The sequence below is a fragment of the Pinus tabuliformis genome, chromosome 9 (genome assembly GCF_031772625.1).
Source record: "Pinus tabuliformis cultivar Carrire ecotype Pingquan chromosome 9, CPIR1, whole genome shotgun sequence".
Lineage (NCBI taxonomy): Eukaryota > Viridiplantae > Streptophyta > Pinopsida > Pinales > Pinaceae > Pinus > Pinus tabuliformis.
Genome location: NC_142307.1, coordinates 1,327,919,401 through 1,328,207,758, shown reverse-complemented (window position 1 = coordinate 1,328,207,758; position 288,358 = coordinate 1,327,919,401). Strand labels below are relative to the sequence as shown.

The 288,358-nt window shown below is 40.1% G+C and overlaps 1 protein-coding gene across 3 annotated transcripts; it reads right to left on the bottom strand.

The window, feature by feature from the left end:
* Positions 1-104,728: 104,728 nt before the first annotated feature.
* LOC149153421 (inositol transporter 1-like) lies at positions 104,729-286,477 on the bottom strand. Of its 3 annotated transcripts, XM_089439062.1 has the most exons (8): positions 285,725-286,477; positions 285,297-285,554; positions 147,215-147,285; positions 146,575-146,910; positions 145,853-145,960; positions 145,574-145,768; positions 145,010-145,405; positions 104,729-105,658 (listed from the first exon to the last, which is right to left on the bottom strand). In XM_089439062.1, the coding sequence occupies exons 2-8, from the start codon at positions 285,436-285,438 to the stop codon at positions 105,152-105,154; spliced, it is 1,755 nt and encodes a 584-aa protein (XP_089295188.1). In that variant the 5' UTR covers positions 285,439-285,554; positions 285,725-286,477; the 3' UTR covers positions 104,729-105,151. The 3 variants fall into 3 exon arrangements, with proteins under 3 accessions (XP_089295188.1, XP_089295187.1, XP_089295189.1); XM_089439061.1 differs by lacking the exons at positions 285,297-285,554; positions 285,725-286,477 and having other exon boundaries at positions 147,215-147,469; XM_089439063.1 differs by lacking the exons at positions 285,297-285,554; positions 285,725-286,477 and having other exon boundaries at positions 145,661-145,768; positions 147,215-147,469.
* Positions 286,478-288,358: the final 1,881 nt, after the last annotated feature.

Here is a 288,358-nt window from a genome sequence, read left to right as displayed (position 1 = left end):
TCTGCACTCCAGCTTCAATCCAAGCAAAAGAAAAGAACACAAGAATTCTGAAGGCACTTCCAAGCTCTGCTATCTCAGCTAGATGGTGTAAAACTGAAGGGGGTTGAGATATGAGCTTGGGGACCAAACAGATGAACATATAGCTAAGCTTCTAAAAGCTATGTGTTAGAAAAAACCAAAAATCAAGGTAGAGATCAGATCAAAGTGATGGACCACTTTAGTAGCTCCCAATTATAAATTTAGTAATTGCAGTTGATTTTCTTAACTTAAGGAAACTACTGCAGTTGGTTTCCATAAGTTAAGAAAAGCTGCAATTCCATAAATCAAGGTAGCTTTTGTGTAAAATCAATGGAGCTTAACATAGTGGAGATCTCTCAAGGTGTGAGGTTGCTGCAAAGAGAGGTCGAGAGTGTGTCAGAGTAGAAATGGAGGCAAATAATGTGCTTGTGCTCTTGTGAGAGGCCAAGAGAGCCTGTGGAATAGAAGGAGATGAGAGCTAAGTGTATGTTTTTGATATCAGAGAGCCCAGAGTTGTGTGTATGTGTGTTGTTGCAAAGTGAGCATAAACCAGAATGTTGCATGGCATGAGTAAAGAGGAGGCTGCAAAGAAGAGCAGAGAGTTGAAACAAGGAAAAATTATTGTCAAGGACTGTGAACATTAGTTCCTTCTTGAGTGTGGGTTGGAGCTTGCAAACCAGGGAGTTGGTGTGTCCATCTAGTGGGTATCTGAGGAGAGCTTGGAGGTTGGTGCCTCCAACAAGTGGGTGCTTGCATAAATCCATGAATTTGATGATTCATGGGGCTAATCAGGTGTTTGCAAAAGAAGGGAGTTGGTGTTTCCTGCTAGTGGGTGCTACCAAACAATCAGAGGGATTTGGTGCTTCTTGCTAGTGGTTCGACCAAAGGGAGTTGGTGCTTCCTATGAGTGGTGGCTCACAAAAAAAATTGATGTAATAGAGTAGGAGTTCATATTTACATCAAATAGAAAACAAGATTTTGTGTTTTTTCTCCCAAAAGGGTTTCCACGTTAAACCTCTATGTCCCATTGGTTTGTTGCTCATGATTGTGTGTGCTTGTGTTGATCCATATGGTTGTTATTATGATTTGTTAATGGTTGTTCATATAATGGATGTCAAGTTTGAACGTGAAGAGATAAATTGGAATAAATGTTAGATTATCCTGAATATTGATTCACCCCACCCCCCGCCCCCCTCAGTATTAACATTGTTTCCGACATCTTAAAGCTTCTAAGGCTTTATTTCAACTATTTTATTGAGAGGTAGTAGGTAATTAAAAGTTATAAAAGGAGGAACTCTTCTCATTTGAAAAGCAAAAGTTCAAGAGGAGGAAATACCCTCTATGTGGCCAATTCCATCATTTTGTAGGTGAAAGGGAATAAAGGCATTTTGGTGAAGTTATTTCATCACAACTTCTTTTGTTTTAAATCACATTGAAGTTTGGGCGGCCAAATGAAATTTGTTGTTATATCCCTCATTCTAGGGTTGTAAACACATTCTTTATGGGGTTTTTGTACCTGGACAAGGGATTTGAAGAAAATAGTTTCATCTCTCTTTATCTCTTGAAGTAAACAAATATCATAATCAAGAAAAGGTTGCATCTTTCTCTATTTCTGAAGATTGTTTGCCACTCTGTTTTGCATTAATTTTTGCATAAAATAATAGTTGGAATATAATTGAAATAATAGTTGGCATATAATTTGAGGTGAAATAACATCTTTATAGCTTTTTCATTCATATTTATGCATTAATGTGGTTGATTTAATTGGTAAGGTTTATGTTAGTCATATTTAGTTGAGTGGAGAGAGTGCATGGCGCTTGTTCACTTCACTTCAACTAAGTTGCATGAGGGAGTTAAACTAGGAGTGCATGGCTTTTTCTCTCTCTTACACTTCGCATTACTCCACAACACTAGAAAGTATGCATGAGGCACTTGAGGAAAACGTATGTACCTAGCTTCAAATCACCTCTCCTCACCAAGGAAAATTTTAACGATGAAATTTTATCTTAAAGTTTAGAAACTTTGGTGAATCTTACTAGTCCCTAATATGAAAATTGTAAAATGTTTGGCAACATTTTTGTAAAAATATTTAGATTTCTAATGATTTTATATTAGTCTATATATACTTTTGGCGATTTTTAAGGTAAAATAATTTTATCCTATAAAATGTGAGTGAATTATTTTTAAATAAAATGGAAATTGTCGAATCTTTTTTTGGAAAAAAGTTGGAAAATTAGCCCGCTTGCGAATATTAGCCCCTAAATTTTTCCATGTTGGATTCCTCACTTCACGTCAACCAAGATGGATGAAAGAGTTCAATTTGGCATGTTTGATATCACTTCACTCCACATCACTTTTTAGTGGGTACATGAGTTGAATGCATGGCCTTTCCTTCACTTCACTTCATTATATGTCAAGGCAATCACATTACATGGGGTTCCATAAAGTGAGCTTTAATGGCCATTGTTTGGTATAATTTGTTTGATAGTGATGAGGCTCATCAATAGGTAAATTATATGGGCCATAATGCCACTCTCTAGCTTATTAAAATCAACTTTTCTCACATTTCTTTACATATTTTATTATATTTTGCTTAGTGAGAAGGGTAAAGGTGAGATGTTATGTCATGTGGCCTAATGTGCATTAATTGCGTGATTTGGAGCAGTTTTTGGCTATTTTAAGTGTAGGAACTCGAAGTAGACAAGAAAGAGTGATTTTAGGAGATTGGGTCTCCCTCCTTAACTCCTCAATCACTCGAAGATTCCTCCACCATATCTCATTAGATCGCAGTTACAATCAGCCAAGCCAGTGATAGTTGAAGACAAGTTAATCTCAAGTTTGGGAGCCAAGGCTCACTAATTTTAAGGAAGTTGTTGGTGGCTTCAATTGTATAAATAAGAAGGCCTAGGGCCTCATTAGGATTCAAATTTTTATTGTAGCCAAAAGGAAAGTTCGAGCTTAAGATATTTTGACTATTATTCTCATGTTATTTTGACATTTTGGTGATAATGAAAAGGATTTGTTTGATCCAGCACTGAGTTGACTTAGAGGGTTGAAGCTCTTGGGTTAGGGACCAACCCTAGCAGTAGAGCTTCCTCTTCTTTTGTACATGTATCCTTAGATTAGAATCATAGATTAGTTGCTTAAATTATTTTTGTTTTGTTTAATTTGTAAGTCTTTGAATGATTGGTTAGTTTCGCTTCCATTAGCTGGAGAAGTAGATCAATGTTACAGTAGTGAAATAAAAGACTTCAGAAAATCTTGTGATAGTGGCCTCACCCTCATCTCCCTCATGGGATCATGGTTTGAGGGCCCCACTCTCACAGCCCCAAAAATAGAGTTATCTTTTGGTTATTACATATCTTAGGGTTTCTTGTTGAGTAGGTCATTGTTCATGATTTCTTTGGAGAACTTGCAATTGTCATTTGGTTTCTTAAGTTTGCTATAGATTAGAAAGCATTCCATTCCATAGATTTGATCCACTAGTCACCAATAAATCAGTTTCTTAAATTCAACTTATCTTTTCCACATTTACATAAAGTTGTGCATAAATGAAGAAATGAGTATGTGTTGTTGTAGGATTTGTTGATCTACAGGGATAAATCATTCCACCAACCTCATCTAAGTATTCTCTGTCTCTTTCCAAACCCTACCAATCATCAATTCAAATTTATGTTTTGTCCATCGTGGACAACCACCTTGAGAAAATCCAACCATCCTAAAGAGTTGGGTTGATCCTTGGGTAATGTGCACCTTCCCCATACCTTATTCCACCATCATACACCTTCCCAACACTTCCCTTCACCTTCCCTACCTTCCTATATCTTTCAACTAAGTTTCCTGTGGTAAATCAGGACATCCTGTAGTAACTATAGGAAATATTGTAGCAACTACAGGAAACCCTGTAGCAACATGTTTTAGACTGTTTTAGGAAGAAATAATGATCAAAGCCTATGGTAGGCCTTCCACTTGACCTCCATACCCCTCAATGCCATTTTGACCAGTTTTCCCATACCTTTCTCCCCTCTAAAAGATCATCTTGATTAGTTTAACATTTACATTTCTAAAATGAAAAACCAAAAGACTATTTTTCTGCAATATTTAGCTAATGCATGCATACATCAGTCTTAGCAATATTAGGATCATTTCCATGCCTACTTAGTCCAGATAATTAGATGATAGAATGCAAGGTTAAATTAGGTCTCTTTTGCAAGTACTGTTTGTTAATTCCTAGCTAGGTGATTTCATGTCATTTTCATAACACTTTCTATTCAGCACTTTCATTTCCTTAACATAGGCAAACATTTACTTTCTGCATTAAATATAGTTTTACATTTACTGTCAGTATTCAGCCTCCTTCAAGTCAATAGAAGACTGTTTTGAAAAACCCTAGTGGTCTATCGCCCTAATTAAGAAGTTACAAGAGTAGAATGTTGCATCTGTTGTGCATATAGTATTGTCACCTCCAAGTTTGTACGAACCCTGGGTTGATAAATTAAATTTGGTCACCCTAGGAGTTGTAGCATCCTTGCTGCAATACTAGGGCTCATTACCTTTTGGTTCTATTGCCAGGGAGTTGTCTAGGTAGATGTGATTTCTTCTTTCCTTTCCATTTGACATTTAGTAAATAGATGCAATTTCCTCTTTCCTTTTATTTGGAATTCAATAGATAGTTGTAATTTTTCTTTCTTTCCATTTTGCAAGTAGTTCCATTCAACAAATAGTTGCAATTTTTTCTTTCTTTCAAATCTACAAGTAGTTCCGAGAAAACCCTAAAAGAAAAAAACAACAAATTTCTTTCATGCCTTGTAGGAGTAGAGACAACTTAGGAAAGTTTCCGCCAAATACCCCCATACCATCAAACAACCAACCTTCCCTCTTCTTCGGTGGTTGTGAGCTAGAGGACCCATTAGGCGCGCAACCAGAGATCTTTGAAGAGCCTATTGGGGAAGAAGAAGAAGAAATTGTTCCACCAAGCTACATCATGGCTAAAAATAAAAATGGGATTGAAAATAGAGAGCTGAAAACAGAACTGAGGGTGCTTTTCCCATCATAAAAATTAATGGAGATGCTAGGATGAAAAACATAAGCCCCTCTGCCCTTCCTCACTTCCATGGCTTAATCTCAGAGGAACCTGATACATTTCTTTTTGAGTTTGTTGTCATCTGCAGAACTTATGATTATACCTTTGATGAAAAAAAGTTTAAGTTGTCCCCATCCACCCTTAACGATGCGACCTTCTGTTGGTTCATGGGTTTACCTAGGGACAACATCACTACCTGGGCTCAAATGAAACAAGCCTTCAGCAACAAGTACATGGATTATTGTAGGTCCAAAGACACCAAAGAGGAAATATTTAGAATGACCTTGGGACATGATGAGTCTTTGGAATATTATGAGGAAAGGTTCTAACTTAGCTACAAAAGGGCCAGATGCACCCTCGATCCTGAATAACTCAAGCTAGTTCTTCTTAGAGGGATCAGGGAAGATCTCCTAGAAACCCTAAACATGTTGTTGGGAGGAGACATCTACCAGTTATCTTATGATGATATCAAGATAGGTTTCAAAAATCATTTTAGGGCAACCAGAAAGAAGGGTAGGGCTAATCAAGCTTTGGCCAGTTCATCCTCCTCCAACACATCTATCAAAAGTGAAATTGGGAACATGTGGAAGACTTTAAGAGTGAAATGTTGCATACCCTTGCTCTACAAATGGACACCATGCAGATCAAGAGGAAGCAGGAGGAAGAAGAAAGAGCCTTAGTTGTCTTTTTCCCTAGATGCACCAAGAGGCACCCTAGAAATGAATTTCCATTGAATATTATAGAGATTTACTCAGTCTGTGAGGAGAATCACTCCATAGACAAGTGTCCTTCTCTGCCTAGATTGAAATTTTTGTATCAAGGAACTGAAGGTGCGACTGAAAAACTCTACTATATCAACCAAAGGATGTCTCAAGGACCTCGACCATACCAGCAAGGCATGCAAGGGGCATCCTATTCATATTACAACCCTAACCAGAATGCATCCATTCCCCCTTGGTGTCCTCCTGCTCATCCTTCATGGTCCACAATTTCTCCCTGGTCTTTTGCACCTCAATACCATTCCCAACCTCTCAACCAATCATGTTAGCCATATGCTCCCCCACAACCTCAGTGGAATACACCATCACAGGGGTAGAGGCCCCCATACAACCAATCTCCAACCTTACTACCTCCACCTCCATATCAACCACAACTCCTTCACCCTGCTCCACCTAAGCAACCTCAGATGCCTGCTCAGCCAAATCCGAACCCGAACAACAAACAGGCACAACAGGTCTATAGTGGAGAGACATCGTACCCTGCCTATGCTGCAAAAGTTCAAGAAATCAACCTCAGGTTTGGAAGAGTGCTTCCATATAATCAACCTCCATCTCCACCTGAGGCTATTGAAGAGGAAAAGGGAGAGAGTGTTCCTCAATCCAATCCCCCTCCTTTTCCTGAGAGATTAATCCATCCTATCCGGCACACTCAATAAGAGACTGAACTTCTAGGTGAATTGAAAAACTTGTGTGTTAAAATCCCACTCCTCCAATCTATCAAGGATATCCCCATCTATAACAATTTAATCAAGGAGAAATGCTTCAAACATCCTGGGAGAAGAAAGAAATACACCACTACCATTAATGTCATTGGAAAACTATCTGACTTAATGTTGGGGTGAGTGATTTGCCTGAAGTATCTAGACCTTGGAAGTCTTGTGGTAGATGTGCACATCGATGGTATCATTATCTCCCATACCTTGATCGATATTGGGGCTGCCATCAATGTGATGACTAAGGAGACTATGTTGGAAATAATACTAAGAGGTGGGGGGGTGAATCAGTATTAGAAATTTAACAATTTTTCATTTCCATAAACAGATTGATATACGCTACTTCTGTTAATTCAACCTGCGTATATAAGCAACTGTGTTTAGAGAAAATCGTGTATATCTTAAAAACTTATAATTTAGTTAGCTGATCTTAATCTGTGTATCAGAACCATAAAACAGTAATCAAGTGCAGTAAACAGTACAAGAAATCACACACATGAACACAAGATATAAGGTGGAAACCCAATGTGGGTGAAAACCACCTGCTGCAATTCGTCTCTATCTTCTTTTAATAAGAAACTTCTTTTTACAATATTTCTATACTGGTGCAGTCTTATACCAGTATGCAGGCTTCTACCTGTAGAAGGCTACAACCTTCTCTCGTTCTCCAGCTTCTCTTGGAAGGGAGCTACAACCCCCTTAGCTCTTGTACTAGCTAATGTACTAGTACATAGGTGCTGACCTACAGAAGGCTACAACCTTCTCTTTTCTTCCAGGTACCATGTTTCATAAATTTAGACTGGATCCATCAATAGCATCAAGCAAACATCAAAATATATCTGCATCAATCAATCTCCCTTGTACTAACCAAAATTGAATCAAACAATCACTTCTCTGAATGTTGTAACCAAAATACAGTAACAGTGCCAGAACCCAACCAAAACCCATAACACTGCAACAGTAAATAGAAGTAGCTAAAACATATTTTATGAGATGTATGCTACTTCAATATGTAGAACCTGCGTGCATACACTTCTATATGAAGGCAAACCTGCGTATACGTTGTTTTGAATTACCGCACCAGCGTGTATACGTGCCTTTTCTATACTGAACCTGCGTACAGATCTACAAAAGATAATTTACCCTTTTAAACTATTCAAACATCAGTTATACCCAGATTATCAAATTTACAGATCAAGGCATGCGCCAAATATAAAAGATCAAAATCACACAAAGATACTTCTCTTCAAGCCTTAAGATCTGGACCCATCAATAGAACTTATCCTTCTTCTAGCGCTCAGGTTCCTCCTTGATTCAGATCCAGCTATGCACCATAACCCAATCACCAGTATTCTAGATCTCGCTCTTCATTAGATATTCAATGCTTGAGTGCCCTTGCCTAATGATCTCCTCCTCCTTTTATAGTCTTAGGCCTTACTCAATACCATGGTCCAAAACCACTTAGAAGCAATACCTTGGACCAAATACCTGGAGTCAACACTTCGGTTAAGATACCTTGGATCAATACCACGGGTAAAAATACCAGGGACCAAATACCACGAACCAAAACCAATTTTTCCAACATGTACACACTTTGCCTTGCGTGAAAGTGCGTGTATACGCATACGCACCTTCTTGACTTCTAACCCGTGTGTATATGCGGCTCGGTCAAGGGGAACCTGTGTATATCTCGTTTCCTTCATTTTAAGAGCCTGAACTGTGATCTGTCATCTGAGTGAGTTGCCATCAAGGACAACACATATGTCATAATACCAACAATCTCCCCCTTTGGACTTGATGCCAACCCCAAGTCGCTCAAAGTCATTCTCCCCCTTTCTCATCAAGGGCAAATGGTTATGCTCCCCCAGAGTATATGCTGAAATCTCTACTCTGTTGTGCTATCCATGCTCCCCTTGACTGTAGGTAAGGTCTGCAAAAAGATGTTCTACAAGAAAGAACATGACTCTATACATCATAAATGACCTTCCTATCACCAAAGACTCATACATATATCCATCTCCCAACCAAGTGGGGATATACCAAAATTGACTCATCCACCCAACCATGTGGGGATATACCAAAAATTTATACATGATAAAACAAGAATATTACATCATCCATCCTAGGCATAGTAGGGAAACAAAATAGGTCGTTACATGACCTTGATAGTAAAAGAAATACATGACATGGAGACCAAATATCTAAGACAAGACTATGATAGTCATCAACAACTATCATCAGCAGCATCTGTCAATCACCATCCAGACCAGCAACCATGATCTCCCTCTGCACCTGTTCCACCTGAATCAAAAACAACTGTGAAATTGTACCAAGATCTTCTAAGGTAATGCCAACAATGCACTATTAGAAGTATATGCTCCCCCTGAACCTGTGCCAGATGATCAAACCCACATCAGACTCTTTTCATCCTGAGTCTGGCCCACTGATATTCTTCAAACCAACATATATGTGACTGTATCCATAGAAACTGGTGTATGTACGCGGATACGCTTCATGAAACTCGCATACAACCACTGTTCTCTGAAACAGATAAGTGTCAACAGCAAGATGATGCATCAACTACTCCCAGCTTCTGTCTGAGGTATTCAAATGTCTCTCTGGGTAGTGGTTTGGTGAATATATCAGCAACCTATTCCTTGGAGGGGACATACTCCAATTTGACTTTTTGTTCAAGCACTTGTTCCCGGAGAAAATGATATTTGATAGGTATGTGCTTGGTCTTGGAATGCATGACAGGATTCTTTGAAATGTTGATTGCACTTGTATTATCACATAGAATGGAGATGGGTGGAGTACAAGTGATTTGAATGTCTTGCAATGTTTGCATCATCCAAAGGAGTTGTGTGCAGCAAGATGCAGCAGCCACATATTCTGCTTCAACTGTAGATAATGCAATTGAACTTTGTTTCTTGTTGAACCAAGATACTAATCTAGAACCCATAAAGAATGCACCACCACTAGTGTTTTTTCTGTCATCCACGCTTCCTGCCCAATCTGCATTTGTATATGCATGAAGTGTGAGATCTATATCTCTAGGATACCATAAGCCATAGTTTTGTATTCCTTGAAGATATTTGAAAATCCTTTTAACTGCCTGAAGTTGTGCTTCTTTTGGATTTTCCTGGAATCTTCCAACTATTTCCAATGCATGCATGATTTCTGGTCAGGTACTTGTTAGATAGAGCATACTACCAATCATGGATCTATAGGTTGGTTGATGTACTGCTACGGATTCATCATTTGCACTGAGGCTACATCATGTTACCATAAGGGTACATACTGGTTTCGAATCTTCCATGCCATATTTCTTCAAGATCTGCTTGAGGTACTTGGTTTGTGATAGAAAGATACTGCCTTTGTTTTGTTGGACTTGTAAACCAAGAAAATATGTGAGCTCACCAAGCAGGGACATTTCAAATTCTTTCTACATCACCAAAGAAAAGTTTTGACACATGGCTTCTTCATTGCTACCAAAGATGATATCATCAACATACACTACAAGTATTAGCAATTTATCATTGTCAATTTTTATATATAGATTTCTATCTGCTGATCCTTTTGAAAAACCCCTGTTGATGAAGGTATTTGTCCAGACGATAATACCAAGCCCATGGAGCCTGTTTAAGACCATGGAGAGCCTTTCTGAGTCTGCATACAAGTTTTGGATAATTTCCAAGGATAAATCCATCTAGTTGCTCAATATACACTTCTTCTTCTAAGTCTCCATTTAGAAAGGCAGATTTCACATCCATTTGATATACTTTGAACTTCTGAAAGCTAGAAAGAGCAAGGAACATTCTTATGGCTTCAAGTCTGGAAACCGGGGCAAAATTTTCTTCAAAGTCTATACCTTCTTGTTGAGCATACCCTTTACAAACAAGTTTGGCCTTGTTTCTAATAACATCTCCATTTTCATTCAGCTTATTTTTGAATATCCATTTGATCCCTATGACATTTTTATCATTAGGTCTAGGAACCAATTCCCAAGTGTTATTCTTTTCAATCTGCTCAAGTTCTTCATTCATGGCCTTGACCCAGCATTCATCTTTGCATGCTTCACTTATATTTCGTGGTTCGACGGAGGAGAGAAATGCTAGATAGCTTGAAGCTTCTGTAATAGTTCTTCTTGTTTGTACACCTGCCTCTTTCTACCCCAAAATTTGAGTCTCTGGATGATTCTTCTAAACGTACCTGGATGGAGTCTTTTCTTCTACCCTTATCTATTCTTCTGGTGCCTCATAGGTTTCTTCTTCAGCATTATTCTGATTTGATGTTGAAGGATAGTCCTCATCATCTTCAAAATCTTTGGATTTTATCTACTTTGGATTGTTGCCTACTTCATCAACCACCACATCAATACTTTCAAAAAAAATTCCAAGTCTTTTATTGTAACACTTATATCCTTTACTTCGAGAAGAGTAACCAAGGAGAATGCCTTCATCTGCTCTAGGTTCAAACTTGCCAAGCTTTTCATCAGTTCTTTTGATGTAACATTTGCTTCCAAAAACTTTGAAGTATTTTACAATAGGAGTCTTACCATACCAAAGTTCATGACGAGTTTGAGTGTTGTTTACCCGAACGTTTGTTTTGTTGAGAATAGTAACGGCAACAAATGCAGCTTCACCCCAGAAGGTTGCAGGAGTTCCAGACACATCAAGCATAGCACAAGCCATTTGTTGAACCATTTTGTTCATCCTTTCTACCACTCCATTTTGCTGAGGAGTCCTTACAGTAGAGAATTCCCTTCTTATTCCATGTTCTTCACAAAAGTCGAAAAATTCATCCGAGGTAAATTCCCTTCATCGATCAGACCTCAGACATTTGATTTTGCGATCTGATTCATTTTCAACCAAGGCTTTGAAAGCTTTGAACTTTTCGAAAGCTTTGTCTTTATGCTTCAAAAGTCCTATCCAACACATTCTGGAAAAGTCGTCAATGAACAATATAAAGTATTCTTCTCCACGAGGTGACTTTTTCCTTGATGGACCACATAAATTAGTATGGACAAGTTCAAGTGGCTTACTAGCAGATCCTTCCTTCTCAGGGAAATGTGTTCTAGTTTGCTTACCAAACTAACATGGTTTGCATATTGTATTTTCTGGAATTCTGATGTCAGGAAGATCATGAACAACCTGATATTTGCATTCTTTCCTTATCTGAGGGAAGCTTAGATGCGCCAATCTTCTGCGCCATAGCCAGTGTTCATCATTTTTGCTTAGATAGCATTGTTGTTGTCCTCCCTTGAGTATGTATAAATTATTTGGAGTTCTTATGCCTTTGATCACTATTTCTCCTATATCAAGCTCACGAACAATACATCCATTTGATCGAAATACTACCTCATTTCCTTGATCACACATTTGACTAACACTCAACATATTATGCTTTAAGCCATCAATATACATAACATTTATAGCTTTGACCTTTTCTTTTAAAAGAACAGAGCCTTTACCTTTTATGAGTGCAAGGGTGTCATTTCCAAATGAGACCTTCCTTTCCTTTTCTAAGGCACTATATGACTGAACTTTTTCTTTATCACCTGTTATATGTTTCGAGCATCCACTGTCGATGTACCATTGATTTTCCTGTCTTTCCGCATATAAGGCTATACCACATCTTTATGTTTGCGGTTCTTTCTTTCTCCATGTTTTGGGACCTACTGAAGCTTGCTCCTCTTGAGATGTTTGCTAAAACTTACTCCTGCATTCAGAATCTTCATGACCGAAGTTGTTACAAATAGAGCATTCTATTTCATTTTCAAGAGCAGAAAAACTATTGTATTTTCTCTTCATGATCCCAGTCATACTCCTTTGATTTCATGTTTCTCTAGTCATGATGGTCTTGTAGGCAACACATTGAGTAGCTTTGTGTCCAAAGTTATGACATGAGAAACATTGGTCATTAAAGAAATTCCTGCGATTATCAAATCTATTGACCAGGTGATTGTAGTTTCCATTGACATTCATTCTTGAAGCAAATTGGGAATGATTCACCTGCGGTTGGTTGTAGCTTCTATTCATCCTTGAAGTAGATTGACCCTGATTTACCTGGTGATCCACTTTATGCCTTTGCTGACGATTATCAACCTGTTCACTTCTCCTTGCTGCATCAAGATAACTTTTGGAGGTGGATGACTTCTGTGCTTGAGATGCTTCTTCAGTATATCCAAGATCTGTCTTTATTAGAGGAGAACGCTACACTTTGATAATCTCATCTAAAGTTTCAGATCCTTTAGCAAATCTAAGATTAAGAGCTTTTGTTTTCTCAATATCTTTTCTAAGTCCCACAATTTCACATTCTAACTTTTCGTTGCATTGGAATGTCAGAGTATCTATAATCATACTCTTTTCTTCTAAATAGATTTTAAGTTTAGAAATTTCTTCATAGAGATCATCTTCATCTATAGCATCCAAGAAATCATCATCTTCAAAAGCCATCAAAAGTCTGTAATCATTACCATGTTCATCTTCATCACTATTTGAAAATCCATCACTGTCTTCATGTGTATAATAGCTCTTCTTACTTACGCTTTGTTTTCTATTCCATTTAACCGATTCCTTACCTTATCAAGCTTATCTTTATGAGGACATTTAGCTGCATAGTGACTGACTCTTCCACAAGCAAAGCATTTGAAAGGTAACTTACCTCTGAATCTTCCAGAACCTTGTTGAAGGTTCTTGACAAAATTTGATTCTTCCTCTCCTTCTGATGTATGTCCTGACTCATTGTATTCTCCTTTTCCTGAAGCTTTGAATGTGGCTTCTCTCGTGTCTGATGGACCCCCTTTTCTCATTTCGAAAGCAATTAGGATTCCGTGCAACTGTGACATAGTAATACTCTGAAGATTCTGCTTTTCTTGTATGGCAGAAACTTTTGATTCAAACTTAGAAGACAAGGATCTTAGAACCTTTTCAACTAAAGTAACTTCTTTTATCTCTTCACCCAAATTTTTCATGCAATTAAAAATCTCATCTATACGTAGGAAATAATTAGCTACACTTTCATCATTGTGCATTTTGAGAGTTTCATATTGAATTCTGGGAGATTGTAAAATTGCACGTTTTACCTGATCGTCTCCTTCATAGCTTAGAATGATCTTGTCCCATATTTATTTGGCGGTTTTGAGCTGCATAGCCTTGACGAATTCTGACTGTGATAGACTCCCCAATAGAGTATTGACAGCCTTTACATTTGTTTCATACTGCTTTTTACCTATCGTATCTATAGGAGTTGCTGTTGGAAATGTGTATCCTCCGTCCACGATATCCCAAACTTCTGTTCCAAGAGATTGAAGATAGGTTGTGGTTCTTACCTTCCAATAGACGAAGTTGCTCCCATCAAAAATTGGTGGCCTGATGGATGCCTCTTTTTCGTAGTTTCTCATGATGATAGATCTTCCTTCAAGCAATCAAGCTTCTTCTAAAGGACTTGATCTGATACCAATTGTTGGAAATAATAATGAGAGGGGGGTTGAATCAGTATTAGAAATTTAACAATTTTTCATTTCCATAAACAGATTGATATACGCTACTTCTGTTAATTCAACCTGCGTATATACGCAACTGTGTTTAGAGAAAATCGCGTATATATTACAGACTTATAATTTAGTTAGTTGATCTTAATCTGTGTATCAGAACCATAAAATAGTAATCAAGTGCAGTAAACAATACAGGCAATCACACACATGAACACAAGATATAAGGTGGAAACCCAACGTGGGTGAAAACCACTTGCTGCAAATCGTCTGTATTTTCTTTTAATAAGAAACTTATTTTTACAATATTTCTATATTGGTGCAGTCTTATACCAGTACGCATGCTTCTACCTGTAGAAGGCTACAACCTTCTCTCGTTCTCCAGCTTCTCCTGGAAGGGAGCTACAACCCCCTTAGCTCTTGTACTAGCTGATAATAGTACGTAGGTGCTGACCTACAGAAGGCTACAACCTTCTCTTTTCTTCCAGGGACCACATTTCATAAATTTTCAAACTGGATCCATCAATAGCATCAATCAAACATCAAAATATATCTGCATCAATCAATCTCCCTTGTACTAACCAAAACTGAATCAAACAATCACTTCTCTGAATGTTGTAACCAAAATACAGTAATAGTACCAGAACCGAGAACACTGGAACAGTAAACAGAAGTAGCTAAAACATATTTTATGAGATGTATGCTACTTCAATATGTAGAAAATGTGTGCATATGCTTCTATATGAAGGAAAACCTACGTATATTCTATTTTGAATTACCGCACCAGCGTGTATACACGCCTTTTCTATACTGAACTTGCATACAGATCTGTAAAATATAATTTACCCTTTTCAACTATTCAGACATCAGTTATACCCAGATTATCAGATTTACAAATCAAGACATGCGCCAAATATAAAAGATCAAAATCACACAAAGATACTTCTCTTCAAGCCTTAAGATCTTGACCCATCAATAGAACTTATCCTTCTTCTAGCGCTCAGGTTCCTCGATTCAGATCCAGCTATGCACCATAACCCAATCACTAGTATTCTAGATCTTGCTCTTCATTAGATATTCAATGCTTGAGTGCCCTTGCCTAATGATCTCCTCCTCCTTTTATAGTCTTAGGCCTTACTCAATACCATGGTCCAAAACCTCTTATAAGCAATACCTTGGACAAAATACCTAGAGTCAACACTTCGGTCAAGATACCTTGGATCAATACCACGGGTCAAAATACCAGGGACCAAATACCAGGGACCAAAACCAAGTTTTCCAACATGTACATGCTTTGCCTTGCGTGAAAGTGCGTGTATACACATACACGCCTTCTGGACTTCTAACCCGCGTGTATATGCGGCTTGGTCAAGGGGAACCTGCGTATATCTCGTTTCCTTCATTCTGAGAGCCTAGACTATGATCTGTCATCTGAGTGAGTTGCCATCAAGGAAAACACCTGTGTCATAGCACCAAACCTGTGTCATAATGCCAACAGACTATGCTTAAACTTAATCTCCAAGAATCATTAAAGAAGACCACAATAGTCTTGCAGCTTGCAGACAGATCCACAGTAGCTCCTGAGGGAGTTGTTGAGGATGTGATGGTCTCCATTGATTCCTGGGAATATCCTGCTGACCACTTATTTCTCCAACCTAAGACCAAGTTCAATGGTTATCCTCTCATCCTTGGAAAGCTATGGTTAGCCACTGTTGATGCTTACATAAGTTGTAGGACTGGGAATATGACCATTAAAAATGGCCATTTTTCCAAAAAATTGGTATTGTACCCTCCTGATCAACCATCTATAGAACATGAATTACCCTTATGGTTGGAAGAGTAGGAAGAAGATGAAGTCTACTCTGCCACATCTTACCCCTTCTATAACCTAGATGCTACTATAAGAGGGAGGCAACCTAATGAAGACGACATGATTCATCAAATCCTCCATAATCAGCCCCCCAACACCATGTCTCTTTATGATTTAGTAAAGAAAGCTGGAGATAAACCTTGGATTGATTTGTGCCTAGCTTAATCAAGTCCCACTCATGACAAGATGATAGAATTTGGTCCAAATAGAACATTGAAAATCAACCCCTCTCTTTGCACATCAAGAAAAGGAGTTATGTGACATGTTAAGAGATCATATGGATGCCTTTGCTTGGAGTTATAAGGAAATGAACAGAGTGCACCCTTCGATGTGTACTCACCACATTTACATCAAGGAAGGTTGCAAGTCAGTGCACCAACGTCAGAGGTGAATGAACCCAACCCTAAAAGACATAGTTAAAGAAGAACTGCAGAAATTGTTGGATGCGGGGTTCAATTACCCCATCTCAGATAGTGAGCAGTTGTCTCATCTAGTTCTGGTCCCAAAGAAGAATGGAAAATGGATGATCTGTGTGGACTATAGAGAGTTAAATAAAGCCACCAAAAAAGACCATTTCCCTAGATGGATTCAATGGTTACAATCAGATCCAGATTAGCCCAGAGGACCAAGATAAAACCACCTTCACTTTTCCTTGGGGTACCTTTTCTTATAGGGTCCTTCCTTTTGGATTATATAATGCCCCTACCACTTTTCAAAGGGTAGTCCTGAGAATCTTTGCAAAGATAGTCCATGACTCTGTAGAAATTTATATGGATGATTTCACTCCCTATGGGTGTGATTACCTAGAGGCTCTCTCTAACTTGGGGAAAGTATTAAATAAATGCATTGAAATGAACATATCCCTTAGTCCTGAGAAGTGTGAGTTCTTGATGAATGCAGGGACAGTTTTAGGTCACTCAATATCCCAGGAAGGACTACAAATGGACCCAAATAATATTTCCATCATAAAGAGGGTCCCTACTCCTCAAAAGCAGACAGATGTTAGAAGTTTCTTGCGCTTAGTTGGATACTATAAGAGATTCATAAAGGACTTCAGCAAAGTAGCCTCACCTTTATTTGTACTATTGGACAAGGAATCTAAATTTTTCTAGTTAGAAAGATGACAAGAGGCCTTAGAAACCTTAAAGGAAAAGTTGACTACTACACCTATACTCTGAGGCCCAAATTGGGCTCTTACTTTCCACATCCATGCCGATACCTATGAAAAATCTATAGGAGCAGCTCTAGGCCAGATAGATGACAATTTTCCTTATGCCATTTATTTCATCATCAAAAATCTATCCAAGGCTTAATTGAACTATACTGTGACTGAAAAAGAGCTCCTAGCTATTATCCATTCATTGAATAAATTTAGACATTACATCACCGGTTACCAGACCTTTGTACATACTGACCATGCTGCTATTAAATATTTGATGAAAAAGCCTGATGTGAATGCTAGAATTCTTAGATGGTTGCTTTTATTGCAATAGTTTGATCTAACTATCATTGATAAGCCTGGTAGAGAAAATGTAGTTGCAGATTTTTTGTCTAGACTTGTTTTTCATATAGGTGAGGAAGGAATGGTTGATGATCAACTGGCAGATGAGAATTTATTTGTTATTTCAGTTCTCTCTCCATGGTTCGCTAACATAGCCAACTACTTAATGGCTGCATAGTTCCCTTCAAATTTGTCCTCCAAGAAAAAGACCAAATTTATAAGAAAGAGCGCCCCATTCACTTGGATTGGGGAAATATCTTCAAGCTAGGCCTAGATCAAATTCTGAGGAGGTGTGTTAGGGAGGAAGAAGTATTTGAATCCTTCTGGCCTATCATGATGTGCCTTGTGGATGTCACTTTGCAGCTAAGAGGACAACCTTCAAGGTATTGCAAGATGGCTACTACTAGCCCACTCTCCACCAAGATGCAAGAAAATACACCAGTCGATGTGACCAGTGCCAAAGAATGGGGAAACCTACTCCCAGGTATGAAATGTCATTGCAACCTCAAGTGACTCTTGAGCCATTTGACAAGTGGGGCATGGATTTCATTGGGCCCATTGATCCACCATCAGCGCAGAAAAAGTACATAATTGTGTGCACTGGTTATTTAACAAAGTGGGCTGAAACCAAGGCTATTAAGGTAGAAAAAGAAGAGAAAGTGGTCGAGTTCTTAAGGGAGAATGTGTTTTACAAGTTTGGGTACCCTAGAGAGCTATTCATTGATCATGGCGCTCAATTCACCTCACACCTGATTGAAAATCTGTTGATCTAGCATAAGATCAAGCACATGAATTCCACTGCTTATCATCCTCAGGCCAATGGACAAGTAGAGGTTACCAACAGAGAATTAGAAGGCATTCTCACAAAGGTTGTGAGATACAACAGAAAATATTAGGCTAACAGACTAGTGGATGCCGCTAGGGCCTACAATAAAACCTGGAAGACAACCACTGGCTTCACCCCTTATGACTTGGTCTATAGGAAGAAGGATTTTCTCTCCAATGAGTTTGAGTACAACACTTTGAGAATGGTAGCACAGTTGGATTTGGATTTTATAAAGGCACAACAAGAGATGTTTCTCTAGCTCAATGGTTTAGATGAATTTAGGATGTAGGCCCTCCTACACACAGAGGTGACTCAAGTACAAAGAAAGGTTTGGCATGACAAAAACATCAAAGACAAATTTTTTCAAGAAGGTGATTGGGCTCTGCTATATGACTCTAGGTTCAAGGACTTCAAAGGCAAATTGATGACCAGGTGGTTGGGCCCATTTCTGATAAAGAAGTGCCATGAAAATGGGGTTGTGCAAGTAAGGACCATTAATCAATAAGCTATCCCCTTGCTGGTCAATGGATACAGATTGAGAGCCTATAAAAGATTTTTTTCAAGGGAAGAGTTCATCAATACCAATAGTAAGGAAGTGAATGTGCTTGGAAGTGTCTCAGCTTCCATCTCACCAAATTCTTGAAGACTATTTTATTTTTGAAAAACTGAACAAAAAAAAAGGAAAAATAATAAGGGACCTAGGTGAAAACCTCTATGAGGCACCTGAGGCCAACTTCTTGGTTGAAAACCTCCTTGAGGTAGCCTAAGAGTGAAAAGAGGAAAATAAAAATATCCCTGGGTCAAAACCTCCCTTGAGACGCCTAGGGCAAGTAGATAGGTTGAAAACCTCCTTTGAGGCGACCTGTGTGTCTTTCAAAAAAAAAGAGAAAAGAGAAGAGAAAAAAAAAATGACATGGCATGGACCTCAAACCTGCCCACTAATAAAATTCTATGATTTTTGCAAGTTTTTAAAGAAAACAAAGGACTCAGAGTTCAGAGGACAGAAAGCCAAGAATCACCCCATTGTTCCTCCATTCACTTCATATCTCCCATGTCTACTAGGTTTGCATCATCCATCCTCACTTCCAAGCATCAAAAACTAGTTTTTATGCAGTTTTCTAACTTCTACAGGGTTTCCTGTAGTTACTAGAGGAGTTTCCTGTAGTACTACAGAATGCTATGAAACTCTACAGGAATGAAATTCCGATTGGGAAGTGATGATGCAGGCCTGTTCTAGGTTGAAAGAGGGGAACATACACCTCACCACCTCTCACCCAACACCATCTCATGACCATACTACCCTCTTTGTCCATCAAAAGCCAGTCTGAAAAAAAAAAAAAAAAAAAAAAAAAAAAAGAGAGAGAGAGAGAGAGAGAGAAAAGAGGAGAAAAAAAAACAAAATACATGGTAGGGACCTCAAACCTACCCACTAATAAAATTCTGTGACTTTTGCAGGTTTTTAAAGAAAACAGAGGACTCAAAGTTCAGAGGACAGAAAGCCAAGAATCACCCCACTATTCCTCCATTCACTTCATATCTCCCATGTCTACTAGGTCTCCATCATCCATCCTCACTTCCAGGCATCAAAAACCAGTTTTTATGTAGTTTTCTAACTTCTACAGGGTTTCCTGTAGTTACTAGAGGAGTTTCATGTAGTACTACAAAATGATATGAAACTCTACAGGAATGAAATTCCGGTTGGGAAGTGATGATGCGGGCCTATTCTAGCTTGAAAGAGGGGAACATACACCTCACCACCTCTCACCCAACACCAGCTCATGACCATACTACCCTCTATGTCCATCAAAAACCACTCTGAAAACAAAAAACAAAAAAACAAAAAAAAGTCCAAAGGCCATGCCATCATTGGCCACACTCACCTACCACTCCATCTCCTCCATTTCCATCCTTCCACTCCTAAATCACCACTCATTCCCCCTCCAAGTGAAAAAAAGCAAAAAATGATGAAAAAGGCAACTACATGATTTCTTGTAGTAACTACAGGAAACCCTATAGCAGCCCGTGCTCTCATAGCAGCAACTCTCCATGCACTCTGCTTTAGCACCAAGGAATGAAAAGAGCTCCAACACCCCTGCAAATAGTATGACTCCCATCCAGAGCTCAGCAGCAGCAACAGCAAGACCAAACACCTACACACAACAACAAAGAGGACAACCACATCAACAGGAAGAAATATACAGAAAAATGACCAAGGAAAAGCACTTACCTGAGCAAAAAGAAGCACAGCAGAGCCACCCTCTAGCATGCAACAACCAAGTGAAGGAAGGCACAGGTATGGCACCTCATCAAAATTATTCCCTAATTTTGATATAGTAAAAGTGTAGGAATATGAAAAAGTCAATTTTATAAGCTAGAGGTGGCCAGTTAACTTAGCCACCCTCAACTCGAAAACAAAAAGTGAAATCCTAGTCAGCCTGACACGTGGCAACATCACATCAAGAAGAATGAGTTAAAAAGGTGGTCGAGTTAAGTTGTGTGAGAGTGGGTGATTATTATGAGGAGAGGTTGCATGATAACTAACGGTGGGCCAACGATCCCAAAGAGGAAATCTTGTACACTGCTATCCAATACAACGCTCCAAGGAATCGACCATAAAAAGAAAATATTCCAAACTCTCATGCACCATTTGTTCATTTCAAGATTAGAGAGGACCGAGACCACCTTGGAGAGCCATCGAGGAGGCAAACCTCATCCACCCTACAGGAAACACAGGGAGCTATAGGAAACAATATAAATTCACAGAGAATGCTAAAAGGAGGTGCATAGAGTCCAGTTCCTCAGAAATTCTCCTCATCCAAAGCATCATAGTGAAAGGTAGGTGGCCCATATCTCCTATGCTTTGAATTGATAGCGAGGAACAAAAAAAATTAAGTTTTTAAGTGATTACAGTGGGCTTGGGAGTGCTAAAATAATTGTGAACAGTTTGAAAGTTGTGTAGGGAGAAATTGCAACCATCCAACACCCTCAGTCACCCTAAAAACTAAGGCTAGCCTACCGAACTCCCTACAGTCAGCCAACCAGAAAAGGAACATGACAGGAGGGTTTAACAAAAGGGAACCCACAGAGACATCCAATATACACCTTCACCCCCCTATGGTAGACATATTTAAAAGACATAACTGGTTGGGATTCTTTGCATTGCTAAGAGAATATGATGATGATGTAGCTCAGGACTTTGCCATGGCACTTAACCCTCAGGCTAGAATCAGTGCTACTATTGTGGTAAGGAGACTGTCAATTACAATTACTCCCGAAGCAATTAGTAGAATCACTACACTTCCTCAAGGGATGCCATGGAGAAAGGAGGATAAGGCTACAAGCACTTTTGCAAATAAAAACTTCTTCTTAAGGGATGAAGAGCCAATTGAGGACAAAAATGGGATAAGAAGGGAAAGCCTTCCCTACCCTTGGAATGAGGTGAGCTATCATATTCTCAAATATATCTCTTGTGAAGGGAGGCTCAGTATAGTCTATGGCTATCAATTTAGACTCCTCCATGAGTTGAGATTTGGGGAGGGGATACCCATTGATCGAGGATTCAATATACCCTACTTCTTCTTGCAATCAATAATAGACATGAGGTTAAAAATTCAAGAGGGAAAACATCATCAATTGGCACACTATGGACTTATTAAGCTAATACTAGAGGATGCCTTGAGCTAGCTAAGAATCCCCATTCAATGGTCCACATTCAGAGACATGGATAGAGAGGTTGTGATTGAAATACAAGCCCTTGAATATGATAGGGACAATACCTCTAGTGTTGAAAAGGAGGTAGAAGAAGAACCTAAAGAGAAGGCAAAAGAAGAACCTGAGGAGAAAGAAGAAGAATCTAAGGAGGAAGAAGAAGACCCTAAAGAGGAAGAAGAGGATAAAGGTGAAGAGAAATAACAGAAGGAAGAATCAAACCCTAAGGAACACACCAAGGAAAGGGAGGAATCTCCAAGGTTGTATCCTGAACCAACTAAGAGGGAGGCAGTTGCTTCATTGACTTCCCTAAGCACACCTATCAAGTCAAAAGGGAAGAGATAGAGGCAGACTCCCCTCTATTTCAAAACAAGGAGGAGCACTATGATCAAACAAGGGAAACCACAAAAACCCACCAGAACTCCAATCATTATTGAGGACTCACCAAAAGAGAAATAAAAGCTAGTTTCCCTGGGAATAAAAGGTGAAGAGGGCACATCAAAACAAGCTTCCCCAAAGTCTCCCATCACCTATGTTAGGAGGCCTTTCACCAAGTCAGAATCAGAAAAGCAACACAAGGAACCTTTGACTCCATTTCAGAAAGAAAAAAGCCTTCTACAGGAAAATCAGACAGTCCTACAAGAAACTTTGTCAGCACTAAGGGAGAGTCCCAAGAGTTGGAAGAACCTATCCCACTACCCAAACTGAGCTCTTATTATAGATTCATTGAGGGAGGCAGAGTAATACCACAGAAATTTTCCATCCCTCTACTCTTTCAGCTTGAGAAAGAGAGAGGAAGAACACATCGCTAGATGAAAATTGCCAAATCAAAGAATGTAGAGGATGTGGACCATATGGAAGAGAAGCTACTAGAGATGGGCAAAGAGTTGAGTAGGATAAGAGATAGGGAACGAATTATGAAATCTCAACTAGAGGTAGAAAACACATGGCTAAGGAGGTAGTCATAGGAAAAGAGATCCAATTGGCCACCATGGCCAACCTCTCCATGGAGGCACTCCAGTGCAGGATTCCACCAAAATCATATGCCTTGTACCTCAAAGCTCAATGGCTGCAATTTTAGACAAAGACACTAGCACAATGGGGGACTATGCCTTTACAAGACTATAGGTATTTCATTGGTCTATGTGAAAAATCACCCTAGAGGATAAGGCCAAGATATCTGAATTTACCCCAATGCAAAGTTGGAGGACTTACAACTAATGGCCCTTGCATCATGGATGAGTCATGAGGAGGCCAGGGTTAAGGAGGTGAAGAGGGTGTTGGAAAGAGAAGAAAAAGAGCCCCTTTACATCAGATAAGAATAGATCAATTCTATGGTTGTCATTGGCACCCACAACATCATCACTAATGACCCTCATCTTGCACCAAGATACCTAGCTACACGAGAGCAAGCAACCACACATTTTGAGAACACCTTGAGATTTCTAGTGGATGAAATCCAACAAGCATGCCAAAGGAGATGGGGCACCCTACCATACACCCTAAGGATCAGGGAGTATCATTCCCCAAAAAGGATGAGAGATGCATTAGAAAGGACCCCACTGTATAAGAATGCATTGCAGAGACTCAAAATAAATTGGATTGGTTTGAAACTCAGTCCACCATTTCTATTGGGTATGTTAGAAGGTAGAAAGGAGGAAGAGGAAAGAAAGCAGTGGGAGGAAATAGAAAAGCATGCAGAGGAAAATCCATCAACAGAGGCCTGGGATGTTAGAGAGGCCACAAGAGCTATGAAAGACATGGACATAGACTAAGTTTCTCAGAGGATGAGCAACACTTTGAGTAGGGGTTGATGATGAGGCTCATCAATAGGTAAATTATATGGGCCTTAATGCCACTCTCGAGTGTATTAAAATCAACTTTTCTCACATTTCTTTACATATTTTATTATATTTTGTTTAGTGAGAAGGGTAAAGGTGAGATGTTATGTCATGTCACCTAATGTGCATTAATTGCATGATTTGGAGCAGTTTTTGGCTAATTTAAGTGCAGGAACTTGAAGTAGACAAGAAAGAGAGATTTTAGGAGATTGGGTCTCCCTCCTTAACTCCTCAATCACTCAAATATTCCTCCACTATATCTCATTAGCTCGAAGTTACAAGCATCCAAGCCCACCAAGTTCATTGGTAGCCAAGCCAGTGATAGTTGAAGACAATTTAATCTCAAGTTTGGGAGACAAGCTCCCTAATTTTAAGAAAGTTGTTGGTAGCTTCAGTTGTATAAATAAGAAAGACTAGGGCCTCATTAGGTTTCGACTTTGTATTGTAGCCAAGAGGCAATTTCGAACTTAAGATATTGTGGCTATTATTCTCATTTTATTTTGAAATTTTGGTGATAATGAAAAGGGTTTCTTTGATCTAGCACTAAGTTGACTCAGAGGGCTGAAGCCCTTCAGTTAGGGCCCAACCCTAGCAGTAGAGGTTCCTCTTCTTTTGTACATGTATCCTTAGATTAGAATCATAGATTAGCATCTGTTGTGCATATAGCACTGTCACCTCCAAGTTTGTACAAACCTCAGGTTGACAAAGTAAAGTTGGTCACCCTAGGAGTTGCATCATCCTTGCTACAATATTGGGCTCATCAGATAGTAATCAACAACACTTCATCTCTATCTCTTCTTTACTTCTTGCCTTTCTATATATACTATATGAAAGGTAGGTTATTTAAATATATTTATTTCACTACCTCCAAGAATTTTTACGACAAGAAAATAAAATGTTTTTTCACTACTTCCAAGAATGTTTATGACAGTAAAATAAAATGCTTTCTTTCGTTGAAGATATATTTTAGAAATATTGGTAAGGGTTGAAAAAAAGGTAGGAGATTATTTGTTTAAATAATTGAAATAACTTAATGTGATATTGATTATTTATTTATATAATCGAAATAACTTTTCTTTTGTTGAAATATGTAGTCAGGCAGACATGACCACAGTGATCCTGATTGGTTTGATGATGATTAGTTTTTCATTTCTCCCCAACCCACTCGTAATAATCAATATGCTTGTGGTTAGAATAAACAAAGAACTTGTTTGTTTGATTCACATTGAGATAAAAGTCTTAAGATTAAATATATTATCAACATCTTCAAAGATATTAGGTAATAACCATACTTTAAAGTGATTGTTTTTATGTCATAAGTTCAATTATGAATGTTTTTTTTTTACTTTTACATTATCTAATCGAAAAAACATTTTATTTCTTATATAGGATTTTTGAATAGATGTCACACCACAACATACAACCACCACAAGACAACTTTCAATGGTAGAGAATGACATAAATGAGGATCCTCTACTAGAAGAGGAGCACATCGTAGCCATTCCAAAAATGTCGACTAGTGCATGAGATAATGAAACTCTAATGTTATTTTTATTAATGAAATACTTGTAATAATAATAATAACAAAAAATATCAATTTAACATTCCTTTCTTGTTACAACCAATGATCCACCCGTGGTAGCCTTGACGACGTCCTGAGTACATGACTAGGTCATCAAAAATAAAGAAAAAGAAAGAGAAATGATCATACTAGTTATATCATTAGAAACATCATGTACCATATTATGAAAACATATTTTGATGATAAAATTTATTGATATGAAGTATTTTGTGTCTATGATTAATGAATGAATGAATGAATTTTATATATTAATGAATGATTTTATACGTTTATTTATGTATAAAACCACATATGTTTCTTTATCAATTTTTTGTTTTGCTGGTGTATATGCATGAACCTTAATGTGTTCATAGCAATTTTTTTTTATAGTAGATAGATTGGGTACTAGGGAATGGAGAGTTATGTTGAGGGGGGGATGGGCCATTAGAGCTTCCACCTTCACGTGGTTGGCCCTATTCATTAGAGGATAATTCATTATTTGGATAGTCTTGGAGAAAACCTCCCTTATTCCAACATATGAACAACCAATTCAATGTTGACTTTGTTGACAAATCTAAAGGCTTACAATTTAGGATGATTTATCTTAAAATTGATAATTTCTTGTGATGTATTTTTATTTTCTCGATTATTATCTTATTATCTTATTATTATGTTTTTATTATCATCAAACAACTACCAAAACAAGAAGATCAACAGTACACAAGAACATGGGATGTAGGCTACAAGCAAAGGCCAAAACCTCTTCACTTGAGAAGAAAACACACAAATCTCTTATATTCTTATAAATTCTTCAAATGACGAATTCCAAGACCTCTAGAACAAGACCAATACCCTTCCAAGACCAAGCTATACTTTCTTGATGATGTGCTTCTTCTATCCAAGTCAAACCTAATCAAATCTCTTCTAGCTACACAACTTTCACCTCCAACTACAGAATTTAATCCTTCGTTGCAGGTCTGGAATTTTCAGCCCCTGTAATAGTTACTTCTTCCACACATGTGAATAATTTTAGGGATTCCAAGGATTCCTTTAACCTTCGCTTGGGTTCCTTATTCTTCTAGGGATTGTAGGTGACCTAGTAGTCCTTTCTTTGTCCTTCTTTATCTAATATTTACAACTTCGACCTTGCAACTGCAAAACCCTATCCTTCCTTTCACATGTGAGAGAGAGAGAGAGAGAGAGGGAGGGAGGGAGAAATAACCCAAGAAATTATCCTTCATCCTTCTATCCTTCTTTTCTTGCCTTTCTTCTTCTTCTCATTCACTTTGATGATGAGAAGTAAGTGAGTGTCCATAGGAGGTCAAGTTCCCTCCTATATATAGGCTTCCAAGGAGGATGACATGCCCTAATGAGGCCAACTTCTTAGCTTCCAAGATGACTTGGTATTGGAGGGTATTTTTACACTTTTAAATACAAAAATCATCATTTTTACATGTTACAATGTGCCCAATGGGGTCCTTTTCATATGACAATGACTATGTTGACTTCTTAACACCAGGAAAAACCATAGAATCACTCAATGGGTGCTTCACCTCTAAATTAAATGACCTTGAGCATGAAACCCATGCTACAAAAATAACAATAATAATTTTTCTTTCTTTTTACAATATACAAGAATCAAAATTACATTTCATATTTATGAAGACTAAACCTTGTTACACATTTCAACACTCCCTCTTAACTAGGGAGGTATTCATCATGGTACATGGAAATTCTCAAACTGAAGAGATCTCATAAGAAGACTAAGATTTGTAAGCCATCTCATAAGCTATCATTTCATCTTATCTCTTTGCATCATACCAACCAACATTATCACATAGCAAGGCCTTGACTAATAGCTCTATCTCTCCACAAGATCAAAGCACAATGTTGGCAAGACCAATGACTGATAGACACCATCATCATTGTCTCTCAAAGCACATACCCCATCCGGGTGTTCAAAGGGTATGTTTTTTTAGGACAATTCCTATCTTGGAATAACACATCCTCAAGGAATTTCCTCTTCAACTACTCTTACCTCTTGGATGCCATACCTCATCCTCAAAAAGTATCATAAACGAGATGCTTATCCAATCCTCCATTCTTTATTCATGAAGTGAAGACAAGAATTATGTGTCTATCTCTCCCTCTTAAATAGGGAGAATATCAATCAATTCAAGCTTGTCTCTAAAATACACAAGCTTCTTATTAGGAAGATATTTTGTCAAAATGTCAGCTCCCTGCTCATTGGTGGAGATATATTGTAGATGCAACACTCCATCTTGCACCAGCTTTCATATGTAATGATACTTTTTATTTATGTGCTTTGTCTTTCCATGGAACATTGGGTCCTCAAACAACCTTATGCAACTAATGTTATCAGAATGTATAACCGTAGGGTCCATCAGTCCTTCAAAAAAGTTGGACAAAAGCTTCCTCAATTAGATTGCTTCTCTGCTTACTTCATATGTTGCATGTATTCAGCCCCAACACTACTCAAAGCAATTGACTCTTGATTTATACTCATCGAGGATATCATAGAGGATCCAAAACTAAAACATCCTCCAATAGTGCTTCTCCCATCCATCTCACTTCCTCCCTAATTAGAATTTGTATATCCAATCAAGTGGACATCATTCTTTCTATCATACTTCAAGCAATAGTGGATTGTTCCTCGTAAATATAGCAGTATATGCTTGGTTTCTATACAATGGTCATGATTTGGGCTCTACCTGGAATTGACTAAGAATATTCACTGCAAACAAATGTCTAGTCGATTATTCACCAAATACATCAGAGAGTGAACCAATTGTCTTTACCTTGTCAGATCGACAAGGATGGAATCAAAACTTCTTAGCCTTTTCAAATTTTTGATTGTATTGATTGTCATAGGTTTGCAATCTATCATGTCAAACATCAATAGCATCTTAATCACATATTTTCCTTGACCTAGATATATATGATCAGGTCCTTGCCAAACTTCCAACCCCAAGAAATAGTGCATTAGCCCTAGATCCTTCATGTCAAATTCTGCTGCAATTGATTTTTGCACTCTCGAATACGACCTTCCACACATGCCATGAGAATATCATCCACATATAGAAGGATGATTATGATCTCACCCTTCACAACCTTGATTTAGATATTTGGATCATCAGAACTCTTCGAGAATCCCAATCTATGAAGATAAGTGTCCATCCTAGCATAAAAAGCCCTTGGAGCTTGCTTAAGGCCATAAAGTTCCTTCTTCAGCCTGTAGACATGATTCTCACTATCATTTACTTCGAATCCAAAGGATTTTTCTATATAGACCTCTTCATTTATAGTACCATTCAGGAATGTTGTCTTGACATCCATTTGAAGGATGTTCCATCCCATCGATGCTGCCAAAGAGACCAACAACGAATAGTTGTATACCTATCTATAGCTGCAAATGTCTCTTCATAATCAATGCCTTCTTGTTGAGAGAATCCCCTAGCCACGAATATTGCCTTATATTTATCAATACTTCCATTTTTTTCATGTTTAATCTTGTAGAGCCACTTGGAAATCACCACAAATTTTTCTTCAGGTCTAGCAAGGATTTCCCAAACTCTATTTTTCATTATTGATTGATATCCATCATTCATGGAATCTTTCCATTCTTAATGTTTGGAAACATCTTCAAATGTGGATGGTTCTACTTCGATTAAATTTGTCATATAGGGTGCATACCCTGAATATCCTTTCGACGTCTTACTTTACTAAACGTACCTTTGGATGCTCCATGTCCTTCCGCAACTAGAAGAGTAAACTTCAACCAATTAGGTCTCTTTCTTATTTTAGGGATGATAACTTGTTGCATAGGTTCACTAGGACCTTCTTCTTCATGATTTGATTTCTCTTCCTCCCTAGGGAATTCTTTAAATATTGGAATTTCTTCATCATCAGAGTTAATCAAGAGGTTCTTTGATTTCTTAAATGCAATGCTTTAATCAAAGATCACATCTTGACTTACTTATATTCGGTTCCCTTCTTATTGGATCATATATGTCTTTGAATTGTTACTACAGATGACAAATATTACCTTTATTCTTATAAGATCCAACTTCTTCCTCTTATCTTTCAAAATGTGAATGTAGACAGGACTATGGTGCAGGTAAATTCTCAGTGCGAACACAAACAATTCCTCTTGGCCCGAGAGAGAGAGTCTAGCCACAAATAAACAATCTATGGAAAATCTCCTTAAGCTAGAATCAATTAAGAGGGCCTACCTTTTAGAATGCTATTTCGCATGGTGATGATCTTGCTTCCCCACTCGAACTATCTTTTGTTTCCTTCCTTCAAATACCTGAAACAAGAAAACAACAAACGTGATAGCATACAATATTCAGCCTACTTAATAGGTCAAGGAACATTAAGCCATAAAGATGTAAAATGACACTTCCTGTAGGAAATCAATTGATAGTTACATTGATATAAATCAGAAAGAGATTACAACCGGTGCCTTGACGTTGTTGGTCTCCTCCGACATATCCGGGTTCCCACACTTCTGATAGCACTTCATGGATAGCCCCAACAATGGAAGTTTTAAGACCTCTTTCCCTCTAGTCTCAAACCAAGACAAAATCACACTATTCTCCCTCAAAAATACACTAGAAAGCTACAAGCTATAGATGACTTGATGATTATTCAAACTTGCTCCAAAAATCCAACTAGCTTTTGCTTGGGAAAAAGAGAGGCTTATATAGCTTGAATGGATGGGAGAGAGTTCCTCTCATCATGGGAGAAGGTCTTATCTTGATTTTGTTCCATCCTAATAGGGGAAAGGAGCCCAAATTGATTTCCTCGGCTCTATTCGGCCCAACCATCTAACAAACTTCCGTTACAAAGCTTCTAAACATGGAAGCTTCATCTCCTTCTTTAAAAAACCTTCCAAAAGAGGATCAGTGTGATTGGAAAAGGGCTTAGTCGATCCAATCTGTGCAAGGGTTAGTTTTAACCTCTATAAATCAGCGTGAGGAGAAAACTGGTCAGTAGCGCCAGTCTTGTAAACTGGGATAGAAGGAAGATTCTTGGGAAATGATGCAAAGGGGAATTATTCTGCTCATGAAGAGGGACATACTGGGAGTTTCTTCATGATAGGAAAGCATGTCGAGTACACTGTAGAGGTCCTCCAGGATCGTAGACGGGGAGTACAGGGACAGTGACAAAATGTTGTGTAACAGATGCCCCCTAAAGCGTGAAGGTCGAACTAGAGTGAGGGGTGAAATGCTTTACAAGTGGAAGTGGGGAACCAGAGTCCATCATCGGAAAACCTACAAGCAAGCATAGATACATATACATCACTGAAAACTATAAATAATGATACATGAATCGTGGTATGGACGCAGCCATCCAGAGAATGATCATGTAAATGGATCCGAGGCATGGGCGCAGCCATCCAATAATAAGAAGGATCAGATATAACAACTCATGGTATGGTCGTAGCCATCCATATGAAAGAGACATGTATATCAACATGACCATGTCACATCGCCTTGCAACCTAGACTTGTGTAATCTTAGCGCAGGGTCTTGCACTCCAAACGACCCGATCAAAGTACAAATCCTAACATGTGAATGAATGTGTTGAAGCTGAACATGCTAGGAAGTTGCTTGATTATCAGTCAATAATGGCTCTCAAGGTACTGGCAGCACAATTCACAGAATGTGAATAAAGGAACTGATGTCGAATGCCCATGAAATCACCTGATCGAAAGCCAATGATGTGAACTTATCGTCAAGTGCAAATAATTTTCCATTAGGGCATGCAATCTCTAAGGTACTGGAAGGGATTCTCTCGGCCAGCTTCTTGGATAATGATCTTAAGTCGATAGGAAGCGACTGTGTCGAAGGAGGCAAATGATGTATCCCACATCATCGACACGAGACAAAGAGATGCAAATGATTTCAGGTGATATAGCGAATCAGGAGTAAGTGTAACTGTAGAAGGACTAACTCTTGAACATATCGGCGACACAATTCTGGAGTTTGGTAGTTGTTAGATCCATAGGATCGGTGGTCATGATGACGTGGCAGAGAACAAATGGAAGGAAAAAATGAGCAGCCCAACATGGGAAGGTCAAATGAAAAGGAGGATATCCCAACCCGACATGAAGCAAAAAGTGTCATGTTCAAGAGTGAGCTTCCGACATGATTGACCAAAATTCTAAATTTTCCCCCACCATTTCTCGCAGGTACCCCAATTATTTTTTATTGCAACCTTGAAGGGGTAAGAATATGCTTGCACTGTAAGTTCATCCTTCGGATGAATCCGACCTAGTAAGTTTAATGAGCCCTACGAAGGAGAAGCTCACATTCGTCATGGTGACGAATCCAATGTTGTTTAATGTTTTAACGAGTCCAAAAGAGGTGCAACTCGGTATCTTTTTCATGTTTAGAGAGTTCGAAAAAGACACGGAAAAGAAAACTCCACATGGTCCCTTTTCATACATTTGTGTCTTTCGAGCCCGAATAGGTAGAAAATGATGCTCAAGAGAGCTGCTTGACCATTTCAGTCAAGGAGTACCTTTTTTGTAAATAGTGCATCCTAGCCTGAAAAAGGGGTAAACGTATACTGGGTGCACGACGTTTCACAACCTTTAACGAGTTCAAAATGACAAGAGATCAGCAATATTTTCGTGTTTAAAGAGTCGAAAAGAGTTTGGAAGCAGACCCCCTATTTTATTCTCTTTTACAAGTCAAAAAGGGAAAAATACTCAGTAATCTTTTCATTTGAGATTTACGAGTCAAGAAAAGAGCTGAAACATGACTCCAGTACCATCATTGACAATCCATCACCTATCGCTGCATAAGAAAGGTAAAGGCATTATCCAGTTTTGAGGCAAAATAGGTCAAAAATACTCAAAAACCCTAATATTTCATGAAAACATGAATAAAATTGGGCAAAAGTAATTATTTTTTACCATTTACCATTTTACCTTTGTGTGAAGAGCTTTTCACCCACTTGTGCCGTAATCTTTCGAGAGCAGATTGCAGGAGATCCGGGAGGTCATTCGCCAAGTCGTCAGTTGCAGGTAAGATCTGAGACCTTAAACTCCATTTTCATATTGATTTTTCTTGTTTTTATCCATTTTTTGGGTTTCATGGGGAGCTTTTGGCAAAAAAAAATTCGCCCTCGGTCAGCATGATTACCAGGCATGTAATCACGCTGATCGAGGGTGGATAAAACTGCCAATTGCATCGTTGGCGCAACTATTTTTAAAGTAGTCTCACATGAGCTGTGAGAAAAACTTTGCATGTTCCTTGCTCAATTCAGTCGTTTGAACCCAAATTTTTCCGATCAAGGATGATCATTGACTTGATTACATGGTTTTTGCAGGAAGAAATCATGAAAAATGGTAGATTGGAAAGAACGTGAGCATGAGGATATTGATACTCAAGTAATAGTTGATCCAAATTGCTTGGAGGCTTTGAGGAACTATGGGCTCCTCAAATTCTTTATTACACTAGGTATACGGGCCCAACCTAAGTTGCTATGGTACCTGATTAGTCTCTGGGACATAAATCGGGAAATTTTCATCATCGATGACCAAGAGCTGGAGTTGGAGACTTCAAACATTTATTTCATCACAGGATTGTCTCAAAGAGGGGAACCAATCAACCTATATGGGTCGAGGCCAATTGGGGCAAGCGTTACTATGCTAATTATTGAACATTGCCCAGAAGCTCTCAAATCCAAAAGTGGCAAGATCGAGATTATGACCATTCGGGATCTTGTGTTGAGAGTGCTACTATTGAACATCAACCTAGTGGTTGGGTACCAAGCACTGCATGAGACCAACAAGTCAAAGTTTTAGTACGCTATCGACTGCACAACGCCCACCATCTTTAACTAGGTGGAAGCAATGAAAATCAACATGAAGTGCCAGCTATCAAAAGCTAAGGCGGGACACCTGAAGCAGTTTTGCTTCGGATCTGTGTTGGTGACCTTCTTCTTGGAATGGGTGTCATTGTTCCAATACCAGCTGACTGAGGTAGATTTTTCGATGCCACGAGACCCACGGATCGTCCGTTGGAGCGAGTTGATGCCTAGGGTTTCAGGGGGCCAACAGATGTCCTACAAGCCCACCTTTTTCTTGTGGCTATGACGGCAGCTGATCGTAGTGGAGGATTGACCTTACAATAGTACTGACTTCCGTGGAGACCCAGATATGCCACTCCCAGAAGGGGAGGATTTTGATGATGGAGGTAAAAACAAACAGTTTTTTTAGTTTTTTGATGTTTTTTACTATTTTTGAAATATATGTGTTCATGACACTTCAATTTTATGAATGCAGATGTTGGACCAGAATGCCCTACCGGGATGTCCCCAATCGCCAAGTGCCTTGCTCAGCAGTTTGATGTCGCTCCTTATCAGGAGGGAAGCGACAACGAGGAGGATATTGCATGGAATCTCGAGGATTTGACCCATGGGATCCCATAGTATGCTCAAATGGGTGATTTGCCATGCCAGTACCAGAGGAATACAGTGGGGTGCCAGATCGGATTCGCCGACTGCTGACTCGCATAGTCCGAGCAATTACATGCTATCATGAACATCATGATGTTTAGTGCATAGGTCTAACATTCCATATTTTTTTGGCCTATGAGCCACGGATGTATTTCGAACACACATTATTTTTTGAGGTTTTGATGTATGACAAACATTACCGGCACACACAGATATATATATATATATATATATATATATATATATATATATATATATATATATATATATATATATATACATATACATATATATATAATGTACTTCCTTGCTTACTATGGTACAAAAGTTTTTAGTTTTTGAGTTGTTACATGTTTCGCAACTGTCTATCTAGCACATAATTAGCTAATGCATTTGTTAATGTATTCATGTGTCGAGGAATATGATGATATGTAATGTAATCAAAATTTGTCTCTAGCAGAGTAAATACATTCTCAATATCTGAGGGTTTCTGATGAAATATTACCCATTAGGTTGAACAAAAACAAGTTGTGAATCAAGGTTGACAACCAATTCCCGGATGCCAAGAGCAATAGCTTCTAACAATAATTCAATAACCGCGCTATACTCAGTGATGTTATTAGTTTTTCGACCTAGACATATACCTTGAATATCAATCAACTCACCATGGGGGTTATAAATGGCCCATGTCGCGGATGATAGATTCCAGGTACTATGGCAAGCACCATCAGTGAAATTGATGTGAGGGGACACTGACATCTGCAAAGCAAGAAAAAACATAATAAGTAGAGAAGCTACTTGCAAAATAACACACCAAATCACACTGTAAAAAAATGAATGACACACTATTGTACAAAAGTAACCATGCAATATGGCCTAAGCATAGTAATTTTTGAGATAAAGCCTATTGTGGGGTTTTTCTAAGGGATTACCCTCATAGTCAATGAGCTCATAGGCCCTTTTTGTAATACACATTTAACAATGTAGAGCCCATGCCACATGGGTTCGAACTTGCCTGTCCCCAGCTTATCATAAGCCTGGTCATACAGAAGAACCAAATTGCCCTCGGAAAAGGCTCGAGGAGAGATAGACTGATCAAAGTGGGATTTGACCCGCTTTTTCTATGCTCTGATAACAAGAGAAGCAAGACAGCGAGTCTCATCAAGTTGTTCTAGGTACAAGGGATGCTCTTCCTGGGGTGAGGTCTCGGGGAGAAGCTCGACATCCAACTTGAGGGATGGAATTTCAAACTCAATCGGTAAAGTTGCTTCCAGACCATAGACTAGCTGGAATGGTGTGAATCCAATTGCGTCCTTGGTCGAGGTTCGGTAATCCCATAGAGCTGAAAAGAGCATGAGATGCCAATTTGACTTGCGCATCCCAATGGTGCGTTGAAGCATCGTGACCAGGACTTTGTTCACAGCTTCAAATTGGCCATTAGCCTGAGGGTAGTATGGGGTTGAGCCATCGTGGTGCAAGCCAAACGTAGAGGTCAGCTCAGCCATCATGTAATCTCGAAAATGGGAGCCATGGTTGGTGATAGTGGCCTGAGGCACTCCAAACCTAGAAATAACATAATTGAATAGAAATTGAGCCGTGGTTTTACCGTCCGCAGAGTATGTAGGCATCGCTTTGGCCCATTTGGTGAAATAGTCCACAACAACGATAATATACCCATGCCCCCCGCCGAATGAAGGTTACAGGTCATATATGCGATGCCCCATTTGGAAAAAGGACCGGCGGTAATAACGAGGTGTCGGTGAGCGAGTGGGGTGCGCATCTTACACTGTAAATTTGGCACTCATGGCACTTGCAAATGGTGAGGATGAAATCCTTGAAGATAGAGGGCCAAAATAACCAACGCGAAGGATTTTTTGAGTAGTAGCATATCCATACAAGTGACCACCACATGCACTATAATGGCAGTCATTCAATACTCTCTCAACCTCCTCGAGAGTGAGACAGTGGCGAAGAATTGAATCAACACCGATGCGGTAAAAGGTATCTCAAATGATACGGTAAGGTTGGGACTGATGCTAAATGCGTCGGCGATCATCCTTGGTCAAGGCAGACCGGAAGGTGGATGTATAGAGATATACGATGATATCACCATACCAAGGGTTGAGAGTGTTAATCAAGAAAAGAGTCTCGCTGGGAGCTGCTCATCAGCACCAGCAGGGAGAGAAGCCGAGGAAAGGGAGCAAATCAACTCAGCAAAGACTAGTGATTTCTTAGATTTGGTAGTAGTAAACACCAAATAAAATTCTTAGAGGATAACAATCTACTTTGAATATTTTCCCCGTAGCAACTGACAAATCAGGATGTAGGTCATGGGGTTGCATTCCAAAATCACAGTGGTAGTGCGGAGGAGAATGTAATGTCGAAAGTGCTAAACATCCTGTACGGAAACCAAAGCCAACTTCTCTACATGAGCATAACACATCTTAGTGTTGAGGAGATTGTGATTGAAGTAGTAAATAACATGTTCATTGCCTTCATCATCGTCCTGTACTAGCACCATGGCGATGGTACTAGAGGCTACAACTAGATAAAGGAAGTAATCGCGATGATAGTTTGGGGGATGCAGCAAAGGAGCATTGATGAGGACAGTCTTTAGGTCATCGAAAGACTTTTGAGCAACCTCATCCCAGACAAACGAGGTTCCTTGCTTGAGCAACTGGGTGAACCCTGAAGCTAACTCAACATAGTTGGTACGAAACGACGGAGGAAATTTGCTTTTCCCTGCAGACTCTGCAGTTGATGCAATGAAGATGGAGGGGGTAAATTAACTATGGCCTCAACTTTAAGAGGATCAAGGTGAATGCCTTCCTTTGAAATGATAAAGCCAAGGAGTCATCCGGATTCGACGCAGAAGACACATTTATGTGGATTCAACCGAATGTTGTAGTTTCTACAGTGAAGAAAATTTTTCCAGAGATGATCAGGGTGATCATGGAAGTTACGAGAATGAGCAGGGAGATCATCCAAGTAAGGTTGAATGATGTTTCGAATGTCGTGGAATTCATAAGACATCGCTCTCTGGAATGTGGCCCTAGCATTCTTAAGGCCAAAAGGGAGATTTTTGTATGCAAAAATCCCCCACGGACAGATGAAGGTTGTCTTATCTGGATTAGCCGATGCAATTTTTATTTGGTTGTAGCCAAAAACATTGTCCATAAAATAAAAGAATTCACTCCCGGCACATTCGTCAATGATCTGGTCAATGAAGGGAGTGGGGTAGTTATCTTTAGGACAAGCATGATTGAGATCACGGTAATCGACACAAACACAAATAGTTCCTTACTTCTTTGTCACCGGTACAATATTCAACACCCAATTTGTAAGAGGGATTGGATAAATAAATCCAGCTTGCAGAAGTTTTTCAACTTCACCCTTAATGGCAGTTGCTTTTCTAGGGTGCACTAGACGAAGTCATTGGTGAACGGGCTTCGCATGAGGATAAGTTGGAATCTTGTGCACGACTATACTTGGGTCAATGTTGGGCATTTATTCATATGACCACACAAAAACATCTCGGAATTCTTGGAACAGACGAGTATAGATCTTGATCTCTTCTGGAGAACAAGTTACCCCGATATGGACATTTTCAACAACACTAGGTTTGATAGAAATATCAATTGGTATCATTTTGGTGATGTTACCCATGTTCCCTTTTGACCAAACTTCATGAGTCAGGATCAGTGTCTGAAGCGGCAGGGATGAGAACTGAGAAGAGAACTCCTCGAGACAAATAGACATGACCGACTGGCTAGGCAAGAATGGGGAATGATGATGAGTTTTGTTCCAAGGTACTTCCTCTAGAGACATTACTTCCATGATACTTTCATCAGAAAGAAAAGTATCGGCTAAGGGATCAGGGGATTCCGAAGAACCAAGCCACGGGGATTGAGAATACGCATCGAGAGGTGTTCTCAAAATAGGATGATCAGAGGATACCGAAGGTGAGGCCAAAACAATTTGTACGTAATCAATTTCGGTGGGACTTAACAACATAATCTCGCTCCATGTATCAACAAGATTCGGCGAAGGAACAACCCAAGGATCAGACTTGATAGAAATCATGTTGATAGAGGCAACATGAGGAGGTGGGAGCAGAAAAATGCCCATCAAGGCAGGATCTTTAAAAAGTCTTGCACCCACACTCTCATAAGGAGCACCGGTGTGCTTGACATATGGAACATTGCCATCCAAGGAGGAAGAGGTAAAGAAGGACAGTTGGTCAACTGTGACTATCTTCCCTTGATGGGGAAAACAAATCATGTGGAAGAGGGAGGAGGCTACAGCATGCATGGCATGGGTCCAGCTCTATCTGAGTAGAATATTGTAGTTAAGATTAGCATCAACAATCTCTACCTCAACATGTACTGTCTTTCCCTCCAATGTAATGGAAAGGTTGGGAAGGACATTGAATGGTCATGAATCGCGCCCATCAAAAGCTTCCAGAGTGTTAGGGGACTGGTTCAGAGTAGGAGAACCAATTTCCTTCCAACAATCGATAAACATGATGCAGGTAGAAGCAACTTCATCAATGACGGTCCTATGAATAGTTTTCTCATTTATGATTACCTGAATGAGAAAGGAAATTTGATGAGGTAAACGCGGAACGTGGTTTTCCAGGTCAAAGTAGATGAGATTAGAGTCTAATGGATCAATACCCCCAATAGCCGACAGTAACAATTTCCGCTGAGAAGGATAGCTTTAAAGGACCTCGAGAGCAGATATAGCTGATGGCACTTGAGCCAAATCCTCAACAATGTTATAATGTTGAGTGGCTCGAGCATTGGGATTGTACAAGGACTTTCGAAGCACACCTCGAGAAGGTGGTCGAATGGCGGAATCAGGATTAGGTTGCTCTATATGAAGAGGACCAGAACTAGATGGGGTGGAAGAAGAAGGGGTACCTTCTTTCTCTTTCCCTATTGACGAGGCAGGAGTTTGATAATCTTTTGACCTAGTAGCCATGTTGATCAGGGTACGCATCATGAACACTTGTGAACCTGACGAAGAAGATGACTGAGGCTGGTCTACCATTTGAGTCTGTTAGGACGGAAAGGGATCTTTCAAGATAGTTGGGGTCCCTTTGAGAAAAAAACTAACTTCGTACCGTCTGGGACAATCCTTAGTATAGTGATCCTCCTCACAAATGAGGCATGGATGCTTAGGTTTCCGCTAGGAAGCATCACTAGCGGATGGTTTAGGAGGACCCTGTTTTCGGGCATCGAATTTACCCTTTCCTTTGCCTTTCTTCTTACCTTTAGAGGATTTATCTGCTATTGTTGACTGGACAGCGTGAACCTCTGAGGTTTTATCAGGGTTGGATGCATTGCGAGAGGAGTCATTGGGAGCAGTGTTAAAGACCGACTTCTATTTGGAAGAAGATTTTGCAAGGGTCAAAGTCACTATACCAATTACTCCATCAACAGGAGGGGTAGTAGGGGACTTAGATGTCGTTAGATCAGATGATGGTCTAGGCACATTGGGTAGCACATCATATAATGTGCCAGACTGTGAATAAACAAGGTCTAGATACTGGGCATGTGCGATGACTTGTTCCTCAGTGACGCATCCACCCATAGGAATGTCCTCAGTAATTTTGTTGACAAATGATTTGATGAACCACTCGGTCAAAAACTGATCAACAATTTCAAACTTGATCAGATGGTGCCTACGTCTCCATTCATGGATGTGATTGGAGATGTGAGTCATTGTGTCTTGCTTGAGTGACTTTAACAAATGGGTGTCAGTTTCATAGCGAACTAGAAACTGGAAATGTGTGAGAAAGGCCATGGCTAGAGTGTTAAAGTCATGATAGGTATTCTGGGGGAGCTCGATATGCCACTTGGCCGCAGCTCCTGTAAGAGTTCGTTGGAAAAGATGAGGATGAATGGAATCATCAACGTAGGAATTCAAGGAGCACCAGAGGTGATATGTCATCACGTGGGCTTGAGAGTCCTCTTTCGCTTTTCCTTCAAACTTTGGACAATCGCTCGGAATCTTGGACAAAACCAGAGGCTAGGATGGCGGATGAAGAATCAGATCATTCGTGAGTCTAGACACATCTGGCAATTCCAGCATAAACAAGAATGGTAATTGAGTATTGAAAGGCACTTGAGGTCAATAAGGGGGTCCAACTGGTGGGACCCATCCCTACTGGTAAGGATTTTGTCCCCAAAGTGGAGGGTTTTGTCCTTAAGGAATTTGATTTTGCCCCCACTGTAGGTTACCTTGCCCGTAGGGAGGATTCTGACCTTGAAAGCCTTAAAACTATCCGGCCAGAGGCTGTTGATAAGCAACATACTCATTAAAAGGTTGTTGAGCCTACTGGCCTCCAATATATGGATTTTGCACCTAATGTCCCTGAGCATAAGGATTTTGGACCTACTACCCCCGGAAAAACAGGTATTAGACCTGCTCCCTTGGACGTAAGGAGTATGTGCTTGCTATCCTTGGACATAATGATTTTGGACTTGCTATCCTTGGACAAAAGGAGGTTGAAACTGTTGCCCTTGGACATAAGGATTATGTGCTTGCTTCTGCAGGACTTGTCCCTGGCCTTGCCCTTGCAAGGGTTGACCCTGTTGATATGAGTATAAGGGTTGTTGCTGCCCAAGTTGACCTTGTGGTTGTACAGGCTATCCCTGCAGCTGTAGAGGTTGACCTTGCGAAGGCATAGGCTGGGAGGATTGCGGTGCATACTGCATCTGCGACTGCATGGTTTGCTGCAACTATTGTGAGGGTTTCCCCTGCGATTGTTGTAGTTGTCCTTGTTGCGGCATGATTTGGCCTTGCTATTGCATGGATGGCCCCAGATGCAGTGAAGGTTGCCCTTGCTACTGCAAGAGTTTTTCGTTGCTGCTACAAAGGTGCTTGAACAGTTCCTGGAATGATAGCTTGAAAGTTACCGAACTGTATCTAGCCATACCCACCAGGAGCGGCGAATGGACTAGGCTAGACATAGGGTCCAGGCTTAAGGATGTATGATGGATTAGCCATCGCTTGTGAACCATATCGAACATAAGGAGGTTGGTACTGACCTTGAGCCATATTAGGTTGTTGGTACTAGACATGACTTGACCCAAATGGACCAACATTGGGTTGTTGGTACTGGACACGACTTGACCCAGACGGACCAACATTAGGCTATTGGTACTGGACATTACTTGATCTAGAAGGACTAGTAGGATTTGAAATTTGGTTCATCCCAACCATGTGAGGTTGTGAGCCACTCAAATTGGTTGTGCCAGACATCATAGAAACATTCAGACTCTACCCCCCAGGCGGTGGAACAGCCTATCCACTTACTGGAGGGATCGAAGAACTGACAGAAAGATGACTCGAGATAATCAGTTGAACCAGACGGGTCACCTAGACCAACGAAACAAGAGGATTGGGAATGGTGGGTTGCACCGAGACTGAAGTGACTACAAACATCACCATTTGTTGGGTGGTTGGGTTCTGAATGAATGGACCTGTGGTAGGCATAGCGCCAGACGCCCAAATAGGGTTGTGATACAATGATGAGGTGGTAGGCGTGCCTAAAACCAACTGAGCTAAAGTCACATAATTACGTGGTAACTCAGGATGAACACTAGTCGGAATGCTTCCTGTGTAAGGGAAACCTTCAAGAGGGAAAGGATATTCCTGCTCCTCGACTGTGCGTGGAGTGGAAACCTCCGAGTGACCCGGAGAGGAGACTGGGATTTCGCCTTCTAATTCCATGGGTGAAAACAGACGACGATGGACTACCGAATATGTTCGAGGGGATAATTCCAAAGGAATACCCAGTTGATCATATGGACTATACGGATGTTGTGGTGATATCACAACAGGATCGAACAAAGGATTCAGAGGATAAACAACTAGTCCAAGCTGACCTTTAGAAGTCGGCGGACTCTCAGGAGTCTGGATAGGGTTATCCAGAGATTTTGGGCCAACGTCAGAAAGTGACCCAGTATCTGAAGGGGGAGGATGAGATGACAAAGGTTGAATACTCAAAACAATTCCAAGCTCAACACCTTGGTCCTCAAGCGACTATGGAAATTCAGGAAAAGGCTCCTCAGAAAAACTTTTAGAGAGAGGAGAGGAAGAGGAACTAGGCGAACCAGTTGGTTTAGCCAGGATGATCGATTTCAAGGGATTTAAAATGTATTTAAAGGTATACTCATGATGTGGTCTAAAAAAGACTAACAAGGATGTTATAAGATTGTGGGAAACGATTTTTTAAGATGCAAAAACAAACTGGTGCTCTTTCATGTTTTAAGAGTAAAAAAAGAAGCAAACGTGACTCTATCACTTTCAGTTTGAAACTAGCTCGAAAGGACAAGCGCTTGAGTGATATTTTATATTTAGGGAGTTAAAAAGATCAAAATGACTACTCAGAATGATCTAGGTAACAAGGATTACCAGGTAACCGTGAACTGCATAATACAACCTGGCGAATCGAGAAGTACGGGCAGACAATCTCCCTGAATTCTATGTTCGGTGTATCATGTTTATAAGGCAGCAGAATCGGCTTCCTATGGATAAAGGATTGCAGCCTAGTAGGGTCTCCCTTTATATACTCGACAGTACAGAAAGCACAAGTCCGTACTAGTGTTGTCTAGTGCCGAAGCGAATGACAGCTGCTAGGTTTTAAGATGCCGGAACACGTCTCTAGCCTAGACCTTCTAAGATGTGATCGTTAGATTTCAAATGCACCTTAGGTTAATTGAGTACATTTTAGAGTTTATCTTGAAATTATGTCTCGGTTTTCAAGCCTTATCAATGCGACTCAAAAACACCTATATGCAACTAAATGAGACAGGACCCTTTCAATTCGATGAATTGTCTACACTAATGAGAGTAGAAATCACACTCAAATGCAACAAAACAAGCAATTGAAAGCAAAATGATTTTTCACTATTTCATCTTTTGAAAACAAAAATGATGAAAAAATCTTTCCAATTCCTAACTTTCCTATCAAATGCACTTCAAGTATCCCTTTCACTAGTAAAGAGAATTCATTTATTTTGCAATGCAAGTGACGATGCAACTCTAGCCTTCAATGATGCTAACTAATGCAACATATTGATGCAGCAAACTAGAGTTATGCATTTTTTAATGAAATGACTGAATGAATCTTTCGCAAACACTTCACACTTCAATGAAATATTCGCAATACAATCAATCACAAGCAAGCATAAAATAGAATTCTTTTCAAAACTAATGAAGAAAAGGTTGAACCAAAAACACGATGGGCAATGTGATTTGTGCCTAAAAAGAGACCCTCAAACACTAAACAAAAATTTCCAAACTTCTCAAATGGAAATCGAAACAATGAAAGGACTAATCAAACAAAATGCAAGGAGCAAATTTGACTATGGACTTGACTTTCTGAGCAAGAAAACAAGTGAATGGGTGATGACCTAGATTCCCTAGGGTTATACACCATCCAAGAACTCAAGAAACCAAGTGAAGGAAATGCAAATTAACCAATCATACAAACCAAGCTAAAAGATCTTTCTAGCCAGGGAGAACACAGTCAAAACAAGCTAAGAGACAGAAATTAGAAGGGCAAGACACACTGGCTATGATCTAGGGTAAACCCTGATCTTCACCTACAGGAATCGGCGCGACTGCCTAACTGACAACACTCGCCAAAAGGGGGTCAGTGCGACTGTTTTTGAGAAACTCGTGCTGATCGGCGCGACTATCAGAAAAATAAGCGCGCTAACTGAGGATTCGAGGAAAAAAATAAAAAATTTCAAAGGCTGAGACCAGACTTGCCATTGTGAATTTTAGGCTCAGAGAAGTAAGACAGGTAAGGCAAATAACACTAAAGGGAAATTGTGATACTAGAAAAGTTCACACAAAACCATAAAATGGCAATTAATCAAACAAAAGGATTGGGTCCCAGTGGAGTCACCAATTTGTGGTGCAGGTAAATTCTTAGTGTGGACACAAACAATTCCTCTATCCCGAGATGGCGGGGCTAGCCACAAACAAACAATCTATGGAAAATATCCTTAAGCTAGAATCAATTAAGAGGGCCAACCTCTTAGAACGCTATTCCGCTTTGTGATGATCCTGCTTCCTCACTCCAACTATCTTTTGTTTCCTTCCTTCGAATACCTGAAATAAGAAAAAAACAACAGCAACAAACGTGATAGCATACAATATTATATTCAGCCCACTTAATAGGTCAAAGAACATTAAGCCATAAATATGTAAAATGACACTTCATGTAGGAAATCAATCAATAGTTGCATTGATATAAATCAGAAAGAGATTACAACCGGTGCCTTGACGTTGTTGGTCTCCTCCAACATATCTGGGTTCCCACACTTTTGTTAGCACTTCATGGATAGCCCCAACAATGGAATTTTTAAGGCCTCTTTCCCTCTAGTCTCAAACCAAGCCAAAATCACACTATTCTCCCTCAAACATACACTAGAAAGCTACAAGCTTTAGATGACTTGTTGGTTATTCAAACTTGCTCCAAAAATCCAACTAGCTTTTGCTTGGGAAAAAGAGAGGCTTATATAGCTTGAATGGATGGGAGATGGTTCCTCTCATCATGGGAGAAGGTCTTATCTCTTGAGGTTGTTCCATCCTAATAGGGGAAAGGAGCCCAAACTGATTTCCTCAGCTCTATCTGGCCCAACCATCTACCAAACTTCCATTACGAAGCTTCTAGACATGGAAGCTTTGGCTCCTTATTTAAAAAACCTTCCAAAAGAGGCCTGATGCGAATGGAAAAGGGCTTAGGTGATCCAATTGGAATGAGGGTTAGTTTTAACCTCTATAAATCGGCGCGAGGAGAAAACTGGTCAGTAGCGTCGGTCTTGTAAACTAGGATACAAGGAAGATTCTTGGGAAATGATGCAAAGGGGAATTATTATGCTCATGAAGAGGGACATACTAGGAGTTTCTTCATGATGGGAAAGCATGTTGGGTACAATGTAGAGGTCCTCCGAGATCGTAGACGAGGGAATACATGGACAGTGACAAAATGTTGTGTAACAAGGACAACCAAATATTCAGAGACGATATACACTAGGTTTCTTCCCAATGAATGCTTCTTTAGGAGTCACATTGTCTAGTGATATGTGAGGACTTTGATTTTGAATGTAGACAATAGTTTTTGTTGCTTCACCCCACATAAATTTAGGCAAGTCTTTATCATGTAAAATGTCTCTAACACTTTCCTCAATCGAACGATTATTTCATTCTGCTACTCCATTTTTCTTTGGATTATATGGAACTATCAGCTCCCTCTTAATTCCATCCTCCTTACATAAAGCTATGATATCTTTTGAAGTGTATTCTCCTCCATTATCAAAACTTAGTACCTTTATCCTTCTTTTTGTAAGACTTTTTTACTTATGCTTTGAATTCTTGAAATTTTTCGAATACTTCATCCTTAGAATTCAACAAATAGATCCAAGTTTTTCTTGAGTGGTCATCAATGAAAGTTACATAATCTAGATGACGTCCAAGAGGATTTGTATACATAAGACCACAAACATCAAAGTGAATGAGATACATGATTTCTTTTGATCTTGAAGAACTACTTCCAAATGGTTTCTTAACATTTTTTCCTAATGCACATCCCTTGCACAATCCTTCATGATCCTCAAGTTCAAGGATGTCATTCACCATTAAATTTAGATTTTGTAAGATTTTTTAGTGAAGGTTTCCAAATATTCTATGCCAAAGTTCACATGGACTTACTTCAATCTGAACTAATGCTTGAGAGAGAGGTGTCAACAACCTGTAGAGTCTTCCTTCACGAATCCCAATGACTTTTGCATTATTGATGCTAGAGTCTTTATCCCATTCCACAACCTTTCCATCTATGAAAGCTACTCTATCTCCCTTATCTTCTAGACATGAAATAGAAAGTAAATTGTTTTGCCAACCTGGTAAAAATAGAACGTTGTTGAGATGAATGTTTCCTCCATTCTCCAGATCCAGTGAGGTTTATCCAATTCCTCTTATAGGATAGATCTTCTTGTGACCAAGTTCAACAGAGTAGGAATATTTTCCTCTTAATAAGGTATTTAATTTTTTGCGCTCACCTCTCATATGTTTCGATTCTCCTCTGTCGATTACCCATATATTTTCATCTTCAAATGTACCTATAAGTGCCAAGAATAACCCTTTTTCCTTTGTAGAAGTCTTGGTCATATGATTCTTAATAGATAATAAGTGGTTCCAAAATGTTTTGACACATTGCTTGAGTTGAATTTCCACCATAGAAAATTGTTTCAATGACTTCCTCAAATATGTAGTGATCTTCATCATGCCCTTAGTCAACCTTAGCTCTAATACCATGTTGAGAAATCTAAAGGGATAAAATTTAGGATGATTTCTCTTAAACTCAATAATTGCTTATGATGTATTTTTACTTTTCTTTATTATTAGCTTATTCTCTTATTATTGTGTTGTTTTTATCATCAAACAACTACCAAAACAATAATATCAACAGTACGCAAGAACACAAGATGTCGACTGAAAGCCAAGGCCAAAATCTCTCCACTTGAGAGGAAAACCCACAAATCTCTTCTCTTCTTATAAATTATTCAAATGATGAATTCAAATACCTCTAGACCAATAAAAATACCCTTCCAAGGCCAAGCCATACCTTCTTGATGATGCGATTCTTCTATATAAGTCAAACCCAGTTAAATCTCTTCCATCTGCACAACTTTGACGCCAGTTATAGAATTTCGGCCTCCACTACAAGTATGAAATTTTCAGCCCCTACAACAGTTACTACTTCCATATGTGTGAGCAATTTTAGGGTTTACAAGGCTTCCTTTGACCTTCTCTTGGGTTCCTTCTTCTTCTAGGACGTGTAAGTGACCTAGTAGTCCTTTCATTGCATTCTTTCTGCAATATTTACAACTTCGACCTTGCAGCTACAAAACCATAGGCTTCCTTTTGCACGTGAGAGAGAGAGAGAGAGAGAAAAATAACCCAAGAAATTTTTCCTTCATCCTTCTATCCTTCTTGCCAAAGTAGTGTTGTGATGATTATCTGAGACTTGATAACAATTTGTGAAGTCTTTTTACTTTTTCTTAGTTAGCTTATACTTCTTATTCTTATTATTAGTGCATATGTGTGTGCTTCATCAAACTGCTAACAAAACAAAATAACAAGAACACAAATTTGGCTCCCTGCCAGGGAAAAACCCTCTCCACTCTTTAGAGGGAAACCCTTTGTAATTTTTCTCTTATTGAAGCTTCTTAATTGAACAACTGCCAAATCTTAGACCCTTGACTAGGATGTCCTCCAAGCATGAGTCAAATCCCTCTTCTTTTTGCCAGGGAAAATTTTAAGAACCCCCCCTAAATTTATATGTATAATAAATGGGCGAATCTCCACGGTATATAGGACAAATGGAAGGCGATTTTATCATATATATATATATATATATATATATATATATATATATATATATATATATATAATTTTTTGGCGAATCTCTCACTAGGCATGGCGAATATTTTACTCAATTATCAAATCTTGTAAGAACTTGGCGAGTCTTTCACTAAATAATAAAACTTTGTAAAGTCCTAGTGAATCTTAGCATTGTGAACTCTTAGATAATTTTTTGAAAAAGTATAAAACCATATATGGCAAGAGCCACATGGTGGCAATATCACTGTTTTTTTTTCACATTTCCACGACATGGAACTTGTTTATAAAATTATAAAAAAGCCAACCAAGTCCCTTATAATATGCAGGTAAGCTTATAACAGAGTCTGATACCTCTATTATGCTTGTCTTCATTCAAGTGTCATAGCTGCTATACTTAACACTGTGAATCACAACTCTCTCAGAACTCAACTCTATAGTGTAATTAAAACCTTTGGAAATTGAATCTAACAACTCTATAAAAAGGATTAGTGAAATAGAAGCTTTTGTGAATGAGCCCACTAACTATCACTACTAAACAATCAATCTAGACTATGAAGTCTTCCATATTGATCATAATCGTGCTCACGATCAAGGGAGTGCGACCACCTGGCCTAACATAATGGCCATCATAGCTTCCAATAATCAACAACCACCTTGCAATGACATCCTAGCTCATGTCTCATGAATTTTATTCATCAATATTAACTGATATAAATCTTATAAATATAATATTAGAATCCTCTCCAATTCACTGTTAATACAAGGGTAAAGGAAATTTTCTAGCTCAAGGCACTAGCCAATACCAACTTTGGTATTTGTGACCCCTTTGTGGGGATGCACCTACCCTGCCCCGTTGGGTTTCTGCCTTGTAACATAGTTCAAGGATCACAAGACTTTCCAATCTTCCTACTCCATTAGACACGCTTTATATGCTATACATAGTGAATGGAAAAGAAGCATTATAGAACACACAATTTCATAGAAGGAAGAAAAATCTTAGCCAATTCAATATCAAAATCTTAACCACTAATTAATAAAGAATAACAAGTAGTGTAATGAATTGTTCCAAGTTATTTATTTACAAGTTGTAAAGAATGTAGTGGAATGGAAAATATTACTTAGGCAACCCTTCAATATTTTCTACTAATATGTCTGTGTATGTACATATGAAATTAAGAGCATTGTTGAATACAAAGTTTCCTTTTCTCTTGCCTCCATTTTGACAAATCAGTGTGAAATCAGTGTCACTTTTAATCTCCTTTCCTGTGTGGATGTTTTGACAAATCAATGTGAAATCAAAGTCACTTTGAATTTCCTTTCCTGCAAGGGATCACATCCATAGTTGATTAGTAAAAGATAATCTACTATATATTATGTTCAAGAAACTGACTGCAATCTACAGTGGAAACAAGACCTCAATTCTTATTTTGAATTTGAATATATCAGGAAAACATAAGAGATAAAAATGCATATCACCTCAGTAGCTAGAAAAAAATCACTCAATCATTACAAGACCACCTAGATTTCAGCACTTAATCTAAATAATGGCACTAGTTGCAGTGCTTATTTGCATTAACACCATGGAAAAGCAACAACAATGTTTCAAAGCACAATTACTGGAAAAGTTGTAACGTTCCGAGAATATTTAATGATAGCATCTGAACCTTGTAGCTATGGTGGGGAAACTAGGGAACCCAAATCTTAGAAGATATCTCATACCAAATCTGAGAAAAAAATAAAAAAGGGAAAAAATCAAAATCTATAAATCAAGCAATGAATTGTTTACAAATCAAATACAATTCCTTTAACTAACAGTTAAATTGTGGTGATATATTTAAATATTTAGTAAGAGGGGAACTTCAAACCATGGAATATTACCTTTGTCATTTCATCCCTCAGTGACTGAGATTACAAATCAATACTTATGGAAAGATTATAAGAAATTCTGTGAAATAGTAAAGTATAACCTCTATTTTCAAGCAACAAAATCAATACATTGTTACATCAAGAGCCATAATTGATACATAATAAATGAATCAAGTCCTTGTATGGCACAGGCTTGTTTCACAACTTCTATTTTCTCAATAACAAAATCAAGACATTGTATGTGCTTATTGCCAAAAGGAAACTGCGTTCTAATTTGGAAGAGGATCTTATCAAAAGACATGGATTTATTCAAAGCTACAAAGCCTAATGGGTTACTGAAAAATAAGTTGGAATATGGGATCATGATACTTAAATTGAAAAAATATGCTTTCCTTTTAGAAACTATACAATGTTTTTTGAAAGCATTAGAATTTGAAATTGGGCCTTTCTATCAAGACAAATTTTCATTAACAGAATGTACTTTCCTACCTGAAACGTTGTAGATATCCAAGAAAAACTTGAAAAGCATAGAGAACTTAGCATAATGTACTTTCTTTCCTTCCTTAACATTCTTAAAGAGTTGAGGTTCCCCAACTCATCAAGTAACTTTCGAAGGAAATGACCATTAGTAATAGTCCAATTCACAACTAAAGATGTGTCACAAATATGAGGGGGCATCTCGTCCAAATCACAAAAGTGCTCCAAGTTAAAATCTAGAATTACTGGAAGCTTAATGCTCGACTGGGTGTTATTGAACCCAGACATTTTTCCAATCTTCACTAAAAGCTTAAAGATAGCTTCTCTAAGTTCTACATGACTTTACTATGCTCTTGAAGTGGGGGCAAATGCAGCCTCTCCAAGTGAATAGTCTTAAACTAAGTGAAGATAAGGCCGATAGATCATTCAGTGTGGATCTCTTTAACCCATAATTGAATACTATTAGGACTTTCAAATTTTTCATGGAACTCAAAAATGTTGGAAGAAAGTATTTTCTTCCAGAAAAGAGTAAAACTAAAGCCTTTGCTTGAGGACAATTGATGTCACACCACTAATTGAATACACAAATTAAATCATTGCATTTCTTTAAAATATCTTTTGAAATCAAAATTACCGAAATTACATATCTATAACCTAGTGGGTGTGGGATAAAATTCACTTGTGTCATTCACAGAAAGCATGAGAAAAACCTAATACTATATATAAAACCAAGAAAAATTAAAATTCATCACTTCTAGGGACCTCGTAACCACCTTGCCAATACACAAGTATGTTCTTGCTTGCAGTTAGAAAAATTACCCAAATTACAATCTGTTTACTCTAGCCTATCTTGGAAAGTTATAGAAGGATGACTAGTGCAATCAATCCATTCCTTTTAGCCCTGGATTTGTTTCAGTTCAAAACAGAAGTATACAAATATACTTGTCCAATGTCTATGCTTTAACCATTCACCTTAAGATGTTTTTACAATATAATTTCCTAAGTCTATTTAATATCTTCATTATCATAAAAACCAACCTATATCCATCTTAACTCCACATCTACCACTCTTAGGGGGATGAAATCTATTTATCCCTCTGAGCACTTGGTAGACCCAGACTTAAGATGGAACTAAGATGATAGAATTTCCCCTTTAAATAGTCTATGCTCACATGAATAACATGGTATTACCATGGGTCAATACCATGGGTTATCATAAATCTGAAGCTTAAACGTTACTATTAGTAATTTATAAAAATTAATAAAATTAATAGTTGATTTTTATTTTATTTTTTATTTTAACCAAGCTAAAATGTTTAACATACATTAAATTACAACATCCATTTTTACTCTTGATCCACCAAGCCCCGAGAGGGATCAAATGTTTTTTTACTCTATGCTAGTTTGCATATCACGATATTTGATACCTCTAGATCCAGAGTAAAGATGGATCTATGCTGGTTTAATTCCCCCATTTAAATAGGCTACATTCCAGGTGAATACCATGGGTCAACACCTTGTGCCATTTTGGTGAATACCATGGGTCAATACCATGTGCCATTTTTATTTTTATTAATACTAATATTAGGGTTAATAATGTTTTTTTCATGGTATTAATAATAATCTATCCCATGGTATTTGTCCCATAGTATTTTGCCCATAGGTTTCACCTAAATATAATGCATTTTTTGAGTGTTCGTAAATATAAGGTGACTTATGGAGTATATATAAAAAAATGTTTTATTTCTTTACCATACCTCTCGTTTATTTATATTTTTATTAATTTACCATACCTCTTTTACAAATATGGTATTTGGCCCATAGGATTCACTTAAATAAAACCTCTTTTTTGAACCTTCATAAATAGAATGAGGGTTATGGACTAAATATAAAAAGAGGTAAAAGAGGTTTTATTTATTTACCATATGTCTAGTTTATTTATATTTTTATTTATTTACCATACCTTTTGAGTAAGTATAAAAAGACGTTTTATTTATTTACCATACCTCCACTTTACTTATATTTTTATTTGTTTACACCTTTGCATGTATATAAGGTGACTTATGGAGTAAATATAAAAAAATGTTTTATTTATTTACCATACCTCTCAATTTTTTATATTTTTATTAATTTACCATACCTCTTTTATATTTGGCCCATAGGATTCACTTAAATAAAACCTATTCTTGAAAATTAGGGCGAATTGAAGGTTGTAACTCCTAATTTCAAGGGCTAAATTTACCTTTTTTACCCTCTCCCTTAAAATAAGGTGGGCCATTTGAGGTGATTTGTAAAAATTTACTATGATACAAAATATTCGCCCACTAAAAATTTAAAACCCCTTAATTTCGCCAAAGGGTGAACATTCGCCCCTAAAATTTTCCATGCTTTCTACACTGTCACCTCTGGCACATCTTCTGGCACTTCTTTTGGCACTTTGTCTTCCAACACTTTATCTTCTAGGTTAGGTAAACCTAGAATATTAGGGCTTCTCTTCTTCGCTATAAAAAAAATATTTCTTCACCTTTCTTTGGATACCTTGTGGACCTTAATACACAACTGAAGGAGGATTATTATGCTGTTGGCCTAAATAGTAGTCAAACCCTTCCAACACCTCACACATGTGACTATTTCTAACCCTATAATAAGTCCTTTTCTTCTTCAAATTTGTCCCTCCTTCCTTCGCTTGTGATCCCACCTTCAACGCTGGAGTACAAGACTTTTGTTGACCTATTTGTTAGCCCAAACCATAAATAAAATACCACTGTAACCTTGCTATTGTTCTGGCCGTAGATATGTCCTTGAATTCTTCACATGTGTGGCTGTAGCAGCTTTAGATTTCAACTTTTTCCCTTCTCTATTTTGTTTCCTTCCTATGTTGCCCTTGTATCCCTCTTTCTCACACTTTTCTTCATCTTACTTCATACTCCTTTCTTGTGGATTTCAGCGACATGGTGTGTGTCCAAATGAGGAGTGGACAACCTTTATTTATAGAGGTTTTTCCTTCCTCCTTGAAGCCGACATGACTATCCCTAAAGCCGACTTGAAGTTGCATTATATTTCAACATTTATACATCGTTTTTGTTACTTGTAGACTTTGTTGGTGCTAGGAGAGGATTTGACTGTGCTTGGAGTTATTTCCTTGACCTTGTATGATGACTTACATGATGTAACATGCCCTCAAAGGGTCTCTTGATAATTACATTTTGACTTTGACTCTCTAGAAGCACTTCAAAATGTGCTTAACCTATTTTCAATGAGCAAGAAACGCATTGACAAATAATACAAAAATAATTTCTCTTTTCTTGAATAAGTACAAATATGAAAATTACATTTATGAAGACCAAACATAGTTACACTTTCTCCAACACTCCCTCTTAACTAGGGAGGTATTCATACAACATTATAGGGTGTTTGGCAATTTTCAATCTTGAAGAATTCACATAAGAGAAACCAGATTAGAAATCCATTTGTTATAGCATCATACTCATTAGCATTGTCATAGTGCAAGGCCTTGACTAATAGATCCATCTCTTTACGAGACCATGAGCCACATTGTTGGCGATAACAATGATTTATAGACACCTTCATCATTGTCTCTCAAGGTACATACCCACCCGAGTGTTCTCAAGTATGACCTTCTAGGACTATTCTTATCTTGGGTTCCCAGTCCTCAAAGAATATCGGTCTTCTTTCCTACTCTTGTCTTGGATGCCCTACACATCCTCAAAGAGTATCGGATGCCAAATGATTACCTAATCCTCCCTTTATTTCTTCCCAAGTGAAGACAAGAATGTTGTCTGTATCTTGTGTCTACATTTCCATTCATGCCCTTCATCTAGACTTACGATTGTAAGTCCTGCATGACCCATGACATGGAAAACACAATAGTCACTCCTTTGTAATCAAGGGTTATTCAAAACTCCCTCTTGATTAGGGACTTGTCATATCTCCCTCTTAACTGGGGACTCTTTCCTTCATCAGAAGCTTCTTCTTCATGGTTCCTTCAACTGCATGATCTCCTTCCTTTCTTGATGTCATGAAGTCTTCGATCGAGCTTCTTCTCGGTAGGGCACCATCCATCCATCACTTTCCTTCTTGGTTAGTCATGTCATTTCTTCATGGAAAGTGACTATCAAGTTCTTCTAGTCATTTTTGCTACTCCTTTGTCATCTTTTCCATGCTTCAAAATGCTCTCCTCATGGATGCTCCATCATACTTGCTAGGTTATATGCTTTGACCTGGTAACCCATCATGATTTCATCCTGATATTGCTTCAACATTGTTTTTCCTGTTGTTGGATGGCTTCTTCATCATGACATATTCATAGAGTAGAATCAGTTATCTGCACCTTTTACATCTCCAAGGTTTTCATAGGTGTCAAGGGTCCTTTCTTCCTTCATCAGAGTTATTTTGCCTTCTTTTGGGGGATATCTTTCAAGGAATTTTGTCAGATAGTGATCCTCAGTGATCATGATGTTCTTCACATGCTTGATCTCTTTCTTTATTTGCTTCTTCTCATATAGATTGGTCAACCACCTAATACTTCTTGTGGAAGCATTCCTTCATCCCTTTCTTTCTGGACTTGTCAACATTTCTTCTTGCTTCTTAGTCAACAATCTTATGCTCCTTATGTGAGCATGTTCTTTTGTTGACCTTTACTGCATCGTGGTACATGCCTTTGAACATGTTCTTGGTGAAAGAGATCCTTCATGTTTGATAATGTTATAGAACTATACCCATAACTCAATAATAGACAAATGATGACATGACTTAAACTTTGATGCATACATACCTCATCTTGATCCTCCTTGATCATTCTTTGGTGTAACCCTTCTTGCTTCATCTTAGCCTACCTACATATCATCTCTTTTCTTGAATCACATGAGTGGTATTCCCAATGAGACATTTGCCTTGATTCACAAACCTTCTCTTGAATATTCCATCATAGGATTTTAAAGATCCTCGCCTTGCAAATGTTTCCTGCCTTTGATGATTTAAGTCTTCTAAGACTCTTGTCATGATCAAGTTTTCTTCCATCATATATGAGGTCTTATTCTAGGTATGCTCCTTCTACATGAATATCTTTGAGCTATATTTTCCATGCTCCTATATTCTAGAATATATTTCTACTTATGCATTTTTGTTCTCATAAATTCTACATCGACATGTGTGTCTAGAACTCCATTTACATCATGCTGCTAAATTCTAGAGGGTAATTCTAGCCATGCAATTTAATTTATTCCTATATGATCCTATTCTACTCAAAACTTTGAAGGAATTATAGAAGGAAAGAGTTTGACCTAGTCATAGTAGAGATCCAGAGGATCTTCCTTCTTTTTCTTATTTCCTTCCTCTTCCACATCTTGAGTTATATGAGCTTCTTATCTCTTTCTCTTGTTGTTGTTGTCCTTAAGATTGGGAAAATTAATTTTGTAGTGTCCATATTCTTGGAATCCAAAATAATGGATCTTGGTCATGTCTTTGTTGTTTGTTCTTCGTGGACCAAACTTTCCAAATTTACCCTTTCTTTTGGCCATGGTAGCAAATTCTTACTCCTTTGATCCCACATCTTATTTCTCCTTAAGTCTAGTCTCCTTTGTTCTGCATAGATACCACATATCACTTAGAGTGGTTGCTTCGTTCTTGGCATAAATGCTTGATGTGAAGTTTCCCCACTCATCTAGTAAAGCATTGAGTAAAACAGTTGTCATCTCTCTATTAGACATGACTTCCCCAACCTCTTGAAGTTGATCTCTCATCTCAGATATTTTCATGAAGTAGGGAGTTATTCCTTCATTTTTTATCTTCATCTTGTATAATTCATTCCTTAGAGACAATACTTCTCCGGTGGTGGATACCGCGAATAACTCTACTAGTTTATCATAAATTTCTTTTGATGTCTCAAACTTGGAGACATAGTGAATTAGAGAGTCCTTGATTTATTCTATCAGAATCCTTTGAGATCATGTCTCATCCTTATTATACTTGGCTAAGGCTTGATTTTGTTCCTTAGCAGGGACTGTGATGTTCCCCTTGACATATTCTAGGAGCTCATTCTCCTTTAGAAGTAGATCAGTCCTCTTCTTCCATTCAAGAAAGTTATTGGTGCCTACCAATTTATTGCTTTCCTTGCAAAAATACATTGATGTATATTTAGAAGGGGACATGTACTTACTTAATAGATTTTGATATTTGATGGCTTTGTTCCCCCCATGAAAGCTTGATGGCTTGTCTTCCCTGGATCTTGATGTCCTTCAAGTTGTCTTCTCCAAGTGGACTTTCTTGGTGATGAGGTGTTCTTGAGGACTTGTAGCTTGATGTAGATCTGCTCTTATTTATAGGTGCCTTTATATAAGGCTCTCCTTATAGATTTGCAGCCCTCATTGATGGATTGTAGACCCTTCTTTTCCTTGAAGTGCTTGAGACTTCTAGGCTTGACGGTTCAACTTTGTAGATACTTGAGTTTTCTTGAGTTGCCCTTTCCTTGATGTGTCACCTTCGCTCTGATACCATGTTAGAGAATCTAGGTTAAAGTAGTGTTGTGATGATTCTTTGAGACTTCATAACAATTTGTGAAGTCTTTTTACTTTTCTTAGTTAGCTTATACTTTTTCTTATTATTATTAGTGCATATGTGTGTGCTCCATCAATTGCTACCAAAACAAAATAATAAGAACACAAATTTGGCTCTCTACCAAGGAAAAACCCTCTCCACTCTTGAGAGGGAAAACCTTTGTAAGTTTTCTCTTATTGAAGCTTCTTATTTGAACAACTACCAAACCCTAGACCCTTGACTAGGATTTCCTCCAAGCATGAGTCAAATCCTTCCTCTTTTTGCACTGTCACTTCCGGCACATCTTTCGGCACTTTGTCTTCCAGCGCTTTATCTTCTAGGTTAGGAAACATTAGGGCTTCTCTTCTTCGCTATAAAGATATATTTCTTCACCTTTCTTTGGATACCTTGTGGAACTTAATACACAACTGAAGGAGGTTGTTTATGATGCTACTCTAAATAGCAGTCAAACCCTTCCAGCACCTCGAACATGTGACTGTTTCTAACCCTAGATATAGTCCTTTTCTTCTTCATATTTTTCCCTCCTTCCTTTGCTTGTGAGCCCATATTCAACACTAGAGTAGGAGACTTTTGTTGACCTATTTGTTAGCCCAAATGATAAAGAAAATACCACTGCAACCTTGTTGCTGTTATGGCCGTAGATCTATCCTTGAATTCTTCACATGTGTGGCTATAGCAGCTTCATATTTCACCTTTTTCCCTTCTCTGTTTTGTTTCCTTCCTATGCTGCCCTTTAGCCCTCTTTATCACCATTTTATTCATCTTAATTCGTCCTCCTTGCTTGCATATTTCTGATAAATAGTGTGTGTCCAAATGAGGAGTGGACAACCTCTATTTATAGAGTTTTGTCCCTCCTCCTTGAAGCTGACATGATTGTCCCTAAAGTCGACTTGCAGTTGCATTATATTTCAAAATTTCTTCATCGTTTTTGCTGCTTGTAGACTTCGTTGGTGCTAGGAGAGGATTTGACTGTGGTTTGAGTTATTTCCTTGACCTTGCATGATGACTTACATGATGTAACATACCCTCAAAGGGTCTCTTCATAATTACATTTTGACTTTGACTCTCAAGAATCACTTCAAAATGTGATTAACCTATTTTCAATGAGCAAGAAACTCATTGACTAATAATACAAAAAATCTTTCTTTTCTTGAATAAGTACAAATATGAAAATTACATTTATGAAGACTGAACCTAGTTACATTTTCTCCAACAGGACAAACCCTAGAATAACTCATTGGGTGCTTGACCTCTAAATAAAATGACCTTAAGCATGAAACCCGTGCTACAAAAATAACAATAATAATTTTTCTCTCTTTTTACAATATACAAGAATCAAAAATACATTTCATATTTATGAATATTGAACCTAGTTACACATTTCAATAGACTTCATTAATGCTGCATCAAATTGAAGAATGTTTGCTCCAAGGCTAGACTACTTGTTGGTAACGGGTCCCCTAGGGTCAATTTTGTGGTTAAAAGCCCAAGTTTTGGGGCTAAAGGCCCAAGTTTTGGGGCTAAAGGCCCAAGTTTTGGGGCTAAAGGCCCAAGTTTTGTATAAAGAATGTAAAGTCTCTGCATTTTGTGGTCATGGAGCAAGAAGATGTAAACATTCAAAAAGGGTTTCCGCCCTTAGTTTAGGTAACTTGTATCAGCTTGATGAGATCCACCCTTGGTTTGCGGACCATGGGAATGTATAAAAAGGGAGAGTCTTAGAAGAGCCTAATCAATTCTTAGTAAGTTTTTTGGAAATTGATTGATTTAATGGGTATGTGAGAGCTAAGAGCGAAGAGTCTTAGCATAGGAAAGAGGCTCTGCAGCTGTGTGTGCAGAGGCCTAGGGTAGAAGTCTCCAGCTAAGTGTGCGGACCCCCACAGTTGTGTGTGCAGGGAAGTTAGAGTTTCTACTAAAGATCTAAACCATAAATAAAGAGAATTATTTTGGAGATACATGTGTATGAGCTATTTTACTTCTATTATGAAAGTATGAGGTTATGTTATGTTGAATACTGGGTTTATGATTTAATATTGTATTGATGCGCGAATCTATGTGTTTTACTTTGTCATATGAACGCAAGTAAGAATATCTGTTTATGCGAAGATAATCATAATGCATGTTGAAATTCTCCAATACTTAAGCTAACCTAAGTAGACACAAAAGTAAAGGGTAATTACAGAGGCGCACAAGTGTCTGAATTGCCTATTCAGGGTATGCGACCTTCGCGAAGGTCTCGAAGCCGAATAAGAGAAGTATATTGATAAGCCCTAAAGGTATTATCGGTCTACGTGAAGGAAGGGTTAGGGTATCAAACGACATCACAACTATCTTAGGGTACAGAAACTTGGTTCTTGCATCCCCCCATACTGCTTCGGGTGAGACTTCAGTCCGCGCTCGACGGATTGATGCCGAAAATGCCAGTAGTGTAGGGATTTTCTTGGCTAATTAACATTGAACCTGGGTCAGGGCCCTTCAAGCCAAAAAATGGTTTTGCTACAAGCCCTGAATATATCTCACTAATTGAACCTCCTCTAAGTGACGACGAGGAAGCAGCACAGGCATCTCCACAGAGTGTTGTTTAGTTGATAAAGCAATGGTTCCCGTGAATACCCCATCCACCCACACCGCCTCCATATTCACCTCCGCCACATACACCTTCGCCTATACCACTGCCACCTCCGCCACCGCTCAATATGGAAAACTTAGTAAAGCTACCTATGTTGAATGGCTTGGGAAATGAAGATCCGAACTAGTTTTGGTTTGTCGCGAAGGTTGTATGGAAAGCTCGGGGTATCATGGATGATCAAATGAAGAAAGCAATGTTGGTTAGTTCTTTGTAGGATCATGCGCTAACATGGTACATTAAGTACTGCACTGATAACCCAACGTTCGCATTGGCAGATATCCAAAACACGTTGAATAAGGAATTCAGTAGACCTAAGTCTAAAGTGCAATCAATTGTGGGATTCAAAGAGATCATGATGAAGCCTGGTGAGACACCCTGGGATCTAGATCAGAGATTGAAGTGTACAATCTATGAAGCTAACATGAATCTGACTGATGGGCAGCACCGCGAATGGTTTGTGGCTTCACTCCTGCCTCATCTAAGGGTTGCGCTATCACAACAAAAGATTGGGACCTAGGCGGAAGCCCTGGAAATTGCGATGAGATTGCATGAGACACTGATGCAAGATGCTAATATGGGGGTTCAGTAGATTCATGCGCAGTTTCAGAACCTTTGCCTAGAAATGCAGAGTCTGAAGAAAGATAGAATAGCTCAACCTGAGGTGAGTGAAGAACTTCGGTGCCTAAAGTGAAAAAGCCAGGGGCATGACAAAGATCACTGCCCAATTTTCTCAAATTATGTTGTAGCAGGGGGACCAATCCCTCTGAGACTGGAAGCTCCAGTAGGGCCAAGTACAGGGCCCGTGCTATGGTGTGCTATCTATTAGGTAGATGGAAAACATGCGACAAACAATTTCCATTTGCTGCAGAAATTTGTATAGACATCGCAACAACTCTTTTGCAACTTTTGTCAATCAGTGGGTCATGATGAGTGCAGTTGTCGTAGTTACAAATTGATGATGGATAGAACGTCTGCATATAGGGTGCAGGCTGAAACCAAACCTTTAGACCAAGGCACTGGGGGAGTGCGAGGCGAGTATTAAGGGCATGGACAAGACCGAGGTGGAGGAGGAACTGGTAGAGGTCGGGAGCAGGTCATTTGTTACAACTGTGGGGGACCAGGACACTACGCGCAAGACTGCCTGAATCCGACATGTCTGTCATGCTGCTATGTACTCAGTTTGACCATGCAATGGAATATTTCTTGGTATTGCTAGCTAAGATGTGTGAAAAGGGGGCGCAACCTTAGTAGCTGACTCAGAACCTATAGATGATGAGGGTTGAGCCTCTTGAGGAAGATCTTAAGGTAAATATTGTGCTCCAGAGTGGAATGACGATTGGTGAAGATAAGGGGAAGCAACCTAAAGAAGGTGAGTGGGTCCGCAAAGCACCAGAAAAAGAGACCATGTTTGATCTAGAATGCACAATAGAAATGTTTATGGAAGAGAAGAAAAGCTTCACTGAGGCCTCTACCTCAGGAAGTCAGGAGAATTCAGTTGAAGAAATGGACCCCTCCATGATTAGTACGTTCTTATAGACCAGTATGAAGTTGCTACGTGATAGCAAGGTTGTGAAGGGATTGCAGGAACTAATCAATAGGTGTGTTGGGAAGGAAAACGCTGCTGATAGATCACGCATAGTCAAGAAGATTAGCAGGCATAAGGTGAGAACGGGGCGTGAGATGAGGCTCACTGCGCAGATAGGAGAATATGAGATGGATCAAGTTATTCTAGATCTGGGGTCAGACGCGAATGTTTTTCCTAAACAAACATGGGAGAGGATGGGGAGACCTACGCTGGAGTGGTCTCTAATTCAGTTAAGAATGGAAAATCAGCAGAAAATCATCCCCATGGAAGATTGCATGGAGTAACGGTTTATATTGAGGGCACGAGCACATTAGCTGATTTTGAAGTAATAGATATTGTGGATGACAGCAATCCCTACGCCGCACTCCTTGGGATTTATTGGGCCACTGAAATGAATGGGGTAATCGATTTGAAGAAGCATAAGATGATATTTGAGAAGAAATCGCTCTACGTAGTGGTGCCCCTAGACCCTGCAGAAGGAGCATGCTATACTGAACCGGTCCGCGATTATGAAAGTGATGATGATTTAGACCAGATTTACAAGATAACGGCACGAAATCGGGATTGGGTGAATCCGACAGCAGATGGGCATATTGCATGGGGCGGCGAAAGTTCCTGCACATCAGATTCAGACGAAGAGTTGGAGCACTAGTAGAATCGACTGGATGAAGTATCTACGTTGCACTGTAATATGATGACCAAGTCGTTGCACTATGTATCGTCAGAGGTAAGAAATATGCCTTACTATGATGGTTTAACTGATGTTGATAACTTTTTGGATGCATTTGAGAGAGAAGTTCTAGAGAAATATCGCTTTTAGGCCTTATATTGGGCACTACGCGGCTACACCTGCGAGATGGTGGGGCATGCACAAGGACAGTTTTGATGATTGGCGCGTGTACAGAAAGATGATGAGAGTGCGGTTTGGTCACCCACAAGTGTGGCTAATAGAAAAATATGATGGGAGGAATGACCCATGCGACCATTTGGCCAAATGGACTGAAGTGTATGGAGCAGAGCCTCAGCTGAAGTGGGTACATCTATTTTTTCATACCTTGGATGTTGTACTGATGAATTGGTACTTGGAGACAGAGCTCCACCATGGCACTGAAGAATGGGATGTTTTGCACCAAGTATTTTTTATGAGATTCATCTTTGAGGATGGATTTGAATGTATTAATGAAGCATTGCAGGAGGTCAAGGTAGTGATCTTCAGGATACCGCAAGATCCTCTAGATTTGATCCAACCTGATTGGACTACCCAGCTGAGCCACACGTTGGAGTGCTACAATGTGACAGCAGAAGAAGAAGACAAAGATCTGAGGAAGATTAATATTCCAAAGACTGAAGCTCACCGTGAAGTTGAAGGACCACAACTAGAGAATCTAGACATTACCGCGCCACTCAAAACTAGACAGGTGAACATTGGCACGGAAACAGAGACAAAGTTTGCAAAGATTGGGGACTACTGGGATAATGCAACGATAGATAAGGTCACCAAATTGCTTCGCAAATATCAGGATCTGTTCTCTACGAAGTTTTCAGATCTGAAAGGGATAATAGGGGACTTAGGTGTCATGAAGATCACTCTAAAACCAAATGTGAAGCCAGTTAAGCAAAGGCCTTACTGCCTCAACCCGAAGTATAAAGAAAGGGTTTGCTTGGAGTTGGATAAAATGCTTGTAGCAGGCATTATTGAGCCAGTAGAAGAATCTAACTGGGTAAGCCCAATAGTCGTCCAGGAAAAGAAACAGAAGGATGAGATATGGATATGCGTAGATCTTAGGAAGTTGAATGACGCTTGTGTGCATGATGCTTTCCCAAATCCATTCACCGATGAGGTGCTGGGTAATGTTGGCGGCCAAGAAGCATATTCATTTACTAATGGATTCTCGGGGTACCATCAAATCAAGATCGCACCGAAGGATAGAAGCAAGAAGACCTTCACGACTGAATGGGGATGCTTCCAGTATATTATGATACCTTTTAGGCTGAAGAATACACTGACGATCTTCTCGCGCATAGTCATCACAACGTTCAAAGATTTCATTCACGAATTTCTGGAGGTATACTTTGATGATTAGACAATGTTTGGACTAGTAAAGCCCCATGTAGAGTGTCTGTGCTTGATGTTGGATACATGCCGGAGGTACCAGATCGCACTCAATTTGAAGAAATGTTTGTTCTGTGTCCCTTTTGGGATATTTCTGGGTCACATGGTATGTAGACAAGGCTTGATGGTAGACCCTGCGAAGATTGCGGTTATAATCAATTTGGAGGCACCAAGAAGTGTGAAACAGCTGCGTGCAACATTGGGGCATACAGGGTACTATAGAAAGTTCATCAAAATCTATGCCCAGATTAATGCATTGATGGAGAAACTGTTAAAAAAGGACGCTACTTTCTGCTGGAATGAAGAATGTCAGAGGAGCTTGGATATGCTAAAAGATAAAATGATCACCACGTTGATCCTAGTCTTCCTGAATTGGAAGAAGGAATTTCATGTGCATGTGGATGCATCATGTATTACACTAGGAGTAGTACTGACACAGGCTGGTGAGGGAGAATTGGAATAACCTATAGCATTCACAAGTATGAAGCTATCTAAAGCTGAGAAGAATTATTCAACAACAAAACGTGAAGGTCTGGCTATGGTATACGCGCTCCAGAAGTTCAGGCACTACTTGTTAGGCGGACACTTTAAGATGTATACAGACCATTCTGCATTGAAATACTTGGTGAACAAGCCTGCGTTGGTGGAGGGGGAATATGTAGATGGTTGTTGCTGTTTCAGGAATATGATTTTAAAGTTATTGTGAAACCAGGATGATTGAATGCTAGACCAAATCATCTGTCGTGCATTGAAACAGGAGAGGAGCCTACTAATTTGGAGGAAGGACTACTTGACGTGCATCTCTTTGTGGTGCGCATTGTGGACAGTCACTTTGAAGATATTATACACTTCCTAATGATGGGAATGACTCTAGAAGGATATACTAGCCAACAAAAGAAGGAATTGGTGGTGCGCATGGCAGACTTTTCTGTCATTGCAGGGCACTTGTATAAAATGGGATCAAATGAAATACTACGACGTTATGTGCTAGAATTTGAATGAAACAGCATCCTCGCTGAGGCTCATGGGGGAGTCGTGGGAGGACATTATGCGGGAAAAGCAACAGCGCAGAAAATTCTACGCTCTGGGTTGTGGTGGCCGACACTGCATAAGGACTCAAAAGTGTATTGTAGGGCATGTGATGTATGCCAAAGGAATGGCAGACCATCGCAGAGGGTTGAGCTTCCTCTGCATCTGTAGATGTCGTTACAGCCATTTGAGAAGTGGGTGATTGACTTTGTGGGACTAATGTAGCCTCCAGGAAAGAAGATGGGTGCGCGGTACATCATCACCGTGACTGAGTATTTAACCAAATGGGTAGAGGTGAAACCTTTGAAGGACTATACAAGTGCAACAACAACAAAATTAATCTTTGAGTATGTGCTGATGAGGTTTGGTTGTCTGAAAATTTTGATAAGCGATTGCATCACGCATTTTCTTAATGAAACGATCAGTGCGTTGACGGAGGAATTTCAGGTGTACCATCAGAAGAGTACGCCATATCACCCACAGGCTAATGGGATGATAGAAGCATTTAATAAGATATTGGAGAATGTGCTAACAAAGGTTTTCAATGCACAAAGAAATGACTGGGATGTGTGTGTACCTGCGTGCTATGGGCTTACAGAACAACTTGTAAGAAGCTGACTAGACAAACGCCTTTCAAGCTGGTTTATGGCATTGAAGTTGTGATGTCGATGGAATACATTGTACCTAGTCTGCGCATAGTGGCATTCACAGGAATGGTGGATCACGAAGCCCTAGAAGAAAGGCTCGCGCAGCTGAAAAATTTGGAAGAAGAAAGGTTCTTGGCTGGATTCCATCAACAAGTTCAAAAGGAGCACGAAAAGGCATGGCACGATCGGCACATCAAACTGCGCACCTTCAAGGTAAATAATTTAGTGTTATTATATGACAGCAAGTTTGATAAATTTCCAGGAAAATTTCGAATGCATTGGCTGGGGCCCTATGTCATCAAGGAGATTACCGATGGTGGAGTAGTTGAGTTAGTGAAGTTGAATGGAGAGCCATTTCTAGGGAAGGTGAATGGTAGCTAATTGAAGCCATACACCAGGGATCTGGCCAGATGACTATATGGTGGAAGCACAGTCTTAGCGTTATAGGCAGCTGAAAGGAGGCACAGGACTATAAACTACATTGCCCGGGTTGTAGAGTTGCATGATTGGGGAACTGTACGGAATGGAGGATTGTCATAGTGTTAGCAGAAGCGCGAGGGGAGTTGTGCTATTGAAGGAGAGACTATGCAAGGAAGCCGGAAAGTGACCGTTATGGTCACTGTTCATGATTTGAAAATGGGAAAACGGCTAAATGGAGTGGGGGATGACATTTAAGTCAGAATTTAAGAGCAAGATATTTGAAAATTTACCGCCACTCTAGCATTTATGGACAAATTTTGGGGGGAACAGTTGGATTCAAATTCGAAATTGCCTATAAATTACAGATGGCCACCCATCGGAAAACACTTGGCATTTTGAAAATTGAGGTGTTGCGCTATCAGGCACGCATGAACCTTGACTATTTTGAGGCTTTGGTGGTGAGTTCAGTGTTTGAGAAGCTTTCGAAGGGAACTCAGGAGCTCTTGACTAGCATCATGTCGGCACCCGTGGAGACTGCAAGTGTTGGAGAAGTGATGGCAGCTGAGGGAGATGCCTTGGAGGTAGCGAGTGTAGAGGTACCTGCAGAAGTACCCAAATCGCCGAGGTCGCCCAGGCCAAGGCCTACGCCAACCAAAGAGGGTCCAAAACCAAGGAAGGATAAGCAAAAAGTGGCACAGCCAGTGCACGCGTCGCCTAGAAAACACCCGCAGAAAGAAAATCCCACTGCGCAGGAGAAGGGCAAGGTAGTAGACCTAGAACCTGATGAGGACATAGAAGAAACCGATATGGGCATGGAAGATGTTGATATGGGAGAAGAAGACATTGATGTTGAGGGGGAAAACCCTATCTCTAAGCTGTTAGAATACATCCCTCCACGTCAAGACAAGGTGAAGGTCCCAAAGGACCTCGATGAGAGAAAAATCACACTTCACACACCGTTGCTGCCAGAAAAGATCACATTTGAAGGCCCATGCCTGGCGTGCATCCCCCATTTAAAGTTGGAGGATTGGGATTTGGCAGATACAAAGCGCTTTCCCCACTTGGCAACCGATACATTCATGCACTGCGTCTTCTATAAAGACTCTGGTGTGACCACATTGGAGCCGAGACAGTGGATAAAAGGGGTGGACAAGGCAGGACTGTTGAACCTGTTGTGGGTGTCACATTACAACCGCACGCCCATAACATTGATAGTGATCAAACAGCTTTTATGCTTGGTGCACAATGGGTGCCTTTGGTTAGGAGAACCGATACCAATCACTGACATGATAATCCATAGGATCACTTTGCTCCAACATTCAGGCTTGAATCCAGCCATGGCATTTGGTGAAAATACGGGTGAGCGTGACCTCACCGAACGAATGAAGGACAAGTTCAAGCTTCCCAAGAAGTCGTGCAACTACTCCATTTCTAGCATAAATGACCCCGCAGTTAAAGTAGCCACCTAGATCCTCGCGGGGAAAATAATGAGGAAGTGTCACATAGATGAAGTTCCGGCTCTGATTGTGTCTTTAGCGGCCCAGTGCACAGAGGGTGTACAATTTAACTAGGCGCACTACCTCTGCAGCAAGTTCCTCGCGAACTACAGAGAAGCGCAAGACCAAAGCAAGACCTTCCATTATGCATGGTTGTTGTTGTCAATTGTACTGGTTGCATGGGATTTACCAGAGGACAATCAGTTTCCTCCAATTGCAGTAGAGCTGCTAGAAGCAACGAAGTTCGCTTCGCTCTAGGCCACAAAGGACCCCCAAAGGGTCAAGGATAGTAAGATATTTTGGATCCTCATGGAATCAAGCATCCATGCCACAATAAACCGCAAGCCACAGCTCTCACCAACTGCCTTTGAGCAGTTTTCTGAATATGTGGAGTTCAAGGCGAACTTCCACTGCGTTTCCATCAGAGCACGGAAGGACCCCAAGCAAAAATGGTATGATCTTCCATACCTGGCGATGGATGATGCAATCATCGTGGTCCTGGAGAGTTTTCCAACAGAGTGGCGCACGGCCTCAGACTTATCAGTTGGGTCTAGTAAGTATGCCATGAAACAAAAGAAGGAAAATGCTAGGATGGAGCAGTTGGCCGAAAGAAGGAGGAAGGAAGTTGAGGAAAAAGCCAAAGCAGAGCGCTACCAAAAAGCAGGCAGAAGGGGAGGAAGAAGAGGAAGAGCATGACTTTGATAGGAGTCAGAAGTCTCCTTCTCCGTAGACAAAGGAGGAGGAGCAGCGCTCAAAACAGGGAGGAGCAGACCCAGAGACTACTCAATTCTGGGTTAAGCGCATAAGGGAGCAGGAGAAAGTAGGGCCGCGAAAGAAGTCCAAGTCTAGTAAATCATCCCTTCACCCAATCACCTTGACAAAGGGTGATTTGAATGACATTGATGATACAGTGAGCGATGCAACTGCAGATCTATTGCAGTAGTTCGAGCATCAACAGAAACAAGCCTTAGTTGTTATCAAACTAGTCTGCGCGAGCTGCAGATCTAGGCTACTCAAGTACAGACCAGTATAGGGAAGGGCAGTGCAGCATCGAGCAGTTTGGTGCCTGGAACCTCATATGCAGCAGAGATGGTCTGCTCAATCGATCCCCGGGCCGTTGCGCTGCCAGATGGAGCATTGACCGCAGAAACAGAGGCTAACAAGGCCACTATCAGCGCTCTCAAGAAAGTTGGGTTAAACTTGGTTGCGCTTCCAAGTGAAGCCCTTCACACCCTGCAAGACGGTGTGATCACAGAACTTCGAGCTTGGGAACAGTGCACCTTGAATGTTATCAGCGAGCAGAAGGTGAACAATTCCCAGATGTTGGTAGAAAAGACGTTCGCAATTGATCTTCTAAAGAAATACACCGAAATACCTGGTTAGCCTCTGTTTCTGCGGTCAATAGTTGTGGTGGTTGAGGTATGTCGGATTGTTCTAGAGCTGAACATCCTAGGAGATGCGCTAGTCGATGCAAGAATCTGGAAGCTCACTGTAGGTGTGCGCGACACATGAACAAAGCTGGATAAGGTTCATTTTGAACTGAACCTTAAGATCACATAACTTGAATTGAGGCCCCAACCTTCGACTCCACCAGAAGTTAGAGAGCAATGTGAGGCCGCTGTCAAAGATGTCATTGCAACTGTCGATACCACAGTGAAGGATTGCACTACGCTCTTCAAACAGGCACTCGAAGTAGTTACCAGTCTGCAGGAAGATCCCAACCTGTAGAGGCTATAAACTGAGGCACAAGAACTGTAGCAGAGGTACGACGAGGTTAAAGTGACGGCGCGCACCATCACCATCACATAGAGGTTGGCAAAGCTGCAGGAAGCAAAGGCACTCAAGGAACAGGTGGACACAGCACAGCGCAAGGAGGCAATATTGAAGGCCAGGCTGGGGCCTTGGCTAGACGAAGCATATGTGCTCACGACCACCATTCAAGGCAAACTGGCTAGTCTGTAGGAAACACAATAGAAAATACAGATGGACAGCGCAAGACCAACGACGGAGCAGCTGGTAGAGCAGGTGAAGCAGACGGCGATGCAATGTACCGCCGAGGTTGCAGTAGTCCAATTAGAGTTGGGAGGTCTTCGCAATAAGATATTCGCACCGGCTGAGTGACTCGGGGAAAGTCACCAGATTTGTGTTGGGGGCCTATTGGGAACGGGTCCCCTAGGGTCAATTTTGGGGTTAAAAGCCCAAGTTTTGGGGCTAAAGGCCCAAATTTTGTATAAAGAATGTAAATTCTCTGCATTTTATGGTCACGGAGCATGAATATGTAAAGAGTCAAAAAGGATTTCCACCCTTAGTTTAGGTAACTTGTGTGGGCTTGATGAGATCCATCCTTGGTCCGCGGACCATGGGAATGTATAAAAAGGGAGAGTATTAGAAGATTCTAAGCATTTCGTGGTAATTTTTAGGCAATTGATTGATGTAATGGATCCGTGAGAGCTAAGAGCAAAGAGTCTTAGCGTAGGAAAGAGGCTCTGCAGATGTGTGCGCAAAGGCCTAGGGTAGAAGTCCACAGCTGAGTGCACAGACCCCTGCAGCTGTGTGCACAGGGAAGTTAGAGTCTGTAATGAAGATCTGAACCATCAATAAAGAGAATTATTCTAGAGATACATGTGTATGATCTATTTTACTTCTGTTATGAATGTATGCAGTTACGTTATGTTGAATACTGGGTTTATGATTTAATGTTGTATTGATGCGTGAATCTATGTGTTTTAGTTTGTCATATGAATGCAAGTAAGAATATATGTTTATGCAAAGATAATCATAATGCATGTTGAAGTTCTCCAATACTTAAGCTAATCTGGGTAGACATAGAAGTAAGGGTAATTACAGAGGCGCGTAAGTGTCTGAATTTCCTATTTAGGGTATGCGAAAGATTATCGCAGACCTTCGCGAAGGTCTCCAAGCCGAATAAGAGAAGTATATCGATAAGCCCTAAAGGTCTTATCGTTCTGTGAGAAGGAAGGGTTAGGGTATAAAACAACATCACAACTATCTCATGGTGTGGAAACTTGGTTCACACATACCCCCATACTGCTTCAGGTGAGACTTCAGCCTGCACTCCGTGGATTGATGCCAAACGGGCCAGTAGTCTAGGGATTTTCTTGGTTAATTAACGTTGAACCTGGGTCAGGGCCCATCAAGCCAACACTACTCCAATAAATTATTCTTAAAACCAAGGGCAATTCATTCAAGTATTCATGTGCCTTAGTCATGTCTAATTTTTATTTAGTCATAAAAATGTTTCTTAATTTATTTTATTATTTTTCTTATTCGTTATCTACCTTTTACACATTTTATGTGCATTGTAGGTATTCTTATTCCATAAAGTTGTTGTCCATAAATACAACATGGTTGGAAAGCAAGTCGGCGAATTCCTCCTCTTGAGTAGTCATTCCTTGTCACGTGTGCACCCTAGCTTTTGCATTTCAATTATGATCCTCCTTTGTTGTCAGTGATTACAGTGTTTGGAGTCCCAAGAGAAGGAGCTCAGAATTTTTCTTTCAAATTGTTTGTGATGTCAATGCTTTCATTTTGCTAACATTGTTCATGATTGTCGAGGTATGGAAATGCAAACATCTAGAAAACATTTACAAAGATTTTTTACTACTTCCCATTGACAACAGTACTAGTGAGTATACTTTTGAATGTTCTGACAGATGTGGAAGTCAATCAACTGATTTTGTCCAATGCCTTGTGTATGTTATGCTTATGCTACCGAAGACGGTTCTTTCTTGCAAACATTATGCTATTTTTTCTTTTTTTGTAGGTTGATACCCACAAGAAGATTTGAACAATTGTATATCGAGGATAAGTCCTTGTATCTTCATCTCTTTCACTCTGTGATATGAATCCATTGTAGGTGTATAAGTGTTATTAACAAGCATCAAAACCAAAAAGGTCTTCTATAAGACTTCAAACTGCCAATTCCTCCAATATACAGGTCTTCTATAAGACTAGAAAGTCCTCTAGCTATGCAACACTCTTCCATGTCATCCTTTTGTTGCCAAACTAGGTAGGCCTTGCAATCCCACTGACATGAAAGAGACAAAGAGCACATAGACAAGAAACTAATCAAAACCATCAATCAGAGAGGAAAGACACATAATACTTATCTTTTGCAAATAATCAACCCCTTCTTAATTCATGGACTACATGCATCCACTTTGTCAGCTTCATCTTGCAATCTTGTAAGACAACCTCATTCACATCATCATGCATGGGTTAGGATTTTGATTGCTTTATAGCAAAAGCAATCAATCCTAGGGTAAAAACCCTATATCCTTCTAATTGAACCCTTGGATAGAGTTCATAGATCAACATACTAAAATAATTAAGAACTTTTCTTTCATCTTCCTCTCAACTCACTAGGGTTCTAAATTAGCAGGAGTATAAATGATAAGACCTTGACATTATTCATTCAATAATCAACCAATAGATGTACTAGACATCATCTTAAGCATTAATCAAGCTCAGTAGCCAAGAGACTATCAATACCAATAGTAATAAAAGATAGGAAATACTTATCCTTTCAATAAAATTCAGCTCCCTCTTAAACTTGATCTACATGATCATTTTTCACCATCTTCCATTCCCAAGAGTTAGGGCTTCTTTAAACAACAATGAAGGATTTATTAATCATAATTTCCAAGGGTTTTATAATGTGCTTTGACCTTCCAATGACACTAGGTTTTCAGAACTTTCTCAATAATATTCATATTGTCTTGATAATGGTCGAATCCAGCACATCCTAATAATCAAACTTTTCTAGGAGCCTAGGCCTAAGTCAATTAGTTTTGGGTAAATTTTTCAATTTTGGTAACTACTTCTAATGATGTATTATACTTTACAGCATTCAACTTTAAAAATTAGCGCAGATAATCATCAAGTAGTCACACATGAAAAATTTCAACCAATGACAATGAAGAGAAGCAAAGTTCACAATACAACAATAATATTTACCTTGGGAAAACTCGGCTTCTTGGGGAAAAACCCAACAACCTTTCCCTATGAGAGAGAATCCAAGTTAAAACAAATTTTTCCAATATGTAACCACTCAAAGTCTACCCTTTGACCAAGAAATAATCCAATTCAATATAATTCAACAGAGAGTAATTATCTTCAAGAATGTGCCCAATCAAAATTATGGTCAATAGTCAACTTTATGTGATTCAACGGTTTAGTCAACACAGAAGTCAAATTTTGGTCAATGTAGAAGTCAAAAGGCCAAAATAATCAATAGGTTTGAATTTATAGACTGTTCAATATGTCCAAAAAATTCAACTGGCTGAGATTCCACATAATCACAAAATTTCTGGCCTCCCAGTCAAAGTAGTTAAATAAAGAAGAAAAGCTATGGTCAATGCTAGTCAAAGTAGTAAGATAGAAGTGTCAACATTGATTAACCTTACTTATGTCTCCTTTGCACATGTCAATTGTATTTTGTTTTTTCAGAGGTCAAATTGATGAGTTATGTGCTTTCCAAAATGAGCTCCAACATGGCCAATATATAGTGGTCAAAGGGTGGGATTGTGACCTTTGAAAATCCACCTCTTCAAGTGGGTCCTTCCTGTCCCTTAGTAAGTCGACCTGTCCATTATAAAAAATATTTTTTTTCTTTTATAATTTCCAATTAAAGTACTGACCAAAGCTACATTTTTCAACACTCCTTCTCATCGAGGGAGTTACTCTTCATTCTCTCTCACTATCCATCTCTCAGACCAATCATAGGTCTCAGGAAACACCAAAGGGAAATATCAATCTCATCATAAGGAAAGGTATATAATCATAACAAAGTCCAATCTCTCACAAAGATGACTCATCCTTCCTAAGAAAATCATAGGTCCCATGAAACAACTAAGGAAGGGATCATACCATCAATCTCCCTAGCCATACCACATATCTCACAAAGGGAGAGATAAAAATAACACACCATCAACCTCCTCTTTGGTAGAGATGAAAACAATACACCATCAATATCCTCTCATTGAAAGATGAAAATAATACAAATTTCCTCTCTAGGAGAGATGAAAATAGTACACCATCAATCTCCTTATAAGGAGAGATTAAAATAGTAAACCATCAATATCCTCTCAAGGATAGATGAAAATAGTACACCATCATTCTTCTTACAAGGAGAGATGAAAATATTACATCATGATAACCTGAAGGGATCATTGCATGCCTCAAAACCAAACTCCCTGAAGTGAGTATACATGAAAATATTCTCATCCATACCATAAGTCTCATGACAAGAAATATTGGCATTCTCATGATGCTATATAGTCAAAGCTCCCTCTCTCTTAGAGAGCGATTTTCAGCCACTCCAAGCGTTTCTCTAAAATATGCAAACTTCATTCAAGACAATGGCTTTATCAACATATCAACAACTTGTTCATCAGAAGGAACATATTTGAGCTTCACAACTCCTCTTTTTTCAACATTATTGACGTAATGGTAATTGATTTCAATATGTTTTGACCTGTCATGAAAAACAAGGTTCTTTGAGAGCCTCACACAACTTTGATTATCACAAAATACAATAGTCGTCTCTAGCACATGTCTAAATAATCCAGCAAGCATCTTCTGAAGCTATACTACTTCTTGACAGGTTGAATTGGAAGCAATATGTTCAACCTCATATGTATTGAGAGAAACATATGTTTTCTTCTTACTTGACCATGAAACCATTGCAAACCCCAAGCTGAAACAAAAACCAGATGTGCTTTTCCTATCCTCAGATCATCTTGCCAAATCATCATCAATAAAACCATGAAAAACCCATACTCCATTAGAGACATATTTTAGACCATATACAATAGTTCCATGGATATATCTCATAATGTGCTTAGCAACAACCCAATATACATGATGAGGTTCAACCAGAAACTGGCTCAAAGTATTTATGACATAACAGATATTAGGCCTAGCGTTAGTCGAAAAGTTTAATGAGCCAATTAACTTTTGATACATCGAGGGGTTAATCAAATCAGATTCTTCATCTTGAATCTTCTTCAAATTTGTTATCGTGGGATTATCCATGGACTTACAGTCCATCATTCCAAATCTCTAAATTATATTTACAGTATATTTTCCTTGTCCAACAAATATTCAATTAGGTCTTTGCCAGATTTCCAATCCCAAACAATAGTGCATAAGGCATGGATCCATCATTTCAAATTCAGAAATTAACTCTTTCTTTCATTTAATTATTAGAGTCTCATCCCCTTTTGTTGCCAAACCCTAGGTAGGCCTTGCAACCTACTAACACGAAAGAAACAAATAGCACATATACAAGAAACTAATCAAAACCATCAATAAAAGAGGAAATATTATTGGGGCCTACTTTTATCTCTTTTTGGACACCCTATCTTGTTACCTTTTATAATAATTGGTTCCATTTTGACCATTTTTGACACCTAAAGAGCTACCTTATCCTTTCCAAATGGTTTCAGTTAATGAATGGAGGTAAAGTCACAAATTAGGCCTATTTTCATATGTCTTTGGTTAATCTAGATACATGTTAAGTAAGTTTATATTCTTTTGACTAAACTTGGTTGTAACTTTACTAGGATTCTTAAGCATGAGGATAGGAACTTGATGGCATTGGCAGATTACACTAGAGGATCAACATTTAAGTCGTGTGGTACCTAGCAGTTGTTCGGTACTTAGTTCTGCACTTAATTCAGTACCATGTTCCATAATTCGGTACCATTCAACTAGACGATGATTCCCAAGTAGCAGTATTATCTTTCCATATTTATTTTGATAGAAGAGACAACAACTTCCTTCCAAGAATAGTACCACGACAAGATCTTTATGGATATGTTAGACTGTAGGGGTGATCTCTAAGATCTTGCTTGCCTTTATTAAATTCTAGATCATATTTTGTACTATTTTTCTTATTCATTCAGTTAAGTTATCTTTAGGTTGTAGTGTCATGATCCGGATTATCCATAGTTTCTAGTTATCTCCTTAAAGAGAGCGATTAGCAGTGCCACTGGGGTTGTAAATAGGGAAGGTGAGAACAATGAATTTGAACATTTTCAAAAAAAATGTTTTATTTCAGCTTGGAACTACTTCATATACGTATTGTTGAAAGATTGTTAATATAATAATATAGACCTCTATTTCATGAGTTAATGTGTTATTAATTTACTAGTTCATTGTTGTACTTTAACTTGTCTAAGGTCATGGTCAAGGCCCACCACTAATCTCAGTCAAGTTTGTAGCCGATTCTACTTAGAGTAGGAATAAATGTATATTAGTATAGAATACTTATGCTATGGTTGATAATATTTTGAGTGTGATTATAGTTAATTGAATATTACATTTTTTGAACATTTGGGATTTCAGTTACTCATATTTATATTTCAAGATAATTTTCATTCCTTAGATTTATAGTCTAAAGTTGAAGCATTCAATTTTCATTCTGGAGGTTGAAGCCTTTTAAATGAATATTCCTTAGATTTGAATCATTTCGACTTATAAACTATGAGATTTGAGATGGAGGGTTTGAACTATTTATGAATTAAAATTTCTATCTTTCAATTTGAACAAGGGACTCTATAATCAGAAACTTTCAAAGTGGATGCTTATTGCTAGACATCAAATTAGATTGTGAATGCCTTCATTCTTACATTAGTTTTCTTTTAGGTAATTTTCAAATTAGAAACAATAGATGTGTGGTTAGTATTATATCTTTTGATTTGCTTTGAATGATCTCTTGTTTTTTAATTGAATAGAGTTTCTAACCATATGAATTATTGTTAGAATCATAATTTGTTGGCATAGGTTAGGTTTGAGTGAAGAGTTGTTTGATTGAAACCCTGGGGTTGGAATTATGAGTAAATGGATTTTTTTTTGTCAAGCTATTGTTAGATTTATTTGATTGGGATTAGGATTAAGTTGGGATATATTATTATTATATTTTCTTCGAATATGATATACAACTTGCATTGATATGAGAAATTACGTTTGGTTTGAACAAGCTAGAATTCTAGTACTATAAACACTACATATTGTTAGAGTAATTTTGTCCTTTGATTTATGATATTTAGTACTCTTGAGTGGAATTCAATAGGTTTCTTCACTTCAGCAAGTTTGATCAGAGTAGTGAATGATTTTTGAACTTGGATTTCAGATATAGACTTGCGTTTGAGTATTTGGAACTTAATTTAGTACTAGGTTTGATCTTAGGATTAAATACAGTGTGGATTAGATAGTTAGATCTATACCTAAAACCATGATATTTTGCAGCTCTAAGATTACGAACCTCGGTTGACATTTTAAGTGAAGGGAAATTAATATAAACATATAAAATGCCTAACAAAGACACAAAATACTTATCTTTTACAAATAATCAGCACCTGCTTAATTCATGGACTACATGTATCCAATTTGTCTGCTTCATCCTGCAATCTTGTGATACAACCTCATTCACATCATCATGCATCAATTATGGTTTTGATTGCTTTATAGCAAAAGTAATCAATCCTAGGGTACAAACGCTAGATCCTTCTAGTTTAACCCTTGGCAATATTTCACATATCAACATACTCAAATAATCAAGACATTTTCTTTTAGCTTCCTCTCAACTCACTAGGGTTCTAAACTAGCAGGAGCCCAAATAAAAAGACCCTAGATTCAATAATCAACAAATAGATATTTGGTATCATCTTAAGTAGTCAAGCTCAATATCCAAGAGACTATCAATACTAATAGTAATCAAAGATAGGAAATACTTATCCTTTCAAGAAAAGTCATCTCACACTTAATTTGAGCTAAACGATCTTTTTTCCCATCTGTCATTCCCAAGATCCAAGGCTTCTTTCAATAGCAATGAATGTTTCCTTAATCATGCTTTGCAAGGGTTTCACAATGTGCTTCAACCTCCCAATGGAACTAGGTTCTCAGACCTTTCTCAATAATCTTCACATTGTCTTGATCATGGTCGCATCAAACACACCATGTTCATCAAAAAAAATTGGGAGCCAACCTGCTTCATGTCTGTCAACACAAGTTACTGTATCTTCCTATGTTGCATCAGAAATCTGTTTCATGTTTACCATAGCCAATTCTCAAGCAAAAATAGTTAGTCACAACCATCAAAAAATATCAAGAATAATCAATCAATTGAACATAACATGATGGATCAACTCTTTCATGTCATCCTTTTGCTGCGAAACCCTAGGTAGTCCTTACAATCCCATTTGACACTAAAGAGACAAAGATCACATAGACAAGAAAAAAGCCAAAACCATCAATCAAGGAGGAACAACACAAAATAAGTATCTCTTGAACATAATCAGCCCCTTCTTGATCCATGGAATCCATGCATCCACTTTGTCTGCTTCATCCTACAATCTTGTAAGACACCCTCATTCATAACATCATGCATATGTTAGGGTTTCTATTAGTGGAAGAAATCAATCCTAGGGTACAAACTCTATATCCTTTTAGGTCAACCCTTAGCTAGATCACATATTCAAATAATCAAGACCTTGTCTTTCATCTTCCTCTCAACACATTAGGGTTCTAGATTCTTAATTAGAAAGAGCTCGTAATATTTATAGGAGACTCATATATTTTCTCAAGTGATACACCATAGGATTTTTCATAGGATGACTTGTCGAATTCTTTTACAAAAATTTTCATAAACTAATCTTGCAAATAGATGTTAGAGCAAAGAATTATTTCCAAGATCTCAGAAGAACTTCACATTTCCATCATAGGGAATAGGTCTTAGGAAGTTTGCATTACTTCACAAGATATGACCTTGGTCCTCTACAATTAATCTTAAAATCGCAGTATTCTATAGTAGTCTTCATACAAAATTCAGGTCATCATGCTTAGGTTATAAAAATCTCATATCATATAGAATGTGTCTTAGACTTGTGAAATACATAACTCAGATTATACTTGATATCACAAACTTATTTTCTCTTAGAATTTTGTACACATTACAAACTTCTAGAGCATGACAGACTTCGATATAACCATAGAGATAAGCTTCACAACTTTGGCCTTCAAGAGCGTGTTAGAACAAAGACATGAGGCTTCAAATTTCGACTTCTATCAATTGATCTTCTTCATCTTCCTTCGTGCTAGAACATAGACGAGTAAGCTTCAGATCCATGCCATTTTTAGGAGTGAACGAATGACTATTTATAGTCACCATCCCAAGCAAATGGGTGCCTCCAAAACTGAGCCGACTTCACATGAGGAGGGTCAACTTGGAATTATGTTAGAGTCTAAACAAAAATTATGTTTTCTTGCTTTTTGAAGGCCATGAAGATCCTAAGCAAAATATTTATTATGACAAATTAAATATAAATTTTTCTTTTTGTCACACAATATAAATTATATTTTACAAAGGAAAGTTATTCATTATGAAGATCAACCATAGCTACATTCTTCAACATGACTCACTCTCTTTATTAATTGAAGATGAAATTTTATTCACTATTGAAAATTCCCTAGTTATGGGATTTGAGTTAGAATTCTTTGAGACTAACAAGGAGTTTTAATGCTCCCAATAGTTTGAAGGAATTTTTTTTGTAGCATGTATATGGTATGGGTATTGAGACTTGAGCATGTAACTTTTTGTCTTCAATTTTTTGTACAACGTTCATGGACATTTGTTCAGGTTATGAGTGTTGAGCAATGCACAAAGTTACTTAAACATGTTGCAAATGATGATCTCCATAAGTGTATTCCATTCAAGGAGTGTGTCAATATTGCGAAGGATCTAAAGCTTACATTGGAACATGTTAGCTTTGACCTACAATTTGATGCTAATTTGACATCATATGGTGGTGTTTGTTGCAGATGCTAGATTGTTAAATTGTTTCTTCACTCAAGATGTGGTTTGAAGATTCTTAGTGCTTACTGACCAGTGGTCATGGTTTGTGTGTGCTAGACTCACATCACTTCAAAGCACAATGCATGAACATGTTTCATTTACTCTTTGTTTTGCATACAATCATGTGATTTATTTACTTCGCTTATTGTCATAAATAAGGGAAATGTCATTTCTATTTTCTTTTGAATATGTGCAAGGGTAGAGCTTGTTCTAGCTAATCAACTTGATATGACGAGGGAATTGTGGCTAGTTCTTTCATCATTTCTGACCTTTTCTTAGTCATAAAAATTTCATCACCATGGAAAATTGTAAATCTGTTTTTTATCATTCATTGTTTGCTGCTCCAACATTTTTTGACATATTGTGATCCACTATAGTGTTCTTGCGTGATTTTTGACAAGTATCGGGCATTTTTTTGCTGCAATGGTTGGCTATTGGTGTTGTAATGCATAGCTTGGTGGAAAAATGCATTAGTGTTCATGAGAGATATTTTGAATTTCTTTAAGGTGGTTTGGAATGTCCTTGAAGATTGCATGAGAAGTTTATGAAAATTTGTGTTCTAGAATTTTGTGCCAATTCATTGGAAAATATCTATGGCTCATTCATTGCATTTCTTTATTAGTCCTTAATGTTTTTTCATATTTGATTTGTCCTAGTTTTTTCCATTGTCTTTGTATGCATTCATAATGTCATGTCAGTACATTTGCAGATTTGAGCAAGTTTCATTGAATATTTCATCAAAATATTGACTATTTCGTTGTTGTTTTCAATTTACTCTTACCTTTATTGAATTTATACATTTTTATATCGTATTGATTATGTTTATTTCATGCACATGTGACCATTCAACATTGTCTTATAACTTTGCTAATTGAGCTTGTAGACTTTTTATTATTTAAGATGCTTGGATTAGTAGCCAATTCACTTAAAGGAATTTATTGCTTTAAATTCAAGTTCAACTGAATTTTTTCTGACAATCTCTATCTATAATTGAGTTTAATGTTTAAAAAAAACGACCTTTTTGCAAGCATGTTGAGGTTAACAAGTTTTTCCATGCAGTGGTTTAATGTTTCCAACTCATTTGTTTCCAAGGTGTTTGAAATTGTACTGAATCTTTGTAATGTTTAAGTGAGTTGCTTTGACAGTAGTATTTAAATTGTCCTAGTATTATTTGATAATTGATCTTATTACAAGTTCTAAGGGCATCTTACAAGAAAAATAAGAAATATCATCTATTGCAAAAGGAGGAAATAAAGGCTTATGATCCTAAGGATGGAATGCAAACAAGCATTAATAATCAACATGCTAGTCCTTTGAAGAGAAAGAGACCTTCTCAACCAACAATTTTTTTTTATTTTTTTTAAATTGCACACTTCATCAGTGTTGTGACACTGGTATAGTCACCGCAACATATTTTTTTAAATTGTTGAGTCTGCTGATCTCATGACGGGCTTCCCCATGGGCCAACCATCGTAACTATGACATCTGCATAACAACATATTTTGTAAAAATAGTGGGTTTTGTGACGATTTCCCATGGCCATAATGTCGCAATGTACTTTGTAAAATTAGTGGCATCATCAGTCTTTGGATGACATTTACCACAACTTCAAGGTCACAACTATGGCATTGTTTTCGCAACGTACTTTGTAAAATTCATTGTATCATGGGTCTTGCAACGAGATTTCCCATCACCTAAATGTTGCAACTACGATAAGATCGTCGCAACATACTTTTTAGAATTGGTGTGGTCATTGGCCCAACGACAGGCATTCCCATAGACAAAAAGTCACAATTGTGGCATGCTCATCGCAGAATTAGCAGGGTCGTCAATCTTGTGACGACCATTTACATGTTAAAGGTCGCAACTATGTCATGTTTACATCAGTCTTTCGACACATGTTTCGACGACACTAGCAGATTTTCTTGAAATGAATTGTGACAACAATTGTTGTTGACATGCCGACCCCACAAATTGCGACGATAATTTCTGTTAAACTTCTGACGATAATGGAGATGTTGAAAAGAGGACTATAAAATGTTCAACGATTTATGAAATCTCTTTTTTTCCATTATAGCTATGAATGATCGTTGCAAGAAATACAAAGAACTGTCGAAAATTGGCTCAATATTTAGTAGTGATGATGCATATAAAGAGGCACACACAAAAGACTACAACTTTAAATAGGTGTTTCAATAACTAGAAGGCCAAATTCATGTATAATAAGATAACGATAAGGATGACCATTATCTCCAAAATGGGTTACTCGACAAGCTAAACAAGTTACATGTCCCTAAATGTGAAATATTACAACTTATTAGATAGGCTCAGACACCTATAAGGTTATATGACATTTTGGTGTTGGGAAGACAATTAATAAATTATAAAGGTATGTGTATTGGCCCACAATGCAAATATATGTAGCATAATGTAGTGCCCCACTCTAGTTAACTGACAATGATATGATATTAACATTTATTTAGCCCTAAGGCCCGCGCTTTATTCTTTGAGGACCTCAAGTTGAGGATCCGAACACATGAATCTATTATTAGGGGTTGTGATGCTTATGTATGTTCTCCATTGATATTATGATGATGATAACATTAATGGTTATGTATGTTCTCTAGTGATATTATGATGATTGTAGCATTAATGGTTATGCATGTTCTCTATTGATACTATGATGATTGTAGCATTAATGGTTATGTATGTTCTCTATTGATATTATGATGATGATAGAAGTAAAGGATATGTATGCTCTCTATTGATATCATGATGATGATAGCTTTGATGGATATGTATGTTTTATATTGATGTTATGATGATGATAGTCATGATGGATGGGTCCCCTATGTTAGCTACTTACATTAGTTCTGGTTCACAATGAACAATGATGTGAATGACTAGGTGATGTTGATGATGCTATTATGACAATGACTAACACTGAGAAACTTTGTTACTGATGATTATTGAGTATGACAGGAAACCACCAGAGGCACTCGCATATGATGAGTTGACAACACCTGGTTTGATGGAAATTAATATTTTGTCTTTGAAATTTTAAGTCAATTTTGAAACCTGTTTTATATATATATATATATTATGATGATATGTCAGTGGTTGCAGGCACAGATTATTTTCTTGGACGAATGACTCACATATGGTGATGGGGTTGTACAATTGGATGGAACTGCATGGGAGGGGTGGGACAGTGTCCTTGATCTCACTCGCTAGCACTCCCACCGTGACTTGGGTTGGAATTGTCGAAACACCTACCCCTTGAAGATCATGATGTCGTGGGGGCAGGTCCTAACTTTGGGTCGCTCACGAGGATTTTACTAGGGGGCATGCATCAAGGCAGATTCCTTGATCCCCATCACCATTAGTCTCACTATAGCAGGCAACATAAGAGATGATGGTGGTCTATGTCGTTGCACCGAGACTTCCCCTCGTAGTCAATAAAGGCTTGAAGGGCAAGTGGTGTGGCACCGTTGGAACTGCAAGGGAAGTTCTTGAAGGGCACGATCGACTTGACACCCTTGGCATCACAAATAAATTGTTAGGCGTGGCACCCTTGGAACTTCAAGGGAAGTTCTTGAAGGGCACAACCAACTTGGCATCCTTGACATCATTAGAAAGAAACTAATCAATATATGAAAATCCTACAAATTCACATCAAGTGGTAGATGATGTTAGAATCGAGGTAATTAAATCATGAATAAAACTTGGGGTAAGGGGACAATAGGAAGAAATAAAATATTTCACCTTGAAAACTCTACCTTCCCATGTTGGAAAATATTAGGTAGATAATGTACATAAGTAACTTAATTAGGTAAAAGGGAGAAAGAGGGGCATATATATAAGTATAAAGATTAATCCTAAAATAGTTAAACTTCATTAAGAGAAGAGGATGGTGAGTTAAAATAAGATTAATAAATTAAATTTTAGAGAAATTTAGAGAACCTCCATGTGGCAACAACCAACATAAGAATATCCATCTAAGCGGAAAATTGGGTTAAATTAGGAATTAGTTAAGGGACCAAATCTGAGACTTATCAATTGACTTTAGTAATGAACACAAATTAAGGAGTAGAAAGGGGGGATCAAGAGACAACTAGGAGAAGAAGTAGGAAGTCTTGTTGGGGTGAGGAAAAATATTATTTTTAAATTAAAATTTAAATAAATAACTTTGGAGATCCTTGGTGAGAGAGTGACACATGGGTGGGTGAATAATCAAACTATTGGATTAATAAAAATAATTAATTATGCATGAAATGTCAAGTGTCACCTATGAAACCTCCTATAAAAGAAGGGGTAAGCCATGGGAGAGGGGACTTTTTTTTACCCTATTGTTGGATGGATGAAACTATGTCAGAGTAGTGACTACGAGCTATAGTTGAATTTTGTGAGAAGAAGTAGCAACCATCAAAGAACAAGAAGTAGCAACCATCAAAGAACAAGAAGTAGCAACCATGTTCTTTGAATAAGTCTTGGTGCACTTTGAGATACAAAGGGGCATAGTCTCATATATGGATACCAAAATTTTCAATTCTGTTTACACTACACTTTGGGAGACTATAGTTGAAAATATCTATAATGTTCCATCCATAGATAGATGGGAAAACAGAACTAGTCAATATTAATTTGGTGTAGCTTTTGAGGAGCTACAATCATAAACATCCAAATACCTAAAATTAAATTTTATCTATATTCATCACTCTTATAACAAAGTACTCAACTCTTCTATTGGTAAGTCCCTTTTAAAAAGGGGAATTGGACATTTTCCACCTTCACCCTTGGATGTTATGTATAAAAAATAAGGAGTGAGGGAAGACATCACAAGGGAAGTGTTGAAAGTAGAGAAATTTGTTGAAAAAATTAGAGGAGCTCCATTTAAAAGTATAGGAGACATTGAAGAATTCATAGGAAAAATATAAGGCTAGACATGATCAACACTGAATTGAAAATTCTTTCAAACTGGGAGATAGAACTTGGCTACAACTAAACATAGAAAGACTACGAGGTCCTAGTAAGAAGATCAAGTCTTTGCGGTATGGCCCTTTTGAGGTATTAGAGAAGGTGGGAGGCAACATCTGCAAAATCAATATACACCCATAAATATGAATTTAATTAGTGGTGAATGTGGAGAATTTTAAACTCTATAAACCTTCTATGTTGGGTCAAGAAAAGCAGTAAGTCCTACCTACCATAGAGGACTTAATAATAGATTCTCAAGAGGAGTTGGTAGAAGACATAATTTGCAAGACAAAGGTAGCATTACCTTTGGTAGATTGATTTGCAATGACAACTTCCAAGAAAAGAAAAATGGTACACTAGAGAAAAGGAAGAGGAAAATTTTCCTCGCCTCATTTGATAAATAGTTTAGGGTCCAAAAGCCACCCAAATGGGGAGGTGCATCTAGATTGGAACACCTCACAATTTTTCATATGTAGTGGTACTTGTTGGGTGGAAAATTTGGAGGAAATGGCTTACAAGACCAAATTTACTCTAAGGTTCCAATTTGGAAAATTGGGGTCCAAAATCGTTTGGAGCCACTTTGAGGCATTAAATGACATTTTTGGAGGTTATAACCCCTACATCTTGTGCTCACACTCTTAGTATTGTTCTACACACCAGTACCTTTCCAAGGATGAAAACATCACCTCAATTTAAGCTCATCCACAAAAGTTATGACTCTTGCAAGTTGACCTTCCTTGTTGACCGCCATAGTACAAGTGGATGCCACATCAGCCCCCATTACTCACACATGTAGGGACTGTTACACCTTTAATTCTTTATAGAGTACCTTGCACATGTAGGGACTATTACACCTATGTTTCTTTATCAAGTAGACAAAAGTGCGATGATTGAAGTATCTATGTTTCATATTTGGCCATGTTGGGATGATTAATGTAAAAGTGTTATTTTCATTGGTATCCCATACCCAATTGGTGGTTGATCATTGTCAATGATTTAGTCCCCTTTTCGAGATGCTTGGTTTTATTTTTATGGTTGATTATCCCTTTATGTTAGTGATACCCCTTCAAGTTAGGAATTTATTTCTTGGGTACGTGTTTTGGCATCTTGAGGTGGATCTACTAGGACACATGATCTATGAGAGCCTCTAGCCACTCACTTATCTTGTATGCTATGTAAAGGTTTTGCTTTGATGTTTCATACCTTTCGTTAACAACACCTATTTTGTGCCTTACATGGACCCCTTCTCTTATGTATATACCACACTTTGGATAAGAGATGATGCTACTCGTATTCATCATTTTTCACACTTCTTGAGGTAGTCTCATGTGTTATTGAGGAATTGGTCAACATTCTTTGAGCACACATGGACTTCATCTACACTTGCCACTTGGAAAACTAAAGCACTTCCTTATTTTCCACTTTTGGAGCTTAATTTCAACTACTATAAGGGTCAACCCACATTATGATAGTCATGGGGTTATTTGAAGCATGTGGTGATTTGAAAAGGGTCACTTGAGTGGCTTGTATCTTTAAGGATCAACATATAACTCACTTAAAGTCAATTTAGTGACGTGGAGGTGACTTAAAAGCATGTTTTGAAGAATTGTTAGCCCACTTGGAGGATTCGTCCACTTATTGGTCTACCATTTGTAGTTCTTATGAGGTTTTTCCACCTGAAAGAGCTAGATATTGGAGGAAACAAAGACTAGGATGCTTCCTTATCTTGTTTTGAGGCTTCTCTAATGCATTTTCAACGGAATGTTGAACCTCTAAAGCTAGTCACTCCCCTTCTAAGGATGACATCACCTATCTTATAGGATTTTATGCACATGTGGCATCACTCACCTATGTATTTACTTAGCCTCCTTACTTTTGTGGATGACTAGTTATTTTTATGTGTTTCCTTAACCTAAATTTAGGGATTAAAGAACGTGAAGAAGTTTAAAAACTCATCTATAAATAAAGCCTCCCCTCTCATTCCAAATCATTGTGAATTGCTGGAGATCATTCTCATAAGTCATTAATAGAAGATATTTTCTTGGAGTTTTGGTTTCAATTCTTAGAGCTCTCTCTTTCTTGGTTAATCTTTGAATATTTTATTGTGAATCTTCAAGACTTATGCTACCTAACAAGATCAATCCATTGAAGGATAATTTGTCCCTTGGAATGAGGATGTATAGGGTTTCTATCTTTGTCATTCTTCTTGATTGGTTTGGTATTTAAGTGCTCAATCTCTTGTCTTGATTAATTTTATTCTCCTTGAAAAGGGTTTTAAGTATTCTTTTCATTCCATTATTGATCTTGTTGGAAAAGGCTTCCTTAAGGAAATCCTTCTTATAAAGCCATTGTTTTCGTAACATATCTTGATTATACAAGGGATTATTTAACCTCTAGGCTCTAGTATCTCACTCTAATCCATAAGGTTTGGACAACCAAATCTTAGAGGGGAATTCTTTTTATCTCATAATCCCTAAATGGAGACAAGGAACTAAGTCTACTCCCAACAGCGAACCAAAAAAACCCTGAAATTCAAAAGAAAATGATTTCTCCTATAAAGATAAAATTACAAAAAATACGCAAAAAATGAAATGAAATAAAAATATGTATCCATTGTCTAGAGGAATTAAATGGTTTATTTCATTTTCTAGACATATTTGTCCAAGGGTTTGCGCTTAGTTATTGATATCTAACCGTAAAAAGGTAAAATTACCCAGTATCCTTGTTCTTGGAAGTCTTATTTAACATTTTGTGCATTAATTTAAGGTGTTTACCAGTTTTGGAAATTAAATTACAACATCAAAAATCAAATTCAGTGAAACCCTAAAAGGTGCATTCTAACTTCATTTTACATGAAATTTATTCCTATATTGCTTATAGAGCTTATCTAACGCAATCTAATAGTGAATTTCATTTACGAAGCCATTAATTGTGTTTGTCTTTCAATTTGGATATTTTTATGAAAACTTAGGGGATTCACCACCTCTTTTTATATTTCTATTCTAATTCCATGGTTATTAATCATTTTCATCATTGTTGGATTTTTATTACATGTTATATTCATTTCTCTAGCAAAAGAAACCAAGTTCTATTCTTCTAAGTGCTTTTTATCACTCTTGGCTTGCTTTTCCTCACACCAAATATGCATTTTTTGCATTTTTCATTGTAAATTAGATTTGAAACTTGTGGAAAACAACAAGGTTGTTGTTAAGATTAGGTATGTTCTATGCTAGAGCAATTTATTTAAATTTTCTCAATTAGCAATCACATCAGCATTATGATAAATTGCAGAGAGAACATAAATATAAAACGCAGAAGACAAGCCAAGACAAGAGGACACAAGATGTGGCGCAAGCCAGAGACAAACCCCACAATGTGTGGGGAAACCCTTTGATCAAATCTTCTTTTATCTTCAAAGTTCAGCAGAGAGAGAGAGTACATTTACAACAAAAATCAACACTTTGACTTATCTAGATCTAAGCATAGATCATCTCCTATAATGATGAGATTAGTTGAAGACATTCTGCTTCAACTGATACCTATCATCGTGCTGCATCTGGTTCTCTAGTTGCACCACTGCATACTGCACCATGCGGCTATCCATGTCCATGATCTTATCCATCATAATGCTGCTCAAACTAATGTGCATCATCATCATGCTGCTGCCCCTGCTGATGTATTATTGTATGTTGCTTCCCTTCATGTTTATGATCTTATAATGCTGCCTATGCATCATCATGCTTGCAGCCTAGCAAAGCAGCTAGGCTGTAACTTCAGATTCCTTCCAGCAGACCCATCTGAATCTATCCTTCTAATTTCATGCTGTCACCTACAGCAATCTGATATCATGACAGCATATTATATCAAAACATAACAATGTGTTCCTTACCTTGCTGCCTTGACTGCGTTCAATATGAATGTGCTACGAATATTTCCACCTGCGTGTTGGGGACAGCGTATGAGTGTTCTGGCTGCGTGTTGGGGACAACATATGAGAGCTCATATCTTTTCCTTTGCGTGTTAGGGTTTCTTCGTTCTAGACTGCGATTCTCCTAACCTTGAAAGCGGCTCCATTCACTTGCAACTACACCTCAGGACTGTGACTGCGGCTACCATGCATTGACGGTGGCTACACCTCAGGACAGCGGGATTATGACCACAACTTGACTGCGTCCTTTTATTCCTCTTTTGTATGGTTCTTCGACAGTCTAAGCCTTCCATCAGTTGCTCCATGATTATTTTCGACAGTCATTTTCAACTCTCCCAGTGAAGTCTCAAGATGGCGTGTTGTGGATTCCAGATGTGAAAGCCTTCTACTTATTCCTTCTAATGCATGTAGCAGGTTATCAGTATACTGCTTCATGATACGTTCAACTGCTTCAACTGTCACTAGATCGTATGATTCTCGATTATTCTCTTGCCTTGGTTTTGCAGGCTCGGTATGTTCACCAAAGCTGTAAGCCTTGGAAGACAACATTGACTTCGGTGTTGTAACATGGGGGATGTCTTCTGCAACTTTCGGGTGAATGGGCTGAAAATCGTAGCTGGGAACGATATCAAAATTGATCTCCTCTATCTTCTTCTTCGTCTTGTTATTTGGCGAGTAAGATGGTTGCAGCAGATCAAAGAACTGGGCGTTCTCAGATCCTCTCAATCCTCTGTTCTGATTGTCCATGGCTTCTGGCGAAATCATCCTTTGCGCATCCCACCGTATCTCAATCCAATTTCCAAGTAGAATTGACCCAATTCAGGAATAAAATCAGACTGTCCGCGTTTTCACGTGATGCGTTGAATCTGGATACGATGATGGATCGGATAAATGTGTATTTAGAAATAAAGGAGCTTGATTAAAATGCCGAGCATCTGCGGGGAGAAGAGCCTTCTATGTCTGTGTGTAGTTTAGGGCATTATCTTGCAGCTAGGGCTCCTTCTAGTCCAGCGTATTCTTTCGGTCCTCTCATTCTCCAAAAGCCAGGACGCCGTATTCTTTCGGTCCTCTCATTCTCCAAAAACCCAGGACGTGGATAGGAGATCACCTCAAGAATACCTGTCTTTAAATGACATAAAATCCTCATCTATTTATACTAAAAATGTAGAGGTTAAATAGACACGTCGGTTGGGCTTCTAGAGCCTACATTAATGTTGGTCGGCTTGATAATAATTACATAAACAAAATAAATTCATATCTCCATAAATACTTATCGGAATCGGATGATCTTTGGATCAATCCTACACCTCTCGATGAGAGGGATCCAATAAAAATATCAGCTGCCATAAATAAACTGATCCACATGGAGTTTGGCCCTAGTTGCCAATTTAACAGTTGTCATATTCAAACATATTACTAACCAGTGTTTCAAGAATATCCTTAACTCTTGGTTTATGCAAACAGATTTAACTCTTGCGCATAAAAAGCATCTTATTGTTAAACACACATGAATTGAATAAACAAGATATGATAAATTGTGGAATACTTATTATTCACGAGAATTTACATATAAATGCATTGTCTTATGACCTTTGGTTTAATATTCCAAGAGGTCTCTTGGACTTCTCAGACTATTCATATTCGTCCACACCAACCCTTATAGATTAGGTACCCAACATTTCCCCCCTTAATCCGAAGGGGTGTATATAAATCCAAGAAAAGAGCTAAAATACAAAAGTATGGCAGCGAATGGTTGGATGTGCTCTTTGAAATGGTGGTTTTTAAGGAAGACCACAAACCCAATGAGGTGGGAGAACTCGAGGTCTCAACCAGTGGTGGTTTAATGTTGACCACCAACTCTAGAATTAAATCTTGATGGAGTTCTTGGAACAATTCCAAATATGGATGGAAGTTGAAGTCTTCTGCTAGTGGAAGTGTTCCCTGGTAATGGTTTATCGATGACCACAAAATAATGTAGCAGAAACCAAAGTCTTATGTCGATGGTGGTTTAAGGTAGTCCACCAACCAAAAGCATGCTTATGGAGCATTACTCTGTCTTTGGCTACAACTATGAATCTAACTATGGCTTACTCTAACTCTAGGCTCTTGAAGTTGGCTCTAGTTTAAGTTGTGGCTTAGGCTCACTTGATTAATCTTTGAAGCTTGTAACTGATCATCATTTCCCCCCTATTCGATACAAGGTGAGAAGATGAAGAAATCTCAACTACAACATATATTGTATAGCTTTGTACATGAAGAACAAATTGTAATTATTGACATTCAATAATATTAGAGACTTTCATTTTGCACCTTGATTGCATGCCTTGCATTGCATTACATAGCATTGAAACATATAAGAAATAAGGAACTAACTAACACACACAAATATCTTCATTGCAATAGTATACATAGAGAACATGAGCATTCAAAACGGGAATATTATTGATTGGTTCAATTCGTGTTTTTTTTTTCCATATTGTTCTATGTTGTATCAATTACTTTAGCCCAATTTACTTATTCATTAACAATGCATCCAATTATTAGAAATGTAACCAATCATAAACTGTAAGTAAAGATAACACAATATATGCAATGACAAAGAACACAACCATAAGAGACAGTAGATTGGTCCAAGACTAGGGAAAAACCCCATAAGGGATAAAACCCTTTCAAATATTCTTCTTTATTAGATCATCATAAAAAGTTTTCAGCAGAGAGTACAATGAGCCCAATACATAAATTTGCAGCAAACATTTACAGAGATAGATTGCAGATCTATAGAAAAGCAGAAAGAAACCCTTGATCCATCAGACTACTGAAGCCAACTGAAGTAAACTATCAAACCCTAGATCAAAACCCTAAACACTCTTAGCAAGACTGATTGTGTGCATCCGAAACTCCCTGGACGCTCCCTCAGCAACTGTGTGAGGGCGTCTGTGTCTGCCTGGACGCTCTCAGAAAGATTGTAGGCATGTGTCCAGGGTCAAACTCACTCTGAACCGCTCCAAACCCCCATACGCTCTCTTCCAGTTACTGTGCGTGCGTCCGGGACTGCCTGGACGCTCCCTTAACCACTCTGTGTTGTTGAAGAAAGTGTAACTAGGTTCAATCTTCATGACATTGTAATTATGATTTTTGTAAATAAGAAAATGAATTTATTATTATTTCTTGTTGCATGGATTTCATGAGCAAGATGTTTATTTTATAGATGGCTTCGATTGAGAGCCTTAGGATTGATTATTAAGGAATCAAAGTCATGAAGAGATCTTCTTGAGAAAATATAAAATGCATATGAGTCAACCTAGAGTCTAGATAAGCCCTCCAAGATAAGCACGATCTTCCTGAAGACATCAGCCAACAAAACGATGAAGAGAACAGTCATGTCGGCCTCAAAATATATATAACTGTCAAGTCAACCCATAAAAGGTGACAAGTCGGTTCAATGGACATGTCGACTTATTATGGAGATGTAACAACTATATATACCTATCTAGGGTCACCACATGACAGAATCTCGAACAAGCCTCTGCAACTTCGGATGAGGACAGAACTTTGGCATACCTCTGAAATCTCGGTGCAAGGAGAACAAATCTACAGTCTCGGAGAAGATCACAGTGCAGAAGAAGATATAGTCATAATATCGGCATTCATGTTAGAGGAAGAATCTTGGTGTAGTATATATCCTAGACACAGTCATGTCCTCGACATCACTATGATCATGATAATAGTCGTGATCCTAATAAAGATGAAGACCTCAGTGGAGCAGTCACATGTATATACATACATATCTCATTATGGAAACCTCATCAACATGATGATGATCTCAGTGAGAAGTAATGAACTACGTAAAGATGGAGATATGGTGAAGCAGTCATGTTCTCATGAATATACCAGTGAAGGTGCATGAATGATGACCTAAGCGAAGCAGCAGTGTTGATGATGATCTCAATAGCAACAAAGAAGAGGATTGGTCTTGGCCTTGGAGTGGCCTAGTAGGTCAAGGATCATGGTCTTGGTATTCGTCAATTGGAATCTCTATAAGAATAATTTTGTGCAGGTTTACCTTTCCAAGAGAGAGAAGTTTTGGCCCTATCAGAAAGCCAAAAATCTTGTGTTCTTGTCTCTTTGTTTTGGTAGCTATTTGATTAACTAATAAAGACACACTCTAATAATAAAGAAAGATTGTACTAATAAGAAAAACTCTCAAATAGTTATCATGCTAAGAAGAATCACATTAACTCTAATTGCCCTAGATTCTTCAAAATGTGCAAGCGTCCGGGGACCAACACCGCCTGATCTGCTTCAGAAACCATGGACGCTCCCTTCAAGCCTCTGTGCTAGTGTCTGAGACTTCCTGGATGCTCCCTTATCCACTATGAGTGTGCGTCCGAGGATGAAAAAGCTTAGTTATGTGCCTGCATCCGAGAAACAAAAACCCTAGATCCATGCGAGCTTCACCCCTATGATTTTGGATCCTTGCGCGAACTTCCCCCGTCAGAGTTGCCTAAACCAAGACAAAAGAAGAGAATAGAAGATGGCTTGATCAATGTGTGGAAATGAGCTTGAGGTCTCTTCTATTTATAGGTTTCCATGAGGGTCCACTTGGGGTTGAGGCTGACCTAACCAATTTCACATGTGCTTAGGGCTGACCCATTCCATTATACATGAGTGGATAAAATAATTCAAAAATCAACTTCTGCTTGTCCAAATAGGGTGATATTTAGGTCGATTTTGGTCCTCTCGAAAAGAGGAATTTAATGAAATCATCATCTTGGTCATTTGAGTTGTCCAAGGTGGAATTTGACCCTAGTTGCAAAAATTAACACTCCCTCTCAACTAGGAAGAATTCCACCTGCCAATATCTATCTATTGATCATCACATCATCCTGTCATGTTGTTGTCATGCTTTGGCTGTCTCTACTCAACTCTATCTGCTGAAACTTTCTCGGATCTAAAAGAAGAAGAATCAGGGAGCAATATCTTCCACCCATACCAAGCAATAAGATAACTTAATCATACAAGGGAGCACATCTTCAACCCTGGAATCTCATTGGGGAGCTCATTCTCAACCCGGAATCTCAAAAGGGGAGCAAGTCTCAACCCAATCCTATTGCCTACTGATCTTCCCAACAATGACCCTCAATAGTCATGTGGTAGAACACCTACATCATAATCGACTTGGGTTGTACACCCCAAGTACACTCTCAACCTGTTGGCCAAACAAGGAGCGGTATTCCCAACAAGCCTTGCTTGAGGGTATGATGCCAACTGGCATATATCTGCATAGACTAGATAAGGGAGCGGCATCTCCGACCCTATGAAGATAGGGGATCAACATCTTCAACCCTATGGGTAACAGATAGAGGAGTACACTATTGTCCAAAGATCCCTCAACCCAAGGAGCCCTCTATCTCAATTCCTCACCCTGGGAGCTCAAACAGGGTAGGAAGAGTTGGTTCAGTGTCCTCGATCAGCGCTGCCCCTTATCTGGAGGGGCCACATCCATCAGTCCAAGATACTCTCTGAAGACCAAGAACTTTCCTTTTGGTAATTCCTTGGTGAATATCTGCAATTTTCTCATTTGTCGATATGTGATGGAGTCTAACAGCTCCTCTCTACACCATGACTCAAATAAAGTTATATCGAATCTCAATGTGCTTGGACTTGACATGGAACACAAGATTCTCTGCCAAACAGATCCCACTCTTGTTGTCGCAATATATTATTGTAGTGTCTAGGACCTTCTCAAATAGCTCTCCAAAGATCTTACTCAACCAAACTTCTTCGCAGCTAGCCATGCTAGTGGAAATTTATTCTACTTCGACGGTACTCAATGCTACAGACTTTTGTTTCTGCTCATCTAGGATATCATGACAGATCCAAGGCTAAAAAAACATCCAGACGTACTCTTTTTGTCGATAACATTTCCTGCCCAGTTAGCATCAGTGTATCCATGAAGTTGAACATCTCCGACAGAATATCTTGGACCAAGTGGGATCGACCCATGCAAATATATCAATACGTGTTTGGAATAGATCCAATGTGCATGGAGGGGCTCGGTCAGCGATTGACTCAGTGTGTTCACTGCATAGCATATGTCTGGATGAGTGTTCACAAGGAACATCAGAGCCCCAATTAGTTGTCTATACTCAGATGGATTTGCCAAATCGGGTCCTGCAGCTTCTCCACATAATTTCTTGAAGTTCATTTCCATCGGTGTAGCCATGGATTTGAATTCAGTCATTCCAAATCTTTCCAGCATCTTCACAACGTATTTTCCCTGTGAAAGGAAAATCTCACCAAGCCTTTGCCATACCTAAAGGTCTAGAAAATAGTGCATGAGTCGAAGGCCCTTCATATCGAATTTAGAGGCTAGCTCCCTCTTACATTCGATCATCAGAGGCTCACTACCTGTTAAGAATAGATCGTCAACTTATAAAACCAAAAACGATGGCATACCTTGGACTACCTTGAAGTAAAGGTTGGGATCGTCATTGCTTCTTGTGAATCCCGACTTCATTAAACAATTGTCAATGCGTGCATAACAGCTCGAGGAGCTTGCTTCAAACCATACAATGCCTTCTTCAACCTACAAACATGTGTCCTTCGATCTTCCACTTCAAATCCCTGTGGTTGTTCAACATATACTTCTTCTTGTAACATGCCATGAAAGAATGTGATATTTACGTCCATGTGATGAAGAGTCCATCCTTGACTAGCAACAAGGACAACTATTGAACGAATGGTTGTATGTTAAGCCACAGGAGAAAATATGTCATCATAATCTTCTCCCTCTTTATGAGAGAATCCTCGAGCTATGAACCATGCTCTGTATTTCTCAATGTTGTCATCAATTCCATGTTTGATCTTAAATAGCCACTTTGAAGTCACGACAAACTTTCCATTTGGTCTTGGCACAACATCTCATACATCATTTTTCACTATTAATTCATATTCCTCGGCCATAGCATCCTTCCAAACTTGTTCTTTTACAGCTTCTTCAAATGAGGACAGTTCGGATTGAATCATAGTGCTCATGGCTGCAACATATCCCTGATACCTACAAGGTTACTTCCTTTCTCTAAATGATCTACGAATGAGAACATTTCTTTCAACATTCTATAGAGTATCGCGGACCCAAATTCGTCTCTTCCTAGTGGGAGGATCACTTGGAGGAGGATCTAAAGGATCCATAAGCCCCATGGGATCATCAACAATATCGGACTCAAGCACAGAAGGACCATCTAGAATATCCTAGTCACCATTCTTCTTCTTGGTAGGAGGAGGCGGGGGAAGGTCCTTTCTTTTCCAAGAACTGCATCTTCATCGAATGTTACGTCCCTGCTAATTTCGACCTTCCTTTGACTAGGAATATATATTCTATATGCTTTAGAATTTTCACAATAACCCACATACATACCTTTTCTTCATGTAGATTCCAATTTGTTCCTTTTGTCCTTCGACACATGAAAATATATGGGGCATCCAAATAAACGAAGATGGCTAATATCAGGCTTGACACCTATGAATATTTCTTCGAGGGTCTTGTTTTATAATGCTTGATGAGGCACCCTATTCTGAACATATGCAGTAGGATGTGTGGCTTCTACCCAAAGGAATTTTTGCACCATTTGATCATGAAGCATGACACAGACAGCTTCTAATATAGACCTATTCTTCCTTTCAGCTAGACCATTTGGTTCAGGAGCATATGACACAATTGTTTCCTTCTTGATCCCTTCTTTCTTGCAAAAAACTATGAATTCATTCGACATGTATTCCCCTCCATTATCGGACTTGAATACTTTGATTTTCTTCCTTGTTTGATTTTCAATCAAGGCTTTGAATTCCTTGAACATTTCAAAGGCTTCATCCTTGTGCTTAAGGTAGTATATCCATGTCTTTCTTGAGAAGTCATCAATGAAGGTGATGTAGTAGAGATGACCAGCAATAGAATGCACAGGCATCAGAGCACATATATCAGAATGAATGAGATGGAGGATGTCATTTGTCTTGTTCTCACTAGAGGGGAATGGTCCCCTTGTTTTCTTTCCACTCACTCAACTTGGGAAAACTCCATCATGATGGGCTTGAACATTAAGAATACTGAGACCAATTTCTTTAATTTTTGAAGAGAATAATAGTGTAGATGAGCCAGTCTGCGGTGCCACAACTCGCTCGGATGATTGGTATTATGAACCAATGTTAGGAGAGGCCTTCCAGTGACTCTATAGAGTCCTTCAAATCTCAATCCTAATGTGAATGCATCTCCCATAGGTGAATCAACAGACCAAGTCAAAACTTTTCCTTTGATGAAGGAAACCCTCATCCCTTTATCTTCCAATGTGGATATAGATACCAAATTATTCATTAATCCCGACACATACATAATATCATGCAACAAAATTGATTCCCCATAATTCAACTGAAATTTAACAGATCCAAATCCTTTCATGGGATGAGTGGAGTTGTCTCCAAGAATGATATTCAACTTTGTCTCCTTCTCTACTATATTAGAGAGGACTTCCTTGTATCCATAGAAATCATGAGTGGCCCCACTATCAACCAACCAACTATCCCATGAATCCAATGGAGAAGAAATAGTAAGGGAAGAAATAAGACTGTATTCAGATTTATTTACAAAATTACTTTCATACATGGGAACCCTTGACTTCGTTTGAAGAGGATGATCTTCTTCACGGTCACTTGAGGAATCTCTTCTTCTTATTTCATATCTTCTATCACGATTATTCCTTTGATTGTATTTTCTTCTTTTATTATTGTTGTTGCTTCTGGTGTTGTAACATGGCCTTTTTCTCTTCTCAGGACAGTCTCGAGCATAATGACCTTTCTTGTGGAAATTATAGCATTCAATGTGAGATTTCCCTTCCTTTTGCATTTTGAGAAGGGGGCTTCCTTGATGGACCTCATTTTTGTGAAAAATCCTAATCCTCAAGGAACCCCTACTACAGCAAATATGAATCTACTTCACCTGCTTAATTTTAATTACATTCATCAAGTTATTCTTCTGAACATTGAAGCAAATTACTTTTGCATCCTACAGTACTTATATTTGATTTGCATGAATCAAGGAAATTAAGAAAAGAACAAGATACATAAGACATTTATTTTTGGACAAAATAGTCCCCGAAAAAACCCAATGCGAGAAAACTGGTGCAGCAGCTCTGCGAAAAATCTGAGTGAGTTTTACCTCATTTCACTCAGCATTCTGGTTGATCCGGCAGCAAGACTGGCTAACCCCAACTACTTCTGTGTTGGCCCTTCATCGGCCATGTGTTGTCACTTCTACCCACTGCATCAGCTTTCCCGACTGTTCTGGCAATTCCCCGACAGTTCCGACTTTTTGCGTGGAAGGCAGTTTCTCCTCTACACTAGCCCTTTTGGCTCTACGTCAAGATTGCTTGGCCTAGATTGGCCCAGCGTCAGTCCTCTTGGTTGTTGCATTGCCTCGACAAGCTTCTCTCCGCCTTCCTATCAGTATTCCCGAACTATCCCTGCCCCTCTACTACAAGATCTCCCCAATCGATTTTCCTCCTAAGAACTTCTCACTTTAGAAAATCAATTTCCTCAAATTTTTTGTGTCTCTAAATGAACCCCAAGCCTACTTCTTATACTTTTCCATGTTGAGACTTCAACAGTCGAGATTAAGTCTCTAATCAATGGCTAAGATTAAAACATGACTTGATCCACCTTTTAGATCATTCTTACCCATATTTTGATTAATAACCATTAATATTTTAATTTTCCTAAGCTTAGACTTAGGAACCCCATTAATAATATTAATTATTTTAATAAAATATAATCCAAGTGGAATTTCAACAAACAGTTTCTGGGTTCTTTAGAACTCGTGTGCCTTAGTCTCTCCACCAATTTTCAATAGTAGATCACTTCCAATGCTACCAAAAGCTAACACTCCATCTTAGCGAGGAAAGTGCTCTAGCAACAATGTCCAACTGCATGTTGCTCTATCTCTGAAGCACCTCCTTTCCGCACTGTTGCTGCCACCAAAACTGTGTTGTTGCTGCTACTGTAATGCTGCCCATGACACTGCCATTGCCACCGCTGCATTTGTACTACAACTCCCTCTCAAATGTTGCATTTGCTATACTGTTAGCACTGCCATTACTAACACTACATTCGCATTGCAACTCAGTTGTTGAGAGAAGCAACTGAAAAACATCCAAAATTAACTGCACTTAACTGTGTTCAACATAATACCATGAATGTTGGAATCCAACTGCTCTAGTCTCTGACCCTATGAATCTTCTACACTACTATTGACTTATGCATTGTGCCATCTACACTATTGCCAATCTTTTTCTACGTTGATCAGTCTCTGGTCTCCGGGTACTACATCTATCTCTCCAAACAAATCCACTGCATCATTTGACACTAAGTCCATCTCGCTACTGCTGAATCTTGGGCTTCGTAGCAAGGAATTGATCCAAGAGGTGGACTCCTCAAGGATCCTGCCCACATGTAGTCCTCCTGACTATAACTCAATATTGCCCCATTTCCCTCCTAGAGATGCATGGGCACTCATGGCAAACTCATCCTCATCAATCTTCGTTGAAGTAGCCTTAGGATCATGTTTCTCATCCTTATCCTTTTGCTTCAAAGGACACTGGGATGCAAAGTGGCCCATCTCACCACATCTTAATCATTTTACCTTTGAAATGTCTTTCTTCTGCTTATGATTCTGTTGTCCCTTTGATGCTAGAGTTGTGTTCTCCTACTCATCCTTGGTCTTCGTGCCACTCCCATTGTTGCCATTGACGCTGACCTTTACAAGGTCCCTCCTTAATTCTTCCTGTTGAAGCGCTGCCCACATCTCCTCCCATGAAGGTAGTCTTTCCCTGCCCAATATGCTTTGGACAAAGACTTGGCATTCATCCAAGACTCCGTTTAGGGCTATCCTTACAATCGCATTAGACTGAGAAGTGGACCCCACTACAACAAGTTGGTCTCTGGTGTCCTAAAGACGTTGAAAATAAGAGTTAACTCCTTCTCCCTTCTACATCAATGTCTGCTGCAACTTCTGTTCTAGGTACATCTTTCATTGTTCGAAAGAGCCTTCATACAGTGAAGACAAAGCTTCCCACATCTCTCAGGATGTATATTTTCCCTGCAAGTGTGAGACCACATGATCTCGAACTCCATCGAGAATGAGCCTCTTCGCCTTCCCCTGCTCGGCCTTGTACTTCTTCCTTTGATCATTCTCAGCAAGAACGACCACAACACTTTTGACGTAGGCTTCGAGATCGTACTCCTCCATAACAACTAAGATTTTGGTCTTCCATATGACATAGTTGGAAACTCCCTCCAACCCGTCCTGATCTCTGAGCCCATGCGATGCCATCTCACCCAATTGTCGAACTGACTCCTCTAGTCACTGCTCAACACTGCTCAGCTGCCCAGCAAGTGAGAAATTCAAACTTTTTGGCAAAAAGTTCTCTGAGGAGAAAATTCCCCTTCTATGTGTCTTCGCTCTTTTCCGACGGATTTCTGCCCCGGCAGAAACTGCGTCCTTCAAACACTGTACCGAGGCTTTGGGTCATTCCCTTTGCCTCTGCAAACTCACGAGCTAGAAATCGTACCTCTCTGTCGACTCTCTCAGAGAGAGATTTCCTCAAAATCTTTTCTTACCGGCAAGCACTAAACAATCCCTTCAAGGGCATTCGAATTGATGTCAAATGCAGCTATTGTCTTCTCTACTCAATGTTGGATCTACTCTTCCTGTTTCAAAATCAATGCTCTAATACCATGTGAAAATTCCTAATCCTCAAGGAACGCCTACTGCAATAAATTTGAGTCTACTTCACCTACTTGATTTTAATTGTAGTCATCAAGTTATTCCTCTGAATACTAAAGAAACTTACTTTTGCAACCTACACTACTTAAATTTGATTTGCATGAAACAAGGAATCTAAGCAAAGAACAAGATACATAAGACATGGTTATTTTTGGACAAAATAGTCCCCGAAAAAACCCGATGTAGGAAAAACAATGCAGCAGCTGAGGGTTTTATATTATTAAGTGGTAATTCTGAATACAAATGTTGGTAGCCCTCCCGACAAACTAGTGACAAAGAAATACAATGGCGAAAAATCTGAGTGAGTTTTACCTCACTTCACCCAATAGATTCCGACTAATCTGGCAGCAAGACTGGCTAACCCCGACTACTTCTGCGTTGGCCCTGCGTCAGCCCTGCACTGTCACTTCTTCCCACTACGTCAGCTTTCCCCACTGTTCCGACAGTTCCCTGGCAGTTTCGGCTTTCTACATGGAAGGCAGCTTTCTCCTATGCGCTAGCCCTTCTGGCTCTATGTCAACACTGTGTGGGCCCAAATTGGCCCAGCGTCAGTCCTCCTGGTTGTTGCGTTGCCTCCACAAGCTTCTCTCCACCTCCCTGTCAATATTCCCGAACTATCCTTGCCCTTCTACTACAAGATCTCCCCAATCGATTTTCCTCTTGAGAACTGCTCACCTCAAAAAATTGATTTCCTCAATCTCTCTGTGTGTCTCTAAATGAACCCCAAGCGTCCTTATATTTTTCCGGTTGAGACTTCAAAGGCCGAGATTAAGTCTCTAATCAGCGGTTAAGGTTAAAACATGACTTGATCTGCCTTCTAGATCATTCTCACCCATATTTTGATTAATATCGATTAATATTTTAATTTTCCTAAGTTTAGACTTAGGAACCCCATTAAAAATATTAATTATTTTATAAAATACAATCCGGGTGGGATTTCACCAAATGGTTTTTGGGTTCTTTAGAACTCATGTGCCTTGGCCTCTCCACCAATTTTCAAGCCTAGAGCACTTCTGATGCTACCAAAAATAACAATTTTCCCTTCTTCTTTTTGTCATGAGTGATATATGCAGCCACTCTCCCTCTTCATGCTTTTGAATCATCCCTCTTGCTATCATCCTCGATTCTTCTTGAGTAATATTCCCAACAATTTCATCAAATGACGGAAGGACATTATCGTTGCCAATGGTAGTAATGAAGGTTTCCCAAATAGGAGGGAGACCTCTAAGAGTCACAACTACTAGTTCCTTGTCAGGCACATTTTCTCCAACTCTCTGAAATTGATCTCTAACGTGAGATATCCTCATAATGTAGGATTGAGCAACTTCTCCTTTGTTCATCTTGGTTTCCTTGAGTTGATCTTTCAAGGTGATGATCTAATTCAAATTGTTGATTTTATACATGCCGGCTATCTTGTCATACATGTATTTATACTTTCTTAAATTTCCAACATATGCAAGTAAATGATCTTGTAAACCATAAGCTATAATTTGCTTTGCTTTGGACTCACATTTCTTGTACCTGTTTTTGAGGGAAGCGGAAACATTTTTTGGAGGCTCGGGCATCCTTCCTTGAATGTATTTCATCACATTTGTCATCTATGATCTCCAACCTAACTTTCCATGCAGCAAAGTTTGATGTGTCACCCAACTTTTCATGCTCCTTGAAGGTAGAGGAGGACATCTTGACCTTGACTAGGCAATCTTCTTTCTAATAGAGAGGGATTCAATACTTGTCTTATTTTGGGCTTGTCCTTCACCTCAGCTTCGATACCATGTTAATTTTATTTATTTTTTTCAGATTGTTCTATGTTGTATCAATTACTTTAGCCCAAGTTACTTCTTCATTAACAACGCATCTAATTATTAGCAACGTAACCAATCATAAACTGTAACTGAAGATAGAACAATATATGCAATGACAAAGACGACAACAACACAACCATAAGAGACAGCAAATTGGTCCAAGGCCAAGGAAAAACCCCACAAAGGGGAAAACCCTTTCAAATCTTCTTCTTTATTAGGTCGCCATTAAAAACAAAACAAAAAATAAATAAATAAATAAAATCAAAAGAGAGTACAATGAGCCCAATATATAAATTTGCAACAGATATTTACAGAAACATATTGCAGATCTACATAATAGCAGAGAGAAACCCTTGATCCATCAGACTACTGAAGCCAACTCAAGTCAATTGTCAAACCCTAACTCAAAACCCATGACACTCTCAACAAGAATGACTGTGTGCGTCTAAAACTCCCTAGACGTTCCCTTAACCACTGTGTGAGGGCATCTGTGTCTACCCATACACTCTCAGGAAGATTGTATGCGTGTGTTCGAGGTCAAACACACTCAAAACTACTCCAAACCCCAAAACGCTCTCTTCCAGTTACTGTGTGCGTCTGGGACTTCCTGGACGCTCCCTTAACCACTCTGTGTGAGTTTCAGGGGACCAACACCGTCTGATCTGCTTCAAAAACCTTGGACACTCCCTTCAGGCCTCTGTGTGAGCATCTGAGACTTCCTGGACGCTCCCTTAGCCACTGTGAGAAGTGCGTCCAAGGACGAAAAATGTTATTTACATGCCTAAGTCCGAGAAACAGAAACCCTAGATCCATATGAGCTTGACCCCTGTGATTTCAGATCCTTGCATGAACTTCCTCCGCCAGACCTGTGTGAACCAAAACAAAAGAAGAGAATAGAAGATGGCTTGACCAATGTGTGGAAATGAGCTTGAGGTCTCTTCTATTTATCGGTTTCCATGAGGGTCCACTTGGGGTTGAGACCGACCTAACCAATTTCACATGCACTTAGGGCTGACCCATTCCATTATACATGAGTGGATAAAATAATTCAAAAAATCAACTTTCGCTTGTCCAAATAGGATCATCTTTAGGTCGATTGTGGTCCTCTCGAAAAGAGGAATTTAATGCAATCATTATCTTAGTCATCTAAGTTGTCCAAGGTGGAATTTGACCCTACTTGCAAAAATTAACAATTCCATCTAAAACAAAAGGTTAATCACTCTTCTAATTTATGCTTAGCCTTGTTCATTTGAGGTCAATGGCAAGCCCTCAACCACATTCCAAATTCCAACCATCATACAAAAGGTGTATTTCTTCTCAAACAAAAATGAAAAAGATTAAAAGTAATTATATAATCCAAATCAAGCCAAATTAAATTGCAATCATCCCAACTACATACAAAGATTACTAGAAAATCAAGAAAATGTTGTACTTGAAAGTATAATAAAAAGAAAAAAGGTTGAAAACCCTTTTGTAATGGTAAAACCAAAGAAAATTTTAGAGGCTAAGTTTTACTTCTGCACTAATTTTCCATCATTTTTCCAAAAAAATGATTTGCCAATTTCATTTTTTATCTAAAAATGATTCACCCAAATTCTATATGATAAACTTATTTTACCTTGAGAAATGCCAAAATTTTATAGAAATTATAAAAAATCCTTTATATTTGAATATTGTTACAAAAAATATAACTAAACATTTTAAAGTGTGCATATTAAAGACTAATAAAATTCACCAATATTTCTACACTTTGAGATAAATTTTAATCCTTAAAATTATCGTTTGGTAAAACTTCAACAATGCTCTAATTGCAAATGAAAGTTGATTATTTAAACATGTGGTAATTTAGGATTATGAAGAAAGTCATTAGCAACAATTATAATTTTAGGTGCTTGAAGGAAACCAATTGTGCTTAAGTAAAGTTGATTGAGAAATCCACCCCAATGAATGTTGAAAGAAAGTAAAGACACCAAGGCCATTTAGGTCAAACATATTGGAAATATACATTACATTGAAACATATGTCATAACGGTCTATGCCCAAGAGAAAAAATAACAAATGAAAGAGTTGACATAGCTACTATATATCCCACAAGGAACTCCTACAAACAAGTTTGATATGAGCCAAATGTTAAGGTTGGTGAAGGATTACAATGAGAGACAACTATCTTTTAATGGAATCAAGGAATATTTTAGGAGATGAACTTTACCATTAGGGTAATTTTCTACCCTTTTTTCAAAAAATGGTTCATCCAAATTTTACAGGATAATAATACTTTACTTGAAACACCACTAAAAAAATATAAAAACTATATAAAATCTTTCAAAATTTGAAGGTTTTTTTTAGATCACCATTGGGCTTGGTCATGGTCTAGCATTCCCAAAAAGAAGGGCTTTGGCAAAACCTTTTTCTTCCTTCTACCAGAATTTATAGTTGCCATTTTAAAAAATAATAAGAGTCATTAGGGTTTCTACATGTTAAGATATGGATCTTTAAAATTTTCCATGAATGGAATATACAATTTCTTGGTGAAGTCTAGTTGATTAGTACATTTCATGAATTTTTCTTCATTTTGGTTATCATCATCGTAGTTATCTCAAATTTTGATTGCTTGTAATCCTTTAAGCTAGGTGCTTGTGTCTCAATTTCACCAAGTTATTGGGAATTTGTGGTACAAAACATTGATTTTAATGTAAAAAACATTAGAAACATAACTTTTTGGTCACATTAAGAGTAGTTTTTCATTATAGAAAATAGGTATAAATGAATGTGTTGCATGCCATGCACGGTAGTCAAGTTGCCAATAGCATTGATTTGACAATTGCCTTGATTAATTTATTGATAACCATGTAATCAAAAACTTTATAATCCTAGATCAATTAACTAATGAATAAAAATGATTTGATGTTAAATAGAGATATGTTTGAAGACAAGAATAAATATACATATATCTCTGAGGCTATTACACAAAATCATTTTATTAGATGAAAGTACAGTTATCAACTACATTATCAAATTATTGTGTTGCATTGCATCCAAAGTAGTCAAATTGCAAATGGCATTAATTAGACAATAACATTGATTAATTTATTGATGGTCATGCAATCAAAAACCTTATAATGCCATATCAATTAACTAAATAGAAATTATTAGATGTTAAATAAATATATGTTTGAGGATAAAAGAATAAATACATATATTTCTTCGCGACTTTTTATTAAATAAAAGCACAATTATCAACTACATTAATTGATTAGACAAATTGCAAATGGCATTGATTAGGCAATAGCATTGATTAATTTATTGGTGGTCACGCAATCAAAAACCTTATAATGCCATATCAATTAACTAAATGAAAATTAGTAGATGTTAAATAAATATATGTTTGAGGATAAAAGAATAAATACATATATTTCTTCGAGACTATTTAGAAAATCATTTTATTAAATAAAAGCACAATTATCAACTACAATAACACCACTCTAAATCCAAACTCATTTCTTCAGAAAATTTACCATATCATGCGCAACCCGAAATAATAAGAATACAAATTAAATTATATAGTAACATATTCAATAAATTAATCTCATGTCAACATCTTCTATCACTAAATACTCCATAAATTGTTCTCATGTCAACATCTTCTATCCCTAAAGACATGTATGACGATTATAATTAGGTAAATAGAAAGAGAAAAAAAATAAACATGCAAAAAAAAACTCATATATATATATATACACTTTCCAACACTAATTAAAACTTATTCACTTTATCATACATTTTAAATCACTCATGCAAATAGAATACTATTTGCAACTTTAAAAAATATACATATACTTTCTGACCCAACACTAATTAAAACTTATTCACTTTATCATACATTTTAAATCACTCATGCAAATAGAATACTATTCACAACCTTAAAAAAAATCATGGACACTTCGAAAATATAGTATATAATCTATAAAACAAATGCCTATATTAAATATAGAAAAAATGAATCCAAGCATTAAAAGCAAATTCCTATATTAAATATAGGAAAAATAAATCCAAGCATCAAAAGCATCACTAACATTGTATGATGAATGTCTGCATTCATCACGACTGATGTTTTTTATTTTTTTACAAAATAATGAAAATGATAATAATAACCACTGGGTTAACATTAAAAAAAGAAAATCATTTTTGGATAAAGCAATAATCCTTCTAGCATTCACATACAGAACACTATTCAATATTAGCCAGAAACTTTGGCCAATGGTGCATCCACTAATGAATGAGGACTAATTTATATCATGTGACCCGGAAGCACAATTGTATTCGTAGTTACTATCCTATACAAATATCGTTCAGATAGTATGGCCTATAGTTTCCAATGACATTTATTGAGCATGCGTAGTTACTATCCTATACAAGTATCGTTCAGATAGTATGGCCTATAGTTTCCAATGACATTTATCAAGTCTAAACAACTGTTGTGTTTCTCTTATCAATTGTTCCATGCCATATCACGAGGTCACAACAATAACAAACTGTGTATGGACAGCGAAAATTGAACCCCCTCTAGAAAAATTCACACCCACTATCTAATAGATTGTGACTTTTGACGGTTGTTGAGAAGACTTTCAGTTAAAGCACTGGTTTTCTTAGTTTTACTCTGCCCTTTTGCTCTCTTTTCCCATAAATTTTCAATTTCCTCAAAAGTAAGGCCCTTTGTCTCGGGAACAAATGCAAGTACAAAAAAGAATGCAACAAAGGTGATGGCAGCAAATACCATAAATGTTATTGGAGTGCCCAGTGCATCAATCAATGACAGGAAGCTCTGGGCAACAATCAAGTTACATATCCAATTTACCGTGGCAGCAATACCTCCACATCTACCTCGGTATTTTGCAGGGTAGATTTCAGAATTGATTGCCCAAGGAACAGATCCCATTCCAGGGGAGAAGAAAGCTATATACAAAACCAATCCAAGAACAGCAAGCCATCCATGGCTACTTGGACATACTTCATCATACCAATGACGAGACTGTTGGAGACAATACGTCTCAGCAGTAGTGTTTGCAACAAAGCAACTTCCGGGAAGCATCTGAAATAACGCATGCCACATACAAAGTAAGTAAACAGTGGTTGAACATGGATGATAAAGGGATCCAAAAATCCCCTTCCAGATAATTGTACTTAAAACAGCAGGGAATGTTCTTTTAAAACTTGGCATTGAAATATTTCAACAAGGAACTAAGTAACACAAAATTATCTCCATAACAGCACTATGCATAGCGAACATGAGATCTCAATACGTGAATACTATGGATTTCTTTGGTGCCCCCCCTGTAATAAAAGGTCTAGTCCCTGTTCCAATTGGTATCCTACTCTAGGGTCAACGTTGATCATTCGAGGTCAATGTGAAGCCCTTGTTCACACTACAAATTCTAGATTGTTGATTCATCCTACAAAAATAACACTTCTTCCCAAACGACCATAGAAAGGTGAGAGATAAAAATTGCTTATACAACCTAAATTAGTTTGCAATCATTTCCATTGGGATATGAAGCTTAGTTGAAAATTAATAAAGGAATTGTGCTTGAAGAGTATAATGAAAACAAAAAAATAGTTGGAAGCTGTAATATCCCTTCCAATAAAAATCTGTTAAGTGTCTTTCTCATTTTTTGCAAATTATGGATGGAGAAAATTTTGGGTATGAACATAGGAAAAGTGCGTGAACATTAATTAATTTAATGTTGTGTGGTAGTGGAGGCCCCAACATTAGACAAAGGGAAGATTAATCACATAGTGAGATGTGGGGACTACCCCATGATGAAATTAGCAGCCCTTTGATGGAGAAATTCGAATGGCTAAGCATGGAGCTAGAATTGCTTACTGAAGGGACCCACATGAAGGAAGAGAGCAGCAACTATAAATAAGAGGAACGCAACATCATTCAGGGGCTCTTGATCATTCAATATCTGATTGTTGCTCTAATAGTTTAGCTAAGTTACATAGTGTTGTTGAGCACATGAGTTTCCCAAGGTGGAAGCTCAACCTCTCTTCAGTGGACTTTGAGTACCACCCTAGGAAGGTCATTTTATCTTTCTTTGGAGGTTGGGCAGAAGACCACGCATTTCTAGTTCAACTGGGATGCAGGAAAGGAGCCACGTAATTCTTATCAGAGAGTGGTGCCAGAGATAGGGGCTACACTATTGCTGAAGCATTCCTTGACCAAATTCTGGGAAAAAGGAGAAGGGTTTACAAGAGCAGGAGGTATTTCCACAGCGGTACATATTTTTGGAACTGGGCCCTGCGTCATCTTGCCCAAGAACTGCACAGTGTTTCGTGGGGGGCAAGTGTGGAGTGGCTTGTAAAAGGAATTGGGGAGTTGGGGTTGTTGGGTATTGGATTGAGGGAGATTGTGAGGGATTTTCCAGCATTTTGGTGGAGCAGCAAGCACAGCATTTGCTACAGGTTACATTTTCTGCTTGTGGAGGAGGGCCAAGCATTTGGGTTTAATTTTGGAGCGTCAGAACTAGAGCAAACATTTTCTGGGTTTTTTTGGGTTTTTGACAAGGATCTCAGAAATAATTTGGAAGATTTTTTTGGGCAGATTTGAGGGGTAAAACAGGGTTGCCAACTCAGCCAACAGTATACTTCTACAAGGGCCAGCATAGTCATTTATTGGGGAGCTTTCTGCAACATTTGGATAGCTGATATTCATCCACCTAGGACTTGTAGATTGCTCTAAGCAAGCCTTGTTGCACTCACTCCAATCTATTTTGTACTCCTTCAGCTATATAATAAAATTGGCCCATTTTGGCGTGTTTCTGGCTCATTTCTGGTTCCTAATCTATGTACATTTTTATTGTATTGAATTTGTTGCATTTGCTTTGTTTATCATTGTAAATTTCCAGTAGGAATGTTACAGTGATATTAGAGCCATGATTTTGGCCAGTAGTGGGTCCAAATCATGCTAATGCCCAAGTTGCTATTGTTGGGCTAGAATTCCAGAGGGTAAAACACTAGTCCCACATTATTCTTCAAATTGAACTTGTGCCCAAAAATGTCTCAGTAGGAGAAATTCCTTGAGAAATTTGAAAATTATACTAGGAACCTTGAGAGACTGGTGGCGCAGCTCGAAGAGTGGGCATCAGCGAGGGCAGCAAGAAGAAAAAATAGTTGCAGGCTTACAGATGAAGAAAATGAGATAAGTAGGACCCTGGCAGAGAGAGATCTAGCTCATTCTTGGTTCAACACATGGGAGATCACTAAGGTTTTCTCCACATGGCGAGGCGGGTATCCCCTGTTGTTACTTAGGATCAAGGCTAGCCATGGGGTGGGAGACTTGGGCATTGTTGAGTTGTCCCCGCATGTTGGGCATAGCTTTGTTCATTACCTGTATGGTGGTCGACAGATACAGGGGGGAGGACCCAGTATGAGCATGTTGGACCGCCGGTTATGACTAGAGAGTTGCAGCGTCAGCATGGCAGTTTCCTTTTGCGATCATCACAAGATCTCGGCCTATCAAGGCTTGGCAATTCAACCACATTCAGGGATGTGCTAGTTTCTACAGGGGAAGATCGTATAGGTTGTCCATAGGGTTTCAGTTACACGAAGAGTAGGTTTCCGCCTAGAGATTCGTTGATGACTTGGGGCACTACGCTAGTATGGCAAGATGATTGGCACATGTGGTTCTTGGCAGTCATTAGCACTATTCCATGGTAGGCAACAGGAATTGGGAGCGATGGGCCTCCAATCTGGCTATGGGATCCAGTGATCCATTGGGTTAGAGGACTACCTTGTTTTGGGAGGTCATGACAATGACGAGACAGGATTGCATTCTCCTTCGAATGACAGGTCGGGGACCATCATGATGATCAGTACGGAGTGAGGAAGGCCCTTCTCACTATTCTTTCAAAAGGAGACTGGTCGCGGATAGATAGATGGTAACCTTGGTGGGCTGCCCTGGCAGGATAGAACTGCATGCAGTGGAGTTGCCCCTTATTGGGTGTGTAGCGAAGGTTTACCAGAGTGGATGACTCTGCAGGAGTATGAGTGGGCCACAGTTATGACCAGGTCATGGCAACATCCACTTGGTGGACTCACTTTGAGATTAGTTTGGGACCTGAGAGCTACAGGGTTGAGCAGTTGGGTTACGGATTGGGGAGAGTGGGTTCCCACAAGGGGAGGTCACCCAGATATGCCATTGGGACTTCATTCGATAGTTGGGACTTCACTTCCCAGAGACCAGTTGAGACAAGATAGCACCTCACTTGGGTGGCTATATGACTGGCAGGAGGTGGTCGTGATTGGCACGCCAGGACGAGGGATCTATTTTATGGGATTTGGGTTGTATCTTCAGGGTTCCCTCTTGAGGTACCCAGGATCGATTTTCTGGCGGGACAAATTTTTGTGGAGTCGACAGGGGTTTGGCAGCATCAAGGTGCTCTTCTTACCGACAGAAGGTGGGAGGACTCTCACACCCCTACACCTTGGGTATGCGCATGGAGCGAGGGGTGCTTCACATTGAGCAGGATGACCTTGGTCCCTAGTATTGGGGGACTCCTTTATAACAAATTAGCGCATGGATCGGGAGTGGCTCAATGGCACAATTGGGACCTCGGTATTGCTTGCAATGGTAGTTGGGTCAGCAGGGAGATAACGCTTGTTGTAATGTTCCTTCCTAAATTATTTTGTTACATGTTTAATTTCCCACAATTTTGATTAGTTTTGGAGGCCATGGAACCCACTCAATTTTGATATAAGAACTTAGGGAAGAAAAGAAGGTTGTATGATTTTGTTATGGAGTGTGGGGGGCACCCACATGAAGAAAAACACACTTGGCCAAGTAAAGAGTTCAAATAGCCTTGGATAGAAGTCGAATGGCAAGGTGGAGGGGTCCAAGTGGGAAGGAAGTCCCACGAAATTATAAATAGGAGGAGCTTATCCTCACAAAGGATCTTTTGCCAATTGAACTCACTTTAGTTGCTCGAGCTGCGTAGCTGGGTCACTTGTTGTTTAGCAACGAGTTTTCCATGTGGACAACTCACCTTTTCTTCAAGGGACTTCAAGTGCCACCCTAGAGAGGTCTTGTCACATCATTATGGAGGAGAGCAAGGGAGAATTCAGCACTTACATTTAGACATTCACTCAGCCATAGCTTGTTCCAAGAGGACATGGGAGGAGCGCACGTGGAGATCATTTTAGGGGTCTTCCAGAGAGCAATTTCCGTGGAGAATTTTGGTGAGGAAAGTTCAGGGACATAGCAGAATTGGGGTGGATTTTGGGAGCAAGAGGATACAACTATAGTTTGGTATGAATTTGCAGCGCCTGGGCCAGTGCAGAAGCCTCTCACTGGGTACACGTGGGAGTTAGAGGATTGTGTTGTGAGGCTGGTACTTGCCAGGAGAGATAAGGGAAACCTTTGGGGGAGTGTTTGCAGCAATTTTGGAGTGCTTGGGGAAGGATTTCACTGGTGTGCAGACAGGTCGTACTTCCTAGAAATTTGACGAGGACATGGTGCTTTGGGGGCCGAACTTCAGGGGTCAAAACCAGGCCAAACCCTTTATGGGTTTTGGTGGGTTTTGCTTGAGGAGGCTAGGATTAATTTGGCAGAAAATTTTGACCGCCGGAGACAGGGTTTTCAGCAGCATCTTCACAGGAGACAAAGCAGTTTTACTAGAGCAGTGCAGGGCATCATTGAGATAGTTGATTTTGTCATTTCGGCTTGCAGTCTTATCACCTGGGCTTTGCTACGCTTGCCTTTGGGGCAAGCCTAGGTGCACTCCTCCCACATTATTGTATTATTGCTCTAGATTCATAATAAAATGGCTCAGTTGCTTCTCACTTTCAGTCTATTTGTGCGTGTGTTGATTTTTGTAGCTTGGGAGGTACTCCAAGCCTTGTGGATCGAGGGTTTGGAGGAAGGAGCTGCACAAGTGGCCTTGTGGGCTTGAAACGCAAGCTTGGAGTTTTGCACCCATCATGATTTGGGCCAAAACCATGGAGATATTTCTACATGTGATGGATGGAGATGATAGAGGATGGCGAGGAGAATCTAATGCAATGAAAATCGTCGAAATTCGAGTTGTAGAAGTTGAGATATGAATTTTTGAAGATATAATGGGTAAATTTGTCTAGATTGGGCAAGTCGGCTTGAGGTCAAAGTGGTGCCCAAAGACAAATTCGTTGGAGCCACTTGATGCATATAAATATAGGTCAAGTGTGAGGCATAATATACATCCAAAAGTGCATTTATCTCTTGAGAAAATACAGTTGAGTAGCAACAACGACAGAGTAGCAGCGACGACCGAGTAGCAGTGACAGTCGAGTAGCAGCAGTGGACGAGTAGTAGTGACGACCAAGTAGTAGCAGCGGCCAAGTAGCAGTGACAGCCAAGTAGCAGTGATGGAGCGATGGCCGAGTAGCAGCAGCGACCGAGTAACAATAATTGAGCGACAGTCGAGTAGCAACAGCGACCGAGTAACAACAACTGAGCGATGGCCGAGTAGTAGCAGTGGACGAGTAGCAGCAGCTGAGCGGCGACTGAGTAGCAGCAGCGATGCAAAGGAAGCCATCAACCCTTAACGACTTGCAGAGCTATGTGTTTTGATAGAGTTGATTGCTAGTTGGATGGGTATCCAAGGGCTGGACAGTTGATGGAGTCTGTTGGCAGCCAAGAGGAGGGTTCCCTAGGTGTGAGGATTCCCTAGCTAGAGGCAGATGCTACAACAAGGATTGGTCACCCGTGCACTGATGGAGGGCAGTGTGAGAGTGGACCAAGTGTGGACGTGATTGGGAATTTATGGTCTGTTGGAGGACAACGTGATAGTGCCCAAGTTGGAGCCCGGTGTGCAACATTTTCATCAACAAAAGTAGTTTCTAGAATGGCAGTTGTTGAGCTCAAGGGTCTGATCAGTCAGGAGCAGTTTGAGTGGCCTAAATTTGTGCGTGGAGAAGGAAATCTACAGCGGATGATAGGCAGTCCTCCAAGCTCGTGTTCATTGTGGGAGATGGACATCTTGCAGTGATAGGTGGCAACCCTTCGTTCCCTATGTTGGTATTCATTGGAGCAACGCAAGAAGACCATAGTGGGATGAAGTTCCTGAGTCGCTAAGGAGCAGCAGTGCGCAGATTGAGAGTTGTTCACAAGTGGAGCTGTGAACAACTTGACAGGAGTCTCGATGTGTTGTGCCCTTGATGGACTAAGGTACAACTAGTGAGCAGATTGATAGTCGAGGTTCAGTGGCCAGATGGACTTGGATTGTTAATAAAAGCAGTGCTACAGATCAGGAGTCGAAGGACCGGGAAGGTACAGGATACAACCAAGAGGAGTTGAGAGAGCATGCGACAGCTAGATGGTCAGAGTATCTTGTTGAGGGCAGATTGGTTGTCAATGTACTGAGACAAAGCCCCAATTTGTATTCTTGTACTAGTGGATGTATGAGGGCTATCCCTGGTACGGGAGCCCTAGACTGTTGTATTATATGTTGATTAGTATAATGAAGTTGGGTTGAAAAATGTAAAAAGTTGTCTATGTTATCATTTATGTGCATGTGTGATTTACTGTTGTTTATATTTCGCTGTGCAAAGTAGTATCGTTGAGATTCTTGGTTTGGTAGCATCAGAGATTTTAAGATTCTATCATAGACCCAAGATCGTGGAAATTCAACAGTGCGCACTAAAGTTTAAAATTTTCTATTGTTGAAATTGTTGTTTGCTTTGCATGTCACTACTTTTCCTAGTTTGGAACATTACAGTGGTATCAGAGCCCAGATCTTGGCTCAGTCGTGGGAGACTTTTCCTATGAGTGAGGATTACAGGCAGAATATCACCTACAAGAGATAGAGGTACCAGAGTCGAGAGAGGGAGTTAGAGATTACACCAGACACTAAGGAGCGTGGGAAGACTATGGTAACAAAGGACATGGTGAAACCCAGGAGTAAGGAGGAGATGGCCTTTGACAACCTCTTGAAGGCCCTTAGTGATTTAGAAAAGGGGCAGAAAGAGATGTTGGATGAGATTAAGCAGCAGAACCAGGACCTAAGCATCCACCGGGATTTCCTATTTGGGGAGACTTCTGGGGCCTCCGAACAATATGACCACCCTTCACCGATTACTCGCCCACCTGCCTCAAGTGGGCCAACTAGGACCACGCTGTCTTCTTTCCTACCGTCAGCACCTAGTGAGCAGGGTGGACCAGATGACCAGATGCCCATGGGGGAGAAATTTCACAAAGTGGCAATCCATGGGTGAAGATTTCAAGGCATCCCTATCTTTTAGAAACTATTGTCAGCTCAAGCAAAATGAGAAGGGTAGGAATTATGGAGGCCAGGGCACACAGAACTCTAAGTTGTAGCGTACTATTGGGAGGATGTACTCCCCACATATGATGGCACTACCAAGTGCACAACTCGAGCTTGGGTGGAGAAATTGGATACTTATTTCCAGCTCAACAGGATGATGAAGGTGGAAGCCATTAAAATGGCTACCCTACACTTGGAGGGGGAAGCACACGACTAGTGGTTTCACGGCTTGTCCACTCTGGGGCATGCCACTGTGACTTCCTATGAGGAGTTCACAAGGAGAGTGGTGGAGTGTTTTGATCGGAGGGATCCGGAAGCGCACTTCAGGGAGCTAACCCAACTCAGACAGACGGGACATCCAGAGCACTATTATCGGAGTTTCTAAGGGTTTCAGTCATGGTGCCAAATTTATCAGATGCTAGGAGGGTGTACACGTTCATAGAGGGGTTGCTTGATCCATTGCATGGACTGGTGAAGTCATGCAGGCCTTCTAATCTACAGGAGGTCGTGACCTGTGCTTGAGACCTGCATGGGGCCAACCACAAGACCTGAGCACCTATTCCATCACGTACTCCCTACCCTCAGAAGGGGAGTGATACTAGACCACCATCACAGAGAGAAGCCCAAGGACGTGGGAAGTTAGATGAGGAGACTCGGAGAGACCACGAGAGGAGGAAACTGTGATTTACTTGTCAATAGCCATGGGCAACAGGGCATCGGTGACCAGTGAGCAAGGCCCATTATAACAAGGTCTTTTCGGCCAGTGATCAAGAGGATGATGTGGAGTTGGAGTACAGTGGGGGAGACAGTGAGGGTCCGGAAGAGAGGGGACCACCACCACCACCACCACCACATGGGGGAGCATCTTTTACACCATCTGGGGGAGTCCTTACTTCCTTGTGCGGGGTCCCCAAATTTCTGACCCTGAGGATCAGAGGCACAGTGCAGGGGCAGTTTGTCTCAGTCCTAGTAGACAGTGGAGCCTGTTGACCACTGGAGTGGCACCTGATGATTATATGAAGACTCCATGCCCAAGGATGATCCAAAGTACACTTGTACCATCAGATAACATCAGCCGATAGAGTTTCTTAACTCTACTTCTATCTTCTCATCATCTTTCTTGTACCCAAATTCCACACCCTGCGGGGAATTATAATAAGTGATACTAGTAATGATGAGTTTTTTTGAGTCTGTAACTGGCCTAGGATGTTGGGACTTGATCAGAAAACGAGTACACCTTGGAGTGTTTTTTTATCTGGTTAATTATCCCTTCTTTTTCAAAGGTCGATAATTTTCTAGGTTTTTTCACTCGCTTTTTACCCCAAAGTTGGGGCGACGGTTTGAAGGTTGAACCCTTAACACATCTTAGTGTCTAGAGTTGATGTATCTTACCATACTAAATCACACAAAAAAATTCGTGGAATTTGGTTAGGTCTAGGTAGCCATTTTTTAATTTTTTTAGATTTCCGTAGGTCAAAAATTGCAAATGAATCTGTATTTAAATTGTAATAAGTGTAGTCTAGAGAAGTTGTATGGGGTATGAGTAATCAAAATTACACCTCTCGCCCTCAACTTTCTACTATGACACACTTTGAGGGGTTAATAATGTGTTTTGGACCCCCAAAACCCACATTTCCTAAGTTTAGTGGAAATTGTGGCATTTAATTAGGCTAGAATTAAATAAATAGAAAAATAAATTATTCCATGTGACAGAATGACGTGGAAATGACTTGGAAATTATCCCAAGTCAAAGAGTTGAGTCAATGGACATGTGGAAGATGACTGAGCACACTGCATCATAAATACACCATTATTTCATAAAATCGAATTTCCCAGAGATAAAGTAGCAGTTGCACATGTGGAAAATCGAATTTATTAGAAGAACTCATGCACTGAAGGAATATTCCATGGTATATTTGGACTAAAGATTAGGTGGGACCTCATCTCATAGTTATCGTCGGTTCTTCTACTCACTCATGAGGACTACGAGTTGCACTCTGGAGGAATCACGCAGAGCTATCTGGGGATCATCTACATATGTGGCATCACTTAGTTCGAGTTTGCATTTGTTGACTGGAGTTATCACGGTACTTGGATTCACTCATGGATGAGTTTACTATGCCATATATGGAAATCAATTTCCCTTGATATGCACATATGGAATTCGATTTTGCGAAGAAGGAAGGCTAGGGTTTGTTGCTTCAAGGTCAAAATTCTCTATCTGCTAGAAAAGGATCAAAGTTGTTGGAAGAAGGGCCTAATAGGTCACCTACTACCCCTAGACAAGGAAGCAAGGCAAGAGAAGTTGTTGGGAGGCCTTGGAAGGCTAAATTTCGCTCACACGTGTGGATGTAGTAACAGTTGTAGGGGGCTGAAAATTTCAGACCTTGAGTAGAGGTCGAAATTCTGAAGTTGGGGATCGAAGTTGTGTTGTTGGAAGAGATTTGAATTTTGACTTGGTTTGATTTGGACAAAGGAAGCAGATCATCCGGAGAGGTCGAACTTGTCTTGGAAGGGTATTGATCTTGGTCTAGAGGTCTTGAATTCGTCAATTGAAGAATTTATAAGAAGAGGAGATTTGCGGGTTTTTCTCTAAAGTGGAGAGGTTTTGGCCCTGCCTTACAGCCTATATCATGTGTTCTTTTGCATTATCGTTCTTCTTGTTTTGATAGTTGTTTGATGATAAGAACGAACATAATAATAAAAGAAGAAGCTAATAAGTAAGAAAAAGTAAAAAGATATCACAAGCAATGATCATAGATAGAGAAATCATCCTAGCTACTTCCCTATAGATTTCTCAACATGGTATCAAAGCTAAGGTTAGCTAAGGGAATAATCAAGATCTCTACTACATTGAAGAAGTTCTTAAAGAAGTGTATGAAGGTAGCAAGTCATTTCAAGAAGGGCATCAAAGAAGTATGGGATCTCTTATTTTCTCTTAAGAAGGAAGTGACCAAGACATCTACAAAGGACTATTCTCAGCACTCACTGGCACATTTCAAGATGAGAATATTTGGGTAATCGACAGTGGAGCATCAAGACATATGACTGGGCAACACAAGCAACTAAAAACATTGTCAAGAGGAAAGTCCTCTTACTCTATTGAGCTTGGTGACAACAAGAGCTACCCTGTAAGAGGAATTGGATCTACCTCGCTAGAGCTGGAGAATGGAGGAAATATTCATCTCAACAATATCCTGTTTGTTCCAGGTTTGCATAAGAATCTTCTTTCCATTTCATGTCTAGAAGATAAGGGAGACAAAATTGCTTTCATAGATGGAAAGGTTGTAGTATGGGGTAAAAACTCAAGCATAGAAGATGCAAGGTTGATTGGGATCCATGAAGGAAGACTTTATAGATTGTTAACTCCCCTCGCTCAAGCTTTGGTTCACATTGAAGTTAGCCCTTGTGAACTTTGGCATAGAAGATTTGGTCATCTTCACTACAAAATCTTACCAACCCTAAATTCAATAGTGAATGGCATCCCCAAACTAAAAGAATATCATGGAGGAGTATGCAAGGGATGTGCATTGGGTAAAAACACCAACAAACCATTTGGAAGAAGTGCTTCAAGGTCAAAAAAAATTTTTGGCCCTGATTCATTCCGATGTTTGTGGTCCTATGACTCCAAGGTCTCTTGAAGGTCATATATACTATGTAACATTCATTAATGACCATTCAAGGAAAACTTGGGTTTATTTAATGAAATGCAAGGATGAAGTATTCATCAAATTTCAAGAATTCAAAGCTGAAGTAGAAAACCTTACAAAAGTTGAATCAAGATTTTAAAGTCTAATAATGGAGGAGAATACACATCAAAGGAAATGATAGTCTTCTGTAAGGAGTCTGGGATTAAGAGGGAGTTAATAGTCCCATATAATCCCGAACAAAATGGAGTTGCAAAACAAAAGAATTGATCCATTAAAGAAAGTGTAAAACCCATGTTACATGATCAAGATTTGCTGAAATTTTTGTGGGGTGAAGCTACTAATACAGTGGTATACATACAAAATCGAATTCCCCAGAAGTCACTAGAAAACATGACTCTTGAAGAAGCTCTCACTAGGAAGAAACTAAGAGTGGATCATCTCTAAATTTTTGGTTGTCTTGTCTATATTCATATATCGAAGGACAAGAGAAAGAACTTGGATCCTTCAAGCACGAAGGGAACATTTGTTGGCTACAATAACTCTTCTAAGGCTTACCAGATTTACATAAAAGGAGGACGTTGAATAGAAGTTAGTTGAGATGTGATATTTGATGAAAGTATTGCATTCAAGAAATCAAAGGATCTCCCTATGGACTCTGATGATGAAGAACTTCCTATATTTGAAGAGGAAGGTACTAGGGAGGAAGAAGAATCAAATCATGAAGATGAAGGTCCCAGTGAACCCGTGCAACCTGTGGTCATCCCTAAAACTAGAAAGAGACCTCACTTGTTGAAAGCTACTCTATTAGATGCAGAGGGACACGGAGCAGCTAAAGGCACATTCAAAGAAAGCAAGAAGCCTAAAAGATATTCTAGGTGTGCAGCATATATGACAAAACTATGAGACACATAATTCATAAAATTTACAATTTTAATGATATTAAAGCTCTGGAGATAGTTTATGAAACCCTAAATTAGGATTTTAACAGGGTATAATGAATATTACTCCCAAAATATACTTCTATGTAATACATGTACAGAATTTAACAATTTTACTATTGAGTACCAACCTGGAGTTTTGTAGTTGAAGATGTCTCTGTTTTGTCGTGGCTCTCGCTCCCACTCCCTTTACCAAAACGACCAAAACCTCCTAGCCAAACTGGGGATAATCTTGGTACCCAACTCCAAAGTACTTCACAATTGAAGCACTCTGCTATAATTTTCCTCCTTCCTGCAAGGTCCCTTCCTCCCCCTTTCTCAATTGTACCCCTTTCCCTTTATATTTCTCTAAATCACCATCTTTCTCCTCTTTTCCGTCTCTGTATCTTTGTCCTAGTTGCGTGGAGCTCTGCATGCTTTTGAACCTTATTTGATTTATATAGATTTGATTGAGTCTTTGAACCTTATTTAATTTATATAGATTTGATTAAATAGATTCACTCTTTTTTTGTTTGAGGATAGGCTATGTAGGTTTTATTTGATTAGTTTACTTAAGATTAACTTTATTTAAATATTTAATTAATTTAATTTACTTTAATTTTAATTAAATTATATTATTATTTTATTTATTTAAAGAAATATAGTTTGTAACTTAAATAATATTTTCTTTTGATTAAGGATTTATCATATATGTGTATATAAGGGTGGTATACATATCAAGTACCCAACTTGATATATTCATTATATTTTGATAAGATAGAAATGTACTTCGATAATTGAATTATTAACTTAAGCTCGCTTAGATATAATCCAATATTAGTCGGTATGTATACTATTGCAATACATGCGGGTCATGCATATGTAGCTATCATATGGATGCCCTGTATGCATGCTAATATTTACATTTTGTTTGTAGTTATAGGTGGGTCATTACAAAAATTATAGAAGCAGAGTCATCCACCTTTGAAGAAGTTGTCAATCACCAAGAATGGAAGGATGCCATGAATGAAGAATATCAATCGATAATTAAGAATGGGGTTTGGGAGATCGTACCTAGGCCTGAAGACAAATTTGTGGTGACTTCCAAATGGCTTTATAAAATTAAACATGCGATAGATGGAAGTATCGACAAGTATAAGGCAAGATTTGTGGCTAGGGGCTTCTCCCAACAAGAAGGTGTCGATTATGAAGAGACATTTGCTCCAACAACGAGGTATACAACGACGCGCTCACTGGTCTCCTTGGCAGCATCGATGGGATGGAAAATTCATCAAATGGATGTCAAGGCTACATTCTTGAATGGCACAATTGATGAAGAAATCTATATAGAGCAACCCTTGGGATTTGAAGTCAAAGATAGAGAGGATTATGTTTGCAGGTTGAAGAAGGCACTATATGTCATGTCCCTTCCCAAATGGATTTGTAACAGGTTGTGATCTCTCCCCAATTTTGTACAAAATTTTGTTAAGTAAATGACCCAAGCAATTTTGACTTACGGACTTAGGAGAAATGAAGGCTTGATTAATTTGTTAGTGGAAGGTGGGGGCCACCCAGATGGGAAAATGCATTGGGCAATACATATTGCCTTGGAGGGGAAATCGTGTGGCATGTGGGGGGGCACACATGAGGAAAAGGGAGGCCCACGAAGTTATAAGGAGGAAGAGCTCCTCACTTGGGGATTCATTCATACTTGCACATCGAACTCTCTTGTATGTTTGCTCGAGTTGCTTAGCCGAGTCAACTAACTGTTTAGCCACGAATCTCTCAAGCGAGGGATTCAACCTTACCTTCGAGGAACTACGAGTGCCACCCTAGGAAGGAATTTTCAGAGCACCTTGAGGAGCACCGGGGAAGATTCATAGCCAACACACTCAGCCCACAAACCAGCAGTGCGTATATCTGGGCCACGCAGAGAGAGGAACACACAGTTTTGATCAGGGGTTCATCCAGGCAACACTTGCCAGAGAAACTTGGAGAGTTGGAGCATATTAGGGATTCAGCCTTGGGGAGGAGTTTTGGAGCGGGTGGGTGTAGCATCTGGGCAGTTTGAAACTCAGCCTTAGAGGACTGCGTAGAGGGCCAAACTAGGCATCACGTGGGCATTAAGGGAGAGAGCCACAACACCAGGATCAGATCAGAGAAGGGTGGAAATTTATGAGGGATAGCATCTCAGTCATTTGGAGTAGTTTTGGAGAGCTTTCCCAACACATTTCAGACAGACCGAGTTTGCCAGCTTGAGGAGGACAGGCTCGTTGGGGGTCAATTTTCAGGGGTTTGAACTAGGCCAAACCCTTCCTGGGTTTTGGTGGGATTTTGTCGAGGATCCGAGAATTGAAGTTTCACAATTTTCTGAGCAAGAGAAGCAAGGGTTCTAGCACGTCCTTTCCAGCAGACAACGCAATTTTCCGGGCAACGTGGATCATTTCTAGAGCAGCAGTTGGGCAGCCCTCAGATCATCATTTGCTCACCTGGGTTTTGTCACGCTTGTCCTTGGAGACAAGCCCAAGTGCACCATTCCATTCATTATTGTATTTGCCCCATGATGATTTAATAAAATGGCTCAAAAGTTCTCTATTTCTAGCATTTTTATGGGTGTTTGGTGATTGCATCTCATTTCTGATTATTGGTTTGTCTGCTTGCTTTGTTTATCACTGAATTTCCTAGTTAGGAACATTATAGTGGTATCAGAGCCCAGATCTTGGCTCAGCCGTGGGGAGTTTCTCCTATGAGAGAAGGGGACCAGCAAAATATTACATACAGGAGGCAAAGGTACTGAAGCAGAGAAAGAGAGTTGGAGATCACTCCAGACACTGAGGATAGGGGAAAGGTAGTGGTAGTAGAGGAAGACATGGGAGAGCCCAAGAGAAGGGAGGAGATGGCCTTTGATAGCCTCTTGAAGGCTCTGAATGATCTAGCAAAGGGGCAGAAGGAAATGTTAGAAGAAATCAAAATGCAGAATCAGGAGAGAAACATTCCTGTTTGGGGGGACTACGGGGGCCTCTCAACAATTCAACCATCCTTCACCGGCAGCACAACCTCCATCAACGAGTGGGCCAACTCGAGCTACACTTCCCTCTTTCGTTCCTTTGGCACATGTCGAACCAGCAAGGGCCAAGACCCTTCACAGATGGGAGAACACTTCAGAGAATGGTATTCCATGGGTGCAGACTTCAAGGAAGCACTCTCTTTCAAAGATTTCTGTAAGCTCAAGCAGAATGAGAAGAGCAAGGGTTATGGAGGACAAGGCATGCAAAGCTATGAGTTGCAAAGGACGATAGGGAGGATGTGCTTCCCCACGTACGATGGCACTTCCAAGTGCACTGCTCGGGCCTGGGTTGAGAAGATGAACACTTATTTCCAACTTAACCGGATGACGGAGCTGGAAGCCATCAAGGTGGCCACGCTGCACATGGAGGGGGGAGCCCACGACTGGTGGTTTCATGGCTTGGCTACCCTGGGGCATGCCAATTTGACTTCATATGAGGATTTCACCAGGAGGGTGGTGGAGTGCTTTGACCAGAGGGATCCAGAGGCTCACTTCAAGGAGCTAACCCAACTCCGACAAATAGACAACCCAGAATAGTACATATCAAAGTTCCTGAGAGTTTCAATGATGGTGTTGGACCTATCAGATGCTCGAAGGGTATACACCTTCATAAAGGGCTTAATTGAGCCCCTGCGTGGACTAGTGAAGTCACGCAGAACCTCCACGCTACAGGAAGCAGTTATGTGTGCCAGAGACTTACAGGGGGCCATCCCCAAGACACGAGCACCCTTTCCTGCACATACCCCCTACCCCCAGAAGGGGAATGATAGTAGACCCCCACCTCAGAGAACCACCCAAGGACAGGGGCAGTTGGATGATGAGACACGGAAGGACCTCAGGAGGAGGAAGTTGTGCTTTACTTGTCGGGAGCCCTAGGCACCAGGCCATCGGTGCACAACTGGCAAAGCACATTACATTGAGGTCTTCTCAGATAGTGACCAGGAGGACGAGGTGGAGCAGGAGTGTGGTATGGGAGACAGTGAGAGTCCAGCAGAGAGGGGACCACCACCACCACCTCCGGGGGGGGCATCTTTTGCCTCATCCGGGGGAGTCCTTACTTCTTTATGCGGGGTCCCCAAATTTTTGACATTGAGGATCAGAGGCATGATACAGGGGCAACGGGTGTCAGTCTTAGTTGACAGTGGGGCTACCCACAACTTCATAGATGCCCAGTTGGTTCAGAGGAGGGGCCCCACCATGACCGAGTTTGAGGGCTTTTCAGTGTTGGTGTTGGGTGACCATAACATGTAGTGCACTCGATATGTGCCTGCTTTAACAGTGGCCATGGGAAACTACTCTATGACAGACCATTTCTTTGTGGTCGATGTGGCAGACACCAATGTGGTGATGGGTGTCCAGTGGTTGCACTTCCTTGGGCGAGTTACCACTGATTGGAAGAAATTGGAGATGGAGTTCACCAACCCGGATGGCAAATCAGTGGTCCTTAGAGGCATGCATTCGTACCCACCATAGACAGTCTCAACGCATAGGATGGAGGCAGATCCGCGACATGGCGACATAGCATGGGCAGTACAACTGAGGGTTTCAGAGGTTGGAGGACAAGCCCAGCCACCACCTCCAGACATACAGGCCTTGCTAGACAGGTACGTAGTGGTATTTCAAAATATCCTGCCAGGGCAGCCACCAGACAACAGATTCTAGCACACCATCGAGCTGGAGCCTGGTGTGCAGGCAGTGATTGCCACCCCTTATAGGTGTACTAAGGCCTATAAGGACGAGATTGAGCGGGCCATCAAGGAGTTGTTAGCATTGGGCCACATCAAGCCAAGTTCCAGTCCCTTTGCTTCTTCAGTGGTGCTAGTGAAGAAAAAGGATGGAACCTTGCGCATGTGCGTTGACTACTGGGCCCTCAACAGGAAGACATTGAAGAAACGGTACCCCATACCTCACATCGATGAGTTGATGGATGAGATTAGAGGATCCAAGTACTTCTCTAAGATAGATCTACATTCGGGGTACCATCAAATCAGAGTGAGGGATCAGGACATCCCCAAGACAACTTTTCGATGCCATTATGGGCACTTCAAGTTCCTGGTCATGCCCTTTGGGTTGACCAACACCCCAGCTACCTTTCAGTCATGTATGAACCATGTGTTCCGGAGGCAATTGAGGAGGTTTGTATTGGTTTTCTTTGATGACATATTGATATACAGCAGGACTTGGGAGGAGCATCTCCAGCACTTGGAGGAGGTGTTGCGTATTTTGGAGGAACAACAGTTCTATGCCAAGTTGTCCAAGTGTGATTTTGGCCTGACCGAGATTCTCTACTTGGGACATATCATTGGCATAGATGGGGTGAAGATCCATGAGGAGAAGATAAGAGCTATCTGTGATTGGCCAGTACCCAGAGATGTGACAGCGCTGAGGGGTTCCTTGAGCATCTTCACATATTACCAGAAGTTCGTCAAAGGGTTTTCGCAGTTAGCAGCTCCCCTCACGGATTTGACAAAGAGAGGGGCTTTCGCATGGGCAGATGGGGCACAGACAATTTTTGACCGCCTCAAGGAGGTGATGAGCAGTTGTCCACTATTGGCAATTCCGGACTTCTCCCAGCCCTTCACCGTGGAGTGTGATGCAACCAAAGAGGGAGTTGGAGTAGTACTATCCCAGGATGGGCACCCCATTACTTTCGAGAGTCGGAAGCTTTTACCCCATGAGAGGTCATATTCTATATATGACAAGGAAATGTTGGCCATTATGCATGCCCTGGCCAAGTTTCGGCAGTATTTGTTGGGTACAAGTTCAGGGTGAAGGCTGATCACAACGGTGTTCGTCAGTTCATGGGCTAGCAAGGCCTCAATGACAGACAACAGAGATGGATTAGCAAGGTGCAAGCCTATGATTTCGACATAAAGTATGTGCGAGGGAAACAAAATGTGGTGGTTGATGCCCTATCCAGGACACCAGCAAGCCTATCACTCATGAGCATTTGCCATGATTGGAAGGCCTAGTTATTGGTTGAGTATTCTAAGGACAGGAGGGCATGCGAGATTCTGGAGGGTACCCATGCAGATGAGCGCTACCGGGTGATGGACGACATCATCTACTACAAGGGGTGCATATTTCTAGTTCCCAACTCGCAGTTGAGGGTAAGAGGCTCCAAGCAGCACATGACTCACCATTGTCAAGGCATCAGGACTCTAGGAAAACGTACATGTCAATCAGGGAGCATTTCACAAGGAAGGGCCTCAAGGGGGACGTGTTGAGGCACGTACAGGAATGAGAAGCATATCAGAGGAACAAAGGGGAGTTGATTCATCCCGCCGGATTATTACATCTGCTCCCATTCCCGAGGGGAAATGGGAGAGTATCTCATGGACTTCGTCATTGGGCTCCCCAGAGTATAGGGCAAGTATTGCATTTATGTAGTTGTTGACCAGTTGACCAATTATGCCCACTTTTTCGCCATCTCGACCCAATATTCGGCTTCATAGGTTGCAGAGTTGTTCTTCATGGAGGACTTATAGTTACACGTGCTTCCTAAGAACATAGTGAGTGACCGGGACAACAGGTTCATGGGAGGATTCTAGCAAGAGCTCTTCAAGTTGGTTGGTACTGAGCTCACCCCTAGCACGAGCTACCACCCCCAGACAGATGGCCAGACCGAGTGAGTTAATCAGTGCTTGGAAGGGTACCTGAGGAACTACATCACTGGGTAGCAGAGGGCTTGGATTCGATGGCTACACTTAGGCGACTATTGCTACAACACCACCCATCACATGTCCATCGGTATGACTCCTTTTCGTGCCTTGTATGGTTATGATGCATTATCTTTTGCTGACGTTGTTTTTGGAGACAATTGGGCCCCGAAGGCCAAAGATTGGATCCTAGAGAGCCAAGACATCCTCAAGGCTCTCAAGGATAACTTAGTGGCAACGCAGAATTAGCAGAAGTTGTATGCAGATAAGCACCGAACTGAGAGTCATTTCGAGGAGGGGGGTTTGGTGTACCTCCAGTTATAGCCATAAAGGTAGTGCACATTGAAGTAGAAGGGGGCCAAGAAGCTATAGCCATGTTTTTATGGGTCATACAAGGTAGTCAGACGAGTTGGAGAGTTGGCCTACGCGCTGGAGCTGCCTCCGGGGAGAAGGATTCACAACATATTCCATGTCTCGTGCCTCAAAAAGGTGTTGGGACAACAGGTGACAGCAGTAGTTGAGTTAGCCCCACTGGATGATGAGGGCAATTTGGTTTTGGAGCATGAGGCCATTTTGGAGAGATGGGAGAGGAAGCATAGGAGCAGGACCATTAGAGAGTTTTTGGTGCGCTGGAAGAACCTGCCGGATGAGGATGCCACCTAGGAGGGTGAGCACATTCTGGAGCACCCATCACTGAAGTTGCTTGAGGGCAAGAAACATTTGGGAGGGGAGGATTGTCATGTCCCTTCCCAAACAAATTTGTAACAGGTTTTGGTCTCTCCCTAATCTTGTACAAAATTTTGTTAAGTAAAGGACCCAAGCAATTTTGTCTTAGGGACTTAGGAGAAATGAAGGCTGGATTAATTTGTTAGTGGAAGGTGGGGGCCACCCACATGGGAAAATGCATTGAGCAATTTGAATTGCCTTGGAGGGGAGATCGTGTGGCATGTTGGGGGGCCCACATGAGGAAAAGGGAGGCCCATGAAGTTATAAGGAGGAAGAGCTCCTCACCTGGGGATTCATTCATACTTGCACATCAAACTCTCTTATATGTTTGCTTGAGTTGCTTAGCCAAGTCAACTGGTTGTTTAGCCACGAATCTCTCAAGCGGGGGATTCAACCTTACCTTCGGGGGACTACGAGTGCCACCCTAGGAAGGCATTTTCAGAGCACCTTGAGGAGCACCGAGGAAGATTCATAGCCAGCACACTCAGCGCACAAACTAGCAATGCGTATTTCTGGGCCACGCAAAGAGGGGAACACGCAGTTGTGATCAGGGGTTCATCCAGGCAGCACTTGCCGGAGAAACTTGGAGATTTGGAGTATATCAGGAGTTCAGCCTTGGGGAGGAGTTTTGGAGCAAGTGGGTGCAGCATTTGGGCAGTTCGAAACTCAGCCTTGGAGGACTACGCAGAGGGCCAGACTAGGCATCACATGGGCATTGAGGGAGAGAGCCACAGCACCGGGATTAGATCAGAGAAGGGTGGAAATTCATGAGGGATAGCATCTCAGTGATTTGCAGCAGTTTTGGAGAGCTTTCCCAGCACATTTCAAACAGGTCGAGTTTTCCAGCTTGAGGAGGACGGGCTCCTTGGGGGTCAATTTTCAGGGGTCTGAACTAGGCCAAACCCTTCCTGGGTTTTGGTGGGTTTTTGTCAAGGATCCGGGAGCTGAAGTTTCACAATTTTTTGAGCAAGGGAAGCAGGGGTTCCAACACTTCCTTTCCAGCAGACAACACAATTTTCTGGGCAGTGTGGATCATTTCTGGAGCAGCAGTTGGGCAGCCCTCAGATCATCATTTGCTCACCTGGGTTTTGTCACACTTGTCCTTGGAGACAAGCCCAGGTGCACCATTCCATTCACTGTTGTATTTGCCCCATGATGATTTAATAAAATGGCTCAGAAGTTCTCTATTTCCAGCGTTTTCATGGGTGTTTGGTGATTGCATCTCATTTTTGATTGTTGGTTTGTCTGCTTGCTTTGTTTATCACTGAATTTCCTAGTTAGGAACATTACACTATATGGCCTTAAGGAAGCACCAAGGGCATGGTATGCAAGGATGGATGCATACCTACAAAGATTGGGCTTCACAAAAATTTATGTTGATCTGAATCTCTATATCAAGGTTGTGAAGAAAGAGCCTATAATCATTCTTCTATATGTAGATGATCTTCTCTTGATAGTTGTAGAAGGTCAAATCCAAGAATGCAAGAAACAGCTAGCAGCAGAATTTGATATGAAGGACCTTGGGCTAATGCACTACTATTTGAGACTGGAAGTCTGGCAAGGACATGATGAGATTTATCTAGGTCAAGGAAACTATGTGATCAAGATGCTATAGTGGCTTGTTATGTGTAGATAAGGCTTAAACAAATTCATCAAAACAAGTTATTGTCCAAGGGTTTGCAGATATGCAACAACAAGTTACAACCACCTATTACAAGGTATGACAAGTTGTTTTCGAGGGGATTTAGCATCAAAAAGTATATTTCTTCAATCCTCTTCAATTTTCTTATTTTCACAATCTATTTGAACATTATTTGAGGTAAAAATTCCATCTCAAGGTTACTAGGATAAAGATATTCAAGATTAAAAATTTGTGTTTTCATCCTAGTGGAGATTTGACTCCAAAACCTAGTATTTTCCGTATTTGTATATCTCCTGGAATCCTCATCATTCTAAAGTGCTAGTAGGCTCATTAGAAAGTTATTTCAAAATATTAAAAATTCCAACTTAGAGCCATACTTTATTTGCACAATTTTAAGGCTTGTGACTGGCCCCAAAGTCCTAGCTTGTTGGTTTTTGCATTTTTTTGCAAAATTATAGATTTGCAAGTCCTAAACAACAACCAAAAGAGTTATTTCCAGCCATATAGCAAGGGAATAATCAAGGGTAATCATCTTCAAGTAGTTAAAGATTGTATGACACTCAAGGGTTTACTCTTCGTTTTTATTGAGTGTTCTAATTATTGTTTTGGATTTTCCTACGGTAGAGTATCATTTATAGATTTGTAATAATTTAAACCATCTCCTAAACCCAAGCACCCAATAGATATTTATAGGCACTAGTCTATTAATCTTGTGGTGGAGTGTTTGTTTGTGTAGGGAAGCCTCACATGACATTTTAGGAATTGGCCTAAAGAGTGTGTTAGTTTTTGTAGCATCAGATGTGTTCTAGCCTTGAAATTTTGTGGAGAGGCTAGAATGCATGAGATCTCCAAAACCCAGAAATCATTTATGGAAATTCTGCCTAGAAATGACTTAATTAGATTATTAGTCGGTTTTTAAATATTTCCTAAGTCTAAACTTTAGGGAATATGGCTAATTAATCAGAATTGATTAAGTCAAGGTGTGAATGTTCTAGAATCTCACACGGATTGACTTCAAGTTAATCTTAGCCATCAATTAAGATCTAATCTTGGTCACTGAAGTCTCAACAAAGGATTATAAGAAGAAGATGACAGGGCTTGGAGAAGTAACTTGAACAGTTCGATTTCATGAGCAAATCAATTTCTTGAGTAGAAGCAATCAGTAGCTGGAGAGAGAGCCAGTGAGATCGAAGCAGTGATTGAGGGGCAGGGATAGTGAGTCGAAGGAAAGATTTTCCAGATCCGGGGAGGCAGCAACAAGTAAGTCGAATTATCCCAGAGAGGCAGCACAAAGGCACTGCGTAGTGCTTCAGTCAGGCAGATCGATTTGGTGAGGAGAAAAATCGTTCTCATTGTTGGCATTATGATACAAGTGTTGTCCTTGATGGCAACTCACACCGATGACAGATCATAGTGCAGCAGGTCAGTAGCAAAGAGTTGATGATCAGACTACAAAGAATGAAGAAAGAAGAGTATATACGTAGGTTCACTATATACCAAGTTGCGTACATACGCAGGTTATACACAGGTTCACTATGTACCAAGTCGCGTATATACGCAGGTTCGCTATATACCAAGTAGGGTATACACGCAGGTTTACTATTTACAAAGGCACGTATCCACGCGAGATTGTTGATCAAAAGGCGTGTATACGTATGCACGCACTTTCATGCATGGAAAAGTGCGTACATGTGGGAAAGCTTATTTTTGGGTCCGTGGTATTTGGACCTATGGTTTTGGTCCTTGGTATTGCATCCAAAGTATTGAACCCAGGTATTGAGTCCCTAGTATTGGTTCTCAATGGTTTTGGACCATGGTATTGAGTAAGGCCTAAGACTATAAAAGGAGAAGAAGATCATTAGGCAAAGGTATTGAGAAAGTCTTGAATATCTGATGAAGTATGAGATCTAGTATGCAGGTTATGGGTTCATGATGCTTTGATCTGAGCTAAGGAGGAATCTCAGTGGTTGATGGAGAACAAGATCTAAGGATAGATCGAGATCTAATGGCTTGGAATGAATCATATCTATATGGTTTGATCATGTTTATTCTAGATCTGTATACTAACGCATGTAATGTTCTGATCTGGGTATAACTTAAGTTTGAAATAGCTGCAACTCATGAATGAATATTTATAGATGTATACGCTGGTTGACTATGATAGAAGCGTGTACATACGCAGGTTAGATATATCTAAGTAGCGTATACCATATGAGCTATGATGTTTGAAGTTACAGGTGTTTCTGGTTGTTGATGAGTTCTGATGACTGTTTACTGGTGTCAGTATTCTGCATATTCAGATTGGTTGATTATGTTTAGCTTCAGTATTGATGGATGAGATCTATAATGGATCAGGATCAGAATGACTTATCTTTATGTGATCTGATGAACTAGATCTAGTTGCTAACATACATATTATCTTTGCATATGTAATGATCAGGGTATGTCTGAAGTCAAGAAGTTCAGCGAAGTTATGAATAAGTAATTAATGACATATACGCTGGTTCGCTTTGGTGAAGTTGCGTATACACACTGGTTTGGCACTTCCAAGTAGCGTATGCACTCTGATGCATGATTTTTGATGATACAGTTGGTTCTGAATATTGTTGCAGAGTTCAGTGTTCTGCTCTGTGTTCTGGTGACTGCATTTTGTTGACAGGGTTTCAGTGATTCAATATTGGGTGATTCAGAGATTGATGATGCTAGTGTTGATTGATTGTGTGCTTCAATGATATTAATGGGTCCAATATGAAAATTGGATGAAACGTGGCCTTCAAATTATGATGATGTGTCCCATGAGTATCCAGTCTGAAAATTTATGAAACGTGGTACGTGGAGGAAGAAAGAAAAAGTTGTAGCCTTCTGTAGGTCGGCACCTACGTACTAGTACATCAGCTAGTACAAGAGCTAAGGGGGTGGTAGCTCCCTTCCAATAGCAGCTGGAAAACGAGTGAAGGTTGGAGCATTCAGTAGGCCGGCACCTACGTACTAGTAAAAAGATCAGCTAGTACAAGAGCAAAGGGGGGTTGCAGCTTCCTTCCAGGAGAAGCTGGAGAACGAGAGAAGGTTGTAGCCTTCTGCAAGTAGAAGCCTGTGCATTGGTATAAGACTGCACCAGTACAGAAATATTGTAAAAAAAAGTTTCTTATTAAAAGAAGATAGAGATGACTTGCAGCAGGTGGTTTTCACCCACATTGGGTTTCCACCTTACATCATGGTGTTCATGTGTGCTTCTTGTGTGTGATGATCTATTCTATTTTACTGCTCCTGTTTACTGTTCATATGGTTAATAATGTTCTGATGCGCTCATTAAGGATCAACTAACTGAATCATAAATTTACTGGATATACGCTTGTTGCATTACACACAGTTGCATATACACGCGGTTTTCCTTAACTGAAGTAGCGTATATGAATCTTAATATGGAAATGAAAAAGTTATATTGATTTAATAATATTGATTCACCCCCTCCTCAGTATTATTTCCAACAATTGGAATCAAAGCAGGTCCTTTGGTAGAAGCTTGATCGCTTGAAGGAGATCCGTAGATCAATGGGAAAGAAGCTTAAGAAGAAAGCGCCTAAGAAGAAGAAGACATCTCAGAAGAGCTATGACAGTGGGAGAATCGATTGGGGAATATGTGGAAGAAGCACCTCAGATTCAGAATCACTTCAAAATGAAGATGAATAAGCAAAAGAACTAGCAGGTATGAATTTGTTATACTCTGGTAATACATTTATCCATCCATTTGAAGATGATGAAAGTGATAGCGAAACAACTGAATTTGCTCTTATGGGTGAGCAAGAAAGATATCAAATAGAGGCAGAATTTAAAAGGCTTACAGACAAAATTAGAGATCAACAAGATCTATTGAACAAAAGGGAATGTGCCTTCAAAGAAGAAGCTACCAAACTAAAAGATCAACTAGAGGAAGGAAACAAGGTAAGGAAGTTATTCAAGGACAAGGAAGATCAATGTCAAAAGTTGCAGGATAAAGTAACATCATTAAGAAATGAAGTCAATGAAAGGAGCACAACAATCAAGAAACTCAGAGATAGATCCAGTTACTATGAAAGTCTTGAAGCTACGATCCTCTCGCTAAAAGAAGATCTTGAAGAATCAAATAAGCAGAATAAAGAACTACTCCAAGCTCTTGAAAAACAAGAAAACGAAGTTCTTGAACTAAGACATCAGTTGGAAGAAGGAAGAAAAGCTGAAGAAAACATGAAGAAGCAGTATTGTGAAAAGGAAGAGCAACATCAAGCTGAGGTAAATATTCTAAAAGACAACTTAGAAGAAAAGGATAAGCTCCTACGATTTCAAGATAGTACTAAGATCTTGGATGATATTCTTAGTAGTCAAAGCTATCAAAACTGTTCTTGGTTTTCATGAATCTGTTGAAGGTGAATCTAGTTCACAAAATAAGACAAGGAATTATAATGCACAATCTGAAATTATCAACAAGGAGATGAGAGGTCAATCCCATCAACAACCAAGGAAAGAAATTCTTCAAAGAAAATATTTTACTCCTCCGATGAATAATGTTGAATGTTATGTATGTCATAATCTTGGACATGTTGCAGCCAGATGCAGAAGTAGAATGGTTCAAGACCATCACACAGAAAGATCATCATGTTCCAGGTACTTTAAGGGATATTGTTTTTCTTGCAATATGTTTGGTCACAAAGCTGTTGATTGCTACAGAAGGAATATGAAACATGTGAGATGTTATGCATGTAACAAGCTTGGACATATAGCTAAGGATTGCAGGAACAAAGTACGGGCACCATACCAAAAGGAGAAAACATCATCACACTTGAAGATATGGAAGAAGAAGGAAGTACAGTCAGAAAGATGTGGCACAGCACAATATACAGACATAACAGACTCAGAGGGAGCTGAAAGTGTAAAACTTCAGTGTCCTAAATCTCATATGCAAGTTTCATAAAGGGAAGTCACGTATATACGCGAGTTAGTTACTGCACAGTCGCATATATGTTAGTTTGAGGAAAAGCAGTAGGGACAGGCTCAGAAAAATGGTCTGATATGATTCAGTCCATTATTTTCTCTGTTTGATAATGGTTACAATTTGCTGATGATGTGTGGAAATGTCTTGACACTTATGGCACAAGTTCAAAGGGAGCATATGCTTTTAATAATGCATTGTTGGCATTATGTTGATGTTCAGATCAGATTTGTGGTTGATTCTCTGATGATGCATATATGGTGCTTACATGGTGATCTTCATAAGGATAAGGAGAAGTACAAAGCTTGAATACACATCTTCATTACTTGATGATGAGTCACTCATATGCTGCTGTCTTCATATGCATAAAGATCATATAACACAGTTATGATGCAGGATTCCTATAGTTCTTGGCGCTCATGTGGATGAGGATTGTTGTTGTTGATGATATCAAGAAGTCTTGACAAATGATCTTGAGCTCAAGATACATAGTGTTGGATACATGAATGATTACTCAAAAATGCATTGTTGGAGACATGGTGATAATGAGTTCTTACCTATATGATGATAGGTTGATACTTACATATGTTGATTAATGCAGATGTTCCCAAAGTGATGATACTTGGATCATGCAGATCTTGATGAGACGACTATGGTGTTTTTCACATATGATATAATGTGAATGATTTTGTATGTCATACGCAAATTCTGTTCAAAAGGATGAGTTGATATCTATATGCAGACATACCTTGTTATAGGTTGATGACATACACTAATGGACATATACAAGTTGCTGGTCTAGATGCTGTTGATAGATGCTTATGGAGCAGATCTTACATTGTGTATGATAGTTGCTGATGACTATCATGGTCTTATTTAGATGTTTGGTCTCTGTTATAAATGTCATATAAAGGTCATATCAAGACTCATGATGTAATAGTTTGTCTCTATCTATTGTAGCCATTTGATGAATCCCTTTTGGACATATGATGTAATTTGTACCCCCACTATGCATGGGAAAGATGATGTAATATTTCAATCATGTATAAACAATTGGTATCTGGTGTATCCCCACTTGGTTGGGTGGATGAGTCAATATTGGTATATCCCCACTTGGTTGAGAGATGGATGTATGTATGAGCCTTTGGTGATAGGAAGGTCATTTATGATAGAGTCATGTTCTTCTTGTAGAACATCTTTTTGCAGACCTTGCTTATAGTCAGGGGGAGCATGAACAACACTCTTCAGCAGAGCAGAGATTTCAGCATGTACTCAAGTCTCAGAGGGAGCATGGACAGATTGGTACAACTTGGCATATACAAAGGGGGAGCTCAATCAGAGATTTCAGCACGTACTCAGGGGGAGTATGGACGGCGGAATGTATATCAAGAAAGAGAATATCTTGGTCCGCCCTTTGCCCTTGATGTCAAAGGGGGAAAGTGACCTGGTATGGTTGTTGCCATCAAGTCCAAAGGGGGAGATTGTTGGCATTATGATGCATGTGTTGTACTTGATGGCAACCCACACGTAGAAGAACAACTCACTTATATATAACTAGATGAATCTACAGAAGAGATATCAGAGGTGACAGAATACATGGGATGCAGGATAGGTCAAAGGAATCAGATGACAGTTCTCAGTACGACAAGTTAGCTTTGCCATCAAGTCCAAAGGCGGAGATTGTTGGCGTTATGATACAAGTGTTGTCCTTGATGGCAACTCACACAGATGACAGATCATAGTGCAGCAGGTCAGTAGCAAAGAGTTGATGATCAGACTACAAAGAATGAAGAAAGAAGAGAATATACGCAGGTTCACTATATACCAAGTCGCGTACATACGCAGGTTATACGCAGGTTCACTATGTACCAAGTCGCGTATATACGCAGGTTCGCTATATACCAAGTAGGGTATACACAGGTTATACACGCAGGTTCACTATATACAAAGGCGTGTATCCACGCGGGATTGTTGATCAAAAGGCGCGTATACGTATGCACGCACTTTCATGCACAGAAAAGCGCGTACATGTGGGAAAGCTTATTTTTGGGTCCGTGGTATTTAGACCTATGGTTTTGGTCCTTGGTATTGCGTCCGAAGTATTGAACCCAGGTATTGGGTCCCTAGTATTGGTTCTCAATGGTTTTGGACCATGGTATTGAGTAAGGCCTAAGACTATAAAAAGAGAAGAAGATCATTAGGCAAAGGTATTGAGAAAGTCTTGAATATCTAATGAAGTATGAGATCTAGTATGCAGGTTATGGGTTCATGATGCTTTGATCTGAGCTAAGGAGGAATCTCAGGGGTTGATGGAGAACAAGATCTAATGATAGATCGGGATCTAATGGCTTGGAATGAATCATCTCTATATGTTTTGATCATGTTTATTCTAGATCTGTATACTGACGCATGTAATGTTCTAATCTGGGTATAACTTAACTTTGAAATAGCTGCAACTCATGAATGAATATTTATAGATGTATACGCTGGTTGACTATGATAGAAGCGCGTACATACGCAGGTTAGATATATCTAAGTAGCGTATACCATATGAGCTATGATGTTTGAAGTTACAAGTGTTTTTGGTTGTTGATGAGTTCTGATGACTATTTACTGGTGTCAGTGTTCTGCATATTCAGATTGATTGATTATGTTTAGCTTCAGTATTGATGGATAAGATCTATAATGAATCAGGATCATAATGACTTATCTTTATGTGATCTGATGAACTAGATCTGGTTGCTAACATACGTATTATCTTTGTATATGTAATGATCTGGGTATGTCTGAAGTCAGGAAGTGCAGCGAAGTTATGAATAAGTAATTAATGACATATACGTTGGTTCGCTTTGGTGAAGTTGCGTATACACGCTGGTTCGGCACTTCCAAGTAGCATATGCACTCTGATGCATGATTTTTGATGATACAGTTGGTTCTGAATATTGTTGCAGAGTTCAGTGTTCTGCTCTGTGTTCTGGTGACTGCATTTTGTTGACAGGGTTTCAGTGATTCAGTATTGGGTGATTCAGAGATTGATGATGCTAGTGTTGATTGATTGTGTGCTTCAATGATATTAATGGGTCCAGTATGAAAATTGGATGAAACGTGGCCTTCAGATTATGATGATGTGTTCCATGAGTATCCAGTCTGAAAATTTATGAAACGTGGTACCTAGAGGAAGAAAGAGAAGGTTGTAGCCTTCTGTAGGTCGGCACCTATGTACTAGTACATCAGCTAGTACAAGAGCTAAGGGGGTGGTAGCTCCCTTCCAGTAGCAGCTGGAAAACGAGTGAAGGTTGGAGCATTCAGTAGGCCGGCACCTATGTACTAGTAAAAGGATCGGCTAGTACAAGAGCAAAGGGGGGTTGCAGCGCCCTTCCAGGAGAAGCTGGAGAACGAAAGAAGTTTGTAGCCTTCTGCAAGTAGAAGCCTGTGTACTGGTATAAGACTGCACCAGTACAGAAATATTGTAAAAAGAAGTTTCTTATTAAAAGAAGATAGAGACGACTTGCAGCAGATGGTTTTCACCCACATTGGGTTTCCACCTTACATCATGGTGTTCATGTGTGCTTCTTGTGTGTGATGATCTATTCTATTTTACTGCTCATGTTTACTGTTCATATGGTTAATAATGTTCTGATACACTCATTAAGGATCAACTAATTGAATCATAAGTTTACTGGATATACGCTTGTTGCATTACACACAGTTGCGTATACACGCGGTTTTCCTTAACTGAAGTAGCGTATATGAATCTTAATATGGAAATGAAAAAGTTATATTCATTTAATAATACTAATTCAACCCCCCCCCCCTCTCAGTGTTATTTCCAACAAGTTCTAGAGGCCAGGGAAGAGTCCCAGAGGGACGGAGAGACGATTTTCTCAGCTTGCAGAAGCAGAACGACTTCATCTGAGCCCAGCCCAGAGCAAGTTGTCTAGCCAGCTACGTAGAGCAGCGCAGAGGCTGACGCAGTGCTGCAGGAGGCCGAGTTTTGATAGGGAAAGTTCAGCGAGAGATTGCCTGTGGGAGAAGGGTAATTCCCTTCAGTATTTTGCTCATATTTTCTTGATGTTTGGATAGCCAATTGGGCATCCATAGATGTACTCAGATTTCACTGTTGCATAATAAATAAAACCCTCACTTTTGCATTAGTTTTCCCAAGTTGGGTTTTTCTGGGGACATTTGTCCAAAAATAACTGTGTAAATTATATGTGTGTGTGCTAGCATTTTTTCCACCGTTTATTCTTTCGCAATTTTATTGGTGTAGCTTGCAGTGTGAGTTATTCAGTATTTGTTGTAGGAAACAATAAATAAACTATTAAATAAAATTAACAATTAGGAGAATCATTTCTAGTCGCTGCGATAGGATTCCGGTTGTGGAATTTTCACATGGCATCAGAGCGCAGATGATCAGTTGGAGAGCTCAGTAGCGAAGGAAGAGTGAGTTGTGGTGTTCAGTGAGGGCAGCAGATCGAAACCCCAGAGGCAACGCAGTCACCTTGGCCAAGAGGCCAAATTTCTTGAGGAGATTCGATTTTTCGGAGTGTGAGGCAGAAAAATTCGATCTCTCCAGATCAGGGGATGCCAGAGAGAGAGGGAGCAGCCCCGTATTTTCGCAAAACAAATCTCTAGCTAGAAGCAGTAGTTTTGCAGCAGTTGCTAGAGAAAAGCTAGCATCGGGTGGAAGAAGAGCACACACTGAGGGAACATTTTCCTCAAGGAACTTCTAGTCTCAAGAAGTTCGATTTCCCTTGCAGATAAGCAGTCATTGTGTGCATATTTTCTCACTCCAAAAGGGAGTGTGAATAGTTGAGCAGTAGTTAAGCAGAAGGGAAGAGGAGATTTTCAACATTTATTGAGATGTCCGTTGTTATGAAACCAGCTCAAGAAAAGATAGAAAAGAAAGATCAACGCCTTAGAATTCAGCCTCTTCGAGGGGGCAACCTCCTTTACATTACATAAACGAACAATTCTTGGATGATACAAATGACAAAACCTCCTTTCTATATATAGGAGTCTAAGGAGTCACAATATAATCCAGCCGACCTAACAATAATAATATAAAGCCACAAAAATAATAATAGAGGGATTCTATGGGGCACAGAAATAACAATATGTGGGTAATAGGGGCACAACAATATAAATAAGGGGTATAACTACAATAGTAATGGGGTAATCACTAGTATTATAGGGACCCAACATGCCCCTCTCCTTCAAAAAAGTATTGTCCTCAACGCTTGAGCAGTTCTGGATACTTCTGCATAAAATTCTCGTCCTCCCATGTGGAATCTTCAGCGGATAAGTTCTTCCACTTGATAAGATACTCTGAAATTGATCGATTTCGTAGCTGTCGAGTTCTTGTTTCTGTGACTGCTATTCTCCCATAATTCTTAACAAACTTGCAATAATACCCTGTCAACCCAAGAAATCCTCGCAGATGCTTTATGGATGTGGGGATTTTCCATTCCTTAATGGCTTTAATTTTGCTAGGGTCTACCTTAACTCCTTCATGAGATACAATATGACCCAAATATTCCACCTCCTGGACTCCAAAGAAACATTTGGATCTTTTTGCATATAACTGTTTCTCCTCCAATAGTTGTAGCACCTTGTCAACATGTTCAACATGATCCTTCCAAGACTTGTTGTAGATTAGTATATCATCAAAAAATACTAACACAAATTTTCTAAGGAATGGTTTGAAAATTGAATTCATCAAACCTTGAAATGTTGAAGGTGCATTGGTAAGGCCAAAAGGCATGACCAAAAATTCATAATGACCCTCATGAGTTCTAAATGCCGTTTTCGGAATGTCTTCAATCTTCATTCTGATTTGATGATATCCCGAACGAAGATCCAACTTGGTGAAGTAAATTGATCCATGCAATTCATCCAGTAATTCGTCAATGACAGGAATGGGGAACTTATCTTTAATAGTGAGCTTGTTGAGCTCCCTATAATCTGGACACATGCGCCATGATCCATCCTTCTTGTGCACGAATACTACTGGAGCTGAGAAAGAACTTTGACTCGGTTGAATTATACCAGCCTCTAGCATTTCTGCAACCATATGTTCAATTTCACTTTTTTGGACATATGGATATCTGTACGGCCTGATGTTTGGAGGAACACTTCCTGGAATCAGATGAATAGCATGATCATGATCACGCATAGGTGGGAGACCTTTGGGAGTCTCAAATACCTTGGAATGATTGTCCAGGACTTTTTGGAGATCTGGAGAAATAGATGATTCCAATGTGGAAACATCTAGCGAACATAATTGTGCAATTACACCTCTTTGCTCCTGTTTTAGAAGCTTTGTCATGCCATTAGAGCTGATTATCTTTCCTGGTTTCCCTGCAATACCCCTTAATTCAACTTCCTTTCCTTCCACAGAAAATTTCATGAAAAGTTCTTGAAAATTAAAAGCTATTGTACCCAAGGATTGTAGCCATTGGACTCCTAGTACAACATCAGCACCTCCCATTGGAATGGAAAGCATTGGGCTAGTCAATACATATTCTCCCATGGATAGCTTGATATTATGGCACTTTCCAGAACAATTTATTGTTCCTCCATTTGCAATCATCACTTGACACTCTGGTGCTGGATATAGGAAGCAATTCAATTCTTTTGCTACCCTACAATGAATAAAATTGTGGGTGCTTCCTGAATCAATCAACACTATTACCTTTTTCTTCTTGATTTGTCCTTCTATCTTGATGGTTTGAGGAGTGGTAATTCCCGCCAATGCATTACAAGATATGGTCGGGTTTATTTGTTCTTCATCTAGGCTTTGTTCCTGGAATATATCCTCTTCTTTTGACCTTTCTTGCTCCTTTTCTTCTTCCTCTTCACAATCTATGTAGAATAATTTCTTCTCAACACACTTATGACCTTTTGTGTATTTGCTATCACAATTGTAACAAAGCCCTTTTGCTCTTTTTTCTTCCAATTGTTGTGGTGTCAACCTTGTAGGTTGTGGAAGACTATGGGCAACAACACTTCCGTCTTTATAGTTGTGAATGGTATGCTTCCTAGTTGCCATAATTTTGCTTTCCATTTTTCTTGCTAACCTGAATGCCTTTTCTAATGAATCAGGTTCTCAAAGGCGCACATCATGTTGGATATTATCCTTTAAAGACCCTATGAACACATCAATCCTATGCTCCTCTGGAATATCTTTTACCCTTATGTTCAATTTTTGGAACTCCTCAATGTGCTCCATTATTGAACCCTTTTGTTTGAGACTTATCAATTGGCTAAAAAAAGTGTTGCTTTTTGTATCCTCATAATGTGCTATCAATTCTTCCGTAAAAATTGCCCAAGTGATAAACTGTTTACGAGAACAAAGCCATTGATACCATACAAACTGATTTGGTTCCAAATATAAAGTTGCCATACGTACCTTTTGTGTGTTTTGCACATTATTGAGATCGAAGAATTGCTCCATCTGTAATATCCATGTGGCGGGATCCTTGCCATCAAACTTCCTCATATCGATTTTTGGAACATGGTGAGTCTTCGATCCAACATTAGAGTCTATGGAATCATGATTAACATTTCTTTTGTTCTCATCATGAGTTTCCTTTAGTACTCTTTCACCCTTAGTGACTATTTCTTGTAGCAACTTATCCATCTTATCATCCATGCCATCAATTTTAGCGTCCATGCCATTCACCTTAGCTTCCATGCCATCCATCTTAGCTTCTACACCTTTCTTTAAACCATCCATCTTAGCTTCTACATCTTTCCTTAAACCATCCATTTTAGATTCTGTTGCTTTTTGTGCAAGTGACACTCGTTGCACTTGTTCTTGTAATTTTGATATATCATATAGCATTTCTTCTTCTTCTTCATGAGTCATGCTAGAGCTTTCAGGCTCCTTACTAGGTGTTTGCATTTTCTTTCCTCGGGGCATCAGTTACCGATAATAATTCTCTAATATGCCCTTTGAATTCCTTCAAAATAAATTTTCAAACCAAGCTTAAGCAAAAATTAAAGAAAATCTACACACCTTTTTTCACTTTGTAGGAGCTCGATATTGCCTCCGATGTATCTCTGTACTTTCTGATTATCTAGTTCTGAATTTGTGACCTGTAGTAGCCCTCTGTGTCCTCTTTCCAATGCCACAAGTCCGACCCAAATTGGATTCTCCAAGGAAGAGTTATGCGAAATCTCCCACAGTGACTTGATTATAGACTAGTTCAGTAGAGTGAACTTGTACGACGTGCCACGTGTCACTGTTTCAACCTTTGACTCTGAAAAATATATAAAAGAAAACTACAGTCCGTCCTCTTTTTGTACCTTCTTACGAAATTTCAATCCGATGCTCAGAAAGAAAGTTATGACGATTTTCCCCAGGTCACCTGTTTTGAGTGTAATTCAGGAGTCTGCAAAAAGACCAACTTCCTCAGATCATATCTCCGAAAATATCGCGCGAAAAACTCTGAAATTCGGATCCAAGGTTCAGCGCGATTTCTTCTCAAATGGGTTTTTTTTGCGACTTCTGAAACGTCACAGAAAAAAAGTTATAGCGAAAATGCCACGATGACCTGTTTGGAGCAGCAAAACCCTAGAATCCAAAGCTCTGATACCAAATGTTATGAAACCAGCTCAAGAAAAGATAGAAAAGAAAGATCAACGCCTTAGAATTCAGCCTCTTCGAGGGGGCAACCTCCTTTACATTACATAAACGAACAATTCTTGGATGATACAAATGACAAAACCTCCTTTCTATATATAGGAGTCTAAGGAGTCACAATATAATCCAGCCGACCTAACAATAATAATATAAAGCCACAAAAATAATAATAGAGGGATTCTATGGGGCACAGAAATAACAATATGTGGGTAATAGGGGCACAACAATATAAATAAGGGGTATAACTACAATAGTAATGGGGTAATCACTAGTATTATAGGGACCCAACATCCGTTGCTGGACTTCGAAATCAGGAGAGGTTGGATGGTGCTTCCAACTATGTCATCTGGAAGGCAAGAATGTCCTTTCTTCTAGATGAGTATGGCCTGAAGACATTTATAGATGCAGTGGTAACAATCCCCACAGATAAATATCAGTTGAAGGAGTACAGAAAGGAGATGGCACGGGCGAAGAGGTTGATCCTTGATGATGTTTGGGATCACATTGTTTCACACATAGCTGGCAAAGGGATTGCCAGAGAGATGTGGGAGACTCTCACCACGTTGTACTAGGGCACTTCTGAGCAGCGAAAGATGTACTTAGAGGAGAAGTTGAGATGCACCAGGATGCAAAAGGGGGAAGGCATAGACCCCTTCCTCACCAGGATTCAAGAGGTCCAAGATCAGTTGTTAGTTGTTGGGATAGCGCCTCAACCCACCGAGCTTGTGAGATTGGCACTCAATAGTGTCTCTGAGGAGTGGCAAGTCTTTGTCAAAAGCATATTAGATAGAGATAAGCTACCATAGTGGGACAAGATGTGGGTTGACTTACCGCAGGAGGAATTGAGGCAGGCTCTTCTAAAGAGCTCCATCAATGGCAGCAGCAGCGGATCAAAGCAGGTGAAGGAGGAGGAGAATGTGGCCCTCACATCGAAGGATCCCAGTCAGGGACAAGGGGAGCAGCGAAAAAAGAAGGACCTGTCAAAAGTCAAGTGCTTCAGATGTGGTGAGCTTGGTCACTACAATACCCAGTGTCCTCTCAGGATGAAGGGCAAGGAGGAGAAGCAGGACCAGTAGGCAGCATCAGCAGAGATCGATAGGCTGTCCTTCAGGTTGGAGGAAGACTTCGCCATGTTTGCTGACATACCCCCAGGAGTGAAGTGGGGTGACTTGGTGTTGTAGCCCCAGAGTACTACATTTGGGCAGGATTCTTGAGGAGGTCCACCTCTTGAGTCAGTACCTTGCTATGGGGGCCCACAGTTTTCTGTAGCAGGATGGACCAGTGATAGTTGATGCAGTCAGATGCTAGAGTGACAAATGCAGAGACTAGTAGCAGTTAGATGTTGGGTAGCACAATGCAGAGTTAGCAACAGTGCAGGTGGCACAATGTAGAGTCAACCGCAGTGCAGATTCCTCAGTGACAACGTAGATACTAGCAACAGTCAAAGACTCAGGTGACAAATGCATCATATTGATCACAGTTGATTCAGTATTTAGGATGCTTTTTAGTTGCAGATGTTGCAGTTGCAGCAGCAACAGATGGAAAGGGAGTTGCAGTGTAGATGCAGTGTTGATAGCAGTTCAGCAGCAGCACAAATGCAACATATATCAGAGTTGCGCAGCAGTTGGTGGGCAACATAGCCAGACATCAACAACGTGACAGGAGATAATGCAGACATAGGGTGTTGACATAGGATGTGCAGTAGAGCATTAGAACTCATTCCTCGTTAAGAGGGAGTTCTAGTTTTTGTAGCATCGTATGTCTTCTAGCCTTGAAATTTTGTGGAGAGGTTAGAATGCATGAGATCTCCAAAACCCAGAATTGTTTCTGGAAATTCCGCCAAGAAATGACTTAATTAGATTATTAATTAGTTTTTAAATATTTCCTAAGTCTAAAATTAGGGAATATGACTAATTAATCATAATTAATTAAGTCAAGGTGTGAATGTTCTAGAAACTCACCAAGATCGACTTCAATTTAATCCTAGCCATCAATTAAGATCTAATGTTGGTCGTTGAAGTCTCAACAGAGGATTATAAGAAAAGTCGATGGGGCTTGGAGAAGTAACTTGAGCAGTTCGATTTCATGAGCAGATTGATTTCCTGAGTAGCAGCAATTAGTTGCCAAAGAGAGAGCTAGTGAGATCGAAGCAGTGATTGAGGGGCAGGAACAGTGAGCCGGAAGAAAGATTTTCCAGATCCAAGGAGGCAGCAGCAAGTGAGTTGAATTATCCCAGAGAGGCAGCGCAAAGGGGCTAACGTAGTTCTCCAGGAGGCCGAGTTTTGATAGGGAAATTCCAGCCAAAGATTGCATGTGGGAGAAGGATAATTCCCTTCAGTATTTTGCTCAAATTTTCTTATTGTTTGGATAACCAGTTGGGCATCCATAGATGTACTCAAATTTCATTGTTGCATAATAAATAAAACCCTCACTGCTGCACCGTTTTTCCCAAGTTGGATTTTTCCGAGGACATTTGTCCAAAAATACTGTGTAAAACTTATGTGTGTGTGCTAGCATTTCTTCCAGCGTTTATTCTTTTGCAGTTTTATTTGTGTAGGTTGCAGTGTGAGTTATTCAGTGTTTGTTGTAGGAAACAGTAAATAAATTGTTAAATAAAATTAACAATTAGGAGAATAATTTCCAGTTGCTGCAATAGGATTCTGGTTGTGGAATTTTCACAAAGTGGGGATTCGTGTCGATGTGATAGTGGGAACTTGTCCTATAGGATGTTGCTCTAGCAGCTTGCTAGACATTTGCAAGACTGCTAATCCATGTGGTAAGACTTTTTTCGATTAGACTTCCTTTATTGGGAAAAATAGTCATCTTCATTATACTCAACCTGCTCATGACTTTCTTCTTCACCTTCCCAATGGAAACTATAGTTTATTATTATGTGAAATTCTCTTGCTATTTGCTTTACCAAATCTCAAATTTCCTCTATGTATTTCCTTCTCTGCTTGTATATTTCATCAATTTAGGCACTATGATGGTGGATGGAAGTTGGCTTAAAACCACCATGGCTTGAGCACTTTAATCCCTGAATTGATCAAATATTTTGGCCTTAATCCTCCTCTAGAAGCTAAAATGATTTAAAGTTTTAATTGGATATACCAAGAAATATAAATATTAAATGATAAACCATAAAGTGATGAATGATGTTTTACAATGAGATATGGCCTTGCATTTATAGGCCTTGTGGTGACTATTCATGTAAGGCTATGTCTTTATGAATGCACCTTTTAGTAATACATTAAAGTCTATATATATATATATATATATATATATATATAAACAATGTTATTTTAAATACAACATTATTTTAAATATATATATAAAGCTGAGTAAGCACCACAGCTACTACAGGAAGGTTGAGGAAGCCAGCAAGGCTGGCCGCGGGCCTATGAGAAGGCCACAGGACTGAAATGCTGAAACAAAGGCCACACTCTGGTTGATGGGGCCACTGCAGGCCTGTTAGGGCAGGCCTGTTGGTGTAGCAGCTTGCAGGGCTTGAGGAGCAAGCCGCAGTGGGTTAAAGGAGTTGGCTGGAGGCTCAAGTTAGGAAAGGAACAGGCCAAGGACTAGCTGGAAGGGCTACAGGCCTGTGGAAATTCCGTTACAGGACGGCTGAGGACTGCAGGAAGAGGCTGCAGCTCACCACAGGTCAAGAATCAGGCCACAGGGGCCTAAAGGAACAGACTGACGGCCTGAGAAGAGTACTGCAGCTTGCTGAGGGGTTAAAGGAGCTGGCTTAAGGTTGAACAGGGCTAGCTGTGGAGGAAAATAAGGGGCAGCAAGGCTGCCAGGTGGGAAGAGAACTTGCTGAGTTGACTGTTAGCCTAAAGAGAGCTGGCTGGGCAATTTGAGAAGCGCAAGGAGTGCTCTGTATAACAGCAGGTAGCTGAAGGGTTTGGTGGCAAAGGACAGCCAACTATCAAGGTAGATTAGAGCTGAAAGGACTCAGCCTCAGCCCAGGTATTTGGTATAAGTACTTTGTATTGTATTTGGCATTGTACAGGGATGTAAATGGCTACTATCCCTGGTGCGGGAGCCCTGAGGTTTTTCTTGTTAATGGACTGATGAGAAAACAAGTTTTGGGCATTAATTCTTGTGTACTATCGTTGATCTGATTGCTGATATATTTCAATGTGCAAAAGTTTGAAGTTAGGCATGTTCATTGTGTTTATGTTTTCTAGGTAAAGCATATACCAGGCCTAGGGTGCATGGAATTCTAACATTTAGATGTATAATCCCTTCTGAAATTTTGGGCAGTAGGCCTCATCTGCAGATCATCCTTCATTCTTACCTTGGCCATGATGTTATCAAATGCATCTTTTGTTATCAAATGTCAAAAGGTTGATCGTCATTCCAGAATATACCTTATCCACCGCCTGCCCATCTTTTTACCTTACATGTTCACCAACTGAACTATTGGAGGGAGGGAAAAAATCAAACATTAGATTATCCTCAGGCTGAAATAGCAAGTTTATATCAATGGGCTCATCAGCTGGGTCTTCAATTCCTGGTTCCTAGTAGCTTCATAACGAGGGGAAGGTAGAATAATGTTGGTTGACTTTTAGAAGTCTTTGGAGGATCTTGTTCTTCCATCCTACTTTCTCTCTGAAGCACATTAGGAAGTCTTCTGAATTGAGGTTGGTTTCAAACAGGATGGTTCTCGGCTCTGGGAGCAGGTCCCAAGGCATGGGAAAACTGCCTGTGTCCTACATTATAAGCACAGAGATTTTTTATTGTATCACAAACGCTTTTAATAATAGAACTAAAACATGAACCATATCCGAGTCAACATGAAATACATCATATTTTCAAATAAATGATCATTAAATTAAAGGAAAGATGAGTTGTTTCCTTCTTACCTGGTTTCCAATGGCAGTGCAAAAGCCACATCCAGCATCTATGCAGCCATTGCAGTTCCAAATAAGCTTTCTGGAATCAAGGAGTGATGGACAGGCATAGCCAGCTTTTTTAAGAGTCTGCTGTACATCAACAGTAGCAACATCAAGTGAAGTCCAATAAAATGCACCTGACAGAATGCCGAGGGATACAAAGACACCAGATAAACTGGTTAGGAGTAGAAATCTTCTTCCACATCGATCTATAAGAGATATGCCAATAATAGAGCCAATGGCATTCATTCCAGCAACCATCAGAGATAGCAACAAAGCAATTTTATTTGAAACAAAACCAGCCAGCTCGACAATAGTGGGACTGTAATACATAACAGTATTGATGCCAGTTAATTGCTGAAACGCCTGCACATCACTCAAGACAGGCATCAGAACCGAGGCATGTTTCCACCAAAAATTCACATCAGAGAATAAATATTTTCAACTAATATATGGATGACATGTCTAGTAGAGAAGATAAAACTAAATGAAAATATTTTGTGAACATTGCGTGCATTGATCTTTTTCTTATACCTGTAGACCAACCCCAGCAAGTAAAGCAAGTCTTATTTCCTTTTTTCTAAACAAGGTAAAGTATCCTATTCTTTCCATGGACTGCACCTGCCGAAGTTCTTCTTCAACTGCAGCAGAGAGCTGTTCAATTTCACCCTTCAAGCGGTCTGATTCGTATATCTTTTCAAGAACTGCAACAGCTTCAACTTGCTTGTTCTACATGTGTGGTAGATATAATTAAGTCCCATCCACATTTGAAAACACTTGCTAAGTTTAAGCTCTCGGATAATATGGAAATACCTTTAGAAATAGCCATCGTGGAGACTCTGGCAAGAACAACATCAATACAAACTGCAGCACAGCAGGTAACCCAGCTGCACCAAGCATCCAACGCCATGTCCCTGGTACCTACAAAGTTAAGAGTCCCAATCACTATCAACTAATAGAACACTTGAAAATTATTTAATGAAATAGTAAATTGCCTGTGAAAGGACATTCAAAACCGACTGCCAGACTTTGGAGTCTAAAATTTAAACAGTCAACAGCCAAAATAAGTATTTAACCCAATATTATTTAATGTCACACCCAATAGATACGAGCATTCCAAGCTAAACATTCTAAATGACTTCTCTGTAAATTTCTTTCATAAATGAAACCTGAAAGGTCAGTTTATTTTCACCAAGAGTGATAGCAAACCAATAGCTCAGTAAATAAGAAATAGAGCAGAAAGGAAAATGTTGTAGATGAGCCAATGGGACATTGGTGCACTCGTGAGGTCAATCCAGTGTCAAGCTATCTGCCAGGGTTCCATTTCCACTGGATCTGCCCCTCCAGTATGCCATGAATTCAAGAAAGGGATGAGGCCTGTTTCAAGACTCAGGTGACTTGGCAGAATATATACCCCTTGAACCTAGCTTCTAAGCCAAAGGAAGTCCGTTCTTTGTGGTGCGTCCCCTCAGGGCGTGTTTCTTAAAATACTTACAGAATATGTTCTAGATGAGATAAAAGCACAAGCTTCTTACCTCAGTGAATGCTAAATTCACAAGATATGACAGAAACTGCCCGCCAGTTATCATTAGCACATTCACGGACACAAGTCCTCCTCTTATTTCAGAAGGTGAAACTTCGGCAATATATACTGGAGCAGTGATTGATGCTACACCAACACCAAACCCTACCAAAATCCTACCAAGAATAAGGACATATGGGTCAGGTGCAGCAGCCATACAGACTGATCCAGTCACAAAAACCAAATCAGCCAGAAGAGTTGTTTTCCTGCGTCCATAAGCATCATTAAGCCATCCACCCAAAGCAGCTCCAATAATAGCACCTGCTACTGCCATGCTAACAATAGTTTCCTGTCAAACCCAAGTATGTTGTTAATAGCTGCAACAGAGCTCCATGAAAACAGAAAAGTAGGTTTAGAAAGATATAAATGAGAAAGGAAAGCACGAAGCCAATACTTGAAAGAAAATAGGGAAGCCCTGGTTGACTCAGGAATGCAACTGCAATTAAAATATTTTCATTTGGGCAAAAACGGTAATCCACTCCCAGGAAAGGGAAGCTGAAATTCTGTGATGTAATAAAAAGCAAAATGGTTTCTATCCTATTCATGTAGCTTGTATGAAAGAAATACTTATTACTAATGACAACCATGGACACCTGTAGAAATGTACTCTCGTTCACTGCTTTAAAGTCATCACGAATGTAAAGAAGGGCTCCTGATATGACACCTGCATAGACAAATACCATCATTAGACTAAATATCTGACTCTCATCAGCAATTGCACGTGAATAACAGGGACCAATCAGTGAAATTCGAGTAACTATGATCACAAGAAACAGAAGCAGAATAAACCCCAAAAACCAATACCTTAATGCTGAATAGTATATAATGACCATTAGACATATAGCGATTAAAACAGATGCTTAACTCTTGAAATCTGACAGATCAATCCAACTTAAACTACAGAAAGGGAAATCATGAAACATAAAATTCCACCTTCATCGACTCTTGCATTGCTTTTGGAGGGATGGCTTGTAGAACCATGGAGATTATCCAAAACCAACTTTTACTGATAGTTTATTTGCCACAAAAATCTCTTCTCAATTTCTAGACCAATCATATGAAGAAGATAAATAATTTGTCAAACCAATTTCCACTTAAAACGTGTCCTCTCAATCAGCACTATTCTTTACAGAAATTTCCCATATCATCTTAATGCCTTTTCATGTGTTATATTCGTTTTGGGCCTTTCGTACATGGGAAACATTTCCCTAGAAAATGCTTATTTAATGTCAGAAAACAGATTTCTGCATAGTTTCTGGACAAAATATCAGATTGTATAGAACCTGTTCCCTCCAAAGCTTTGGCTTAAGCGTTATCAAATAGAACATGACATGCTTCCATTACCTACACTCTTTTAATTATCCCACAAATATCGTGTGCATGTATTCTAAGTAAACAAGCTAATGGTTAGTTGTATCTCCTATATTTCTGCAGGGTTATCAAGATGCACAATGCTTGCAACAAGTTTCTTTGCATAAGCAAAAACTATCTAATCCGGCAGCAGAACTGGCAAACCCCCGACTATCTCTGCATTGGCCCTACATAGGCCGTGTGTCAGCCTCAGAGGCTCTGCGTCAGCCCTGCGTTGTCTCTTCTGCCTCTTGGAGCTTCTGCGTCAACCTCTCCTGGCTGTTCTGGCAGCTCCCCAGCGGTTCTGGATTTCTGCGTGAAAGCGGCTTCCCTTCTGTGCTAGTCCTTCTAGCTCTGCGTCAAGCCTATGTGGGCCCAGGCTGGCCCAGCATCAATCCACGAGTGGCTCTCTGCCCAGTATTCCCAAACTATCCCTGCCCCTCTGCTGCAAAATGATCACTTTGTTCGAATTTCTCAGCTTCCTAGTCCCAGAAATTTCGAACTCTAGATCAATTCATTCTCTCGGTGTGTTTCTAAACGAACCCCAAGCTCATTCTTATACTTTTCTTGTTGAGACTTCAACGGCCAAGATTAAGTCTCTAATCAATGGCTAAGATTAAAAACTTGACTTGATCCGCTTTCTAGACCATTTTCACCCATATTTTGATTAATACCCATTAATACTTTAATTTTCCTAAGTTTAGACTTAGGAGCCTCGTTAAAAATATTAATTATTTGAAATAAAATACAATTCGGGTGGAATTTCACCAAACGGTTTTTTGGGTTCTTTAGAACTCATGTGCCTTAGCCTCTCTACCAATTTTCATGGCTAGAGCACATCCGATGCTACCAAAAACTAACACTCCCTCTTAGCGAGGAATGTGCTCTAGCAACAATGTCCAACTGCATGTTACTCTGTCTCTAAAACATCTCATTTCCGCACTGTTGCTGCCATCAAGACTGTACTACTGTTGCCACTGTACTGCTACCCATGACACTGCCACTACCACTGTTGCATCTGTACCAATGAAGCACCACCCTTATAAAACCCGCGGGTAAGAACGGGTCATAAGGGAGGACGGGTGAACCTCATCAAACCCGCGGTCTTTACCCTTACCTGGTGGGTATTGTACAAGACCCGTTTACCCTTATAAGACCCGCGTGTAGCCTATAAGATTCCCATCAGACCCCTAGAAGACCCTTTGGGCAGCAAAACCCCCAAACTGTCCAAAAATTCGTTTTTTCTTTACTTTTTTTTTCTTTTTTGGAAATGAGGTGGAGGAAAAGGGAAATTGGAGGGACAAAAAACTTTATAAGCACCTCTCTCCCTTCTATTTCTCATTCACCTTTCATTTGAGTGTTTAGCTAGTTTGTGTGAGTGAGAGTGAAGCTAAAGGAGCGTGAAGGCGCTGTTGGAGGATGCTAAAGGAGGCTAAAGGAGGCTTCATCGGATCAGACTAAGCTTCAGGTAGGCTTCATGAACCTAGTTAAAATGTTTTCCATGTTTTTTTTTTTTTTTTTTTCTTTTTTTTTTATGTTTGCAATTTTTTTTTTGATTGGGAATGCCAGTGGGTGAGAAACTCAGCCACACAGGGCCGCTGTGTGGCTGAGTTTCTCACCCACACAGGGCCACTGTGTGGTTGAGAAACGGCCCTGTGTGGCTGAGTTTCTCAGCCACAACCAAAAAAATTTGCAAATTAAAAAAAAATGAAAACTAAAAAAAAAAATTAATTTATTTTTTTTTCTTCCAGATTTTGTTACTGTGCCACCAAAGGGTTTCAGAAAATCTCTTGATTCGGCGTGGGCACATGGTCAACGAATCATTTCCGGTAATGACCACAATATCAAGTGCAATTAATGCAATGCCACAATGTATTCCTAGGCATGGTGTGGGATGTTGTCGAAGTTGCCCTGATGAAGTCACTACTGAAATGGTAGCTACTTTGGAAGCCATTAAAGAAGCAAGTTCAAAGAGGGCAAGAATGAAGGATGAGATTGTTGGGATAGGTAGATCTTCACCTCACAGTGAAACACAGTTTCAAAGTCCAGGTATTGGTAACTCCTCGTCAATTGATATGCCAAACAAGAGTATAACCTCTTCTTTCTTCAGTCCTCGTACAACTCTAGGATCTCAAACAATCTTGCACAGTTTCAATGATAAGAAGAGGAAGGAGGCAGATATGGCAGTGAGGAGGTTTTGGTACCATAACAGTGTTTCATTCAACTATGCAAAGTCTTATTTTTATCAGCCCATGGTGGATGCCATTGCATGCGCTAGCCCTGGATACAAAGCCCCAACTTATAATGCACTTAGGAGGAAAGAGCTAGATGAGGAGCTTGAGTGTGTCAAGGAACAATTGGAGAGCATTAAAAGCTCATGGAAATTTATAGGTTGTACACTTATGTCTGATGGGTGGACAGATCAGAGGGGTAAAACAATAATCAATTTTGTTGTAGCTTGCCCTAAAGGAACCATGTTCCTAAAATCCATTGATGCATCTACAAATGTAAAAGATGCACATTTGATTTTTTCATTGTTGGCTGATGTGGTGGAGGAAGTTGGGGTTGCAAATGTTGTCCAATTAATCACGGACAATGCAGCAATTTATGTGGCAGCTGGAAGGTTGCTTTGTACCAAATATCCCACCATTTTTTGGACTACATGCATTTCCCATTGCATAGACTTGACGCTAGAGGACATTGGGAAGTTGGAGTGGGTGCAAGACATTGTGCAAGAATACAAGCATATTACCAAGTATATTTATAATCATGCTTGGGTGTTGAACCTTATGAGGGAATTCGCACAGGGTGAGCTTAGTCGCCCAACTGTCACACAGTTTGCTACAAACTTTCTTTCCCTCCAAAGCCTTTTGTATGAGTACCAAGCTTTGAGAAGAATGTTTTGTAGCCAACAATGGATATTTTGGAAAGATAGCACAAAACCGAAAGCAATGTTTGTGAAAACATCTGTCTTTGCTGATAGTTTGTGGGACAACGTGACTGATATTGTCAGCTTCACTGAGCCGCTTGTGAAAGTCTTGAGATTGATGGATGGAGAGAAACATGCAATGGGATATATGTATGAGGGCATGGACAGGGCCAAAGAGGCCATCAAGACTTTTTATAAGGGAAATGAACCTAAATATATCCCTATATGGAAAATTATTGATTCCAGGTGGGACAGGCAACTACATTCACCATTGCATACAGCAGGAGCATATCTCAATCCGAGCTTATTCTATAATGAGGGGTCTAGCATTCAAAGAGATCCCGAGGTGATGAAAGGTGTCATGATATGCATTGAGAAAATGTTCCCGGATGTAGATATTCAAGACAAAATCAACTTACAACGAGATATGTACAAGGAAGCATTTGGCATGTTTGGATTCAGCTCAAGCCAATGTCTCAAGGACAAGAAAATGCCTTGTAAGCGCAAATTGTTAGAACTTAGCTTGTAATTTTGCTAGTTCTCTTTTATATGTTTGGCATTGCAAACTAATAATCTTTGTTGTTATTTTTTTACAGCTCATTGGTGGATAGATTGTGGCACTGAGGCATCACAATTACAAGAATTCGCAATCAGAGTTCTGAGTCAACCCTACAGTTCTTCTTCTTGTGAGCGCAATTGGTCAGTGTTTGAGCACATCCACAACAAAAAGAGAAACAGGTTGGAGCATGAGAGGTTGGAGAAGTTGGTTTTCATCTACTACAACCTTTGAATGTTGACAAAACAAGTGCAACCAAACAATACAGATCCAGTTTTACTGGATACTATTGATTTAGAGTTTGATTGGGTTGTGGAGGAGAAGGCCCCTGATTTGAGTTGGCTTGATGAAGCGATTGAGGATCTCTATAGTTTGCCATCTCAAATGGAGACTCCAAATACACTTTCCTCACAATTGCTTCAGCCTTCTGATGTTAGCACTAGCTCCGCGAGGGCTTATTGTAGGCGTAGTCGTCCATGAGTGATGAGACACAAGATTGTTATGAGAATCATTTATCATTTATGACATGTATTTGAATTTTGAACTTGCTGACATTTTTTATTTTAATTATGGAACCATAAGTCCTTTTCTTATTTAGTATCTAAATGTTTTGCTTACAAAAATTGAATATGTTATGTTGTACTTTTATAGATATGAGATGATGTTATGAATTATTGCATATATTGTGGTTTTTATAACTTATAAGGATTGGAATTGTCATTAGTTTCTTTTTTGTGCTTAAAATTTACCACATTTTAAGTTTCTTTTGTATTTTGACGAGTCTTATAAGGGTTGTTCCCGAGTCTTATACGAGTAGACGAGTCGATGCCTCGCCGAGTCTTATACGAGTACAAGTCGTGCAACATTGATCTATACTAAAGCTCCCTCTCAAATGTTGCATCTGCTATGCTGCTAGCACTACCACTGCTGACACTGCATTTGTATTGCAACTCAGTTGCCGAGAGAAGCAACTGAAAAACACCCAAAATTACTGAACTAACTGTGTTCAGTATAATACCATGCGAATGTTGGAATCAGACTGCTACTAGTCTCTAACCCTCTGAATCTTCTGCATTGTTGCTGACTTCTGCATTGTGCCAACTGCACTGCTGCCAACCTTGCTCTGCGTTGATTAGTCTCTGGTCCCAAGCTACTGCATCTGTCCTCCAAATGATCCACTGCATCATTTGACACTAAGTCTATCTCGCTACTACTCAATCTTGGGCTCCCGTAGCAAGGAATTAATCCAAGAGGTGGACTCTTCAAGGATCTTGCCCACATGTAATTTTCCCGACTACAGCTCAATATCGCCCCACTTCCCTCCTGGAGATGCGTGGGCACTTATGGCAAACTCATCTTCGTCAATTTTTGCTGGAGCAGCCTTAGGATCATGTTTCTCATCCTTATCCTTTTTCTTCAAAGGACACTAGGATGCAAAGTGGCCCATCTCGCCACATCTGAAACATTTCACCTTCGAAATGTTCTTCTTTCGCTTCTGCTTCTTCTATCCCTTTGATGCTAGAGTTGTGTTCTCCTCCGCCTCCTTGGTCTCGTGCTATTGGAATTTCTAAGTCTGACACGTTAGAAACCCTTCATGTACTTTATTGATTTATCCCTACCTACTTGTTCTGTTAATTAACAAGTTATTTACCATGTAAATACTGGGAATAAATACAAGTACATGCTCAACAGATTACAGATCATCAACTAAAGGAAATAGAAACAAGCACACAAGTGACACCGTTGTTTTTGGACTAACGTCCCCGGAAAAACCCAATACGGGAAAACCAGTGCAGCTATCTGAGGGTTTGATTTATTCAGCAGTTTCAGAATACAATCTGGGTGCCAAATCCAACTCACCCAATAGAGAAAAATCTCGGCAGTAGTACCTCTCTACTCGGAAGTAGGTATTTCGGCTGAAACCCCGAATAAACACTCCGGCAGCTCCACAGCTCCAATCTGCCCCACGAAACCCCAGCGTCAGCCTCTAGGGACTGCATCAACCTCCCTCTGGCCCAGCGTTACTCTGGCTTGGCTTGCGTCAACCTCTGAAGGCACTGCATCAGTCCTCTGGCCCTCTGCGTCACCCACGATGGCCCTCTAAGGCAATGCGCAGCTCCTGTCTGCCTCTGCGTGAGCCCTGGCGACTCTGCGTGAAACCTTGGCTGCTTCTGCTCCCTCTCTCCGACTTCTGCGCTGATCCTCCTGGTGCTATCTCTGCCTCTCTGCTTCTGTATTCACTGCCCCTCAACTACAACTCTGATCACTCTCAACTTTCTCGGCAAACCCAGCCCCAGAAAGTCGAAATCTTGATCTCTAGGTGTGTTCTCCAAGTGACCCTCAAGCCTCCCTATATACTATTCTCGTTGACAAATCAACGGCCGAGATTAAGTCCCTAATCAACGGCTAAGATTAATTCTGGCTTGATCCATGACTTTTGGACCATTCTAACACAGTTTTATATTAATTCTCATTAATATTTTATTTTCCCCAAGTTTAGACTTAGGGACTCCATTAAAAATTTTAATTATTTTAATATCTCCCAAACTGCTTAGAATCTACCCAAATCCTTTCTGGGTATTGGAGATCTCATGTGCATTAGCCTGTCCACCAATTTTCGTGGCTAGAGCACATTCGATACTACCCCAAATCAACACTCCCTCTTAGCAAGGACTGTGATCTAGTAATACTCCTCACTAAGTATCACCCTGATAATCTGGCATCGGTCCCTATGCTGATGCTAGGCCTGCTGCCCATCATCTTCACTGTTGCATCCTGTATTGCTACCCATGGCCCTGCCACTGCCACTGTTGCATCCGTACTGCAACTCCCTCTGCATCTGTGTTGTTGCCCATGGCCCTGCCACTGCCACTGTTGCATCTGCACTGCAACCCCTCATCATCTTGCATCGTGATGCCCATAGCACTACCACTGCTAACTGTTGCACTGCAACTCAGTTACTGAGAAGTAAGTAACTGATCTCCCAACTCTAACATCTCTGTCAGGCTAGAAACACTCCTAATGTTGAAGCTCCCTCTGTCACTGACAAGTTCTCCCTCTTCGACCTCTGTGTTGTTGCAACAACTCCATGCATCTTGCACCGTTGCACACCTGTTTGTGCCATCCTGCACTGGTGCAACACTCCCGTGCCTCTCACACTGTTGCAGCCTGCTAGCCTCGCGTTGTCCTGGGAATCCTGCACTGTAGCCCCTCTGTCGCTCCATCGGCATCCGTCTCTACTGACATCGCCAATACTGCTACTCTTCTTCGAGGCCCCCGTAGCAAGGTCTAATCCAAGAGGCTAGGTACCTCGAGGATCCTACCCCTCATCGCCTGTAGTCCGCCTAAATACAGCTCGATGTCTCCCCACTTTCGCTCAAGTGGTGTTTGTGCACTTATGGCACAGTCATCGTCTGTCTCCACTTCCTTTTCTGCCCTTGCTGGCGCTACCTTGGTCTCGGAGGCCTCTCCCTTACTCTTCTTCCTTGGACACTAGGTCGCATAATGACCCAGCTCCCCACAGTGGAAGCATTTGACCTTAGAGAGGTCCTTCTTCCGTTTCTCCTGCTTTTCCTCAGATGCTAGGGCAACATCCTCCTCCTCCTCCTTCTTGATTCTGATCCCCTTACCGCTTCTTCCTGCCTTGCTTAGCCTTCTGATCTCTTCTTGGCGAAGAGCAGCCCACATTTCCTCCCAATCTGAAAGGGTCACCCTGCCCAGTATGCTCTGGACAAACACCTCCCAGTCTTTTGTGACTGCGTTCAGCGCTATTCTCACCATCAAATTTTGGATCCGGCATTGCCCCTATGGAAGTCAGTTGATCCCGGATCTCCTTCAATCGACCAAGGAATGGGTCGATCTGTTCTCCCTTCTGCATCTGGTATGATCGCAGCTGATTTTCTAGTAGCATCTTCCTCTGCATGGAAGTATGCTGATACAACTTGGTCAAGTCCTCCCACATCCCCTGTGCCGTGTTCTTCTCGGCAATATGTGGTACCATATGATCCTTGACTCTGTCAAGGATGATACTCTTAGCCCTCGCCATTGCATCCTCGTACCTGTCATTATCAGTCGGGTCAACTAGGATAGCTATCGTCCTCAAGGCGAAGTGTTTGACACGATTTCTATTTAGTACGGATCAATGTTTTTAAAACCGGAACCGGTGACCGGACCGGTCCACCTAATGAACACGTTTACCGACCGGAACCAGTCTAACCGGGACTGGTTTGGTCTAAACGAACCGGTTTTAAAAATACATTAAATAATTAATTTTTAATGAAACAAAACTATTTTTAAGATGTAAAACCATGATTCCAAGCCAATAGAGACAAAATATGCAAAGTTTGCTCATTTATATACCATGTAAAGGTGAATATATCAAAAGGGCACCGAGTACAATACATATCATCGACAAAATAGCAAAATACATAAGAAATGAGGCTCTAAACGGCCTATAAAGTCCAAAAACAATGTTGCAAGCTATGAGGCCATTGGCCTACTACAAGTCTACAGTGTACACATGATCAATCATCAAGTCCATCACCACTACTAGACACAGGATCATCATCAGGAGCTACATAGACATCATCTGGTTCAGAGTCTGAGGATGCCTCAGCCTGATCTGCAACCTCAGTATCAATGCCACCAATGACAATAGAAGTGGACCTAATGGAAGCACGAGTTTGTTGACCTGCACGACTAGTGCCTTCCATTGGTTCCTTGCCTTTCCTTGATGCTGCTACTAATCCTGGTTCTGATGCCGCCACATCATCTGCCTCATCCCCCGCTAAAGCCATGTCGATATCAAAATCAGCCTCAAACACAGGATCTTCAGTCTCCTCCACCCATTCTGATGTTGGGTCAATATCGTCCAACACAATGGGATCTAGATCAGGTAAATTGCTCATCATTTGGTTCCTCCTCAGTCGAAGGTTGTATTGCACAAAAACAAGATCATTTAACCGTTTTTGTTCCAAACGGTTTCTCTTCTTCGTGTGTATGTGCTCAAAAACAGACCAATTGCGCTCACAACCTGAAGCACTGCAAGTTTGACTGAGGACTCTAATTGCAAACCTTTGCAATTGAGGGCACTGGTCACCAAATGACTCCCACCAATGTGCTTCAAAGAAAAAGACATTAATTAGTAACTTAGTTTATAATTTGAATTGTAAAGATTCAAGAACGTAAACAATTTTAACTTGAAATGAAAAACAAAATGGAAATTGGAATTGCTTACCTGGTTGGTCCACATCTCTTGCCATCTTTGCCGAGCTTTTGCCAAAAGTACCACTTGCCATATTGAAAATAGTAAGCTGTCTATGTATTTCCAACTGGTCTACATGGCTAGGGACCATGCGCTCCAATCAATCAATCAATCCAGCTCTGACCTCCCCATCATGCTGATCTCCTAGCCGATTTTTATAGTGATACCTTGGGTTCAAAAAATACCCGGCTGCATGTATAGGACGATGGAGTTGATTGTTCCATCTGTTATCAATGATCTCCCATATACGGCCATATTTAGCTAACCTGTCCTTGTAAGCTGCCCGTATCTGCTCCTTTGCCTGATCCATAGCTTCATAAATGTAGCCCATGGCCAATCTTTCCCCATCCACCAACCTTAGCACCTTAACAAGGGGCTCGGTAATTTTCACAAGCTCTACAGACCTTTTCCAAAAATAAGTGTCTAACACTTTCTTTTTGGTGTCTTTTCCATCTGGTCTACGAGCCCACCGAGATTCAGACCATTCATCAGAGGAAAACATTTTCTGCAAGTTTTTATGTTGACCATTGAGACATTGCAACGTGAGGAAGTGAGTTGCAAATCTCGTAATTGCAGGCCTAACAAGCTCTTTGCCTCCAGTGTGTTTCCTCATTAGGTTCAATACCCATGAGTGGTTGTAAATGTATTTTGTAATGCACTTGGCATGCTCTACAGTGTTTTTTACCCACTCCACTTTGCCTATATCCTCAAGCATGAGGTCTATGCAATGTGCAGCACATGGAGTCCAAAATATGGTCTTATATTTGGCCTCAACCATCTTTCCAGCAAGAACATAGTTTGAGGCATTATCAGTGATGACCTGCACAACATGCTGCTCCCCAACTTCCTGAATAACGTTATCCAAAAGCTCAAATAGAAGGATTTCATCCTTTACCTTATCAGATGCATCAACTGATTTCAAAAACATGGTTCCTTGAGGGCAAGAAACAAGGAAATTAATGATAGTGCGGTTCTTTCCATCGGACCATCCATCTGACATAATGGAACAACCTGTTTTGAGCCATGAATCTTTAAAATCAACCAAATACTCATCAATGGAAGATATCTCTTTTTGCAAAAGAGCTCCCCTCAAGTCATGCATACTAGGGCCTTTGAAGCCCTTTCCTACAGCTATAACAGAGTCCCACATAGCTTGGTAATAAGGTGAGCGAGCAGCATTAAATGGGATATCTGAATCATACCACCATCTAGCAATGTATTGGTGAGAAGTTTCTTTGCATTGTCTTTTCCAATGTTGATCCAAAGTGGGTTGAGAACTTGGCTGGGAGGAAGTGGGATTAGAAGAGGCAATGTTGGCAGAAGATGAGAAATAACTTTGGATGTTTGTTCTCTTTGTTCCTTTTGATGGTTGGCCAATAGAAGGATGAACATAGTGAAAGGGGTCATTGGTGGAAGGGATAGAAGTGGAGTCTTGAATCTCATAATCATCATACCCACTCTCTTTCATGGCTTCAACTAATTCCCTCTTCCTTGCAATGTCATCTTGGATGGCCTTCTCCCTAGCCTTATCCTCATAAAAATTTTCAAGCTTGGAAATGTGTTCTGCCCTAATAGGACCTAACAGTGCATTTGGTGCATCACATGGCTTTACTTGGCCTCTTATCCCAACCAAGTGTTGTTTCAACCTAAGAATACCCCCACCTCCAATAGATTTATGGCATAATTTGCATATCATTTTTCCATCAATTACATCACAATGAGCCCATGCACTGTCCTTTCCTTTTGGAGCCATGTTTGCTTGAAATAATAACAATTTGCAAAGAAATCTGCCATTTAAAAAAAAAATTGCAGCTAAGCAAAATGGAAAACCAAAGATAAATGTAGGAAAACAAATGCACATGCAAGGCTCAATCTACAAAATTTGATAGCATAGAGCTAGAGAGTTTATAGCATACATGATAGATCATAGAAGTGAGAAGTTTATAACACATAAAAAAAAAAATCATGGACAGCAGAGTCAAATGAGGAATTATCAAGTGCAAATCCTTACTTGGAAATGCAAACTAGCTCCCTTAGCCTCCTCTTGAAGATGGCAACTCCACTGACAGCTACACACTATCTCCAAAATAGCTCCAACTCCAACTCCAAGATGACTACTTCAGCAAAAACTCCACACTCTCCAAGCTCACAAACAAACTCACAAACACTCACAAACACTCCAAATCAGTTGTGTGAGACAAATGAGAGTGAGAGGGGTCTCTTATAGCTTGGAGAGGGTGTTTTTGGAGGGAAAATACCTTTACCACCCCCCCAAAACCCCTAAACCACAAACCACCAACGCCTTTTTGCATGAATCGGTGGGCATGCCATAAACCAACCGGTTTAGGACGGAACCGGCCGGTTTTCACCGGTTAGGGCCCCAAAAACGGCGAAAGGCAAGGTCTGACCGGGTTTTTTGGCCGGTTCAGACCGGCCAGCTTGCTAACCGGCCGGTTTGACCGGTTACCGGTTTTTCAAAACGGTTTTTAAAACATTAGTACGGATAAGATTTTGGCCTTCCAGACTATGAAGTTTGAGGCTCCGTCCAGTCTGTCCTTGTCTCATACTCTGTGTAGTGCCATTTCGCTACTCCTCTACTTCCCTCCTGGAATTTCTCAGTGTGACTCCCTCTGAGCCTCGATTTCCTTCTTGGAAACCCTTCTGCCAATGTCGAGATGCCCCCACTCTGATCGTTTGTGCAGCTGCACCACTAATCCAGATTTCTCGGCTAGAATCCCTCGATAGCAACTACCTCCTCCTTAGCCTTGCCCTGTTAGGTATTGTTCTGACTACAGTACCCCACCAACTCCACTCTGCAACTTACCCACAGCCTCCTAAACCCCAGCAAACTGAAGGTTAGAGCTCCTAGGCTCTGCGCAATCCCGGCACCAACAAATCAGCTTTCTCAGCCAACTGTGCCAGCGCTCCTGGCCTCTGCGTGAGCCTATCTTTGCCTCCCTCAACCTTTGCGTAGCCTCTTCTTGGCTAAATATTGATGACGCAGGCACTGCATCACCCCTTCCTTGCTACTACTCTGCTAGGAACAGCTTCTGTCACTCAAGACAGTTGTTTTTTGTTGTTGCTTCTCTGCTCGGCTAATGTCCTCAATTCTCCTGTGATCTGCAACTATGCTCCGATAACATGTTGGAATTGATAAGTTTGACACATTAGAAACCCTTCATGTACTTTACTGATTTATTCCCACCTACTTGTTCTGTTAATTAACAAGTTATTTACCATGTAAACACTAGAAATAAATAGAAGTACATGCTCAACACATTACAGATCATCAACTGAAGGAAATAGAAACAAGCACACAAGCGACACCGTTGTTTTTGGACTAATGTCCCCGGAAAAACACAATGCGGGAAAACTGGTGCAGCTATCTGAGGGTTTGATTTATTAAGCAGTTTCAGAATACAATCTAGGTGCCAAATCTGGCTCACTCAACAGAGAAAAATCTTGGCAGTAGTACCTCTCTACTCGGAAGTAGATATTCCGACTGAAACCCCGGATAAACACTCTGGGAGCTCCACAGCTCCAATCTACCCCACGAAACCCCAGCATCAACCTCTAAGGACTGCATCAGCCTCTCTCTGGCCCAGTGTTAGCCCAACGTCACTCTGGCTTGGCCTATGTCAGCCTCTGGAGGCACTGCATCAATCCTCTGGCCCTTTGCATCACCCACGCTGGCCCTCTGAGGCACTGCGCAGCTCCTGGCTGCCTCTGTGTGAGCCCTGGCTGGCTCTGCATGAACCCTTGGTTGCTTCTGCGTCCCTCTCTCCGGCTACTGTGTTTATCCTCCCGGTGCTGTCTCTGCCTCTTTACTTTTGTATTCACTGCCCCTCAGCTGCAACTCTGATCACTCTCTCAACTTTCTCAGCAAACCCAACCCCAGAAAGTCGAAATCTTGATCTCTTGATGTGTTCTCCAAGTGACCCTCAAGCCTCCTTATATACTTTTCTCGTTGACAAATCAACAGCTGAGATTAAGTCCCTAATCAGCAGCTATGATTAATTCTGGCTTGATCCATGACTTTTGGACCATTCTAACACAGTTTTATATTAATTCACATTAATATTTTATTTTCCCTAAATTTAGACTTAGAATCTGCCCAAACCCTTTCTGAGTATTGGAGATCTCATGTGCCTTAACCTCTCCACCAATTTTCGTGGCTAGAGCACATCCACTGCTACCCCAAATCAACATGTGCCACTCCCACTACTACCATTGAGGTTGACCTTAACTAGATCCCTCCTTAATTCTCCTTGTTGAAGGGTTGCCCACATCTCCTCCCATGAAGGTAGTCTTTTCCTGCCCAATATACTTTGGACGAAGACTTGCCATTCATCTGAGACTCCATTTAGGGTCATCCTTACCATCGTGGTAGACTGAGGAGTAGACCCCACTGCACCAAGTTGGTCTCTGGTTTCCTGAAGACGTTGAAGATAGGAGTAGACCCCTTCTCCCTTCTGCATCAATGCCCGCTGCAACTTTTGTTCTAAGTACATCTTCCATTGTTCAGAAGAACCTTCATATAGTGAAGACAAAGCTTCCCACATTTCTCGGGTTGTATCTTTGCCCTGCAAGTGTGAGACCACATGATCTCGAACTCCATCGAGTATGAACCTCTTCGCCTTTCCCTGCTCAACCTTGTCTTTCTTCTGATCATTGTCCATGAGAACCACAACACTCTTGACGTAAGCTTCGAGATCGTACTCCTCCAAAACAGCTAAGATTTTGGTCTTCCATATGACATAGTTGGAAGCTCCTTCCCACCTGTCCTGATCTCTAAGCTCATGTGATGCCATCTCACCCAAATTGTCAAATTGACTCCTCTAGTCACTACGCAACACTGGTTTGTTGCCCGGCAAGTGAAAAAATTCGGACTTTTAGTGAGAAAAGTCCTCTGAGGAGAAAATTCCCCTTCTATGTGTCTTTGCTCTTTTCCGATGGATTTCTGCCTCGACAAAAACTGCGTTGAGGCTCTCCCTGTTTCAAAATCAATGCTTCAATACCATGTGAAAATTCCTATACTCAAGGAACCCCTACTGCAGCAAAACTGAATTTACTTCTCCTACTTGATTTTAATATACATTATCAAGTTATTTTCTAAAAATATTGAAGTAAATTACTTCTGCAACCTACACCAATTTAATTTGATTACTTGAAACAAGAAACTGAACAAAGAACAAGATACATAGGACATCGTTATTTTTGGACAAAATAGTACCCAGAAAAACCCAATGCGGGAAAACTAGTGCAGCAACTTTGAGGGTTTTATATTATTAAGTAGTAGTTATGAATACAATGCTGGATGCCCTCCCGACAATCCAGTTATAGAGAAAAAGATAATGACGGAAAACTGAGTGAGACTACCTCACTTCACCCGGTAGTTTCCGACTGATCCGGCAGCAGAACTGGCAAACCCCCGACTATCTCTGTGTTGGCCCTAGGTAGGCCCTGCATCAACCTCAGAGGCTATGCGTCAACCCTGTGTTGTCTCTTCTGCCTCTTGGAGCTTCTATGTCAACCTCTCCCAGCTGTTCTGGCAGCTCCCCGGCAGTTTCGGATTTCTACGTGAAGGCAGCTTCCCTTCTGCGCTGGCCCTTCTGGCTCTGCGTGGGCCCAGACTGGCCCAGCGTCAATCCCTCTAGGTGTTGTGCTGCCTCCACTAGTGGCTCTCTGCCTCTCTGCCCAGTATTCCTGAACTATCCCTGCCCCTCTGCTGCAGTTATAGAGAAAAAGATAATGGCGGAAAACTGAGTGAGACTACCTCACTTCACCCGGTAGTTTCCGGCTGATCCGGCAGCAGAACTGGCAAACCCCCGGCTATCTCTGTGTTGGCCCTAGGTAGGCCCTGCATCAGCCTCAGAGGCTATGCGTCAACCCTGTGCTGTCTCTTCTGCCTCTTGGAGCTTCTATGTCAACCTCTCCCAGCTGTTCTGGCAGCTCCCCAGCAGTTTCGGATTTCTACGTGAAGGCAGCTTCCCTTCTACGGTGGCCCTTCTAGCTCTGCGTGGGCCCAGACTGGCCCAGCGTCAATCCCTCTAGGTGTTGTGCTGCCTCCACTAGTGGCTCTCTGCCTCTCTGCCCAGTATTCCTGAACTATCCCTGCCCCTCTGCTGCAGAATGATCACTTAGTTCGAATTTCTCAGCTTCCTAGCCCCAAAAATTTCGAACTCTAGATCAGTTCGTTCTCTCGATGTGTTTTTAAATGAACCCCAAGCTCCTTCTTATACTTTTCTCGTTGAGACTTCAACGGCCAAGATTAAGTCTCTAATCAACGGCTAAGATTAAAAACTTGACTTGATCCGCTTTCTAGAACATTATCACCAATATTTTGATTAATACCCATTAATACTTTAATTTTCCTAAGTTTAGACTTAGGAGCCTCATAAAAAATATTAGTTATTTTAATAAAATACAATCCAGGTGGAATTTCACCAAATGGTTTCTGGGTTCTTTAGAACTCATGTGCCTTAGCCCCTCTACCAATTTTCATGGCTAGAGCACATTCAATGTTACCAAAAACTAACACTCCCTCTTAGCGAGGAATGTGCTCTAGCAACAATGTCCAACTGCATGTTGCTATGTCTCTGAAACATCTCCTTTCCGCACTGTTGCTGCCATCAACACTGTGCTATTGCTGCTACTGTACTGCTGCCCATGACACTGCCACTGCTGCATATGTACTACATCTCCCTCTCAAATGGTGCATCTGTTATGTTGCTAGCATTGCCACTGCTAACACTGCACTTGTACTACAACTCAGTTGCTATGAGAAGCAACTGAAAAATACCCAAAATTAATGAACTCACTGTGTTCAACATAATACCATGTGAATGTTGGAATCTGACTACTACTAGTCTCTGACCCTCTGAATCTTTTGCATTGTTGCAGACTTCTGCACTGTTCCAACTGCACCGCTGCTAACCTTGCTCTGCGTTAATCAGTCTCTGGTCCCAAGCTACTGCATCTGTCCTCCAAACGATCCACTGCATCATCTGACACTAAGTCCATCTCGCTACTGCTCAATCTTGGGCTCCCGGAGCAAGGAATTGATCAAAGAGGTGGACTCCTCAAGGATCCTTCCCACATGTAGTTTTCCCAACTATAACTCAATATCGCCCCATTTCCCTCCTGGAGATGCGTAGGCACACATGGCAAACTCATTTTCGTCATTTTTTGTTGGAGTAGCCTTAGGATCATGTTTCTCATTCTTATACTTTTGCTTCAAAGGACACTGAGATGCAAAGTGGCCCATCTCGCCACATCTGAAACATTTCACCTTCGAAATGTCCTTCTTCCACTTCTGCTTCTGCTATCCCTTTGATGCTAGAGTTGTGTTCTCCTCCTCCTCCTTGGTCTTCGTGCCACTCCCACTGCTGCCATTGAGGTTGACCTTAACCAGATCCCTCCTTAATTCTTCCTGTTGAAGGGTTGCCCACATCTCCTCCCATGAAGGTAGTCTTTCCCTGCCCAATATACTTTGGATGAAGACTTGCCATTCATCCAAGACTCCATTCAGGGTCATCCTTACCATCACGGTAGACTGAGGAGTAGACCCCACTGTAGCAAGCTAGTCTCTAGTGTCCTGAAGACGTTGAAGATAGGAGTTAACCCCTTCTCCCTTCTGCATCAATGTCTGCTGCAACTTTTGTTCTAAGTACATCTTTCATTGTTCGGAAGAACCTTCATACAGTGAAGACAAAGCTTCCCACATTTCTCAAGCTGTATCTTTTCCCTGCAAGTGTGAGACCACATGATCTCGAACTCCATCGAGTATGAACCTCTTCGTCTTTCCCTGCTCATCCTTGTACTTCTTCTTCTGATCATTGTCTACGGGAACAGTCACAACACTCTTGACGTAAGCTTCGAGATCATACTCCTCCAAAACAGCTAAGATTTTGGTCTTCCATATGACATAGTTGGAAGCTCCTTCCAACCTGTCCTAATCTTTGAGCCCATGTGATGTCATCTCACCCAAATTGTCGAATTGACTCCTCTAGTCACTGCGCAACACTGATCTGTTGCCCGGCAAGTGAAAAAATTCGGACTTTTGGCGAGAAAAGTTCTTTGAGGAGAAAATTCCCCTTCTATCTTCGCTCTTTTCCAACAGATTTCTGCCTCGGCAAAAACTACGCCCTTCAAGCACTGCGCTGAGGCTCTTCCTATTTCAAAATCAATGCTCCGATACCATGTGAAAATTCCTATACTCAAGGAACCCCTACTACAGCAAAACTGAATTTACGACTCCTAGTTGATTTTAATATATATTATCAAGTTCTTTTCTAAGAAATACTGAAGTAAATTACTTCTACAACCTACAATTTATTTTGATTACATGAAACAAGAAACTGAGCAAAGAACAAGATACATAGGACATTGTTATTTTTGGACAAAATAGTCCCCGGAAAAACCCTATTCAGGAAAACCGGTGCAACAACTCTGAGGGTTTTATATTATTAAGCAGTAGTTCTGAATACAATGTTGGATTCCCTCCCGGCAATCCAATTACATAAAAAAATATAATGGTGTAAAACTGAGTGAGATTACCTCACTTCACCCGACAATTTCCGGCTGATCCGGCAGCAGAACTGGCAAACCCTCGGCTATCTCTGCATTGGCCCTACATAGGCTCTGCGTCAGCCTCAAAGGATCTGCATCAGCCCTGCGCTGTCTCTTCTGCCTCTTGGAGCTTCTGCATCAACCTCTCCCGGCTGTTCTGGCAACTCCCCGGCAATTCCGGATTTCTGCGTGAAAGCAGCGTCCCTTCTGTGTTGGCCCTTCTGGCTCTACGTCAAGCCTGCGTGGGCCCAGGTTGGCCCAATGTCAATCCCTCTAGGTGTTGCGCTGCCTCCACTAGTGTCCCTCCGCCTCTCTGCCCAGTATTCCCGAACTATCCCTACCCTTCTACTGCAGAATGATCACTTAGTTCAAATTTCTTAGCTTCATGGCCCCAGAAATTTCGAACTCTAGATCAATTCGTTCTCTCGGTGTGTTTCTCAATGAACCCCAAACTCCTTATACTTTTCTTGTTGAGACTTCAATGGCCAAAATTAAGTCTCTAATCAATGGCTAAAAGATTAAAAACTTGACTTGATCTGCTTTCTAGAACATTCTCACCCATATTTTAATTAATACCCATTAACACTTTAATTTTCCTAATTTTAAACTTAGGAGCCTCATTAAAAATATTAATTATCTTAGTAAAATACAATCCGGGTGGAATTTCACCAAATGGTTTCTGGGTTCTTTAGAACTCGTGTGTCGTAGCCTCTCTACCAATTTTCATGGCTAGAGCACATCCAATGCTACCAAAAACTAACAGATTATTTATGTATGTCACAAATCACTAAACCAGTTCAAACTTTCGATCAAATACAAAGAGTGTAGGTTCTAACTCTATATACTTAATTGCTGCAAATATATTCTTAATAATACATAAAAGATGTAATGGCACACACACACATTAACACAAAGATTTTACACTAGAAACCCAAAAAGGGAACAAAGAGATTTTTCAATATATATTTCTTTACAGTATTACAATACATATATATATATATATATATATATATATATATATATATTCCCACGGCAACTATAAATTGCCAATCCATTTACCTTGAATTAGAATATAATTGCAGTTCCTTAACTGCAACTACAAAACCATAGGTTAAACCACCATGCACCACAAAACTGCGAAAATTGAAAACCGCGTGCTGAAAACCACAAGATTGAACACAAAAAACACCCAATTCTTTTTTTGGTGGAACCACACCAGAAACAATGCACAATTTATAGAGGAGTCATGCAAAGAAAATAACACATACCCAATATTCTCCCACATGTTTTCTTTGCATACAAGGGGTCGTAGCAGTACATGATCAACAATCCAGGGCAATAATGCCCATTATTTCTCTACACCAAGAGAACTTAACAATGTTCCACTAAGTTTCCGGGACAAGGGGACGTGAGAACGGGGAGACACACAAGGGGAGACGTGTGCAAGCACCCCCAAATATTAAGGAAATTTAGGGGGGATGGGGGTACATCAGAGTCTATATATATATATATATATAAACATTATTCAAATTCAATAATGAAATACATTGATTCATACATCATAAATTATTCAATGAAATATGAATAGTAAAATATTGTATACATTGATATAAATTTATCATTCATTATTCTAGAATCTGATTAGTACTGAGCAAAATAGTAGATATTAAAGTCTCAAAATTGGAATAATAAATTGAAATTACGCGAACTCAAAAATATTAAAAAGTGACAAGTCAAAGACTTGGTCTAAGGTCATCAGAATCTATAGTCAAGACTCAAAGATCAAACTAAAAATGAACAATGGAAAATAAACCAATGTTATCTGAACTGAACCCGTAATTGGGAAAAATAAAACAGACCAAAAAGACAATCGACCAAAAAATGCATAAATATTCATGTGCATCCATATGAATACAAACCATTATACACAAATATGTTGAGAAACCAAGCATAGGGTAGATAAGGCTTGATTCCTCTTACTTGATAATTACTTGTGAATGTTTAATGTCTTCTTATTACTTCTTAAGTGTTCTTCATCAAGCAATTATACAAATGTTCAATCTTTCAAGAAAACAAAGAGACAAGAGACACCAAAATTAGGCTCCAAGCTAGGGCAAAACCCCACAAGGGGGAAAACCCAACAATCCTTCTTATAGAATCATATCAAAATGAGATATCCAAGACCAAGACCAAGACAATACTGCCATCAAAAACTCCAAGTCCAACCCTCCTCCAAGTCACCTCCAAAGGCAAAGTCAACATAGGTCAAACTGGTCAACTTCCTAAAATTTTTGGCCTACAGTAGCATAGAAAAATATGGCCCTATTCACAAAATTCCTTCTTCACATGTGCAATATTCTTCTTTCCTTTTCGCTCCTTTAATTTGGTATACTTCTTCTTTGTTAGGTGCAGAAAGTCTTATTGTGATGATCATTGATTATCCATCAAATGGTCTGAACTCTCCTTTATATATAGTTGTCTAGGAGGTCGAATAGGTGTCTATTGGACGACTGGCCCAACTTGTTTCAAGGAGGGCCAACTTGCTCATTTGGTGGACTTTGACTCAAACAAAAATTAAAATTCCTTTTTCTTACAAATGTCCAAATGGGACATAACTCAAATACATTTTCTTTTGACTCCTAATAAATTCTTTTTGACTCTTTGACCATGAAGAACATACTTTGACCAAAAAAATATTATAATAATGAATATAATAAATATGTCAATGATAAAATTACATTACATTATGAAGACCGACACTAGTAACACATTCAACAAAATATGCAAAGTTTCTCAAATATATTGCAATGGTGCATATAACCAAAATAACACCGAGTGCAATGCACATTTGAACCCAAAATGTTGAATTTCCACGATCTTGGGTCTAGGTTAGAATCTTAAAATCTTTGACGCTACCAAACCAAGAATCTCAACAAGAACTATTTTGCACAGCAGAAAATATAAAGCAATAAATCACATATGCACAAGTATACACAATTTTTAACAAATATTGTACAATAATGTACAACCCAATCTTCATTATATTAAACCAATCTGAATAATACAACAATCTATGGTATACAAGATACAATGACAAACTTTGCTGCGCAGACTCTATGTCGTATCTTGTCATGTCGGTCCTTCGCTTCCGTACTACTCACTAGCTGCCCCTTAGTCCTTCAAAGGACAACACATCGAGACTCCAGGAGGGTTGCCACCTAACACTATCGCAAGTCACTTCTGTTGCATGTACACAAGTTGATCTAATCCACTCTCTAGACTGGCCAATTCCCGAGCTCCAATCTCGCAGTCACTTTCGTTCCTCAAAGTGCTTCTCATTAGGCGCAAACTTCACCTGACCTTCAGCGCTCTTCGTCACTTCAAGATAGCTTGTCTAGGGCTACTTTGGGTAGCCAACACACTGCCCTCCACCAAATCAATGGCTCCCAATACTACACTGTAAAATCTGCTCCTATGGAGGCTTTCAATCACCAAATAAATCCTCCAAATTGGCTCCCATAGGCTGCTACAATAATCGATCCAAAACTAGTTAACACATTGACCCAACACAAAATACAATTGTTGCTCTAAGTCTATTGTCTTTCTGTTGTTCCTAACTATGACTGGTTAGGGCACCCACATGCTACAACAACCCTTAAACAAGTCACCAAACAGCTCTTCTTTTCTACGGCCTAGGCAAGGTAGGTTCCTCCACACATGTGTTGTTGTTATGGGCACTTTGCAGGTCCTAACACCTCCACATTGCCCTGTTTTGGAGTGGCTAGGCATGTGGCCTACCACAGTCCTGTGTTGCCACCTACAGCCCACCCAAAACAACCTTACGTTGCCTCTTTTCTATCCCCAACAAACCTACAACACAACTCCTCTTCTCCTCGGCCCCTCTAGCAAGGTACTCGGCATCCCTCCAGCAATTGGGACCCCTGAACTAGGGCAGAAATAGCCCTCTCCTTCTTCGTTGGTCTGCCTCTCCTAGCTACGGCCCAAAACAGAGATGTATTTCTCCTCCAACGAGATATTTGCTCCCTATGTGTGTTGCACAGTTGGATAAGGAAAGTGTCCTCCATCACCTTCTATTTATACACCAATAGAAGGGCTCCTCCAACATCGTAATAGGGCTTAAACAATTGTCATATGTCTTCTTAACACCAAGCCGACCTAGACATACATGTGCAAAACCCAATTATAACTTCAAAAATTCATATCTCCATTTCTACAACTCGAAATCGAATGATTCTCATTGCGTTAGATTCGTCTCGCCGAGAGCTATCATCCTCATCCATCACATGTCGAAATGTGCTCATGGTTTTTGCCCAAATTCCAATGGGTGCAAAACCCCTACCTTGGGTTCCAAGCCCACAATTGATTCTTGTAGCAATCTGTCCTCCAATCCCTGAACCCTATGGCTTGGAGTACCTCCCAAGCTACTCAAAAATCAACACTCCCTCTTAGCGAGGGAGGTACTTCCAAGACTAGGAAGTAAGTCATCATCATCATCACTACTCGCAACACTAGCCCAACTCTTGGTGCTCACAATTGCAGCAATCCCTTTTCTATGAACTACACCTCTCGGAAGTGTCATTGTCACTACTAGAAGCACCCTGCTTCTTCTTCTTTTACTGTATCGCTTTCCAATCCTTCCATGATTCCTTCTTGACAGTTATAGGAGCACCCTTGCTCCCCACTGACCACGCACTCTTCTTGGACTACAATGTCTCCCTCCGAATCTGCAAGCTCCCTCTTGAACTTGACTCCCTTTGAGTCTCTGGAATCTGGACCTTCTCTGGAAGGTGAACCTTCTTCTCGGGAACCTATACCTGCTCTTCTGAAGCTTGCACCTACACCTGTTTCTCTGGAACCTGCACCTGCTCCTCTTGCTTCTCATGATCCATAGGTGTTGATTTGGGGTTGCATCGGATGTGCTCTAAGCCTCAAATTTTGCAGGGAGGCTTGGGCACAGTTATTCCAAAGAACCCAGAAAGCGTTTTGGGAAATTCTGCCCAGAAGTGATTTTATTAAAGTAATTAATATTTTTAAGGGGTTCCTAAGTCTAAACTTAGGAAAATTAAAATATTAATGGGTATTAATCTAATCAGGGGTGAAACTTTTAGAAAAAGCCACAGATCAAGCCAATACGATCTAAGCCTTTGATTAAGATGTAATATAGGTCGTTAGTTGTCCAACAAGAATATATAAGAAGGGGCTTGAGGGTCATTTGGAAAACACACACAGAGATTGAGAAAATCGATTTTCTGAAGTGAGAAGTTCTCAGGAGGAAAAACAATTGAGGAGATCTTGCAGCAGAGGGGCAGTGAGAAACCGAGAGAAGGAATTTCCGGAGAGTACTAGGTCAGAGGGAGAACAGAAAGACGTCCGGAGGAAGGCTGACGTTGGCCCACGCAGTGCTGATTTAGAGGCAACACAGTCCTTGAGGGGAAGTCAAAGTTCAGTTACCAGAAGCCAGGGTGTGAGTCTGGGTGGCAGAAAGTCAATTTCTCAGCCAGCAAAGGATCCAAAGGAGAGGCAGTGTAATACCTAGGAGGAGTGACGAGAAACTTCCCATGGTGATGCAGTTCTGCTCAGAGGCCACGCAAAGGGTGACACAAAGCCTCCAGAGTAGCAGGATCAGTCAATGATTTTCCAATGATAGGGTGAGATCATTTCACCAGTCTTTTGTTCGGTATTCTCTCTGTATCGATTGCTAGTTGAGCATCCTAGAATTGTACTCAGAATTTCTCCTACATAATAATAAACCCTCAGAGTTGTTGCACTGGTTTTCCCGTATTGGGTTTTTCCGGGGACTATTTGTCCAAAAATAACTGTGTCCTATGTGTTGTATTTTTCTTTCTTGCTCAGTTTTTTGTGTCCGCATATATGTTAATTAAGTGAAGGCTGCAAATGTATTTGCTTTGATATTTACCATAGAACACAGTAAATAACTTGCATGATTTAAACAAGTAGGAGAAGTAACATCAATTTGCTACAACAAGGATTTCGGCTTAGGAATTTTCACAATAGGCTTGCGTGTCAGCCTATATAGACCATGCTCTCTAACTTCAAGCACGATACCCACAAAGCTAGAGCCTCTAGGCCTGAGTCTTGCCTTCCCATCCTGGAACAAGACCTCAAACTCCTCCTTCTCAATCATCGAGACAGAAATCACGTGTTATCTAAGCCCTGGTACAGATAGTACATCCTGGACCCGCATCACTCGTCTTGTCTTCATCCTGAATGGCACAACTCCTGATCCTCATATCTCTTTCTGACTCTTGTCGCCCAACACCATGTGCAACTTCAAGCCCCATTCAGCTAGAGTCTCAAAAACCTCCTGTGACCCTGTCATATGTTTCGTCACACTGTTGTCCACATACCATCCATCCTCATCGACAGTACCCTGCAAGAAATGAGAGATCATGGCAAAGTCCTCCTCCTCCAATCTCCTGGTAAGATCATCTATCTCAGCAGAAGTGGCAACACCGATGACCTACTTTCCTTTCTTCTTCTCGTCATCTCCCTTCTTCTTCATCGGACATCTCAACGAAAAATTACCCATCTCGCCACAGTTGAAACACTTGACATTACTCAAGTCCTTCTTCTGCTTACCCTTCATTCGCGTTGCAAGTACCACATCATCATCAAAAGTCTTCTTCTTTGGATGAAGATCCTCGTCTCATAACTCTTCCTGAATGAAGTTGTCCCATAGCCTATTCTAGTCTAGTAATTTCTCTCTGGCAACAATCCCTTTGATAAAGGGCTTCCACTCCTCGGTGAACCCTTTCGAGGCAATCCTCACCATATCTCCATCTGAAATAGTCACACCGACGGCAGGAAGCTCATCTTTGACTTGAGACAATCTCTTCAGATGTGAAGTCACACATTCACCCTTTATCATCTTGGTGGACTTCAACTTATCCTCCAATACCAATACCCGGTTCTCGTTCTTATTTTGGAACAAATTATGAAGAGCCATCCACATCTCATGTGCGGTGTTCTTCCTAGACAAATGAGGTATTAGGGCATCCTTCACACCATCTAGGATGATCAATCTTGCCCTCGTATCCAAATCCTCGTATACTTCCAGCTCCTTTGGGTCAGTTGGCTTCTTGATGGCTTTCTCAGCGAAATCCCAAATCTTGTTGACCTGCAAGACCAACTTGATCATTTCCTTCCATGGACTATAGTTGGACAAACCCCTCTAACCTGTCCTCATACCAGATACCAGCCTGCAACTTCAACATTATCACCTACAATGTGCCCAACTCCCTCTTACATTGTACATTGTTGTGCACAACTCTGATTCACTGACTTCCAAAGTAGCTCAAACATGCTCTGATACCATGTTGAATTTCCACGATCTTGGGTCTAGGTTAGAATCTTAAAATCTTTGATGCCACTAAACCAAGAATCTCAACAAGAACTACTTTGCGCAGTGGAAAATATAAAGCAATAAATCACATATGCACAAGTATACACAATTTTTAACAAATATTGTACAATAATGTACAACCCAATATTCGTTATATTAAACTAATCTGAATAATACAACAGTCTATGGTATACAAGATACAATGACAAACTTCACTACAGAGATTCTATGTCATATCTTGTCATGTCGATCCTTCGCTTCCGTACTACTCACTAGCTGCCCCTTAATCCTTCAAAGGACAACACATCGAGACTCCAGGAGGGCTGCCACCTAACACTACTGCAAGTCACTTCTGCTGCATGTACACGGACTGATCCAATCTGCTCTCTAGGTTGGTCAATTCCCGAGCTGCAATCTGCCAATCTAGCAGTCACTTTCGTCCATCAAAGTGCTACTCATTAGGCTCAAACTTCACCCAACCTTCATCTCCCTTCGTCACTTCAAGATAGCTTGTCTAGGGCTACTTTGGGTAGCCAACACACTGCCCTCCACCAAATCAATGGCTGCCAATACTACATTGTAGAATATGCTCCTATGGAGGCTTTCGATCACCAAATCAAGCCTCCAAATTGGCTCCCATAGGCTACTACGATAATCGATCCAAAACTGGTCAACACATTGACCCAACACAAAAGACAAATGCTGCTCTAAGTCTGTTGTCTTTCTGTTGTTCCTAACTGTGATTGGTTAGGGCACCCACATGCTGCAACATCCCCTAAACAAGTCACTAAACAGCTCTTCTTTTCTGCAGCCTAGGCAAGGTAGGTTCCTCCACACACATGTTGTTGTTTTGGGCACTTTACAACCCCTAACACCTCCACATTGTTGATTTAGGGTAGCATCGGATGTGCTTTAGCCATGAATATTGGTGGAGAGGCTGAAGCACATGAGGTCTCCAAGACCCAAAAATGGTTTGGGCAGATTCTACCCGGTTAAGGAGATATTAAAATAATTAATATTTTTAAATGGAGTTCCTAAGTCTAAACTTAGGAAAAATAAAATATTAATGGGTATTAATATAAAACTGGGTTAGAAAGTTCTAAATGACATGGATCAAGCCAAATCTAATCTTAGTCGTTGATTAGAGATGTAATCTTGGCCGTTGAAAGACCAACAGGAAAAGTATAAGAGGAGGCTTGAGGGTCAGTTGGAGAATACACCAGAGTGATCAGTCATTCAATTTTCTAAAGCGGGGTTTGGTAAGAGAAATCGAATCAGTGATCAGTTTGCAGTGAGGGGCAGAGAGGCAGAGATAGTGCCGGAAGACCAGCGCAGAGGCAGAGAGGCAGACGCAGAGGCTAGCGGGGACTGCGCAAAGGCCAGAATGGCCTGCGTCATCCACGCAGAGGCTGCAAGAGTGACGTAGAGGGTCAGAGAGGTTGCGCAGAGCCTCAGAAGGCTGACGCAGAGGCCAAGAGGGCTGACGCTGACCTTCAAATTATGCTGGAGACAGTTTCGTGGGGCAGACTTTCCGAATATCTGCTTCTAAATAGAGAGGTATTACTGCCAGATTATTTTCTCTATCGGGTGAGCTAGTTTGGCACCTAGTTGTACTCAGAAAGACTGCATAATAATATAACCCTCAGAATTGTTGCACCGGTTTTCCCAAGTTGGGTTTTTCTGGGGACGATTGTCCAAAAATAACGATGTCACTTGTGTGTTTATCTATTTCTTTTAGTTGTTGATCTGTAGATGGTTGAGACTGTATTGTGTTTATTTCAGTGTTTATATGGTTAAATAACTTGTTAGTAATTAAACAAGTAGGCGAGATAAACCAGAAAATACAGAGAAAATTTCTAACGGGTAATACTTAGAAATTTCAACATGGTATCAGAGGGTTGCAAATCACAGGAGAGCTAAAGGCACCAACTGAATCAAAGCATTTGCAGCAGAAACAGTTGTCCTGACTGACAGAAGTTGGTCCTAGCAGAAAGCAGCAGAGATGGGTTGACGCAGAGGGCCTGCGTCATCAGTTCGAGCCAGAGAGAGGCCAACGCAGAGGCTAAGGAATGCAGAAAAGGCTCACGAAGAGCCACGCAGAGACCAGGAGGGTTGATATCGTTGCCAAGGGAGCAATTTAGCCAGTGTCGGGATTGCGCAAAGCCTAGAGGCTCAGTTCTTCAGTTGCTGGGATATAGGAAGCTGTGGGCAGATTGCGGGGAGTGAAGTTGGTGGGGTGTTGTCGCTGCCGAGACAAAACAGTACCTAATAGGGCAAAACCAAGGTAGAGGGAGTCGCTACTTGGGCGGATTTCTAACCAAGAAATCCATATCAGTGTTGCAGGTGCATATGAGATCGAAGAGGTGCAACTCGACGGTTGGCAAGCGGATTTCCAGGAGGGAAATCGAGACTCAAAGGGAGTCTAGAAGAGAACTTCCATGAGCAAAGTAGCGACTCAGGAGGAGTCGAAAAGAGAACTTCCAAGTGGGAAGTAGAGACTCAGAAGAGTCGAAAAGAAAAGCAAACAGATGGACATGAACGGACTGTGGGATCAGGACAGGTTGGATGGGGCGTCCAACTTTGTCATCTAGAAGGCCAGGATCCTGTCTGTTCTAGATAGATATCGCATCAAGGCCTTTGCCTTGAGACCGTGGCTATCCCAGTTGACCCAGTTGAAAATGAAAGGTATGAGGATGCGATGGCCAAAGTGAAATGCATAATCCTTAATGGGTCAAGGATCATGTGGTCCAACATATTGCCGAGAAGGAGATGACAAAGGAAATGTGGGACACCTTGAAGACATTGTATCAGCACACTTCCGTGCAGAGGAAGATGTTACTAGAGAATCAGCTGCGGTCATACCAAATGCAGAAGGGGGAACAGATAGATCACTTCCTCGGTAGGTTGAAGGAGATCCAGGACCAACTACTTCCATATGGGCCATGCCGAATCAGGAGTTAATGGTGAGAATCGCTCTAAACGCAGTCTCTGTGGAGTGGGAGACATTCGTCGAGAGTATTCTGGGCAGAGAAAATCTTCCAGATTGGGAAGAATTGTGGGCGGCTCTTCGCCAAGAAGAGATCAGACGGTTGACCAAGACGGGAAGTAGCAGCCAAGGAGCCCGGGTCAAGACAGAGGAGAAGAGGAAGAAAAAGGACACTTCAACAGTGGGGAACTGGGGCATTATGCGAACTAGTGTCCAAGGAAGAAGAATAAGGGAGAGGCGTCTGACTCCAAGGCAGCACCAGCGAAGGCGGAAAAGGAGGTAGAATAGGATGACGATTGTGCCATGAGTGCTCATGTACCTCTGGAGACGAGGTGGGGAGACATCGAGTTGTAGTCAGGAAGACCACAGGCGATGAGGGGCAGGATCCTTGAGGCACCTGTTAGAGTCGGTCTTGTTGCCCTCCATCAGCGATCAAAACTCTTTGCATTTGCATAAGTAGGTGTCTCATCAGTGTCAATTTTTGCATCCCATTAGGCATGCCATAACCCTGATGGAGGAGCTGGTGTCTTTGTCCCCCTCTTGGCATTGCTGGATCAGGTCATTTCAGTCCTTAGTCACTTTCAAGCTTGTCTTGTCTTGTCTTGACGTCAAATTCCTAGGTCTAGGGTTTTGGTCAAGATGGTTTACAAGGTCATGTCTCTGAAGGTCAATAAGTGCTCAGCAAGCCAAAGGGATGATTTTAAAGATGTTTCTTCGCCAATTCCAATCTTGTACAGTAAATTTTCACCTTGGATTTAAAAACTCTGTTTTTAAAGCCAAGGTCATTTTTCAAATTTTTGTAAAAAGTGATGAAATTTCAAAAAAAACTTCCAGAGACAGCATGTAACCCTGGCTCCCTTGCCAAGATCCCTCAGATGCTGTCCCTGCAAAAATTATCAAAGAAAAGCATCAAATCAACCAATTTCAGGCTAAAAGGAAACCATGTGGGTTGTGACATGAAATTAATTCAAACAAGGCTATAAAAGCCCTAATCTCCCTCTATCAAGCCTCATTATGCATCCAAGTGATAGAGCAACTGATTGCAAGACAGTTTGAGTGAAATTTGTGAGCTTGACAGGCGCGCGACCCGTCAGACCAGGCGCGCGACCCGTCAGGCACCCTCCGCCAGTGCAAAATTATAACGGGCGCGACCCGTCAGAGGCGCGCGACCCGTCAGCGCCCTCTTTGTAAAACCACCTGAAAATTCACCAAGGAGCCACAAATTGCCAAATTTTGCAAGGTAGGCCCTCCATCATGAAAAATTATTGCTTGCTACAGTTCAAGAAGATCATGATTGTATTTTTAAAGGTCTTCATTTGCAAGTAAAAGTCTCCATTGTGCTTTTGGGCTTAAAGTTGTCAAAATGCCAATTCATGTCACCATTTAGCTGAGTATATCATCATTCAGAGGGTTGTCATCATCATGTCAAGTTCTATAGGGTCATTCTACAGCTTATTCATGCTTCAGTTGCGCCTAGGCAAGGTCATTTCCCTCTCTTAGGGTTTTGAAGGCAATTTCTCTTGGGCGGCCAAATCATCGGCAAAACTCATATCCTGATGTTCATACACCTTCCCCTATCCTTAAAGTACCTTACCAAATGCTTCCCATCACTGAGATCCCCCAAATTCCTCATTTTTGCACAAACCCTAGTTTCTAGCTACAACCTGGCAATTTTCTAGGTTGGGCCTGTGTTTTGCCCTTTTGGACCCCTTCCCCTCGCTCAATCTCTGAGATTCCACTTTCCCCTGCTTCCTAACATCCCTCCCCACTCCCAAAAATTTCCCCAAGAATTTAGAAGCCCCCTATCCCCTTCATTTCGCTCCATTTCGACAAAATTCATTGTTTCACACATCGGGACAAGTCGCACTCAAATGATGTTCCAGAGCAATAAAAGATGAATTTTGGAAAACTAAAAGAGGTTTTTGTCCATAACATGCCAAAGAAGAAAAACCTCCTTCACTTTTTGCACAGGTGTCATGGTTTTAGAGAAATGTCAAAATTGCAATCGCCAGATCAAAGGCGGTTGTCTGAGGCCCTAAAACGGAAAAAGAAGACCAATCCACTCCGTATCTTGGCTGAGGCTTCCCTCAAAGATCAAGGCACTAATTAGCTCAGCCACAGCACAAATCCCAAAAAAATTTGAGAATTTTGGGTGAATTTTGGCAATTTTTAGCAATTTGCAGGTTTTTCCCATTAACGGGTCTCACCCCGCGCGCGACCCTACATCATGGCAACTCAGTTTGGTAAAAACTCAGCATTTCTAGATTTGTCATGCAAAGTTACATATGCCCATGGATGGACTTGAGATTTTGTGCAGTTTTGGTCCCCCAAAAGGTCAAAAAACTACCAAAAAATGACTTTCTGGCCCTTTTTTGAGTTGCAGAAACCAGTCTTGGGAGAATTAAGTTTTGACAGGGCAAATGACCTCCAAATTCAAAAATTCCAGTTGGGTTGGAAAGTAGACTCACAGACCTTTCCAACAAGCCCACTTTTGCTCAATTTGGACACCTGCAAGTGCTTCAAACATCGCTCCAAAGGCGCGCGACCCGTCAGGCAGGCGCGCGACCCGTCAGGCAGGCGCGCGACCCGTCAGGCAGTTTTTGCCAGATTGCATTGTACAGCCCAGAAAACGCAGTTTTGACCCAGTTTGACTTTTTGGGGTGGAAGATGATTATCTTTGATGTAATTATCGTAACTCTAAGACACTTTTACTCTTGTTTAACACTTCTAGAAGATTCATTCATGTAAAGGGTAAATATTTAATGAATGGATTGGTTTCCTAGCTTATAGAGGCAAGTTGTTTTGACTGCCTAGTTTGTAGTGCTTAGTTTAGAAGTGGTTGAAACAGCTCCTAGGATAGTGAGCTCGACCCATGGAGGCAGGGAAAGAGGTTAGATCATCTATATTATGTACTTTCTTGCTCATTTTCATGGTTGGACTCTTGAGGGAGAAGCTATCATTGTATTATTCACTGTATCTCTGCAATTTTTGGCTAAGGAAGACCAGGGTTTTGCAGTCTTTTTTGGGATTCTTGTGGTTACATGTATTGATGGTGTGTTTCTCTATGTACCTGTAAGTGTGTTATGTGAATCATTTCCTTTCTTTTCCTTCTGCACATTAAGCAAACGAAGTGTTAAAGTAAGAATTCATGACTGTCATGCTCTGCTTTTAAGTTTGTTTAATTTCAATGTTTTCTACTGTTTAAGGAGAATTCAAAGTTATTGTTTGCTCTCCTTAGCTCCTCTCCTGTCATTCCTGACCATCCACCTCAATCAAAGGCATCAATATTGTCTCCTACCTCGCCCCAAAGAACCCCCTGCAGAAACTGTGTCCAATCCCCGCACCCAACAATTGCCATCCCCTCAATTTGCCACCAAAAACCCTAAAAACCCAAAATCAACCTTTTTGATCAGTTTACTAACCTAAAATCAGTGTTACCCTATTGGTCATCTCATCCATTGAAGATTTCACCGAGATAGACCGGAGAGAGCCCTCTCCAGCGCCGTAGGGCTAGCTACGAGGCTAAGTGGTTTGATGTTGCCTTGAGGTTTACCTTTCTCAGTCTGAGGTGAAATTTCAAGCGCTAACAGCACCCAAACTCTTGGATTATACCTAGCTACGGGAGCCCCGAAGTGAGAGTAGCAGGATGGCGGATGTCAGTAGAAACGAATGTGGATGAAGGAACAGAGAGTGCTAGAAGTGCAAAAGTCCCATGTAGCGCAGAGGGGGTTGCAGCAGTGCGAGAAGCACAGAGGAGGTTGCAGCAGTGCAAGATGGCACAGAGAGGTTTGCAGTGGTGCAAGAGGCACGGAGTTGTTGCAACAGCACAGAGGCAGTACCGGGAGCATGAGATAGCGGCAAAGAGAGTTTCAACATTGCGAGTGTTTCTAGCCTGACAGGGATGTCAGTGGTTGGGTGGACCAGTTACTTCTCATTAACTGAATTGCATTGCAGTAGCAATAAGCAGTAGCACGATGCAGCATGATGAGAGGGAGTTGCAGTGCAGATGCAGTGTTGGGAGAAAGGACAAGCAGCAACACAGATGAAGAGGGAACTGACGTACGGATGCAGCAGTGGCAGTGACAGAGCCATGGGCAGCATTACAGGATGCAGCAGTGCAGAGAATGTTGGGTAGGACGGCCTAACATCAGCGCAGGTACCGGTGCCATATAATCAGGGTGATGCTCAGTATGGACTATTACTAGAGCACAGTCCTCGCTAAGAAGGAGTGTTGATTTGAGGTAGCATCAGATGTGTTCTAGCCATGAAAATTGGTGGAGAGGCTAAAGCACATGAAATCTCCAAGACCCAGAAATGGTTTGGGCAGATTCTACCCAGTTAAGGAGATATTAGAATAATTAATATTTTTAATGGAGTTCCTAAGTCTAAACTTAAGAAAAATAAAATATTAATGGATATTAATATAAAATTGGGTTAGAAGGTTCCAAATGACATGGATAAAGCCAAATCTAATCTTAGTCGTTGATTAGAGATGTAATCTCGGCTGTTGAAGGACCAACAAGAAAAGTATAAGAGGAGGCTTGAGGGTCAGTTGGAGAATACACCAGAGTGATTAGTCATTCAATTTTCTAGAGCAGGGTTTGCTAATAAAAATCGAATCAGTGATTAGTTGCAGCGAAGGGCAGTGAGTACAAGACAGAGAGGCAAAGATAGTGTCGGAAGACCAACGTAGAGGCAGAGAGGCAAACACAGAGCCAGAGGGAGCCACGCAGAGGCTAGTAGGGACTGCACAGAGGCCACAAGGGCCTGCGTCATCCATGCAGAGGCTGCAGTAGTGACGCAAAGGGTCAGAGAGGTTGCGAAGAGCCTCAAAAGGCTGACGCAAAGGGTTTCAGGCTGACACTGAGCTTCCGATTGTGTTGGAGAGGGTTTCGTGGGGCAGACTTTCTAAATATTTGCTTCCGAATAGAGAGGTATTACTGTCGGATTATTTTCTCTGTCGGGTGGGCCAATTTGGCACCCAGTTGTACTCAGAAAGACTACATAATAATATAACCCTCAAAATTGTTGCACCGGTTTTCCCAAGTTGGGTTTTTCCGGGGACGATTGTCCAAAAATAACGGTGTGACTTGTGTGTTTGTCTATTTCTTTCAGTTGTTGATCTATAGATGGTTGAGATTTTATTGTGTTTATTTCAGTGTTTATATGGTTAAATAACTTGTTAGTAATTAAATAAGTAGGCGAGATAAACCAGAGAATATACATAAAATTTCTAACGGATAATACTTAGAAATTTCAACACACATTGCCCTGTTTTGGAGTGGCTAGGTCTGCGACCTACCACAGTCCTATGTTGCCACCTACAGTCCACCCAAAATAGCCTTATGTTGCCTCTTTTCTACCCCCAACAAACTTGCAAGTTGCAACGCAACTCCTCTTCTCCACAGCCCCTCTAGCAAGGTACTCGGCCTCCCTCTAGCAGTTTGAATCCCTGAAATAGGGTGGAAATAGCCCTCTCCTTCTTCATTGGTCTACCTCTCCTAGCTGCGGCCCAAAACAGAGATGTATTTCTCCTCCAATGAGCTCTTTTCTCCTTGTGTGTGTTGCACAATTGGATGAGGAAAGTGTCCTCCATCACCTTCTATTTATACACCAATAGAAGGGCTCCTCCAACATCATAATAGGGCTTAAACAGTTGTCAAATGTCTTCTTCACACCAAGTCGACCTAGACATACATGGTTGAGATTGTATTGTGTTTATTTCAGTGTTTATATGGTTAAATAACTTGTTAGTAATTAAACAAGTAGGCGAGATAAACCACATAACACAGATAAAATTTCTAACAGGTAATACGTAGAAATTTCAACACACATTGCCCTGTTTTGGAGTGGCTAGGCCTGCGGCCTACCACAGTCTTGTGTTACCACCTACAATCCACCCAAAACAGCCTTACATTGCCTCTTTTCTACCCCCAACAAACCTGCAACACAACTCCTCTTCTCCACAGCCCCTCTAGCAAGGTACTCGGCCTCCCTCCAACAGTTTGAATCCCTGAAATAGGGCAGAAATAGCCCTCTCCTTCTTCATTGGTCTACCTCTCCTAGCTGCAGCCCAAAACAAAGATGTATTTCTCCTCCAATGAGCTCTTTTCTCCTTGTGTGTGTTGCACAATTGGATGAGGAAAGTGTCCTCCATCACCTTCTATTTATACACCAATAGAAGGGCTCCTCCAACATCATTATAGGACTTAAACAACTGTCAAATGTCTTCTTCACACCAAGTCGACCTAGACATACATGTGCAAAACCCAATTATAACTTCAAAAATTCATATCTCCTCGGATGATTCTTGTTGCGTTATATTTGTCTCGCCGAGAGCTATCATCCTCATGCATCACATGTCAAAATGTGCTCATGGTTTTGGCTCAAATCCTAATGGGTGCAAAACCCCTACCTTAGGTTCCAAGCCCACAATTGACTCTTGGGGCACTTTGTCCTCCAATCCCCGAACCCTAGGGCTTGGAGTACCTCCCAAGCTACTCAAAAATAAACACAAAATACATCGACAAAGAGGCTCTAGATGGCCTCTATAGTCCAAAAAAAATCATGCTACAACAAATACCTACATATCATCAAGATCATTGCATATATTGGGATCATAATCATCAATATCATCCTCTAAGCATTAAAATAGGATAGAAAAAGCATGTCAATATTTTATATGAGAAAAATATCTACAATTTTACTAGGGTCATGATAGATGAGTTCAATAATCAATGCCACCAACATCAAGTTACGTAAAGGGCTTGGAGCTCTTGATTAAATGATAGTTCCATACCTTCATACATGATAGAATCCAATGGAAATGTTGCAATACCCCAAATCCTGAAATTCTGAAAACTATTAAGTCTGTTGGATTTTGAGTGGGATCTAAAATTCTACTTTCTCTATATGAAATCCAATGCGGTCGGAACCACTCTGAAACATCCCAAGTCAATTAATAATAATGTTAAAAAATTAAGTAAAAGGACGAAAATGAAAGATAAAGGAGAGTGTAAATCAGCATTAGTTACATATTATTAGTAGGGCCCTAGAGTTGAATATTAGGCTTCCCCACTTATAAATTATTGTTTTAAAGCAAAATTCAAAGGGGATGCCCAATGCTTTCGAAGGGGGGACGTCCACAAACACCCTTTTTGGGGAAACACATCCTTGACATTGGGGAAATGTTCCCCCATGCTCTCCTCAAGTTTCCCCAAAAGGGGGACGTGGGGAAATGTTTCCCTAGGCACCCCCTGTCATGAGTGTGTGGGAAACATGGGGAGCACACACCCCACCCTGGGCAATGCATCCCCGTGGAACACTACTTCTAAATGCTCACAAATTTTGTTAATGAATTTGCAACATTCTTCAAAGTGTACACCTTTTCTAGTAACACCTTCTTGTCATCAATCATTTCTCTCACAAATCGATATTGAACATCAGTATGCTTTGTCTTAGAATGATAAGTTTCGTTCTTCACCAAGAAGATTGCACTCTGTCTCTCACAATCTATCCTCACAGCTCATTGTACCAACCCAATACCTAAACACGATCTTTGTAATCATATTGCTTCCTTGCTTGCATAAGTGACTGCCATGTATTCAACTTTTGTCGTTGAGAGTGTCACTACAAATTGTCTCTTGGTCATCTAATTGATTGCTCCAAATAGGTTAAACATATACCCATTTGTAGATCTTCTATGATATTACTTCAACCAAGCCATGTATGTCCAACATTGTCTAATCCTAGTCTTCCTTGATAGCAGAATCCATAACAAGTAGTGCCATGCAAATACATGACACCCCTATTTTTTGTTGTCCAATGTTCCTTCATTGGTTGACATATATTTGCTCAATACTCCTACTACATGTGCAATTCCAATCTAGTACAAACCATTGCATGCATCAAACTTCCAACCACACTGGCATATGGAACAAGGGAAATGTCCTATTCCTCTTCCTGTGTCTTGGGACATTGTTCTAGAAATAACTTTACATATATAGCAATAAGGAGTTTTACTAGTTTACATTCCTACATATTAAACCTTTGCACTATTGTCTCCCCATACTTCTCTGATTTAACTAGAGTTTCCTATTTTTCCAACTCTTTTAATTGTTAATTTTTCATCAATTGTTCTATGTTGCAACTATTACTTCAGCAATATCCAATAGCATCCACTTTTTCAACTTCCACTTCTTCAATTAACCAATGACAATAGAGCAATAGTAGATAGAACAATTATACAAATGCACAATGAAAGACAGCCAAGAGACAAGAGACACAATATTTGGTCAATGACCAGGGAAAAACCCCACAAGGGGGAAACCCTTTGCAATTCTTCTTCTATTTGATTGTCTTCAAATGTTCAGCGGAGACTGTACATCTTCCAAGAGTCAAAGTCAAGCTTTAATTATCCAATATCCAATATCCAAGAATGATAATATGTCAAGAAACTATCCAAATCAGAGACAAAAGAGAGAGATGAAGTCAACAATAGTCAAAACTGATCCTTCTGAAAATTTGTCCCAGTCAACAGCAGTCAATAGCACCAAAGTCAACCCTAACCAATCAACAGTCAAGGATCAAAACAGTCCTCTAGCAACTCAGTCTAAGTCAGTCAAGCTCGGCCTCAAATGTTGGTCAAAGTCTGCACTTGCTTTTGCAGTCAAATCTGCAGTTAGCACTAAAGTCAACACTAGTCAACCTGCCTAGGTTTCCTCAATCTTTGTGCCCTCCAATGCAGCCTAGAGAAACAAAGATATTCCACCCAAAAACACAGTCAAAGATGGTCAAACAGTGCTTGGTCAACGCCCAAAAACAGTCCTGCAATTCGGCCCAATTTGTCCTTCACAAGTGTGAGAGATACCCTGCAATTCTCAGCTATATGAACCAATGTTGTAAAAATCGTGATTTTCCCGCCTAGCCGATAAAATTGGCTATATTTTTGGCTTGAAAAAATCGTGATTTTTACCAAAAAATCGCAATCCAATAAGTAAAAATCGTCAGGTTGTGCGGCAGAGAGATTTTAATGGTCAAAATTGGTTTTTTTCTCTCATTTTGCAAACAGAGGGCAAAGGTGAGAGCTAAGGAGGAGGAGAACTCATGTACAATGGAAAGAGGAGAAAAGTGAAGAAAATTAGCATCCCAAGGAAAAAAAAATCAAGTTTGGACCAAGTTTCTTCAGCGAGGCGTTGTTTTCAGGTATGGGCATCAAATTTAGCCCTATTTTTTTTTTCTTGTTTTTCTTTGGGTTTCTCTCACCCATATATTTTCCATGATTTTTGCTTGGATCTGAGTGTGTTTTTTATCATTTTTGTTGCATTTAGTGGAGAGGGTTTTTTTGGTAAAGAATGCAAAATCTTGATTCTTAGTTTTATTTGTATAATTTCTTTTTGTGCCCTAGTTTTTTTCCATGATTTTTGCTTGGGTTTGAATGTGTTTTTTTTGCTATTATTGTTGCATTGAGTTGAGGGGTTTTTTTGTCAAAAATTCAAAACGTTGTATGTAAATTTTAATTTCATTTGTTTAACTTGCATTTCTTCTTGTGCCCTAGGCTCAAAACTTTAACCTTCAAACTTCAATCTTACATTAAAACTTAAGACTCAACAAAGTCACAAACATGCCAACGAAATTGGACCCTCTGTGGGAATTTGGTGAACCTGATAGAGGGTTTGACAGATCAAATTTGAATTGAAAGTTATGTGGGCATCATATGACAGGCAGGTATACAAATTGAAGTTCCACCTTGCACAAATTTTTGGACATGAGGTAGGGCCTTGCTGTTAAAATTGGCAACTAGGGCCAAACTCCACATGGGTGATCTTATTTATGACAACTGATATTTTTCTTGGATTCCTCTCTTTGAGAGGTGTAGGGTTGATCTAAATATCATTCAATTTCGACATGTAAAAATGAAGATATGAATTTATTTATATTATGGACAAATTGTCAAGGTCCTCCAGCAAGCAAAACAGGCATTCAAACCGCCAGCTCATCCTCAACATTACATATAAAAGAAGGAGACCTCAAGTCATTTTATCATCATCTCATCTTCACTCATCTCTCTCTCCTCACTTGATTGGGTACGCAAATCTGGGCAGTTGTCTCTCACACGTGCGAAGGAAGGAGGATATGTTTGATTGTTTCACTACATTCACCAGCGTTGACCGAATTGCAAAACTGTTGTTTGACTGTGTTGACCTCTAGCGTTGACCTATTTTGACTGCGGATTAGGTGAGGTATCTTCTCCTTGGCAGGCCGCAGATCTAGGCACTGAAATCGAGGTGATCTGGCCTCTCATTTGACCAGCAATGACTGCCCTAGGTTTGGCCGCAGTTTGACTTTCATTGACCAGCTTTTGACTGGACTATTTTGGGTTGATTGGGCTTGCTATTGGAGGCCGAAGTTGGCTGGGTTTGATTGAGCTGTTTAGTAGAAGTATTCTGCCCTATTTGACCAGCATTGACTTTTCTGGTTAGGGTTTCTTGTTGTTGTCATAATTATCAGATTTGTAATGTGTACTATCTCTCTCTCTGCTGAACTATTGAAGAATATAAGAAGAATTGATCAAAGGTTTCCCCACATTAGGATTTGTCCCTGGCTAGTGCCACCTCTTGTGTCCTCTTGTCTTGGCTTGTCTTCTACTGTTTATGTTTATGTTCTATCTGCATTTTACTATCATGTTGATATGATTGCTAAACTGGATATTGGTATTGGGCTAATAAAGAAATTGAAGTAAATTGCTCTTAAGCATAGAACATACCATCGTTATCTAAAAATAACACTTGCACAAACACAAATACAGAAATCATTCGCAGAGCCATCAAATCATTGGAAGAAATAGAGATAACCAAAGTGACCAAGGCAGCTCTGAAGAGTCAAATTGTAGGGGGTGGAGTGGCAGGATTGGGAGGTGACCATGAGAGTGGTATTGGTTCTTCTTCAGCATCTGCACTCAACCCCATAGTTGTGTCATCATTTTTTGTTCTTAGAACCACACCTATGGCACAACCATCTATCACGTCAGCTCTTAAAAAAAGGGAGAAGGAAGAAGCTGACAAATTGTTGGGCAGGTGTCTTCTTTGGAGTGATATTCCTTTCAACATTGCCACCAACAATCCATTTTTCAGCCTACGATTGATGTTATCTCTATTGTTGGCCCTAGGTACAAAGCCCCTTCATATGATGACTTTAGAGGGCGCATTCTTCAGAATGAAAAAGTTGAATGCACTAAGAGATTGGAGGAGTTTAGGGGCTCATGGGCACACACAGGATGCACTGTGATGTCAAATGGTTGGACCGATCAAAAGGGTAGAACCCTTATTAACTTTTTGGTTAATTTTTCCAAGGGGATAATGTTTATGAAATATGTTGATGCATCTACACAAATCAAAGATGCATGGTTATTATGTGATTTGTTGGATGTTTTCATTCAGGAAGTGGGTCCACAACATGTTGTCCAAGTCATAACGGACAATGCTGCAAATTATGTTGTTGCTAGCAGGATGCTTATGGAGAGGTATCCTAACTTATTTTGGACATCTTGTGTTGCACACTGCATTGAATTGATGTTGGAGGACATAGGAAAAAATTCTTTTGTCAAGGATATTGTTGGATGATCAAAAAGCATTACGAAATTTATATATAAGCATGCATTTGTGCTTAATTTGATGAGAACATTCACCAACAACCAGGAGTTGGTGCGCCCTCCCATTACACGGTTTGCCACTAGCTTCATATCTCTTCAATCCCTCCTGAATCCTATGTGGGATGTGAAGAGAATGTTTCTCTCATAGGAGTGGTGTGCTTTGCCATAGAACCGCAAACTAGAGGGAGAGGCCATATGCAGGCTAGTTTCATACCAGGAAAGCTTATGGGTGGGAGTGAAAGAGGTGTGTAGCATTACTAAACCTTTGGTAAAGGTTCTTTGATTAAATGATGGAGAAAAGCCCGCAATGGGCTACTTGTATGAGGTCATGGATAGGGCCAAAGAATCCATTCGTAGCTACTATGATGATAAGGGGGATGAGGTGTTTCAGAGATAACAACTCATATGGGAAGTGATTGATGAGTGATGGAACAATACACTCCATCGTCCCATTCATGTTGCAGGGATCTTCCTGAACCCCACATTTTCTTACTCCTGTGGCTTCTTATTTATGTTGAGGTCATCAATGGATTCTTCACTTGTGTTCAGAAGATAGTGCCATCTCCAGTAGAACGTGCAGAAATCCCCAAAGAAATGGAGATATACAGGATGGCAAGTGGCACATTTAGCTTTGACATGGCTATTGTGGATAGGATGACTAAAATTCTACGTAAGTTTTACTGTTTTAGTTTGTTTCAAATTTCATTCTCTCTTCATACTTTGCTTCAACTTTCAAATTTCAATTTTTTTCTTATGTTTATCTTATTCGTTGTAGATGCATGGTGGAGAAGCTATGGTGGTAGAGTACCCAATCTAAAAACGTTTTCCATTCAAGTGATCATCCAAACATTTAGCTCCTGCAGATGCGAGCGCAACTGGAGTGTATTTGAAAAAATAAACACCAATAAGCGCAACAGGTTAAAAATATTCCAATTAATTTTTTAAATTCATTAAATAATAATTATTTATAGTTTATAGTTTATTAGTGTATGACCCTTGTACATGTTGGAGTCCCAACGACTTAATGACATGGTCTACGTCTACTACAATCTTTGATTGTGGGTGAGGCAACTTGAGAAGACACCTGATGTGAAGGCCATCTCATTGGATGGGATTGACACCACTGTTGCATGGAGGGTTGAGGGAAGAGACCTGTCATGGAGTCAGCCCCGGATTGGTTAGAGGAGGAGGTAGTGGAAGGGGTAGAAGTTGCAGAGGAGGAGGAGGTGACACCACCTACCATGGTCACCAGTAGAGGATGTGGTCAACCTCCTATAGCTCCTAGTTCTTCAGCTTCCAGAGCACAGCAGAGTCCACTACCAATGCCAGCCCCAACGCCTTCTTAATCTAGAGGGAAAGTTATTACAATTTCTCGCAAAAGGGGTAGTGAAAATCAATAGTATTAGTTATTTGGTTCATTTCATTGTATATGACATTATGACTCATGATACGAGATACATTATTATATTTTTGTTGATATTTTAAGGTAGATTTTTTTCCCGATTTTTACTATTTTTTCCGATTTCGAACCCTCGCCAATTTAATCCTGATCGCGATTATCGCAACATTGATATGAACCAATAGAATGAGGAGAGAGAAGATATTTTGTGAGTTGATGAGGTGCCAAATGAGAAGGACTCAACTTGTATTTATATGCAACTTGAGTGGTGCCATCTTATCCTTGAGATGTGTCATTTGGCCCAAGACCGACCTTGAAAATTTTGTATTTGTAGGATTGACCTCAAAAATCCACTTTTCCTTATCTGAATTAAGTGCTTCAAAATTCAATTTTGCTCCTCTCAAAAAAAGGAATTCAATGCAATGGTTGGAAGTTGTCACTGAGCTGCCAAATTAACACTCCCTCTCAGCTTGGGAGAAATTCCAACCGAATCATGTGATCATCATATGTATCTCGTCATCATGTACATCCCTGCTCAACTCATGCTGAACATTCTCAAATCTAAAGAAGAAGAATAGCTATAGGGGAGCTCCAGCAACCACCCTATCTCTATCACCATCAGGGAGACTGCTACCACCCAGAATCATCATCATCATCATCATCAGGGAGCCATGGCTACCACCAAGAACCAAAGACAATGGGTGAAATCAACTTATCCCAAAGCGTAGGGATCATACTCTATCCCAAAGTCCTTGACAAAAGGTGAGATCAACTTACCGGATGTAAGAATCGCACTCCACCCTATTGTCCCTAATCATCCATCTTAACCCTAAAGAGTCAGATGGTAAAGCACTTGCATCCATCAACTTGGGCGAGATCCACCTACTACAAGGGGTAGGGATCACACTCTGTCTCAAGTCCCTCAACCTATTGGCCAGATGGGAGAGGTTATCCCACATAGTGGGCAAGACACTAATTGGGGCATACTCTGACTAGGGGAGATCCCAGGTCTCAACATCTTATCGGTCAAAGGTCTCTCATTCCGAGGAGCCCTATAGCTCCATTCCTCACCCTGGGAGCTCAACCAGGGGGAAAGAGCACTGCTCAGTGTTCTTGATTAGCCAGGACCCTTATTTGAAAGGGTCATCTCAACCAGTCCAAGTTGCTCCTTGAAGACCAAGAACTTCCCTTTTGGCAAAGCCTTGGTGAGGATATCGGCTATCTGCTCATTTGTCAAAATGTGAAGAAGTCACGCAGCTCCTCTTTGCACCATATCTCGGATGTAATGATATTTAATTTCTATATGCTCGGGCTTGTCATGGAACATAGGATTCTCTGTTAAACAAATCCCACTCGTGTTGTCACAATAGATAATTGTCATGTCCGAAACCTACTCAAATAGCTCTCCAAAGAGCTTCCTCAACCAAACTACTTCAAAACTTTCCAGGTTGGCTGCAATATACTCGGCCTCAACAGTGCTAAGGGCTCCAGATTTTTGCTTCTTGCTCATCCATGATATCATGGCAGACCCCAGACTAAAACAACATTCGGAAGTACTCTTCATGTCGACAACACTGCCAGCCCAATCTGCATCTGTATATCCATGTAGTCTAACATCTCTAGCGGCATATCTCAATCCAAGGTTAATAGTCCCATGTAGCAACCTCAATATGTGCTTGGCAACAACCCAATGTACATGGTGAGGCTCGGTCATAAACTAGCTCAAAGTGTTAACTGCAAAGCATATGTCGAGGCAAGTGTTCACGAGGAACATCAGAGCACCAACCAGCAACCTATACTCTGAGGGGTTTTCTAGGTCTAGTCCAACAACCTCTAACACAACTTCTTGAAATTCATCTCCATAGGTGTAAGCAAGGACTTGCATTCAACCATGCCAAATATCTCTAGTAGTTTCACAATATATTTTCCTTGTGAAAGGAAAATCTCACCCGGCCTTCACCAGACATCAAGTCCCAGGAAATAGCGCATCAAACCAAGATCTTTCATTTCGAATTTGGAAGCCAACTCCCTCTTACATTCTAGAATGACAGGGTCTACACCTATCAACAATAAGTCATCAACATATAATACCAAAATGAGAGGCATACCTTAAATCATTTTGAAGTACAAATTTGGATCATCGCTGCTCCTTGTAAATCCCAGCTTCATCAAGTAACTGTCGATACAAGCATACCAAGCACGAGTAGATTGCTTCAATCCATAGAGAGATTTCTTCAATCGGCATAAATGGGTCTTCCTATCATGAACTTCAAATCCTGGAGTTTATTCAACATACACTTATTCTTGCAGCAAACCATGTAAGAAAGCAGTCTTCACATCCATTTGATGAAGGGTCCATCCCTAACTGGCAGCAAGGGCAACTATCGAACGGATGGTTGTATATCGGGCCACAAGAGCAAATATGTCATCATAATCTTCTCCCTCTTTTTGGGAGAATCCATGGGCTACGAACCTTGCCTTGTATTTTTCAAAGCTTCCATTAGCCCCATGCCCCATGCTCTATCATGTAGAACCATTTGGAGGTCACCACTGATCTATCCTTCAGTCTCGGCACAAGATCCCAAACGTCATTTTTCATAATAGATTCATATTCTTCGGCCATAGCATCCTTCCATACTTGTTCTTTCACGGTTTCTTCAAAGGTATGAGGCTCATCTTGAATCATGTTGCTCATAGCAACAACGTATGCTTGATACCTGCATGGCTTCTTGCTTTCCCTAAATGTTCCACGAGTAGCAGCTTGTTTTTCGGCATCTTGTAATGTGTCCTTGAGCCAAAGTGGTCTCCTTCTTGCAAGAGGATCGCATGGAGGAGGATCCAAGGGGTCCATAGGCTCCATGGGATCATCAATGGCATCCTTCTCAGATTCAGGCACAAAAGGACCTTCTAGAATATCCATATCATCACTCTTGTCTTCAAGAGGAGGAAGCGGAGGGAGGTCCCTTGCTTTTCCAAGGGCAGCATCTTCATTGAATGTTACATCCCTACTAATCTCAACCTTCTCTTGACCAAAAATATATATTCTAAATGATTTAGAATCTTCACTATATCGAGCAAACATACATTTTCTTCTTGTGTCTTCCAGCTTGTTTTTTTTTGTCCTTCAGCACATGGAAGTATACGGGGCAGCCAAAAATCCGAAGATGACCAATATCAGGCTTGACACCTATGAATACTTCCTCAACGGTCTTGTTGTCCAAAGCTTGATGAGGCAACCTATTTTGTTTGTTGCTTCAGCTCAAAGGAACTTTGGCAACTTTTGATCATGGAGATTGGCTCGAGCAGCTTCCACAATGGACATGTTCTTTCTCTCAGCCATTCCATGTTGTTCAAGATTGTAGGGCACAATAGTCTCTTTCTTAATTCCTTCCTTCTTATAAAAGTCTATAAATTCAATTAGATATGTATTGCCCACTGTTGCCAGACCTGAAGATATTTATTTCTTCCCTATATGATTTTCAACCAAAGCCTTAAACTCCTTGAATGGAATGTTCCCCTTGTCTTCTTTCCATTGGCACATCCAAGGCATACTCCATCATGTTGAGCTTGAACATTGGGGATCCTAGAGACCAACTTTTCCAATTTAGGAAAAGCATCATAATGTAGATGGGTCAGCCTTCGGTGACACAACTCGCTTTGATGATTTGTATTATGGACCATAGTTAGAAGAGGTCTTCCAGTGACTCTCTAGAGCCCTTAAAATCTAGATCCCAATGTGAAAGCATTTCGCATATAGGATCCAACAGGCCAAGTAAGTACTTTTCCTTTGATGAATGCAACCCTCATTCCTTTATCCTCCAAAGCAGATATCGATACCAAATTCTTCTTCAATCTTGGCACATACATCACATCATGAAGCAAAACAAATTCCCCAGAGTCCAAGTGAAATTTGACAAACCTAAAGCCCTTAACGGGAGGAGTGTAGTTGTCTCTAAGAATAATCTTCAAATTGGTCTCCCTCTTTACCAAATTAGAGAGAACCTCCTTGTATCCAAAGAAGTGATGAGAGACCCCACTATCAACGAATCAACTATCCCAAGCATCCAGAGGAGATGAACTAGATAATGCAGAAATAAGAATATATTCAGATTGATTAGTAGCATTACTTTCATACCTAGAGTTCCTTGACCTCTTTGGTGGACGATAGTTATCTTCACGATCATCGGGAGGGTCTCTTCTTCTTCTTTCATTTTCCTTCCGTCTCTTCTATTATCTCTTCTTTCATACGACCTGTTGTTGTTGAAGCCACGGTTATTGTTGTAGGACCTTGCAGATTTTCTCCTTGGAGCATGTCTCTTTTCGGGACAATCTCGAGCATAGTGACCCTTTCAATGACAATTGTAGCATTCAACATCTCTATCTCGCCTTCTTGAATCCTTGGAATCTCAATTGGTTCGAGGAGGTCTTCTTGATTTAGATGGCTTTCCCTTTCCTTTCTTCACATTCTTCTTCTTCCATTGAGCAACGAAGGTAGTGGACTTTCCTTCATTTGGCCTTTGAATTCTCCCTCTAGATATCATTAATCTTTCCTCTTGATTGCATAGAGCAAGTAGCTCATCAAAAGAAGGGATCATTTCCCTATTGTTGATAAAAGCAATGAACATGCCCCATGATGAAGGAAGGCCACTAAGGGCAGTGATCACCAATTCCCTGTCAGGTATAATTTATTGAGCAATCCAAAGTTGGTCCCCGATCTCAGTGATTGTCATGAAGAATGATTGTATAGACTCTCCTTTATGCAACTTAAGACTCCTTGTGTTGATTTTTCAAATCCATAATATGGCTCAAATTGTTCACTTCATACATGCCAACAATCTTATCGTACATTTCTTTGGAAGTCTTCAAGGATGAAATATAAACAAGTAGATTATCCCTTAAGGAATCAATAATAATCTTAGCTTTAATCTCACCTTTATTATACTTGGATTTGGCAACTTGAGGAGCATTTTCAGGTGGTGGTGAGATCTTTCCTTCCACATACTCCAAGACATCATACTCATCTAAAGTGACATTGATCCTGGTCTTCCATGCTGCAAAGCCAGATGAGTCAGCTAGCTTTTCATTATCCTTGAAATAAGAGGTAGACATTTTTACCAAAAGATTTTCCCCTTTCAATCAGCTGCTTAGAAGATGGATGCTCTTGCTCTATGTCTCTTGGGCTTGTCTTCACCTCAGCGTTGATACCATGTTAATTTTTCATCAATTGTTATATGCTGCAACTATTACTTCAACAATATCCAATAGCATCCAATTTAACAATTTCCACTTCTTCAATTAACCAATGACAGTAGAGCAATAGTAGATAGAACAATTATACAAATGCACAATGAAAGACAGCCAAGAGACAAGAGACACAATATTTGGTCAATGACCAGGGAAAAACCCCACAAGGGGGAAACCCTTTGCAATTCTTCTTCTATTAGATTGTCTTCAAATGTTCAGCAGAGAGAGTACATCATCCAAGAGTCAAAGTCAAGCTTTGACTAGCCAATATCCAATATCCAAGAAAGGTAATATGTCAAGCAACTATCCAAAAGAGAGACAAAAGAGAGAGATGAAGTCAACAATAGTCAAAATTGATCCTTATACAAATCTTTCCCAATCAACAGCAGCAAAGTCAGCGCTAACCAATCAATGATCAAGGGTCAAAACAGTCCTCTAGTAACTCGGTCAAAGTCAGTCAAGCTCAACCTCAAATGCTGGTCAAAGTCAGCCCAAAACAGTCCCAAAACAGCCAGTCAAACTCGGTCAAAGTTTGCACTTGCTTCTGTGGTCAAATCTACGGTCAACCCTGAAGTCAACACAAGTTAAACTACCCAGATTTCCTCGATATTTGTGCCCTCCAATGCAGCGTAGAGAAACATATATATTCCACCCAAAAACACATTCAAATATGGTCAAACAGTCCTTGGTCAATGTTGGTCAATGCCCAGAAACAGTTCTGCAATTTGGCCCAATCTGAAAATGACTTTTTGTCCTTCGCACGTGTGAAAGATACCCTGCAGTTATAAGTTGTAGGAGCAAATGGAATGAGGAGAGAGAAGATATGTTGTGAGTTCATGAGGTGCCAAATGAGGACTCAACTTGTATTTATATGCAACTTGAGGGGTGCAATCTTATCCTTGAGATGTGTCATTTGACCCAAGGTCGACCTTGACAATTTTGTTTTTGTGGGCTTGACGTCAAAAATCCACTTTTCCTTATCCAAATTGAGTGCTTCAAAAGTCAATGCTGGTCCTCTCGAAAAGAGGAATTCAATGCAATGGTTGGAATTTGTCATTGAGATGCCAAATTAACATTAATTTCCATGCCCAAAATGAAATTTTCAGCACCAAGATTTTGCATGTCAAATTTGGAGGGCAACTGATTTTTTATTTCCAAAATGATTTCCCTGTCATTTCCAATCAACAACATATCATCCACATACAAGACCAAATAAATAAGATGATCACCAACTAATTTGAAATGCACATAGTGATCCTCTTTTCTCTTTGTGAAGCCAAGTTCCAATATATAATTATCAAATCTTTGTTACCACATTTTTGGTGATAGCTTCAACCCATATAAGGACTTTTTTAGCCTACATACCAGTTCTTTCATTCCCTTCATTGCAGATCCTTTTGGCTACTTCATGTAGATTTCTTATTTCAGATCCCCATGTAGGAATGTTGTCTTCACATCCATCTGTTCTACTTCAAAATCAAAAGCAACAACAACAGATAAAAGAATTATAATATAAGTTAACTTGGAAACAACAAAAAATATCTCACCAAAATCAATTCCCTCTACTTGGGAATTGTTAGTTTAAGTAGCATCGTGTTGAGAAATTTATAACGCAATGATTAGAGTGATTTCTCTTTAGTTGATAACTGCTTGTGATGTTTTTTTACTTATTAGATTTGTTACTTATTATTGTGTGTGTGTATCATGAAACAGCTACCAAAACAAGAAGAATAGGAACACAGAATATAGGCTGCAAGCCAGGGCCAAAACCTCTCCACTTGAGAGGAAAACTTGCAAATCTCTTCTCTTCCTTATAGATTCTTCAATTGACGAATTCCAAGACCTTAAGACAGAAACCAATACCCTCCAAGACCAAGACCAACCTCTCTGGATGATGTGATAGCCTTGATCCATTCAAGCCCAGTCAAATCTCTTCCAGTAGCACTTCTTCGACCTCCAGCTGCAGAATTTCGGCCTCCACTGCAGATTTAAAATTTTCGTCCCCCCCCGGCAATTGTTGCTTCCACACGTGTGAGCCTCAATTTGCCTTTTGAGCCTTCCTTTGACCTTCACTTTCCTTTCTTTGACTTTTGGAGCTTGAGGATGACCCTTGGTGACCTTCGCTTGACCTTCTTTCCTTCTTTTCTCCAAGATCAAGCTTGTAGATAGAAACCTTAGATCTGTTGTAGAAACCCTAGTCCTCCTTAACACATGTGAGAGATAAATAGCCCAAACAAAAGTCTCATTCATCCTCTTCCTTCTTTCCTGCCTTCTTCCTCCTTCATTAGAATGAGTGATGGATGAATGTCTCTCAAGGAGGTCGAGTTTCCTCCTATATATAGGCTCTTCAACGTGGACGTGGCTCTTTCTTTTAGGTCGACTTTCCAGCTGCCAAGCCGACTTGGTCTCAGAGGTTATTTTGACCCTTTTAATGATAAAAATAATTTTCTTTACACGTTACAATATGCCCGAAGGGGTCTTCAACTTATGACAATGACTCTTGACTTCTTGACCTAGGACAAACCCTAGAAGCACTCATTGGGTGCTTGACCTATAAAATAAAAGACCTTGAGCATGAAATCCATGCTCCAAAAACAGTAATAATAATTTTCTTTCATTTTACAATTTACAAGAATCAAAATTTCATATTTATAAAGACCGAACCCAGTGACACATTTTTCAACACTCCCTCTTAACTAGGGAGGTATTCATAAATGGTACATGGACATTCTCAATTTGAAGAGATTTCATAAGAAGAGTCGGTTTGGTAACCCATCTATTTCGCATCATACCAACCAGCATTGTCACATAGCAAGGCCTTGATTAACATCTCTATCTCTCCACAAGGTCAAAGCACAATGCTAGCAAGACCAATGATTTATAGACATCATCATCATTGTCTCTCAAGGTACATACTCCACCCGGGTATTCACAGAGTATGACCTTCTTTGGACTATTCTTATCTTGGATAGTTAGTCCTCAAAGAATATCAGTCCACGACTACTCTCATCTCGGATGCCTACCTCATCCTCAGAGAGTATCGAATGCCAGATGCTTACCCAATCCTCCATTTTGTCTTCCCAAGTGAAAATAAGAATGATGTGCCTCTCTCAAATACACAAGCTTCATAATAGGAAGAGATTTTGTCAATATGTCAGATACCACCTCATCGGTGGAGATATAATGTAGCTGCAACACACCATCTTGTACTAGCTTCCGAATGTAGTGATACTTGTTGCTGATATGCTTTGTCTTTCCATGAAACAGTAGGTCTTCAGACAATCGTATACAACTGGTGTTATCACAATGTATCACTATAGGGTCCATTGGTCCTTCAAATAGGTCAGATAACAGCTTCCTCAACCAGAACGCTTCTCTGCTTACTTCACAGGCTGCAATATACTCTACCTCAGCACTACTTAAAGCAATTGTATCTTGCTTTCGGCTCATCCATGAGATCATGGAGGATCCCAAACTAAAACATCCTCCTGTAGTGCTCCTTCTATCTTGGTCATTTCCTCCCCAGTCGAAATCTGTATATCCAATCAGGTGGACATCAGTAGTGGATGGTTCCTCGCAAATATCTCAAAAAATGTTTTGTTGCTATCCAATAATCATGCTTCAGCTCCACTTGGAATTGACTGAGAACATTTACTACAAAGCATGTCTGGTCGAGTATTCACCAAGTACATCAATGAGCCAATCAATTGTCTATACTTGGAAGGATCCACAGGGCTAGATGCAGAACTCCTTAGTCTTTTCAAATTTGTGATCATCGGGGTTGTCATTGACTTGCAATCCATCATGTCAAACCTCTTCAACATCTTGATCACATACTTTCCTTTCCTTTCCTTGTCAGACTTCCAGTCCCGAATAGTAATGCATTAGCCCTAGATCCTTCATGTCAAATTTTGTTCTTAGTTGCTTCTTGTATTCTTCAATTCAACCTTCTACCCCTATCAAGAGAAAATCATCCACATACAGAAGAATGATTACCGATTCACCCTTCACAACCTTAATATAAAGGTTCGGATCAGCAGAACTCTTTGTGAAGCCTAATCTCTGAAGGTATGCATCCATCCTAGCATACCATGCAGTTGGTGCTTACTTGAGGCCATATAATGCCTTCTTCAATCTGCAAACATATGCTTTTTTTTCTTTAACTTCAAATCCCAAGGGTTGTTCTATATAGACTTCTTCATCAATTGTGTCATTCAAAAATGTAGTCTTGACATCCATTTGATGGATTGTAATGTCACTTCCTAAACTATTTTGAAACAGGATTAATTTCTACATTTTGGGGTCAATTTTGGAGGTGATGGGGCCCATTCAATTTTATTAGGAGGCTAGAATTTATTTTGATGTGGTTAAGTTATACGTGGGGGCCACTCACACTAGGAGAATATGCATTCCCTAGTTCGATTTGCATGGAGGGTTAATCGATGGTTAAGTGAGAGACCTGTTGACCACTACGCGTCAACTACCCATAACAGTACAACCCCTTTTTTGCAAAAGGGATAGTGCTTGATCGACGTGTCTGTGCCATTCGACTATCATCATCAGCCTGATCATGTTATGTTGTAAACCCAGTCTGCATGTGTAAATTGTAAATGATCTTCACAGATCCGAGTCATGTATGTAAATTGCCTAGGCAAACCTAATTTTCTAGTGATAATCTACATTCCGGAAGGTTTTTTGTCTCATCGATCCATGATCGGCAAAGTTTTTCTTCAGCCTAACCCCAAAGCCGGAATGGATTTTGTCATTAGAATCTTAAGGAAATCCTAGAGTGCTAGGTCGAGTTTATGTAAAAGTAATTTGGAAATAATCCTAACTATTTGGTTAGGTTATTACAAATTGCTTGATCTGCTAGATTATATTTGTGTCGCAAGACTGGGTGGTCTATGAGGGTCTATGTCAAATGGGTTTTCCCCCTTGAGATGTAAAATTGTAAAAGTCATGATGTAAAGTGTCTTGAGGGTTAGAAAATGGTTTATCCCGTCATAAGTCCTAAGTCCTAAGTGATTTTTCCAAAGGCTAAGTTCGAGGATCCAATAAAAATAATAAAAAATAATAAAATTAAAAAATAAATAAAAAATTTGAAAAATAAAATAAAATAATAATAAGTCAAAAGTTTTAAGGAAATAAATGCAAATTTTTAATTTTTAATATATTAAAATGCATTTAAAAATTTCGACGGATGAGATTAAAAGGGATTTTGATCCTCATCGACGGTCGAGATCATTTTGACATGGATCACTCAAACTAGCCATTGGGAAATTTTCCTTAAAATAGGGTGTCAGGGGTCATTTGAGATTAGATTCGATCTTAGAGACGTGTGCTAAAGAGAGCTCTCTTGTAGTCATTTTTTGTGCAATAAAAAAAGACTTTGGGGTTGAAATCTTGTTGGTGTTACTCTTCTGGAAGTGTTGTAAGATTTTTATTTTTCTGCATAATTTTATTTTCAGCCATTGATGATAGCTTGATGAAGATTGATTTAGGCACAGGTATCTTGTCTAATCTCTGGGGTTTGAATGATAGTTTAATTTTTGAATAAAATGGCAAGTATCTCCATTTGATCTGAATTTCACTATTGTTTTCTCCCTTTATGTTAATGGTTGATTTAAGCTATGCAGGATATCTTTAATTTTGATTTTACTGGGCGTTAGGGGAAGTTCTCAGCTGAACCAGCCAACTCCTAGATTGGGTTTTCTGAAAGAGCCCATCCAGTTTTAATCTCGGGCTTATCATTAGAATATTTTGCAGATGCATGAAGGGTTTTCTGAAGCACCTCACATTAAATTTAAAATTTTGAAAAATATTTCTGTGGCATAATGGCAAATCTGGCTATTTAGAGCCTTTAATCTGTAATTATTGTAATTATTTAGCTGGTTTTCTGTTAGGGTTTTAGGTTTCTTCCTTGCACATTTTATTTCTGGGTGTTCGGTTTTTTGCAGGTTGCAGGTTGGAAGAAAACATTTTATCTGAAGCCAAATCTAGGCCCTGGAGGGTAAGATCTGGCCTCAGGTTCAGTTCTGGCAGGAATATTTACTTCACATCTGGAAAATTTTGCGGGGTTTTCATCAGACAATCTGAAGCAGCTAATTCAAAATTTTAAGAGCCCTGGTAAATCTTAAGTGGGTTTTCCAATCCATTTATCTATTTTCTGGGGTTTCATTATTCGCAGGAAATTTGTTCGAAAAAAAATTTTATGTGCTGCCCTGGGCCTGTAAAAGATTCTCAGTCTTCACGCTGCTATTTTTCTGCTCAGCTCCTTCAGAACTGTTGCCTATCTTCTCGCCGTCACCTGATCTGCAACGCTGCCTTCTCTCATCTCTCTCCACGCAACATTCAACTGTGTCCTCCATCTGTTGCCTTCACTGCAAAGTCACGCCTCTCACTCCCGCATTCATCCCTAACCCTCATCATCCAAGCTGCAGCCGAATCCTACGCAGCCTCCATAATGCATCCGCTACTCCAACTCCATCGCATTTGGCTGTCGTCCACCTCCTTCACGCTGCCAGGTCCATCCAATCTCCCTACGCAATTCCCAAACCTGACAGTCATCCCTACGCTGCCATCTCACGTTTTCTTTTTCTTTCTCAAACTGCATGCAAAACCCTCAGATCAGCAATCGTTTCTGCTTCCCTTGCTCTCGCACCTGCAAACTCAATCTGCAGCTCCACGCTCTTTCCACGCATACCTCAGCTTCCCGACCTGCCAGATCCGTAGCCCCTTGCTTGAGCTCAAAGTTCTGTCCGCCGCCTGGACCTGCACTCAAGCAAACAGTAAAAACAAAAGAAAAATATGTATATACGCATTTCTTCCAACAGTCACGCAAACAATAACCTTCAACTTTGATTTTCTGCATTTTGATTTATGGTTAATGTAAGTTGGGATATCGCATTTTTTGTTATATAGTTTCGTTTCATTAGATTTTAATTAGTTAGGTTCTAAGTTTTAGATATATTTCAATTTTCATTTTATTTTTTAGACTTAGGTTTAGTTTGGATTTTTTCTTTTGGTTAGGCTTCAATTTTGATAATCAGAATTTTTAAAGTTTAGCTTTGTTTTAATTTTAAAATAAATCAAAAATCATAAAAAAATAAAAAGAATTCGACTTTCATTTTTGTACATAGATTAGGTGTTAGTTTTCGATTAGATTTTATTTAGATTTTAAGTTTTGTTTCATTTTAAGCTTAGAAATTTATAAAAAAATAAAAAGCCATAAAATGTTAATTCTAGAGTTTGATTCATTTAGAGTAGATTTTTTTTATAATTTTTATTTAGTTTTTAGAATAAGATTTTTTCAATAATTTTTAGTTTTAAAATTCATTTTAATTGTATATATTTATTTATAATTTCATTTAGTTCAGTTTAGTAACTTTAAGTTTCATTTATTGTAGTTTTTTGCTTAGTTTAGTTTTGTTTTATTTAAAAACATAAAGATATTTAAAAATTAAAAAATTTTGAAAAAGCTTTGAAAATTCATTTTTGGTGTCTTTTGTTCCACTTCTCTATAGTTAAACGCACTTAAATGTTTATTTAAAGTTAGCTATATGAAAGTGGTAACTGGTCAGCATTTAAATTTTATGATCATTTAAGGCATTTGATTTTTTTTTTAAATTTAATTGCTGAATCATTATTAAAGCATTGAGTTTATTGAATAGCTTGTATCGCTTGGGATATTTGATGATAAATGATTGTTTTACAAGGTTCATATTTCTGCAACATTTAATAAATAATCATTTAATCATTAACTCCATAAGGCACTGGTACATTAATTTCTAAAATCAATCAGGTGCTAAATTGCCTTGCTGTGTCTCCCAACCCAACTGGTCCACAGTTGGTCTTCCTTTATCCCATAGGGTCTACCCCCCTTAGCCTCGGGAGACGGCTTAAACAGAGGGATCGGGGATCAGGGTGACAGCCCCCGGTCTGAGCGTTGTCACGCTGCCTGGACAATCTGTGCAACAACATTTTTTGGCGCTGTTGCCGAGGACCATTTTATTCTTCGCATTTCAACGACATTCATCCTTCTCATTTCCTCATCTTTCTTCTCATTTCTCATCTTTTCATTTGAACCGGCAACAACAACATTTTTTGGCACCGTTGTCGGGGATAGAGTTTTTTCTGTCCTTGGTTTATTCGACAATCATCTTTCATCTTTCTCATCTCTCATTTGAGCCAGCAAAATCAACATTTTTTGGCATCATCTCATCTTTTCCGCCATTCATTAGCTTGTCAAATGGCCAACATTCTTTGGCATCATTTGATCTTTTTATCACCTTATCTTTCATCATATCAACACCTACTCTTTAGTTCGTTTCTTGTTTGGGTGGCGACTCCATTTCTTTTATTTTTTCCCAGACAAGAAGCCTCGCTCATATCTGCTTGTTGGTTTCTTTTTAGATCCTAGAATTAGATTCATTGTTCAAGTGGCAACTCCACTTCTTTCATCTCTTGATTTTCTTGAACCAGGATCTCTCTCTATCATCCATTTGGTCTCTCATTATTCATCATGGATTATTCATTTAAACCATATCATTTTACTGATAATCTCCATGATTTTTCGGAAGTGGCCATTTCAAAATTACCTTTGTTCTCAGGTGGTGATTCAGTCGCTGTTAGAAGGCATTCATGGAGTTTTTATCGTATAACGTTCATATATTGTAGATCTCCTCGGTATGATCATGAAGATGTCAAAAGTCTATTTATCCTTTCTTTAGAGGGTGATGCTTTGAATTGGTTTAATGATTGTCCTGGAGACTCTATCACTTCTTTACAAGACATTTTCGATGCTTTTAAAAATAGATATGGTTATCAAGATAGCTCACCTTGTGCCCCTAAAATTGTGCAACAGAATGAAAGCAATCTGATGAAAGGTTCAGCTGTCAATGAAAGACTTTGAGACAATTCTTCATATCAAAATGTGCCATCCACCTGTACCATTGCAGACCAAATCCATGATAGTGGAAAAGCAGGGACAAATTGTGAAATCAATGAAAAGGAAAATCAGAAGCAAATTATAGAAGAACTAATGCGGCTGGTAAAAAATATGGAGATCAATCAAACTAATTACGCCAATGATGTAAGAACTTTATGCACCCACCTGGAAAAACGTAATAAGGAGATGGAGATCATGAAAATTAAACACTCTGATCACGTAACCGACATGCAAAGTCAGCATGCTAAGGAAATTGAGACCATGAAAGCTAATCATGACAGGGAAATTAATTTTATACAAAGCAAGTTATCAGGCTTAGAGGAAAATATGACGATCATGGAATTCGATTATAATAATCAGTTGGCTACCATGCAAGAAAATTATAAGAAAGAGATAAACTCTATGCAGCATTGCTGGATGACCATAAAGGCAAAGGACGATAAAGTAATAAAAGATATGGAAGCTAATCAGATATGTCTTCAGAATAAGTTATTGACCATGGAAGAAGACCATGCCAGGGAAATCAGTGCTATGAAGGTTGAACACTCTAGTCAAATAGATGCCATTAAAATACAGGTTCAGAAAATTCAACAGCGATCAGAGGATGAAAGAAACTAGGGAACGTCAATAGATCAGGAGCCTCCTTATCTACTGCAACAAGCTCCATCTTATTAAGAGGTCCTTTGTTCCATTGAAAAGTGGATAATTGAAGGTGATCTGGATAAAAGGGAAATTAATAATCAGGTTGATGCTCACACGACTAATCCACCAGTCATTGAAGATCAAGTTATAATTCATGGCACCTGTGAGATTGATCCATCATCCTTGATAGGGTAGATGCAGAATGAAGAAAGACATGTCACACATATCTTACATACTTCATCTGAGAGCTTTGAAGCAGAAAATTCCACGTCATCAGTGATACAGCCTGCCACAAAAAAAAACGCAAAAGAAAGAGAACGAGAAGAAGATTTGATACATCAGACGGCCACGAGCAGCTTGATTTTCGAATAGGAAAAAGTCCTACCGTATGCAGAATTGGACATGGCACATCCAACAAGCAGCCGACAGATTTGCCTGAAAGCAAGAAAATGCTCTGTATACACTATATTGAACACATCTGATGCCATGGGGCATCCTCTGTATTTCTAACCCTACTCCTTGTTTTTTCAGCATTTTCATCTCTGTTTTAGGATTAGATTTACTTTTCATGTTACTAGATAGTTAATAAATCAAGAGCTTATATCTTTCATGTGCTTAATGTTATATGATGATTTTTTGGATGGATGCTGCTTATGTTTTGTTGTGTGTTGCGTGGATGCAGATTTTGGATTCTCACATTCCTACAATGCAGCAACATGTCCCCAAGTAGAGCCAGATGTTGACCACTACGCGTCAACTACCCATAGCAGTACACCATCGACGTCTCTGTGCCATTCGACTATCATCATCAGCCCGATCATGTTATGTTGTAAACCCAGCATGCATGTGTAAATTGTAAATGATCTTAGCAGATCAGAGTCATGTATGTAAATTGCCTAGGCAAACCTAATTTTCTAGTGATAATCTATGTTCCGGAAGGTTTTTTGTCTCACCGATCCATGATCGGCAGAGTTTTCTTTCAACCTAACCCCAAAGCCGGAATGGATTTTGTCATTAGAATCTTAGGGGAATCCTAGTGTGCTAGGTCGAGTTTATGTAAAAGTAATTTGGAAGTAATCCTAACTATTTGGTTAGGTTATTACAAATTGTTTGATCTGCTAGATTATATTTGTGTTGTAGACTTGGGTGGTCTATGAGGGTCTATGTCAAATGGGTTTTACCCCTTGAGATGTAAAATTGTAAGTCATGATGTAAAATGTCTTGAGGGTTAGAAAATGTTTTATCCCCTCATAGGTCCTAAGTCCTAGGTCCTAGGTGATTTTTCCAAAGGCTAAGTTCGAGGATCCAATAAAAATAATAAAAAATAATAAAATTAAAAAATAAAAAATAAAATAAAATAAAATTAATTAATTAAAAAATAAATAAAAAATTTGAAAAATAAAATAAAATAATAAAATAATAATAAGTCAAAAGTTTTGAGGAAATAAATGCAAAATTTAAATTTTTAATATATTAAAATGCATTTAAAAATTTCGATGGATGAGATCAAAAAGGGATTTTGATCCTCATCGACGGTCGAGATCATTTTGACATGGATCACTCAAAATCGAGCCAAACTCTTTCTAAGTTTTTGTGAGTTTTGGTCAAGGAGCTTGGGTTAAATTTGCAGTATTTTCTGAACATTGGAGGTTGAGTTTCTTGCAGTCCCTTTCCAGCCAGCAGTGTAGTTTTCTAGGCAGCTTAGAGCATTAGAGGAGCAGTCATTTCCAGCATTTGAGATCATTGTATTAGCACCTGGGTTCTGTCACACTTGCCATTGAGGAAAGCCCAGGTTCATTCCTCCATACTATTGTACTTGCTCCATTGATTAATAAAATGGCTCAAATGCTTCTTACTTCTGGAATTTTTATGAGCATTTGTTGATTGTTTAAAATTTATGTGTTGTAAATCGTTTTTGCTTTGCATATCACTGTTTACTTATGTTAGGAACATTACATGGATGTTCCATCCCATCGATGCTGCCAAAGAGACCAACAAGCGTATAGTTGTATACCTTGTTGTCGGAGCAAATGTCTCTTCATAGTCGATGCCTTATAGTTGAGAGAAACTCCTAGCCAAAAATCTTGCCCTATACTTGTCAATACTTCCATCTGTTGTATGTTTGATCTTATAGATCCATTTGGAAGTTACCACAAATTTGTCTTCAGGCCTAGGCATGATCTCCCAAACTACATTCTTCATTATAGATTGATATTCTTCATTCATCGCATCCTTCCAGTCTTGATGATTGACAGCTTCTTCAAAAGTGGATGGCCCTGCTTCTATTAGTTTTGTCATGTAGGTTGCATACCAGAAATATCGTTTGGGCTTCTTGCTTTCCCTGAATGTGCCTTGAGCTACTCCATGATCCTCTGCATCAAGTAGTGTAGACTTCAACCAGTTAGGTCTCTTTCTTGATTCGGGGATGACCACAGGTTGAATAGGTCCACTGGGACCTTCATCTTCATGATACAATTCTTCTTCTTCCCTGGTGACTTCTTCTTCAAATACTGGAAGTTCTTCATCATTAGAGTCCATAGGAAGTTCCTTAGGTTTCTTGAATGCGACGCTTTCGTCAAATATAACATCTCGACTTACTTCTACAGTGTCCTTCCTTTATGTAGATCCTATAGGCCTTAGAGGAGTTATTGTAGCCAACAAATGTTCCTCTCATGCCTGAAGGGTCTAGCTTCTTTCTTTTGTCCTTCGGTATATGAATATATACAAGACAACCAAAGATTCAGAGATGATCCATAGTTGGTTTATTCCCAATGAATACTTCTTCGGGAGTTCTATTATCTAGTGACCTGAAGGGACTTCAATTTTGAATATATATAGCTGCCTTTGTGGCTTTTCCCCACAAAAATTTCAATAGATCTTGATCATGCAACATTGCTTTTACACTTTCTTCAATGGATCGGTTCTTTCGTTCTACAACTCCATTTTGTTCTTAATTATATGCGACTATCAACTCCCTCTTAATCCTAGATGCCTTACAGAAGATGTATACTCTCCTCCATTATCGTACCTTAGTATCTTGATTCCCCTTTCTATAAGGTTCTCTACTTTAGCGTTGAATTCTTGAAATTTGGTAAATACTTCATCCTTGGATTTCATTAAGTAAACCCAACTTTTTCTTGAACGATCATCTATAAATGTGACATAATATAGATGACCTCCAAGTGATTTTGGAGTCATAGGACCACAGACATCAGAATGAATAAGATCTAAGATTTCTTTTTACGTGAAGCACTGCTTCCAAATGGTCTTTTCTTGTTCTTACCCAATGCACATCTTTTGCATACTCCTTCGTGATCTTCTTTCAATTCGGGGATTCCATCTACTATAGAAGTTAGAGTTGGAAGGATTTTGAAATGGAAATGACCAAATCTTCTATGCCAGAGTTCACATCGGCTGATTTCAGTGTGAAACAAAGCTTGTGCAAGAGGAGATATCAACCTGTAAAGTCTTCCTTCACGAATGCCAATTACTCTGGCATTCTCTATGCTTGAGTTCTTACTCCATACTAAAATTTTCCATCAATGAAAGCTACTCTATCACCCTTATCTTCTAGGCTTGAAATGGAAAGTAAGTTCTTATGCAAACCTAGAACAAATAGGGTGTTGTTGAGATGAATGTTGCTTCCATTTTCCAGCTCTATAGAGGTTGATCCAATTCCTCTTACAAGATAGCTCTTATTATCTCCAAGTTCCACTGAGTAAGAAGATTTTCCCTTCGATAATGTCTTCAGTTGTTTGTGATGACCAATCATGTGTCTAGATGCACCAATATTGATTACCCAAATTCTCTCATCTTGGAATGTGCCAGTGAGTGTTGAGAAGAGACCTTCATCTTTTGTCTTTATTACTTCCTTCTTTGTAGTGAATAGAAGATTCCAAGCTTCCTTGATGCCTTTCTTGAAATGACTTGCTACCTTTGAATACTACTAGAGGAACTTCTTCAATGTAGTGGATATCTTCATAATGCCCTTAGCTAACCTTAGCTCTGATATCATGTCGAGAAATCTAAAGGGCAATGATTAGAGTGATTTCTCTTTACTTGATAATTGCTTGTGATGTCTTTTTACTTATTAGCTTTGTTACTTATTATTATGTTTGTGTATCATCAAACAATTACCAAAACAAGAAGAACAAGAACATAAAATATAGGTTGCAAGCCCGGGCCAAAACCTCTCCACTTGAGAGGAAAACCCTCAAATCTCGATGCTCTTCTCTTCCTTGTAGATTCTTCAATTGACAAATTCCAAGACCTTAAGACTGAAACCAATAACCTCCAAGGCCAAGACCAACCTCTCTGGATGATATGCTAACCTTGATCTAGTCAAGCTCAGTCAAATCTCTTCCAGTGGCACTTCTTCAACCTCCAGTTGCAAAATTTTCGGCCCCCCCAACAGTTGTTGTTGCCACACATGTTAGCCTCGATTTTCCTTCCTATGACCATCACTTGCCTTTCTCTGACTTTTGGAGCTTGAGGATGACCCATGGTGACCTTCGCTTCACCTTCTTGCCTTATTTTCTCTAAGATGGGGCTTGTAGATAGAAACCCTAGTCCTCCTTAACACATGTGAGAGAGAAATAGCCCAAACAAAAGTCTCCTTCGTCCTCTTCCCTCTTTGTTGCCTTCTCTTCCTTTGCTAGAATGAGTGATGGATGAATGTTTCTCAAGGAGGTCGAGTTTCCTCCTATATATAGGCTATTTAAGGTGGACATGGCTCTTTCTTTTAGGCTGACTTGTCAACTGCTAGGCCGACTTGGTCTTGGAGGGTATTTTGACTCTTTTAATGACAAAAATAATTTTCTTTACAAATTACAATGTGCCCGAAGGGGTCTTCAACTTATGACAATCTCTTTTGACTTCTTTACCTAGTACAAACTCTAGAAGCACACAATGGGTGCTTGACCTACAAAATAAAAGACCTTGAGCATGAAACCCATGCTCCAAAAGTAATAATAATAACTTCTTTCATTTTACAATTTAGAAGAATCAAAATTTCATATTTATGAAGACCGAACCTAGTTACACATTTTTCACAACATCGGAGGTGTTCAGGTCTCGAAACTTTGTGGAGAGGCTAAAACACAGGTGTTCTCCATAACGCAGAATTTTTTTTCTAGAAATTCCACCTAGAAGTTTCTTCATTAGATTGTTAGCCTATTTTTTAAATATTTCCTAAGCCTAAACTTAGGGAAAGTCATTAATTAATCAGTGTTAATTGAGAAAGGTGTGAATCATCTAGAAACTCACATAGATCAACTGGGAAATGATCTTAGCCTTTGATTAAGATTTAGTCTTGGTCGTTTGAGGTCCAACATAAGCTTATAAGAAGTCAATGGGTAGATGGAGAACACACCAGTGTAAATACTTAGTTGCCCAGGTAGTTCGGTTTTCTCAGTAGTAGAGATCCAGCAGAGAAGATTGAGCCAGAGGGTGAGTAGCAGGTGGCAGAGGAGATTAGCATCATTTATGGAGGAAGTCTTCCAGTTCTGTAAGAGGCAGTGAGAGGAAGTGCGAAATTCCTAGAGGGTCTATGCAAGGACTGCGTAGGTATAGTAGCAAAACAGTTTGATCTAGCTGGAGGAACTAGTGATTCAGCAACTAGAGGCCGAGATTTTGGTCAGATGGGCCAGTGAGTCAGTTCCAGAGCCAGAGAGAGATAGAGTCGTGGACTTCAGTGTTTTCTGGAAGAAGCTACAGTAGAGCCTGTGCAAGATTTGCGCTGAAGTTGACGCAGAAGGATTTGCATGTCGCTGGGGAGGCAGATCCCGAGACAAAAATCAGCTGTGGGGTGAGGAAAAATCCTCACAATAATTTTTCCAGTATCTCTCAGATTGGACTGCCATAATAGCATCCAAACTATTGTACTCAAATGTTTACTGCTGCATAATAAAAATAAACCCTCATACTACTGAACCGGTTTTCCCACATTGGGTTTTTCCGGGGACATCTGTCAAAAAATAAGTGTGTAAATTTTTATGTGCGTGTGCTAGCATATTTCTCAGTTTCCAACACTATTATTTTTCGCAGTATTTTTTTTAAGATTGCAGTGTGTTTATTTCGTTGTTGTCATAGCAGTAAACTATTAATTTAATTAACTATTAGAAGAAATAATACTAGTCGCTGCAATCAAATTCCGTAGCGAAATTTTCTCAACTAAAAAATAATTTTGTAGCGCTAAATTTTCACATGGCATCAAAGCGATTTTGATCAAGCAGGAAGCTCAGAAGTGAAAGGCAAAAATCATCCAAATTCAAAGGGAGTCTAGTAGCACAATTTCCAGATTTGCCCAGAAGTTGGCTTAGCAGTTCAAACTACTGGGCAGAGCATTCAATTTTTCCAGTGCAGGTGGCAGGAAAATTTCGCTGATCAGATTCCTTACATGGGCACAGAGGGTTTTGCAACGGTTTGCTAGAGCAAAATCAGTGTCGGGTGGATGAGGAATAGCACACAGATTTGTCTTCAGTAAATTCTTCACTATGACCATGGACAAAGTTGACATTTAGGGGGCTTCAGATTTTTCTTCCAGGTTGGAGGACGAATTTGCTTTCCTATCAAGCTCAGCTTCACAAGGTGTCTAATATATAGACAATGGAGCGTCAACTCACATGACAAGGGTTAGAGAATATTTCTCTAGCTACTAGGAGAAGCAAGTGGAATTACAGATTACAATGGGAAACAGAACGAATTGTACTCCAGTGGGGAGAGGTACCATTGATTCTTAGAGGGAGTCAGGAGTAAGTACCACCGCTACAGATGGCATGTGCCAGGATTGGGTATGAACCTGATTTCGGTATCCCAATTACAGGATAAGGGATGTGATATACACTTCGTAGGGAAGAAGGTGTTTTTCAAACACACGAGCTAAAAGAGGGTGAGACAGATTGGAGTTCGAAGCAACAGGTTGTACAGGTTAGAGCTCGACTCTACAATGGCAGTAATAGGCAATGACAGTAACAGTGGGAAAGAACTGAATGAGCTATGGCATAGGAGAATAGGACATTTACACCATGGAGCACTCAAAATGCTCATGGAGACAATAACAGGGGTTCCAGAACTTGGCATGGAACACGATGATGTGTGTAGAGGGTGTGTGCATGGGAAATATGCTAAGGCAACATTCCCAAGAAGTGACAGCAGAGCAGATGGAGTGTTAGGACTTATACACTCATGTCCTAATGTCTACTAGGGCCAAATACTTTGTCACCTTTATTGATGACCATTCCAGGGAAACCTAGATCTACTTCTTGAAGACTAAGGATGAGGTCTTTGATTGTTTCAGGGAGTTTAAGGCTCTCGTGGAGAATGCGATAGGGAAGAAGATCAAGGTACTTCGCTTAAATAATGGTGGAGAGTATATTGATAAAAACTTCATAGATTTTTGTGCAAAGGAAGGCATCAAAAGAGAGTGGACAACTCCATACAATCCACAACAGAATGGGGTAGCAGAGCGGAAAAACAGAACTATAATTGGGGCTGCAAAAGCAATGTTATATGACCAAGACTTGCCCAGATTTCTATGGGCAGAGGCATGTAACACAGCAGTGTATATTTAGAACAGGACTCCTCATAGAGCATTGCGGAAGAAAATGCCAGAAGGGTTCTTTACAAGGAAGAAGCCAAAATTTTGTCACTTCAGGATCTTTGGCAGCATCGCTTATTGCCATGTTCCAGATCATAAGTGTACCAAATTAGATCAAATTGTAGAGAAGGGGTTCCTTGTTGGGTATAGCAAAACCTCGAAGGCATACAGGATCTACATCCCTAGCAACAGGAAGATTGTAGTGAGACGGGACGTAAAGTTCATCGAAAATCGAGCTTTCAAGAGATCTCGTGAGATGCCCGCAGGTGATTAGAATCAGCCAGCTGAAGCTCCATTGGTCCAGTAGCAGGTGTAGCCAATGGCACCACCAATGGGACAGTCATAGGGATCCAGTATAATGACCTATGCTAGCATTTCCTCAATTGCAAGGGATTCAATGAGATCTCAATAGACAGAGCAGCAGAGGCAGGATGAGGAGGAGTAGGTTGAACCTCCCACCACTAGTGAGCGAACCAGCAGAGAAGTTTGTCAGACATTGAGAGATGCAGAGGAGTTCTTTGGAGCTCCTAGAACGAACAAGAGAGAGTGTAGACAGCTTGACGTTTACCAAGCATTAGTGGCTCAAGTTGTAGAACCTTCCATCTTTCAGGAAGCTGCACAGCCTCAGGTGTGGGTAGATGCCATGGTAGAGGAATACAGCTCTATCATGACGAATGATGTTTGGGAGGTGGTGCCAAAGCCCGAGGATAGGTCAGCACTAGGTTCTCGATGGATCTACAAGATCAAGTATGTTGCAGATGGCAACGTGGAGAAGTACAAGGCTAGGTTTGTGAAAAAGAGGTTTGCACAGAAAGAAGAGATAAATTATGAAGATACCTTCGCCCTAGTTGCCAGATACACTTCTATTCGATTAGTTATATCTCTAGTAGCTCAGATGGGGTGGCAGATTAACCAGATGGACGCCAAGACAACATTCTTGAACAGGCTGATAGAGGAAGAGGTGTACATAGAACAGCCAGAAGGCTTCAAGACACATGTGAGGTGCACTCATGTGTGCACACTAAAGAAATCTCTATACGGGCTCAAGCAAGCTCCCAGGGCATCGTGTGGTCAGATTGACAGCTACTTGTAGCAGATGGGATTCATCAAGAGTGACGCGGATCCCAACCTTTTACTATTTGATGGTAAAGGGTGAGTCACTCATGCTAGTATTGTATGTGGATAATCTCTTCCTGACAGGGTCATTAGGGTTTATAGAGGACTACAACAGGAACTGGCAGCTGAGTGTGATATGAAGGATTTGGGGTTGATGCACTATTTCCTAGGATTGGAAGTGTGGCAGAAGGACGGGGAGATATTTCTCGGGCAAGGAAGATATGCTACAGATTTTCTGAAGAGATTCAGAATGCGGGATTGTAGACCGATGTCTATGCCCATGATTGCCAACTAGAAGAAAAGAAATGCATCAGATGACAAGGATGTTGACCCCACCTTGTATAGACAACTCATCGGTTGATGGTGGAACCAAAGAGGGTACATTAGACAGCAGCGAGGCACATTTTGAGGTATGTACGCGGCACAATTGAGTATGGGTTGAGATATACACGAGGAGATGACATCAGACTATGTGGGTTCACAGATGCAAATTGGGCAGGCAATTCAGTGGACAGGAAAAGTACCTCTGTGTACTGCTTCAGCGTTGGATTAGGAATGGTTTCTTGGTGTAGCAGGAAGCAGAAGTCAGTAGCTCTAAGCTCTACAGAAGCAGAGTATATGGCAACAAGAACAACGACATGCAAGGATATATGGCTTCGGAAGCTACTGGTAAGCTTGTTCAAGCAAAGGATGGTGGTAACCAGTGTCTACTAGATAATCAAAATTGCATCAAGCTCTCTAAGAATCCAGTGTTTCATGATAGGTCAAAACACATAGATATTCGACGTCATTTCATCAGAGATTGTGTGCAGCGTGGAGCGGTCCAGCTACAGTATGTTCCCACAAATGAGCAGGGTGCAGATATACTCATGAAAGCTCTAGAAAGAACTAAGTTTGTCTATTTCAGAGAACAGATGGGTATGGTGGAAAACCCGTTTCAATAGCTGGAACAAATTATTTAGGATGCTTCTCAGTTGCAATAGTTGTAGTTGCAGCAGCAACAGATGAGAGGGAGTTGCAATGGAGATGCAGAGTTGGTAGCAGTATGGCAGTGTCAGCAGCAGCACAGATGCAGCATCACAGTTACACAGTAGTTGCAGTCACAGTGGCCAAACATCGACAGCATGACAAAGGTTGATACAGACACAGGGTGTTGTAGAAGTAGTGCAGCACTCGAACACCTTACTAGCTAAAAGGGAGTGTTAGTCTTTGTAGCAACAAAGGTGTTCTAGTCTCGAAACTTTGTGGAGAGGCTAAAAAGCAGGAGTTCTCCATAACCCAGAAATTGTTTCTGGAAATTCCACCTAGAAGTGTCTCAATTAGATTATTAGCCTATTTTTAAATATTTCCTGAGTCTAAACTTAGAGAAAGTGGCTAATTAATCAATATTAATTGAGAAAGGTGTGAATCATCTAGAAACTCACACGGATCGACTGGGAAATGATCTTAGCCCTTGATTAAGATTTAATCTTGGTCGTTGGAGGTCCAACAGAAGGTTATAGGAAGAAGTCGATGGGTAGATGGAGAACACACCAATGCAGATACTCAGTTGCCCAGGCAGTTCGATTTTCTCAGTAGCAGAGATCCCGCAGAGAAGATTAAGCCAAAGGGTGAGTAGCAAGGGGCAATGGAGGTCAACATCATTTCCGGAGGAAGTCTTCCAATTCTGGAAGAGGCAGTGAGAGGGAGTGTGAAATTACCAGAGGGTCTGCGCAAGGACTGCATAGGCATAGCAGTAGAACAATTCAATCTAACTGGAGGAGCTAATGATTCAGTAGCTAGAGGCCGAGATTTTGGTCAAATGAGCCAGTGAGTCAGTTCTAGAGCTAGAGAGCGACAGAACTGTGGATTTCAGTGTTTTCCAGAGGCAGCTACAGCAAAGCCTGCACAAGCTCTGCACAGAAATTGACGTAGAAGGATTTAAGTGTGGCTGGGGAGTAAGATCCGAGGACAAAAATTAGTTGTGGGGTGTGGAAAAATCTTCACAATAATTTTGCCAGTATTTCTCTCAAATTAGACTGCCAGTAGAGCATCCAAAAAACCCTCATACCGCTGCACCGATTTTCCCACATTGGGTTTTTTGAGGACATTTGTCCAAAAATAAGTGTCAATTTTTATGTGTGTGTGCTAGCATATTTCTGAGTTTCCAGCGCTATTATTTTCTGCAGTATTTTTGTGAAGATTGCAGTGTGTTTATTTCGTTGTTTCCATAGCAATAAACTACTAATTTAATTAACAGTTAGAAGAAACAATGCTAGTTGCTCCAATGAAATTTCGTAGTGAAATTTTCTCAACTGCAAAATAATTTCGTAGTGCAAAATTTTCACAAGAATAATCTTTTTCTACTAACCGAGCATTGTATTTCTCCACTTTGTATTCTACATTCAACTTCTTTTAAAATGCCCATTTGTTGTCAATGGGGTTTCTTCCAGTGGACAACTCCATAAGATCCCAAGCCTCATTTTTGTCTAACGTTGATATTTCTTCAACCATGGCCTTTTTCCATAGTTTTTCCATCCTCTGAATCCATTGCATCCCTAACAATTCTAGGATCATCGTCAATAATAAGCAAAGAGAAATTTGAACAAAAAATCAGGAGTATACATTTATGGCTACCTTCTTTCCTAAATTGATCTCCTCAATATCGAAGTATGTGGTTCTTCTTCTTATGATTCATGTTCTTCTGTAGAGTTTAATTCCTCATCCTTCAATTCAAACTCTATCTTTCATGTTCTTTATCCCTTTGTATGACTCCATGTTTGACTACATCTTTGATTTCTTTGAATATTGCATCTCGATTCTCAATTTTACACAACCTTCTTAGTTTCTGGATTTTAAATCTTATATCGTTCAAACCATCTTTATATCCAGAAAAGGTACACTTTTCAACTTTCTTATCTAGCTTACCCCTATTCTCCTTTGGAACATGTACATAAGCGCCACAACAAAATACCCTGAGATGTTTAAAAGAAAGTTTATTTCCAGTCCATACCTCATGTGGAGTTTTATCATCCAATGTCGATGATGGTGATCTACTTACCAGGTAACATGTAATATCCACTGCCTCTACTCAGAATTCTTGTCCTAATTTGGCATCATTGAGCATGCTCCTTTCTTTCTCCATTAGCATCTTATTCATCCTTTCTGCAACTCCATTCTATTGAATTGTGCATGAACTAGTCTTTTGCCTTGCCATATTGCACTTCTTACAGAACTCTCTTTCAATTCATTCCCACTGAATTCTCCACCATTATTTATCTTCAACACCGTAACTTTCATCTCTGTCTGATTTGCCATAAGTCTTAAACTCCTTGAATTTGTCAAAGACTTTAGATTTCTTCTTAAGGAAACAAATCCATGTATTCCTCAAGAAGTCATCTATAAATGAGACATAGTACACAGATCTACCCAATGATGGAACCGAAACAGGTTCAAACACATCATTGTGTACCAACTGCAATATTTCCCCTGCCTTTGTAGCACCAAAAGAGAACCTTACACAATTATGGTTCCCATATAAACAATGCTCATAGAATTCAAAATCCAAAGAGAAATTAGACATACCTTCTACCCTACCACTACCATGTAGTACTCAAAGGGCCTTCTCTCCCATATGTCTCAGACTTTGATGCCACAACATATTCTTTTCTCAAGGGGCTGTAAGAGTTTTTCCTCTTCAGCGCCACTCTCAAGAACAATGAAATTGTTGAACCCATCACTAACAATGTTTCCTAAAAACTTACACAAAGTTCCAATCCAAACTCCCTTCAACAATACCATTGCTCCTCAAATCACCCTGCAAGTATCATTTTCAAACATTGCTTTTACACTGCATTGCTCATCTTGCATATAGAAATCAAATTTCTTGTTAATAATCTTGGGATGTGCAGAACACCAGGGAGTGTTCTAATCCTTCCACCCATGAGCTTTAAGTTGACTTTACCTCTTCCTATGATTTTGGCTATCAAGTCATCTTCTAGGAAAACATCAACACCATCATATCTTTCATACTTGTAAATCCACTCCCTTTGAGAAGTCATATGAAAGGATGTCGCTAAGTCAACTAGCCATGCCTCATGATCTACATGTGTAATTGAAGAAGCCAAGTACACATCCCCTCCCTCATCTTACGAGGTGTTTGCTTCTATAGAAAGAGAATCATCAAATACCTTCCCTTACTCTGCAATTTTGAATCTATAGTCTTTCTTGTAATTCCCTTGTTTTACATATCTCCAACATGCCTTTACAAATTTTCTTGGAGATTTATCTCTTCCTCTAAATTTAGATCTCCCACTTGAGGACTTATTTTATTTCTATTCTAGGAGTCTACCCTTACAACAAGGCACCAGTGTTCTAACTTTCCATGTTCTTTCGTCTCATCTCCGATAACAAGGATAAGACTATATTGTTGAAACTTATAGTTGCATTACTACCTATGGCAACAACCAAACTATCCCATGAGTCTAGTAAGGAACACAACAAATACCTTCGTCTGAAATCTAGATATCAACAAATAATAGCTAACTTACCACAGTATTAAAGGCATTTAGATGCTCAACCCATAGGGGGTAGCTCAATTGGCGATTGTCGTGTTATGAAGTATTGTGTAAACCATGAGATTCAATGTTCAGATCCCTCATGGGTCAAAGCCAACAACAAAAAAAGGCATTCGGATGCTTTGTCACCAAGTCTCCTTCCTTCATCCTCAAGTTATAAATATTTTTCCGTCAGAACAATTTGTTCACCAAGGACTTAGAATGATATAAGGTCCCTAACTTGTTCCACAATTCTTTCATTGTAGCTTCTCCTAAAACAATAAGTATTATTAAATATAAGAGAAACAACCATATTGTGCTCTTTTCCTTTTGATCCAACTTGGTCTAGTCTTCTTTCGACATCCCCATCAGTGCAATACCTAAATCCATGGTGATTCAAATATCTTTGTCCACTAGTGACATTCCATTTTGAGCTTCCATAACTCAAAACTCTACCCATTGAATTTCTCAATCTCTATCTTTGAACTACCTACCATTTCCTTTCACTACAAGAATCAATTCCATAGATCTCCCATTGTTACAGGGTCTACCCCAGGCTTGAGAAAAACCCCTTAGCTACAAAAGTGTCCCCTTGAATCCAAAACTACTCTAATAGCAAATGTAGGTTTTAACCCTATATAGTTAATTCCTACATATAGATTCTTAATAATCTATCCAAGATACAATGGCACACACATGTTAACATAGAGATTTCAAGCTAGAAACCCAAATAGGGAAAACCATAAAGTTTTTTTAATCTATATTTCTTTATAGTATTACAATACAATGTATGTATACCAGTGTTGATAATTTTGGCGATTTTTCACAACATATTGTGTATCATGATATTTTCCGGCAAACGATATCTTGCCTGGAAAATATCGCAATATTTTCTCTTTTGAAAATATCGCGTGCTTTTCAGAATATCACTGATATTTTGCTAAAATCCGCGCGACAATGTAAAAAGTCACCAGGTGCACAAGGCCGAGCTACAAAAGTGTTTTTGGTGGTTTTTTTTGTTATTTTGCTTTGTTGGTCTTGGAGAAGGAAGGGGGAGAGCTTTGTGGTGGTTTTCAAGGAGGGATTGAGGATCAAACAACTACTATCATCACCAACCAAAAATATTTTATGGATCATAGATTCAAGATCAATGAAACAAACTTCATTTCTTCCATTAACAGGTATGTTCTTAAAAACCCCTATGTTAATGATTTTTTTCATAGATTCGGGGTTATGTTTGCTTGCCTCTTTGCCTACCAACATTTTTCTTCTTTGTTCCTTTTCCATTTGCTATGATTTTCATGTCCATGAGACAATGCAAGGGTTTTCTCCATATTTGGAAAACAAGCTTGATTTTTTTTTTTTACTTTCTTATGCACCCTCTTATAGCCATTTTCCATTGCAATTAATGTAGTAAAAAAAATTAAATTAAATGAGGTGGCTGTTATTTTTTGTGTATGGGGGTTTAATGCCAATTTGTCTTTTTTTTAGTTCCCTAGGTTTGAATTAATCCACTACAAATATGCCAAAGCCCTTGGACCCATTTTGGGAGTATGGGGAACCTCATGGTGGGACAAATCAAGCATATCTAACATGAAATTTATGTGGGGCCAAGATGACAGGAGGGGTTACATGATTGAAATGCCATCTGGCTAAACTCCCTAGACACGATGTTGGGCTTTGTTCAGAATCTAGTGTGAAGCTTATACAAAAAGATCTTGAAGCAATTGATGAAAAAGATATAAAGAAACATGGCTGAAAGTGCAAGTAGATATTTGGGATATCTTCTTCCAATTTTTAGGCTAAGGGTAGTGGGAGGGGCTCCACAGCGTCCCCTGCTAGTGCTAATGTTACTGGGAGTGGGACGTCATCATTTTTTGTTCCACGAACCGGACATGGAGCACAACCTTCCATAAAATCAGTTGTTAAAAAAAAGGAGAAGCAAGAAGCAGATAGAGTTATGGGGAGTTGTCTTTTCTGGAGTGACTTACCTCTTAGCATCACCAAAGCCAATCCATTTTGGCAGCCAATGTGTGATGATATTGCTATTGTGGGCCTAGGGTACACAAGTGCTACATATGAGTTGTGGGGACCAATCTTTCAAGCAGAAAAGTAGGTCATCAACTCTAGATTGGTGTAGTTGAAGTAGACATGTGAGGTGTTTGGATGCACAGTGATGTTTGATGGTTGGACAAATAGGAAGGGTAGGACCCTTCTAAATTTCTTGGTACATTGTCCTAAAGGTACCATGTTTATTAAATCAATGGATACATCAGCACATATAAAAGATGCAACATTGATATGTGAGTTGTTATATGGGTTCATCTAAGAGATTGGTGTGCAAAATGTGGTGCAACTCATAACAGATAATGCAGCTAATTATGTGTCTACGAGCAAGATGCTTATGGAGAGGCACCGCACATTGTTTTGGACTCCATGTGCAGCACATTGCATCGATTTTTTGCTTGAGGATATGGGGATATGACGGTCATTCTACCAAAGGTCATGTCGCCCCTTTCTTGTAGTTTTAGACCCCTCCAGCAAAACTATATCGTTTGTCAACTCTATCTAGAACATAGGACATGTTACCCACCACCTATGGGTAGTATGCACAAGAGAAATGTTTTCTCTTAGATGGTTGTCAGTCAACAAAAAGCAGCCCCTTGCAGCCCCCAGATAACTCGTTGTGCCATTTTCTCCGTCACCTGAGACAGCAATCTGGTCCCCCACCCATCTGTTATAAATGTATGTTTGAACGTGAGCCTCCCGACCCCAAAGGTATGACTTTTCATTGGTTTGGTTGAGTAATTTTGTTTACTTTTTATGGGCACCTTTGGGCATAAATTAGTGGGGGGATTCAGCGGAAAGAGTGGGTTAGGCTTGTAATCTTGTCTCCACTGCCTGATTTCGTGGTTACCCTTGTATCCTAGTCCTGTGGGATCTCTTTTACTGACAATTTGGCATTTGGGTTAGCACTACATGGGAAATCTCGATTTTGGTTGCATGGTCTCGCTTCCCAATACCGCCTACATCACTCATGTTCCACTCATTTTAGCCCCATTCATCCATTTCCCCATCTGGGTCCACATAGCGTTAGCCTCCCCGTCCCCCTGTCCACACCTTCGGTCGGGCCTCGAACGATGCCCCATAGGTTGATGTAGCTAAAAAGAAAAGAAAAAGCATAATTTAGCCACTATCAACAGGAAATGTACCACAAAATGCAAAATATGGTCGCGACATACAAATTTAACGCATAGGCAAAAGCCAAACATGAGCTCTACCCCTTATACATGGCCATCAGCCTAGTTCCTATGGGCCCTAGATGAGCCCTCTCTATCATTAAGGAACCCATGATTGTCCCAACCACCGGTGGGTGATGAACCACCTACCTTAAGGGGGTATCCACTGCTACATATTACACATCATGCTCTTATCCCCTAGAGCCCCGAGCAGTTATGAAGAAAAATCAATAAAAGACAACAAATATGAAGAAGGGTGGAAAAACAAAGGTCGGGGTAGCTCAAGTACCACGATTTGCTCCCTCCTACACTCATACCCAGGTGTGGGCTTCCCTTATTATAGCTACCCATGAACCTTGACATGTGGTCTGGATGATTACCCTGATCCCCACTCCATTCCATTATTATAGCATTTTCCACCTACCACTTAAAGGATGTACCATCAACATGTCACCCGCTTTAGAGGTTGAAACCACCTAATTGGGTCCTGGGTTAACCCCCTATTGAGCTTGGAGACACTCGTACATGCCAAATCCCACTATGGAAGGGCATGCCACCATGAACTGCCCCATTGAACCCATGACTTGCAAGCTTTATTACTTGAGTATTCTAATGACTTATTGTATTGGAGGGCAAGGGGACGCATTGGATCTTATGCAGGATTGTAGGTGGGTCTTCATTTGGGGCTTGGTCTCCCTATATGGGGTCCTAGCCCTCCAGAGGGCCGCATTGGCACTTGTAGGGTGAGCGTTGAGAGCCACGGGCCTCCACCATAGCAGATATTACTTCATTGATCCCCAACACCGATCATTGATTGTTCGTGTTCCACCTTTTTGGATGAGGATGATGCACCTAGTTCACCATGCCCAATCGACTCCACACTTGCACCATACACTTGGCAGATGTTCTAGGGTCTAGAGGATGTCTCCCGCTGCAAAGGGAGGGCTTACATGACCATCCTAGCCCTTACAAATGGTCTACAGGCATTTTCGATCCACTTGGAGATCCATGAGGATGTCCTTGTGCCCCCACCCCCACTTGGGAGCACCACAGGTTCTTGCTTGGAAAACAAGGGGCCAACCTCTTGTCCACTATGTTGGGAGTCCATTTCTACATCATTGCACCCCTTGGACTTCATTAGGCCTCCTCAAACGCCCAATGACCCACTTCATTGATCATTTGGCCCTCTTGCGAGACATATTCATGTATTATTGAGCTATTTGGTGGGCTTGTCACCAAAAGTATTGTTATTATGCACATTATTTTATTTTAGGGGATCAATTAGGCCAATTCAGCTAAATCGAATTCATTAGAGAGTATATAAATAGAAGTGAGATGATTCATTTTTATCATCGTCACTTGGATTGGGTTATCATCTCTTGTGAGATTTTCGCTATCCTTCTTGGAGTACGAGTTTGGATGAATGGATGAATTTTGATGTTTGGATCTCTTTCATTTTGTCTTGGAGCTTCATTATTGGCATATGTTGATGATTGGATATACTCTTTCTTACATGTAAGTACTCTTTAAATGCTATACTTGTTATTTTCTCTTGTCACATGCATGTTGCTGGGATTTTCGCTATACTAGGCTGAAATTTACTGCTTTTCTAATGCGAAATTGTGGAAATTTGATCTTTTATAGCATTGCATCATGTCATGGGCCATGTATGAATGAGTGAATATTCCTAGAGATATTTTGTATCAAAATTTTATCTTGATAAGTCATCAAATATTGCAAATCGAAGTATAAAGACCTTGAAGCAGTTATTCTCATGCCCTAATGCCATGCGAAGTTGTTTCTAAGGCCTCCTTGACTAAGTGAATCCATTCCAAATGTTAAAATCTCCTTGACTCCATCTCTCCCAAAGGACAAGGCACTAATCCTCCATAGGTGATCACTCAAAAGCATATTTTTCCTCACCTCTCTCCCTTTCTTTCTAGGCCTAACCTCCATAGGTGACCTAGGGCATCAATTTTCTCATGATTCATCCATCCAAAAAGTTCGATCTCTTGCCCACTACTGTGTTGTGTCTTCTAGAGGCCCTCCAAATTTGAAGCAATTTTGACTATGGGACCTTGAGATATTTCAAGCTCTAGCTCCGAGATCGATTCTTGCCCTTGGTTTCCCTCGCTATTGACCTCATTGGATCATTGCATCAAAATTATTGAATTTTTTTCCTTTGATCCCCTTCTCCCCCCTCAATTAGGTCAATCACACCCCTGGTTGATCAATTCCATGCCCTTGACCTAATTTTGGGTCCACTTGGTGCTATGTGGTCCCACAACCTATTGAAGTTAATTTCACAAAGACCACTTGGAAACCAAGTTTTCAGGAGGATTTCTAGGACTGGGTATCTTCCTTACAAGTCTTATCCTCAATGAAATCCCCTTGGCCCTTCCTATGGAGCCTTATACCTTGCTTCTCAAGCAAGCAAACCATACAATTGAGTCTCTCTTGTGAATAGGCCTTAGGAATCACTCCTCATCCTTTCATTGACTCATTCATCTAGTGATTCCCTTTATACTGGGTCTCCTCCCATCGGTGAAAGTCCGTAAAGAGCAGGGAGCCTTAGTTGAGGTGATAGTGGGCTATCGCTCCATTGTTTCCCTTGACCTAGTAACTACCTTGCTAGGATCCCCTCCTAGGACCCCTAGTTTGAGCGGTAACATTTTGGCACCGTTGTTGGGAGGAAGCAGGTCTACCTCCCTAGTGAATCATTGAGGAATTGATTCATTGACGACACTTCTAATATTCCTCTGGTGACTCCATTCATTGTCCAAACCCCTAGTTTACTTGAAGGTGACAACATTCCTCCTTTAACTAGGGTTGCTGCAAGAAGGGGAGAACAAACTCCATCACCTATTAGAACCACCCTTCTCCCTGAATTTGAAAAGGTCAGTGATCCTACCCCAAAGATGGAAACTAGTTCTAGCACTGACCCAAAACAAGACCAACCCAAGATGACCAAAAGTGAAAGGCATTTGGTTAGTGTCTTTGCCCCTTTGAAGTTGAGTGATGACCCCAAACCTTTACCTGAGAAATACAATAACTGGTTGCCCAAGTTCAAAGGCGATGCTACCATAAGTGCCCATGACTTTGTTGAAGATTTCTACTAGAACATGTCTCCTAGGAGGATATTTTATGAGGATAGGTTTATGATGTTTTTCGCTATGTCCCTTGAAGGACAAGCAAGAGAATGGTACCTTAGTCTTCCTCCAACATGCATAGAAGGCTCTGACCAATTTGAGGAGATGTTCATGAGAAGATGGTCATGTAATGCACAAGGAACCTTCAACATTGAAAAGTTTTATCAAATAACTAGGGGAAGGGAAGACATCCGAGAATTCATCCAAAAATTTGATAGGGTAGTTAGGGATATCCCTGACCATTTGAAGCCCCCCAATGCTAACATTCTCGACAAATTCATCAAAGTTGTGGGTGGCCACCTAACTTATGCATTAAGGGACAAGAAACCTTCAACCTTGGCTGAGGCTAAAGAGATAGCAATGGAAGTTGAGGAAAACTTACGAATCTCTAGAATGGATGTTAATGACCACCCCAAGGCTAAAGCAGAGGTCAAGAAGGAAAAATCCAAAGATCAACACGAAGAAACCCTTCTGGTGCTCCTCAAGAAAATGGAAAATCTCAATGAAGAAATGAACTCACAAGATAGGCTCTACATGAACAAACTCACTGCCTTGGAAAGGGCCCAAAAGTCTAGCTACATCCCAAAAGGGAAGCCCTTTTCTAAAAATCAAAATGAAGACAAGCCAAGCTCATCTCAAGTCCCAAACACTTTGGCTCCAACTAATGCAGTTGAGCAAGATTCATCTTCCAAAGATGAGCAAAGTGATGAGGATGAGAGTGATGATGGAGAAGTAGATGAGCAGGCTAACCTTGTAGAATCTGACGTCTTCAACATTCTATTAGGAGGTTCATATACTCATCCTCCCATTAGTGAGGTCACCTTCAAAGAAGAAAAGGAAGAGCCAATCCTTAACGCTAATGATAGTGGAAGATTCAAAGGGGTCCAATATTCACGAAAGGACAACAATAAAGACCCCACAACCTCCAAGGAACCCAACAAAGACGACTCAATTCCCAAGCAGGTCCCTCCTAAGGAATCTCTCCCTAAAGACCCTCCTAAAAAGGATCCTCCAAAGAAGGCCAATCCCAAAAAGGATCCTCAAAAGAAAGAGACCATCAAGAAAAAGGAAAAGGGCAAAGAGGTTGGACTTGACATTGATCTAGAGACTACTATAGGGAAAATGACTGTGCTAGTTCCATTAAAGGAGATTGCGAAACTTCCCCGACAACAATGGCAAATCAAGAAATCCCTAGGTTTTGAAGAGGAAGAATTACCCGAAGACTTGCAAAACATTCACCTTCCCAATTTAAACCCAGGACATGAGCCATTCATGCTTACCTTGGCCATCAATGACCTTTTGTTACATAATTGTATGTTGGACTCAAAGGCCTCCGCAAACATCATGCCACTAAAGTCATGAAGCAATTGGGTCTTAACATCACTCGGCCATATAAAAAGGTGTGTGGTTTTAACTCCAAACCTGTACAAGTTGAAGGCCTCATAAAGGACATTAAGGTTTCTTTGGCTATGAACCCCGATATATCATTACTTATGGACATTGTAGTCATAGATATCCCTGATGTATGGGGGATGTTGCTATCAAGGAAGTGGGGAGCCACTATTGGGGGTCATCTCCAAATGGACTTGTCATATGCCACTATCCCGCAATCTGATGGAAACCCCTTCATCCTTTATAGAGAGCCTACTTACCCTTCTCATGTGGTCAAGCCAGGACCGATCCCATACTACAAGACACATGACATTGAGAAGCCTTCTCCCATTCTCCCTTCACAAGAAGTCTGTATTCTCAAGCGACCAAATCACAAAGCAAACAAAAAGTGAAGCCTAAAAGGGAATACAAGGTTGGGGATGTGGTCTTGGTAGATAAAAATCCAATGCCCGTCAAGATTCATGGGAAAGTTGGGGAGGATTATTACTACATTGCTAAACTCAACGACGAACTTTGGCCGCAATTGGTCAAGTTAAGTCATATCACCCCTTTCCTTGATACTTGACATTGTATTATATGCATGTTAGAGTAGGATGCATTGCATGCTAATTTTCTCATTAGAACTAACATCATATGACATTTCTCATGGTAGATTAGCTGCATTTAGATTAAAATTGCATATTTTTACTTTCCTGTTGATTTTACGGCCTAATACTAAGCATGGGTGATCATAAGACACCACAAAAACATGTTGCCTCATGTGCTTGGTCTTTGATATGTGCAGGTAATAGGTCTATGGTACCAAGAGATTATTGTTCTCGTGGCCTCCCATTCGAGTGGCTTCGCGCACTTTTTCGAGAGCTCATGTCCCAGTTGGAGCTAGATGTTACCCACCACCTGTGGGTAGTATGCACAGGACAATTTTTTTCTCATAGATGGTCCTCAGCCGGTAGCCAGCAGCCCCCAAATAGCTCGATGTGCCATTTTCTCCACCTCCAGAGAAAGCCATGTGGTCCCTCACCCATATGTTATGAATGTATGTTTGAAGGTGGCCTTCCTGACCCCAAAGGTATGACTTTTCATTGGTTTGATTGAGTAATTTTGTTTACTTTTCAAAGACACTTTTGGGCATGAATTGGTGGGGGGATTCGGCGGAAAGAGCGTGTTAGCCTTGTGTTCTTGTCTCCACTACCTAATTTCGTGGTTACCCTTGTATCCTAGTCCTGTGGGATCTCCTTTACTAATCATTTGGATATTGGGTTGGCACTACATGGGAAATCATGATTTTGGTTGTGTGGTCCCAATACCACCTACATCACTCCTGTTCCACTCATTTTAGCCCCATTCATCTATTTTCCCATCTGTGTCCACTGGGTCCACATAGGGTTAGCCTCCCCGTTCCCCTGTCCACACCTTGGATAAGGCCTGGAACGATGCCCCGGAGGTTAATGCAGCTAAAAAGAAAAGAAAAAGCATAATTTGGCCACTCTCAATAAGAAATGTACCACAAAATGCAAAATATGGCCAGGACATACAAATTTAGCGCGTGGGAAAAATCCAAACATGAGCTCTACCACTTATCCATGGCCATCACCTTGGTTCCTATGGGCCCTAGATGAGCCCCCTCTATCATTAAGGAATCCATGATTGTCCCAACCCTTGGTGGGCGATGAACTGCCCCACCTTAAGGGGGTATCCACTGCTACATATTACACATCATGCTCTCATCCCCTAGAACCCCGAGCAGTTATGAAGAAAAATCAATAAAAGGCAAAAGGCATATGAAGAAGGGTGGAAAAACTCATGTACCATGATTTGCTCCCTCCTACACTCACATACCCAGGTGTGGGCTTCCCTTATTATAGCTACCCATGAACCTTGACATGTGGTTTGGATGATTCCCCTAATCCCCACTCCATTCCATTATTATATCATTTTCCACCTACCACTTAAAGGATGTACCATGGACATGTCACCCCCTTTAGAGGTTGAAACCACCTAATAGGGTCCTTGGTTAACCCCCTATTGAGCTTGGAGACACTTGTACATGCCAAAGCCCACTATGGAAGGGCATGCCACCATGAAGTGCCCCATTGATCCCATGACTTGTAAGCTTTATTACTTGAGTATTCTAATGACTTGTTGTATTGGAGGGCAAGGGGGATCTTATGCAGCATTGCAAGTGAGTCTTCATTTGGGGCTTGGTCTCCCTATATGGGGTCCTAGCCCTCCAGAGGCCACATTGGCACTTGTAGGGTGAGCGTTGAGAGCCATGGGCCTCCACCATAGCAAATATTACTTCATGGATCCCCAACACCGATCATTGATTTCTCATGTTCCACCTTTTTGGATGAGGATGATGCACCTCGTTCACCATGCCCAGTCGGCTCCACACTTTAACCATACACTTGGCAAATGTTCCAATGTCTAGAGGATGTCTCCCGCTGAAGAGGGAGGGCTTACATCGCCATATTAAACCCTACATATGGTCTACAGGCATTTTCAATCCACTTGGAGACCCATGAGGATGTCCTTGTGTCCTCACCCCCACTTGAGAGCACCACAAGTTCTTGCATGGAAAACAAGGGGCCAACCCCTTGTCCACTATGTTGGGAGTCCATTTCTACAACATTGCACCGCTTGGACTTCATTAGGCCTCCTCAAAGGCCCAACGACTCACTTCATTGATCATTTGGCCCTCTTGAGAGGCTTATTCATGTATTATTGAGCTATTTGGTGAGTTTGTCACCAAAAGTATTGTTATTATGCACATTGTTTTATTTTAGGGGTTCAATTAGGCCAATTTAGCTAAATCGAATTCATTAGAGAGTGTATAAATAGAAGTGAGATGATTCATTTTGATCATCATCACTTGGATTGGGTTATCTTCTCTTTTGAGATTTTCGCTATCCTTCTTGAAGGACGAATTTGGATGAATGGATGAATTTTGATGTTTGGATCTCTTTCATTTTGTCTTGGAGCTTCATTATTGGCATATGTTGATGATTGGATGTACTCTTGCTTACATGTAAGTACTCTTTAAATGCTATACTTGTTATTTTCTTTTATCGCATGCATGTTGTTAGATTTTCGCTATACTAGGCTGAAATTTACTGCTTTTCTAATATGAAATTGTGGAAATTTGATCTTTTATAATGTTGCATCATGTTTGGGCCATATATGAATGAGTGAATATTCCTAGAGATATTTTGTAACAAAATTTTATCTTGATAGGTCATCAAATATTGCAAATCCAAGTATAAAGACCATGAAGCAGCTATTGCCATGCCCTAATGCCATGCAAAGTTGTTTCTAAGGCCTCCTTGACTAAGTGAACCCATTCCAAATGTTAAAATCTCCTTGACTCCATCTCTCCCAAAGGACAAGGCACTAATCCTCCATAGGTGATCATTCAAAAGCATATTTTTCGTCACCTCTCTCCCTTTCTTTCTAGGCCTACTACCTAGCCTCCATAGGGGACCTAGGGCATCAATTTTCTCACAATGCATCCATCTAAAAAGTTCAATCTCTTGCCCACTACTGCGTTGTTGTGTCTTCTAGAGGCCCTTCAAATTTGAAGCAATTCCGACAGAGGGATCTTCAGATATTTCAAGCCCTGGCTCTGAGATCGATTCTTACCCTTGGTTTCCCTCGCTAGTAACCTCATTGGGATCATTACATCAAAATTACCGAAACTTTTTCCTTTGATCCCCTTCTCCCCCTCAATCAAGTCAAGCACACCCCTGGTTGATCAATTCCATCCCCTTGACCTAATTTTGGGTCCACTTGGTCCCATGTGGTCCCACAACCTATTGAAGTTAATTTCACAAAGACCACTTGGAAACCAAGTTTTCACAAGGATATCTAGGACTAGGTATCTTCCTTACAAGTCTTATCCTCAAACCCTGGACCTTGAAATCTCCTTGGCCCTTCCTAGGGAGCCTTATACCTTGCTTCTCAAGCAAGCAAACCAGACAATTGAGTTTCTCTTGTGAATAAGCCTTAGGAATCACTCATCATCCTTTCATTGACTCATTCATCTAGTGATTCCCTTTATATCGAGTCTCCTCCCATTAGTGAAAGTCCGTAAAGAGCAGGGAGCCTTAGCTGAGATGACAGTGGGCTATCGCTCCATTGTTGCCCTTGACCTAGCAACTGCCCTTTTAGGATCCCCTCCTAGGACCCCTGCTAGTTTAAGCGGTAACATGACCTATTCCTCTTCCTAATCAAGCATGTAAAGCTCATAGATTTTGAGATTTTCCATCTTCACCACTTAGTAAATGCACATATATGGGGTAGACTAAGTTTGTAGGCATTATCTCTCACCTTTTTTAGTATCTCGAAAGGACCATATCGCAAAGCGTTAATTTTCTTACTAGGATCTTATAGCCTTTCCTTGTTTAATTGTAACCATACTTTGTCTCCCACTCTAAATGACTTCTCTGTTTTGTGTCGATCATGGTTCGCCTTGTATTTTTCCTATGAATTCCTCAACACCTCTTGTACCTGTTATCACTCAAACTAGCAGGGGACCTAGGTCCCTAAAGGGCAAATGCTAGGCTAAGGGCAACAAATGGAGACTTAGCCCACTGTCACATCAGCTAAGGCTCCCTTCTATTTACGGACTTTCACCGATGGGAGGAGACCCAGTATGTATGAAGTCACCAATGAAGGATAATTCAATGGATATGAGTGACTCAAATAAACCCTTTCCTTGAAGAGTTTGAAGGATGGAACTTGCTTGCTTTCTAAGCAAGGTACTATGTATTCTAGGGAAAGGAAGAGAAGATTTGAGGGTTAGGTTTATAGGATAAGACTTGGGAAGGAGTTCCCCAATCCCTAAAATCCTTGTTAGAATTGGTATCCCAGATGGTTCTTAAAGAATGGTCTTTCAAAGGAGCGAAACCACAAGAGACCAAGTGGACCCAGTCTAGGGTACGAGGAGAGAATGTAGCAACCAATGATATTCTTACCCTAGAAAACATGGGGAAAGGATCAAAGAAAGTATTTTCACTTGAAGATGTTGTTTTGACCCTATGAGGTACTAGCCGTGGGGATGACAGGGCAAGTTTTGATCCCGAAGCTAGGGCTTGGCTTTTCTCCCTACTCCACCGTCGAAATAGCTTCAAAATGGGAGGAGAGCTAGAGAAAAGGCCAGTGCAGGAGATCCTAGAAGATCAAATTTTTTTTATGGTTACTTTGTCGAGAAATTGATGCCCTAGGTACCCCAACTTGGCTAGACCTGGAAGGAGGTGAAAGAATGTGATTGTTTAGTGACCACCCTTGGTAGATCAGTGCCTTAATCTTTGGGAGAATGGGGTCTATGATGAATATGGGTAATATTTCTTGGTTCCCAGTCAAGGAGGCCTCAAGATCACTTCGTTTTCCTTCTAGGTCAAGAAGAAGGAACCTTGCAGCGTTTATACTTCGATGTGCAGGAGGAATGTCTTGTCAAGGTCAAATTTCACCCCTAGGAGATTTCGCTCACATTACAAGGCCCATACATTGAAGAAATGCTATAATAGAGACAAACTCCATAATATTAAGCAGTAAATGCATGCAGTAATTAGCCCTAGGACAGTGAAAATCCCAGTCCAACATATGTAACAAAAGTAAATAAGAATAACATCAAAAGAATGTACTTACATGTAATAGAGTATATCCAGCCATTCACAATTGACAATAAAAAATCTCTAAGAGAAGATAGACCAATTTCCACACATCAAAACTCATCCATAAAGCTCCAATTCATCCTCTAGAAAAAGCGCGAAAATCTCAAGAGAGATAAGAGATCAAAACCAAAGTGATGATGAGAAATGAACTCATCTCAGTTGCGTTTATACACAAGTTAGGAGTTCGAATTAGCCTGCTTGGCCTACATAAGCCCAAAAAATAAAATAATGTTCTAATAATACAACTTTTGGTGACAAGCCCACCAAACTAATTCATAAATGAAAAAGTAAACTTCTCAAGAGGTCAAATAATAATCTATGCATGTCGTAGGGCCCTCTAAGAGGCCTAATGAGGTCCATGGGTGTCACAATGAAGAATAGGACCGTCAAAAGCAATGAACAAGGGGTTGGCCACTTGTAATATCTTATGGTGCTCTGAATGACATGTGGGGGCACACAAGTGTCCTCATGGGTCTCCAAACAAATCGAAGATGTCTGTAGATCGCCTGCAAGGGTTAGGATGATGGTGTAGGTGATGCCACGTCATCGTGCAAGTCTTGGATCATCTGCCCAGTGTATGGTGTAGATCTGGGGCCAAATGGGCATGATGGATCAGGTGCATCCTCCTCGTCCAATAAGTGAACCACGAGCAATCTCTGAATTACTATGGGGATCCATGGAGTGCAATCTACTGTCGTGGAGGCCAATGGCTCTCAACGCTTACCCTATATGTGCCAATGTAGCCCTCTGGAGCAACGTTGTGAAAATCGTGATCGGGATTAAATCGGCGCGGGGAACAAATCAGAAAAAATCGGAATTATCGGGAAAAAATCGTTTGGTACAAAAATATTCGTTTTTTTCAATTTTTTTAATATCTAAACCATCTACAACATAAAATAAATACATTGACACATAAATATGATAAAAAAACTAATATATAAGATGTTTAATATCATTTCTAGCGCTAAAATCACACATAACATTGAATCATGTCCTGAATAGTAAGTCCTGACTCCTGAGTCCCAACTCAGACTCCAAATATCAACAAAAAATATGATAATGTATCTCATCATGTCATAATGTCATATACAATAAAATGAAAGTCTAATCCTATTGATTTCCTCTGCCCCTCTTGCGAGAAAATGCCACAACTTTCCCTTTCCCTCTAGATGTAGATGCTGGTGCCCATGCTGGTGGAAATGGCAGTGGAATCTGATGTACTCTAGAAGCTGAAGAACTAGAAGTAGGAGCTATAGGAGGTAGACCACGTCCTCTACTGGTGGCAGTGGTAGCCCGGGCAGGTGGTGTCACCTCCTCCTCCTGTTCCTCCTCCTCCTGTTCCTCCTCCTCCACCTGCTCCTCCTCCTACTCCCCTTCCACTACATCCTGCACTAACCAATCATCAGCAGAATCCATGAGAGGCTCTCGGCCTCAACCCTCCATGCAACAGTGGTGTCAATCCCATCCAATGAGATGGCATCCACATCAGGTGTCCTCTCAAGTTGCCTCACCCACAATCGAAGATTGTAGTAGACGTAGACCATGTCATTAAGTCGCTGGGACTCCAACCTGTACAAAGATCATGAAATAATAATTAATAATTATAAAAAAAATATTGTTTAATGAATTCAAAAATTTATTTGGAAATTTGCAATATTTTAAATGTTTAAGTGTTAACCTGTTGTGCTTCTTCTTGTATATTTTTTCAAATACACTCCAGTTGCGCTCACATCCTGAGGAGCTGCATGTTTTGCTGAGGATGCGAATGGCAAGCTTTTGCAGAAGGGGTAACCTACCACCATACATTTTCCACCATGCATCTACAACAAAATTTTAAATAAACATAAGAAAAAAATGGAATCTGAAGAAACAATGAAATTTGAAACAAAGATACAAACTAAAAAATACCTGGCATTTTAATCGTTCTATCAGTGATAGCCATCTCAAAGCCAAATGTGCCACCTGCCATCCTATATGTCTCAATTTGTTTAGAGATCTCTATACGTTGTTCTGGAGATCGCACCATCTTCTAGACACAGAATAAGAATCCATCCATGATCTCAGCATCAAAATCAAACTCACATGCATAAGAAAATGCAGGGTTCAGGAAAAGCCCAGCAGCGTGAATGGGACGATGGAGTGTGTTGTTCCATCGCTCATCAATCACTCCCCATAGGAGTTGTTTCTGAAACCCATCATCTCCCTTATCATCATAGTAGGCCCGAATGGCTTCTTTGGCCCTGTCCATGGCTTCATACAAATAGCCCATTGCGGGCTTCTCACCATCAACCAACCAAAGAACCTTTACCAAAGGTTCAGTAACGGCGCACACCTCCTGCACTCCCGCCCAGAAGTCTTCCTGGTATGAAACTAGTCTGCATACGGCCTCTCCTTCTGGTTTGCGGCTCATTGGCAAAGCACGCCACTCCTCTGAAAGAAACATTCTCTTCACATCCCACATAGAAATCAAGAGGGATTGAAGAGATATGAAACTGGTGGCAAACCGTGTAATGGCGGGGCACACCAACTCTTTGTTGTTGGTGAATCTTCTCATCAAGCTAAGCACAGATGTATGATTATATATAAATTTTGTAATGCTTTTTGATGAGTCAACAATATCTTTGACAAAGGGAATTTTCCCTATGTCCTCTAACATCAAATCAATACAATGGGCAGCACAAGGTGTCCAAAATAAAGTAGGATGCCTGTCCATAAGCATCCTACCAGTGGCAACATAATTTGCAGCATTGTCCGTTATGACTTGGACAACATGTTGTTCACCCACGTCCAAAATAAACACATCCAGCAAATCACATAAAGTTCTTGCATCTTTGATTTGTGCAGATGCATCAACAGATTTGATAAACATAGTCCCCTTGGGACAACTAACCAAAAATTTTATAAGGGTTCTTCCCTTTTGGTCAGTCCAACCATCTAACATAACAGTACATCCTGTTTGTGCCCATGATGCCCTAAAATCCTCCAATCTTTGGGTGCAGTCACGCTTTTCATTTTGAAGAATCCGGCCTCTGAAATCATGATAAGAAGGGATTTTGTACCCCGGGCCAACACTGGCAATAGCATCAACAGTAGGTTGGAAAAATGGATTATTCCTTACAATGCTGAAAGGAATATAACTCCAGAGGAGAAATTTTGCCATCAACTTGTCAGATTGTTCTTTCTCAGTTCTTTTTAGCATTGAACCGATAGATGGCTGTGAACCAGATGTGGTTCGAGGAACAAAAAATGATGATGCAGCTACCGGATTGGCTGATGCTGCAGTAGAACCAGTGCCACTTGGCCCACTTTGTTAAAATTGGCAACCAGGGCAAAACTTCATGTGGGTCATCTTATTCATGGCTAATAATATTTTTATTAGATTCCTCTCGTCGAGAGGTGTAGGATTGATATAAAGATCATCCAATTCCGATAAGTATTCATGGAGATATGAATTTATTTTGATTATGGAATTATTATCAAGCCGACCTACAACTCATGTAGGCTCAGAAGCCCAACAGTCGCATCTATTCACCCACCAACGTTTTGTATAAATATAAGAGGACTTTTCCTCATTTGGACTCACTCATCTCATCACATCTCTCTCTCTCTACTGCGCAGATATGAGTCTCTTCTCTACTGCGCTGAAATGGGTCTCTCTCTCTCACACATGTGAAGCCGGAAGCTGTTGAATTTGAAGCTGCAACTGCAGAAGTAAAGATTGACTTGCGTGGCCTAGAAGATCTCCTCTTTGGAACTGCGTTGTAGGTTCATCTGAATCTCCTTTGAAAGCCGCAACTTTTGGTGGTGGAATGAAGTCAATCCGACGATCGGTTTGCAAGATATCGACTGCCCTAGTTTGAAGCCAGAAACTGCTGAAACTAAAGCTGCAACTGCAGAAGTAAAGATTGACTTGCGTGGCCTAGAAGATCTCCTCTTTGGAACTGCGCTGTAGGTTCATCTGAATCTCCTTTGAAAGCCACAACTTTTGGTGGTGGAATGAAGTCAATCCGACGAACGGTTTGCAAGATATCGACTGCCCTAGTTTGAAGCCGGAAACTACTGAAACTGAAGCTGCAACTACAGAAGTAAAGATTGAATTGCGTGGCCTAGAAGATCTCCTCATCTAAACTGCATTGTAGGTTCATCTGAACCTCCTCTGGAAGCCGAAACTTTTGGTGGTGGAATGAAGTCAATCCGACGGTCGGTTTGTGAGATATGGTCTGCCCTAGTTTGATAATGAAGCCGCTAATGCTGATGCTACTGATCTAGGGTTTTGCTACTGCTGATATGAATCAGATTTATTGTACTATTTCTCTCTGCTGAATTATTGAAGATAAAAGAAGATTTGATCAAAGGGTTTCCCCACACATTGTGGGGTTTGTCCCTGGCTAGCCGCCACATCTTGTGTCTCTTGTCTTGGCTTGTTTTCTGTCGATCGTTTAATGTTCTATCTGCACTTTACTTTATGTACATGTGATTGCTAATCAGTGGAATATAATAAGAAAAAGAGGTAAACTGTTATAAGCATAGAACATACCATAACTTAACATGGTATCAGAGCTGAGGTGAAGACAAAGCCCGAGCAAGAGCAAGAGCAATCATTGAAGAGAAGATTGGCAAGGCTATCCTAAAAGAACTATGGGGTCCTCAACACTCTTTCCTGCCGAAGACAAGCTCCGTGAGAAAGCTGACTATCATGGATGGAAGATGTCTATCGATCTAACCCTTGAAGATCAAGGAGTGCTGGACCATGTAAGAGGCAATATTGTTGAGTCTTCATCAAATGCATCTGCTGCTGCCTGGAACAAATGGAAAAATGGAGAAGTCAAAACAAAGAAGATCATCCAGGACTCTATCGACAAGCACTTGGTGGCCTACATCTCTGATCTAGACACTTCCAAGGAAATCTACGACAGACTGGTGAGTTTATTTAAAGTTAATGATGCAAATCAAGTTTTGTTTCTTAGAAATAAGTTGAGGGAAATCAAGAAGGGTAAAGATGAAAGTATGCAAGCATACTTCTTAAGAATCACCGAGATCAAGAACGATCTCCTATCTATTGGGGAAACCATTACTGACAGAGAAATGGCACTCACAACTCTCGGAGGATTACCATCTGAATGGTATGTGTTCAAGACTACTCTTCTGAACAATAATGTAATTCCTAGTTTCGAGGAATTAATGGCTAGATGCATTCAAGAACAAACAAGGGTAGAAGAGCAGGAAATTCCCTTGCCTAAAGGTCCTCCTGCTGCTTTTTCTTCTCATGCTAAGAAAAGAAATAATTTTGGGTCTAAATCAAAAAGAAACGCTGGATTTAAGGGTGGAAGAAAAGGATGATGTTACATCTGCGATAAAGCAGGTCACTATGCAAGGGAGTGCCCTGATAGAAAGGACTCACACCGGGACAATGATCAAAATCCCTCTGATGGCAAATCAAAGGAACGACAAATTCAACAGCAAAGGTAAGAGGAGAGCTGGGGATCGAGGAAGAGGACAACCATTCAAGAAGGCTAGAAAGTCCAGGATGTATTAAATGCACCTGACCTCAAAAAGAACCTAGTGTCCATCTCGGCAATGAAAGACAAAGGCTTCAAGGTAACCTTAAGCAATGGCAAGGTATGTATATGGAAATGCCTTTACTCTTGGGTTTAGTGTTGATTCATCATATCAGGTCGATGGAAGTCCGCTAGGTGTCATGTCTTGTGACACAACTCATCAGTCCGAACTTTGGCATCAGAGGTTTGCCCACCTTCATTACAAAGCTCTACTTGGTGTAAAACAAATGGTGACAGGGATGCCCGAATTCCAAGTAGAGAAAGAAGGTGTATGTCCGGGATGTGTCGAAGGAAAGCTCAAAAGGGGACCGTTCCCCTGAAGCCAAAGCAAGACCTCCGATGTATTACAATTGGTTCACTCAGGCATATCTGAGGCTGGCATTAAGAGGGAGACTACTACACCACATACTCTTGAGCAGAATGGTGTGGCAGGAAGGAAGAACCACACGATAATGAAAGTTGTCCGGGCCATGCTACATGATCAAAGACTTCCAAAGTTTCTATGGGCTGAAACTACAATCACCGTCGTATATGTACAAAATTGATGCCCTCATCAAGCATTGGGTTCCTAAACTCCTGAAGAAATGTTCACCACCGGTCAAAGGCAAGTCGTGATTAGTCATGATGTCACCTTTGACAAAGATATGGCTCTCAGCAAGGTGGACAATCTGCTGACTTTGAGTAGCTCTTAAGAAGTTGACACCAGGGAACCGAAAGAAAAGGATGATGAATCAATGCCTGATGTAGAAGAACCCATGGATCCGATTGATCCTCATTCACATGAGCCTTCCTCTTCTAGGAAGAGGCCTTCATGGCTTAGGGGGATACTTGATGATGCTGAAGGACATGTTGCACCCTGAGGAACCTTCCATCAAAGTAAGAACTTAACAGGTATCAAGGATACCTGACCATCATGAGCACGATCATACAAAATGAACCTTCATCATTCTCAGATGTCATCAAGCATTAACTATGGAAGGATGCTATGACCATAGAATATGAGTCTATTATGGAGAATGATGTCTGGGAAGTAGTTCCCAGACCCTGGACAAGACAATTGTTACTTCAAAATGGCTTTACAAGATAAAGCATGCAGCAAATAGAAGTATGGAAAAGTATAAGGTTCATTTTGTTGCTCGTGGTTTATTCCAGAAGGGAGGTATAGACTATGATATTTGCACCTGTTGCCAGATATACGACCATGCGCTTGATCTTAACCCATGTGGCTTCACAAGGATGGAACCTACATCAGATGGATGTTAAGACTGAGTTCTTGCATGGTTCTATCAAAGAAGAGGTCTATGTGGAGCAACCTGAAGGATTTGAGATTTATGATTGAAAATCTCATGTATGCAGGTTGAAGAAGGCTCTCTATGGGCTGAAGCAAGCACCCCGAGCATGGTATGAGAGGATCGATAGCTACTTGATGAAGCTGGGATTCACTAGGAGTGAAGCTGATCCTAACCTTTACTTTAAGGTTGAAGATGACAAGCCTCTCATACTGGTGTTGTATGTGGATGACCTATTTCTTACAGGTGCAAACCCTCTCATTCACAAATGTTAGAGGGAGATGGCTTTTGAATTTGAAATGAAGGACCAAGGACTTGAAGTGTGGCAGAAGCCAAGGGAAATTTTCCTATCTCAAGGAAAATATGTGGTAAATATATTGGAAAGATTCGGTATGATGGACTGCAAGCCTGTGACTACCTCGAGGATCTTAACTTTTAGAAGTTATATGGTAGTGATGTCGGACCAGACTTGGGAAATGACTCTGAGTTTCAAAAACTCATTCGCATTGATGTTCTTGGTGAACCTCCGTCCGAACATATGTTTTGCAGTTAGCATTGTGAGCTCATATTTGGTTGAGCCTCACTGGATTGATGCCAAGAATCTTCTGAGATGTCTTCAGGACACAATCTCTCATGGATTAAGATACACTACCGGAGATGTGAGACTACTTGGATATACTGATGTTGATTGGGCAGGCAGTGTGGTGGACCGTAAGAGCACTTCCGGGTACTGTTTCACCTTGGGATCTTCTTCGATATCCTGGATGAGCAGGAAGCAGAAGTCGGTGGCTTTGAGCACCGCTGAAGCAGGATATACTCTTGCTAGCATGACCTCGTGTGAGGCAGTCTGGTTGTGAAAGCTCTTTAGTGAGCTGTTTGGATTTACATTGGATACCATTGTGATTCTCTATAACAACCAGAGGTGGGATTCGATTATTGAGGAATCCCGTATTCGTCGATTGCTCCAGCAGATAGACATCATCTGGGATATGGTAAGTTGATGAGCAAGGAGGCTCCATCGCATTAAGATGATGTACAGGTTGATACACCTTGTCAAAGCCCCGAGGAAAGATCTAATTTGTGATTTTCCCAAACGACTTGGAGTCGGCAAGAAAACCTTGTACAAGGGTCCTGCATGTTGCATACATTGAGCTCTGGGAGCTCTGAGGGCTTGCGGTTCCTACTGGAGCAACATATGACCACAGGGTGACTCACCCTCCCCTGGTGGTGCACACTGGAACAAGATGATTCGCTCTCTTGTGGGACAAGATGATTCGCTCTCTTGTGGAACAGGATGATTCGCTCTCCTGTGTAGCAGGATGATTAGTTCTCCTGTGAGGCCTGGATTGATGTGTTCTCCATGGCAGCCTGGATTGATGTGTTCTCCACGGTGATTGTAGCAGGATTGATGTGTTCTCCTGTGAGGCCTGGATTGATGTGTTCTCCATGGCAATTGTAGCAGGATTGATGTGTTCTCCTGTGAGGCCTGGATTGATGTGTTCTCCATGGCAATTGTAGCAGGATTGATGTGTTCTCCTGTGAGGACAGGATTGATTAGTTCTCCTGTCGAGGCATCCTACCCATGCAGTCTGGGACTCATGGGAAGTACCTCTCATCTGATCAATGAGCAGGGAAATGAAGTTAGGGACCATAGTAGTACCGATGGACGCATCGTTGTAACTACCGTACTCCCTACGCTAGGATGACCTCCATTGATCTGGGATCAATGATACTGGTCTGGGACCAGTGGTAGGAGTTGTACCATACTATGACGCTGACTTCGGGTCGGTTGAGACTGGTCTGGGATCAGTGGTACATACTCTGAGACTGACTTTGAGTCAGTGGAGGATGATATTGGTCTGGGACCATTGGAGTTGTACTCACTATGACGCTAACTTTGGGTTGGTTGATACTGGTCTGGGACCAGTGGTACATACTCTGAGACTGACTTTGAGTCAGTATGATACAACCTCGATCATTTCTTCTTCTTCATAATTCAGACAAAAGCAGAGCAGAACAGAACAATGCAAGAGCAGAGCAGAACAGAGCAAAACAGTACAGATCAGTGCAGGCAGAACAAGACAAAGCAGAACAGGCAGAATAGAGCAGAGCAGGGCAAGGGTCGGGCTGTACAGGGCAGTGCATTTGATGGATGAATAGTAACGACCGATAGACAGATTGCAGATGAAGTTCTCCATGGTTGAGAGGGAGTGTTAAAATTGGCAACCAGGGCAAAACTTCATGTGGGTCATCTTATTCATGGCTAATAATATTTTTATTAGATTCCTCTCGTCGAGAGGTGTAGGATTGATATAAAGATCATCCAATTCCGATAAGTATTCATGGAGATATGAATTTATTTTGATTATGGAATTATTATCAAGCCGACCTACAACTCATGTAGGCTCAAAAGCCCAACAGTCGCATCTATTCACCCACCAACGTTTTGTATAAATATAAGAGGACTTTTCCTCATTTGGACTCACTCATCTCATCACATCTCTCTCTCTCTACTGCGCAGATATGAGTCTCTTCTCTACTGCGCTGAAATGGGTCTCTCTCTCTCACACATGTGAAGCCGGAAGCTGTTGAATTTGAAGCTGCAACTGCAGAAGTAAAGATTGACTTGTGTGGCCTAGAAGATCTCCTCTTTGGAACTGCGTTGTAGGTTCATCTGAATCTCCTTTGAAAGCCGCAACTTTTGGTGGTGGAATGAAGTCAATCCGACGAACGGTTTGCAAGATATCGACTGCCCTAGTTTGAAGCCGAAAACTGCTGAAACTGAAGCTGCAACTGCAGAAGTAAAGATTGACTTGCGTGGCCTAGAAGATCTCCTCTTTGGAACTACACTGTAGGTTCATCTGAATCTCCTTTGGAAGCCGCAACTCTTGGTGGTGGAATGAAGTCAATCCGACGAACGGTTTGCAAGATATCGACTGCCCTAGTTTGAAGCCGGAAACTGCTAAAACTGAAGCTGCAACTGCAGAAGTAAAGATTGACTTGCGTGGCCTAGAAGATCTCCTCATCTAAACTGCGCTGTAGGTTCATCTGAACCTCCTCTGGAAGCCGAAACTTTTGGTGGTGGAATGAAGTCAATCCGACGATCGGTTTGTGAGATATGGTCTGCCCTAGTTTGATAATGAAGCCGCTAATGCTGATGCTACTGATCTAGGGTTTTGCTACTGCTGATATGAATCAGATTTATTGTACTATTTCTCTCTGCTGAATTATTGAAGATAAAAGAAGATTTGATCAAAGGGTTTCCCCACACATTGTGGGGTTTGTCCCTGGCTAGCCGCCACATCTTGTGTCTCTTGTCTTGGCTTGTTTTCTGTCGATCGTTTAATGTTCTATCTGCACTTTACTTTATGTACATGTGATTGCTAATCGGTGGAATATAATAAGAAAAAGAGGTAAACTGTTATAAGCATAGAACATACCATAACTTAACTTCCTTCAGCTGACCTTTTTAGTTGCCTTTTGAGTTCTTCTTTGGCCTCTCTAGTCTGCTCTAAAGTTTCCAATGCTCTCATGGCTCTTTGGATAAGTTCAGGAGTTGTATTTTTACAAGGCCCCACATCATGTCCAGGGATTTGTGCAAAGTGAAACTTCAACCTGTACACCCCCCCGGACATCTCCTTTCCACACAACTTGCAACTCAAGTTTTGTCTATCATTCGGAGCATCAGGTACATCATATTCCCAGAAAGGATCCAATTTCCTTGGCATGTTTGTCTTTGAACTTTGAAGTTGCAAACTTTAAGTTTTGAATGGTGTTTTGGTGCAGTTGTGAACCTATGGGAAAATAAGGATTAGGATTACAATTTAGCATTTACAAAATTACAAGTTACAAATTTACAAATTACAATTTAGTATTTTACTATTTTAATTTTTAATTTTTACATTGATGATTGTATCATTGTACAATGAAAATCCAAGTTACCCGTAACCCAACCTAAAACAACCATTCCAAAGTTCAAAGTTTCAAACACAAATTACCCAACCATTCCAAACCCAAATTACCCAACCAAATGGCAAAATGCCAAAAACAATGAAAAAAACATAAACAATGTTTAAAAAAAATGAAAACAAAAAAAATTGGTTCCCATAGTCATACCAAGTTACCCAACCAGAAACAATGAAGAAATACAAAAAAATCTTTAAAAACAATGAAAACAAAATAAAAATGGTGCCCATACCAAGTTTCCCAACCAAAAACAATGAAAAACATACAAAAACAATGTTTTTAAACAATGAAAACAAATAAAAAAATTAATCCTCATACCGTTTCTATGGAGAAATCGGTGGTCTCTTCTTGATTTTCTCCTCTAAGCACTTAAATTTGGCTAAAAACCCTCTTCAGCTTGGTCTCTAAGAGCTTCTCCTCCCTCCGCGCGCGACTGTCCAAATGAGCGCATGAAAAACCCAAAAAAACGTTATAAAAGCTTGCTGTCGCGACCCCCGGCGATTGCGATTTTTTCAGTAAAAATCGGCAAAAAAAAATACCGGCGATTTTTTCGTTTATTTATCGCGATTTAATCGGCAAAGAGAAAAAATCGCGATTTTTTCATTTTATCGCGATTTTTACAACACTGCTCTGGAGGATTACGACCCTGTATAGGGAGACCAAACCCCAAATGGAAACCATCTACAATCCTACAAAAGATCCAATGCATCCCCTAGCCTTCCAATACAACAAGTCATTAGAGAAATCGAGTAAATGAGCTTACCCAATCATGTACCACAGGTGGGGACTTCATAATGGCCTTCCCTTCCATAATGGGCTTCGGGATGTGCCAATGTCTCATAAACTCCAAATGGGGTTAACCAAGCACCCTATTAGGTGGTTTCTACTTCTAAAGGGGACAATATTCAAGGTACATCCTTTAAAAGGTGGTAGCATGTGACAAATTGGTGAATGAAATAGGGGATGAGAAGGGGAAGCTCTGGGTCACATGCTAGGGTACAAGGGTAGCTAATAAGAGGGAAACCCACACTTGGGTTTATAATGTATAGGAGGGAGCAATCATGGTACATGAGGTGCCGAGACCTTGATTTTTCCACCCTTCTTTTATGCCTTTTGCCTTTTTTTATGATTTTCTTTGATTGACTGCTCGAGGCTCAAGGGGTTAAAGCATGATGTGTAAGATATAACAGTGAAATCCCCCTTTTAAGGTGTGGCAGTTCATCGCCCACCCGAGGTTGGGACAATCGTCGATTCCTATATGATGAAGAAAGCTCATAGAACCTGTAGGAACCAGGGTGATGGCCATGATGATGGGGTAGAGTTCATGTATTGGTTTTTGCCCATGTGCTAAATGTTTTTGTCCCAGCCATCTTTTGCATTTTGTGGTACTTTTCCTATTGAATGTGGCCATATATGCTTTTAACTTTCTTTCAGCTGCATCAACCTCTGGGCTTCATTCCAAGCCATGACCTAAGGTGTGGGCAAGGGGAAGGGGCAAGCTAGCCCTTTGTGGACCCAATGGAGGAATGTGGACCCAAGCGGGAAAAATGATGGATGAGGTAATAATGAATGGAAAGAGGGTAATATAAGTGGATAAGGGAGCGGGACCACGCAACCAAAATCAGGGTTTCCCGTGAAATACCATCCTTGGAACCAAATGGTTAGTAAAAGAGATCCCATGGGACTAGAATCCAAGGTTAATTCCTAAAAGGGGTCTAGGAGACAGAAGCACGGACCTAGCCCATTCTTTCCGCCAAATACCCCCATTAATCCATGCCTAGAAGTGTCCATGATACGCAAACTACAATACTCAATTTCCAAATGACAAAGCATACATTTAGATTCGGGAGACCCACCTTCAAACATACGATCATAACAGATGGGTGAGGGACCACATGGTTGGCTCAGGGGGCGGAGAAATGGCACAATGAGCTAACTGGTGGCTGCAAGGGGCTACTAGTTGCCGACTAAGGACCATCTTGGAGAAAAAAAATTCTCCTAGGGATATTACCCACAAAACGGTGGGTAATGGTACCTATAAATGGATCTTCCTGATCTCCTCGACAATTTTTTATTCTCTTAAAGCATCCCCAGTGAGATCCTCCCTCACTCCTCCTTGCTACCCATATACAACATCTAAAGGTGAAGGTGGAAAATATCCAAAACAAGTCTCAGATGGTGACCCACCAGTTGAAGTGTGTACTACTCTATTGTAGGAGTGTTGTATGTAGACCAAATTTTCATCCTAGGTCTTTGTATGCTTCTTATTGTAACCCCCCAAAATTAGTACCAAAGTCCTATTGACTAATTTTGTTTACCCATCTATCTAGGGATGGAATGTTGTAGATCTCTTCACTTTTGTGTCAATCTTCTCACTCAACGTGGTCCAAAATGCATTGAGAAATCTGGAGACACTATCTTAAACAATTTTAGTATTCTAAAGTGTACCCTAACCTATTCAAAGAACATATTTGTTGCTTCTTGCCCCCAAATAGTCTTTTTACAAGGCATGAGAATGCACATCTTGTTGAACTGTTAATGACCATAAAGAGGTAGTTATGTCCCTTCTTGGTAGTTGGTAAACCTCACATAAAATCCATGAAAATGCTTTCCCAAGGACAAGTGTGTATAGGTAAGGGACGATATAGACCCTGTTTCTTGTTATTGGGCTTGTTGGTACAACAAAGTATACATCCTCTTATGAATCTAGCTACATCTTCTTGCATCAAGGCCAATACATATACCTTTGCAAATTGGCAACTGTCTTCCCAACATCAAATGCCCTATAACCTTGGAGGTGTGAGCCTATCTAATCAACTACAGTCACCCGCCTTTGGGGACAAATAATTTGTCCAACATGTAGAGTAACTTGTTCTAGAGATGATAGTCAATTATGTTGTTACCATCATCCACATAACTCTAGCCTTGTAGTTTTTGATACTCCTCCCTAAATTCCCCGTCCTCTATATGTGTCTCTCCATATGAATCATGGGTGAAAAGTTCCATGTGCATCAAAGTTCCCAAAGTTGTGATTTTTGATGTGGATGGCCTTGAAAGCATGTTGGCCAATTTCCTTGTGTTTCCCTTCTTATGCTTGATCACTAAATGGAATTGTTCTAAGAACCCTATCCACTTGTAATGCCTAGTTTATTGTAACTTACATTGGGCTTACATGTACTACAGTGGCTAGTGATTAGTGTGGATTACTATCTCCTTTCGTATTAGATAGTGTTTCCACTTTTTGACAGCTTTCACCAAGCTGTAGAGATCTTTGTCATAGATAGGATAGTTGAGAACCGCCCCATGAAATACTTCAGAATGGTAGCATACGAGGCTTCCTCCCTACATGAAGACCACTCGCATGGCACACTGACTCACATCTGCCTCCACTTTGAAGGGTTGTTGCAAGTTTGGTAATATGAGAACTCGTGCTTGACTTATTTTCCTTTTTAGCTCTTCAAAAGCCTTTTGTTGACCCTTCCCCCACTGGAAACTCTTGCCACTTGTTATGGCATGGATTGGTGCAACGACTATGAAAAATGAAGCTATGAATTTTATCAAGTACTGTGCTACCCCAACATAACTCTAACCTCTAATACATTCTTAGTAACTGGCCACTTCATCACGGCCTCCATCTTCGCAAGATCTATCTTAAGCTCCCATCCACCAATCACATAGCTTAAATACACCAAAGACTGTTGTGCAAACTCACACTTCTTGAGATTTTCTAGTAGTTGGTGTTTCTTCAATGTCTCTAGCACCTACATCAAATGTGAGATGTGTTCCTCCAAGATAGCATAGTATACCAATATATCATCCAAATAAACAATGACAAATGAATCTAGATATGGGTGCAATATATCAATCATTAATCTCATGAACGTAGCCAATGTATTGCACCAAATGGCATGGCTAACCACTCATACAAACCTTATCTAGTTTTGAAGGTGGTCCTTCAGGTATCTTCTTCTTTAACTCCAACCTAGTGATATCTTGATTTTAAATCCATCTTGGTTAAGTATTTTTCTTGTTGCAACTACTCCAACAGGTAATCAATCTTGAGTAGTAGGAGGTACCTTCTCTTGAGAATAATCTTGTTTAATGCCCTATAATCAATGCACATTCATCAAGTTCCATCCCTGTTTGGCACAATTATGATGGGTGACCTACATGGTGAGGTACTTCGTCAAATAACACCATGCTCCAATAGTTGTTACAACTTCTTCTTCACCCTTTTTGTTACTAGAATGGACCTGTACAACCATTTGTTGGCAATGGAGAGTCCGCAAATAGCTGGATATCATACTTCACTTCCCTCTTGGATGGCATCCATTTAGGCTCCTGGAACACTCCCCTGTATTCTTGCAGCAACTCTTCAAGTTCTTGCCTCTGTTCCTTCGTGCCTCCCCTCCAAAGATGCCTTTTCACTCATTGACCCTTCTACAGACTAATTTTCTCTTAAGAATAATAAAGCATATTTCTTGCTAGCACTGATTAATTTCTTAGCTTGTTTGGGGCTTACTAATAAAATATTTGATTTTCCCTTGTGCACATTGATGATGAAGGAATTTTCGTCCTTGACAAGGCAGTACTGGTTGGCTCTCCGCATGAATATTGCATCCCACATGTACATATAGGGGCTTCCAAACACAACTCCGCATACATAAAGTGGAACAACATACAATTCTACTTCATCAATAAAATCAACATTAATAGCAAAATTAATTTTACACTGTTTGGTTACCTTTACCTTTGCCTCCTTATTGACCCATCCCAACGGATATGGGTTAGGATGCTCATGAACCACCAGTCCAAGTTTGTTGACCAGATCCATCGCTATGAGATGCGCCTATGATCTAGAGTCGAACAAAGCATCAATTTTTTTCTTCTTGATATATATCTGTATATGGAAGAGTTCAGTCATCTCCTTCTCTTCCTGTTGTTGAAGGATATTTGAATTCACCCCCTTCTGCACTAATGTCCCAACAATATTCTCATCTTCATTTGAGCTTCTTCCCACCTAAATGCTCAAATCTAAGGCTATGAGACTTTTCTTCTCACGTCCTTCTTATGCTTCTTCAAGTTGAGCTCTAGTTGCAATTTCCAACACTTCTCCTCTATGTGATCATCAATGTTGCAATGTTGACAATGGTTGCAAGAATCCTTGCACTAATGTGCAATGGTTGTTGTATTCTTGACCTTCCCTCTTTTGACTTCTTCTTCCCTCCTTGGAAGTGTTAGAAATCAAAAAGGCAGAAATATTTTCTTATCTTGATAATTACTTTTGATTTCTTTCCAATCTTATTAATTTCTTTTGTCTTATTTTATCTTCTTATCATCAAGCAACTACCAAAACATAAATGCATGAAGATCAAAACAACAAGGAGATAGGATGTAGGCTCTCAAGCCAGGGAAAAACCCTTCTTCTAAGTGAAAACCCAAAAATTCTCCTCTTTCTTTAGAACCACATCAAATGAGACAACCAAAACCTTTTGACCAAGACAAAGACCTCCTCCAATCCACCAAGTCAGCCTCTCAAGATAGTCCTTCGAAGATGACAAAGATTAGCTTCTAGTCAACAAGAGTCAACCTTCTATAATAATGCATCAATCACAGATTTCGGCCTTTTGCATCAAGATTTCAACCTCCAATGCAACCCTGCAATTACGTCCCCTTCATGCAACCTATAATCTCGCACGTGTGACGAATAAATAAAAAGAATAAAAAACAACAAACAAACAAACAAACAAACAAAACAAAAACAAACAAAACAAAACAAAACAAAAACACAACAAACAAACAAACAAAACTAAAAAAACAAACAAACAAACAAAAGAGAATTTTGGCTTCTCTTTGCTAGACAAGTGTATCCTTCTTCTTCGCATATGTTTCTCCTTCTCCTATGATGATGTAAACCTCTCCTTCTAGGTATTTCACACTTCTTTTCTTTTTCTTGCCACTGCATATTGAAACTTGCTTCAATAGATGCCACCATAGTCGAATGCTCAACTTATTTATAGTCTTTTCAAGGTGGTCGAATCCTTTCAATGAGGCCGAATTGGCTTCTCTTGAGGCCGACTTGGTGGAGGAGGCACAAAATATGTTTTTGACTTAATTACAAATTGCTTTCTTGATATAAAAAAGCCCAAGAAGTGTCTATTAAATGATGACAAGGTCTATGAATTATGACACAAACCCTAGAAGCACACAATGGGTGCTTTGACCTAGAAATATAATAAATTAAGCATGAAACCCATGCTTATAAAAATAAATTTCTTTTGATCTTTACAATATTTTCCTTTTCTTTTTCTTTCTTTTGACAAATACATAAGAATTACATCATGTCATGAGCTAGACAACAATTATGAAGATCGATACTAGTTACATTTCTCAACACTCCCTCTTAACTAGGGAGGTATTCATAATTGTTCAATTGGTACAAGGTTGACCTCAATTTGAAATGTTCCAAGAAGAGTACAACAGCATACGCAATGCTAGGGATACCAAAACTGCCAAGGTATCCTCCCAACAGGGACTAAGGTGTCATCAAGGCAACTTGCCACTATAGGTACCATTAGGCTACAACCCTGGTATCAATCCAACTGGATATAGATACCATCTAGGCCTCCATGCCAAGACACCAACCCTCACAAGGATCTAGGTATCATCAAGGTCAAACACTAAAACGGAGCTCCATAAGACCAAGATACCCTCCCACACCAGGATCTAGACATCATCAAGGCCAAATTATAACTGAGATCTCAACACCAACCAAGCCAATATGTCCTCCCAAGTACCATCATACAGACCAATGTTGCACGAAGCGGGGACAACGCGGGGACGTTTTTTGGAAGCGGGGACGCAGAAGCGTCATTTTCCAAAAATCTAGGAAGTGAAGCGTTTGCGGAAGCGTCTGCTATATATATATATATATATATATATATATATATTTATATTTTTTTTCATTTATACTCAAAACAAACATCCCAAATACCAAATTAGTTGTAAAAGACATGAAAACATGCATATTTTTTGCATAAATCAAGATAGATATAACATCCATTGTACATTAATGATTAACTATTCGAGCATCAACCATTTAGATGCATCAACCATCTAGAATCTAGATTCTTATCCTCTTGTCTAGCCTTTGACTCTACCTCGATTGTCTAGGGATATTAGTCAACATTGCCCAATTTTGATCAAACTACCTAATTCAAGACTTAAAATATGGTAGAAAAAGCTTAACATGCTTGATCGATGATTTTGACTTGATTGAAAGGTAATTTTTTGCTAAGGGCGTGCCGCGTGACAAAGGAGTTCAACAATTAACACCACCAACACTAGGGTACATATAGGGCTTAGTGCTCTTAATTAAATGCTAATCGCATACCTTCATACTTGACATAATCTAATGAAATGCCACAATCCCATTGATCTTGAATTCCTGAAAACTGTTAAGTCTGCTGAATTTTGAATAAGATATGAAATTCTATTTTCTCCATATGAAGTCCAATGAGGCTGGAACCACTCTCAAACATCTTGAGTCATTTCATGGTAATGTTAAAAATTTAAGTAAAAGGATGAAAATGAAAAATAAATGAGAATGTCACTTTTACTTTAAGAATTTAACATTACCATGAGGGAGCATCTGCTATATTTATATTTTTTTAATATTTTTTTTGCCTTCATTCCTCACCCTAACCCAAGGTGGACCGACCCCCAACAAGCTAACTCACCTAAAATTGAAAAAAAATGATTTTCTAAACAGCACAGCACTTTTCCGGAATCGTACGAAAGCGTACAGGAAGCATACGCTTCGCCCTCCGAAGCACCACACTTCGTACTGCCGAAGCGTCGTGAAGCATCTCGCTATGCTACCTACACCTTCCTTTGGGCGAGGTCAGATCTAGAGAGGAAAGGACTCAAAGCTTCGCAAGGCAGGCAGCAACTGTCACCATTCCCGGGCGAAGGAAGGCTGGTGAAAGGAGGTGTGCCTATTTTAGGTGTGCCTATTTTATGGGCCCACCCGTTGGAGAGAATCCTACGTTACCAGTTGGCATAGTCCCCAAGCCAGTTGACATTGCTGCATTGCTGATAGATAGTCCCTCCTTGGCAGTGAAGTCAGTGAATAAAGCGAGCACATGAGCTAACCTATACCCGCTGTGTTTAGATCAGGGGCTAACCTATACTTGCTAGGAGGAGATGAGCTAACCTGGCCAGGGGGTGAAAGGGCACCTCCAGGGAACTAGAGCCTCGATGGGAGGTCTTCCTTCCCACACCCCCGATAGAGTCTACATAGTCCCTTCATATTCATATATTATATATGTCATTACGGTCATGATCGAATTCATGACGATCTCCCTGCCTGAATGAGATAGGTAATTACGCTTTAGCAGATCATGCATATATTATATATGTCATTATGCTATTTTGAGAGATCGAATTGTGAACTTCTTCCATCCGGACCTTCTCTCTGTACGAAGCACGCTTCGAAGCTTTGGAAGTGTGCTTCAGAGGAAAGCTTCCTAAATTTCCAGGAAGCGTCCAAAACAGGCGAAAGCACGCTTTCGGGGACACTTCCTGGACGCATCCGCACGGGATGCGCTTCGGGCCTTGGAACCAGGGGGGGACGCTTCCTGCAACATTGATACAGACAGCTTATGGTACTCATCTCTCCCTCTCAACCAAATCGGAGATATCCAACAATCCAAGCATGCTTATCAAATATTCAAACTTCTCAGGGAGAGATCAACACATCAACTACTTGTTCATTCATCAAAACATATTGTAGCCTCATGACCCCAATCACTTCCAATATATTGGTTCTTTATTATGAATATTCTTAGCACAATCTCTAGCGTCCTCAACCATTCTGATGCTGCTTAGGTCAACATAATCTCCAAACAATTCTCGACGGAAGCTTCCTTCTCTGACTTCTCCAGCGGCACCAAACTTAGCTTCAACACTTCTCAAAACAACCGAATCTTATTCACGACACATCAATACCAACCACCAACAATGCCTTAGCTATTCTCCGATCTCATTCTCTCCTTACTATACATATGATTGACACATCATGTCCTCTCTCTCAAATATGGAGGATATATTCTTTTGTTCATCCAAGCTCCCTCTCAACTTAGGGAGATAAGTCTATCATCAACAACTTTTATTCTTCCAGCTACACGGGCTCTTTCTTTTACATCATTATGTCATTAGAGAATTACGACCTTCAACAACATCATTCTTTATCTTCTTATGGCAACAAGGTCATCTTTCAAACATCAATGTTATCACGGTTCTTACAGCTCCCTCTTTCCATCATGCTCAACATCATAAGGTCGTCATCAAGTATGACGTAGGCGTACCTCCTTACAACCTCTTGCAAACTATTTACCTACTACAAAACTGATGATATTTCTTCTACTTGTTATATTTACATGAACAAGTTATTTGCAGTTCCCTACGGCAAACATCAAAATACATACACTACAGCCTACACTAATTTAAATAATATGTTGAAACAAGAAACTGAAAAATAGAGAAGGATACACACAAATGACAGTTGTTTTTGGACAAACGTCACCAAAAAACCAAATGCGGGAAAACCAGTGCAGCAGATCTGAGGGTTTTTATTATTAAGCTGAAGTATTTCTAAATACAACTACTGGATGCCTTCCCGGCAATCCAGTTACAAAGAATATCACTTAGCAAAAGATACCGATGAGATTACCTCACTCTACACTGCAAGTCCCGACTAATCCCGCAGTTGAACCAACAAGTTCCCTAGCTACTTCTGTGTTGCCCCTGCGTGGGCCCTGCGTCAGCTCAACTGGGAATCGATTTTCCCTCAGAAGCCTTTTCCAGCTCTCCCGGATCAGAAACATCATCCTCCCAGCAAATCTCGGACTTCTACGTGGAGGCCTCTGCTTCTTTGCACGGGGCCTGCATGAGCCCTTCCTGGCTCTGTGTCACCCTCTCTAGCCTCTGCGCTGCGTCCTTTGTGTCTCTCTGCCTCTCTATTGAGTATCCTTGGCTCCGAAGAAGATCCTCTAGCCAAAACTCCCTCTGCCCCTCACTGCGTGATCACTACAAATCACCGCGCTACCTCTAACTTCAGCAATTCGATCTGACTAATCAACTCTCTATATTTTCCAAATGACCCTCAAGCTTTCTTAAATAATCTCCTCGTTGACATTCATCGACCCAGATTAGAAGCTAACCAATGGCTAAGATCATTTCTGCTTGATCCTCGTCTTCTTCTAGAAGTTACACCCACAGTTAGATTATTACCGATTAATTATTTTAATAAAACTATCTCCGAGTGGAATTTCTCAAAACACTTTATGGGTTCTTTGGAATACATGTGTCCAAGCCTCCCTACAAAATTTGAGACTTAGAGCACATCCGATGCTACCAGAAATCAACACTTCTATTATGTTCCTTGACTCCTAAAGCATCAACATAGGCCCCAAATTTCTCCCTTTTGCCTCCTATGATAGAATCCTATTGATCTAACTGTTGTTGCATGTCCATCCTAAGATTACTTTCAAGAGATGAAATCATGGGAAAATACCCCACCCACCTAAAATACCAACCAATAATGTGATGGCGAACAAGGTAACTCCATGTTCTATATACTACCCAATATTTTGTCCATGAATTATCCCATTCTAGAAGCTTTGTCCCCATTGGCTCACCCCATGCTTGTTGCTTACTCCTATCTTTGGACTACAAGTAGCTCCCTTATTCTGCTTCACAAAGCTTCCTGGATTATATATCCTCTGGAGAGACTGTTGTTACACGTCTTCCCACAAAGTTGAGGCAACTTTGAAACAATTCTCCCATGCTAAGTTACTCGTTGCCCCCTTGGTCTGATAATATATGAACGACACTATATTGGTTGTCACGTGATGAAATCTTGTACTATAGTGGGATCATAAGCTTCGTCATTCAATCAACCATCTTGATATTATGACCGCTACCCTGCACTATTGGTAGACCTACTATCATACCTCCTCGAAGCTTTTGTTGCTCCAATCTAATATAATTGCAGACTAGAAATCTGTTGCCAAGAACCTGAGTTCCAATGCCCCTACCTTTGCTTCTACGACAAGTGCATCATCTCGCATATAATGTGGGGCAATGAACAAGATGTTGAAGGTGTTGAGGCTACCCATGGCACGAGATAATGCTCTATCACATGATGGAAACCCATGGCACTCAACACTTCCCCTACAAGTGTCAATTAGCTTCTCTAGTGGGCTTGGGCCCCAGTTAAGTTGCCCATCCCATGATGAAACCACCTGCCAATCCTACATAAGATCCAATGCGTCTCCTCACCTTCAGACACAATAATTCATTAGTGCAATTGAGTGAATAAGCTTGTTAATCAAGGGCAAAAATGAGACTTCATAGTGGGCTTCCCTTCTAAATTTGGGGCTTTGAACATGTAATGGTGTTACCTCCCTAGGTAGGAGTAGTTAATAAACAAACCTACTAGTTGTTCTCAACCCCTAAAGGGAAGGACATGTCCAAGGTACAACCTTCAAGTGGTAGGTGCCATATGAATAATGATAAGGTGGATTGGGACACAGGGGTCTCAAGGCCAAATGCCATGGGTTCAAGGGTGGTAATGATGAGGGATGACCATGCATTTGGGTGTATGAACGTAGGAGGGAGAAATTGTGGTACATGAGTTACCCCAGCCTTTGTTTTTCCACCCTTCTTCATTTTCCTTTTTCCTTTTATTGATTTCTCTTTTATTTTACTACTCGAGGCTCCAAGGGATGAGAGCATGTTGTGATAAAGCAATGATTACCCCCTTAAGGTGGGGTAGTTCATCGCCCACCAGGGGTTGGGACATGCATGGGTTCCTTAATGATGCAAGGGACAATCATAGGGGCTCTAGGAACCAGGGTGACGGCCATAATGATAAGGGGTAGAGCTCACGTTTGACTTTTTCCACGTGCAAAATTTTATTGTCCCAACCATCTTTTGCATTTTGTGGTGCATTTCCCTTTGTATGTGACCATGATATGTTTTTATCTCTTTTTTAGTTGCACCCAATGTTTTAAGACTCCGACTCCGACTCCGACTCGGCCGAGGATCGACTCCGACTCCGACTCCGAAACGATAATGACTCGGCCGGCTCGATTTCAATGACTTGGTCGTTGTAAAAAATACATTAAATATTTATTTTTTTTATAAAAAAACATAATTTTAAAGATTTTAAACATAATTTTAGAGATTTTCATTCATGTTTCCAAACACACCTACAACTGGAGTCCTTGCTGGCTGTGAGACTGAGGATGGTGGATTGGGATCTGCATTCAACTGAACAGCATGTTCAAGTTCAATTGATGTCTCGATATCTAAATCTAAATCAAGATCGTCATCAAGATCAAACTCTGCTGGACGACTCTCCACTACCCAATCTCATGTTGGATCAATGTCTTCCAACACAATGGGATCTGAATCAGGTCTTTTGTTCAGCGAATGGTTTCGTCTGAGCCGGAGGTTGTATTGGACATAAACTAGATCATTTAACCATTTTTGATCCAAACGGTTTCTCTTCTTTGTGTTACTTGGAAGCAGGAGCGAAAATGGGAGCGGGAGCGACATTTTCAGAAGCTCCTGGTTTGGGAGCGAATCCCAGAGGAGTTCGACAACCAATGTCACTAACATCAAGGTACATAGAGGGATTGGTGCTCTTGATTAAATAAGAGTTCCATACCCTAATACATGACAAAATTCAATGGAAACATTGCAATCCTCCAATCCTGAAATCCTGAAAAACTGATAAGTCTGCTGGATTTTGAATGAAATCTAAAATTCTACTTTCTCCATATGAAATCCAATGAGGCTGAAACCACTCTCAAACATCCTGAGTCATTTCATGGTAATGTTAAAAATTTAAGTAAAAGGATGAAAATGAAGATTAAGGAGAATGTCACTTTTACTTTAAGAATTTAACATTACCATGAAATTTGAATAGCATATCAATAGTAGAGAGCATTTGAGTGTGTTAAATAGGGTTTGGGAGGGGGAATGGACCCCAAATGACATTTAGCAAATTCATATAACACCTCGGAGTCCAAAACAATCAGAAATCACCTTAAAAATCCATTAAAAAAATATTAAATTGCTGTTTAACGTGTTCTGGGCCGGCTTTTTGTGACTCGGCCGAGTCATAACAGAAACGGCCGAGTTGGCCGAGTCAGCCATGACTCAGCCGAGTCATTGAATGACTCGGCCGAGTCATGGCCGAGGGTATCGGCTCGGATCAACTCGGTCGTTTCGGTATCGAAACGGCCGTTTTTTAAAACAATGGTTGCACCAACCTTTAGGACATCGTTCCAGGATCAACCCAGACATGTGGACAAGGGGAGGGGGAGTACCATAGCCTTGTGGACCCAAAGGGAGAAGATGATGAAATAAGGTATGTAATGTGCGGAGGGGAGTGAAAAATGTGGCACGAGAAAATAGGATCGCGCTACCCAAATTGAGGTTTTCCAGTAATGCCCATCCTAAAGCTGTAAGCTAGTAGGGGAGATCCCACGAAACTAGGGTTGAGGATTAAACCCCCCCCCCCCCGCAAAGGTAAGGGAACAAGACTATAGTCAAAACCCCTCCTCTTTCCAATTCACCCAATAATCCACACCCAAGTTTTCCCAAGGAAAAACAAGCATAGCACCCGATTGCACAATGAAAGGCATACCTTTAGGATTGGATGACCCACCTTCAAACATACGCTCTCGACAGATGGGCGAGGGTACATATGACTGGATCAGGGAGCGGAGATCTACTGGCACAATATCAGCTACACTGGTGGCTGTCAAGGTTTCTAGCTGAAGACAAATCTAGGAGAAAAAATTCACCTATGGGGTCACCCACAGGTGGTGAGTAACAAGCAGTACTAAGTGCAACAAATGTTTGCTTCCTGCTCATCCACAAAATCCTAGCGGAACCCAAACTGAAGCAACCTCTGAAGGTACTCTTTCTATCTTCAACACTCCCTGCCTAATTTGCATTTGTATATCCCTACAACTATATATCACTGGTTGAGACATATCTCAAACCATAATCAATTGTACCACACAAATATTCAAAACATGCTTTGCTGCACTCCAGTGATCATGTCTTGGTTCCACCTGGAATTGGCTCAGAGTATTTACTACAAAGCAAATGTCTGACCTAGTATTAACCAAATACATCAGCAAACCAATCAACTTCCGGTACATGGATGGATCTACCAAATCAGACTCAGCGTCTCTCAACTTTCTCAGATTTGTCACCATGTGAGTAGCATCGATTTACAATCCATCATTCCAAACTTTTGCAAGATCTTGATAATATATTTTCCTTGACCAAGAAAGACTTCACCGGGATACTACCATACTTCTAGTCCCAAATAGTAACACATTAACCAAAGATCCTTCATATCAAATTCAGAAGCCAGCTCCCTCTTTGTTAAAATTGGCAACTAGGGCCAAACTCCATGTGGATCTTCTTATTTATGGCAGCTGATATTTTTCTTGGATTCCTCTCGTCGAGAGGTGTAGGATTGATCTAAAGATCATCCAATTTCGACATATATTCATGGAGATATGAATTTATTTGTGTTCCTTGACAATTTGTCAAGGTCGGCCAGCAACCAAATTACCCCAACTTATCCTCAACGTTTTATTATAAATATAGGTGGCCTTCGAGTCATTTACACACTTCTCCTAAGATCTCTCTCCACTCGTTTGGGTTTTGGTGGCTAGAGAGATCAAGAGGGAGAAGCCCTAGACGCAGTGGAGGAAGGAGCCCTAATTGCAGAGCCATGGAGGAGACTTATACGTTGCCCAAATGAGATCTAGACGCAGTCATGGAGGAGTCTTATACGCTGCCATGGAGGAGACTTATACGCTGCCCTAATGAGATCTAGACACAGACATGGAGGAATCTTATACGCTGCCATGGAGGAGACTTATACAATGCCCTAATGAAATCCAGACGCAGTGATGGAGGAGTCATATACGCTGCCATGGAGGAGACTTATACGTTGCCCTAATGAGATCAAGCCATAGTCATGGAGGAGACTTATACGCAGTCCAAGGGAAGGATCTAGCCACCATCATCTAAGGATCTAGCCGCAGTCATCTAAGGACCTAGCTGTTGTCATAATGATGCCTAGCCGCAGTCAAGTCTTACAAGGAGGTCTAGCCGTAGTTAAAAAGGAGACCTGTAGCTGTCAAGAGGAGTACCATTACGCAGTATGAAGATGGCCCTAATCCGTTGTCCCAAAGGTCCTTATTACGCAGCCCTAATCTGTTGTTAAGAGAGGCCCATTAGTAGTCTTGTGAAGACTCCTATTTGTTGTCATGAAAAGACCCTATACGCAGCTCTCTTAGCCAGTTGGAGAGGCCCTAACCAGCAGCATAGGAAGGCCCTTATTCACAGTTAAGAGAGACTCTAAGCCACTGTAAAAAGGTGTCCTATCGTAGCATAAATTGTTGTAGGTGACAGCGTTGTATTAAAGGCTATGACTAGGCATGAGTCAAGGAGTTACTTGGGCCTGTTGGAAGAATCTGAAGCTACAGCTAGCTGCTTTGCTAGGCTGCAAGCCATAGCAAGCAGCTAAGGTTGTTCCAAGGCAGCATTGCAGTATTCATTGAGTACAGGTGGCAGCGTGGATTAGGAGAGACTCTCCTAGGTGGACTGCAGCCCTTGGAAGGCTTAGTTGGCTGACAGCGTGGAAGGTTAAAGGGCTTCTTCTTGTGCCCTAACTAGAATTGCAGGAGCAGGCAATTAGAGGAATATTGCAGCAGCATAGGATATGATGCATTCTAGAAGTACTCTTCATGAGTGTCTGTAGGTGTTGTACTCTTCATGAGTGTTTGAAGTCTGTAGGTGCTGCAAGCTATCAGTGGAATGTTGCAGCAGTAAGGAGGGCTTCTAAATTGATGATCTACTACAGCTCTCCCACTGGTTGAATATTGTCATGGGAAGTCAGGACTGCATCTCTGATCTGTCATCATTAGTAGAATGATGGTCTTTCTACTGCTGTCATCAATCTTAGATTTATGTATTTGTACTATCTCCCTCTCTCTATTGAACTATTGAAGAATATAAGAAGAATTGATCAAGGGTTTCCCCACATTGGGGTTTGTCCCTGGCTGGTGCCACATCTTGTGTCCTCTTGTCTTGGCTTGTCTTCGGTTGTTTATGTTTGATGTGATTGATAATCTGAATATTGTCATTAGGCTAATATGAAAAATTGAAGTAAATTGCTCTAAGCATAGAACATGTTGGCAGGCCAGAATCTTATCAGTGCTTGACAGGAATCGTGTCAAGAACTTCGCCTTGAAGGTTATAGCTGTCCTAGTCGACCCCAATGAAAATGAAAGGTACGAAGAGGCGATGGCGAGGGCCAAGTGCATTATGATTGACAGGGTCAAGGATCATGTGGTACCACATATAGCCGAGAAGGAAACAGTAGTTGAGATGTGGGAGGCTCTCAAGAACCTGTACCAGCATACTTCTGTGCAGAGAAGAATGTTGCTCAAGAACCAGATGAGGTCATATCAGATGAAGAAGGGTCAATCAATTGACACCTTCCTCGGAGGACTAAATGAGATCCGAGACCAATTGACTGCTATAGGAGTGACACTAGATCAGGAGCTTATGGTGAGGACAACCCTGAATGCTTTCTCAGAAGATTGGGAAGTGTTTGTCCAGAGTATCCTGGGCAGAGGGACTCTCCTACCTTGGGATGAGATGTGGGCAGCTCTTCACCAGGAAGAGATCAGACGGCAATCGAAGACAGGTAGCAGCAGCAAAGGGATCAAGGTCAAGCAGGAGGAGGAGGATGTGGCCCTAGCATCTAAGGGAAAGCAGGAGAAGCGGAAGAAGAAAGATCTCTCCAAGATCAAGTACTTCCACTGTGGGGAGATGGGTCATTATGTGACCCAATGCCCAAGGAAGAAGAGTAAGGGAGAGTCTTCCGAGACTAAGGCAGCGCCAGCACGAGCATAGAAGGAAGTTTTCACAGACGATGACTATGCCATGAGTGCACACACGCCACTTGAGCGGAAGTGGGGAGACATCGAGCTGTAGTCAAGTGGACTATAGGCAATGAGGGGCAGGATCCTTGAGGTACCCAGCCTCTTGTATTAGACCTTGCTACGGGAGCCCCGACGAGGAGTAGCAGGTCTGGCTGAGTGAGTAGAGACGGATGCGGATGGAACGGCAGAGAGAGCTACAGTGCAGGAGTCTCGAGACAGCGCAGAGCTAGCAGGATGCAGCAGTGCGAGAGGCACAAGAGTGTTGCACCAGTGCAGGAAGGCACAGAGAGGTGTGCAATGGTGCAAGATGCAGGGAAGTGTTGCAGCAACGTAGAGGTCAGAGAGAGGGAGCACTTGTCAGCGGCAGAGAGAGCTTCAGCATCAATGGGTGTTTCTAGCCCAACAGGGAGGTCAGTTGGGAGATCAGTTACTTACTTCTCAGTAACTGAGTTGCAGTGCAGCAGTGGGCAGCACGATGCAACATGATGAGAGGAGGTGCAGTGCAGATGCAGTGCTGGGAGGAAAGACCAGCAGCAACATGAATGCAGAGGGATTTGTCATACAGATGCAGCAGTGGCAGTGGCAAAATGAATGCAGAGGAGTATTGCTAGAGCACAATCCTCACTAAGAGGGAGTGTTGATTTGGGGTAGCATCGGATGTGCTCTAGCCACGAAATTTGGTGGAGAGATTGAGGCACATGAAATCTCCAATACCCAGAAAGGGTTTGGGCAGATTCTAAACAAATCAGGAGATATTAAAATAATTAATATTTTTAATGGAGTCCCTAATAAGTCTAAACTTAGGGAAAATAAAATATTAATGTGTTTTAATATGAATCTATGTTAGAGTGGTCCAAAAGACATGGATCAAGCCAAATCTAATCTTAGCTGTTGATTAGGGATTTAATCTCGGTCGTTGAGATGTCAATAGGAAAAGTATAAGAGGAGGCTTGAGGGCCACTTGGAGAGGACACCAGATGATTAGTCATTATATTCTCTAGAGCAGGGTTTGCTAAGAGAGATAGAATCAGTGATCGGGAGAGCAACTGAGGGGAATTGGGTACAGAGAAACAAAGAAGGCAGAGACTATGTCGGGAGAGCAGCGCAGCAGCCAAGGAGGGTGACGTAGAGCCAGCAAGGGCTCACGCAGGGCCATGCCGACACAGCCAAGTGCTGCGCAGAGCACCAGAGGGGCCAGCGCAGCTGACGCAGAGGCTCCTAGAGCTGACGCAGGGCCTCCTGGGGTTGACGCAAGGCCAGCGTGAGATAGAGAGGGGCTGACGCAGTCCAGATTGGGCAGACGCTGGGGTTGCAGGAGCAGTTTTGTGCTGAGGAACTACCGAAAGAATTTTCCAGGGTTTCAGCCAAGAGATTTCCCTCAAACTGTGAAGTATAGCTGCTAACAAAATTCTCTGTTGGGTAGGCTAGTTTCGGCACCCAGATTGTACTCTGATATTGCTTAATAAGAAAACCCTCAGATAGCTGCACTGGTTTACTTGCATTGGGTTTTTTCGGGGACATTGGTCCAAAAATAATGGTGTCATGTGGTGTGTTTGTTCTTGTTTCTTTTAGTTGTTGATTTGTAATATGTTGAGCATGCACTGGTGTTTATTTTCAGTATTTACATTGTAAATAACTTGTTAAGGAAAATAACAAGTAGGCAGGAATAAATCAGATAAAGTGCATGGAGGGTTTTTAACTAAGTAAACTTAGAAACTTCAACAAAACATACCTAAATTTAACACTCTTACACCGAATAATTAAATGCTCCACACCTATCAAAAATAAGTCATCAACATATAGTAATAGAATCACAGGTTCATTCTTCTCGACCTTGAAATATAGGTTTGGATCTGCATCACTTTAAAAAAACCAAGTCTTGTCAGGTAGCAGTCAATTCACGAATACCAAGCTCTCAGTTCTTGCTTAAGTCCATACAAGACTTTCTTCAATCTACAGATGTGACAATTTCTTCCATGAACCTGAAAACCTTGAGCTTGTTCAATGTACACTTCTTCAATTATGCCATTAAGAAACGCAGTTTTTACATCCATCTGATGTAAATTTCAACCCATAGAAGAAGCAATAGAAATGATAGATCTAACGTTAGTGTACCTAGCAATTGAGCAAAGGTATCATCATCATCTTCTCCCTCTTTCTGGGAGAACCCTCTAGCCACAAATCTAGCCTTGTATTTGTCAATATTTCCATCCACTGCATACTTGATCTCCTATAGCCACTTTGAGGTCACCGTTGATTTTCCTTCAAGTCTCGGCACAATCTCCCATACATCATTCTTCATAATCGATTTGTATTCTTCGAACATCACATCCTTCCAAACTTGTTGGCTAGTTTCTTCTTCGGCCTTTTGCTTTCCCTAAAGGTGCCACGTGGTGTTGCATGTCTTTTTGCTCATCCAAAGTGGATCTAAGCCAAGTTGGCCTCTTCCTAATTTCAGGAACAACAACTAGGTCCACTAGATCGTTAGGCTCTTTTGGCTCTTCTTGATGATCAACGGGATGTTCTGAAGGGTTTGATGGACCAGAACCTTCTTCCTTGGGAGCTTCATGTTCTTTGTCCTCATCAGAGTCCATGGGAACTTCTTTGGATTTCCAATAGGCCACATTCTCATCAAAGGTCACATCCATGCTAACTTCAACTTGTTTTTGTCTTGGAACATATATTCTATAGGCCTTTGATGACTCACTATATCCAACGAATATTCCTTTCTTTCCTAAAGGCTCTAACTTTCTCCTTTTATCTTTAGGCACATGAATTTAAATAGGACAACTAAATATTCTCAAATGACCAACTTGTGGTTTATGTCTGATGAACGCTCCTTCAAGAGTCTTGTCTTCCAAAATTCGATGAGGACATCTATTTTGAATGTAGACAGCTGCCATAGATGCTTCACTTCATAAAACAATAGGTAACTCTTGATCGTGCATCATTGCCTTAACAAATTCTTCGATGGTTCTATTTTTTTATTAGCAACTCCATTTTGTTGTGGATTGTAAGGGACTATCAGCTCCCTCTTAATGCTTGTTTCTTTACAAAAGGCAACAAGCTCCTTAGAGGTATATTCTCATCCATTATTAGATCTCAAGTTCTTAATCTTTTGCCCTTCAAGTTTTCTATGTCACTTTAAATTCCTAAACTTGTCAAAGACTTCATCCTTTGTCTTCATAAAATATATTCACATCTTACAAGAGAATCATCAACAAATGTTACATAGTACAAAGAACCTCCAAGAGATTTCACTGGTATCATACCACATACATCGGAATGGACTAGATTTAGGATTTCCTTAGATCTACTTTCGTTGTTTGGAAAGGGCTTCTTGACATTCTTCCCAAGCGCACATCCTTTACAAACTTCTTCATGTTCTACCTGCAAATTTGGAACACCTGAAACCATTTGTTTTAAAGCAGGAAAATCTCTATAGTGAAGATGTGCATATCTTCTATGCCAAATCTCACATGGATTAATATCATTATGTACAAGTGCTTGAGTAGGTTGTTTCAAAAGTCTATACAACCTTCCTTCACGAACTCCAATTACTCTAGCAGAATCTATACTGGAGCCTTTGGGCCAAACAAAAACTTTGCCATCAACAAATGCTACTCTATCTCCTTTATCTTTCAAGCATGAAATAGAGACCAAATTCTTTTCCAAACCTAGTACTAATATGTTGCTAAGATGAATGTTTTCACCTGATTCCAACTAATAAAAGTCTTCCCAATGCCTTTTATTGCATAACTATTGTTGTCTCCAAGTTCTACCTTTTGAGATAGTCCTCTTTCCATTAGGCTTGTGAGGTTGTCACGATCTCTCGTCATGTGCCTTGAGGCACCACTATCTACTAGCAACAAATCATCGTTATCTGCAATAGAACATGTAAGGGCAAAGAAATAAAAGAAATCTTTAGTAACTTGTATTATCCCCAAATTTGATTTTTCATTTGAGAGGATTAATGGAGTTTATTGGGGAGTTGCTAAGCATAGAACAATTTTGTCAATTGGGCATTGGAGACATTTTTGGCGTATGGGACTTAGGAGAAATGGAAAATTATAGCTCTGGTGGAATGTGGGGGCCACAAGAGAAGGAAATTCGACCCAATGGAGCAATTTGCACTAGTGAGAAGAGAGAGAGAAAGGAAGGGGTGTGAATTAGTGCAAGGTGGGGACCACTAAGGGAAAGAGGGCCAACAATTATAAATAGAGCTTGGAGACCTCCATTTGGTACCTTTGATCATTTGAAAATTTAACATTAGTTCCCTTGAGTTGCTTAGCTAAGACAACCATGTTGTTCAGCGCAAGGAATTTCCGAGTGGGAATTCCACCCTCATTTTGGAAAATTTTGAGTGTCTCCCTAGTGAGGCAATTTGGGGAGCTCAATTTAGAGTTTCCATTGGGCGTATTTGTAAGTTATTTCAGCTGGTACGTTTTTCTTCCAAGGCACAGAAGTGGTTCAAATTGCTTATGGGGAGATCAGTTACAGAGGAGCAGAAAACTAGAGGATTTGCAGGGGTTTTTCCCTTAATTTAGCCGGATATTTTGTGGTGATTAGCAGGGCTGAGTTGAGAGAATTCTTGGGGCCGAAATTCTACAATTCTGGAAGTGCACAAGGGCTCGAGGAATAAAGATTGAAGAGAGATAAGGGTTGGAGGTTGGAGGTATTATTCAGGGGAGAATTTAGCCAAAGTTGCGAGAGATTTCCAGTGGTGGATTTGGACGTAATTCAGCAGTATCAGTTTTGTGGGGCGTTTTCTGGCCAAATTGGGCAAATTGAACTTGTTGGGGGTCACCAGGGGTCGGGGGATTCAGCCCAAACCCTTTTTGGGATTTTGTGGGTTTATTGAGAGGAGTCTCTGACTAATTTTACATAATTTTCCGGGCGATATTCGGGCCTGAAATCCTAATTCTTATAGCAGGGCCAATTGCTAATTAGCTGGGGAATTTGCACCATTTTGTGGGTTCCACATTGGCTTGGAGATAGGCCAAACCTTTTCTGGGTATTTTCAAGTTTGAGGAGAGGAGCTTGTGGCTGCAATTTCAGAGAATTCCTAACATTATTTTGAGCAAGACGATCAGTTCCATTCAGTAGTCTGTTGTGGAGTTTCTTGGCAAGTTCGAGCTATAGATTTGAGCCAATTCCAACACCTAATCCTACACATTCTAACTTGGGGTTTGCGTTGCTCGCGGTAGCAAGACCAAGTTCTATGGATGTCACCCTCTTGTACTTGATTGTCCATGCATAATTAATAAAATGGCTCAAGTCTATTGCCCAGATTTTGGGGTTTTTTTATTTGTGCTCTTGTTCAGATTGTTATTGTTGTATTTTAGTTCATGCATCTGTTATTTGCTGTAAATTTCAATTTGGGATATTACATACTTGGATCTTCAGTCTTAGGTTTTTTTGGAAGTTCATCCATGTTTGTTGTGGTAGCATGTTGTTTTCCCTTTCTTTTTCTATCATTCAATATTTCAGGACAATCGCTTCTATAATGACCAAATCTATGACAATGATAGCATTGAACTTTTGACATGTCTCTCTTTCCTTGAGGAGCGGATCTTCTTCCTTCAAGTTTTCTTCCTTCATTTCTTCTTTGGAATCCAAACTTCTTTCTTCCTCCAACCTTCTTGAAATGTGTTGCATATGCTTGAGAGTCACCTTCATCGGATCTCTGAATCTTTCCTTTAGACATGAGCCTTGATTCTTCTTGAGTACATGCAGTCCATAGTTCATCAAACTTTGGAACTTCTTTTCTAGCACATATCCCTGATGCAAATGAGTCCCATGATTCAAGTAAACCATTAAGTGTTGTAGTTACTAGTTCCTTTTCAGAAATGATTTCATCAATTGCTTGAAGTTGATCTCTCAATTGAGAAATCTTCATGAAATATGAGGCTATAGTGTCATTCCTTGTCATTCTAACATCATGAAGCTCATTCTTCAAACTCATTGCTTGACCAATATTATTGATAGTGTATAATCCAATTAGGGCATCATACATCTTCTTTGAAGAGTCAAGATTTGCTACATATGGGATCAAATGATCTCTAATGGAATCTACAATGATACTTCTAGCTATAATATCATCTTTCTCAAATTTTAATTTTTCTTCATCTTTTTCGGGTTCAATGACCTTTCCCTTCACAATACCCAAGAGTTCATTCTTTGCAAGAAGGAGATCAATCCTTGTTTTCCAAGCCCTAAATTTTGTAGCTCCTTCCAATTTGTTTTCTACCTTCATATAGGAACCCATAGCCATAGACAAGCAAATACATCTTAGATGAGGTCTTCTTTAATGCTCTTCCCTTTACCAAAGCTTTCCAAGAGTGATCTCAATGTCCTATCCTTCACCAAAGCTCTGATACCATGTTGATTTTTCAAGTGCAATAGATACAAGCACAAATTTCTGAAACACTGATAATTACTTCTAATGATATAGATCTTCTTTTAACAATTCCAGGGTATAATAAAGCAATTTCACTTAAGAAATTCAACCATAAAACCATAAGGGCAGTGGAGATCACAATGCACAAAGAGAACAGAAGATTTACCCTGGGAAAAACCCAACATCCTTTTCCTGAGAGAAATTCTTTAGTTCAACAAGAGATACATCTAATGTTGCTAGTCAACTATGAGATCAAATTGATCAACAAGCTATGGTCAAACCTGGTCAAACAACCCTCTAGTCAAGTCAAGTCAAACCAAACTTCTACCCTTCAAACTTCAACCCTCTCTAATCTACCCTAGGCCAAATTTTGGTCTCCAGAATATGCCCAGAAACTCGACCTGCCCAGAAACTACCCAAAATTCACACATGCAAGTTCAAGAGAGAGAGAGATGCTAAAGACGAATTTGTCCTTCTTGTCCTTCTTTCGTCCTTCTTCTCCTTCGCTCAAATGCCCATAAATTGTCTTGCTTGTGTGATTGAATGGTGCCTTTGTGGAGGAGGTTGAATGCCTTTATATAGTGTTTTGCCTTCGTGAATGGGTGTGTCTCTTCACTGGAGCCGACTTGACTTGAGGGAGGGCCGACTTGACTAGTTTGGAGCCAAAAATTCAAAATTCAAAATTCAAAATTTTCTCTTTTAAATCTGACATGAAGAACATGTCTTATAATAATTATTTCAAGGGCTAATTAATCAAAATGACATGAAGAACATGTCTTACAATTACATTATACATTACAAGGGCTAAAATATAAATTATGAAGACAACCCATAGCTACAAAAATTCCACACTTTTGGTAATAAATACATCATAACTTTTATTGATGATTACCACCAAGATGTATTGAGTCTATTTGTTAAAAAATAAGTCTCAAGCATTTGAAACATTTAAAATTTTTCATTAATGGATTGCAAATGAAGCATAATCTAGTATTAGCATGCTTTGTACTAATAATAAAGGAAAATATACTTCTAAAGAGTTTCAAAGCTATCTTCTCCATGTGGAATCAAACATCAAACCAATATTCCATACAATACTCAATAGAATGGTGTAGCAAAAGGAATGAACAAGACACTCTTGAATATGGTACATTCAATGTTATTTTTCAAGGATGTGAAGATGATGTTTTGGGCTAATGCAATTCTATGTGTAGTATATGTGAGAAACAAGAGTCCATATAATGCTCTTGGGAGTGAGACTCCTTATGAAATGTGGTATGGATGCATTTCTTTGATGAGGTATTTCGCGGTCTTTGGTTCTACCTCTTATGCCTTAATTTCTAATAAGAAAAGAAACAAACTTTGGTGCAAGAGGAGTTGAAAGTGCATCTTCTTGGGGTATTCAATTACCACCATGGTATATTTCCTTTACAATAAGGTAAACAAAAAAATCATTCTTTCTAGAGATGTGATTTTTCTTGAATCAAAGAATGACAAAACTATTGTTCAATAGCTCGATCATTTGGATGGATCCACCCATATAAAGACATATTTATGAGTTTGACGGTGAGATTCCACATCTTGAAGGGAGTATCCCTATCATGGATCAAATCTCTAGAATCTCCTTTTGAAGTTCCATCTCCCCCTCATGAAGAAGATCCAGCCACTTCATCAAAACAAGGAGTTCAATCAAACGATGTGATTGAGAGGATTGAAAGGCTAAACCTGGATGAGAATGCAACACCATCTCAATTAGTGGAGCAACCTGGACCATCACAAAATGGTCCAAAGTGGGTCATAAAAACACTTGAAAGTGTTCATCCTAATGAGGTTGGAAGGATGGGAACCAAAAGTTCTACAAGACAAGATGGAGGTGATGTAGAAAATTCAAATTCAAGTGATGTAAATGATATGAATGTTTCATATGGTTGTGAATTGAATTTATGTACTAATTTTGAACCAACTTCCTTTAAAGAAGCTTGCCGTCATGATGAGTGGAAAGAAGCCATGCAAAAGGAGTAGGATGCTCTCGAGCATCAAGAATGGGACATGAAAGTTAGTGAATCCTCCATTTGAAACCAACCCAATTGGTTACAAGTGGGTCTACAATAACAAGTACAAATTAGATGGCTCACTCAACAAGCATAAAGCGAGGCTTGTGGCGAAAAGATTTGCATAAAAGAAAGGCATGGACTATGAGGAGACATTTTCAACCACAACAAAATAATCTACCATTCATGCTTTGTTGGCTTTGGCAACACAAAATAGGTGGAATATTCATCACATAAATGTGATGATAGCCTTCTTGAATGAAGACTTGAAGGAGAATGTCTAAATGTATCAACCAAAAGGATTTGTTGTGAAGGGTCAAGAACATGACATAAGCAAGTTCATCAGGTCTTTGTATGGCTTAAAGCAAGCACCTCGTGCATGGTATGAAAAATTAACTGAGCATATTTTGAAGATCAATTTCAAACATTTAAATCTTGATGACGCAACTTTGTCTATCAAGAAAGTTGGCAAAACTGTTGTATATCTTGTGGTGTATGTAGATGATATTTTGATTACAAGGAACAATGAAGCATATATTGCATCCATAAAGAAAGAATTGAAGAAGGTTTTTGAGATGACAGATATGGGACATCTTCACCACTACTTGTGCATTGAAGTAACTCAGAATCTGAAGCATGTATTCTTCTCCAAAAAGTAGTACATTGGAGAATTTTTGAACAAATATAGCATGGTTAGTTGTAATCCTCTCTCTACTCCGATGGAAAAAAATATGAAGCTAACATCAAAAGAAGGGAATGAGTGAAGATGCAACTAAATATAGATAGCTTTTGCAGAGTCTTATCTACCTTACTACTACTAGACCAAATATTTCATTTGTAGTTGGGATTTTTTCCAAGTTCATGCAAAAACCTTGTGAAGGACATTGGCATGTTGCAAAGAGGGTTCTAAGGTATTTGAAAAGAAGTCAAGACTTTGGGATCCAATATTCTAAGGTGGAAGGCTTCAAGATAGTTGGACATACAGATTCAAACTTTGATGGGGCTAAGGAGAATGGAGTGTCTGCTTCAGGATATCTCATGGGTCTTGGAACAATAGCAATCTCTTGGAGATTGCACAAATAGTCTATTCTAGAAAATTCCACTACATAGGCAAAATATGTAGTTGTTGTAAAGGAAACAAAGGAGATTGTGTGGCTCAAGAAGATACTAGATGATTTTCCAAGGAAACAAGTAAATGATGCTCCACTTTTGATTGACAACACTTTTGCAATCAAGTTGGCCAAGAATCCTAGATCCCATGATTGAGCCAAGCACATCAACACAAAGTACCATTTGATTCAACACCATGTAAATGCCAAAACCATTTCGTTGATACATTGTTCCACAAGTGAGCAAATTGCAGACATATTCACCAAAGAGTTTAGAAGAAAAAAGTGTAAAAAGTTCAGGTAGATGCTTGGACTTACAAACACCCCGTCGAATTAAGGAAGGAATGTCAAATGTGTAATCCTCGGGATTATAGTATGGTAAATATTTAATCTAGGAGAAAATGAAGAGTCATAGGTGAATGGAAACAACCATTCAACCTATCGGAAGATGAAACTAAAGGTCATATGTTTGTATATTATATATGTTTGCCTTACATTAATACAAATTTTTAATGCATGAGTTACTCAAACCTGATTTGTCAATTAGAGGATCATTTTTATGACACCTAGCCTCTATTTCATTTCTTGATTACTTCAACAAGTTTATCTGACATATCTAGAGGTGAAATCAGTTTCCTAAATGCTTATAATTGTTTATCTTTCATTTGGAGATTTTATTGGTGAATTCTCATGCTAAATTTGAAAACCGTAAAGGGGATTCACATTCATTTCTCAAGTTCTTTTTAAGTTCATGTTTATCTATTAGAAATTGATTATATCACTTATTGGGCTGTTATTTCATCATATATCTCGTGACCTAGTGAAATCATCCAATACATCTTGCTCTCAAGTGCATATTCTTCCTCTTGGATGGTTCTATTTTCACATCAAATCTGAAATTTCTGCATTAATTATCATAAAACAAATCTAGAAGTTGTGGACAGCATTAAGTTTGTCCTTGTTTTAGCATAAGAGTATTTGGCAATTAGAGCACACCTTGCACCATTAATTTATGCTAGCTGGTTACATCTTTGTGCCCTAAACTAGCTTAAAAGTGGTTTGTGACTCTTTAAATTTCATTTGTTGAGTGATAGCCATCTAATTTCAATATGAAGTTGTTTATATTTATCTTCCACACCAGATTTGGCACAGACATCCATTAGTTCCTAATGCTCTTACTCAAGTGGATATATTGGTGGTTTAAGCTATTGTTTCTAATTGGTTGTCTTTGAAGCATTTAATCACATGTTGGAATCCTTGTGCATCTAATTGTCATACATGTTGTGGATTCACTGAAGTAAATCATAATATTGCATGGTAATGAATTCACTAAGAAGTTAACGTGATCAAATAGGGATACCCCTTTTGGCTTCCAGGAGTTGGCCTAAACTGAAGGTGAAATTGTACTGAAGTGACAGTGATGCATTTTGCATCTTGTTGCTGCAAGTTAGCACCTATGTTGGTATTTTTCACAAGGGTGCTAGTTCAGGTGGTAACAAGACTCACATGGGTCTCAATGAAAAGAGGACATCAAAGGGTCCGAGTGCATCATGGAACGATCCTAGGGATGACCAAAAAAACTTCTACAATTCCAACATCCCATGATGATCCTTGAGGCCCCGCACATGCCCCAACAAGGACATCATTTGGAAAGTATGTATCAGGTCCATCTTAGGGGGGAGGGACAATCTCAAATCACATCTTTGAGGTCCCTAATAATGGCCCATTTCCTTACTGCCCATGTTGTTATCACTTATTCCCAAGATTGTTCAAGCTCTACCACTATTATCTTGTATGACATGCATCAGGAAATATCCAGTGGGGGAAAGAGAAAAGCCATTGCTTAACCCAAAGGACCTACAACCTATCTCCCATGGTCCCAAAGTCAAGGAAGAAAATAAATCCAATCCAAACCATGCACTCTCAAAAGGTGGTCAAGAAGGCCTAGAATGCCTCGAAGGAAAGATGCCCCGCTTATAACAGATCAAAATCTACCAAGGACAATGGAAGAAGGCCCCTCACCCTGAGGTGCAATTCACAAGAATTTCCAATACATTCCTCAATAAATTTAGCCTAAGAAGCCTTCTCAACCTCAATCTAGGGGGAGGGGAAGACTTTTCCTTCCCTTTGACAACTTGCAGCCATGAACAGTGTTGGGACTTCATTTCTTATTTAAAAAAGACTTGTTGTGGGCAAATTTTTCTTGTTTATTCTTAAGTTCCAAAATTTCGACATGGAGAGAACCAGGAGGCTAGAGGGACTCTTGTGTTTTGTTTTGAGTTAGTAGTTGTCTAAGGAGAAGGTTGTTGGTTTCAACATCTTAAATTTTGTGTGTAAGGGTGTCTACCATTGCCCGTAAATGTTCCAGTTTACTAGAAAAATCTAGAAGTGGGATGTTAAATTTGCATTATTAAGGTGCAAGGCTCTAGGAGCTTTTCCCAACACACCATTCACCTATAGTTGCAAGCTCTCTACAATCTTTCCCATTTGATGTCATCTAAACCCCTATAGTAAGGTCTACTATCATAAGGATTGAGTTTAGAAGGGTACAATTCACCCACAAGCTCTCTACACTATCATCCCATTTGGTGCCATCGAGACACTTAAAGAAGGGTTTGTTGTCATAGGGATCCAAATTCGAGGGGAGAGGGAATGGGGTATTGTAGAAGGAAAGAATTGGGAGTAGGAAGGAGTGTTGAATTTGTAACTATGGTCAGTCTTCATAATGTATATTTGGTCACTTGATGTACTTGTATTTATCATTGTAAAGAATATTTATAAATGCTAGAGTCAAAAGAAAAATTATTTTGAGTCAAAGTCCCATTGTGACTTTTTAAAGATGAAAATTTGAATTTTTGAAATGTAATTTTTGGCTCCAAAAGTGACAAGTCGACTTCCCTCCAAGTCAAGTCGACCCTGGCTCCAAAAGACACCCATTCAACCTAGACAGATCATTATATAAAGGTAGCACCTCCTCCTCCACTGGGGCATCACAAGACAGCTTTTGGGCAAGCAAGTGAAAGACAAGAAGGACAAATAGGATGAATATAAGGGCAAATTCTCTCTCTCTTCTCTATCTTGCAACTCGCAAATGTGGATTGGATATTCTCTCTATGGTTTGCATTTTTCTGGGGCAACTGTTGCAGGGGGTCGAAATTTCTGGGTAACTGGGGCAACTGTTGCAGGGGGTCGAAATTTATGGGTAACTGGGGCAGCTGGCAATTGCAGGAGGGCTGAAATTCTTGGTCAGACAGGCATAATGAATTGGTCAGATTGGGTGACTTGACTTGGAGGAGAAGACCAGGTTTGACCATAGGTCTAGGTGTGTCTCTCATTGAACAAGAAGAATTTCTCTATTGAAAAAGGTTGTTGGGTTTTTCCCCTTGGTGGGTTTTCCCAAGGTAAATCTTGTCTTCTTTTATGTATTGTGATCTCTATTGTTCTATTGTTCTTTATGGTTGAATTTTTGAAGTATAATTGTTGAATGATATATTGGAATAAGTTAAAAGAAGATCTACATCAAAAGTAATTATCAAAATTTCAGAAATATTGTGCTAACCCTAATTGCACTAAGAAAATCAACATGGTATCAGAGCTTTGGTGAAGGAAGAAAGGAACATTGAGATCACCTTGACAAAACCCTAGAGAGCATTTTATTCAAGTCCTTCTTGTAGATTGGTTTCTATGGCTTCCTCTATGAAATTTGAAAACAAGCTAGAGGGAGCATCAAACTTTAGAGCTTGGAAAGTTAGAATAGATATTCTTCTTGCCAAGAACAAAGTTTTGGACATTGTGAAAGGGAAGGTTGTTGAACCAAAAGATGAAGCAGGAAAAGCAAAGTTCAAGGAGGATGACATCACTACTATGAGTCTTATAGTGGACTCCATTAGGGATCATTTGGTTCCCTACATTGCAAAACTTGATACTTCAAAGAAGATGTATGATGCCCTAATGAATCTCTACACTATCAAGAATGTTGGCCAATCAATGAGCTTGAAGAATGAATTTCAAAATACAAGAATGACTAAAAACGACATTATGGCTTCCTACTTTGTAAGGATTTCACAAATTAGAGATTAGATTCAAGCAATTGGTGAATCCATTCTTGATCAAGAACTAGTGATTACAACACTCAATGGTCTTCCTAGATCATGGGATGCTTTTGCAGCAGGTATAAGCAATTGGAAGGAAGCTCCTACATTTGAACAACTATGGACATCTTGTGCTCAAGAAGAATCAATATTGATGACTAGAGATCGTCAAGATGAGGAATTTCAAGCCCTTGTAGTTCGCTTCAAGAACCAAGGAAATAAGAAGTTTGGACCTCAACACAAGAAGTCAAGAAAGGGGCCTTCTTTCTCCCATAAGAAGAAGAAAGACTTATCAAAGATCCAATGTCATGGCTGTCAAGAATATGGACATTTCAAGAGAGATTGTCCTAATATGGCCAATAACAAGAAGAGAAAAGGGAAACAACATGCTTCTGTAGCAGATGTTGAAGATGAAAAACCAAAGAAGTTCAAAGGTAATAAGGATTTATTTTACTTTTCTGCTTTGACAGATTCCTTTGCAGATGATGATGACATGCGGCCAGTAGATAGTAGAGCATCAAGACATATGACCGGAGAGCGTGGGAATCTTTCAAACATGATAGAAAAGAAGTTGTCTCAAAGGGTTGAACTGGGAGACAATAACAGCTATGCAATCAAAGGAGTTGGAAAGGCATCCATAGAGCTAGAATCTGGTAACAACGTACATCTCAGCAATGTTCTTTATGTACCAGGTTTGAAGAAGAATCTTGTCTATGTTTCTTGTTTGGAGGATAAAGGAGATAGAGTTGCTTTTGTGGATGGCAAAGTACTCGTTTGGTTCAAGGGCTCTAATATAGATGATGTTAGGGTTGTTCAGATTTGTGATGGAAGACTGTATAGACTTGTGAATCAACCAGATCAAGCACTAGTACATGATGAGATAAATCCAAGTGAGCTATGGCACAAAAGGTATGGACATCTTCATTTCAGAGCATTGCTTGAGTTGAGTCAAATAGTGTCAGGGGTTCCTGAACTGCAGATAAAGAATGATGGTGTATGCAAAGGTTATGCTCTTGGAAAGAACATCAAGAAACCATTTCCAAAACGGTGATAACAGATCTAAGGAAGTTTTGGACTTGATTCATTTTATGTATGTCCTCTGATGCCTATGAAATCGCTTGGTGGTTCATTGTACTATGTGACATTTATTGATGACTTCTCCCGTAAGACATGGATATATCTCTTGAAGACTAAGGATGAGGTATTCGACAAGTTCCAGGAATTCAAAGCTGAAGTGGAAAACTTGATAGGCAGGAAGATCAAGATACTAAGATCTGACAATGGAGGAGAATACACCTCGAAGGAGCTTGTTGCTTTCTGCAAGCAGGTTGGGATTAAGAGGGAGCTAATTGTCCCCTATAATCCACAACAGAATGGTGTAGCAGAACGAAAGAACAAATCCATTGAAGAATCTGTCAAGGCCATGATGCATGATTTGGACTTGCCATTGTTCTTATGGGGGGAGGCATCACAAACAACTATGTACATTCAAAATAGAAGTCCTCATAAAGTTCTGGAAGGTATGACTCCTGAAGAAGCATTCTCTAAAAGGAAGCCAGAGGTTGGTCACATGAGAATATTTGGTTGTCATGTATATATTCATGTTCCTAAGGATAATAAGAACAAGCTTGATCCTTTAGGAAAGAAAGGCATATTTATCAGTTACAACGAATCATCAAAGGCCTACAGAATATACATTCCAGAGCAACGACAGATTGAGGTCAACCGAGATGTCACCTTCGATGAGAAAGTGGCATATTGGAAGTCTAAGGAAGTCTCCATGGATTCCTTGGATGAAGTAAAGCAGGAGGACTCGAGGGAGGACCATTCAAGTTCTACAGAATGTACCAGAAAGCCAGAAGGGCCTCAAGACCCAACAAAGCTAGTCATAGTTCTGGAGATAAAGAAGAGACTAGCATGGATTAGATCTACATTAGAAGAGGCAGAAGGACATGCAGCTCCTAATGGCACATCTAGAGAAGTTAAGAAACCCAAGAGGTTTTCTAGCTATGCAGCTCTCATGACAAAACTCATTGATGCAGAACCTTCCACATATGAAGAAGTAGCTAGCCAGCAGGTGTGGAAGGAAGCGATGAATGAAGAGTACCAATCGATCATGAAGAATGATGTCTAGGAGATTGTGCCAAGGCCTAAAGGGAAGTTAGTGGTGACTTCCAAGTGGATATACAAGATCAAGCATGTTGCAAATGGTAGTATTAACAAATACAAGGCGCAATTCATGGCTAGAGGGTTCTCCCATAAAGAGGGAGAAGACTATGATGAGACCTTTGCTCTAGTTGTCAGGTACACCTCTATTAGATCCATCATTTCTCTTGTTGCTTCATTGGGATGGAAATTACACTAGATGGATGTGAAGATTGCTTTTCTCAATGGTGTAATTGAGGAAGAGGTGTATATGGAGCAACCTCAAGGCTTTGAGGTATATTGAAAGGAATCTCATGTTTGCAGGTTGAAAAATGCCTTGTATGGACTCAAGCAAGCTCCAAGAGCTTGGTATGCTCATATTGACAGCTATCTGACAAGACTGGGATTTACCAAGAGCGATGTTGATCCAAACCTTTACTTTAAGGTTGTGAAGAATGCACCTGTGATATTATTATTATATGTTGATGACTTGTTTCTGATAAGTGTTGAGCCTCTTATCATTCAGTGCAAGAAGCAATTGGCTTTTGAGTTCGATATGAAGGATCTTGGGTTAATGCACTATTACTTGGGATTAGAAGTATGGCAGAAATCTGGCGAAGTCTTCCTTGGTCAAGGAAAGTATGTGTTAGAGATCCTTCAAAGATTTGGTATGATGGATTGCAAATCCATGGTGACTAACTTGAAGAAGTTAAGAGGCTCTGACTCCAGATTGGTAGATCCATCTATGTACTAGCGACTGATTGGTTCGTTGATGTATTTGGTTAACACCAGGCCGGACATATGCTTTGTTGTGAACACATTGAGCCAATTCCAGGTTGAACTGAGACATGAGCATTGGATTGCAGCAAAGCACATTTTGAGATATTTGTGTGGTACAGTGAATTATGGCTTGAGATTTGTTGCAAACAAGGATGTACAGCTTCAAGGATATACAGATGTTGATTGGGAAGGAAGTGTTGAAGATAGGAAGAGTACCTCAAGAGTATGCTTCAGTTTGGGATCCGCTATGATATCGTGGATGAGCAGGAAGTAGAGGTTGATTGCACTCAGCACTGCTAAAGCAGAGTACATCGCAGCCAATGAGGCTTGTACCGAAGCAGTATGGCTCTGGAAGTTGTTTGTAGGATTGTTCGGCCAAGAGTTGGAATCGACGATGATACACTGTGATAATCAAAGTTGTGTGAAGCTTTCAGAGAATCTCGTGTTCCATGATAGGTCGAAGCATATTGAGATCAAGTACCACTACATTTGTGACATGGTGCAAAGGAGAGCAATAACGCTCGAGTACATCTCCACCAATGAGCAGATAGCTCATGTTCTGACGAAGTCATTGCCGAGAGACAAGTTGGGGGCTCGTGGAGATTATCCCTCTCATTGAAAGGGAGTGCTAATATGTCTACAACATAGATGGACATTCTCTCAAAAGGGAGAATGGGTCCAAGAGACCCAGAGTGCTCAACTAGGCAGGGTTGAGTGAGTGTCTCTTGGAGGAGGACCCTGATCACACACCAGGAATGGTGGAGTGAGGTCTTGGACCCTGATCACACACCAAGCATGGTGGAGTGAGGTCCTTCAACATCTAGACCCTGATCACACATCGGAAAGGGTGGAGTGAGGTCCTAGACCCTAATCACACACTGGATAGGGCGGAGTGAGGTCCTTGACCCTGATCACACACAAGATAGGGTGGAGTGAGGTCCCTTCAGCATCTATACCCAATAACCAGCCAAGTAGGGGTTGAGTGAGGTCTTGCCGAGAGTGCTCACCAGGAAGGGTGAGAGAGTGCTTGATAGTTGAGTGTCTCAGCATTTTGGCCTAGGAAGAGGCCATGGGATTTGAGGACCGATCACTCTGGAGGAGTGAGTCTTGATATGCTGATGACATTGTCATGGATTTGGTACCACCCTGGATATGGCCACTAGCAGATGTTGATGATAGATGATGATGTTGGTGATGATGGATAACCTTTTTCTTTAGAGAAATTTGTTCAATTTGAGAACACCTATGACAATGATTATGAATACCTCCCTAGTTAAGAGGGAATGTTGATATTGTAACTATGGTCGGTCTTCATAATGTATATTTGGTCACTTGATGTACTTGTATTTATCATTGTAAAGCATATTTATAAATGCTAGAGTCAAAAGAAAATTTATTTTGAGTCAAAGTCCCATTGCGACTTTTTAAAGATGAAAAATTGAATTTTTGAAATGTAATTTTTGGCTCCAAAAATGACAATTTGGCTTCCCTCCAAGTCAAGTCGACCCTAGCTCCAAAAGACACCCATTCGACCTAGACAAATCACTATATAAAGGCAACACCTCCTCATCCACTGGGGCATACGATCTCTCACACACAAGACAGTTTTTGGGCAAGCAAGCGAAGGACAAGAAGGACGAATAGGACGAATCCTCTCTCTTCTCTCTTGCAACTCACGTGTGTAGATTGGTTATGCTTTCTGTGCTTTGCATTTTTCTAGGGCAATTGCTGCATGGGGATGAAATTTTTGGGGCAACTGACAATTGCAGGAGGGTCAAATTTATGGGTTAGACAGGCAGAACGAAATACTGGATCAAATTGGGTGACTCGACTTGGAGGAGAAGACCAAGTTTGACCATAGGTCTAGGTGTGTCTCTCATTGAACAAGAAGAATTTTTCTATTGAAAAAGGTTGTTGGCTTTTTCCCTTTGGTGGGTTTTCCCAAGGTAAATCTTGTCTTCTTTTGTGTATTGTGATCTCTATTGTTCTATTGTTCTTTATGGTTGAACTTCTAAAGTATAATCGCTGAATGGTATATTGGAATAAGTTAAAAGAAGATCGACATCAAACGTAATTATCAGAATTTCAGAAATATTGTGTTAATCCTAATTGCACTAAGCAAATCAACGAGGGGAAGGGAGGTACGAAGAGGAGAAGTCTTCATGAGAAGAGATAAGGTGCATGTTCACTAAATGAAGGAGAAACACAAGGCACGGGGAGAAGATTGGGGTGTTTATAGAAATGGAGGGTGTGGTGAACACAAACAAGAGGGAGATAGGGTTGACGTAGGTCATGGAACCCTTCTGCACATGCAAGGTTGACCTAAGACTTGCCACCTCACTACAAATGGGGTCAACCAACAATAGCTATGGACAATAGGAGAGATGTAGACAGTTGCATCTAGGAGTCCTATGAACAAGAGCTATGAGAGAGATTCAAGTAGTTAGGGGTATATTTGGGTTCTTCACTTTCAAAGCCCTATTTGAGACCTCAAGGACATATTTTGTCAAACATGTATCTCACAAGTTATTACTTCCAGAGGTTTGGACCTTGCATACTATAGATCTAATCAATATCTTTCTAATGATGAAAAGATCACTCTAGTCCAAGTTCATACACAAAAAGTATGGCCCCTCGGGGCTAACCTTTGATATTCACCTCATGGCATGATTGATCGGTTAAGTGTTTTTTTAAAGAAATCAACTAGCTTAAGTCAACTAGGCAAGATCGGCTAGAGGAACAAATGTTGAATACAAAATGGGGGCAATGGTTGGATGCCAATGGAGCACTATTAATGGATAGTCAATTGATTAAGGACGTGTCAACAAAGGAGTTGTCAATGTGGTAGTTGTAAAAAGATCTTGTTGACTAAACAAATATTGATGGCTACCAAGATGTGAACAGTTCGGCAACTAAAGCAGAAAAGGAGAGAGTTTAACTATTGCAAGAAGTCAAACTATTTTGGTAGCTGAAGACAAAAAAGCATTCAAACAAACCGTAACTGAACTTGGAGAAAACCTACTTAAAGGAAAATTGTAGATAGTATAGGGGTTTGATTGATCACTTGGTTTGGATCATGTATGATTCACTAACCATTGGATAGTTAATTAAGGCATTGTCAACGAGGATGAAAAGTGCCCTCTTGAAAGGAAGGATTTGACTCTGTCTTCCATAAGTGTCAAGGATTGTAAATGCAACTCTACGAACTAGAAATCCTAGAAAGGTTCTAGGTTTGCAATTGTAATCATTTGTTGGTCAACAAATTCATTCTAAAATTGATCATGGAGTTTCTTCCCCAAGAGGGTTCTATAGTAAAAAAATCGTGTAATACGTAAATGTTATTTCATGTGTCTGCTATTTTAAACTCTATTGCTATGATTCAAATATTAACTGCATAGATTCGCACAAACTAAAAAGATTTAAATTTTAGATGAATTTTAAATTATGCTTTTGAGAATATGTTTTTTTGCCATTAGGCAATCTTCACAAACCCACTAGATACAAATCAAAACATAAGAATATTTACTAAGCTCTAGTTACATTGTAATGTCCCAAATGGAACGATTTGGGGTTTTCTTGAAATTCCAACTCAAAAATACTTCAGAAAATTAAGCCGTCAATACCATAAACAATTTGCCCAAATTAAACCACAAAATTTACGGCAAAAACACGAAATAGAATCTGCAACTAAATAATAGACAATATAAACATGCAAAAGATCTCATCCTTATTTTATTAATATGTAAATAATCTAGTACGAGAGCAGGAATATGGCTGAGATGATGGCCCCAATAGATCTACAATAATGCCACAATTGACCTCCAAAACAAACTGAAATTCAATAAACTGCAACCTGTGAACCCTTAATGGATCCACCAAGCGAAGAGATGGGTGCTCGCCCACTCTCACTGAATCACCCAAGAGTTTCCGTCCCGGGGATATTGCTGAAGTAGAGAACTGGGTTCTCAAAACCTCACCACAAAGACAATACAAAAATCCAAGATGTCTCCAAATGACCTCCTCCTCCTATTTTATAGATCTGATGGATAGATATCCAAGTCTCTAGAAGCATCTTATTTTATTATTTCATTATTATTCTAGAAGCTCCTCCATTGACTTTATCTTAAGTGACCTTTTAATTTTATTTTATTTCACTTAAGTCACTTTTGGCCCATTTCCTCCAATTAATTATTTTTCCTTAATTAAATGACTAATTGAAGTCATTTTTAAATAAGGAAAATGTTATATCGCCCACCATACTCTATTTGGCCACTGGAAGTCACCTCTCAGCATCCCATCCTTTAGATATTCTCGTTTTGGTTCCAACGAGCTATTACACTGAGGTGTTCCAACAATTAATCTCCTTAGAATGCCACCTCAAGCATAGTTAATTAAGTTAGGCCCCATAATAATGCTAATTTTTTAAAGTTGTCGGAATGCAACGAAACGAAAGGCAAACTGTGCAATGATGAAAGATGCCAAGCAAATGCCATCAGATCCCATAAAAACTCCTCAAAACTCCATCGGAACCCCTGATGACATAAACCTGCTCCACTAACCTGGCCATCCCCTGCTCTAGAAATCCACCCTGGTTGTACTATGGAGAAAAATAAAAATGGGGAAATTACAGACATCAACAGAAATTTAGCTTTGTGTTGCAAGGAGATGACTAATTAAAAATGCAAATAAGGTTTCATGTTGATCAACTGTTACTTTTCCATTGAGACTTACACTAAGCAAGGTGGAAGAAAAGAGATCCCACTGTAGCAGACAAGTTTGTATGGCATTGTTTTGTCATCAAAGAAAAAGCAAAGTATTATAATTGAGTCATCACACATGACAATGGTTTCATAATGTGCCAATATCGCATTAAAAAAATTCTAATAGAGGACATATGCAGAGCCATGCCTAAGCTTTTCTTCAAAAAAAAAAATCTATGAAGCTGCATTACCTAACCTCTAGATAAATTGTACGTTTGGAAATTAAAGCTATCATTCTATCCATACTTAGAATAAGAAACATCAAGATAGGTAGCAAAAAACCACATACATATATCTAGCCTCGTGAGGTAACTTAAATGTTACTGTAACCTTTCATGATATTTTTTTGATACATAAAGACTCAATTTTTTAACTTGTGCCACTGGAGTTGTTGGAAAATGAAAAGTGGCAGCTATTAATCTTATTTTCCTTAACCTTGATATTTGCTTGTGAATCTTATTTATCTTCTTTATGTTATTTCATTAGATCTTTTCATCAAACAATATCAAGAACAGTGATAGCAACAATAGAGGACACAAATATTAGGTTCTCAGCCAGGCAAAACCCCTCTAAGGGGAAAACCAGGAAACTCTTCTCTTCTTAGAATCTGCTTCAAATGAGATACAAAGACCCAAACACTAGACCAATTCCTTCTCCTAGTACCAAGTCATCCCTTCCTCAAGTCCTTCTTTGATTCTGCAACAATCAGCTTTAATAATGCAACTTCGACCTACCAGCTTCAATACTTCAACTCATCCTGCAACTTCGACATGCCAGCTTCAATACTTCAACTTGTCCTGCAACTTCGACCTAGCAATTTCGGCCTTGCAGTTTCTCATGAAACCCTAATCCGGACTCCTCCTAAGACCTTCCTAGAGCAAGACAACTCTCCCAAGGTCAACGAGGTCAATATAGGGTTTTCTCCCTTCCATCTACAAGATTTTGCACTTTTTCCTACTGCAACTAGGACCTACAATTCCAGCCTCCTTCTGCAGCACCAGAAACCCTATATCTTCGCACGTGTGAGAGAGAAAGAGCCCAAAAACAAGAAATTCCGTCCTTGCTTCAAGACCTTCGCTCTTCTTTTCTACTCCTCCCAACTTTAGATTGAACTATTTCTTGATAGATTGAACTTGTGTAGTGAGTGAGTCCCAAATGAGGTTGAACTGCTCCTTTATATAGCCTTCTCAAGGGGTTGAATTCCCTCCTTTAGGCCGACTTGACGCTGCCAGGGCCGACTTGTACTTTTGGAGTTTCCATGACTTTCTAGACTCAAAAATAATTCTTTTTAAAATTACATTTTGCGTGGAAGGGTCTTATAAACATGATGTTAACTCCTTTGACTCAAGACAATAAATCCTAAGACCTAACAAACCCTAGAAGTACGAAGAACGTGCTTTTACCTAGAAGACCATAAATAATGAGCATGAAACCCATGCTTTAATAATAATAGCTTTTGTCTTCTTTTCTTGTTTGTTACATAGGATACATATTGAAATGAGTACAACAATTATTAAGACTGAAACTAATTACATTTCTCAACACTCCCTCTTAACTAGGAGGTATTCATAATTGTATAATTAGTACAACATCATATCTCAAACTGAAGAGTTCTCACAAGAAAAGTCGGATTGATAAGCCATACTTCAAGTTGATCGTAGCTTCTTCTTGAAAGTGATCTTCCTTTGGCCTTCAAGTTATCTTCTTGTGTTGCTACCTTTTAATCTCAAGATGTTCATATCTTGACTTCACAGTTGCCAGGTACCTGATATCAAGCTTTCCCTCAACATCCTTTATACATACAGTGGAACTTACCTCAACTGCCATCATATATCCCTGCAACATTCCACCAGGTAGCAAAATAATATGTTAACCAGATAACCAACAATAATTAAAATCAAACTTACCTCATCATGATAACCTTCTCATTCCATTAACATCCTCATGGTCCATTTCCATATGAATCTTCCTTCATGCATCAGAGTGCCCAAGGATTGAACTTGATTACCAAGTTACAACTTTTTCTTCCGGAGACTATACTGGATGTTAATCATTACTTTACATATTCTAGAGAAAGTCTTAATCTTTATACATCCTAAAGTAAGTCAAATCCTATTCTTTTTCAAGCATCATATATCCATATACCTAAGCATATTTTATTACCAACTTTCTTTCCACAAGATTCTACACATATGAATCTTATCCAAAGTATGATAGCATGTATTCCTATGCTTTCATTTGATGATCTAGCTATATATATCCCACAAAGAGCCCGCATCCTGACCCATTGCATTCTTCCATCCCTTTACTAGTATTGACTCCACATTACATGGAATGCCTACTATTCTTTGTCATAGTGCTTCTTCCAAGAACCTTTCATAATTATGGTTCTTTCAGGATCTTGATGATTCACCTAAGCAAGATGACTTCCTCAAACCTCTAACATAATGTTAGATAATATCAGGATGATCAATATGCAAAATTGTCTATCTATCCAACTATCTAGATGATCTCTACAAAGCAACTTAATCATGTAAATTCTAGACATGCTACTATCATATGCTTATTTTCTATGATGTTATGCAATACACATTATCCTAAAAGAAAGATTAATCTATACAAAGAACCTGACAGTAAGTGAACCTTCTTTAGTAGTAAAGATCCTTCTTCCTTCTTTGCCTTCTTCTTAGGTTCTCCTACTGCTTCGGCTACATGAGTTTCACTCCTTTCCTTTCTCTTGTTGTTCTGTAGGCTTGGACAGTCCCTCTTAAAGTGTCCAAACTCATTGCACTTGAAGCATTGAACCTTGGACATGTCTTTCTTCTTGGAATTACCAAACTTTCCCTTTTTCAACTTCTTGACTCGGGCTATAAAGGCTTGAGATTGCTCATCAGATCCAATATCATCCTTGACCTTGATCCTTGATTCCTTCAATATGCACTGAGCCCACAACTCATCAAAGGGAGTTGAATCCTTCTTGGAGTAGATGTTTGTTGCAAAGATGCTCCATTCTGGTGGCAATGTATTTAGCATACAAATGGTTATTTCAAAATCAATAATTGGTTCCCCAAGTCCTTGTAGATGGTCTCTTAGTTGAGAGACTCTCATGAGAAAGGATGCCACATCCTCATCCTTTGATTTCTTCATTCTATACAACTTGTTCCTCAACAACATATTTTGTCTTGTTGTACTTGTTGAGTACAGATTCTAGCTTGTCATACATAGCCTTGGAAGTCTTCAGATTTGCAATGAATGGAACAAGAGAAACTTTCATGGATTCCACTATGATCCTTTGTGCCCTTACTTCCACTTTCTTGTATTTTGCTAGTTCTTGTGCCTTATTTTTCTCAGGTTTAGTAATTTCCCCTGTAACATATTCCATTACTGCTTGCTCTAGACTATCAAGTCAATTATTTTCTTCCATGCTAGATAGTTTGATGCCCCAAAACACTTATTACTCTCCTTGCAAAAGGAACCCATATGACTTGAAGATTCAGGCATGATGTAATAATATGTTACTTACTTGAGATCAAGATTCTCCTTGATGATGTCTTCAACCTTCTTTGATGCCTTCAAGATTCTTGGAGAGTCTTCAACAATGCCTTTGAAAGGTGTCTCATAGGATTCTTCCAACAGAAACTTCCAATATCCTTGATGCCTTCTTCAAAGGTGCCTTCCAAATAGATTTTCTTTCAGAGAGAGTGATCAGCAATCTTCTTAAAGTCTTCCTTTCAGATTTTCCTTAGATGCGAGCTTGATGTAGACTTGATCTCCTTATAAAAACCCTCCTACTAGGTCTTCTACCAATGAGTCCTCAATCCTTCTTGAAATCTTATTCTTTAGTCTTTTCTTTGAGAGTTTCCTTTTCCCTTCCCCTTGACGAGAGAATCCTTCCAGTGTCCTTCCATCTGCCTTCCTTGTTCACCTTAACTCTAATACCGTGTTGGAAAATGGAAAGTGGCAGCTATTAATCTTATTTTCCTTAACCTTGATATTTTCTAATGAATCTTATTTATCTTCTTTATGTTCTTTAGTTAGATGTTTTCATCAAATAATATCAGGAACAATAATAGCAGCAATAGAGGACACAGATATTAGGCTCTCAGCCAGGGAAAAATTCCCCAAGGGGAAAACCCGAAAATTCTTCTCTTCTTAGAATCTGCTTCAAATGAAATACAAAGACCCAAACCCTAGACCAAGTCCTTCTCCTAGTACCAAGTCAGCGCTTCCTCAAGTCCTTTGATCCTGCAAAAATCAACTTTAATACTGCAACTTCGACCTGCCAACTTCAATACTTCAACTTGTCCTGCAACTTCGACTCAGCAATTTTGGCCTTACAGTTTCTCAGGGAACCTTAATCTAGACTCCTCCTGAGACCTTCCTAGAGCAAGACAGCGCTCCCAAGGTTAACGAGGTCAATATAGGGTTTTATTCCTTCTAGCTACAAGATTCTGCACTTCGTCCTACTACAACACAGACCTGCAATTTTGGCCTCTTTCTGCAGCACCAGAAACCTTAGATCTTCGCACGTGTGAGAGATATAAAGCCCAAAAACAAGAAATTTCGTCCTTCTACCTTCTTCAAGGCCTTCGCCCTTCTTTTATGCTCCTCCAAGCTTTAGATCTAACTCTTTCTTGATAGATTGAACTTGTGTAGTGAGTGAGTCCCAAATGAGGTCGTACTACTCCTTTATATAGCCTTCTCAAGGGGTCAAATTCCCTCCTTTAGGCCGACTTGATGCTGTCGGGGCTGACTTGTACTTTTAGAGTTTCCAGGACTTTCTAGACTCAAAAATAATTATTTTTACAATCACATTTTTCTTGGAAGGGTTTTATAAACATGATGTTGACTCCTTTGAATCAAGACTATAAATCCTAAGACCTAACAAACCCTAGAAGCATGAAGAACATGCTTTTACTTAGAATACCATCAATAATGAGAATGAAACCCATGCTTTAATAATTATAACTTTTCTTTTATTTTCTTGTTTGTTACATAGGACACATATTGAAATGAGTACAACAAGTACGAAGACCGAAACTAATTACATTTCTCAACAGGAGATTTTTCTAGTTGGTAAAAGAGGATAATGATATTTCCCTCACCAAGATTTGATTCCTCCTACTACATGGTTGCCCCTGATGGACAATGACCACCACGCAAATGGGTCAAATGTGGTAAAGGACAATGACCATAGCCACAGTGCCAACATCTTTCCACTTTCCACATCAATGTTTATTGGGTGGAACTAATAGTCAAAGGAAGCAAATTCATCAATTAAAAGAAAAAAACTGTGAACCTGTCCTGTCAAACTCTAATAATTATCAATGATCTTCCAAGCTGTAAGATGTCTATTGAACAATCTTCTCAAAGGCCTAGCTATATTGAATCACCGATACCCCTAGAACATGGAAATATACATGGCATAAGAAAAAACCAAAATGAGATCAAATTAAAGGCATTGCTTAAATCAACTACTCAACGCTCACACTAAATACAAATGTCAATTGCACTAGAAAACGCAACCTAGTCTCTGTGCCTGCGGTTGAATGTTCCCAATAACATGAGCTTTCCAAGTCAAGTTTGTCCCGTTTAAATCTGAATAAAATAAACAAGCTAGCTAACGTGTTATCTAAAGATGTCAACTCTTTAATAGCTAAATACCCGATTTTGCAGTGGTCGCAAGAATAGGAAAGGGAAAGGCGTGTGGTAACTAACATGGAACCAACTATACCCTACGTAATAAGAACAACTATCAAGTTCATTAAACGTACAAATAAGCCCAGCCTCACAAAAATGTGGAATAAGATGCAATGCGCATACAACAGGCTGTGATTGTTGCAGTAAATCATACCTGTATCATAACCAAAGAGTAAGCCACCAATACCAGCAACCATCGTTAAACCAATAACGTAACCATTTCCAAAATAAGTTACTTTTTTGTTCAAGTTAGGTAATGATGATACTGATGTCCCGGGCAAATATCCCAGAGTCATTTTTCTAAATAGTCAATCAAGCTAATGCTGCACTGGTAAGTGGCTTGGCAAAGAAAGGCCCTTCTCCTTTCAACAGAAATTGATCTTCCAACAAGTTGAATTCTTCACAGTCAAACCTGCAATAAGAGAAAGGTTCAGATAGCTTTTTGTTAAATGCTATCTCTCGTTGAATTATTTAAGCACACTTATATGCCATTCGCAAACAAATGACTTGTTATGCTTAAATTTAATGTTGTTAGCAATCATTTTACAATAATGGCTACAAATGAAAAGATCTGATGGAAACCTTTGCTTTGAAGAAATATAAGCCCGTGACTCGGTTACAATGCCCGATTCTTAACGTCTGCTTCAAAGAACCGAACTAATTTAACTTTCTGGTGAGAAATTATCAGAAAGGACCAGCCAAAAGTCATTGAACGTCAATAATTTTGCTTGGAACAAACTCAGAGCAGGAAAGAAGTTAGCGCAACGACGACTGCAAGAAGAAAGAAGCCGCAGGTAACTAAATTTCGCCACCGGGAACTCAAAATTTGGATCGATTGTCCAATGCTAAAATTAAAGACCCTAAATTAGCAAATTTAGGGCCATCTTAAGTCCACATCCCTTCCATTTGCAAAACGTGACGGGAAAAGATTTTAAAAATTCGAGATGGAAAATCATCTATTTCGAAAGCATGGCTCTCAATGACTGTGATGCATTCGCACTGTTGAGCTTCTCTAGAGCCTTGTAACGTATATCGTCTGAAGCTCTCCAAATCCTCTGACCCTGACCTTAGGCAAAAGCAGCGCCTTATTCAATTTCTCTTAATAAATTGGACTTTAAACAAAGCAATTTCAACGGCGCCTAGGCTAGTCTCACGGGACTCCTCGTGCGTTGGGACTCCTTTTGCGACTGTCTGTATCTTCAAATTCACCTTTGATTCTTTCAAATCACCAACTACAATTATTTATCTACCATTACATACAAAAATAATTTGCACATCTCGCCCATTACCATCATGAATGTTATTTTATCTCTTCCATTTTTTCTTCTGCCACCTTCAATTTCACGTACGGTTCCGGTTCCTGCTCCTGTCATTTTTGTCTGTATGTAGTTAATTGATGGGATACAGTAGTAGGAATTCTGACTTTGATGAATCAAATGATGGGCGATGGATTTTATGACCACGTTTCTATTTCCTGCCTGGACCGCAACCAATTTCTGGTGTCCCACGGGATAAGAATAAACCTGTCACTTGTCCCGTTCCCGGAAATGGATAACGCTACAGCTACACCCTTTTTGGAGTGGAGTGGATAACGCTACACCCACACCCATTTTGAGAAGCATAATGGATATGAGCTGATTTATTTATTGTATTTACTATGTAATATTTACATATTCAAATAAAAAACAAATTTTTTTATTTTTTTATTTTTTTTTTGGGCATAAAACAAGAAATATTAACAACTAGTCATTATTTATCAAATCTATATTAACAACTAGTCATTATTTATCAAATCTATATTGTTGATTGTCTGCACCCTGAAAATTCATGTTCATTTGAATGGAAATACAGGTGATTGAGATCGTAAGGGATAGTGAGCTTGGTTGTCACATGTGTAAATGTAAGTTAAAGATTGATCAAAGTCATTATCATATTTATATAGGTGAGAGTTGTTAAGATATTGTTGATGGTGTTGGATATTGCCAACATTCAGAGGGGTTCTCTGATGTGAAGTCTCAATTAGACCTCACACAGTTTGAGTAGGAGCCTTACCTGGAGTATCAGCTCGGCTACCATAACTCAAAGGTTCGTCTTGGTTTCAACAGATAACATAAGATATTTTATACATAAACCTTGAATAAGCAAGTAAGATGACATTGTGAAGCACCAATTGCAAGATGTAAAAGGAAACCTTCACAAGGGGAGACAAAAATGGAGTCTCTAAGAGGAAAGTAATAGTACTATCTTAGAAAAGGCACACGAGAGCGTGAAAAGATTTGTTAGCGATTTAGTTCACACAACGATATTAAGGCAATTACAACATACATTCAACAAGATAAATATCGAAGCCACTGAAATAGTTCAATTTCTCTAGTACATATGAACAAAGCATATACCGTAAACATCCCAAAATAGTCCTAAAACATTTGCGATACATGCATGAAAATGTGTTGACTCATAGAGCTTGAGTTATAAGGTGAAAGATCCAAGTACACCAATTACAATGGTGAACACTAGTTCTAATAGTGGAACATTAAGTCACTTCTTGCTTCTCCACATAATAGTTTTCTCTCTTATGCCAAGTAGAGAAGCCAAGACTAGCTCTCCAAAACTTAAGCCTCCAAAAGCCCTTTGCTTGAGTTATGAGGTTTTTTTATAACAAGAGGAATGACCTTTCATATCTTCATAACTCTTGGATTACCCCCATGACTCTTGGACTTCTAGTGTGTCCTTTGGACTTTTAAACAATTCTTGAACTTCTAAACAACTTTTGGACTTCTATACTATTTTTGTCCATATACGACCATGTGATTCTTCATGTTCCACATATGACTTTTGGACTTCCACTTATTTGTCTTTTACAATAATTACAATACTACATCATATGATGAGACTTGACATAGTGATCTTTGATGATTGGGACTGATAGTGACTAATGGCATGGACTTTCTCCAGTGTTAACACGGATGCCACTCTCTCTTTGCTCTTTGAATATCTTTTGATCATGGCACTCTCAACCTCCAAAGGGTCTTCAATCCTGGAGTTTTGGGGTGCTTCGATCATCAAGTTTCAAGTGTGTTCTTGGTTCCTCTCATGCTTCCTTTGTCTATCCTCTTTGCCCGATCTTCCTCGTGTGTGCTTGCTATGAGGTCCCTGGAATACCTGTTTTTGCAATCATCCATGCCGAACAACTATAAGCCTGGAAATCCCCTAATC

Coding starts and splice junctions, on each gene's coding strand:
- LOC149153421 (XM_089439061.1), bottom strand. CDS start 147,454: ATGGTCATTATATACTATTCAGCATTAAGGTATTGGTTTTTGGGGTTT. Junction 145,769..145,852: donor CACGATGGCTATTTCTAAAG/GTATTTCCATAT, acceptor CCACACATGTAG/AACAAGCAAGTTGAAGCTGT. Junction 145,406..145,573: donor TTGCTGGGGTTGGTCTACAG/GTATAAGAAAAA, acceptor AGTGATGTGCAG/GCGTTTCAGCAATTAACTGG.